We start from the raw sequence: 288,358 nt of genomic DNA, 5'->3' as shown, positions 1-288,358 counted from the left end.
TCTTTATGAAGAGAGAAATAATTATGAATGTCCCCCCCACCCTTTTTAACTCTAAAGGTAATGCTGTTATGCATCTTCCTTTTTTTTTTGCCTAATGTCTTGGAAATCTTTCCATATTGTTACTTAAGAGAATCTAATTTTTTTTTCTTCCTCTCTTTCTGTCTTTATTTCTTCCTTCCTTTTTTTTTTCCAATGCATTGTTATTCATTTTATTAAACCAGTCCCCCATTGATAGTCATTTGAATTTTCTAATCTTCTTGAGGCTACCATTTTAAATTGGGGAGTGGGGGTAAACTAGGACAAGAAGTAAAATCCAGAAAATCTTCAAATATAAAGTTGTGATCTGGCAGCAAGAATGAAAAAAAAAATTTCTGGCTCTGCCCTGTGATGGAGCACATCTGGAGTGCCAGAGGCTTGCATTTTTACTACAGCTGTTCTTGTTGGAGAAAGAAAGAAAACAATCTATTCTGGTAAAGCCTCAACACACCTGAGCTTGGTTTGCTGCAAAGTCTCAGGGTGAGGACAGATTGACAGCTGGTGTATGAGCTGCCCAAAGGTAAACTCCTGTAATAAAGAAATTGATAGCATGATAGATAGAGGTGAGATAAGGGCTATTATCCACAGGTAAAGTTCTTTCAACAGGCTGCTACCAATTCTCATATATAACTTTCAGCTGGAAAAAAATAGTTCAACAGCTCTATTCTTAAACCTTTAAGTAAGCTCTGACACCTTATCAAAGAGCAAGGGAGATTTGTCTTTGTACCTTGGACACATGTCAAATAAAAAACGTCAGTAAAGGGTAAAGTATTTAAAATAGAAATGATATGTCTTAAGCTTATGGTATTTAGTACTTTATTAAAAGCTTATTTTGATGACAGGATCAAGTAGCAATTTCATCTTAGACTTTCTAAGGTTAATAATCACAAATATTAGATTTTATTTCAGAGTTTTGATATGAACCCATGGGTTTTTTTTTTTGTATTGAAAGATAAGGAATAGTTTATAAGCTGATCTCACAAGATATCACTGTACTGAAAAATGGAATATACTTGAAAAATGCAAGTGTGTCATTTATCAGTGTTACTTAATGCTATTTTATTGGTTGACAGTGAATTGTAAGGAATTTTGAATTTGTTACATTGCAAAGAATTTCCTAATTTGTGATGTTTAGGAAAAAAATTTAATATTTCTTCTGATGCGCAAGGCATGGTGGTGCATGCCTGTAATCCCAGAGATTTGGAATGCTAAGGCAGGAGGACCCCAGGTTTGAGGGCAGCCTCAGCAACTTAGTAAGACCCTGTATCAAGGTAAAAAATAAAAGAGGCTGGGGATATAGCTCAGTGGTAGAGTACTCCTGGATTGAACCCCCAGTACAGAAAAAAAAAAAATTGGGGGGGGGGGGATGTAAACCCAAGGTTTGTTTTCTTTTTTAGTTTTTTTCCTCTTTTCTTTTTAAAGAACCGTATTAAAGGAGAGAAAATAGACCAGAGCTCAACTTGAGAAAAGCATGCAATCAAATTTCTTTAGTCTTGCTGGGTGTGGTGGTGCACACCTATAATCCAAGTGGCTTGGCAAGAGCGTCGTGAGTTCAAAGCCAGCCTCAGCAACTTAGTGAGGACCTATGCTTCAGTGAGTGAGATCCTGTCTCTAAATAAAATACAAAAAAGGGCTGGAGACATGGTTCAGTGGTTAAGTACCCCTGAGTTCAAACCCCAGTACCAAAAAAAAAAAAAAGAAAAGAAAAGAAAAAAAAGAAATTTTCTTTAAGCTTGATTTTTAGTGGAAGTCTTTTATACATACATGTGTATCTCAGTATGAGTATTAGAAATAGTAAGGTTCTTAGCATTTGGACTTAATCAGAACATATTTTGTGTTCTTTGTTACTTCGAGAAACTTTTATGAGGTTCATTGAGTTGTTTTTTTTTTTTTAAACTCAGTGAAATCCAAATAACTCTGGAGGAAAAGCAAATTGAACAACTATTTTTTTTCCTCCTCTATGAAGACAAATAAGGTGTAAAAATATTATTTAGCTAGAGCAAACTTTTTCTTTAAAAAATTTATTCCAGTATGAAAGATGGTGGAATGAAACAGACACCATTACTCTATGTAAATGCATGATTACACGAATGGTATGAATCTACATTGTGCAAAACCATAGAAACAAAAAGTTGTACCCCTTTTGTGTACAATGAATCAAAATGTGGTCTGTAAAAAGAAAAAAAAAAAAAAGAAAAAACAAAGAAAAAAACTTATTCCAATAACCCTGGAAAAGTTTTTGTTTTTAATTTAGTCCAGTTTGATAATTCTGTTTTAAAAATAATTTGTTTGAAGATGTGAAAGTGACAATTTCAGAAACATAACTGAATGGCTTGCTTCTTTTGAACCAAAGAAGAATCCATGGTGTGAACTAAATCAAGCTTTGTGTTCCTGAGCTGTTCTCTTGGACTCTGACTTGTTACCCTTTCCCCCAGGTTAATGGTCCAGTTTTTCTAAAACTAAGTGTGGACCAGTTACATTAAGACCACATGGGGGCAGAACACAATTAGCCCCTCACCGGGGGACATCCTGAAGTGGAACCCTTGGGGAAGTGAGAGGACCAGAGACCAGCGTGGAAGGATTAACTTTGCACCTATGGAGTTCTCCAGGGGGTTTCAAGATGGTGGCCTAGAGGGTGGCTGCATTTCATGTTGCTCCAGGACTCAGGATTCAAAAGAGGAGATATTGAGACACTTGGGACCAACTCAAAGCAGCCGGGTGACTCTCACCCATTGGGAAGGCGTCCCGGATGGGACGGTGGTCCCGGAACGCAGGGAACTTTGTGAAGTAGAGCTGCCGGCGAGACACCCCTCCCCCCACTGGAGCAGTGAATGCGGACAACTGGGAGTGCCTTAAACGAGGCCGCTCAGCACAGCACTGGGACTCGGAGCAACCACTGGGGCTCCACGGCTGCCCAGGGGAGGAGTGGCGAGGAGAGCTGTGTGGACTCAGGACACCGGGGCCTGCCCTGAGGAGGAGGAGGAGGAGCGTGGCCGCTTGGATTCGGAGTGACTGCACCAGAGCTACAGGCGGTTGCCAGAGGAGAAGCTCTGCGGCGAGCTGTTTGGACTCAGAACGACTGCTTCTGAACACCGGGGCCTGTCCAGAGGACGAGGAGGAGGAAGAGGAGCGCAGCCGCTTGGATTCAGAGTGACTACACCAGAGCTACAGGCGGTTGCCAGAGGAGGGGCTGCGTGGCGAGCTGTTTGGACTCAGACCACTTCTGAACACCGGGGCCTGCCCTGAGGACGAGGAGGAGGAGGAGGAGGAGGAGCGTGGCAGGTCGTTTGGACTCGCAGTGACTGCATTAGCGCTCCATGCGGCTGCTCAGAGGAGAAGGCGAGTGGTGAGTTGTTTGGACTTAAAGTGACAGTTCCTGAACACAGGGGGGCTGCCTGGAGGAGAAGCGCGGTGGGTCGCTTGGTCTTGAGTGACCGCACCAGAGCTCTGGGCGGTTGCTCAGAGGACCCGTGCAGCGGGTCACGTGGATTCAGAGCCACTCAGAGCGACCGCTCCTGAACACCCGGGGGGTTATCTGGAGAAGGAGGAGGAACGGGGAGGGTCACTTCGACTCGGAGTGATTGATTGCGCAGGGCTACGGGTGGTTGGTGGGAGGTGGAGGCACGCAGTGAGTTTCGTGGACTCCTAGTGACCTCACCGGAATACTGGGCTGCTGCCTGGAGGAAGAGGCGTGTGGCGGGTCTCTGGGACTCAGAGCGATTGTATGGGGCCCCAGGTGGCTGCTCAGAGGAGGGGCCGCATAGCCAGGCGATTAGGTGCAGAGCAGGGTCCCAGGATCTAGGAGGCTTCTGGGTGGAAGAGCCACACAGAGACAGGCTTAGGGCGGAGCGAAGGTTCCAGGCCTGCGGGCAGATTCTCTGAGGAGGGGCAGCCTAAGGAGATTCATCTGCGAAGGGTGAGGCTCCCAGGCCCAGGAGGTAGGGCCGGGCCCCTGGGAACTTTGCAGAGGAAGGCAGCCCAGCCCAGGCGGTAGCTGTAAATTGAGGGGAACCTCTAGGAGGGAACTGACCAGTGACACCTCCCCACCGGGTGAGTCTTCCCTGCCGGGTGAGGTTTCCCCACAAGGACGGTAAAACCAGAGACTCAGGCCCAAACAGGCCTTGCCTCAGCCCGCAGCCTAGGTCTCCTTTGGATGACCATTGGTCAACAAGTGGAGGCACCTCTGCCCACTAGCAGGGAATATACCCCACCTGAAGGCCACCACTCCTAGAGAGGCAGCTTCCTTGTGTTGCACCACATTATCAACTTCCTCCAAGACTTCAGCCTACTGAAGGCTAAGGGGGGATATATATAGAAATCTTCAGGGACATTGTAAGTCAATAGAGGAAATCTGCAATATCTCAGCGGTCCACTGATACCTGAACAATATGAGAAAACAAGGAAAGAAAATGCTGCAAACAAATCTAGATGTTACATCAATAAAACCCAATGACAGCAGGGCAGAAGAAATGACAGAAAAGGAGTTCAGAATGTACATAATTAAAATGATCAGAGAAGCAAACGATGAGATGAAAGAGCAAATGCATGCGCTGAATGATGAGATGAAAGAGCAAATGCAAGCATTGAATGATCGCAACAATCGACAATTAAAAGAGCAAATACAGGAAGCAAAAGATCATTTCAATAAAGAGTTAGACATATTGAAAAAAAACCAAACAGAAATCCTTGACATGAAGGAAACAATAAACCAAATTAAGAACTCCATAGAAAGCATATCCAATAGGATAGAACACCTGGAAGACAGAACCTCAGACATTGAAGACAAAATATTTAACCTTGAAAACAAAGTTGAACAAACAGAGAAGATGGTAAGAAATCATGAACAGAATCTACAAGAACTATGGGATATCATGAAAAGGCCAAATTTAAGAATTATTGGGATTGAGGAAGGCCTAGAGAAACAAGCCAAAGGAATGAACAATTTATTCAATGAAATAATATCAGAAAATTTCCCAAATCTGAAGAATGAAATGGAAAATCAAGTTCAAGAGGCTTATAGGACTCCAAATACACAAAATTACAACAGACCCACACCAAGGCACATTATAATGAAAATACCTAACATACAAAATAAAGACAGAATTTTAAAGGCTGTGAGAGAAAAGAACCAAATTACATTCAGGGGGAAACCAATAAGAATATCAGCAGATTTTTCAATCCAGACCCTAAAAGCTAGAAGGGCCTGGAACAACATTTTTCAAGCCCTGAAAGAAAATGGATGCCAACCAAGAATCTTATACCCAGCAAAACTTACCTTCAAATTTGACGATGAAATAAAATCCTTCCATGATAAACAAAAGCTAAAAGAATTTACAAAAAGAAAGCCAGCATTACAGAACATTCTCAGCAAAATATTCCATGAGGAAGAGATGAAAAACAAAGAAGCAAATCAGCAAAGGGAGGAATTATCCTAAAGGAATTGTCAAATAACGGAGGAAACAAGTTGTGTCAAAGAAATAAATAAATAAAATTTAAAAAATGAACCAAATGACCGGGAAACCAAATCATATCTCTATAATAACCCTGAATGTTAATGGCCTGAATTCATCAATCAAAAGACATAGACTGGCAGATTGGATTAAAAAGAAAGATCCAACAATATGTTGCCTGCAAGAGACTCACCTCATAGAAAAAGATACCCATAGACTAAAGGTGAAAGGATGGGGAAAAACATACCATGCACATGGACTCAGCAAAAAAGCTGGAGTATCCATCCTCATTTCCAATAATGTGGACTTCAAGCCAAAGTTAGTCAGAAGGGATAAAGAAGGTCATTTCATACTGCTTAAGGGAAGCATAAATCAGCAAGATATAACAATCATAAACATCTATGCCCCAAACAGTGGCTCATCCATGTATGTCAAACAAATCCTTCTCAATTTCACAAACCAAATAGACCATAACACAATAATACTAGGTGATTTTAACACGCCTCTCTCACCACTGGACAGATCTTCCAGACAAAAATTGAACAAAGAAACCATAGATCTCAATAACACAATCAATAATTTAGACTTACGGACATTTATAGAATATACCATCCAACTAAGAGTGAATACACTTTCTTCTCAGCAGCACATGGATCCTTCTCTAAAATAGACCATATATTATGCCACAAAGCTAATGTTAGCAAATACAAGAAGATAGAGACACTAGCATGTATTCTATCAGATCATAATGGATTGAAGTTAGAAATAAATGAAAGAGTAAAACACAGAAACTATTCCAACATCTGGAGATTAAACAATATGCTATTATATGATGAATGGATAACAGAAGATATTAGGAAGGAAATTAAAAAATTCTTAGAGGTAAATGAGAACAAAGAAACATCATATCAAAATCTCTGGGACACTATGAAAGCAGTACTTAGAGGGAAATTTATTTCATGGAGCGCATTTAATAAAAGAAGTAAAACTCAACAAATAAACGACCTAACACTACAGCTCAAAGCCCTAGAAAAAGAAGAACAGCCCAACACCAAAAGTAGTAGAAGACAGGAAATAGTTAAACTCAGAGCTGAAATCAACGAAATTGAAACAAAAGAAACAATACAAAAAATTGACAAAATAAATAGTTGGTTCTTCGAAAAAATAAACAAAATTGATAAACCTTTAGCCACACTAACAAAGAGAAGACGAGAGAAAACCCAAATAACTAAAATTCAGAATGAACAAGGAAATATCACAACAGACAGGATTGAAATACAAAACATAATTAGAAGCTATTTTGAAAATCTATACTCCAACAAAATAGAAAATTTTGAAGACATCAACAGGTTTCTAGAGACATATGAATTGCCTAAACTGAACGAGGAGGACATAAACAATTTAAATAGACCAATTTCAAGTACTGAAATAGAAGAAGTCATCAAAAGCCTACCAACAAAGAAAAGTCCGGGACCAGATGGGTTCTCAGCCGAGTTCTACAAAACCTTTAAGGAAGAGCTCATTCCAATACTTCTCAAAGTATTCCATAAAATAGAAGAGGAGGGAACCCTCCCAAACTCATTCTATGAAGCCAATATCACACTGATACCTAAACCAGACAGAGACTCATCAAGGAAAGAAAATTTCAGACCAATATCCTTAATGAACATCGATGCAAAAATTCTCAACAAAATTTTAGCAAATCACATACAAAAACATATTAAAAAGATAGTGCACCATGATCAAGTGGGTTTCATCCCAGGGATGCAAGGTTGGTTCAACATCAGGAAATCAATAAATGTAATTCACCATCTTAATAGACTTAAAGTCAAGAATCACATGATGATTTCAATAGATGCAGAAAAAGCATTTGATAAAATACAACACCCCTTCATGCTCAAAACACTAGAAAAAATAGGGATAGTGGGAACATTCCTTAACATTGTCAAGGCCATTTATGCTAAGCCCATGGCTAATATCATTCTAAATGGTGAAAAACTGAAAGCATTCCCCCTAAAAACTGGAACAAGGCAGGGATGCCCTCTTTCACCACTTCTATTCAACATCGTTCTTGAGACTCTGGCCAGAGCAATTAGACAAACCAAAGAAATTAAAGGGATACGAATTGGAAAAGAAGAACTCAAACTATCCCTGTTCGCTGATGACATGTTTATATATTTAGAGGAACCTGGAAATTCCACCAGAAAACTCTTAGAACTCATAAGTGAATTCAGTAAAGTAGCAGGTTAGAAGATCAATGCCCATAAATCCAACGCATTTTTATACGTAAGTGATGAATCTTCAGAAAGAGAAATTAGGAAAACTACCCCATTCACAGTAGCCTCGAAAAAAATAAAATACTTGGGAATCAATCTCACAAAAGAGGTGAAAGACCTCTACAATGAGAACTATACAACACTAAAGAAAGAAATTAAAGAACACCTTAGAAGATGGAAAGATCTTCCATGTTCTTGGATAAGAAGAATTAATATTGTCAAAATGGCCATACTACCTAAAGTGCTATACAAATTCAATGCAATTCCAATTAAAATCCCAATGACGTACCTTACAGAAATAGAGCAAGCAATTATGAAATTCATCTGGAAGAATAAGAAACCCAGAATAGCTAAAGCAATCCTTAGCAGGAAGAGTGAAACAGGGGGTATTGCAATACCAGATCTTCAACTCTACTACAAAGCAATAGTAACAAAAACGGCATGGTATTGGTACCAAAATAGAAAGGTAGATCAATGGTACAGAATAGAGGACACGGACACAAACCCAAATAAATACAATTTTCTCATACTAGACAAAGGTGCCAAAAATATGCAATGGAGAAAAGATAGCCTCTTCAACAAATGGTGCTGGGAGAATTGGAAATCCATATGCAACAGAATGAAACTAAACCCATATCTCTCACCATGCACGAAACTAAACTCAAAATGGATTAAGGACCTCGGAATCAGACCAGAGACCCTGCAGATTATAGAAGAAAAGTAGGTCCAAATCTTCACCTTGTTGGTCTAGGATCAGACTTCCTTAACAGGACTCCCATAGCACAAGAAATAAAAGCTAGAATCAACCACTGGGATAGATTCAAACTAAAAAGCTTTCTCTCAGCAAAGGAAACTATCAGCAATGTGAAGAAAGAGCCTACAGAGTGGGAGAATATCTTTGCCAATCATACTTCAGATAGAGCACTAATCTCCAGAATCTATAAAGAACTCAAAAAACTCTACTCCAAGAATTCAAATAATCCAGTCGACAAATGGGCTAAGGAAATGAATAGACACTTCACAGAAGAAGATGTACAAGCAATCAACAAACATATGGAAAAATGTTCAATATCTCTAGTAATAAGAGAAATGCAAATCAAAACCACCCTAAGATTCCATCTCACCCCAATTAGAATGGCGATTATCAAGAATACGAGCAACAACAGGTGTTGGCGAGGATGTGGGGAGAAAGGTACACTCATACATTGCTGGTGGGGCTGCAAATTAGTGCAGCCACTCTGGAAAGCAGTGTGGAGATTCCTTAGAAAACTTGGAATGGACCCTCCATTTGACCCAGCTATCCCACTCCTTGGCCTATACCCAAAGGACTTAAAATCAGCATACTACAGAGATACAGCCACATCAATGTTCATAGCTGCTCAATTCACAATAGCCAGACTGTGGAACCAACCTAGATGCCCTTCAGTTGATGAGTGGATAAAGAAACTGTGGTATATATATACAATGGAATATTACTCAGCCATAAAGAATGATAAAATTATGGCATTTGCAGGCAAATGGATGAAATTGGAAAACATCATGCTAAGTGAGATAAGCCAATCTCAAAAAGCCAAAGGGCGAATGATATCGCTAATAAGTGGAGGATGACACATAATGGGGGGGAGGGAAGGGTTAGTGTTAGGGTTAGAGTTAGGGTTCGGGAGGGGGGCAAGTATGGAGGAAGGAAGTACTGTATAGAGGGTAAAGAGAGGTGGGAGGGGTGGGGGGAAGGGAAAAAATAACAGAATGAATCAAACAACATTACTGTATGTAAATTTATGATTACACAAATGGTATGCCTTTACGCCATGTACAAACAGAGAAACAACATGTATCCCATTTGTTTACAATAAAAAAAAAATGATAATCTAAAAAAAAATAAATAAATAAAAGGAAACACTATGTCATGGGATTATTATGAGATTAAATAATCTCTTTTGGGCTGTTCCCTAAACAAATCATTATTGCCTAACCTTATTTTTATTTGATTAAATAATTAATTATTTAAAAAACTTAAAAAAAAAAATAAAAGTTCTCCAAATATTTGTAATGTGCAGCCAGGATTAAGAATTAAGTGATCTGCTTCAACTCCATCATTTTTTAGATTAAGAAACTGAGGACTGAGAATTTAAATACTGTAACTTAAGTGGTAGAGCTTTCTTCAAAAAAATAATCGTGTAAGATAGACTCATTATACCCTAGTGCAGTGTTTCTCAAAACAGTGATCCATTATTGAATTGTGAAAATAATTCATTGCACCTGATCAGAATTCTTTTAAAAAATGTGGTGTAACAGAATAAAAAAACATCAAACTTAAAAAAAAAAAAAAAAAAAAAAAGACCACATGGGGTTTTTAGGTATGATTACTGTGTTGCAGTCATATTTTTAAAATTCATTTTTTGAGATACAAATTTGAAGTATTAATAAAATGTTAAAATATCTAGGATTATCTTCAAAATAAATATGTATGAAGGGCAAGTGAGTCATGATAGAGATGAAATAAAACTGGCTGTGGATTGAAGCTGAATGATGGGCATATGGGTAATGACACAGTTTTCTTTCTAATTTTGTATTTAAAATTTCCATTGAAAACAGTAAAAACAGAACAATTGCTTATGGTCTTGTTAAAAACTGAGATTCCTGAGCTTCAGCCTAGATTTTCTGTGTCAGAGTCCCAAGTGTGAGATATAGAAAATGGCATTTTATGGAGTTCACTTGTGCTCACTGAACTCTGAGAGCTGCTGGTAAGAGGTTTCCTTGCACACATCACTCAATGTATTTGTGTCATCTGTGTGTATGTTGTGGTTTCCATATATTGGTCAATTTCCCATTCTCTGAATGCAATAGCAAATCAAAGTAATTGCTGTATTTAAAAAATTCAGACTTTAAAATTAAGTTTCAAAGAATTATTAAAGTGAAGCCAAAGAAAACAAACAAAATAAAAAAAAAACCACATCTGTTTCTAACTAAGACGTTCATGCAAATAGGTCAGCTTTCTTTTACCTTTTGATGAGAATGGATTATCATGGGAATTTTATAATCTCTTCCTCTAATCAGGGCATTAATATCCTATTCCAGACATCAAGTTGCATTCAACAGTGGTTCCTTGCTCTTTCCCAAATGTACCATGTTACCTGGCAATGGGATTCCCTTTGGCCAAAACATTCTTTAGAGGAGGGTATAGTTCAGTGGTAGAACTCATATTTTGCATGCATGGTATCCTGGGTTCAATCCCCAGCAACACATGCCCAACCCATGAAATTAAAAAAAAATTCTTCAACTTCCTCTTTACCTGGTTAATTTCTTTTCTTTTTATTTATTTAAATTTTGGGGCTGGGAAGTAAACATGGCCTCAAGCATGCTAAGCATGTGCTCTACCACTGAACTACACCCACGACCCCTTCCTGATTCATTTCTGCACACCTTCACCCCACTGCTATCACCAGTTACTGATTCAGAAAAGTCTTTATTTTGTGGGTGAGGGTAGGTTAGGTTGAATTCATTGTGGTTTCCTGGTATGCTATAATACCATAGTGCTGGAATGTTGAACATGCACTTCATACTTCATCATGGCTCCATTTGCGCGCCTCTCCCCTCTCCCTCACCAGGCTATACACTTCTATTGGTTAAGGACTGTGTTTTGTTTATGATTACATCTCAGCTGCTGAGTGCAGTACCTGGCATGTAAGAAATACTGAATAAATGTTTATTGATCAACTGAAGATGTTCACAAAACATCTCAGCAGTATTTTTTGAACATGCATGAGTCTTAGGAATTTTTTCTTTTCTTTCTTTTTTTTGATGGTAGGGAGGATAAAACCCAGGTATGCTTTACCATTGAGCTACATCCCATATCCCCAGTCCCTTTTTTTTGATGGTCTTGCTAAGTTGCTGAGGCTGATCCCAAACTTGTGATCCTCTTGCCTTATCCTCCCCAGTGACTGGGATTGCAAACATGAGCCATCATGCCCTGCCATTAAGTCATTCTTAAGGAATAAAGAAGCTTTCTGGATATAAAAAGCACTCTTTGGTTGTAAACGCAGATCTTGGAAAAAAGTTCCCTCCAAAGGAAGCCAAGAATGCACCAAGAATTTCTCTCTTGGGGGCTGGGACCTGGCTCAGTGGTAAACAGAAGCCTAGATTGTCCCCCAGCACCACGAAAGAGAAGACAAGAATGAAATCTTTAACACACACACACACACACACACACACACACACACACACACCTGTAATCCCAGCTGAGGCAAGAGCATGGCAAACTCTAGACAGCCTGACAATTTAGTGAGACACTGTCTTAAAAATAGAAAGGGCTGGTGATGTCACTCAGTGGTAGAGCACAATCATCACTAAAGAAAAAAAATTCTGTTCTGGGCAAAGTACTACTGATAATAATTTTGCATCTATGCTTAGTCATTTTAATACATCTTTGTTAATTTACCATCATTAAATTATATTTCTTAGCCCCACTTTTTCCCCCAAAATTTAATTGTGAAAACTCTCAAACATCCAAAAGAGTTGGAAAAATTGTGCAGTATACCCATATATGTACCATCTGAATTCTGCAATAAAATGGTATCCCAAGAGTCTTAGTGAAGTTTTAAACTTTAATAATTTCAGAAACATACGTGACATAAACTTGTAAAAACATCATTTAAACATTTCTTCAAATTTATTTTATACTTATTTCCTGAGTGTTTAATAATGTTTTAGTTTTTATTTTACCATCTACAGAGGGATTGAAAGGAAAATTTAAATTAGCACTCTATGAGCCAAAATTTACAAAGCTGGCTGGATGTGATGATGCATACCTGTAATCTCAGTGACTTGGAAGACTAAGACAGAAGAATGGCAAGTTGGAGGCCAGCCTCAGCAATTTAGTGAGGCCCTAAACAACTTAATGAGACCCTGTCTCAAAATATAAAATTAAAAAAGAAAAAAAAAGCAGGGGAGACTGGGGATGTACCTCAGTGACAAAACACTCCTGGGTTTAATCCCTAGTACCAAAAAACAAAAACAAACAAACAAACACACAAAAATAAACAAATTAAAACTTTAAGTAAGAATTCAAATGATATTTTAAGTTCATAGGATGTTTCTGAAATTATTAAAGCTTAAAACTACAGTAGGGACCCTATCAACAGCATGGAAACCCACTGAATGTGAAGACTATTTTCAATTCTTATATCTTATAATGTGTTAATATTAAGAATACATAAAGAAATGCAACTCACCAACAAAAATCCTGCCAACTGATTTTAAACTGGACAACGAATTTGAATGGACATTTTTCCAAAGAAAAATGTACAAATGGCCAATAAGCACGCGAAAAGAGGTTCAATATCACTAATCTTTAGGGAAATGCAAATCAAGATCAGGATTAGATCACACATCATACCCATTAGGATGACTTTAATAATAATAATAAAGCAAAACTCAGAGTGTAGCAAGTCTTGGTGAGTTTGTAGAGAGATTGGAACCCTCGGATATTGTTGGTGGGAATGTAAAATGGTATGGCTGCTATAAAAATGCTTGATGATGCCTCAAACATAGTCAGGTGTGGTGCACATGCCTATAATCCCAGTGACTCAGGAGGCTGAGGCAGGAGGATTGCAAGTTGGAGGTCAGCCTGGGCAATTTAGTGAGACACTGTCTCAAAATAAAATATAGGCCTGGGGAGGATAGTTCAGTGGTAGAGTGCTGGCCTAGCATGCACAAGACCCTGGGTTCAGTTCCTATTGCCTGAAAAAAAAATTCTAAGTCAAAATAAAATAAAAAGGGTTGGTATTGTAGCTCGGTGGTAGAACTCTCCTGAGTTCAATCCCTCGTACCACAAAAATAAAAAAATTAAAATTAAAAAGTTAAACAGACTTGTAATATTATCTAGCAATTCTCCTTCTGTGTATACACTCAAAAGAAGTGAAAACAGGGACTCAGACAGATACCTGTATGCCCCCGTTCATAGCAGATTATTCACAATAACCAAAAGGAGCTACAGTGTCTGCACACAGATGAATGGATAAGCAAGCTGTGTAAAAGACATTCTATGGAACATTATTCAGCCTTCAAAAGGAAATGCAGATGCATGTTACAACGTGGGTGGATCTTGAAGACATGAAGCTAATCAGCCGGTTACAGGTCAAATACTGTGGGATTTTACTTATATTAGGTACCTAGTGTAGTCAGTTCACAGAGATGGAAAGGTTTACCAAAGGCTGGGAGAAGGGCATTTGGGAAGTTGTTTGATGGCTGTAGAATTTCAGTCTAGAAGATGAAAAAGTTCTGCAGAAGGACAAAGGACAATGGTGATGGCCACATAGTAATGTGAAGGTATTTAAATCTGCTTAACTGTAGGCTTCAAAATGGTTATAAGTAAATTTTATATGCACATTTTTACTATAATAAAAAAGCCTATTTCAGAAATGTTGAGCAAATATGCATAATTGAATAAAGTAAATTTATCTGTTACAGTGGTGATATTAAAATAAAAGGGGAAAAAAAAAAAAAAACCCCTCCAGTTTTAAAGCAAATTACAAGTGAAAAATATACTGCTTCCTCTTAAGGAAGACATTGCAACGGAAATGGAGTGCAACAGTTTGGTTTGGTCTGAGACTCTTTGCTGAAGTAAACTCCATATGGAAAGAAAGTAATGGGGGAAAATTGCTGATTTGGGTAAATTCTTCTTATATATTCTCATTAACTTATCCTTCTCTCTTTTCACTTTCTTTTTTGTCAGTTCCAATGTCTTCAGATATAAATAGCTTGTCCATGGATTACAAGTAACATAGCACTTTCCCCAGAGGCAGAATTTGTACATATGGTAATTTAGAAAAGAGACAATTTAGCTCCCTCGTATAAATTGCCATGGTTATTCTTCCCAGAGTTGGGGGCAGATAAGATGGAGAGTTTTTTGAAATCACTGTTCTGGTCTTATTGAATTAGCTTTTTCTGAAAGGATCCCAAATTGAGTTTATTATTTAGCCTAATTGAAGAGAGTTAAGAAGGACCCCATAAAATTTCACAAAAATCTTTGTTTAGGGTGCAATAACTGCGACAGTGATGATGAGCTGGAAGGAAAATAAATTTAGACATTATGAATATATGGATAGATAATGTTTGCACTTTCTGAAAATGGAAGATCCAGAAGACTAGAATGCAAGTCGTGTACATAGATAGTCTTAGTGCTGAACCCAGCATGGATAACCATTTTCATGTCCCCTTCAGCACCAGAATAAATTGATAAAATGTGTTACACTGTCTTCCTGCCACAGGCAGAAACAAGAAATACATATTTTATAATACCTGGGCTTTCCCCCAACCCCCCCCCCCCAATACGTGAAAAAATATCAGAAGATTCATGGTCAATTTGGCCTTGAGATTTGAATATTGCCCTTTTCTGAGACTTTTTTTTTTTTTTTTAAACCAAACTTCGATCACCAAGTTTAAAAAAAAAAAAAATCAGCGTTTATGGAAAAGGGAGTGAAGCGAGGGAATTGAATGAGAATTGTTGATGAGGATGGCCGTGGTGGATGCTATTTTTCTACTTTTGAAAATCCACGGAAAGATTAATATTGTGCAAAGTTTTATTTTGCATTTTAAAATGCTTTGAAATTAGTTTCTAATGTCTCTCTGTGAACTTGAGGCATTCCCTTTATTTTATGTGTGTCTGAATTGATCTGCTACCTGCCTTGAGCCTAGGATATGCCAAATTACTTGACTCATCATTTAGCTAAAGAAGCTCTATCTTGATTTAGGGATTCAAGACATTTTCCTGCCTCCCAGAGAAAACAGTTGCAATTTCATTCACATCTTCTTCTCTGTGAACCAAAACAAAAAAATTGAACTCAAACTTCCTTTTGAGTGGTAAGTCTCTTTAAAATATGGCTATCGAAGCATTATGTGTAATTTTTTTCTCTTTGTTTAGAAACAGAATCCGAAATAATGTATCCCTCTAGATTTATTTGGAACTAGTAACTACAGATCTCTTTCAGTCATGGGCTAGTCTCTGAACGTGCTGAACGCTCCTTGGAGAGCAGGGTGGAAAACCCCTCTGAGTGTCACCGCTCCTGTTATTGATGTTGATGGCAGAGCCTTCTAATTCTAACCCCTGCTGAGTCTTTAGAAACCTGGTAGATTGTTAACATGGTTAGCAGGAGTTCATGAACTCTGCTCTGTAGAAATGTAAAATCCTACAACTTTGATATGGAATTGGCATTAAAATATTTTTCCTTATATCAAAAAAAAATTTAATAGCTTATAAAGGACAAACTTATGGAAGATTGCTGGATTTTAATACAGTTTCTACTGTATAAATATTGCATTTTCAAACATAATATGCTTGGAGAATTGTACGAAAGCTTGTTTTTGGCAATGTGCTTATAATTCCCCCTAGCCATTTAAAAACAAATAACAAATGTTTTTTCTATATGCTAATGGAAGCAATGTAGAAATATTTAGTTATTTACATAAAGGAAATTTATGGTAGCAATGTTGTGAAAATCAGTCATTTGGAAATGATTAGAACCTATAGTTAAAGGGTGTATTTATTACTCACATAAAATTAAGGAAATATCTAGAGAAATAGTCATTACATTCGATGTGCAGTTAAGACACCCAGTTGCACATGTCATGGTTGTAAATCAAGTGTATTTTTCCAGTGGGTATTTGGGTATAGAGGCAGAAAAATTTCCTGGTCACCACTTTAGTTTTTCTGTTGTAAAGCTGGAAAAAAGAGAGGGACCGGAGAGGCTGGGGACAAGGAGGGCTGGTAGAAGAAAAGCCAAGGGGAGTTGACTTTCAAAAATTTCTAGTGCCAATTTCCCAAGCAGATAACATCTACCTGAAGATAAATTTATTCAAGTGTTCTTTAAGTATCTATTAAAAACAGTGCTGCGGAAAGACCCCTTTTTGTAGGGGTGGGAACATAGTGGATAGCCAAAGTGGTCACCCTCTCTCACTCTCTCCCTAGCTCTTTGTCCTACAACTCCCAATCTCTCTTTTAAGCGAAAGGAACATAATCTGAATTTATTCCGGCTATGGGCTGAGTCACAGGCAAGACTTCAAGGGTCTGAATAGCTCTCTCAGGGAAAGGGGGGAACTTCCTGGAGGGTGCTGGGGTTCTTTCTTTGTGTGCAAAACTGATCTCTTCACATCTATTAGCCTTTATTGAGTATTTGGTGAACAGCTGGGGATACCAAAAAGACTAGGAGCTGTTGCTTGTCTTTCAGAAGGTCACAAGCTCAGTCTCATTTGTTTAGGGAGACAAACGTAGAAAGCAGTACTTGTAGTGAGTGCAGCTTGCCCCGGTAGGGGTAAGGACCCAGGGTTCCACAAGTAGCTCTAAGTAATTTATTGGGTAGTGAGGGAATGCTTTACAGAGGAGTGACACTGTGCTTATTTAAAGAGTGTGTGGGAGCCCACCAGGTAGGAGAAAGCATTTCATAGAGAGTGAACAGAAAAAAAGTCAAGAATCGTGAAAAAGCATGTCATTTGGTGTGTGTTGTGGCTGCACCATAGGGTTTGAAATAAAGTTTGTGGGATGCAGAGGAGGGAATTATAAGAGAAGTTTATTAAGGAAGATTGAAGCAAGGTTATGAAGAACCTTGTTTGGACTTAGATTTTTATTTTGGGAAGCAGAGGGAATCCACCAGAGGTTATTAAAGTTACTAAAAGAGAATATTAGATTTATGTTTCAGAAAGATCACGTTAATACAACGATTATCCAGAAAAGAGGGCAGAAACAAAGAAATTGAGAATCAGGAGATGAAGACAGCTTTCTATAAGACAGTGACAATAGGGTTAGAAGACAGGCACAGATTGTGGACAGAGAGTCAGGAAGTAGAATCAATAGCAGTTGGTAGCAGATTGGATTTGGGAGTTGAAATAGAAGAAATAATTAAGAACAGTTGGGTGCAATGGCTTATGCCTGTACAATCCCAGCAACACTGGAGGCTGAGGCAGGAAGATCACAATTTCAAGGCCAGCTTCAGCAATTCAGCAAGATCCTGCATAATAATAATAATAATAATAATAATAATAATAATAATAATAAAAAGAACTAGGGATATAACACATTGGTAAACTCCCCTGAGTTCTATCCCTGGTACCAAAAAAAAGAGAGAGAAAGAAAAATAGAAAGAAAAGAAAAGAAAAGGAGATGGAGGAAGAAGAGGAGAGGAAGGGGGAGAAGGAGAAGGAGAAGGACTTCAGAGTTGCTTTTACTTTAGGAGCTAGAAGATTGGGTGTGGAGATGGGGATGATGGGAAGAGGTTTAGGAGTGGAGAGAATTTTAATTGCAGACATAGTCACAAGACAACTTATAGAAGAGAGAATGGGTGAAAGATGTATAATTGGGAGGGGTCATTTTTAAGAGCTAGAGGAAGGCCCTAGAAATAAATAAAATTGCCCCAATAGAGTTTCTGGAATTAGAAAAGAAAGTTTGCTCTGGGCAAACTTGCCCCTTAGTACCTTTCTCCAGGCTGTCTACTGAGAAAATGGCTTGCTTGAAGACTAGGGGAACAAATTACTCTTGAACAGATACGTTCTTCTTTCTCCCTTCTTCTTACTCTTTATCCTACTGCTCTATTCTTTTTAAAATAATAGTTTCTTTCTGCAACAAATTTGGGGTTCCTTCCATATCCTTAAAAAAAAAAAACAACCCTCAAGGTACTTATATTGCTAGTTCAAGACTAACAGGTGTTGAAACCCGAGCTATAAGTCATTTCACTTTGAACACTGAATTTATTTTTCTCTATGGATGCAGTTCAGACTCACTCTCCTGCTCTTGAAATTTGCTTTGAATAAGTCAGTCCCCCAGAGTCCAGGTCTCATTGTGTAGGAGGATTACATAGCCTGTATCTGGGCTCCAGCTGTTGGAAGTCTATTCAGCACCGTGGAGTCTTTGCCTAATGTCTGTATTGTCATTTGGGAGGGAATCTAAGTATAGTAATCTCTGAGTAAGAAGAGCCAGGCATATTTCTTTTCTAATTCCCAGATTCCCTGAACCTTCCTGTTATGAAAATGGTTCTTCAGGGAACTCAGCATGTGCATTCACACAACCAGGAAGGCCATCAGTCCTGGGACTGAACATCCCACCAACTCCAGGTATTGGGGAATTTTGCTATCCAAGGTCATTGGGCCACAGAAAATGAGTAATAAGGGCCCAAAGTTCTATCAGATGTGAATAAAGTGAAATACAAAAGTACAGACTAAAAGAATAAAAGAAGGAGGAGAGGAAAGGTGCTGAGCCATTTTTTAAGCAGCTATCACAAGTGAATCACCTGCCACCTGCTATGTATTTTATATGATCTCACTCCACCCTTACAGCTTCATGAGGTATCATTCTACCCATTTTACAGAAGAGGCTCAAGTTTAGAGATATTAAATTACCAAAATCAAATACATGATGACCTGAGATTCAAACTTCATAGTGGCTCCAAGTATGATCTCACAAGAAAGGAAAGAAGTTGGCAAAAAGAAAGCTATAAAAATGGATAGGAAGGAAGGCACAACATTGCTGACCACAGCTCCAGCTGCAGGGCTTTCAATCATATTCTTCCTGATTGCCAGCGGCCAGAATTTTCCCTTCACACTGCCCAAGAAGTGCCACCAATCTGCCTTGTAATTTTTCCTATCTATTTAGGTCTCCATTTACCTTTGCCCTTGATCTCCTTTTTTTATTTTTATTTTTATTATTTTTTTAAGATTCAAGTATGTTTTATTTATCTCTTGATCCTTTTTACAATATTTTGCAGACACAGTCATACCTACGTTACAGCATTTCTGAGAGGTTAGCAAATGAGGAAAAACTACTTACTTCTACCATCTGAGAACTTGAGGGAAACCAACCTCCATGATCTCCTCTTGGAGCCTGCTGGTTTGGAAGATTGTGCGCATGTCTGAAAGAGAATTCCTCCAGGAAGAGCCATCTTGTCATAGGAACACAGAGTCCTGCTGTTTGCACAGCTGTATTTGTTGCTCTTATTGGTAGAGAAGGGAGGCTCACAAGACACTTGGTTTTAGAAAACTTTTCATGGTCCAGCTAGAAGAAATTAAACTAAGGGCCAGAGGTTTCCCACTGCTTTTTCTAGAGGCCAAGAATCTTTTATTTTTGAATTCTCTCTCTTGTCATTGAGGACGTATTATGGCAATTACTATGTAAATGTTACCATTTATTTTTGAGATTTGCCTGAGGGAAGTTTCTTCCTAAAGAAATTATTCTTCCCTCTTTCTTAAGAATATTTAAGTTCTCTTTCTAAATGAAGTATTTGTGACTTTTCTTTGACCAGAACTGGTTCACTGTATTCAGTGACCACATTGCTCACCAATGCTGAATCATCCTGTTCCTTCTGCCGCCCCCAACAACTCCGGGACTGTTTTTCAATTTAAAGCAACTGTTCATGGAAATATTGCTGTAAAGGAAAATACTGTGAGTCAAAACACTTTGGGCCAAGTCCAACTCTCAGATAATGAAGTCAGTACTACTTGTGCAAGAAAGAATTTGCCCCATGATAGTAATAAATCTGTTATTTGTATGTCATAAACATAAATGACTAAATGTATTCCAAGGTCCTGCTTGAAATGAGTTAAGTGGGTTTCCCTGTGCATCCATAACTAATTTGATGACTATTCATAAAACTGCTTTTATTTAGATACTAATTACAAGTGAGTAAGCTTTATTTGGAAACTGAAATAGGGGAGAGATATTTATTTGTAGTAAATATAGGGCCTTATCAGTCTCTCCTTGTGCCACTTGAGCATTTATACCTATAGGGAAAAAGTGGTGTTGCCTTTCCTTGGGTAACTCAAGGGACAGGATGGGTGATTAATAATGAAAACATTGGACCATGTAATAAGGGATGTTAATATAGCAATGTCTAGAAAATTGTTGGTATCCTCATGAAATGTTACCAAAAAGGTGCTTTCAAGGTAGGTACCCTGTTCATGTGTTGACTGTCTCCAAACTAAATGGATCCCAAATCAGATTCTGTGAAGTATAAACCACATTAAAAATTATATTTGGACCAAAAGTCCCTTCTCCTTTCTACAGGAATTACAATTTTGATCAAATCAATGCTGAACAACATTACTTTTTCTTCCTAGCTATGGTGTGTCTAGAAATGGTTTGTGACAGAAAGTCTTTTTATAGCTTTGCTTTCAACATGCATTTACGTTTTAATGATACATTCTCCGCCTGTAAAAATGTAATTGTAGCACACAGAAAATCAACACATTTTAAGCTTTCTGAGTATATTTAAGCTGTCAACAGTGTGCTATCTGACATACAACATTACTCTGCTTCCGCCTTTAATGGCTAGGTTGTTTTCTAAAGACAGTCTAATGACACAAGACTCCTAAATCCTGTTGGACCATTTGAACTAAGAATGACCTGGGTGGACAGGGATGCTTTGGCCATCTGTCATTGATAGCTGTATTGATCTGGAGATGGTGGCTGAGGGCACTGTGTACTGAGGGTCAGGCAGTTTGCTGAGGTGTTGATAACCATCACTGATACCTTTGTGATGGGCTTGATTTCTCATTCTGCCTTCCTCAGCGGTGGAACCCTTGGGCAGTAAGTAACCTGGTTTAAAAAGTATGCTTCTAGGTCAAAAGGGTACATCAGTTCTCATACATTATTTTCCTAGGTCACCCTTTACCATGGCTAAGGAAACTGTAAAAAAAGAGAGCTTTTTAAAAAGTTTTGATTTTGAAAAATTTCAAGCATACAGGAATTCACCACTTGTATCTATTTGAATAATTTCAAAGTTGCAATATAATTGTTCATCCCTAAATACTTTAGCAAATATCTTCTAAAATTAAGGAAATTTTCCTACAGATGCACAATCCATTGTTATACTTGAAAAAATTAACAATAATTTCAAATGTCATCTGCTAACCTATCCCTACTAAAATTTCCCTGTTTGCTCTCCAAATTCTTAGTGTTTTTTTTTTTTTTTTTTTCCAAACAAGTACCTATTCATAGTTAATGTTTTACATCTGATTGTGTCTTTTAGGTCAAAAGGGACCCCTTTTTAATATTCAAATAGTATAGCAAAAGAAAATGGAAAAAACTGATCTCAGATTCTATTATAGGTAGGAATAAATAAAGTGTTTTGTTCACACACCTGCTCTACCCCCTAATGTCTAAAGCAATTCAGATTCTAGCTGATGAAATTGTCACCAAGTTTATGACCATTCTTAGGAGAGAAGAATTTTTCTTTTCGGGATAAGCCTCTTTCAATCTCTGCATTGTGACAAGAAGTTAAATGCTCAAAAGATTGCCTTCCATAGATATTTACATATTAGGAAGTAGGGAAAATTGAATGGTTGTATCAGCGCAATGAATACATTATGGATATTACAAAGTCATAGTTGTAAATGATCCATGATCTCAAAACTAGTATTTAGTTCTGAAAGTTAGTCAGTGTGGTTTGGTGGTATATACAGTAGCAGTGAACTCTTTTGGATTAATACAGTAAGCAAGTGATAATAATACAGAAGAGCAGAATCAGAACATGTGGTAATAAATATGAATGTGATGAAATGTATTTTCTATAAATGAGAATAACCTTTTTCCCCCCCACATTTCCTGTGGTCCATAAAAATGCTTCTCAATAGATAACCTTCCATGTTATTGTCTTATCAACTAGTCTAGTAAAGTGCCATGTGTTTACATAGTGGACACTCTGTAAATGTTAATTGTTGATGATATGCAAGCTACTTTTCACCTTTTTTGGAGGAGGGGGTGCTGGGAATAGAACCCAGGGTCTCATGCATGCTGTATATGTACCTCTGAGCTACACCCCTGGCCTCTTTCTCTCTTTTCAGTTAACTCTAGATCACAAAATAAGATAATGGGGTTGAAAAAATCATATGAGAGATAAGGGGCACAAACACCAAAGGGACCAAGAAAGATAACATAACTTCTCAGTGATACAGTAATCCACATTAGAATTTGAAAACTATTAACTGTATTGACTTATTAATAAAATGTACTCAGCATACATTTGTTAAGAATTTTCTAAAATTCTTGGCTCTGCTTAGAGGAATTATATTAAAACCCTTGTGTTATGGAAAAATCCAAATATGCATAAAAGAAGAGAGAACAGTATAATGCATCCCTGCATACCATCATTCAGCTTCACCAATCCCAACATTTTGCCATCTTGTTTCATCCATCCTTCCCACTATTTGGGAGAGGTGGTAAAGGAATATTTTAAAGCAAATCTCAGATGTCATGACATTCACATATACAAACTTCATTAGGCATTTGAGGAATATTTGAAAGTCACGAAGTTTGGATTTCTAAAATTTTTCTAAAATTTGTTTTTAGATGTTGATAGACCTTTATTTTATTCATTTATTTATATGTGGTGCTGAGAATCAAACCCAGTACCTCACACATGTGAGGCAAGCACTCTACCACTGAGCCACAACCCCAGCCCTCTGAAATGTTTTTGACTAGAAAAACCTTAAAAGTTAGTTGCCCAGTATTTAGTTAATAAATATATTTGTTATATATAGTGAAGTTGAATAATTTCAAAAAGCAATATGTGCTATCTGAAGTATAAAGTGATGAAATGTTAAATATTTTCATACAACTTGAACTACAAAATACTTAAATAATGTTTTAATAGGGGTATTTGTGTATAAGCAAAGAAAACAGCATTAAATTAAAACATACACACCCACACATTCATACACGTACATGCAAAGGGAAGCATGGTCCATTTTTTAAAATCTCACACTTCTCTCTGCAAAGTCTATGAGCAATAATAATGTAGAATTCCTGTGAAATTTATCACTTTATGATGAATTTATGATCCAGAAGAAAAACCAAGAGTGGTTTGATTGGAAGTGATCATGAAAAGATAAAAAGCAGAGTTTCAGGCAAGGTCCAAATAAATTAAGTGACTTTTAAGGGTCAAAGTAGAAAAGGAACAGAGTAGGAGGAGGATCCTGCTCACTCATCCTCTGATGTGCTTCCGTTGTGTCCTGGGACAGACATGGGACTGTTTTCTTGGTTTCCTGTACTGTCATACTTTCATATAAAGTCTGATTCTGAATTTGCATTGATCCTTGAATCTGGTTCCTTATTTTATAACAGGACAATATACTACAGTATCAAGCAGAAGACCAAAGAAAATACCTGGCGCAGTCAATTCTCCTATTTTACAGAAAGGGCTGAGGCCCAAGTTTCAGTGACTTACAAGTCTGTTGTGGTGTTAGGGCTAAACTAGTGGTCTTTGCACTTCACCAGGTAAACCTCTCCATATTGTTTCATCTTCAGATGTAGTTCAGGCTATGGCAAATGAAGTAAACCTCTACTTCAAATGTAAAGGTTTTCCAGAATCCCACTTCGGAGTGGGTAGACTGAATGTTCCTCCTGACCTGACTGTGGGGGCAGAACTCTCCATCATTTCAGGTAAAGATGTAGTTCACTTACAGTAGTGCTGATCTTACTTTTTGAAATGCATATAATGCCAAATTTTTGTGAAAATTCATCCCAATTTTACTCTGGGAGTAGTTTGAACAATCTGCCTCTGTCTCTCTCTCTCTCTCTGGTATTGGGGATTGAACTGAGGGGTGCTGTACCACTAAGGTACATACCTAGCCCTTTTTCTTCTGTTTTATTTTAAGACAGGGTCTCACTCAGTTGCTGAGGCTGGCCTTGAACTTTCCATCCTCCTGCTTTAGCCTCCTGAGTAACTGGGATTACAAGCATGTACCCCATGATAGGCTGAAAAAACTGCATCCTTATGCAACTGATAATTGATGGACCATACAACGTACAAGCGAATTCACCTAATCAGAATGGTAGAATACACACACACACACACACACACACACACATATATACATATATACATTTGTATGTGTGAGGGTATATATATATCCCAAACTCTATTAATTACCAGTAATTCTGTTTGCTTGGATGAGTCAGAAAAGGCACTGTCATGGACCTAGCATTTGAACTGAGGCTTCGAAAAAATATGGGGAAAGTGTACTGGAGAGAGGAAACAGCATGTGCTGAGACATGGAGATATACTTTGTTCAGAGGACAGGGAATCCTCAAGAACCAATTGAGGTTCACCAATTGGGTCACTTCTGGAGTTTGGGGTTGTCCTGAAAGGAGTAGGTATGACTACCACAAAGATTCCTCTTCCCCAACACATCTGACTGCCTAACATTCTTCCCTCTTGTACTCTGTTCTCTCAACAGGGGTAGACAGGGGTCTTGCCAACTTACTAACTTAGCCTGTTGATATCCCTTCAACTCAACGTCACTTGGACTCTACTCAGGTCCACCTTCACTGTCTAGTCCCTCTTCATTCAACCTGCACCATTGGTTTTTCTGTTATGAATAGGACATTGAAATACTCTCAATAAAACTTTTTAACTAATTCTTAACAATTTTTAGGTAGAATCCTCAAAAAAAAAAAAAAAGCCTGATAAATAACAATATTTTTCAGTGTTGTATAATTTACCAGATGGTATAGTGCCTAAGAGCACTGGAATCAGACAGATTTCAGTTTGAAACTGGCTGTGTCACTTAGTGAATCTGTAATCTTGTTTGGGAAACTTATTTAAACTCTTTGAGTCTCTGTTAAGAATATTCAGTTTAGAGACCGGCATGCTATAAATTCTCTTTCTCCTAGGAAAAAGTAGGTTTTTTTGAACCGTTCTGATGGAGCCCAAGTGAGAAACTAAAGAAAGAGAAAACCTGCACAGCATGGTATTCGCTCAAACGTAGGCTGCTCTCCAAGTGTTCTCGGAACCTGCTTTCCTGTGTCTCTTCTGATTTTCAGCTGGTCTGTGAGTAGTTCAAGGTTAGGGACCATTTTTTCTTTAGCTGTTTCCCTTTCTCTATGGCAGTTAGGACTACTAAACAAAGGGGGAACCCACATACATTTTCCTTCTTTCTTTTTCTTTTGGTGGGGTGGGGTGTCCTGGGGATAAAACTTAGGGCTTCACTACATAATATTTTGGTTTAGCCGTTGCTCTGTAGTTCACGGGACATCCTGGATGTCACCTTTTCTCATCTGCTGGGGCAGTCCTGGTTCAACCCGATTCCATGGCATCGGTTGCCTTTCATTTCTACTGTGTGCAAGTCCTGGGACCTGCAGTATCACAGGTGTGTGTGCTTGTGTGTGTGTGTGTGTGTGTGGTGCACATATATAAACACAAACATAAAAACCCATAAGTACATAGACACAATATACACACACATACATGCATGTTTAAAATTTCCTACATACGTAGTTTGAGTTCAACATTGGTGATAGGTTAGGGAGAAAATACTGCAATGTTTGTCTTTTACCTAAGCTACAGGGCAGGGCATTGTATCAATTAAAATGATGGTCTTTTTTCTATTTAGCAAGATAATCAAAAGTTTCTCATTTATGTTTCTTACTTCAATATTAAGCATTCCACAAAAAAAACTTTTCTCAAATTAGATAATCCCCTTTATTTCTATAGGGCTCTGAAATTTGCAAATCTCTTTAATTTCTATTACCTGGCATAAGAACTAATAGGTATTAAATACATACTGATGAATGAATGAATGAATTCCATTGACCCCTTAAAACAGACCTACAAGGTAAACAGAACAGATATTAATATTGAATGTCATTCTTCCATTTCACATATGTGAAAACAGAGGTCCAAATTTAAACTATCTTGCTTAAACTCTTGCAGCAATAAATGGCACAGCCAGGATTCAGCTTAAGTCTTGGGATTCCCCAATCAAAGTGCTTTTTTAACTGCTATTTCTGATTATAGGAAAGACGTGTTTTAAATTTCCAGTACTTGGAGAAGATTGTATTACTACAATTAGTTCTCCACACGAGGGCTTGATGATGCTTCTAATTATAGCTTACTTGTGAATCTCCTCTGTATAGTAACCTTTAGAGTAAATTTAGTGGTAACTGTGAAATACTTCATGACTCAAGAAATATAAGGATGGAACATAGCTATTGATCAAATCCAATGCCTACAAAGCAATGCATTTAGTATGTATTAAATCTGTTATCTAAGTACACATGCTATCTTAACATCTGTCTCTCACACTTCACTGAAATGACCAGTGAAACTATGACTAATAAAATTGGTTTAGAACCAAAATTCAATAAAAGCAAAGTTAATTATGTGTTTGTAAGAGAATAAGCATACAGTCAGATCAATATGCAAATTGTGACCTTCAATGGTCTTCTCTGTCTTCTTTTAAGCCCTTAGTCTTGCAAAGATTAACTTACTACCTAGAACTTCATTTTGTGAAGCCACTAGGACTTAGATTACTAGATTTTTAATTGTTTACATATCAGTGATATGTGTGCGTATGTGTCTGTGTGTATGTGTGTGTGTATGTATACACATAAATTTCTTTCTTTGGCGGGGAGTCCTGTAATAACATCAGAAACAGTAGATGAGACAAATAAGTATGTCCAACTTCAGTCAGCAAAAGAACAGATTTAGAAAATTAAGTTTACAGCAACATTTTCTTAGCACCATGATTCGACATCATGTTTGATGCTGTGGGGAATACAAATTAAGTAAGACATTTTCTGGCCCTTAAAGAGTTTACAATCTAGTAGAAGAGATAGTCATGTTTATAAACGTTGTGTGTGTTTGTTTTAAAATAGTGACTCAAACGAAAAGAACAGAATGGAAAACAGATGGAGGGATATGGATTGAATACTTGGGAAGGCTTCACTAAGGAGCCAGCATTTGATCAGATCTTGAAGAATGTATAGAATTTTCACCGGAGGAAATGAGAAGGCAAGGCTTGGTGGAAGAAATAACAAAAGCAAAGGCACGGAGGACATACTGCAACTGAGGATGAGTGGTACCCTCCATCATACTAACTAAACATATAGGAAAACAGCGCCTGGCCTTCTACCTTAGTTTCATGACATTGGGCTAGTTAGCACAAGGGGTGCTAGATGGAGACCTGAAAGTCATTCTTATATTAAGAACAGCTTGTAATACCTTACTTAGACACAGGAGTGACAGTGGACCACAAACATACTCCACTAAACTCAAACTAAGCACATCACCAACTTACCTTCCTTTGGGACTCAGAATGTTTATAGCCACTCCAGCACTTCTCCATGTGAGAGGAAGTGTGATGGAAGGAAAGTCCAAGTGGAAAGAGACAGGGGTCTTGCTTGATTGAGGGTAAGGATCTTACTTTTCAAATTTCACAAGAACATATCACCCTGTAAACACATTGCTAGAGACTGAAGTGTCATTAGTGTTGTGCTAAGTCAGCTTGCTCATGACCTGCCACTAATCTCCTTTCTATGAATTCATGAGTGCTTTTTTCCAGGGATGCTTCTTAAACACCTGTTAAGAGATTAGAGCAGAATCCCCAGATGTTTCTGAAAACCTTTGAGTACATTTGTAGTAAACAAAGACATCGGAGGCCATAGGTGATAATCAGGAATAAAGCAGGCAGGGAACTTTTAGCTGGCTAGTTGTACTCAGGCTACTGAAAGGTTTAACTGGAGCAGTGTAGAAGACTGTTTATATTCTCGGTAAGAGTGGACCGCATAGGACAAAAAAAAAGAGACTGTTTCTGCTTTTTCTATTACTTTTGTTTTCCTTAGGCAGTCTGAAAAGAAAAAGCTTGTTTAATTCCCCGATAACTTGAAATTCTTTTTCTTGGCTCCTTTCCTTAGTTTAGTTTTCTCCATTATTTCCATTTTAAAAAAAGAAAATTTACATTTTCTAAGATTAATATTCTAAGGTCATTTTTCTTTCCATGCCAATTATGTAATCTGGAATAAAGAACTTCCGTCTTTAAGGCTATCAACTAACTGAGACCCTTTGTGTGTGTAGAAATGTTGCATTTTCAAAGAAATAATTGTTTTTTGTGGGCTTCCTGTTCACTGGCCAAGCCAGCTTGCAGAGTCTTTCTTCACTCTCTCTCTCTAGCCATCAAATGGCTTATGTTTCCTGTGCAGACATGAGCAATCTGGGACAGTTACATAGGGTCCTATTTTGGGTAGCAGAAAAGAACCATGAAAAAAATAGTTCTTTGATTTCATAAACATTGAATGAGCACTTATTTGAGGTAGGTGCTATAGTTTCTGGAAATATAAATATGAAGAAAACATAGTTCCTGCCATCACGAAACTCAGAATTGGATTGGGAGTGTAGCTCAGTGGTAGAGCATGTGCTTAGCATGTATGAGGCCCTGGGTTTAATCCCCAGCACCAAACCAACAAAATTCCATAGAATGTAATAGAAAGGTGGACACTGTATCATAACATAAATCCTTAGAGGAGAGAAGTGCAAAGCATGAGGTCATGCTTGGTAGACGCAGGGAAGGCTTCACTGTAGAGGTAGTATCAAAGGTGGGTCTTGGGGGCCATGGGACTGGGAAACAAAAATAGAAATTTTTTCCTGGCAGAAAGAATAACATGTGTTATATCCTAAGACCATTTTGGGGCACAAAGTGTGCAGAATGTGAAAAATGTGGTATGATAGGTGCATGTGGCATGTTTGGGGGAATGGAGATACAATTGGGAAGTTAGATTGAGACCAGATGATAGCTAAGAAGGTTTGACATTATTCTGTATGAAATTATACAGTGTAAAAGGCAGCAAAAATGTGAACTTAAGGATTATTTTTAAAGATTTCTTTATAGATGATCCATTTATAATAGAACTAAAATTTGGCCACTTAATGTAACCTGAATGATCCTTTTGGGTTACAAATAAGTTGTTCCACTTCATGTTTTCAGATTATCTGCAATTATTACAATACAACACTTATTGACCATAGGCTTTATAAACCTTAGATGCAAAACACAATATTCTCTTGTCTTTCTTTAGGCTAGAAGAATAATTACAGGTATGGATTGTTACAGTAACAAGGTAGAAGCTGGGTTTTAAAAAGTGGCAAGATTATTGTTTAAAACAAACCCCTCTCTTTGTGACTTTATTCATGCTCTATATTACATTGGGGGTCATTTGACAGATATAGTGAAATTACGCCTTAATTTAGATAAAGTAAAGGATATGTTTTCTTTTAGACCACAGACAAATCCTTACAAGGTGATAGGAATCGCCAATGTGTGAATTTTAAAAATCATCAGCTATTTCCTCTCAGACCACACAGTGAATAATAAAATAAGTAAAAGACATCAAAAGTTATTACTAACTACTATAAGAGGTTATTAATTACAAGTAGAAGGGAAACAGACGAGCAGTCTTTCTGTAGTCATGAAAGATTTGTAGGCTGTAAACAAGAATGTCATGGCCCCTCCCTCCTCCTTCCTCCCTTTCTGATTCCCTCCCCCTCCCCCTCCCCCTCTCCCTCTCCCTCTTTCTCTTCTGTCTTTCAGTTCTGAAGATTGAACCCAGGACCTCAAATGCTAGGCAAGCACTCTGCCTCTAAGCATCATCACCAGTCTTCCTTCTCTTACTAAAAAAAGTTGAATAAACATTTATACTGAGTCTCACATTATTCTAAACCTTTTGAAATAAACTTGCAAGAATTATAGCTGACTCTTTACTACCATTCTCCTCCTCCTCCTCCTCCTCCTTTTTGGTACAGGGGATTGAACCTCATGGTGCTTTACCACTGAGCTACATTCCCATCCCTTTTATTTTTTATTTAGAGACAGGTTCTTGCTAAGTTGCTGAGTGGCTTGCTAAGTTGCTGAGGCTATCCTTGAACTTGGAATTTTCCTATCTCAGTCTCCCAAGTTGCTGGTATTATAGGCATGTGCTATCACACCTGACCCAAGGATAGGTGTTTTATATAAATAAGACATTTATCATAAATGATATCATAGGGTACATGTGATTCTATAATTTGTTTTTAACTCAGCAGTATGTCTTAGAGATCTTTCCACGTTAGTGCATAAAAATATCAATGTCATTCTAAAATTGTAGTATGTATATACTATGGTCTGTTTAGCCATCCTCCTATGTTGGGTGACATTTTGGTCATTTCTAAAAAGGAAATGGATTTTTAAAGGTTTAGAATATCCAAAGGGTTGAAGTGAACTTTTTCTGTTATGTTTAACTTATTTTTTTTTCTAATAAGGAGGATGTGTTAATGTACTATTTGTGCAATTAAAGCTTAAACATTTTAATAACTCTTGTTTTTGGGTGACCATTTAACGTTTGTACCCACTCCCATTGCCTGTATGGTGTGCTAGTCTCTCTGTTCTACTGTGATGAAGTCAGTAGACAGTCAATCAGCTTCCCTCTGGGCACCAGTGTACATTGGGGTTGGATCTGTCCTTAATCCCAGTCTGTTTCACTGAAGTTTCATTTTCTTTGCCTCCTTGCTGTTAGCCTCTATTGTCACCAGTAAATGGAAGAAAAGGCATATGTATATGTATGCATAATTTTATGTATGTATATTTATATGATCATTTATTTTATGTATCTATATACATGTATAATCATTTATTTATATATTTATTTTATATATAATTATTTGTTTGTTCGTTTGTTTGTGGTATTGGGGATTGAACCCAGGAGCTCCGCCCCCCGCTCTTTTTATTTTTTCATTTTGATAGAAGGTCTGGCTAAATTGTTGAGGCATAGCTTCAAACTTGCACTCCTTCTGCCTCAGCCTCCTGAGTCACTAGAATTACAGGCATGTGCCACTGTGCCCAGTGAGCCATGTTTTTAGTTCTCAGTGTGGGTTTTCTAAATAGTCAATCTCAATTTAATGTGTTTATGTGGTTATCTTATATATTGAGCAATTTCATCTTTTTTTGTTAAAGAAAAATTAAAAGAGCTCTTGTTTTACAAATTTTAGTTTTCAACATAAATTTCATCTTTGATGGTTTTCATCTAGAAAAAATTTGGCCTTTAAAGTATAGTATGAATTCTAATTGGCATAACAGTAAGGAAAGAACACTACCAACACTATAAACTCTAAATATAATCATCCCTTGGTATCCAAGGGGGATAGATTCCAAGACCCCTGTGGATCCCAAAAGCTCAGGATGCTCAAGTCCCTTGTAAAAAATGACACAGTATTTGCATATAATGTACACATACGCTCATTTATACTTTAGATGTAGATTTAGAGATGTCTAAATTACTTATAGTATCTAATATGATGTAAATGCTGTATAAATAGATGTTATACTGTATTGTTTAGGGAATAATGGCAATAAAAATGTCTGTCCGTGTTCAGCATTTTTTTCATGAATATTTTCAATCTGTAGTTGGTTGAATAGGAGGATACAGAACCTGTGGATATGGAGGATCTTCTGTAATAGAGTTGCAATTGCATCTTTTGAGCAAGTCTCTTTTCACACTGTATTTTCAGTCATATATTTTCCTGTTAGGTAAAGCAATGAAGAAATGAAAAATAGTCATTTCAAACAAATTTAACACATAGAAATATTTCTGAATTTTGTCTGAGATGTTTCAGAAAAAAGCTGTAGGATTACTGTTCTTGTTTAAAAAAAAGAAATTGCAGCTAGTTTCTTTAATCTCAGCTTCACTTAGTAAATTGAGGATAATTCATTAAAGTTGGAGTATGTTTTCCAAGTAAAGATAAAATGATTGGCCTCTATATAAACAGAATTTTGGAACAAATCATCTAAAAATTGGTTTAACAGTGTTTCTAAGAACAGAAGCATAATAAATATTTTTATATTCAGGCAGACATTTAGCAGGAAAAAAAATTTAAAATAAATACTTCAGAGAATCATCTCATCTTTTTGCTGTCTTAAGAGTTGTTTTGGAAATGGTTAAGTGACCACACAGTGATGGAAAGTTGGCCTATAGTAATTCTGACAGTTTACTCCAGAGCTTTGCTTTCAAATATGCTCTTTAAGAAATGTGTTTGGTGTTTTTTCCACTGTAAGAGCAGATTGCAAAAGACTTTTGAGACTTGAAAAATATCCCTTCCAGTTTATGGTTTGGGGAACTTCCAGCGAAAATGTTCATGACTTTCATATTTTTTAGCAGAATGAAATTCTTTCCTTCTTATGCTATGTTTATAGGCAAAATAATAAGTAGTTAGAAAGAAGGAGGGTACATGCAACAACTAAGCTAGATGAGAAATAACATGATCATTGAGATCTAAAAGGCAGGAAGGGTTCGATCTTTGGGCTCACCTATAATTTGTGCACCATAAATGTAGAGGGAAGTCAGCAGGGACTTTTTAATGACAGTGCTGTCTATAACAGTATCATCAAGAAAGACATTGGCATAAATCATTGGCACTTTGCAAAGTGTCACTTCTGTCAACCTTCTAGTGATGTGATCTTTAGTCTTTCAAATCCATAGACTGGCATTTGGATCAGCTAAGCATCTCACATCCTGTCTTGCATATTAAAGTCCTTTTAGCCAATATTGTAATGCTGAAGTAATGCATGTTCTAAACTATTTTTAAGCAACTGACCTAATAACTAAGCTTTGCTCTTGGTATAGCTTGCAGAATTTCCTGTTTGCAAATGCAAATGAGCCCATTATTCATTTTAGGTAGTTTCCCAGGGAAAAAAAAAGATAAATGAAGCAGTGGTTATTTTTATATCATTTCAAAGGACTTTTATTAATAAAACTTTTATTTGCAGTCCAAAGGCAGTTTTACCTTTAATTCAATTTTGTTAAAGTGATTGATTTTCAGTTTGATAAATTTTATAAAAACAGAAATAGCTGGATGAGGTTGCATACACCTGTAATCCCAGAGACTTGGGAGGCTTAGGCAGGAGGATCACAAGTTCAAGGCCATCCTCAGCAACTTAGTGAGACCCTGTCTCAAAATAAAATGTAAAAAGTGCTGGGGATGTGACTCAGTGGTTAAGTGCCCCTGGGTTCAATCCCTGGTACCAAACATAAATTAATAGATACATTAAAACAGAAATAATGATACCGATTAACATAATCAATTATTCTCAGTTAGATGAAATAAAATAAGTCCACACATGTACATAAAAAGATGGAAAATCTGTATACTATAATTTAATTTGAATGAATTCTTGCACTCAACGGAATTGCTTCTTCCATTTATGGAGCTGAAATCTTATAGTTACTTGCATTGGTATTTAGAGGTTCTGAAATTAAACTGAAAAAAAACCTTGAGAAGCATATAGCTGATTTCATGCCTCCTTATTAAATTTTTATCATTTTTATGTTCTGATTACAGTTCTTTGAGAAAACTTAATTTGGAGCAGTTATACCAGATGGTTTGGGGTTACAACATCGCGGTTAAATTTCACTGTTTAAGACAACTTTTAAGGACAATTTTGGATTTACAGAATAAATAAGAGAAGGCACAGAGCTTTCCCATATAGCTCCTGCCTCCACATAGGTTTATTTTCCCCATTTTCAACATCCCCTCCCCACCCTCCAGAGTGGTAGATTTGCTGTTATTGAACATGCATCAATACATCATTATTACCCGAAGTCCATAGTTTACATTAGGGTTTATTTATTTATTTATTGTCAGTACTGGGGATTAAACCCAGGGCCCATGGATGTTAGGCAAGCACTCTACCAATGAGCTACACTCCCAGCCCTTAGGGTTCACTCTTGACATATATTCTATGGGTTTTGACAAATATATTGTGATATTTGATGATATTTGACTATTATGATACCATTATAGTATCATATAGAGTGTTTTCACTGACCTATAAATTTTCATGCTTTGCCTGTTCCTCTCTCCTTCCCAAATCCTGGAAACTACTAATCTCTTTACTGTTTTCCATAATTTTGTCTTTTCCAGAGTATTACATAGTCAGAATCTAACAGTACGTACTTTTCCAGATTGGCTTCTTTCACTTAGTGATACACATTTAAGTTTCTTCCATGTCTTTTCATGGCATGAGAGCTCATTTCTTTTTTAGCACTGAATAATATTCTATTGTCTGGGTGTACCCAGTTTTTTTATCCATTCACCTGCTGAAGGATATCATGGTTGCTTCCAGGTTTGGGTAATTATGAATAGAGCTGTTATAAACTATCCACTTGCAGGTTTTTGTGTAGATGATAAGTGTTTAACTTCTTTGGGCAAATACCTAGGAGCATGATTTCTGAATCATAATTTGGGTTTATGTAAGAAGCTTTTGTAAACTGCCAAACTGTCTTCCAGAGTAGCTGTATTATTTTGCATTCTCATGAGCAGTGAATGAGAGTCCCTGTTGCTCCATATCCTCATCAGCATTTGGTGTTGTCAGTGTTCTGGATTTTAGCCATTCTAATTAGGTGTATAGTGGTATCTCATCATCATTTTAGTTTGCATTATTATGTGGAGCATCTTTTCATATGGTTATTTGCCATCTGTATATGTTCATTGGTGATGTGTCTGTTAAGGTTTGGGTTATTTGAATTGGGTTGTTCATTTTCTCAAAGTTGAGTCTTATGAGTTGTTTATGTTTTGGGTAATAGTACTCGATCAGATATCTTTGCAAATATTTTCTCATTCTCTTGACAGTATCTTTCATAGAACAGATTTTTTTTTGGGGGGGTGATTAAACCTAGCACGTGGCTCTTGATAAGCATGTTTTCTACTATTGACATACACTCCCTGCACCAGAATTTTTTTTTTTTTTTTCCTCAGTACTGGGGATTGAACCCAGAAATTTTTTTATTTAATTTATTTATTTATTTTTGTGGTACTAGGGATTGGTACCATTTACCACTGAATTATGTCCCAGCCTTTCTTATTTCCTATTTTGAGACAGTGTCTCTCTAAGTTGCCTAGGCTGTTCTTAGGCTTGTGATCCTCCTGTCTCAGTCTGCCAAGTTGCTGGGATTGCACCCTGTGCCAGGCTGAAATTTTTAATGAATTTGAGCTTATCAATTCTTTTTTTCATGGAATGTACTTTTGGTGTCTTGACTACAATTTCATCATCACACGCAAGATCATCTAGATTTTCTCTTATTATCTCTTAGGAAGGTCATAGTTTTGTTTTTTGCGTTTAGGTCTATGATCCATTTTGAGTTTAATTTTAGTGAAGAGTATGAGTTGTGTATCTAGATTCATTTTTTTTTTTTTTTTTTGCTGGTGGGTGTTCCGTTGGTCCAGCAGTATGTATTGAAAAGACTTATCTTCATTGTATTTATTGTCTTCGTTCCTTTGTCAAAGATCGTTTGACTATATCAAGTGGGTCTACTCCTGGGCTGTCTATTCTGTTCCACTGATCTATAAGTTTATTCTTTTGCCAAAACTACACTGTCTTGATTTTTTGATAGTTTTAGATTAAGTCTTAAAATCAAGTAGTCTCAGTCATTCAACTTTGTTGTTCTTCCAGATTATGTTGGCTATTCTGGAACTTTGGCCTCTCTGGATAAACGTTCGAATCAATTTTCTGATATCCACAAAATTACTTACTGAGATTTTGATTGGAATTGCATTGAATCTATGGATTCAGTTTGGAAGAAGTGACAATATTGAGTCTTCCTATCTATGAATATATACTGTTTCTTCTTTCATTTAGTTCTTTGATTCCTTTCATTAGAGTTTTGTAATTTTCCTCACATAGATCTCATACATATTTTGTTACATTTTTATGTATTTCATTTTGGGGGATGTTAATGTAAAATAATATCATAGGTTTTATTTTGTTTTGCTTTGTTTTGAAATGGGGTCTTGTTTTGTTGTCCAGGCTGGTCTTGAACTCCTGGGCTCAAGTGATCCTCTTGTCTTAGCCTCCCAAATAACTGGGAGTGGGCACACAGCACGATGCCTGGGTGGTATTATGCTTTCTTTTTTTTTTTTCAAGTTGCCCTTTGTCATGCTGGTATTTAGAAAAGCATTGCCATTTTTATATTATTCTTACAGCCTACAACCTTGTTATAAACACTGTTAATTTCATTTAAAATTTTTGCAGACATAGATATACATTATCTCAGGAAGAGAACTTTGGAAGCATAAAACATGATCCTTGTCTTCCCAGAATTTATGTTCTTATCACCATCACTATTACTCCTTACTTCCTGGTGCTATTCCATAGGAATCTAATATCCTTTCAAAGCTGTGCCATGGTCTCAATGTTCTTAGACAAATCAAATTTTTTTTGTTCTCCTGGTTTCCAAGGAGAGCAGAGAAGGATCCACATAAAAACTTGAGGTGGCAAGAGACCTACTGTTTCAACCCAAGTTAAAGAGCTTCTAAACTTTTCCTAGATTCTCAGAGTATCACTTAAATAGAGTCCAGTTGACTCAGTAACCCAAGGCAGAGGAAGAGGTTATGTTTTTTCCCTGGGGTCCATCCAATTTCAAGGGGACTGCTGTTGGCAGTAGAGATACCCTTAACAATAACAAACAAACAAACAAACAAAAAAAAAAAAAAAAAGAAAGAAAGAAAGAAAAAGAAAAAAGAAAGGAAGGAAGAAAGAAAAGAAGTTCCCTTTAAGCAAGGTACAGTGGTACATGTCTTAGCTACAGTGAGGCAGAAGGATCACTTGAGCCTGGAGTTCACGTTCAGCCTGGGCAACATAGTGAGAACCTGCCTAAATAAATAAATAAATAAGTAAGTAAATAAGTAAATAAAATAGAACAAAATACCCTTTAAAATGTCATAGAACTCTTCAAAAGACAAGATACATTCTCAAATGTTGCTAAATGTTTGCTTCTTTTTTCTGTCTGCTTATTTGTGGCATGTTTACATTTGAATCTTGGCTGTCTTGCCTCCAAAGTAACTGAACTTTAGCAGAAACAATAAAATGTTGGCCCCCCCTATTTGTATTTTTTTAAAAATTTGTTGTCTTTGTTCTTCTGTGTGGGCCGGTTGCTTTGTTCATAACAAATTCTGGCTTCATAGAAAATAATCAAATCATTCTCTTCAAAGTGTTGTAGAACAGTTTCATCAGACAGGGTACTAAGCTCCCAGTTTTAGTTTCAACTCTATGTGGAATTAAAATGGAGAAAAGCTGAAACGACAGAAAATAGTGCTGCAGATAAAGCAGATACTAGTACTTTGCTCAGGTCTGTGACCTTCTTTGAGATCTCATATCAACAGCTCTTTCTATTTCAACCTTCTAGTTATAAAATGGGAATGAGCACTACTGTTCACCACTGAAGGTGCTTATAAAGAGGATTTTGAAAATTCCAAATGAAAAGACCTTGTCAATTTACTCGTTCTGCCCAGACCCAATTGTACATCGAACTAGAAAGAGTCCTAACATGGTAGCTTATGGTGTAGACCTGATTGCCCTAGATTCGTTCCCCCTTTATCCTGTATGGCCTGGGTTATAGGAGGGCAGACACCCTGTAGGCTGCGATTCCCCAGATCTGGGTGGGCAAGAGGAAGGAAGAAACCACTTCTTCCTCTCACTTCCTCTGTGCCTCAGGCAGCAACACTCTAGAAACCCTGGCTCCTCTGAACTTCCAGCAGTGGTTCTGGCTCCTATGACACAACCCTACTCCCTGGCTCTGGTAACACAACCTCAGCTCTTGACCTTCTAGGTTAGCTGGTAGGAGAACAGGGGCTTCCTGCTTTTGCTGCTCTCTGCTGCCCCAGTTTGCATTTTCTCTTCAGTCACTCATATAATCCATTTCCTGTTTCAGACACTTGTCGTGGCCTGTTTATGTGATTGAAATCTGAATAATTCACGTATCTGTGAAGGTCAAGGATAAGTATTTTACCTTATCTTTTCCCAAGAGAAGCTAAGGAGGAAAGGAAGGAAGGATGAAAGGAAGGAAGGAAGGAAGGACCTTCAGTTTGTTTCTGCTACTTCTTAAGACCTTCCCTTGCCCTCATTGCTCTTCTGTATTTAACAGCTGGGGACAGCCTGCTTGTGAACAGTCCTTTCAGGACTGAGACCAGCAGATCTAAGTAGGCTGGCCATGGGGGATGAAGGAGGAAGAAACGTAAGAACCACTTGTAGAAGGATCCCAGGCAAACCCAGGTCCTTCTAGAATTGAGAAGGTTCTAGAAGGACCTGAGAGCTCTGTGATTTCTAACCAGGTTCAGGTTGCTCCTTGATGGCCCCATATTCCCATCTTCTTGTATTTTCTCCACCCCATTGCCCATTCGTCCTCCCAAACACTCCACTAACTCTCCTATATATTTTTATTTTTTATTTCTAGTTTTTGATACTAGGGATTCATCCCAGGAGCACTCTACCACTACATCCCCAGTCCTTTTTATTTTTTATTTTGAGACTTTCACTAAGTTGCTGAGGCTGGCCTCGAACTTGTAATCCTTCTGCCTCAGCCTCTTGAGTCACTGGGATTACAGGCATGCACCATGGTGCCTGGTCATCTTGACGGATTTAAGGGGGACTAGAAAGGTATTTTGTACACTGTCCCTCAATTGGTATTAGTCTAACATTTTTCTCATGATGAGACTAGGTCTGGGGGGGGAAGACTACACAAGTAAAGTATGATTTTCATTGCATCTTGTCAAGGGTGCATAGCAACATGACATCAGTATTGGTGATGGTCTTTATCGCCTGACTGAGGTGGCACAGGTTTCTCTACTGTGAAGTTACTCTTATTTCCCCCTTTCCATACTGTACTCTTTGAAAATAAATTGCTACGTGCAGCCCACATTTAAATAGTGGGCAGTTACACTCCACTTCTTTGAGGGTAGAATATTTACATATATTACTGAGAATTCTTCTAATTGGGAGATTTGTCTATTATCCTTTCCCTTATTTATTTATATCAGCCAGACTCATATATATTTACTATTTATTTTGGTTTAATACTATAGTACTTTATTTTGTTGCTTAAGGTTTTGCAGTTTTGGCTATCGGGGAATCTTTTAACTGGTTCCTGTGGTCCTTTGACATACTCAATCACTGTGGAGTTTCTTGACCAAATCAAGAAAAATTAGCCATTTCTAAATCAGCCTTTTCTCCAGGGACCCCTGTTTCTTTTGTGGGAGAATGTCGTTAGAATCCAAAATCTGGGTGTGCTCATTGCTAAGTGTCCCTACTCCTTTTTCATCCCATTTGTTATCAGAGTTGACCAACAATTCTTGAACCTGAGGCTCCAATTCCTTTTCTTTTCTTTTCTTTTCTTTTCTTTTCTTTTCTTTTCTTTTCTTTTCTTTTCTTTTCTTTTCTCTAAAGATAATTTGCCTAGCAATAAAACTCAGAATGTCAAAGCAGAAAAAATAGCTGTTCAGGTTAGGTAAGATCATTTGGGGACTATCATAGATGAAGAGATTGGATCAGATGACTTCAAATGTCACATCCAGTGCCAAGGTTCTCTGATATTTTTTTCTGATGGCTTGATGTAGGATGGCAGTCTTCTTACTCTCCAGGTGGTCTGAGATGAGAGAGATAAGAACATGGGGTGGGATGGGGAGCATACTGGTGTGACTAAAGTGGGGAGTTATATGCCAGGTTGGAAAAGATTGGAGCTATATGGGGTGCCTGGCCTCGAATACCAGGCCACATTCTTTAGACTGAAGTGACCATTTAATTTAAGAAACCAGACTGATATAGCTAATGTTCTGTAATACACATTAGAGAAAGGTTTTTCAGAGTGAAGTTGGCCATGAGGGCAGAGAAATAGCAATAATGGACCATGCAGGTGGCTGACTCCACAGGGGTCAGGACTGGGGGGCCAGTTTCTGTTCTGGTTCTTCAGCACACACACATTCTCTTTTTTACCTAGTGGATGTAGATATTCAAGTCCATTGTGAGTATTTTAAATACATTGTATAAAATTAAGTCTGAAGTGGACTGTACAGACTCATTTTCCTTCATAACATTCTGCTCCTATTAGATTTCAAGTAAAGCTAGAAAGCCCTAGAGGAAGTAGAAAAATGATATATGCAACCTAGTTGTCTCACTGGATGATTGTATGTACATGTATAATCTCATTGTCTGTGGCTAGAAGATTGTAGGAGAGTGAGAACAATTTTAAACCCTGAGGCAGAAAATATTAATAGGTCTTTGTCTTTAAACTGGCATAACAAATATTGTCCAGCTTACTTTTTCCTTCTAAGTTTGTGTTATTTATTAATTCCCCTTTGCATTCTGAACTTTGACATATTCCTGCCCCATCCCCCACCCCTGCTTTTGAGTCATCCCTCTGTGCCTGCATGTGGGTAAGGTGGGTTACCTATTTACTAGGGTAATCACCCTCTGAATGGATAATAATTTGTACAGAGGCAGCTTACTTTGCTTCAAACCTTCCCCGAATTAATAACCTTGAAGAGGGAACTCTAATCCTCCCTCACCTTTGAAGTACTTTGGTATTTTTAAAACCTGATTCTCCTACCTTTTCTTAGTTCTGTAGCTGTCTTCCTCTAATCCTGAAGTATTTGTATTGATCATCTGTAACTGATAATTGTTCAGATAAAAGTTGTCATTATTTTCACTAAGAAGATCAAGACTTAGGCTTTTGATCCATTCTATAATTCTTGCTCATTAAAATGTTGATACTTAAATGTTTCCCTCAATACCATTTAGAGGAAAAAACACTTTAACAATGTTAATGTTTTTTATTTGCATTTGGCAAATATTTAGGAGCATTTCACAGTGGGGTTGAAAAATAAACCCAAACATCTCCTTCTACCTGTATTGGATCTCCCATAAAGAGCAAATGGCTAGGGGCTGGGATTGTGGCACAGTGGTACTTCATTTAACCTCGCACATGCGAAACACTGGGTTCGATCCTTTAGCACCACATAAAATAAATGTAATGTGTCCATCTACAACTTAAAAAAAAATGGCTACACAGGAGGCTGAGGTAGGAAGATTGAAAATCTGAGGCCAACCTGGGCAACTTAGCCAGACTGTATCTCCAAATAAAAATAGAAAGGACTGGGGATGTAGCTCAGTGGTAGCATGCCAATCCCCAGCACATTTCAATCTCAATCTCTCTCTCTCTTTCGCTCTCTCTCTCTCTCTCACACACACACACACACACTGACACAAACAGGAGCAAGGGAGACTTTTCTACTTTTGGTGGAAGCCAGAGTACCAAAGAACTGCTTCCAGCAGAAGTGAGGAGGGAGAAGTTTTAGAAGAATAAACACAATGGAGGGTCTGACCTGAGGAGTGGTTACCTCTTCCTGCCTTTGCTGGAAAATGTCACAGATTTTAACACAAGAATGTGCATAGTAAGGACAAAAGACTTTATTCCACATGGTGAGGGGAGAAAGAGAATGTCAAGCCCAGTGATACACAAAACCTGTGTCAGGTCAGGGCAAAGACTCCATCATTTACCTGCTTGTTGACATAGATGCATATTTCATGAAGGGGTTTGGGTTTTTCTTTTTTGGGGGGGAGGCGGTGCTGGGGAGGTGTCTTGTCTTTTTTTCTTCTCTTCCTTTTTCTTCTCTCTCTTTTTCTTTCTTTGTGGTGCTGGAGATTGAACCCAGGCCCTCAAGCATGTGAGGCCAGTGCTCTGCTAATGAGCGACATTGCTAGCGCTGCACTTTTTATTTAATAATTATGACTACTACTTTTTATTTATTTATTTTTTACACAAGAAGAAAAAAGTGACATTTAACCATTTACAGGTCAGCTAGTGGGAGAACAGGAAATAATCTGATTCTTAAATTTGCCTTCAATGATTGCCGTCCCTTCAGACGGGGGCTTCTCTTTGTCACTTTCATTATTGTTTCTGGGCAATGTACTGACGATTGGGAGATGGCATTTTAAGTGGGTGTAGGATAGGGCTGGAAAGAACTCTGCATTTCCATCACTCCCCACCTTCCTGAGCATCACAATGGAAGTCTTTGCCAAATGGGAGTGGAAAGGAAGGGGCCATGGGACATTCTCCGGCTGGCCTCGGACAACGCTGACAGCACCCATCAGCCACTCAGCACTTTTCCAAGTAGCAGCTGATGCCCGACTCCTCAACTTTAACCCAGGAAAAGAAGGTCATCTCAGGGAAGAGAAGCACATCAAAGATTATGCTGGTGGCCTGCTGGAGAACGTGTCTTTCCAGATTTTCTTTAGCTCAGTGTCAGCACCCTCTTTGGGGACAGAAATGCAAGTGCTTTTCTGTCAAGGAATGAACTATATGTAGGTTCATCATTGAAAGCTGAGAGAAGAAAATTGGTTTTATCTCAGAGCATTGGAAGAAATCATAATAATTAACATTTTTGGGCATTTACTAAGTGTTAGGCACTATGCTTAGTATCTTATATAAATTGTCTTGTTTAACCCTTAACATAATCAAAGCTACACCTCATTTTTCTTTAAGATTAGCTTCTTCCTTTAGTAGAACTTGTGATTAAAACACTACTTATTTAAAATTACATTCTGTCTCTGACATAATAATAATAATAATAATGCCATACTATAAAATAGTCTGCCTGACCTGAATTTCATTTAGACACAAGCATGCCTTGTTTTTCTGCATGACTTTTCTTACACTATCATTTATCACCATGAATTATGAAAACAGACAATACCTGTTCCAGGCTCTCCCCCTTGTACACTCAGAGATCTGTGTGTGTGGTTCACAGGACTTTAGACTTTTAGGACTTTAGGACTTTCGTGGTGGTACACGCCTGCAATTTCAGCCACTCTGGAGGCTGAGGCAGGAAGATTGCAGATGTGAGGTCAGCCTCCGTAGTTTAGTGAGACCCTATGTCAAAATAAAAATTAGAAGGGGCCAGGAGTGTAGCTCAGTGGTACCTTGGGAATTGCACCCCTGGGTTCAATTCCCAGTATTCCTCCCCAACACACGAAGAGCTCAGCATATGGGTAGCAGGGGAGTTCTGTACATCTCCATAGGCTCATCATTAGTTCAGACATCCCTAGGATGGTAGGCTCAATAATGGTCCCTAAATATATCCACACTCAAATACCTGGAACATGTGACTATTATATGACAGAAGGCACTTCACAGATGTGATTAAAGATATTGAGATGGGGCAATTATCCTGTATAATCACTGTGGCCCCAATGTAATTACAACAGTCCTGAAGAGGGGTATAGGAAGTAGAGAGAGACGAGGAGAAGGCCATGTGACCATGACAGAGGTTGGAGTGATGCACTTTGAAGGTGGAGGAAGAAGCCACGAGCCGAGAGTCCAGACAGCCACTGAGAAACAGCACGGAAGCAGACTATCCCTCGGATACTCCAGAAATGACTAGTCCCGCTTGACACCTTGACGTATCCCAAAGCAACTGATTTGACACTTAGGACCTCCAGAACTGTGAGTGAGTAAAATGTTGTCTTAGTTTGGGATCACTCTACTGAGAATACCACAGGCTAGGGATAATGCTTATTTCTCACAGTTCGAGAGCCTGGGAAGTTCAAACTCACAGTGCCAGCAGATCCAGCCTCTGGTGAGGGCCCACTTCTGGGTTTGCAGATGGCCGTCTTCTTGTATCCTCACATGGTAGAAAACAAGGAGAGGAAAAGCAAACTGTCTCTTCTTGTAAGAACACTGATGCCATTTTAAGGGTTTCACCCTCATCACCGGGTTACTTCCCAGAGGCCCTGTCTCTGAATACCATCACATTGGGAATTAGAGTTTCAACATGTGAATTTTGGGGGTGACCAAACATTCAGTGGATAGCAGTTGTTTTAAGCTACAAAGTTTGTGGTAACTTGTTACAGAGTGGTAAGAAACGAACACACCTAGTTAGCATAGCATTTAAGTTTTATGCAGGACAATTATGCAATGCTTTCAAATTGATGCATATGCAGTGCAAAACACAGGACATCACAATTCTGAGCTCTTAAACTATTTATTGTTGGGTAGCACGCTAATGCTCTTGGATGGCTTGTCCTTGTCCTCCCTTACCACTGCTGGCACTCCTCCACCCTTAGAGATGCATACACAGGAACAAAGCAGCTATTCTCTGAGTGATTAGTCTTCATTCTCAGAACAAGAATCATTTTAGATTATTTTCAAGGGAAGTCTTAGGGAGAAAAAAACATCTTTGCGTTAATCTCAGCAGTTCTTAACTCCCTATTTTGTCTTCTCTTGTGGTGTGCTGAAGATTGATCCAAAATAGAGAGCTAGGATGCTAAGGGTAAATTGAAAGGAAGATCTATTTATTTTGTCCTTTGTTATCACAGGATAGTAAAAGTAATTAGTTTGCTTATCCTTTGGTGTATTTCTATGAGCCAAACTTGGGTAAGCTTAATATTTAATACTATTTGGAATCTTTGCAATCAAGACCTATATAAAAGACTCTGGTAAATTCTCTGGCTAATCAAGAGAAGACACACAGGCACTGAGGTGTAAAGAGAGTGATAATCTCAACTTGAAGCAGCATCTTAAGAAATATGGTAAAATGAAAGTGGAAAAAGAGGAATTTTAGTAGAGTATCAACCATGGAAATTTTAAGGTATATTTTAGTCCTAACAACAGCTCTGACAGGTAGTTAGGAAGTATTCAGTAATTAAGGTATATGTATAATTTGGAATAGCTCTATATTAATAATTGGTTTTCAAAGAATATAATACATTAAAATTCAGTTAATGCTGAAGCTTAATTGCATGTCGTTTATTTGAATTCCACTGACTCAGATTTTATACAGGATTATGCTGTGCACCTAAAATATCTCCATGAAGGCACAAAAAAGAGGTTCTTTACATTTCTGCACCTGCACAACCCTGGTAGCAAATTTAGTGCCTGGTCGGCCCTGAAGATTCCAAAATGGTGAAACACATTTCCTCATAATCACTGTTATGAATTTAAATCAATATAGTTACTTTTTCTCAGAGAAGAGTATATGTGGGGGGTAGCAAATTCTAAAAGAAAAGAGTAAAACTTTTCCCTACCTCTCCATCCTACAGAGGATTAAAATAGTAAAGCTGAACTGAGGAAAGAGGCTGTAAGTTTTCAATAGCATCTTAATTCGAAATTGCAGTTTGAGAAGACGTATATTTATACTGCTCTTAAGAAATGCTCAGGGCCCTGAGGCGCGCTGCATTACTAGGCCTGCGAGGGCTGTGTCACTTCACTGTGTCTATATTCCCGGAAGTGTTGGCCTTCCCCCAGTGGCATTTCCAAGAACAATGATACAGTTCAGGCCAATCAGAGAAAGACAAACGGAAATGATAAAAGTATGTCTACTAATTGCAACAAACAGTTCAAGAAAACATAAAGAAAGCAAATGACACATGTTCCTGGAGAAAGCGAGCTGCTAAATGAGTTCCTTTTGGACAGTTATTTGTCCTAAAAGCCCTATTTAGAATCATTCAGCCACCAATCGTTGAGTCATTAAGTGTTAGAAACTGAAAATCTGTAGGCATGAAATTGCGGTCTTTTCAGAAAATGTAAAATGAGAAACATTAGAATATGCAGTACATATAAAAGACAGGAAATATTAAAAAGTAAACTAGAGTAAACTAGGCAAAATTCTCTGTCACTTTTTATTACCTGCTGAATGGAAGTAAACATTTCTGGGTGTACTATTTGAAACAGAAAGGAACAAACAAAAAAATTTGTTTAAAAAAATATATATATATCTTTATGTTTTTCTCCTTCGGTAGTATTAATTTTTAAAGTAGCTTGATCTAGGCATAAAAAATATCAGTGCCATCATTATTGCTGAATAGGGTGGAAAATGATCATTTACCTTGAAAACCCTATCAGTTCGGAAGCTTATGTGTACAGAGAATGTCATCTGTATCTAGAATCATTAGTGGGAATATAGGCCATCTGTGAACTCTTAACACTAGATTTATGGAAAAGTCTGAAACCAGGAGCAGTGGTGTGTGCCTGTCGTCCCAGCCACATGGGAGACAGAAGCAGGACGATGGTTTGAGTCCCGAAATTTGAGGCCACCTGGACAATACAGGGAGACCCTGTCTAAAAAAATTCTTAGGTTTTTGAGAGGCGGTCATGTAATAGTTCTCATCTTTTAATCATACAAATAAGGTTTTAAAAAATGGTTTCTTAAAAAAATCAGCCAACTAAAGTGAATTTCGACTCTATTTGTAAATAACTAATTCAATGTAATTTTATGGAAATTCAACACTAATGTATAAAATGATTTATTAATAAGCACATACACTTTATAATACATTTAGGATATCAACTACTGAAATAGTCGGTCTCTTTATTGAGCTGATTTAGATTGTCTTTTAGATAGTTTCATTGTTAATTGAGTCATCCTGCAGTAAGACAGGCAGATTAAAAAATGTGATTTATATCTCTATCTTTCAGCTCGTTGCTAATTTTAGGGGTATACAGTAGTCTAATTTTACATATTATTTTTCAACAGTATTAGGATGATCAAAGTAACAGCTGTTACTGAAAGCTTCTTTGGGGACTTGAGTGATTTAAAATAATGTGCCTAAAATACCAGTTTTCCCACTTAGTTTGCTTTAGTTATGATCCTCTAGGCAGGCTCTACATCCATCTTTCAGAGAGAGAAAGCAAGTTGATGTTTTTATATGCCTTTTTAGCTTTGATTAACAATTACACTTAGATTTTAAGTGAGTCGATGAGGAAAAATACTGTTCATGTTCACCGCTGAGTTTTAAGAAAACTTAAAATTAACTTCATGTTTTTTTCCCTGTTAAAACAAACCTCTGGGATTTCACCCTCAGGCTTTGACAGTTAACAATTAACAAGGGTTTGAAGAATGCTCTTACCACCACTTCCCCCTTGAGAACTTTGTAAGCTTTGCATGTAAATGCAAACAAAAATTTTAAGGCTTTTGATCTTGGAGATTTGGGGAAATCTCCAAATCTCCAGAGCAAATTTAAGGATTACAGGCTTCAGCAAGTACACATATAAAAGCATGACAAATTAATAGTAAATATGTGGTATTGATCCCAAACAGGAATATGATGGATTTATATCTTATGACGACACTCTGGTCTGAGTTAAAAAAAATGTCACTGGGATGGGCGGGAGTGGAGGAAATGGCAGAAGTCTATCTATTGACTGTATTCATATTCGTATTCATTTACATGCAAACGAAAGAACACAGTTCACTGAAGGGCTTCCTGTATTATAATCCTTTAAAAAAAAAAAAAAAAAAAAAAACAACTTGTTCTAAGCAGAGTGAAATTCAATTCTAATCAGACCTGGGTCACCAGGGAGTTGATATCCCAAAGGCCTTTTTGTTTCCCTTGTGTCAAGATCTGAGAGAGCTGGTATTTAGCTGCAGGAACATAGGAAGCCTCTTGCTAAGCAAGACAATGACCAGGGCTTGTGGAATTACCATAGGGCCACATAGTAATTGTCATTCTGAGAGGTGATCTATGAATTCCCTCTCCCACTTGGTAGCGGTGGTAGCAAGTTGACCTGGTCATCCCAGGTTCAAGTGTCATTGATTGGCTGATGATGGACAAGGCAAGACATGAATCTACTTGACATTTCACTCAACAAGCATCTTAGATGTATTATCTAAATCAGTCTCCTTCCCCCCCCCCCCCCTTTACTTTGCTCATAGTTTAGCAACAGTAGCATGCAGGGACATATCACCTTGTTTACATCTGGTAGTGACTCTTGGAAGGAACAAAAAGGTCTCCCACAATCTTATGTAGGCATTTCACATTCCACAACTATTAAGAAAAGTTGACTGAACCATAGCAACTATTAAAATGACCAGAAATAATGGATGCAGTTGTTTCTAAGGAAGAGAAGCAGAAAATAAACCTGATCTTTTTTTTTTTTTTTTTTTTTTTGTATTTCATTTAGAGACAGGATCTCACTGAGTTGCTTAGGGCTTCTCTAAGTTGCTGAAGCTGACTTTGAACTTGCGATCCTCCTGCCTCAGTCTCCCAAAATATTGGGATTACAGGCATGTGCCACTGTGCCCAGCTCAATCCTATTTGTTTTGTACCATGGATTAAATTGTTGCTTTCTTTATTTGCATGTTTTAAATATTGAGAAAGATGACATGTAATGAGAGAAGACTCAACTTTGGTGTTCTCCATAGAATTTATGCAAATCTGCATTATGTGAAAACTGAGAAATTGATTTCAAAATAAAACCTTGGGACAGGGAACTTAATTTGGTTACATGATTGATATATACTTTCATTGCCTTCTATGATGTCTAAACTAAAGACTTGCCCAGGCTTAATGATGGGTATCAAAATGACTAAAACTCTGGAAAATAGTTATTGATGAGAAAATTAAAAGGAAACTAAAAACAATAACTGGAAAGAGACCAGAAGAGTAAACAGAGGGAAACTGTAATCAAATGCTGGCTTGGGTCCATAGATGCCATCTATGGAAACCAAGAGACTTTGACCTCCGTTCTGTATCCACTGTTCTGGCTGATGTGACTAATGACACTCATAGAACAAAACAGGTAAAAGAGGTAAGAGCTCATATATTTTTTATTTGTCCAGTCACATATACATCCTCGGTTTTCTAAAATGTACATATAAAGCATTGTGATGATGGGCTGGGGTTGTGGCTGAGTGGTAGAGCACTTGCCTGGCATGTGCGAGGCACTGGGTTCAATTCTCAGCACCACATATAAATAAATGAATAAAATAAAGGTCTACTTTATTTTAAAAAATAAAACATTGTGATGTTGATCTAACATTGTAAATAGCTTCTAAAAGAAAGTTTCTTATAAAAAACTACTATCTATGTTACTGTAGAGGGTATAATTCCACACGATGCTGGACTGGAAAAAACAATGTAGAGGTACTCAGTTGAGAGTTACTTTGGGTTTAATTTTCTTTTTTACCTTGGCTAGGACCATAGTTCAAAACTTTTATCTCAAATAGGCATTCCCATAATTTTACAATGAGCTACTGAAAACTTAAATGAATCTATTTTAAATTGTGAAATTAGAAAATGGAAGAAGTCAGAATTGAATAAATACATAGATTACTCTTAATGACCCTCTTGTTAATGTACTGTTTATGAGATGAGGTTTATTACCTGAATGTCACCCTAATGATTTAGGCCAAACATGACCTCTTTTAATACATTTCAATCATTTATTCTGACTTTTTTTTCTGGGAAAGGAACTTCTCATGCCATTTTCCTTTGAGACTGGCAGAATGAAAGGCACTGGGAAGCCCTTGGGTTTCTATTGTGCAGATGAAGACATATAAATACCTACACAACAGGCAGGAATTGCAAAGGTGTCATCAGCAGGGGGTAGAAGAGAAGTATCACTTACCCATCAATCTTAACTTTTAGGATGTAGAGGATCTTGGATATGACTGTTATAATTTGAGAAACTAAGTGAATTAAGAGTGAATGGACACCAATATGAGTAGAGTTAGGCTATAAATTGTTGGTTAATAACAGTTTCTGAGCAATATCCTATTGTGGTTGATTATATTATTTTTCTAGTAACTTCTATTGTAAAAGAACCTCCTCTCGTGAGTAGAAGTGCTGTATTGCCATTATAAGACACTCTGTATGTTTGCAATAGTTCTTGTTCTTTTCTTTCTGCCATGAGAATGACATTTTCTCAGTAATCTGCACTCATGCATTCATAAATCTTTATTGGGTATACTCTAGACACAAGAGGTAGACAAGTATTTGCCAAGTTCTGGAAATACAGTACCTCAAGAAGCTTCCATTCTAATGGAAGAGATAGAAAAGGACAAAAATAATTTCAAAATAATTGTGTAATAATTTTATGGAGGAGATAAACAAGGTGCTGTAATGGACAAGAACAAGAGGTAGAGATCGAAAAAAAAAAGAGGAAGCAAGCATAGTAATGAAAGTTGGTTTTTTTTTTTTTTTTTTTTTTTTGGTACCAGGGATTGAACATAGGGGTGCTTAGCCACTGAGCCACATTCCTAGCCCTTTTTATATTACATTTAGAGACAGGGTCTTGCTGAGTTGCTTAGGGCCTTGCTAAGTTGCTGAGGCTAGTTTTGAACTCATGATCCTGCTGCCTCAGCCTCCCAAACCTTGGGATTACAGACGTGTGCCCGCCACTGTGCCCAGTCATGAAGGATCTATTTAAAAAGCTGGTATTTAAAGCAGGTATTTAAACAAAGATCTGGGGAATGAGAAGCTGACCGTATGAAGAGTATTCTAGTCAGGGAACAGCAAATGCAAAGCCTCTGTGTGTCTCTTCAACTTGCAACTTGATTCTCAATATCTAGAAGACGACAAAGTTCTAAGATTCTGTTGTGAGTTATTTCAGGGGCTCAACTCAAGCTTAGACATCAGAATGGACTTTGCAACGATAGAAAACATACCCCCATGTAGCTCCAATGTAACAACAACATAAAACAGAAATAGAATACAGACAGATAAAATTACATGGGCTTGCACGGCTTTCTTTAAATAGAACAGAATGTAAAAAGGATCTCCTCGCTTGATTATAGTGTGCTGGCCATACGAATGTCGAAGGGATAAAAGTGACAAATGCACAAATCAGAGTGAAGTGTATTTTTACTTTGTCTGATCAGCAAACCGAGGCAGGCTCCCTGCTAGCCATTTCCTAGTTAATTAGAAATTTCTTGTCTATTTTGGAATAGATTTCACAGAGTTCAAAATCATACCAGTGAAGAAATACTATGGAGTGTCACCGCCATCCCAAAAGTCCCATACCAATGTAGACCTACACTTACTAGGGATGGCACCAAACTGATTTGGGAGGAGTGAGCTACTCGTGCACTGATGTTCTGCTAGATATTAATCATCTAATAATGTCACACAAATGCTTCCAATGGCATTGTGTTCATATTGCATTTGCAGCAAAGCTGGAGAACTTCCTGGGTGTCTACCCTAATTTCCAAATTCTGGGTCCCTCTCATGTTCACACCAACATGTATCACGGAGACAGAGGAGATGTGCAGGCAGGGAAATCCACAGGAAAAGCAGTTAAGTTTATCTCAGTTTAGGTGACTTCCCCCAAAGTGCCATTCCTCCTCCCCCTCCCCCTTTTCTCCCCCAAGGCAAAAGGTGCAGGAAAACAATTCTTAACTAGGTGTCTTTAAACTCTAAATTCTGCATTTCTGTGATTCCTAACTCGACAAGCACATTTAGAAATCAAACACAAAACTGGGTTGGGAAGAAAGCCAATTCTTTGCCCATTGCACCTGGTCCCTTAAAAGATAATTTATATGTGAGGCAAAGAAGGCATCGGGAGTGTTCTTTCTAAAAGGTGAAGAATGCTTTTATCTTTTACAGACATAATCCAAAGACAGCAGCAGAAAATTTATATGTATAATTCCCCAATTTGATGTAGTAGTTAAACTATTTTATCTGGCCTTTGCAATGATAGAAAACACACCCCTATATAGCTTTAATAAAACAACAACATAAAACAGAAATAGAATATAGACAGATAAAATTACATAATGCTCTCATGATGGTGATTTGAGAAGCAATTGCTACATTCCATTAAGATCAGGGAGAGGATAGCAGACTTCTTAGAAGAAGCCATTTCAGTCTAATTAGGGATGCAGGTAAATACACCTAGCCCTTCTGATCTTTCAAAATCATTTGTAAATGAATTCAAGGTACAATTTAAAAATGCAACAGTGTTTAACTAAACAGCACATTACTTTTTCTCTTCTTAGCAAAATGGATGTAAAAAGAGAATAGTTTATAAACCATTTCCCTGGCTAAGATGCCAGTTGCCCACAAACTGATCATCATTTGGATGAAGAGTGTTAAAACCAAAAAGAAGGAATTCCAAAGCAAGTGTGTTAGCGAATAAAATTTCTAATTAAGTCCAAATAATTAAGTTGTCAAATATCAGTATAAATCCTCAAATAAAAAAGTCCCATGTGTGGGACACATTGGCCCATACCCATAATCCCAGCAGCTCAGGAGGCTAAAGCACAAAGATTATGAGTTCAAAGCCAGCCTCAGCAAATTAGGGAGACACTTAGCAACTGTCTCTAAATAAAATACAAAAAAAGAGGGCTGGGGATGTGACTCAGTGATTAAGTGCCCCTGAGTTCACTAACTGGTATAACAACACAACAAAAAGCCCCATGTACCATTCATATAAAAGCTAGAACATTTAAAAAATGTGTCCCATGTTTGAGTGACTTCAAAAGATAATATGTACTAGAAAACAAATTTGTAGATATTCAATTAAAGAAATATTTCCAATTTTATGTTTATTTGTAACTGAAAATCAAAGAGTTCATTTTTCATTTGTTTATAGTTTTTTAGCTAGAACGCAGAAGTGTTTGCCTTCTTTGAATAACCTACTTAATGAGATAGCTTATTCTTACATTAACTATCTTACTATATTATCTTCCATGATGTAAACATGCTTCCATTAGGTCTTTTAAGTAGTTTTAGGTGATCAAGTGGAGTGGTTAGTATTTAGATAAGTTCTCAGTAGTAATCAACTATATAGAGTAGAACAGAGTAGTTTTGAGTATTTATAATCAGTTTTTAAATGTTAGTAATTTTAAATGTTAGTTACTTAATGTTAGTAAGTTCTTAAACAGTTTAAATTTCTCAAACCAGGTATGTTAATAGTCATTATTTGAAAAACTTACCTGCTAAAGCATGTCAACCAATTAGAAATCTATGCAAGAATTCTTCTTTTGGGTGGTTAATATCAAATTCAGTTTTTATTTGTATCAAGGTTATACATATATTTAGTTTTAAAAATCAAATTTTCCACAAGCTTTATTTTGATAAATAGCAGGCTTGTCCTGTCTCTTCCTATCCCCTACCTTAATCCCACTTCCCACTGAAGGAAATCACTTTTCACTCTTTCAACTGTTTCTCTTGGTACTTGACTCCACATCACTCAACCTTAGGCTGTTAGTTATTGACTTTTTATTTTTGGGCACTGTCTGTCTATTGACTATGGAAAATAAGAATTCATCTTTCTTGTATTTCTGTTCCTACCAGGATTCTCATTACTGCCTGATACATGTCTCATTTTACAATTTTCCTCATACAATTATATTATAATTTGGTTTAATATTCAGGGCTTACATTATCACAAGTACATAAATGCTATTCACAGCTGAACTATGTAGTGTACCATAACAATTTTTTTAACTTTATCACTTTTAAAAATAATTTATTTTAATAAATTTAAAATAATTTATTTTAATATTATTTTAAAAATAATCTTGTTTTTTGTTTATTTAATTCTCTCTGTACTTATGACCATTTATCCTCAAATCCTTCCCAAATCAAACAAATTCTCGTTATTGCAAACCCTTCAGGGATTCCATCGATTTTCGTTATCATTGAGATCTCTCTCCTATGGACTTCTGATCTGTCCTAGTTCGGGGTGGTGGCTTTCTGTGTTTGCTGTAGAGCTATCATTCTGGGATCTTCCTTCACCATCCTCCAGGGGAAGGCCATGTAAAGAAATATTTCAGGCTTTTCAGGCCACATGGTCTCAGGCACATTTGCTCAGCTTGGCCATTCCGGCATGAGAATAACCACAGATGATTGGTGCATGGCTGAATGTGACTGTGCTCCCATAGAACTTTCTTTATGAATGCTCAAATTTGAATTTTATGTAAAATTTATGGCAGGAAATATTCTTCTTTTTTTCTTTTCGAAAACGACTTAAAATTCTGAAAACCATTCCTAGTTCTTGGGCTATATAAAAACAGGTGTCAGGCTGAATTTGACCTGTGGGCCATAGTTTGCTGACTCCTGCTTCAGGAAATCATCTTTGCCTCTCTTTTGTGCTGGGTCTCCTGATTTCCTGGATATCCTTCCTTCCTTCCTTCCTTCCTTCCTTCCTTCCTTCCTTCCTTCCTTCCTTCCTTCCTTCCTTCCTTCCTTCCTTCCTTCCTCCCTCCTCCCTCCCTCCCTCCCCCCCCCCTCTCTCTCTCTCTCTTTCTTTCTTTCTTTTCCTTTTTCATAGTCTTACTTTGATAGATCCTACCTATCTTCTAACAGCTTCCTGAGAAATGTTTGAGATCTTCAGGGACTGAAGTCCATGTTTTCCCTTTCACATTTATCATATTTATAATTTTGAAAGCATTTCTCCATTGTTTGCCTGCTTACATTATTGTTACTGAGAAGTCTGATACCCTTCTGATTCTCAAATTTGTGTGGTTTTTTAAAAAATCCAAAAATCCTTTCATTTTTTTTTCTTTTGCCTAAGTTTCAGAAATTTCATAATGATTTTTTTTAATGAAGGTGTGCATCTACTTTTTTTAAAAAAATATTCATTGTTCTGGGTACTCCATTGATCTTTTCTTTTTTTCCTCTTTTTTTTTTTTTTTGTACGGGGGATTGAACTGAGGGGTGCTTAACCACTGAAACACATCCTCAAACCTATTTTATATTTTGCTTAGAGACAGGGTCTTTGCCGACTTACTTAGGCTTTGCCAAGTTGCTGAGGCTGGCTTTGAACTTGTGATCATCCTGCCTCAGCCTTCAGAGCTACCGGGATTACAGGCGTGCACCATTATGTCCAACTTCCAACAGTCTTTTCATTCTGGAAACGCTTATCTTCAAAGTGCTAAGAAGGTCTTTTGAATTATTTCCTCCAAACACTTTTTGGAATTCCCATTAGCAGGTTTTAGGTGTCCTGAATTGCTCTCCTGCCATTCTTATCTTCTCTCGCCTACTTTTTTTTTTTTTTTTTTTTTTTTTTACTTTTAGATTGTGTGTGTGTAGGTATGGGTGTGTGTGGTACTGGAGACTGAACCCATGGGTGCTCTACCACTGAGCTATATCCCTGGCTCTTTTTATTTTTTATTTTAGGGAACGCACCAATATCAGAGACTTTAGGCATGCCATTTTGGACTAGTCATATTTCCCTCAGAAGAATCATACAACTCCTACCAGCATTCTGGAAGTAGAATAGGGTAAGAGGGTTGGGGTTTTGAAAGTTCAGTATGTAAACTTCCATTTAATCTTCCCCTTTTAGTGTGATACTTCTATCTCAATTATGCCTGGGTTCTTGTATTTTATTTTCTCTGAAGAATATCTTGTCTGTACTGAGATTGGAGAAGGGTGATTGTCTAGCTGCATGGAATTGAGGAAAGACTAGCTCTTTGATCCACCCCTTTACTTCCAGTGACTTTTAATGTCAATTCCTGTACTTTCTAGAATGTGTTGTTGTTAAAGCAAGTTAGGTAGCTTCTTTGCTATTCCCACTGCCGGTTTAGGATTTAGCTTTTAGGAGTCTTATTGTTCATTCATCTGTTTTCAAGCCTCCAAAATTTAGTGACTTCATTGCTCCCTTCATTTTTGTTCTCCTGTAGGTTTATGGTTTAAAAACTCTTTTGTCACTGTAAGAGTTGGGGGAGAGAATAGAGATAAATCAAAGTATTCAATTTGTCATTTTAAACTGTACTAATTTTATACGAGGATTTCTCTTATGGAAAGCATGTTAACTTCTTTATATATTTTAATTGGAAATCATTTGGTTTATAAAATACATCTCCATGTGAGGCATAGGGTATTAGTAAATAGTTTAATCCTAAGGGGGTAATGGTGAATTTGGTTTTATATTTTTTTTGCCAGATACCTAGAATTATTTGTCCTAAGTTTCTACATGTTTCACACATATGATAGTGGGAATCTATGGGAGTTGTTCTAAAGCATATTTAAAGCATATTATGTGTGTTATAGTGTTATGATGTTTATTAGTACTAGGTTCAGGATGTATTGACAAAAACTCTTAAATAACAGTGGCTTAAATCCTCTGTTTCTCACCATTTGACCCAGCTATCCCATTCCTTGGCCTATACCCAAAGGACTTAAAATCAGCATACTACAGAGATACAGCCACATCAATGTTCATAGCTGCTCAATTCACCATAGCCAGATTGTGGAACCAACCTAGATGTCCTTCAATTGATGAATGGATAAAGACGCTGTGGTATATATATATACAATGGAATATTACTCAGCCATAAAGAATGATAAAATTATGGCATTTGCAGGCAAATGGATGAAATTGGAGAATATTAGGCTAAGTGAGATAAGCCAATCTCAAAAAACCAAAGGACGAATAATATCGCTAATAAGTGGATGATGATACATAATGGGGGGAGGGAGGGGTTAGTGTTAGGGTTAGAGTTAGGGTTAGGGAGGGGGGCAAGAATGGAGGAAGGAAGGACTGTATAGAGGGAAAAGAGGGGTGGGAGGGGTGGGGGGAAGGGAAAAAATAACAGAATGAATCAAACAACATTACCCTATTTATGATTACAAAAATGGTATGCCTTTACACCATGTACAAACAAAGAAACAACATGTATCCCATTTGTTTACAAAAAAAAAAAAAAAAATCCTCTGTTTCTTCCTTATGTGAATGAAAACAAGAGGTAAGCAAGTAGTCCAGGGTTTGTAAAGAGGCCCAAGGTCAAGAATCAGTTTCCTTCTCTACGGATGTTTTACCAGCCTCAATGTGTGGCTTCCTCCTTATGGTCCAAGATGGCTCCTTGAACTCCAGCCAGCAGGCCAAAGGAAGTGGAAAAGGGCACATCCGTCTTTTTAAGGATGCTTTCCTGAAATTGCATGCATTACTTTACGGATATTCCATTAGCAGAAATTAATCATATATACATAGGCAAACTTTGTATCTAGTTACAAAGGAGTCAGGAAAATGTGACCTTTATTGTATATATATAACTCAACAAAAAGTAGTGTATTTTTTACAAGGAAGGAGGGAGGAATGAATTTGGGGTATAAATAGCTTCTACCATAATATCCAAGATAAATTGTGTAGGAACTGGATCTGATAAAACATAAGGTCCCTGAAGTAGAATACAGTAAAGAACAAAGGAGAAACAAGGAGGAAGAAGATAGTGTTTGAGGAGGGACAAAGAGGGCCTCTAGATAAAGGGAGGAGGACACTGTGATGCACAAAGAGAATCCTGGAAGAAGGTCTGAAGGTAGGATGTTATTCTTGGATCTATAATTCTGTCTTCTTAGGCAAGTTCCTTACCTCCTTGTACCTTTTTTTTTTTTTTTTTTTTTTTTAATCAATACATTGAGAAACATCTAGTCGTGAATGCAAAGACAGGAGTGCCCTGGGAGATGGGGTTAGTTTCAAATCCATACTCTGAGGATTCAAGTTTTAACTAATTCAAACACATGGATTGGTTAAATCTAAGAACATGGGATAACTTCTTAGTGTCTTAAACCCAGACTCTTATTTTGACTTAGCTTATAATTAGATGCATGATTTTGTAAAGTTATTCTTGGTCTCACTTTGCTTTTCCATGGAATGAGATATTGAATTAGATTCACAATTCCAAAACTGTGTATTGAGGTACCTTGGGGAGCAGCAATGAACTCACAGGGATATTGCAGAATATTTGGAATTTTCAAGGACAACAGTGATATTTGACATTTTTCAGACACCAGACAAAATAATAACTTGAGATAGTCTGAAATATTAGCTTATGCTGTATTTCTGGAGCTGGTCTTTGGTTGTGTTATGATGAAAAGCAAGTACTTCATAAAGATCAGTATTGAACAAGAAAAAGGTGGAAATGTTCAATTTGATTCCAAGCTTTGTGATGTGCAGTGCTGAACAAATGTACATTATTGGGAAGTAGTTGTGATTAAGAATTAAGTAAAATATGATTTTTCTTTTAATTTGTGTTGTTTTTTTTTTAAATCAGCAACTAAATTGCTAGGACATAAATACTTATTAAATGTTTGATTCCAACTACATAATAAATGAATCATTTATTATTGCTTTTGGCCTATAAGTACTGTGAAAAAAATTACTAGGATATTCACGGTGCTATGACCCAGGAAAATTTAGGCATCTCTGGCCTTGGTACTCTTTAGGATGTTCCAAAACTGTCTGATTGTATGACAACTTCTAGCCTGAGAACCATTCCTACAATATGGAATGGTTAACAGGCTGAAACTCTGGGACCTGAACCTTGTAGGACAGAAAAAACTGGGGGTGACCTGAGTAGTAGTCAGTCTGCCATGTACTCCCGAGAGTGAGAAGAGTTTGGTTCTAACAGTTCTTACACATGCGTGCATGAAAAGTCTGTCCCTAGATCACTCTTTGATCACAGTTTAGATCATCTTAGGGGAATACATGTCCCAAACATTTCCTTCCTATTTTCAAATTTAGTCATGTTATTGGCTGTTGAGAATATTTACCTCTTGGGCTGGGAGGTGTAGCTCAGTGGTATATTGTTTGCTTACCATGTTCAAGGCCCTGGGTTCAATCACCAGTGCCAAAAAGAAAAGAAAAAAGAGGAAAAAACCAAAAACAAAAACAATACTAAACAAAACCCCTACTACCTCTTGCTAAGGGAACTACCTTACTAGGTCATGCGATATGAGTTAGAGTTTCAATAAAGGAACTGAGCAGAGATTTGTTCTTGGCAAGCTTAATTGGTATGTGGAATACATTTTCATATAGAAAAATGTGGTGACTATTTTATATAGTTTAGTCAATTTTAGCATTTATCAAACATACAAGAATTCATTTGTGACATTCAGATTTTTGGCTTCCTGTGGATAAATACTCAAGAGACTAACCAAGATCTTTTTCTGGAACTGTTTGGTAAACAAATTCATTGCATTGTTGAAAGTGTTCCTAGAGCACCTTTCCCAAACTCTATTAACTTTATAAAAGAGACCAAATTCCTTAGAGCAAACAACCGACCAAACCCCTGAGAAAACCAAACAAGCTTTAATGTTCAGATATGCTGACTGATTAGAAAAAGAAAATTGTGTTTAAATCAAGAAACTTTGATGGTTTAATGAAAATATTAACAATAATGAATTGCTAAGTTGCAGCAAGTTTAAGACGCATTGCTTTGAATTGGTTCCTCAGCCATGCAGGAACCCATGCGGAATGTAAAAACTTCTCCTTTGTCTACCGAGGTTGCATCAATGGAGAACCAAGAAAATAGGTGTTGAATGATTTGACTATTCAAATAATGCTGAGCAGATTCCAACTTCAACCTTAAGTAGGCACAAATGCTGGGTAAATACTTTTAACCTACCTCTCCTTCTGTTTTTGAGTTTGGATTTTAAATGATATCAATGAAATGTATTTTTTCCACCCAACACAACTAACAATAATTTTTATCATACATAATAGATTCAGATAATGATCCGCAGTTTTTTTGTTTACAATTATTTTTTTCCGCTTTCTGTGCTTTTACGCTGCCTCTAGTAAACCCGGTATTTTCTCATACTAAGGAGAATGATATGAAAGTTTAACTAAGATCTACAAATATGTTGTTACATGCATAAAATGTATATATACCCTGTATGAAATTAAACTTTTTTTTTTTTTTTTTTTAGGGGAAACATTGTGTTGCAGCAAAAATAAAAAGCCCTGAATTTAGATCAGCTCTTTGAAGACGACACTGCTACATACTAACTAGGATCTTTGTCAAGTCATTTAACTTTTCTGTGTTTCAGTTTCCTTATCCATCAAGCATTTACAATGATATTGGCTGCATATCACATACCAGGTCTCAAATTTTCAATTTCTTAGTATTCAGGGGTTGATATATTTTACTTCCCGGGTGCCTACCTCCTCTACGCTTTTCTTTTGAATTTATTTTTCTAGAAATTTCTTGCTTAGTTGTTATGGGATCTAACATGCTACCAGTTAGTAAAGGTCATACACAGCCATGATAGGGTTGGAGGAGGTCAAATGTCTGGATAGGGTTAGTACTCCTCATATGTTCCATGCTATCTTGCCACACTCACTGGTATGTCTTTAATTATAAGGTTGAGTTTTCAGAACCACAGAAGTTACTTAGTCAGCAATCTGCTTAAGTAAATGTTCCTGATGCTGCTGCCCCTGCCTTCCATCCCCTACCCCTTATGTTTCTAACTGACTGACTTAATCCTTGACAGTTTGGCAACATGTAAGAATGAATGTTGCTGGAGGAAATCAGAAGATTTCAAAGGTCAAAAACATTCCCAGAGATATTTATTATAAGCTGGAACCAGTCATATGGAATTATTGGGTTGTTGAAGGACAGTACTGCAGTATAAGGAATATGATCTCCCCTAACCCTGGGATGATGCTGCTGAACCCAGATGTCTCAGCTTCCAGTGAAGTCATAGATATCTGCCAGCAAAGAGTTATGAATATCACCCAGGCAGGCCTCGCACCATGTCTGTTGAAGCCAAAAGTGTTGTTTCAAAACCAGCTCATTTGCTGCAGTATCTGGTATTGGATTCTGCTAGTATTGGTTAAAACTTGGGTTATGCATTCCAGGAGACCCAAACTGAAAGCATCAGCTGTCTTGGGGTTAATCAAGATCACAGCATCAAATGTGCGGTCTTCTCGCCGTGTATGTTTTTTCAGTGGTTTGCCTTCTTGTCTCACTCACCCGCCTTTGCCTGTTTTTCTTCATTCTCGACTGTGTCTTTAGACAGTGCTGTCTCTGACAGCAAGCTGGATAAATCGTCAGTTGCATGCTGATGAGCTGCTTTGCTTTCTTTCGCCAGATTAAATCAGGACAGCTTTGGAGTTAAGAAGAGAGTGGTCTTTGCCATTCCCTCCTACCTTCCCTTCTTTCTCTTTTATCTGGGACTTTTTCTATTGCAAAGCCCTTCTTGGTTGTGTCCCAATTCAGGACACTTCCTTCATCTTTTCTGCCAGGAACATAGCTGCTTCATTGTCCTACCAGTTTGTTTTCTTGTTTGCTTTTACTGCTGTTACTTTGTGTTCCTTTTAATAAGTGCACGTCCTTATGAAAAATTTAAGGAAGTTCAAGTAAAGGAGAAAGTCTACTTACTCCCATTGTGAGAAAAGAACCAATATTTACAAATTCAGTTTTAATATAAGATGGTAATAATAAGAAAAAAAGGAAAAAAAAAAAAAAAAAAACCCTTCAATTTGGTATTCCCCAAAGTTGTTTTGAAAATCACATTCCAGAATACTGATGCTACATCGCAAATCTCTAAGAAAAGAATATCGAATACTGCTTTTCCCAAATGTTAGAGGATGCATTCTTGTTTCTAAAGGATTTTCAACAGAGTAATGTTCCCAGAAACATACTCTTAGAAATGTTATATTCCATTTTTCTACCATTTATACTGTAATTCAGCTTTATATATAATTTGATAATTAGTTATAATTTCAAAGAACTGTAGACCTCACATTTTTAAAATAGTGATCTCTGTGGGGAAAGTAGGTCTTAGTCTTGATAAGGATTTATTGCACTTTGGATACGTTCAGAAATTTAACATCCTAGTAAGTTTTTTCAGTGCTGGGGATTGAAACCAGGGCCTCATGGCAACCTAGTAATCTTTAAATCTCCATTTTGATAGGAAGCCATCTTATTTCCATTTTATCTTCACAATTACCTTAAGAAAAAGTGTAGAAAGAGGTGTGACTAGAGTTCCATTTTCCCCAATCTTAATTATTTACTGTTTTATGTACAATAGGCAGAAGTAGCTGAAGCCAAGGATATAAACACTGAATTTTACCTGCCAATATGAGTCTTGAGATTTGTCAATATTTCATAACATTGCTCTTGGGGCTGAGCATGTCACATTAGTATACAATGAAGCCTCCTTTCTCTCCCAAAATACGTTCTGTATCATGACTATGCCCCAGTCCAGGCCCCAGTCATCAACTTTAAGCCCACAAGGTCACCTGGTCATCTTGTGATTACAACAGCAGCTTTACTGCTTGTAATTGTCCTACAGCTGTGGCAGGTCAATGGAAAAATGTTCTTTAAACACCATAAGCATCTGATTGTGCAATACCTAAATGAGTGTCATTGATTATTCACACTGCTGGCTGGTCAAAGCTGGGGAAGTAATTAGGGCTTTTTGTGTGGATTATCCACTGAGAAAAGGTCAAATAACTACAAACAGTGCCAGCAGAGAGGAGCCACCAAGGACCGCAGCATCCGTGATCAGTTAAGAAATGCTAAAGCAAGGTTTAATAATGATGTGCTTATGCCAGTTCTACAGAACGTGATCATTCTGTCATAGAAATCCAATGGAGCATGAGTGATGGCTACTTTTTCCCTGGAAGCTCTGCTTCAGGTCCCTGATGCCCATCAAACTGGTTTGTCAGGGAAACTAGACTGAGAAGAATTTAAAAAGCAGGGCTTCCCCCACCCCCACCCCTTCTTTAAATCAGGAATAAAGGACTTTTGGCTAAAGGACCATTCTCTTAAACTCCTCTTTTGAAACATCATAACAATATTGTTTTTCATATTTTTGATTAAGTAACCCATCAAATGCCCTGTATTATGGGAACTTGAAACCACTCATTTGCTGATTTAAATTAGGAGCTTGGAAAAAAAAAATCCTTTTTGAGTCACAGTTCTATTTAGAGTAATGCAATGCTGAAAACATTTCAGTTTGCTGAAGGGTCTTTTATATTTTCCAAGTTCAAGATATCTCTTCTATAAACCAATCCCCAAATCCAAAGGCCAATTGTTTTCTCTGATATGTGGATGCTGATCCATAATAGGATGAGACTGGGAGCAAGGGAAGACTGGAGGAACTTTAGATTGGGCAGAGGGAAGAGGGGAGGGGAAGGGGCATGGGGGTGGAAGAGATGGTGGAATGAGATGAATATTATTACCCCATGTAAATGTATGATTACATGAATGGTGTGACTCTGCATCATGTATAACCACAGAAATGAAAAGTTGTGTTCCATTTGTGCACAATGAGTCATGAAGGCAATGTACACAAGAGCAACCTTAAGTATAACTATTGGAACAAATTTAAAAAAAGATATTTCTTCTAAATCCACTTAGTCATACTTGGGACCAACATCCCTCTTAAATAACCCTGGAAAATCTAAGGTTAAATCTTCATTTAAATTATTTGTTGTTATTAAACGGATGATCTTCTGGCAAAGCCATCAATTTAGCTGATTTTTACCCAAGTGTAGATAAAGCATTCAAAAGCCAGGTTTGAGAAGACACTAGGGAAATGGTATTTGTAAAGTAAATGGTTGGGGGTACCCAAAAGTAACATTCTTGGGTTGCTTCCTAACTGTGCCTGGAATTGTATTAGTATAGTGGGTAAAAATACTGAGTGATAATTGAGAACAACTTTGTGTAGGTTGAAATACTGGTTGGATCACTTCCTCTGTGATATTGGGCAAATCACTTAAACTTTCTCAGCCTTAGGAGAGGGTGGACAAAATTTTAAAGGTATCTGCAGAAGCCAGTGAAATAGCAGGTAGGAAATTAATTGAGAAAACAGGGACTCTGAAAGCCACCCTGTCCTTATAGAATGCAGAACTACCAAGCCCTCCTAAGAAACGGGAGCTGTGACCAATGATCTCCATGTGGGAACGGGTTTTTGGGTCAAACTGCTGGGTTAGACATTGACTTCTCTAGTCTTCATTGCTGATCCTCATCAGGAATCTATGAGACTGTGGTCATGTTGAATGTAACTTATGAAGGATTCACTTTCTAAAACAGAAAAAACTTCAAACTTAATGGTGGGATTAATGTTGGAATTTCAGACAAAGTAACAAAGAGAAAGAGGTATTTTGGAGCAGGCACTTCTAACTCAAATCCCCAGTTGAGTACCACACGTTTGCTCTCTTCTTGGTCTTGTTTGAGGTTGGAAGTCTCCTGGGTTGAGAGAGAATTGTGAAGAGAATAAAATAACATATGTGACAAGTACCTGGCAAGCTGTAAAGCTCAACAACAGCCATATGCCAGAGCCTAGGGGAGACAGGGAAATTTGATTTTAAAAGACTGACTTAGGGACTGGGGTTGTGGCTCAGTGGTAGAGTGCTCACCTAGCATGTGTGAGGCCCTGGGTTCGACTCTTAGCACCATGTAAAAATAAAATAAAGGCATTGTGTGCACCTGCAATTAAAAAAACAAAATAGTTAAAAAAAAAAAAAAAAAAAAAAAAAAGACGGACTTATTCCGCTTCTGAAGTATTACTTTTTAAAGTCTGCAGGTTCTAAATGATAGGGTTGTAAGAGTTGTCTGCTATTCTGTATGAATTCTCTTCCATTGATCATTTAAATGAGGGATTATCTTGTTTTCCCTTTTTGGACTGAGGATTAATTCTTGAAAGCAAAGATGGAGTATATCCGGGCTCTGAATTTTAGAATATCCAAGGGCCATTGCACGACACTTTTTATGTTTTGTAACAAAGGAAATTTCATTGCCCATCCATGAAAGTGGAAAGAAAATAGAAATGATGCGGTTGAAATGGTGAGAAAGCAAAAAATTCATGTGCGATTGGGATTATTTTTAAGTCCATATGAAGGTCAAATGAAATTATTTTTGGTTTTAGTTCATAAACGAGATGAAAAATCTTTGTATTTCCTATTTGTATCACTGTAACATATGAGGAAAATGTTGTCCTACACAGAACCAGGACAGTTCATTCCTGACTTTCTTGGGCCACACTGATGGGAATTTGGTAAAGTGGTTTGCTGCCCCCTCTACGCCTGTTATGATTTCCGATGGATCAGGCATGTGCCTGGGGGCAGCAGTGACAGAGTGATTGAGAGGAGTAGTGGAGACCATTGAGAGAGGAAGTAGAAGATCCAAGTTTTCATCTCAGTCCCACCTCAAATTCCTGTCCAAAAACATTATGGAGGGAGGAGGTATGATTTTTTTGGTGTGCGTGGCAATTCTATTGAGGTATAATTTACATACCATAAAATTAATTCTTTTAAATTGTGCAACTGTTAGAATATTCAGAGGGTTGTGTAACCATCTCCACTTTCTAGATTTAGAGGATTTTAATATCACTCTATGTTTAGCATGTTGAGGAACTGCCAAGCCATTGTTCAAAGTGACCGCACCATTTTATATCCCCACAAACTCTGTAGGAGAGTTCTAGTGACTCCACTTCCTCACCGACTCTAGTTCTTGTGGGTCTTTTTAGATGATAGCTGTCCTGGTTGATGTGAAGTAGTATCTCATTGTGGTCTTGATAAGCATTTCCCTGATAACAGATGAAGTTGGCCATCTTTTCATGTACTTATTGGCCATTTGGAGATATAAAAGAAATATGGGTTTCTTTAGTGTTTCATTTTTTTTAAAGTGACTTTTGCCCTTTTATGGTGTTACAAGCTCTCTAAAATTTCATTTTATCTAGGCGTATTTTAGAAAGGCTCAGCGGAGAACTTGGTATCTTGAGGCCTCACTTGCACAAACCAGTAGGGAAAAAAAGAAGGTGGAAACAGGAGGTCAGTGGTGAGGGGGTGTCCAAGAGTCCACATGTGTCATTTGAAAAGGTAGGGCAGTTATAAATATGCTTAGGTGCATGTCAGTACCCAAGATGTTTGATCTGGTGATTAGGAAACAGTAGCAGAAATCTCTAGTTAGGGACAATCTGAGTGATTCATTCAACAAATATTTATCAAGCACTTGCTGTGAGAAAGAATCTGAATCTGGTTTGTTTGTTAGGGAAAGCTCAGTGAAGTGATAGTAAATCACTGGCTTCCCATTGCTTATGTTCTAGTGGAGGAGCAACAAGTTTAGAACAAAAATTCAGTCTATGAGCATGAGAGTCTGGCAAATGCTAGGCAGAGAAACAGGCCCAAGATATGAATAGAACTTTTCTAACAAGGGATTCCAGTATCACATCAGAAAGTCACAGGAGAGACTTGATTTGGGGGGAGTGGGGGATGGTGAAGTGTGAAGGACCAAAGGACCAAATGCAGGAATGTGATTTTTTCCCCCAGTACTGGGGATTCAATCCAGGGACACTTTACCACTGAGCCAATCCCCAGCCCTTTTTATTTTGAGACAGGGTCTTGTAAGTTGCCTCGGATGGCCTTGAACTTGTGATCCTCCTGCCTCAGCCTGTGGAGTAGCTGTGATTACAGATGTGTGCTACCATACCTGGTAATTTTTACCTTTCTGTTTAACCTGTCTTTTCAATTTACAAATCACTTGGATGCAAAATACTAATTGCAGGGCATAATCTTTTTATATATACATATCAGAGCAACTGATCAATACACTGATTTCTTATGACTGATTATTGGACTCTTTATTCAAAGTCTAGTAAGAAAAAAGGCTTGGGCCCCATCTCTCAGATAGTTCAGGTAGAGGTAAGAAATAAGCAGACACAGCACTGTATCAGAATGCATTTGACTGAAAGAAATAGGAAACTCAACTATAGAGGCCTACACATCTGGAGTTTCATATTCCTTATATAACTAGAAGTCTACAGGTAGGCGGTTGCTGGTTCTTAACCTAATGATTTCAGGGATAAATTCTTTGTCATTTTCCTGGTCAGAATATAGTTTCTGTGGCTCCAGCCCCATGCCCATGTTCAGGACAGGAAGAAGACCAATGGAGACTTTCTCCTTGTGCAGTCTTGTCTTTTTATTTAGTATAAAGTCTTTCTATGGATTTCCCTGGATCTCATTGGCTAGGATTGAGTCATGTCTTCACTTTTTGGCTAATCCATGAAGAAGGGGAAAAATATTAATTGCCATGATTGATTTAGACCAATTTCAGCTCATTCCTGTTGCTGAGGCATTAGCCACCCATTCCTGAAATCAAGGGATCTCTACCAATAACCTGAACATAAGTTGAAGTTTTGTTACCAGAGAAGAAGGGAGCAATGGTGTTGCTTAGAGGAGACAAAGGTACTGACCCATGCACCAGTGGATCCAAAGGTGGTCGCACACTCAGATTGGAGATATGGTACGGGACTCCTGGAAACTTAGTACAACCGGATCTCATTACATTAAACTAGAAGGGGCAGAGATCCCTGGCCAATCTCATATTCTAGCACCTCCATTGCAGAGGGCTATGGGGTTCTTTTCCTTTGCATAGCAAACTAAAGATAAAGAATCTTTTAGTCAGTGCATTCCATCCTTTGGTGGTCTTCTACCCCCTTTTTTTTTCATTCTTTCTGTCAGTTTCCAGAGCCTCATAAGGACCAAATGAAAAAGTAATTAACATCTGTTGGGTTCTTACTGTGTGCTAGGCACTATGTTGAGCACTGGGCACTCCTAGAATCATATTTATTTTATTATTTGGGAGCTATAAGTTGACCATCGCAGTGTTCTGTCATAATCAGAAACTGTGGATTGAACTGGTTATGAACTTCCTGTCCACCATTTTGTTCTATCATTTCCAAAAAGTTGTTTCTCTGTCTAGGTCACCTTTATATCATTTCTTGGAGTGTTCTGAAAAAGGCCACTATGTAAGTATAAGCCAACCAGAGTCACACAACTCATAAATGAGGAAGCCAGGTCTTAACCTCAGACTCTGTGCTCTGGAGAAATGCCTTTAACTATCCAATCTCTACAAATAGAGAGTAAAATGGAGATTGAGAGGGCTGAACTAAATATCCAGCTCATGGTGTTAATCTTTACAGGCAGTAAATGTGTATCTAACAAGGACTTTCTGAAGACATCGTGCTCTGATTTAATGCTAATAGGAGAGTTTTCATATTCTGAGGAATGCTGGAGAGACAACTCCCTGGGGACCAGCAGGGTCTTGTGTCTTCTTTCAATAAAAATCACAAGGAAAGAGTTCTCAAGGAGATGTTGATGATATGAAGAATCATTCTTTCCCCAAATATCTTCTTTGCCTGAGGCCTTTGAACTTATCAGAACGGTATTTTTAGAGAGGAATAAAGACCTAGGAATCTTACATTAGATTGAAAACCGTGCCTCTTACAGGTGGTAGAAAATGAAACACACCTATTTGAACATCGATTTTTGCTCTATTTTTTTTTCTTGGGTATTTTTGTTGAAGCTGAACAGCTTTTTCTGAGCAGTAAGTGACCTTGACAAAAATTGGCTTTACTTTTCAGAAATTTTAAAGTTAGGGCGGTCAGATGGACACACCTGACTGATATTTTTTTCACACCCAATTCTCTACTATTTATTTTAACTTGCGTAACTTGCTTGCATTAGCTTGCACTGACGCTTACTGCTAGTGGAGCATTCTGCAGTATTTTTTTTTTTTTATGGCAGCTTTCATACAAGAGTAATTCATGGTATGGTTTGAGCCAAGTTAGCACACTGTAAACCAAAAGAACTGTTGTTTATTCAAAACTGAACCCGAGGAAGACTCCAGGGCACTGCCCTTCCAATGCCAGGCAATGAAACAATCTAAACATTCTGTCATCCTTATATATAAACATTATTTAATGAGCACTCTTATGGAAAACTGCATAAAGAATATGGAAGAATTCTTTTCATTTAAAAGCACAGGAGGTTTTGCCAGCTCAAATGTGGTCTTGCTTTTGCTGGTTCATTGACTTAGGAATAAAAGAAAACCTGTTGGTTGCGGGGAGGGATTTCTAACTATTTGTTCTTTTATTGAAATAGCATTCTTATTCCATCATGTTTAAGTCTGGTGACAACTTCATGTTAATGAAAGGATTGTGAGCGGGTGAGAAAGGAATAGGACTAAACAGCTCTTTCTATAAGATCTCAAACTAAACCCTTGTTTTCAGATTAACTTTCTTTAGAGAGGAAGTACATTTGAATTTCCCACATGTATTTAAACAACTTTTGTTCTGTATGCAAAGTATAGCATATAACTTAGAATAAAAATTTCCATTTTGCATATTTCGGCATCCAAGTATGCAAAGATTGGATTCAACAGTTAACAGAACAAACAACAAATGCTTTTTCAAAGGGAAACCCTTGGAGCTTGGCTACTAAAGAAATTGTGTCTCACTGCCAAGGATCTGGACTGGCTTAGACATGCCATGCTAGTTCTGAGTCATCTTCATGATAATGTCAATAGCATGAATTTGTAATCACTTAGCAAGCATTAATTTAGAAACTTTTCCCTCCAAATGTTCCTTAATGTAATAAATTAGCCTACAACATAACTAATATTATCAGAAAGATAAATAAAGAAGAGGGGTGACATATACTTTCACAGAAACTAGAAGCTTGAAAAGTAAAATATATTCATGTTTAATCAGCTCTTTGGTGACTGTTGGAGAGACGCTTTAGATCAGATCTGGTACAAGAACAGATTTGCTCAACTGGCAGCACTTAGATATGAAAATGTTCTGAAGTTGGGTTGTGGTGTACAACATTGGTTGTACAACTCCTATTCTATATATGCGCAAGGAGCATGTGAATTGCTCATTAAAATAAAAAAAAGAATAAAAAACAGCATATATGGAAACCCTCTCAGTACCATGACACATTATGGATTTATCTGCTGTATGACTTGTATGGACTTGTATTTCATGCCGAACAATTTCTTTGTGGGAATCTGAATAAGAGAAAAGAGGATGTTTCTTCTAAATACCTTCAAAGGTAATAATTAGACTTTTGGAATATTCCACTTAATTAAGATCTATTCATAACATTTTACTAATTATTTTTAAAAATATTCCTCCACTTAGCAAAATATGGATAGGACATATTGGAAAGGTTATTTCTCACCTAGTGCTAGAAAAAGTCCCAGTGGATGGCATATTCCCTCCTCTCTTCTAGAAGCCATTTCCTCTGTTTCGTTCAATCCAGCCACTGCCCAAATCTCATGACCCAACCCCCACCAGTTTCCATGCTCTCTCTTTCTCTTGGGTTCTCTCCCTTCAGGTCACACTTCCCTCTGAGGCCAAATAACCCTTTGCTAACTTCTACCTAGAACTCTTTGCTGGAGGGATCTCCTCCTCTTGGTAAAACTGAAGGACATCAGACTCTTCAGGGACACAATGTGTCTATTTTACGAGAGGTCACCTAGATGTCTTCAAACTTCCTTTCAGTTTTGATCTTTACCATGGATAACATTTTTTGAGCATGAATGACAAATTAATCCTCAAAACAGCAACCCTGAGAAGTGGTTACAATTGTTATTCCCATCTTAGCCCTGGGGCAATTGAGATCTAGATTGATCATGCAATTGTCCCAAGGCTACACAGAGAAGTAACTAGAATCCAAGTGAAAAAGTTTTGATACAGACAGAGCTTATGCAACCAACTATTATCTCTTATCTACCTAGGCTATTTCTTCAGTAGCAACAGTATGGAGTCCTTACTGTGGGCCGATGCTATGCTAAGTAATTTAATACAGCTTCTGATTTAATTGTTAAACCTCCTCAATAATATTAACATTAATAATTTTGATCAGTTTCCTTCTCTGTAAAATGAGGCTATGATACCAGTATCTCCATATTGCCTTAGTACTTGATCATATTTGTTTTATAACACAATGTGATGATCTAATGGTTTACATCTTATTCCTTAACTAGAAAGTAAGCTCACGGACAATTTGTCTTATTTACCTTTGTGTCTCCGGTACAGGGTGTGATTTCTAGCACTTAGTATGTATTAATAAAATATTTGAGGAATGAATAAAAACATGTCTTGTTCATATGGTTAAGTGAGACAGTGTATGTGATAGTACCATGAAAATTAATTTTTCTACAAGTGTATACAGTTCATAATAATCTCCTTTTGGACTCTGCTTAGTATGAAGTCAGATATTCTTCTTTTGTGGGGAGAGATGTGCATTTTTACAATGTTTTTTTGAATCATTACCATTGCCTGTGCTACCTAACCAGAGGCAGAATCTTTACTGAATATTTCCATGGAAAAAGAAGACTACTCTTTACTCTCTTTCTCTCTCTCTCTCTCTCTCTCTCTCTCTCTCTCTCTCTGTACTGGGGATGGAACCCAGGGCCTTACACATGTGAGGCAAGTACTCTACCACTAAGCTACATCCCCAGCCCAAGACCACTTTTCCTTGAAGATCTACATCCTACTTAAAAGGCATATCTAATCTAATTTTTTAAAATCTTAGGTCTCCCAGTTGTAAATGCCAGTAATGTTCAGTCTTTAACTATAGAGTAAGCATTATGAATAAAGTGAAAATGTATTTGTACAGAGCCGAAAGAGCCTCAGATGACAGGCAAGAATATCAGAACAAAGTGTTGTTAATGATTACCCTGGATACTTTAAGAAGAGTGCAGAAGATCAATAGATCTACAGAACATTAATCCTTCTTGAATGTGAGTGCATCCTGGATTTTATTTATTTAAGGTTGATACAATTGAGTTATATTTTTGAGAATCTAATGGAAAATAATCATGTCATCTTTCAGGAAAGCAATCCTCTCCTTGTACTGGCCAAGCTGCATCTGTTAATTCTTTTCAACTAGCAAAGTAGTTGGTATATTCTTGTAAACTTTCTGGAGGCAATTTGTCCATTATCAGGCCTGAACTTTAAACAGTTGGAGGAAGAAAGGAAAATTCAACAGCTCCTCTTGTGTCAAGATAATTCGAATGAGTCTCATTTTAATAAAACTCTAGAGCACAGTGTCACCTAGCAAGTTAACAGGTACTCAATAAATGCTCTTCGAATAAATGGATGAAAATCTAAATTTGTGAAATAGATCAATAAAGATGTGATCATTTACACTCCCAAAAGATTTATCTGCTCATTTGCTTCAGAGTGCTGACTTTAAATATGGATCTTTTATACTAGTATCAAGGAATAAGAATGTGAGATTTTTCTTTTGAAGTTACTTAGTCCTTTTCCCACCTAGGGTGTTATGCCTACCATCTCAGCAGCTTATCGCTTTACCTATCATATATGATGAAAGAGAGAGCTTCTAGTTCCTGCATTTTTATAAGTACCAATATCTAATTTTTTTAAAAATAAAAACCTGCTGGACCACCAGGATTTATAGATTTAAAATGTGCCATAATGTATTACGACTTAGCATACGTAGCTTTCCCTCCAACATCTGTATCCTGATTTGTAGTCTAATAAACCTTCTTGCTGCAGATGGCATGTGCATAGTTGTTCTGAGGTGTAATACATCAACACAGCATTTCTAAACACAGAGCAATAATGTATTCAATTAAGGGAGGAAATAAAACATCGAGCTGTTTCTTATAATAAATCTTTTACTAAGCTTCCAACATCACATGTTTGCTGAGGAAATAATGCATGTCATTCAGACTAAGGGTTATTGTAGACTGCTGAGGGAAACATGAAATTCTGGAGGTTTCAGCAGTACCGTGAAACCCTGAAACATGGAAAGTGTACAAATTAGAAAAGGATGTAATATGTGACTAATGATACCTCTTGGGATACCTTTGGAACCCATATTTACTGTTATGATCACTAGATTCATTTAAGCTACAGGAGTTGAAAAGCAATACCCTTGTAAGTGAAAAACACCTCTGAGTTCATTAGATGTGGTTGTAATTTAAGCTCTAAAGGCTTTTTTCCTTGCTGTCATTCTTCATACTTCTGGAAATGTGGTACTTGAGCTCCTAATAAAAGTGGTCTACATCATGACCATATAATCTAAAGTTCCTGGAAAGCACATTTACACCTCCACATCTGTAGCTAACACTGGGACTGAACAGAAACTTAATTCACCCCAGATGTCACTCAAAAGAAAGTTCTGGAGAGAGGTTGCTGTTCTTAGAATTTTCTAGCCACTGATTAAGGCCTAGGCAATGGTATGAATAGTCAACCAAGAGCCCACATGTCCCAATATTGAAAACTCTTTTCATGTACTATGCCAAGTGCAAAATTAATGGAATCCCACAAAGTTAATCCCTTAAATCTATATCTTCACTTGTGGAGGGAAACAATAGATAGTTTGACATTATTTAGACAGATGATTCCAGAACTTTCTTTCTTTCTTAAGCACTTTAACAAGAAATTTTGTTCTTCTGACTTGGTAACATCATGTCATAGTGCTTCAGATAAGCTGACATGACAGTTTCTTTGCAAAAAAAGACATATGTATGTGATTTGGGCTACTAATTACCTAAATAGCATTTGGCGGCACAACATAATCAGGCAGTCCATATTTTTCCAATGATACTCTAAGTCTATGATACTACTCTTCCTTCCTTAACCTTGGGTTTTACCAACCAGTTCTCCTATCCTCAATGACGATGGACCTCTTGATATGAAATCAGTGTTCCCATTCCCAGGTAACATGCCTGACTGGAAGGGCTTTATGGCTGAAAAAGATCAATGCATGAACCGTAGGATTCTCCAGTGTACAGAAAAAAATCAAGCAGGGTAAGACTTCATGCCATGCTAATCTATTTATGGTTTCTACTTGTGTCTCTTAAACTCATGTGTTTCTTGCCACCCTGCTTAGAGTTGCCTTCCTGACAAGTGAGGCCCACCAGGTGTATGGGTCAGTTGGTCTTTACAATGTCCCAGGAGGCCTTGCGATGCTGCAGCTTCTTAGTTGTAGTTCAGGGAAGAACTCTGCAGGGACTTTTTGCTTTGTGACTACTGGGGCTTCTGCTAGACAGAAACCATTTTTTTTGTTGTTGTGTCGGGTTGGATACAGAAGCCAGATTCTCTAGGCTCAATTGTTGTAACTACTCATAAAAATTAGTATTTAATAAATACACCTTCAAGATTTATTAAGGGAACAATATGAGAATGGTCATATGAAAAGTAGGTTTGCTTTAAAGACTTTGTTCATGGATAATTAATCAGAGATTAATCAGCTAATAATTAATCAGAGAATCTACCTAACAAGTTCCTCTGAAAATGTGTATCCTGAAAACCTGATCTGTGTTTCTCTGTTAAACACTGGGATCTCTACAGTCCTTTGAATTCTTCTTCCTCGTTTCACTACAGAGATTTGAGTAAGTTTCATGTTTAATAATTCTGATAATTTTATTCTGGTTTCCTGATCTACATTTCCTCTCCTCCCCTGTGATGGTCTGTGAAATGGTATTGGCAGGCTCTAAATACCTGAGTGTGCATGCAAAAGTGTATTGTGTGCTTGTGTATGTGTGTGTGTGTGTGTGTGTGTGTGTGCTCACTTGCATCTTTGGGGGAAAGAGTTCAAAGTTTTTATCAGATACTCAAACAGATACATTTCTCAGAAAAAGTTAAGGATTATAGTCTATATGGTGTTTTAGATTTCCCATCTCACCTTTAATTGTTCTGTTTAACAACTATATTTAGATTATAAATCACCTAAATTCTTTTCTTTAGAAGGAGAGTGAAGGAAAGTTGGATGGCAATAAAAATTATGTACAGGTAAATTCAAAAAGAAAAGAAAAGAATAACCAAAAAAAAAAAAAAAACCCTCAAATCAAACAAAACCCAAAACAAATATATCCCGTTTGGAGCTGGGGATGTAGCTCAGTGGTAAAGCGCTTTGCTAGCATGCACAAGGCCCTGGATTTGATCCCCAGCATCAAGTAAGTAAGTAAGTAAGTAAATAAGTAAGTAAGTAAATACCTAAATAAACAAAATGGCATGTTTTGTTGTCAAGGACTCAGTCTACCATTTGGGCTTTTCCCTCCCAGAACTAATGGACTGAAAAGAATAACCATAGATGGTATACATCTATATGAAAATGTAATCTGGTATCTTTTCTCTTTTTATTTTTCTCTTAAGAAAAAAGAAACCAGACAGGTTTATGAGAGTTCCCTGTGTGAAGGGTCTTCTGAATACTACAGGGAAATAATATCCATAGAAAATATTTCAGCATGTGACATTGATGTCCAAATTGACCTAGGGACTGAAAAACCCCTCTATGTTGTACATATTAATGTGGGATTTTAAAGATAACCCCAAAGGACTTGCTTTGCTAATTTGGAAGCTAGATAAGTCCAATAAAATGAAAACTTGTTCAGAGAAAAAGCTTTGATGAGCAAAGATCTCAGGAGATCAAATAGTAACGCCAGACCACTGGAGGAGCAGAGCTATTTCCCGGTAGAACACAATATCTTCCATCTTGATTTTTCCAAAATAATTTTTATGAACATATTGTGAATTACACAAGACACCAACCCTGCTGTTTTGGGAGCAAAAAGACAGAGCTGACAGATGTAGTTATTTGCCAGGAACAACCATGTGAATTTATAAATATTTTACAAGTGCAGCTTTCAGAAGAGTGACTTTTACTGCCATATTAATGCAACTTGCAAATTTATAGTCTGGGCATTTGTGGGTTATGAATGTCCAGTATTCGAGGCTAGTGCCAAGAACATGGTTTATGTTTTGAAATTTTTTTTCTCTGATCACAGACTTCTTGGTTGTTAAGATCTGCTTTATAATTCAGCTGCATATGAGGCACAAGGCTACATAATACATCAGTCTCCACTCCCAATGGCTAGACTCATAAATATACTCATTACAACACACTTGATGTGACAGAATGACACCCAAAGCATAAAAAGATCTCTAAAGAGTAGCAAACTGGTAAGATGTAACAGTGGCAATATTCCATGCTTCTGGTCAGACCCATAATATTTGACCTAAAATTATAATTATGTGCCATAATACAATGAAAACTGAAATAATATGTTTAGGAAAAGAATATTTTAGGCTATATTAGATAAACACACCTATAAGTGTTGCCATATGCATTGAAGGCTAAAGGACTAAAAGACTGTAGTTACTGTACTCATCTTTCAGCAGGAGATCATGGAGAAAGAAACACCCTGCCATATCTTTCCTTAAAAATTTGTAAGTTGCATTCATAATGGTCATACCCAAGGTGAAAAGTCTTTTTAGTGTTCCAGACTTCAAAGATAGAGAAGCAAATTTCTCTGGGCTTGAGCAAGCAAAACCTGAGATGAAATCTTAAGGTGATGAGACTGGCCACACATGTCCTTCCTAGGGTTCTCTTCTTTCAAGAAATGGCCTAAGAAGAATCCTTCACTGTTAATGAAAATCAGCGCTGTTGCCCAATCTTTCTATTTCCGCTAAGTAGTTCTACTATCTTTTTTTTTTTTAAATAATGTTATTGTACTTTTTAGATCTTTATTTAATTATTTTACGTGGTGTTGAGGATCGAACCCAGTGCCTCACGCATGCTAGCCAAGCCCTCTACCACTGAGCCACAACCCCAGCCCAGCTCTGTTGTCTTGAACATATCACTTAACTTCTCTGGCTTTATTCCCTCTTTCTTACAATGTTCAAGTTGTACCATGTGACTGCAACATCCTTTCCAGCTATGATGAGATTTTTTCTAAAGCATGTGTGCACAAATATATAAATATTAACAGCATTTCATAATGTGTGATATTAGTTGTTTTGTTTACCAGTATACACACTTTTCACTCCCTAAAAATTTCAGCTGGCAAAATACTTCATTGTTTCACTTTTTGATATCTGTTATTTCTGGATCTGTATTTAGATTGTATATTATCTATTATCCCCAAAAGGATTCATTGGGAGTCTAATCTTAAATAATGGAGGATCCTGTGTTCTTACAAAAAAAAAATTGTGATTAGTACAATGAGTAAAGCTTTTCTGAATTACCAAAGCTAAATAAATAAATAAGTAAATAATCCCTGTTTATTCCAAGGCTTAATCCTACTGAGGCCCCCGAACCTGATTAATCATGTAGCAGGCAGCAAACTGCCCCTTATTAGCTGACCTTACACATTTCAATGAAATGGACTACACCCTGTGAAAAATGACACACACCCCAAAATCCCACGCAGTAATTATATTAGAAAATGCTTTGTTAATGGTTCTAAAGACAACCTTCGCCTTAAGAATAAGATTCTGTCAAGAGCAAATCCTTCTTCTTTCATTCACATTTAACCTGAGGGATAGAAGTCGTCAAATGCTTGTTATGGTTTGCCAGGAAAACTTCAGGTTTAAAACTAATTGAATCAATTGGCTTTATCCTATTATCTTAGAACCTAGCAATTTTAAAGAATGCAATAGAATAATAACTGCCCACAATCCAGTCTTATATATCCCTTGTTGGTTTGTTTTCTTCTTTTCCCCTTTTTCTCTGACCTGAAGTTTCTTTTCTGTCTTCCTGTGAAGGTAAAAATACAAGAGGAACATAATTAACTATTCATACTCTTCTAACACAGCCACATGGTCACATGATAAGTGGAACATTACCACACAGAACTGCTAAGATGACATCCTTTTTGCAGGCTCAATTTACTTAATTTTGTTCCTTCCAATGATTAAGTCAAGGGTCACTCATTCTGCAAAATTAATGGCTGAAATAAATTTAGAATAAAAAAAGCATAAGGAAAGTAGTTCTTCATCCAATGTATGGGCAACCTGTGGAATTTACTACTGGGAAGCCATAGATTTAGTCAATGGATAAATTAGAAAGGGTTAGATAATTTTACGACCAGTCATAATACTGTGGTTATGAATACTAAGATAAGGTAATAGAATCTCATGCTTCAGGGAACAGGCTGATCATCTTTGAAGCTTTGAAGGAATTCTCCTATTTCATGATGCTTTGAAGTGCTAGATACACATTAAGATTTCACCGATTTTTTTTTAAAGTGTTGACTTCTACTGTGAACAGGAGACTATATTTAAGTCACATTGTTTTTTTAGCAATGTAAAAATAATGTCTGTTAATACAAGACCAAAGAACAATAAGATGATAAAAGAATTCATTCTTTAATTTAATGAATATTTATTGAGGGTCTCCTGTTTTGTGAGCTTTTTTGCCTCTGTGAGTGAAAGACTTGACAAGAACAATTAGAGGAGTTTATTTTGGGGCTCACAGTTTCAGAGGTCTGAGTCCATAGACAGCTAACTCCAGTCCTCTGGGCTTGAGGTGAGGCAGAACATCATGGCAGAAGTAGGTGGCAGAGGGAAGCAGAGAGAAAGCTCTGTGCAACAAGGACAAAATATATACCCAAAAGGCACACCCCAGGGACCCACCTCTTCCAGTCACACCTTACCTGCCTCCGGGAACCATCTAGTTAAACCCTATCAGGGATTAATGCACTGATTATATCAAAACTCTCATAACCTGATCATTTCTAGCTTTTTTCACATCTTGAGGGTTGCCTTACCAGTTACTTTCTTATTCTGTTACTCGATCATGACTGTGAATATTTACTGATACTATGTATTTGGTGTAATAGTTATTCAAGATTTCACTGAACCACATTTCTCTGGGTCTTATTGGTGAGTTTAATTCTTCCCAGCTTGTATTTGAAAATTCCATACTCAAAAAAGGTCAGTTATTATTCCTCACTACTTGAGATTTGATTGAGTTAAAACTGTCATACTTTACCACTTGTGAGCTTGTATATCCCTTTATTAATCATTAGGGAACACACATTTTCCATAAAATTTACTGTGTCCTTAAGATGAATGTTGAATACAATAATGAATTCGTTTGAAGAATCAAATATAGTAGTGGTAGGTCATATGAAATTTTATGTTTTTAATATTCTGTTTTCTCTGCATTGAGATTAGTGATTCCAGAGGAGGCAGGAATTTTAGAGTGGAAAATGTTTTGGGAGTGGGAAATGGAATTATGTGTTGAGGAAAGCATCTCCTTAAGGCTTCTGCATTCTTAAATCCATCAAAGGAGTCATTTATTTCTCTCATAAATCTGTAATGATGGCATGGTTGCACATAATGGTTTGTAATTTCATTTGGTCAGCAAAGAGAAAAATGAGAGAGGTAAACAAGCACATGAACCTGGTAATGTCCACCCAATATTTCCTAATAGCCCCTGAGATGGCAAGCCTAAATGATCTTGCTTGTTGAAAACCATGGCAATATTGGAGAGGATGAGTTTCTAGGCATAAGTGGAACACAAATAATGAGATGATTTCTTGTGCCCTGCATAACTGAAATGCTGGTCCCAATTCCCTATAATAAGCAAGTCTTTTGCATTCATGCGGACCTGTGATAGAATAACCACTGTTGACACCCATTTCCTATTCTAATCACATTTTAAAAACTTAACATGTTTATAAACTAAAAACTTAATTTTAATTTGTTTCACTGCACTCTAAATTCATCCCTTGTCACTGCAAGATCATTTTTCTGCTGCCTTCCTTTAAAACTGCAGAGTTTGTATTACAATAAATAAGTAAACTTTATTTAAAGGTGTCTGTTTTAAACCAGGATGTATTTTTGTATCCATGTTATTAAGAATGATATGTAAAGCAATCAACTCAACTATTTGAAGGAATTATTTTGTGAAGCAGTAACTGGGCCTAATGTATGATAAACACTATCATCTGAAGGGTAAACTGCTCATTTTCTAGGAGCAGTTTATAGGTGGTAAGTTTATTTATTTATTTTTTAAATTCATACAGATACATCAATACTACTACCACCATTACTTGAATGTCAGCTGCCTTAGGTCTGGAATTTTTAATTGTCTCCTAACTGATCTTGCTTACTTCATTCTTTAACCATAACCAAATTGGTTTACACATTGCTGACAAAATGATTGTCTTTAAGTTGGTTGTCATTCCCTAGTTTAGAAATAGTAACCATTTCCTTGTCTCTCTATAGTATAAACCCAAACTCCCTACCTGACCTTCAAGTCTGTTTATGAACTTGTCTTATCACAGGTACTTTCCACCTTCATCTTCGTATAATAAACTGAGAAGTGAGGTTATCTGTAGCTCAGCTCCCAAATATCTTATTTTGTCTAGAAGGGACTGAGGTTTTTCTTAAAATTGAGGTGCTGACTATTTTAAATACTATAAGGAAAAAAAAATCAGTGTCTTATTTTAAATAGATAGAGATATCAGATTTCTAATGGATCTGAGGATTCTTTATCATTTCAGCATAGAAGGTCTAATACTGCTCCAGGCCTTCTTTGCAATTTGAATTTAAAAAACCCATTAGAAGACATTTTGTACATAATGTTGTTTTGTGATCCTTAAACACAGTACTGGTGGGTATTATCATAGCCTGTTTTCAGACAAGGAGGTTGAGTTAAAAAATATGTGCAGTTCTTCATGACTAGCCAGAGTGCAGCCAGAATTTGAATAATATTTTCCTGCCTTCACAGCCTGTGCTCCTTTCCCTTTACCACAGTTGTAGCATAAATGCATGATAGTGCTGTTTTGATCCATCCCAGAATCTTCCTATAAGTTTTCTTGAGTGACCTCTGCAACAGATGACCATGGAGTTGACAATCTAGTAAATGAATTTTTAAGAATTACAGTGTTCCAGAGATTCACTCTCACAGATGCTAGGCTCTGAACTGTTCTTTCTCTTTGGGTCAGAACTACATGTTGCATGATGCCAAACAGGTGTTTTCTCCTTGATACTGTGTTTCATCTGGGTATTTAGATCCTGGCAGGGATAATGAGAATTAACTTGCAATAATACTGAATATAAACCATTTTCCAGAGTCGGGGTTCACAGTCTTTAATGCATTCAATGGTGTTGCCAATGATGCTATAAGTAGGAATGGATAACAGACTATATTCAAAAGACATTTTCTGATATTATGGGTTCAGTTAAAGAGTTCCATGACTTTAAAAATATTCTATTGTATTTTGAGTCTAAAGAATTGAAATAGATTTTGAAGACTTTAGTTAATTGTACAGGATCCCTTTTTCTGCTACCGCCCAAATGGTTACAAATTAGAGAATAAAAATTTTGTGATGAGCCAGGGGTGGGGCATGCCTGTAATCCCAACAGCTCAGGAAGCTGAGACAGGAGAATGGCAAGTTCAAAACCAGTCTCAGCAAAAGCGAGGTTCTAAGCAACTCAATAAGACCCTGTCTCCAAATAAAATACAACATAGGGCTGGGGATGTGGCTCAGTGGTCAAGTGCCCTGAGTTCAATCCCTGGTACCAAATAATAATAATAATAATAATAATGACAAGTTCTGAAAAAATATAGAATACTTGATCATAAAATATTGAATATTAATAAGAAACATGCCAGTACTTTTGGTGCATTGAAAAATATTTAACTTGTTGAAATCAAATTTCAATATATTTCAATTCTACAAACCTGGACTGTGGTTGGGTTTAAATTCTGTCTTCCCAAGCAAAACACACACACACACACACACACACACACACACACATACGCACAAACAACTTTTTAAATGGCAAAATTTATTTAATCCATATATGATGGATTTTATGAATCTCTTTTATGTATTTTTTTGAAGTAAAAGCTTCAAAAACCAAAAAGATTCTGAAATTTTATCCAATTTGCAAGCTCATAAATTAGCCTAGCACAGTTTTAAGGGTGCTTGTAGAAGACATGATATTCCCGGGTCAGAGATACTCACAGCATTAGCAGTAGCCAGAGAGAGAGAGCATCAGCATTTCTGCCACTTCTCCAAGTCCCAGTATCCTCCAGGCAAGGAGAAGAGCATTGGGTGATATTTGCACATGCAGTACAGAGTACAATAGGTGAAGAACCCTGAGCTTAGAGAAACCAACTTATTTACGATGGACGGTAGGCATGTTTACCATTTGCTCTAGGAGAAAAAAATCTCTATATTCCAGAACTGAAAGTTAACCTGCCCTTTGACCTAGAGCAAACAACTATGTGCAAGACATGGCTGTTTGCTATGCGTACATGTTTGAAAAGGTAGTCTGGAACAAAGTCAGTCAGTGCTTCTGTTGGTAAGATGTACAGAAATATGGTTTCTCCGTGGAGAATTGTGTTCCAACATCCAATTTCTGGAGTCCCAAGAAACTTTAGGGCATGCTACCAGTTTGACACATTGAATAGAAATAGAAGAGCAGTTATATCCTGTGCCTTAAGGTGTCCTGTTCCCCAACTTAATACATATCTTGACCTTTACCATAATAATTTATATGTTGACTCAAGTTTTAGTTTTACCAGTAAAATCCCTTAGCAAACTGCAAATACTGCTGAAAGTTCATCCTTCCATAGTCTAGTTCACAGAAATTGGTTATTTAAGGAGAAGGCTATCCCTGGGCTTGAGGCCTGTTTCTGCCACTGACTACACTGGACCTCAGTTTTTCAGCCTGTTAAATACTAAAAATTATGAAACAGTAGATAAATGATATAGAAATTCTGAGTTAAAATGCTTGCCAAAATAAAATTCTACACCTATCTAAACATGAAGCTAAATGTATTTTCAGGTATGTAAGGTCTCAGCAAAATCATTGCACCTGCACCCATACATTAAAATGAAGAAGTAGGGAAAAAAGGGAAAGGAATAAAAAAAAATGGATCTCACAAAAATAAAAGGGAAATAAAAAAAGTAGAGGAAGGAGACAGAGAGGGAGGAGGGAAAAGGAGAAAAAAGCTTGAAAAATAAAGTGGAACAAGAAATGTGGTTATAATATACTCCATGAATGAGTTGTAAGTCTTATTTATATATTCATAATTATGAAACCTATGATTATGGATTTAACTTAAACATATGCTATAATTATGTTGGAAAGATGGAGAAGGGGAAATAGGTGTGAATGTTTGGGAGAGTCTGAGGGGATGTGTTAGAGGTAACGTCTTCCATAGAATGAACTAAATAAATGTTTAGAATTCAAGATTTAAGAAATAACAGCATAAATCCACTATCTGAAAAAGGGATGTAAACTCCAAAAGAAATAACTCAAGTAGTTAAAAGCAGTTACCTAAGGAATCAGTAGGAGTTGAAGAGGGGCAGGTTAGGGGACTGCTTTTCATTGTGTTTCACTTTTTAAACTATGTACATGTATTACTTTGACTGAAGTAAAAATTAACTTTAAAATGTAATACATCAATTGGTCCAATGCTAGTTCAATGTTTAGTAGAGATTAGCTTAAATCAGAGGTAGGATGGAGCCCAGTGAAATCAAGGGAGCAGAAGGTGATGCTGTTAGGAGAGGTGAGACTGATATTTCCAGTCTTTTACAATTCCTTTTCTGGGGCCAACTTTGGCTGCGTCTTTGATCTCATGTCATAAATGACGTTAGGTAGAACATTAATCACATTTAGAAGCTGTACTTACTTGTTTGGGGTCCATGTGGCAAGTCACTACTTCAGCACTCTAAACACCATCATTTCAGTCTGAAATGAGTTAATACATCTTTGGGGAGCCCCTAATTCAGTGTCCAGAGCAGCTTTGACTCACTGGAGGAATATTGTGTTGTTTATTGAATACAGGTAGTGGGTGAGAGAGAGAGTAGAGGAAGCCATTGCCTCTTTCAGCCTTGTGTTTCTGTAGGCCTATAGAATTTAAATTACAACTCTCCTGGGTAAAGATGATGCCTAATTCAACATTCTGAATTGCATCTAGCAATTGTTATTGCTCAATAAATATTATGGTGGTAATGTTTGGAGGGTTGGGATGTTTGCAGCTTAGACAAAACTGTCACCAGTTGTGTGGAAATGAGCTCAAACTGCTGTCATATTTCTAGTTGGCTCTTGAGTGTCACTCCTGTGTGAGCCTGCTCATCATATGGGGCTTCCACAGTGCAGCTAGGGCACTTGTGATCCATGCAGCTTCCTTTTGTGGACTTTATGCAGTTTATGATCTGTACCAATGAGTTGGAAGGTGTCCGATACGAAAGAAAGAAGTCGTGTAAGAAAACACTATTAGACTGATCAAAATTCCACAGCCTTTTTCTATTTATTCATTGAAGAATCTAAGCAGCTATTGTGTACAAAACACAGTACTAGACAGTGTAAGGCTACAAAGCCACAAAGACATACACCCCCATATCTCAAAGAGCTTACAGTTTAGATGGAGGGACAGAGTTATGAATACCACTTGTGTCAGGTAGAATGCTCTAGAAGAAGCTGGTCTCTGGAATTGGAGGATCTGGATTTAAATTCTCTACTTTCTAGCTGCATGGTTGTAAAAGAGTTACTTAATCTTGCAGAGGCCTCTATAAGATAGAATAATAATGTGTGAGGATTCAATGAATTGATGCTTTCTCAGTAAAGTGTCTGGCACATGGTAATATCTGAATAGTTATATTTTAATAGTAATACATGATTGTTACTGGAGGAAGTAGTAGGAAGGGTTTCCAAGGTAGAAGGAGCCCTTCCTGATGGAGTGGCATGCGGGTGACTATGGAAGTGGCAACTGAGCTGAGCATCAGAAGATGAGCAAAATTTTAATCTCATTGAAGAAGGAAGGTGATGTATTGCAGCATTTTAGACTTGAAATGGTATAGACGACAAAAAAGGCATAAATGTTTTGGCTTATTTAGGGATCAGATATATTGGGGGGTTTGTAGTGAGAGAGAATGCTGGAAAGTGAGATGGACATCAATTAGAATAGGTCTCCAATGCCACAAGAATTCAACATTTATGCTGTTTAAAAGAGTTAGGAAGTTGTTAGTTGTTAACCAAGTTGAGAGGTGATGAGAAGAGTACTTGAGAGGTCCTCCCTGGATGCTGGAAATGTGGGGAAAACAGTAGGTACTCTGATGTGACTGGGGGATTGGGTGGCTGTGAACCAATATGGTGCCCAGGAGGAAGGTCTGATTCACAAGGAAAATAATGGCTTTTGTTTTGGAAATTGGTGACTTAGTTCTCAGAACTAACAATTTTTCTTTAAAGAAAAAAATTTCTTGAATCTATGATTATATGAAAGCTAAAGTTTTGTGTCATTCATTTTGTGACTAATACGATTTTCAAGTGGTTTCTTATGTGCCACACCAGGCTTTTAGCATGGAGATACATGAGAAATATTAAAATCCAAACACTCTCTCCAACCCCTCTAAATTCCCTCACACCTTAGCAGAAATCTTAGTATCTAAGGTAAGGATTCTAATAATTTAGTATGAAGAATATGTCTTCACATTTGTATTAATTTATCTTTGGATCTGCTTAAATGACCTCCAGTGAATATTTAAAGGATTTGTACTGTCTTATCAGTAAGGTAGGTATCAAGAACCATTATAGATGGGCTGGGGTTTTAACTTAGTGGTAGAGTGCTTGCCTAGCACATGTGAAGCACTGGGTTTGATCCTCAGCACCACATAAAAAATAAATAAATAAAATATAGTTATTGTGTCCATCTACAACTAAAAAAATCATCAAAAACCATTATAGAATATTCACATAATGTTAAATTTGATTGTGAAATCAGCAAATTGAAGAAGGGAGGCAAGATAAAGATAGGGAACTTGAGTTCCAACACAGTAGAACTACTGGGTTATGGTTTAGATATGAGTGTACCCTGGTATGGTTTGGGTGTGAGGTGTCCCCCAAAAGCTCATGTGTGAGATGATGCAAGAATGTTTAGAGGAGAAATGATTGGGTTTTGAGAGCCTTAACCCAATTGAATTAATCACCTGATGGAATTAATTAAGTGGTAATTGAAGGCAGGTGGGATGTGGCTGGAGGAGGTGGGGCATTGGGGGGCGTGGCTTTGGGGTATATATTTGTATTTGGCAAGGGGAAATCTCTTTCACTTTCTCTTTCTCTCTCTCTTTCTCTCTCTCTTTCTCTTTCTCTCTCTCTCTCTCTCTCTGCTTCCTGATCATCATGTGAGTTGCTTCAGTCGTCCACACTCTTCTGCCATGATGTTCTGCCTCACAAACCCCTAGGAATGGAGTCTGCAAATTGAGACCTCTGAAACTGTGAGCACTCACATAAACTTTTCCTCCTCTATAGTTGTGCTGGTCAGGTCTTTTAGTCACTATGATAGTAGAAAAAGCTAAAACATCCCCTAAAGGTTCATGTGTGAGACAATTCAAGAACATTCAGAAGTGAAATGATCAGGTTATGAGAGTTGTAATCTAATCAGTGGATTAATCCACTAATAGGGACTAACTGACTGGTAACTGTAGGCAAGTAGGGTGTGGCTGGTGGAGATAGGTCTCTTGCAACATGCCTTTGGGGTTTACATGTTGTCCCTGATCAGCAGAGCTCTCTCTGCTTCCAGGTGCCATGTCGGGTGACACTCTACTCTGCCACACCCTTCCACCATGTTATTAAGCCTCACCTTGATCCCAGGGCTATGGAGTCAGCCAACCATGAACTGAACCTCTGAAACCATGAGCCAAAATAAACTTTTCCTCCTCTTTATTGTTCTTGTAAGGTCTTTTGATCACACAAAACTGAGTAAAACACACTATATCTGCTCTGCAGGACTTGTATCTGGTATGTGAGAGAAATAAACTGCGATCTTGTTTAATTCTCCAGTACACTGGAACTTGTTATGCAGTTCAGTCTATATGTTAACCAATATAGATTAAAATAATATATGGGTAGCAAAATGATTGAAATTTTGAGAAAAAAAAATCATCTGTAATTCCACCCTTCTAACACAGCTATCTTAAAATTTGCACATTATCATCTGACCCACATGCATATGTTTTTACATAATTGTAATGTTTGCATACCACATAATCAGCTATTTTAGAGTTAACCTTAGATATTTCATAGCCCTCTGGTTTTTTAACATGCTTGTCATGGATACTTTTAGGACCTTCATATCATTATAATATGTTGCTACACTTTGATCCACAGATCTATTCAAGAGATATATTCTTAAAAATTAGGTTTATTATTAATTATTGATTTTACAATGAATCTGGTTGAGCCTATGAGTACCATAAGCTTAGCTTAAGCCTGAAATATATACTCAGCAGGGGATGCATTATATATAATAATCAATACATCCTAGCTAGTATTATTGTTATTTGTATTGAATTCTACTGTCTATCTCTAGAGATGAAAAAGTTGAGAACAAGATCTGGATTGAAATAACAACTGGGCAAGTTGGAAGACAATGATGGAAACCTTTACAAAACTATGACCAACCAAAAATGTACCACTTACAAGACATTCAGCTGTTTTGTTGTAAGATTTGAGTTCCTTCAGATGTCCTTGGCTGGAAAGAAAACTCAGCCTCTTTCTATTGCTCACCTTTAACCAAGTCTCCTCTCCCTTTACTCTCATTGTTTTACCATGTCTTGGACATTTGATGTTTCCTCTATGGGGCTTTAAGGTTGTGTGTGAACTTGCTTGATGTTTTGGAGATCTTAAAAGGATAGGATGGCTAAGAACATTCCACATAAAGACTTTTAAATTTATCATATACATATGAATGATATATGAGGTTTTTTTGTTGTTGTTTGTTTGTTTGTTTGTTTGGTGCTGGGAGTTGAACCCCAGGCTTCATGCATGTTTAGCCTGAGCTCTACTGCTAAGCTACACTCCTGGCTCTCGTAAGTATTGCTTTAGCTAAAAGTCTAATGTGACAGTGAGCAGATGGTAAGCTTTCTTATGTTGGTGAGTTCTCAATAGTAGAAAATAATATTTTAGATTTATTTTTTGTGTATGGTACTGAGGATTGAACCCAGGGCTGCTCTACCATGGAGTTATATCCCCATTCCTTTTTATTTTGAGACAGGGACTCATTAAGTTGCTGAAGCTGACCTTGAACTTGAAACCTCCTGCCTCAGCCTTCCAAGTTGTTGGGGTTACAGATGTGTACTGATGTATCTGGCTTGGAATTTTTTAAATTAAATTTATTTTAACTAAAGTTAATAACTTTAATAAAAGAGATGATTCTTAATCTACTGAAGAGTGTGCAAAAAGAGAGAAGCAGTAATTAAAACAGTGTATAGGTAATATAATCATAGAATTTCAAAGGCCAAAATGTATAAAAACATCTTCAGTGACATGTCTCCTTCAACACCCTTATGTACTCAGTCCACATATTCCCTGACCAAATTAACCATTTGTGTTAGTCAGCTTCTTATTACTATAACAAATAAGTGAGATAGCCAATTTATGAAGAGAAAAAGTTTATTTTGTCTCAGTTTTAGTTCATTCCATGGTTGTCCCTTTTGCTTTGGGTGAGGCAGTGCATCATAGCAGGAGTGTGTAATGGAAGAAAACTGTTCACCTCATGATCAGGAAACAGAAGAGAAGAATAGAGTAGGGTCCCCTTTAAGGACGCACCCCCAATGACCAAGGGACTTCCCACAATGCTCCCTCTCCTAAAAGCTACCACTTCCCAGTAGTACCATCCTAGGAAGCAAGCCTTTACCATATAGACTTTTGGAGGACACTTAAGATTGAAACTTTAAAACCATTGTTCATAATTTCATCTTTCCAGTTCCCTGCTGCATATGTAAGCAAATGTAAATGTAGATTCTTACTTTCTCTTTTTGCACACTCTTCAGTATGTTAAGAAGAACCTCACTTCTTCCTTCCCTCCCTCCCTCCCTCCCTCTCTCTCTCTCTCTCTTTTGGTTTTGAGACAGTCTCCCTATGTTTCCCAGCTGGCCTTGAACTCCTGGACTCTTAGCAACCCTCCGTGTTATGGTTTAGATGTGGTGTCACCCAAAAGCTCATGTGTGAGACAATGCAAGAAGGTTTGGAGGAGAAATGATTGAGTTATGAGAGCCTTAACCCAATCAGTGATTTAATCCCCTGATAGGGATTACTGAGTGGTAACTGAAGTGGTAAGGTGTGGTTGGAGGAGGTGGGAATTGGGGTGTGGCTTTGGGTATATAATTTGTATTTGGCAAGTGGGCTCTCCCCCTGCTTTCTGATCACCATATGAGCTGCTTCCCTCCACCACACTCTCCCACCATGATGTTCAGTCTTGCCTCCGACCCTGAAGAATGGAGCCAGCCTTCAATGGACTGAGACTTCTGGAACTGTGAGCCCTCAAATAAACTTTTCCTCCTCTACGGTTGTTCTGGTTGGGTCCTTATTCACAGTGAAAAAGCTGACTAAAACACTTTGTTTCAGTTTCCTAAGTAGCTGGGACTACAGGTGTGAACCATCGATTCTGGTTCAAGAAGTGTCTTTTGAAGAAATAAATTTTCACTATATTTTCAACACATAAAAATTACAGTAGATTCTGGAAATATTACAGATGTGGTTACATTTCAAGGGCATTTTTGGAATCTAGAACTTGGAATTATTTTCTTCTTTGCAACTTCACTGAAATAACACCATAAGAAAGTCTCATGTGTAGTTTGTGCTACTAAAAACAAAACAAAACAAACAACAAGGAACAGAGCCCAATGGCCAGAATACAGCTTGAAAAGATGTCAGATTTCAAAATTCATTTTTCACAGCTGTGCAACATTTATATCCCAAGTGTCTTTATGTAGTTGAGACAAGACTATCATGGCTGGTACCACAAAAGATCTCACGTTTCAGGTTTGCAGTTTGTCATTTCTGAAGTCTGATATCAATAGATAAGATCTGAAATAATTTATTTCAAGAGCATACCCCCAACTTGGAATGACTTGAGTATTAAGAAAATTTTGTGGCTCATAAGTCCAGTGGTAGAGAAGTCTTCTTGATTGACACAGTAGTTCATCTCACTAAGGAGCATTGTTCTTTCTGTCTTTTCTCTTTGCTATCTAGTTTATCTGCACATTTGATTTTTCTTGCATTGGTAGGAAGATTCTGGTAGGAATCAGAATTCTTCACTTCTCCAAGATGGAAAAGTGGTGTGGAGTGGGGAAAGAGCATCAGAGATGCTGGATCCAGGAATTCTGGGGAACTGGCCCTCAGTTAAGACACAGGAATGCTTCACTGTGAGTGTGCTCAGGGAGTTTTACAATAAGTGGATAGACAGCAATGCGAGCAAGTGTGTTTGGAAACTAAAGTGTATCTTGTTCAAGGTCAGTAGTTCCCAACTGAAGCTGCACATTGAAATCACTGGGGAGATTAACATATAAATCTGATGCCCAAGTCCAGTAACCAGAGATTCTGATTCATTTGTTTAGAGATCTGAACTTTTAAACTTCTAGTCCAGCACTTTTAGGAAGAACCCAACAGAGAATTCAAACACAATTAACTTTTAATTCCTTAGGAAATAATATTAGCAGGTGATCAAACTGGTGGTCAAACATCCAAACATTTATTAAATACTTATGTCAGTTGACCTAAAGCTAAAAAAATTGTCTATTATTCTAATAAAAATAAAGGCAGAATCAGAACACATGTTTTATTGTGACAACAAAAATAAGAAGCTAGAAACACCCATGCCACCCTACCCTCCCTTCATCACTAAATCACAACCTATTTGCTAACCCTCAACTCTGGAATCCTTCCCTTCAAATTCCATTGCTCTGACCTAAAACCCCATGTCACAGTCTTTCACCTGTATCACTGTGCCGTCTCCTCACTGGGTCTGGTATGTCTTCCCTCCAGTCTTTTACAAAGCTTCCAGATAAGTTGTCTCTCAGTAAAAGTATTGTCATATCAGTCATATCATTCTACTGCTCAAAAATCTCAGGTCCTGGATTCAAGATGGCAGACTAGAGGATGGCTGTGTTTCGTGTTGCTCCAGGACTCAGGACTCAAGAAGAGGAGATATAGAGAGACTTGGGACCAACTCAAAGCAGCAGGGTGAGTCTCTCCCATTGGGGAGGCATCCCGGACGGGGCTACCGCCCTGAACGCAGGGAACTTTGTGAAGTAGAACTGCTGGCGAGACACCCCTCCCCCCGCTGGAGCAGTGAACGCGGACAACTGGGAGCATTGGAGAGGAGGCTGCTCAGCACAGCACTTGGACTCCGCGCAACCCACCCGGGCTCTGGGAGGCTGTCCAAAGGAGAGGGTGTTCGGTGAGCTGTTTGGACTGAAAGCGACCACCCCTGAACACAGGGGGCTGCCCAGAGGAGAAGGAGAAATACGGCTCGGATCGTCACTTGGACTTGGAGCAGCTGCGCCAGGGCTCCGGTCGGCTATCTGGTGGAGCAGCGTGGTGAGTGGTTTGGACTCAGAGCATCTGCTCCTAAACACAGGGGGATTGTCTGGAGAAGGAGGAGGAGCATGGCGGGGAGCTTGGGCTCGAAGTGACTGCACCAGGGCTACGGGTGGCAGTCGGGACGAGGAGGTGTACAGTGAGTTCCTGGGACTCGTGACGAACGCACCAGATCTCTGGGTGACTGCCTGGTGGAGAAGGAGGTGCGTGGTGGGTCACTTGGACTTAGAGCAACCACACGGAACACCAGGTGGCTTCCGGAGGAAAAGGCGTGTGGCGGGTCACTGGGACTCGGAGCGATTGTAAGGGGCTCCAGGTGGCTGCTCAGAGGAGGGGCCACATAGCCAGGTGAAAAGTGCAGAGCAGGGTCCCAGGGCCTAGGCGGCTTCTTGGTGGAAGAGCCGCACAGACAAACTGAGGGGTGGAGCGAAGGCTCCAGGACTGCAGGCAGCTTCTCTGAGGAGAGGCAGCCTAAGGAGATTCGTCTGCGAAGGGCGAGGCTTACAGGCCCAGGAGGTAGGTCCGGGTCCCTGGGAACATTGCAGAAGAAGGCTGCCCAGCCCAGGCGGTAGTTGTGAATTGAATGGAACCTCTGGGAGGGGAACCGACCAGCGAGAACTCCCCACCGAGTGAGTCCTCCCTGTCGGGTGAGATTCTCTCAAAAGGACTGTAAAACCAGAGAAACAGACCCAAACTGGCCTTGCATCAGCCCACATCCTACTTCCCCTTTGGATGACCATTCATCAGCAAGCGAAGGTACCTCTGCCCACTAGCAGGGAATATACCCCACCGGAAGGCCACCACCCCTAGGGAGTCAGCTTCCTTGTGGAGCACCGCATTATCAACTTCCTCCAAGACTTCAGGCTACTGAAGGCTAAGAGGGGATATACTAGAAATCTTCAGGGACATTATAAGTCAATAGAGGAAATCTGCAATATCACAGCAGTCAACTGATACCTGAACAATATGAGAAAACAAGGAAAGAAAATGCTGCAAACAAATCTAGATGTTACATCAATGAAACCCAACGACAGCATGGCAGAAGAAATGACAGAAAGGGAGTTCAGAATGTACATAATTAAAATGATCAGAGAAGCAAATGACGAGATGCAAGAGCAAATGCAAGCACTGAATGATCTCACCAATCGACAGTTAAAAGAGCAAATACAGGAAGCAAAAGATCGTTTCAATAAAGAGTTAGAGATATTGAAAAAAAAACAAACAGAAATCCTTGAAATGAAGGAAACAATAAACCAAATTAAGAACTCCATAGAAAGCATAACCAATAGGATAGAACACCTGGAAGACAGAACCTCAGACATTGAAGATAAAATATTTAACCTTGAAAACAAAGTTGAACAAACAGAGAAGATGGTAAGAAATCATGAACAGAATCTCCAAGAACTATGGGATATCATGAAAAGGCCAAATTTAAGAATTATTGGGATTGAGGAAGGCTTAGAGAAATAGACCAAAGGAATGAACAATCTATTCAATGAAATAATATCAGAAAATTTCCCAAATCTGAAGAATGAAATGGAAGATCAAGTACAAGAGGCTTATAGGACACCAAATATACAAAATTACAACAGACCCACACCAAGGCACATTATAATGAAAATACCTAACATACAAAATAAAGACAGAATTTTAAAGGCCGCAAGAGAGAGGAATCAAATTACATTCAGGGGGAAACCAATACGGATATCAGCAGATTTTTCAATCCAGACCCTAAAAGCTAGAAGGGACTGGAACAACATTTTTCAAGCCCTGAAAGAAAATGGATGCCAACCAAGAATCTTATACCCAGCAAAACTTACCTTCAAATTTGATGATGAAATAAAATCCTTCCGTGATAAACAAAAGTTAAAAGAATTTACAAAAAGAAAGCCAGCATTACAGAACATTCTCAGCAAAATATTCCATGAGGAAGAGATGAAAAACAAAGAAGCAAATCAGCAATGGGAGGAACTATCCTAAAGGAATTGTCAAATAAAGGAAGAACCAAGTCGTTTCAAAATAAATAAATAAATAAATAAAATGAACCAAATGACCGGGAATACTAATCATATCTCAGTAATAACCCTGAATATTAATGGCCTGAACTCATCAATCAAAAGACATAAGACTGGCAGATTGGATCAAAAAGAAAGATCCAACAATATGTTGCCCGCAAGAGACTCACCTCATAGAAAGAGATACCCATAGACTAAAGGTGAAAGGATGGGGAAAAACATACCATGCACATGGACTCAGCAAAAAAGCTGGGGTATCCATCCTCATTTCAGATAATGTGGACATCAAGTCAAAACTAGTCAGAAGGGATAAAGAAGGACATTACATACTGCTTAAGGGAACCATAAATCAGCAAGACATAACAATCATAAACATCTATGCCCCAAACAGTGGCTCATCCATGTATGTCAAACAAATCCTTCTCAATTTCACAAACCAAATAGACCATAACACAATAATACTAGGTGATTTTAACACACCTCTCTCACCACTGGACAGATCTTCCAGACAAAAATTGAGCAAAGAAACCATAGATCTCAATAACACAATCAATAATTTAGACTTAACGGACATTTATAGAATATACCATCCAACCAAGAGCGAATACACTTTCTTCTCAGCAGCACATGGATCCTTCTCTAAAATACACCATATATTATGCCACAAAGGTAATGTAAGCAAATACAAGAAGATAGAGACACTACCTTGTATTCTATCAGATCATAATGGATTGAAATTAGAAATGAATGAAAGAGTAAAAAACAGAAGCTACTCCAACACCTGGAGATTAAACAATATGCTATTACATGATGAATGGATAACAGAAGATATTAGGAAGGAAATTAAAAAATTCTTAGAGGTAAATGAGAACAAAGAAACATCATATCAAAATCTCTGGGACACTATGAAAGCAGTACTTAGAGGGAAATTTATTTCATGGAGCGCATTTAATAAAAGAAGTAAAACTCAACAAATAAACAACCTAACACTACAGCTCAAAGCCCTAGAAAAAGAAGAACAGCCCAACACCAAAAGTAGTAGAAGACAGGAAATAGTTAAACTCAGAGCTGAAATCAACGAAATTGAAACAAAAGAAACAATACAAAAAATTGACAAAATAAATAGTTGGTTCTTTAAAAAAATAAACAAAATTGATAAACCCTTAGCCACTCTAACAAAGAGAAGATGAGAGAAAACCCAAATCACTAAAATTCGGAATGAACAAGGAAATATCACAACAAACACGATTGAAATACAAAACATAATTAGAAGCTATTTTGAAAATCTATATTCCAACAAAATAGAAAATTTCGAAGACATCAACAGGTTTCTAGAGACATATGAATTGCCTAAATTGAACGAGGAGGACATAAACAATTTAAATAGAACAATTTCAAGTAATGAAGTAGAAGAGGTCATCAAAAGCCTACCAACAAAGAAAAGTCCAGGACCAGATGGGTTCTCAGCCAAGTTCTACAAAACCTTTAAAGAAGAGCTCATTCCAATACTTCTCAAAGTATTCCATGAAATAGAAGAGGAGGGAACCCTCCCAAACTCATTCTATGAAGCCAATATTACCCTGATACCCAAACCAGACAGAGACAAATCGAGGAAAGATAGTGCACCACGATCAAGTGGGTTTTATCCCAGGGATGCAAGGTTGGTTCAACATCCGGAAATCAATAAATGTAATTCACCATATCAATAGACTTAAAGTCAAGAATCACATGATTATTTCAATAGATGCAGAAAAAGCATTTGATAAAATACAGCACCCCTTCATGCTCAAAACACTAGAAAAAATAGGGATAGTAGGAACATTCCTCAACATTGTAAAGGCCATCTATGCTAAGCCCATGGCTAATATCATTCTAAATGGTGAAAAACTGAAAGCATTCCCCCTAAAAACTGGAACAAGACAGGGATGCCCTCTTTCACCACTCCTATTCAATATCGTTCTTGAGACTCTAGCCAGAGCAATTAGACAGACCAAGGAAATTAAAGGAATACGAATAGGAAAAGAAGAACTCAAACTATCCCTATTTGCAGATGATATGATTATATACTTAGAGGAACCAGGAAATTCCACCAGAAAATTTTTAGAACTCATAAGTGAATTCAGTAAAGTAGCAGGTTACAAGATCAGTGCTCATAAATACAATGCATTTTTATACATAAGTGATGAATCCTCAGAAAGAGAAATTATGAAAACTACCCCATTCACTATAGCATCGAAAAAAATAAAATACTTGGGAATCAATCTCACAAAAGAGGTGAAAGACCTCTACAATGATAACTACAGAACACTAAAGAAAGAAATTAAAGAAAACCTTAGAAGATGGAAAGAACTCCCATGTTCTTGGATAGGCTGAATTAATATTGTCAAAATGGCCATACTACCTAAAGTGCTATACAGATTCAATGCAATTCCAATTAAAATCCCAATGACGTACCTTACAGAAATAGAGCAAGCAATCATGAAATTCATCTGGAAGAATAAGAAACCCAGAATAGCTAAAGCAATCCTTCGCAGGAAAAATGAAGCATGGGGTATCGCAATACCTGAACTTCAACTTTATTACAAAGCAATAGTAACAAAGACGGCATGGTATTGGTACCAAAATAGACAGGTAGATCAATGGTACAGAATAGAGGACACGGACACAAACCCAAATAAATACAACTTTCTAATACTAGACAAAGGTGCCAAAAATATGCAATGGAGAAAAGATAGCCTCTTCAACAAATGGTGCTGGGAGAATTGGAAATCCATATGCAACAGAATGAAACTAAACCCATATCTCTCACCCTGCACAAAACTCAACTCAAAATGGATTAAGGACCTTGGAATCAGACCAGAGACTCTGCAGATTATAGAAGAAAAAGTAGGTCCCGATCGTCAACATGTCGGCCTAGGACCAGACTTCCTCAACAGGACTCCCATAGCACAAGAAATAAAAGCAAGAATCAATAACTGGGATAGATTCAAACTAAAAAGCTTTCTCTCAGCTAAGGAAACTATCAGTAATGTGAAAAAAGAGCCTACAGAGTGGGAGAATATCTTTGCCAATCATACTTCAGATAGAGCACTAATCTCCAGAATCTATAAAGAACTCAAAAAACTCTACACCAAGAATACAAATAATCCAATCGACAAATGGGCTAAGGAAATGAACAGACACTTCACAGAAGAAGATGTACAAGCAATCAACAAACATATGAAAAAATGTTCAACATCTCTAGTAATAAGAGAAATGCAAATCAAAACCACCCTAAGATTCCATCTTACCCCAATTAGAATGGCGATTATCAAAAATACAAGCAACAGGTGTTGGCGAGGATGTGGGGAGAAAGGTACACTCATACATTGCTGGTGGGGCTGCAAATTAGTGCAGCCACTCTGGAAAGCAGTGTGGAGATTCCTTAGAAAACTTGGAATGGAACCACCATTTGACCCAGCTATCCCACTCCTTGGTCTATACCCAAAGGACTTAAAATCAGCATACTACAGAGATACAGCCACATCAATGTTCATAGCTGCTCAATTCACAATAGCCAGACTGTGGAACCAACCTAGATGTCCTTCAATTGATGAGTGGATAAAGAAACTGTGGTATATATATATATATATATATATATATATATATATATATATATATATACATACACACACAATGGAATATTACTCTGCCATAAAGAACGATAAAATTATGGCATTTACAGGCAAATGGATGAAATTAGAGACCATCATGCTAAGTGAGATAAGCCAATCTCAAAAAATTAAAGGAGGAATGATCTCGCTGATAAGTGGATGATGACACATAAGGGGGAGGGTGGGGGGAGTTAGTGTTAGGGTTAGGGTTAGGGTTAGAGTTAGGGAGGAGGACAAGAATGGAGGAAGAAAGGACTGTTTAGAGGGAAAAGAAGGGTGGGAGGGGTGGGGGGAAAGGGAAAAAATAATAGAATGAATCAAACAACATTACCATATGTAAATTTATGATTATACAAATGGTATGCCTTTAACCCATGTACAAACAGACAAACAACATGTATCCCATTTGTTTACAATAAATAAAAAAAGAAAAAAAAAATCTCAGGTCCTTGAGCCTTGCTTTCTAATGCCTCTTCAATCTAGTCCAGATCTACCTTTTTATCTTCTCTCACTTTACCTTTCTTATTTTTAATTATTTTAGCACTGGGAATTGAGCCTTATCTCACTTTACACCTTCATTCACTCCACGCTTTGGTCAGATCGAATGAGTCACTATATCCTTACACATATTTTGTCCATGTCCCCATTAACACTCTGCTTAAACCTACCTTTTCCATAAAATATTTCCTGATAATTCAGCTGAAATACTTTCTTTCTCAAAACTCCAGAGAACTTCAACTGAATTTTTCTTGTGACACATATTCTACCTTGTAATCTAATGAGAGGTGTATGTGACTTCCTTCATAGTCTTACATTTTTGATTTCTTCTTTATGCTTATGTTTGTTGAATGAATGAATGAACTTTCATTCAGTTTCTCTTTATAAATTTTACTTTTTTTAAGTTGGGGAATAACCAAAAATCAAGAGAGCATCTGCTTTCCATGAGCAAACCGTATTTAATCCTCACCAGATGAAACCTCATCTGGCTGCATGTGAAGTTTTTTTTTTTAAACTTTATTTACTTATGTGGTGCTGAGAATCGAACCCAGTGCCTCACACGTGCTAGGCAAGCACTCTACCACTGAGCCACAACCCCAGTCCCTCTTTATGAACTTTAGACTACTTCTGAATGCTTATATGATTCCAGAGCATTTGGAAGTTTTATTTAAGGGGACGGTGATAAAAAGGTCTTAGGTCAACTTGGCAACTTGGTTACGTTTGCTATTATTGGACTAGTTCCACAACTACTGTCATGTACCAGACACACAAACTTAATAAAAAGTTCCCCAAACACCATTCTTATCTTTCAGATGAATAAACTGATATTCATAAAGAGAGGGTAAGTAACCTACCCTAGTTCCTTCATAAATTGACAAAGCTGGAATTCCAGACCATCTCTGTCTTACACCAAAACCATAGAGAACAGGGTTAAAACTGAAAATAAAGATGGAGACTTAATATCAGGCTGCTGAATTCTTTTTTTTTTTTTTTTAGAGCATCTGGACAAGGTCAAGTTCCTGTCTACTTATTTACCCCTTGGTCTAGTCTGATTCTGTTCTCAGTCCTACCAGCAAAGCCACTTCTTATCCAAATACGCTATCAAAGAAAAGTCAGGTGAAGTGGTACACACCTGTAATACCAGCGACTGAAGAGGCTGAGGCAAGAGGATCGCAAGTTTGAGGCCAGCCTCAGCAACTTAGTGGGATCCTTTCTCAAAATACAAAAATAAAAAGGGCCAGGATATAACTCAGTGGTAAAGCACCCCTGGGTTCAATCCTCAGCACCAAAGCAAGACAAAACACAACAAAAACCAAATCTGCATGAGATACTTTGAATCTAGCCCAATCCAATTCTACAGAAAGCATTAGGAATTAATAAGAGATTGAGAGGCTTCAAAATGAAAGAATACAAAGTTATGAACAAAAGATGAAATTTTATGAGGTAAAATTGCTGTGAAACCTCAGCCTACCTATTGAGTCTTTGTTGCGTTTTACACAAGTCGGTTATGCCTTCCTGACCTCAACTTTCAGTTTCAAAGTGAATTTTTCAGACTTTTATCTGTATTGTCTCCACATAATCAGATTTGTTTTTAACCTTCCAGATGTTTTCCTAGCACTCTCACTTTCATCCACTGACAACCGTGCAGAACACTGAACATCAGCTGAATAAATATGGTTCTGGTCCTGTATGTTTAGAAATCGGAGAACTAAATTCAATGGGAATTTGACAAATTGGTTCTATGGTTGTTATAAGAACAGTTATTATTTAGTTTTTAACAGTTGTTATTATTTAGTTCAAGAAAGAAGAGGACATAATTTGTCTCACTCAAAGGTGTCCCTGTACTATAAATCCCCACCCTACATCAGTCTTTGAAAGGCCAAATGTAAACATAAGTGGTAATAGCAGCAGGAAAAGAGCTTCATTTAAAAAATGTGAGCACAATGGACACAATTTGATAATCTAAAGGACATTAGGAGAGACAGTTTGAGTCACCAGTCTCTAATGGGTGTGCAGAGCTGTCACTTTAATCCTCACATCAGCTTCATCTACTTTCTGGATACTCCAAAAAGTGACTGTCATAGTTGAGGTCAGGAATGAGCCTTCCAATCAGAACTATCTAAACCAGAGGTGTATTTTTGTCTCTTTAGTAATAATGCATAACTAGACACAATGGCCACCCACGCACCACAGAAATTTTGTGATGAGATGTGAAACTAAAGATAAAGCATTTTCCAGAATCTCTAAAATATAGGAGTCACATTATTTCTCATATGCTATGCCTTTTATTACTAGATTCTTCTTTTAGTCTCTGTAACTGTTGGCTAGTGAGTCCCAAGTAAGCAGATGCTAAACTAGTCATAAATATGACTTTTACTCAAAGTCAGAGAACAAATTAGGAGACCAGAATAATAACTGATATTCAATGTTTGTCAATTTCTCAATATTCAAATCTAATAATTTTCATTTTAAAAAGCTAATTAGCCTGAATACCCACTTCAGCTGCACATATACTAAGAGTTGGAACTGAAAGTATAAGTCAGTGGTCAAACAATATTACCACAAGGCAGGAAGTTCCAGTTCAGTTCCTACTACACCATGGAGTTACTGTTGAGGACCTTAAACTCTCTTTATTTATTGTCTTTAGATTTATAAAATTGGGGGATTAATATCTTGAACTCATAGGAAAGCTGTGAAGCTAAATTAGATTAATAACCAATAAACATGGAAACTCTTGAGCAAAGAAATAGCAAGTTATTAAGTGTGTTTGTTTCTAACTAAGTATTTAAGAACGCTGGAATGTAAATTAGTACATTATAAGGCATTTTGGAAATACCTATTAAAATTCAGAGTAATAATATTGGGGAAAGGAAAAGGTACTTTTACTTTTCAGTTTATATCCGATTTGAAAAATGGGAATGTTTCATATTAGCATGTTAAGTTAAATAATTAAAAATGAGGAATATTATACCCATTACTGTTGTCGTTATTAACATATTCATTGTACATATTGATGAGCTTCACTGTGGTCTTTCCATATATGCATACATTGCGCTTTAACTACGTCCAACCACCCTTCTTCTCCTCTTGGCCCCTATCCCCCCAGCACTCTTCCTTGTTCCTAAAAGTCCCTCACAGTTCCTTTCTGTCCCCCTACTCTTCCCTGTCTCTAGTGACCGCTATTCCCTTCCATATATCTTCAAGGTTGGCTGATTTTCTTAAATGAGTGAAAACTGCACCTTTTTGAAAAGAAAATACTCTTAAGGGAAGTGAATCATTGATGTCTATTTCACACTGCAATTGTAGACCAATCAGTTACATAGTTCAGGTTAGTTTTTATTTTAGAATGGTAACATGTTAATGGTTCAGTGGTCCATGCTGACTAACAGTTTCAACATAGACCTACATAGTCTATATTCTGTATGTAGTACAGAATAAAATAGCTCAAATAAAAATGCTCTGGCCAGCTTAGAAACACTTTCAAGAAAACCTTGAATGGCTGTGTCTGTCTCAGATTTTTTCATCAAGTTGTTACTGTATCTGGGCAGAGAGAAAACAAGAAGAACCAGAGGCAAACTGCTTCCAAATCTTCAATAAGAAGGTGAGAAATAACCCTCCTAAAGTTTCTACTGTTACAGAAGGTGCTGGAAAATCTTGAGGGAAGGGGAAAAAAAGAAAACAAACAAACAAAAAAACTAAGAAGGAACCAGTCATAGGAATATAGACTACTAAAATGTTTTAAATCTCTCCTTCAATTTTGTTCTCAGAAAATATTTTACACTGGAAGATTCTGTTTTAACTTTGAGTTTACTGAAAGTCTAAATCATCCTTCATTAGTGGACACTGATTTAATTTTTCATATTAAAAAAGTTTACAACTTTTTTATTTTAAAATAAGGTTTTTTTTTTTTTACAAACATGATCTCATCCAATTATTTGGCACAATAAACTCAAATGCAAAGAGATTCTATTGAGAATATGAGAAGGCTCAATTCACTCTGAGTTCAATTTAGATTAACACATTTTCTTTGGTAATTCAGTTGATCATATAATGCTCTGTTTTAGCTAACAGTGGATTTGACACCTAAGTCTTCTAAGATAATGCAGTAACAATGACAGAGTTTGGGAACACAACTCAGAATAGAGTACCTTGGCATTTGAGAAAAGAGTAAAGTTCTTTGACTGCCCCTCACCCTTCTCTCCTGAAGCAGATCACAAAAGAATTCAATGAATCAAAATGCGGTCTGAAAAAATAAAAAAATGTAATTAAAGAAAGGAAAAAAAAAAGAATTCTCTGACCTTCCATTAAAATAGGTCATTAACACTTTTATTCCAGAGAGATCTTTCCTACAAAGAGAGAAAAAGTATGAAGATGCAGGGTGCAGAGAGGAATTCGAATCAACAGGACTTGCTATGTTGCTCTGCTTGTGACTATTAGAGCATGCCTCTTGTCCTGTGGCCATGCTCCTGCATGACTGTCCATAATAATATACAGATTTCTTTATTTCTTTGGGTGTTCACTTCTGAAGGCCTTTCTTGGAACATAAAACGTACATTAAATAAAATGTGTATGCTTTTATCTTTTTACTGTCTTTTGTTATAGGAGTCTTAGCCATCAGCCTTATGATGGGCAAGGAAAAGATAACTTTTTCTCTCCTACAACCATTACTTCTTCTTCTTTTTTTTTTAATATTGCAGATCCATTTCTGAGCCTCTCGGCATACATGAAAAAGTAAGGGTAAATTAGTTTTCCTGCTGTCTGGAGATTGAAACAGATTGATAATTTTCCAGGTTCAGAAAAATGCTGCAATTAAACTTGTGAAGATTTTATCAATTCAAACACAGAAACAAAGAAATAGGCTTTGTAAGACACAAAAACACTCAACCAGTAGAGATGCACAAAGGGGCTAGTAGCATGTGGCAAACAGATAGTAGAGATATTCCCCAAAAGATTTTTTTAATACAAATTCTCTAAGATTTCAGAGCTTAGTGTTGACACAGCTCTGTTTATGTTCTGCTGTTACTCATCAAGAAACAGCAAACACAACATCTGTGGCAGGCTGCTAATCTTTTCCCAATAGCTGTTCTTCTTCTTTCACAACAATAGAATTTTTAGCCGGGTGTAGGACTACCCCAAATTACCACTTCCAAGACCCTTTTGGTTTAGTGCTGCCATGTAACTTAGTTTTGGTCTATGAGCTATAAGTGGTGCTACCCTGTGGCAGCTTGAAACCCTCCACAAAACAAGGCTGATCCATGCTCTTTTCTCTTTGATATTCTTCCACCTTCCTGCCTGGAACACAGAAGCTGCCATCTTGGACAAGGAAGTTGAAAGTTCACATTGTGAGGAAACCATGTCACTCCTGGACTGCACACATAGACCCTGAATTGAAATAGAAATAAATATTTATCCTGCTTAAGCCATTGTACCTACGGCTTTCTGTCATTCTCAAACCTAACTCTGATGAATACACCAGCTTTAAGACCCACTGAGTCACTGGGTGCAGTGGTGTACACCTTGTAATCCCAGTCGCTCAGGAGACTTGAGGCAAGAGGATCGTGAGTTCAAAGTCAGCCTCAGCAAAAGCGAGGCACTAAGGAACTCAATGAGACCCTGTCTCTAAATAAAATACAAAATAGGGCTGGAGATGTGGCTCAGTGGTCGAGTGCCCTTGAGTTCAATTCCTGGTACCAAAAAAAAAATAAAATAAAATAAATAAATAAATAAATAAATAAATAAATAAATAAATAAATAAATAAATAAATAAAAATAAAATCCACTGAGTCCGTGTTGGGAAAAAACCACTACTTCTTAAATTTTATTTGTATATTTATTTATTTATTTATTTAAACAGATAAAGCTTGTTTTTATTTCAAGGACTGAAACCACTAAGTACAGACACAAGAGGGGAGCTTTATTGCACCAGGCTTTATTAAACATTTTAAAAAAGCAAATCTCCATTTCCTCTTCCTTCTTACCTACCTCTCCTCCCCACATACTCTTCTTCTTAGAAATAGAAATTTCCAGATGGAAAGTTCCTCATTTTTCTAATACCAAATCTCCAAATCCACCTGTCCATACTCATCTGACCTCCTTCCCTTGGGTTTTGATTGGAGGGCTGTCTCTCCCTCCCCAAGGTCAATTTCTCTACTATACTTTGAATTCTAACACTTCTGTCTTCTTGTAAAATCTGTGCTTATCTCTTTTCTTTCCTGTATCTTTAACATTTATGTCTTTTCAACAGGATTATTCCCATCTGCTTCTAAACAAGCTTGTTTTACCCAATACAGAAAGATTCCTGGTTAATAATCTCTTCTCCCTAGGTAGCGTTTGGATGAACATGGTCAACACTCGCCTGTGTGAAGAATCTCTCTTCTCTGTATTTTTATAACTGGCCACAGGGTTGAGACCATAGGCCTCCACATTTAATCAGATTATAGGCAAAGCTTGTAGCCCACGGGATGAATAGTCTGTATTTCAGGTGGCTGCATATATCTGCTCTTGCCCTTCTATGTATTGATTTCTTGGTTTAATTCTCAAAGAGGAATCTTATTTTCCCAAATTCCTTATTCCTAGAGAATACCTCAATGAAGCTCTGCATTATATAACACTAGTTTTCACAGTATTTTTCTACATTAAAGAATTCCTTATAATCAATGTACATGTGTGTACCACCCAGATAATAGCAGATTTTGTCTCCTAGACTTGTAGTTTTCAAATTCCATATATAAAATTTTCCAAGGGGCTGGATGTGTAGTTCAGTGGTAGAATACTTTCCTAGTACATGTGAGGCCTTGAGTTTGAAACCCAGCATCAGAAAAACGTAATTATATTTAAAAAAAGACTTCACCACGAAGTACAATACTAATTGAGTTGTTCTACTGAAACAACGAATCTATTCCCAACAGACTTTATTGAAATAACTTGTTTGCATCAAGCGTTGATCAAGGTTTCTTATTTTGAAAGTATTTAGTTACTTACATAGAACCCATTGCCATGGAAGTTAACAATACCATTTTAATAAAACAGGAGCAAATATTTGTAGAGAAACAATAAATGCTTCACATTCATTGCATGTTTTATGATTATGTGCATCAGTAAAAAGAAGAAATTGAATATATTTACTCCACATGGAAAAGATGTTAAAGTAATGAGGAAGAAAAGAGATGTACTTCTGATTTGAGCTGATCAGAAGATGTATCTTAGGAGCAGACTTTCATTTACATGTCTCCAAATAACAATTTAACCAAGGCAGTAAGAATGGCTACTTTATCTGAATTTTATGAGGGCATTCTGATTTGTTGCTATTTAAAGGAATCACATAAGGGCAGCAAATTCCCCAAACATTGGAAAATGTAGTATTGAAAAATTCCAGTATTAACTTCTTACAGATGAATCCTCACAAATAGTAGAAATAATAAAGGGTGGTTTTATGAGTGTGTGATGAGGTAGCAGGGTCACTACGATTGAACTGAAGAACTTTCATTTCCCTGACACAGAGGCAATTCTTAAGTGGCATTTTTTGCTCAGAGAATTAGTACAACACAGATATTACATTCGAAGGCTCTTGTTACTAAAATAACAATTGAAAATAACTTGCGATGAAAATTCAAAACTGCCTGGTGAAAATGAATTAAGCACACCAAAAAAAAAACCAAAAAACAAAAAAAAACCAGGGTAAACCTTTTCAAAGACTGAGGCTTTGCTGTTACACACTTTACAAAACCAAAACACAATTTTTTAAGCTTCCCATCAAGTGCTGTAGTACAATTCAACTTTCAAATTATATATATTTTTTGTTTGCAATGCTTCTGAATTCCATCTAGATAAATCTTACTCTAAGAATAAATAAGGAAAAAATGAAATTATTTTGGTAATCAGGAATAATTTTAGGGATTTCGAGAGAAATTCATCCACACTTGACTGCCATAGTTATTGTCTTGGTAAATATAAATTGTTAAATTATATTCATTAGTTAAGCCAAAAGTTTAGGGGTGATAGTAGTTTTGTTGATGGAATATATGCTTTATGTATGAAGAAATTATTCAAAATTGTGTACATTAATAAGTAAACTAAAGTCATAGGCATTAATATATTTTCTAGGAATAGCCCTATTAACTAAAATGCATTTACTTGGTAGTGTTATTACAAATGCTGGTTCTGTTGACTATTTAGAAATTTGTTCCATTTATAGGTTTTGTAGGTGTGTATATTGGTTTTCTATTGCAGCTGTTAGTAACAAATTGACACAAACTTGGAGAATAAAAACTTGGGGAGTATAACTTTATTATCTATGGTTCTGGAAGTCAGCAGTCCAAAATGGCTTTCACTGGGCTAAAATCAAGGTGTAGCAGGGCTGCATTCCTTTGAAGGATCCAGGGGAGAATTCTTTCCCTTGCCATTTCTTGCTTTTGAGGACACTTGCATCCTTAGCTTTGGGCCCTTTCCTCTATCTTCAGAGTCCTCAACACAGAGCCTTAAAACCTCTCTGTGTCTCTGTTGTCACATCTTTCTCAAACTTTGACCCACTTGGCCTCCCTCTTAGAAGTATGCTTAAAGATTATGTTGAATCAACATGGATAATCCAGGCTAATATCCCTCTCTCATGATCTTTAATTCAAACACTTCTACAAAGTCCCTTTTGCCACATAAGATAACATATTCACAAGGTCTGAGGTGTAGGATATGGCAATCTTTGAAGTCATTTTTTCTGCCTACTGCAGTATGGTAGACCAGATCATTTTTCCAAAGTTCCCTCCCTATCTGCAAATAAGAAGTCCATATACTTTCAGCAATTTTGTAGTGCCTGCTCAATATTGGTAAGGAGTATGCCCCATCTCTTGGCTCTGGGATCCACCAGGTGACTTGTTTTAGCCTAGGAGATTTTAGCAGCTTTTATTGGTGCATTATAATTACATAATGGTGGGATTTGTTGTTACATATTCATACATGCACATAATATAACAATATATTTCAGTCAAAATCATTCCCCAGCATTTCCCCTTTCATTTTCTTCCTCCTTTGCCCTGGTTCTTTTCCTCTACTCTACTGATCTCCCTTCAATTTTCATGAGGCTTCACCCACCTTTCTTTTCCTTGTTCCTCTCTAACTTCCACATATGAGTAAACATACAACCCTTGACTTTTTCTTAATGATCCTCCTGCCACAGCCTCCTGAGTAGCTGGGATTACACGTGTGCACTACCCCACCTGCCTAATGCTAATTTTTCAAATCTGTCTTTAAAAAAATCAAGGTTGCTATTAAAAGTAAAATTAAAGCTCACAGAAATGTACAGGAATATGGCTGGACAGGAATCAAGGTTGTCAGTCCTTTTTCTCTCATCTGTGGCTTCTGGGGAAAGTACCATTTTTTGGAGTAATAATCAAAGCAAGAACTCAAACAAGATGGAAGGTAGGGTCCCCATACAAAAGGCATTTATAATATTGAAAAAATGAACGGAAGGTGGCAAAACACATCAGAATGGTCGATCACTTAATTCTTGATGTCCTTCATGGTGCCATAGACATGTCTGGGGTAGTCTACAAGTTGTGAAGACTGGGTAGGTGTCAACAGTACTAACTTTCTTAGCTTATCAAAATTTAGATCATAAAACCACATTAAAGTAGCCATCCAACAAGGAGAAAAAAAAGAGGAAAAAATGGAGGTTCAGTTTATTTTAATAAAAGTATCTTAAAATTATGATGTTAGGAATAAAGGTAAAAAAATTGTTTTGTATTACAGGATGGAATTGAATATAGACTTGATGGATAAGATACAGAAAAAAGTTGAAAAATTAAGTGGGGTGGGGTGGGGTAACAATTTCTGAGTACAGAAATATATAAGGCAAATTACAGGCAAATATACAGATAGTGCTAAAAGTCCTGTAAGAATGTGTTTGTGTGTGTGTGTGTGTGTGTGTGTGTGCGCGCGCGCGTTGTCTGTTTTCTCAGTCATGGGATGCTATTAAAAAAAGGCAAAATTTGGTTCAGACTTTTAAATTTTATTTGATTTCACTCTTATTGGTCTTAGAGTAGTCATTTGTAAAACACTACTGTTTAATATTGACAACTTTGAAAGTCACTGAAAAAAATTAAATGGCAATTTAATGTTACAGTTGCTTATGGTTATCAAATCCATCAAAGCCCTTCATGAATATATTAAGCACAAACCCACTAAATTACCGCTACTGAAGACAGCTTGGTATTTTAAAATTGCCTGGTGAGAAAGGTGCACTATAATAGGAAGTATTCTGGTCACAATTTACTATTTTGTCTTTCCATAGGGAAAGAAACTCAGACCTGTTTTTAATTAGTGAATGTTCTAGAACCTCTGCCAACCTAGCTAAAAAGTGATCTCCAGAAGTGTATTAAGAAAACATTGTTTCATCTAAATTCATGCTTTTTAATTGCTATAATAACAAAATGAAGATAAATTCCTGTAACAAAAATAATTCATATGGGTAACAACAGAGAAAATTCAGTAAATAATTCATATTGAGGTGGGTGTGGTAGGCTAGGCCTGTAATTACCCAAAATCAGGAGGGTGAGGCAGGAGGATTGCAACTTTGAAGCAAGCGTGGCAATTTAGCAATATCCTGTCTCAAAAAAAAAAAAAAAAAAAAAAAAAAAAAAAAAAGGCTAGGGAATGTACTCAGTGGTAAACACCCTGGGTTCAATCCATAGTACTAGAAAAAAAAAATATTATTGAGTCAAATATAATTGAAAGCTCAGATGTGAGTCCTTCAAAATTTAATAAGGCAGCTATATTCTTCGTTTTATTCTTGTAGAAATACTATTTTTTTCATTAAATGTTGGTAAGGATGTTGTGGGGATCAGAACACACTACATAAAATATGTCCATGAACACCTTGCTTATTTCACACTGCTAGTCCTGAAACCTTTCTTTGAAAGGCCCATGCAACCTGCTTTCCCTTGGAATGTTTAATTTCCAAAATACAGTCTCAGTTATCTTTCCTCCAAGGTGCACTGTGTCAAGACTTCATGACTTCCCAAACCAGTCTAAGCCAAGGTGCAAGGAGGTAGTTACTCATCCACTCTCCTGAGTCTCTAATTGGTAGAAATTCAGGGAGTGCAGGTCAGGGTTCTCCTTGGGAGTGGGGTGGGCTGGGGAAGTTTAAATGATACCATTAGACTTGCACTTTCCCCCCTAGATAAGCTGAAGGATAACTTTCCCTAACTCTTTTATAAGCCAAGAATAAAATGGAATTTCCGAGGTCACTGGATGGTACCTCTAAGACAGAAATTAGAGATTTAAATGACAAGAATTAAAGGGGAAGAATCAAAAGTTCTTATCTTTTAATGTGTGTGCTCACAGTGCAAGGTAACCTCACCAAATCATAAAGGAGAAGCAAAACAGTTCACATGGAGAGGAGGGGGTCTGCATTAAATTTTAGTAATGAAGAACAAGCATTTTCTTAGCATGAACACACACCCTGGGAACCAAGGCTGACCAGTATCAGAAGGCAACACAGGGATTGGATTCCTCATGTCTCTGGAGATCCAGGTAAAATTTTAGACCAGCCTGTTAGTCAAGACTGTAAGAATGAGGCAGAGCCATGGTACAAGAGGGCTAGAGGTGATCTAGACATATTGATCCCTTTATTAAAAGTACACAAGGTAAGGACTTGGTCTCAGAACCCAAGTAGGAGAAATTCAGTTAGTAGAGCTTGGCTAAAAGTTGGAGGACTACCATCAAAGCTGACCTTATAAGCAAGCAGGGCTGGGAATTGGCTCAGCTTAGCATGCATTAGATACTGGGTTCCATCAATGCTGAGATTCCTGAACATTGAGAGTCTGTGAAGGACTAAAAAGGACAACAATGACAACAAAGAGAGAGAGAGAATCTGGAAAGGGAAATTCAGCTTAAGGGAGAAAAGGGCTGCTACCTGGGCAGGAACCAACCCTCTGACCAGAATGGAAAGGGATAGGCAGTTCTCTCACCTTATTCCTAATTTGCAGAATACTAAAGAATGCAACATCTTGTTAATAACTCAAAATCAGACCATGTTAAATTGGTTGTTCTTCTTCTTTTAAAATGATTGGCCAGGATAGCAAAGGGCCCAAGTGTATATTTATTATGTATGCAAATGAGATGAAGAGCTAGAGAAAATAAATGTGTTTCTTATCTTGCTAACTTAATAAATTATACACTAATATGATTAATAATGATAACCTAGGCTGGGGGTGTACTTCAATGGTAGAATATTTGCATATTATGCTTGAGGTCCCAGGTTCCATCCCCTGTGTGAATAAATAAACAAATGAATATGACCTAAAAACTCAAGCCATGAGCTGCATCTAATAGAACTTTTTGGTTCTGATTGGGCTTAATGTCACATTTTTTAAGGATAACTGATTGTCTTCATATCAATTCCAATGAATGAGAATATGATTTTTTTTTATTGTTGACTGCCATATAATGATGAAATCATACCTATCAGTTCTAGAAAAATCAAATGAAAAGAAGGATAAAAATTTGGAAAATAAAACAATCTTCATTTCTAAAACTCTTTTAAAGAGTCATTATTACGGGCTAGGGATATAACTTAGTTGGTAGAGTGTTTGCCCCCCATCCACAAATCCCTGGGTTCGACCCCCAGCACCAAAGTCATTATTAGATGGCTTGAAAGACAATAGGGTTAAAAAATTTAATGGATTAGGCTGCAAAATAAGTACAATTTCAATTGCTTCTTACATTTAATTCACTCTTTACTTATAAGTCCACCTTGGTTGCTTTATTTCTTGGATCATTGCTTATGTGCTATGCCTTATCATGAGGCCTCAAGCAGCCCTGTACAGAAGTCCATGTTATGAGGAACCCAAGCCTTTTCCCAGCAGCCGAAGAGGAATGGAGGACTCCAGCCAACAATCCTGTGGGTAAACTATCTTTAAATCAGAGCCCCTGGCCATTGTCTTCAAAGGACTGCAACAGAGCCCACATCTTGACAGCACCCTCATGAAAGATTTTGAGCCAAAACTAAGCTAAGCTGCTCCTGGATTTGTGACCATCAGAAACCATATGAGCTACTGAGTGTTTGTTTAATGCTGCTCAATTTTGTTATGCAGCAATACGTAACTAATATAATGCCTTAATATATTTTTTTCCCCACATGCCAAGGAAAGCTAAACAAAATGAAGATAAGAGAGACAGGAAAATGTAAACTGTGTTTTGGCCTGCTGTCTGCAATGTTCCTCTAGATTTTTTTAAACCTAGGTTTGTGGGCAAATACTTGTTTGGCACTCTAATTTTGAAGGGCATAAGGAAGGGGTTTAGCATTAGAAATAGGGATACATATGTATCTTCTTTGAACTGGAGGACCCACTTTTGAGAAGAAAATCAGATTTTCCCAGAGTTTCATCTCTTTTTTGTGGAATGGTAGGGAGGCCACCACCTCTCTCTGGTTGAGATTTACAGTTTCATTTATTATCATTATCATTATTAACCCCATATGACTAGTTTAAAGAATGTAAAGTATGATTTGATTTCCTTCTTAGTTTTTGTTATAGAAACACTTAGAAACAAAAGAAATATGTATTTATTTTAGCCTTTGTCTTTCCATCTTACAATCAATTTCAGTAACTTTAACAATAAACAGTAAAAATGATGGAGTATACAAAGCATTGCTCAAATGAATCCATCATGGACCTGTGTCCGAGAATGGATTCCTAAATAGGGGAAGTGTGTTTTATACAAAAAGTCCATTTTCTGTTATTGCCATTTTTATTTAGACTACTGGATGCTATATATTTTAAGGCAATCTTAATAGTTTTCTGTCTTTCACTAACAAGAATGACTTGTCATAATGAGTGTTGTAGACACTGTCCATTTGATCCACTCCACAAAGCTGTCTATTTGATACACGAGTAAATCAACTCAATTCCTTTGTGGAATGAGAGGAGTATAAATAAATAAATGAGACAATAATAAAAAAAAAGTGGTCAGTTCTATCAGAAGGCAACAAAGGATAGGGAAATTTGGAAACAGTGTAATAAAAAAAATGTGACAAAACAAAGAATTGTATGCGATAACGGTAAAGAGGAAATGATCCTTGCTAATAAAAATATTCATGAAATAGTTCCATCCTTAACAGAAAACTTTGCAGTTTAATAATAGTTCTTAATTCTGATACCAGAAAAGCCCATATTATAAAGTCACTATTCACTTCTGACTCTACCAAAAAGAATTGTGATTTTCAAAACTCTTTCTTTAATTCATCACATTTATAAGACTGGATAGGAATTTTGGATTCCATTTTAGGAAATAGGTTTGTTTTGTGGGTGTCTTTTTTGTTATTACTTCAATTCTGAAGTTTTTGTCTTGTTCTGTGAGGTAAGGCATGGACACCTAAATGTCCTAATTTTTACTTTTACAATTAGTATTTGATATTATCACTTAAAGAATTTCACAAAATATCATACTGTACTTGACTACTTAAATTGTCACAAGTACTGTCTGAAAAGAAGATATATATTTGTTTTTGGTTCTGGGGATTGAATCCAGGGCTTTGTGCATACTAAGCACATGCTCTGAGCTGCACCCCAGTCCTTGAATGTTTTTGATGAAATATTAATAGAGCCATTGTTCCATGCTGGGTTTAGGGTTCCAGCTGGGGATGAAAGATAAATTATGACAAAGTGTTCTCTAGGTGCTGGGAAATAGTAGTAGTGTTTTTCAAATGAAATCTCAGGATGTATGGCATTCACCTAAAGAAACTGAAAGACTGAATCAGAATTTCTGGGAGTAGGACTTGAGAATCTCCCATGTCATAGGTTCTACCATGTCATAGGTTCTGTGATTCTAATGCAAACTAAAGTGTAAGGAGTATTGACCTAGAGAAGTTTGGAGGGTAGAAGAATAAGCGATTGACATTTCAATTGGAACCATATCACATGTACAAAGTACAACAGTAGTACTTATGAAAGATAATGGCTGATAGTAACCATCTTTAATGTAGGTGAAGTTTAGGAAATGATATTCATGTGTCGTTTTCAAAATAATGTACAAAGTTGGAGGGTACACCTTGGGGCATCCCAGCACTGTTTCCAAGCATATCTTTACCAAGAGTCATAAGGCAGTGGACACCTGCAAAATGCTTTGTCTTGGCAGTTCCTACTTGGAGACTTCTTTAATTAGCCTATATTCTTTACAGTTACTCTGATTTCATTTTCCTTGATGACAAACTTGGGTACACATTAGGTTCTCAGCGACTTTAATGGTGCAGAGGAGCTTGCATGTAATATCTACGATGTGTCTTTTTGAGAACATATGTAAGATTTACAGACAGAAAACACTAAGTATTCCTTGACTAAGTGTTCAAATTGGAGTGGACAGGCTGTATAATTTTGTTCTACTAATCACCACCTGCATTAAAAAAAAAAAATGCTTGTAGATGGACAGTAGTACTAATATCTATTTAGCCTTCTGGGTTTTTGTTTTTACTCTCTGATGGACAGTGCCCAGAACCCCCCTTTCTTCCTCCGTAGTGGGGGAAAATCACTCTAAGAATACGAATTAGGCAGAAAAGAAATGTAAGACCCAATCAGAACGCTCCCTGGAGCAGCTCCAGACAGCTTCTCTAGGAGGGCTGGCGGAAGATGGGCTTTGTTACCTTCATGCAATCGGACAAAGAAGGCCGTAACAGTTTAGGTAGGTCTAAAACTCCTTGTGGGTTAGCAAGCGATGTGTTAAACTTCGGTAGGGCTAATCATCGGACAGAAGGTCCCTTCGTCGGAAAACTTCTGGGCACCGCGGATACATTATTTTTCGGGATCCTGGAGAAATGATCAGCGGTTGTTGAGGTACCAGTACCTAAAATGGCGACAAGGGGCTTCAGCGGTGGGATCAGGTGACGAAGGCCGGGTCTGCTCCCTTCCCACTAGCCGCTCCTCCTCCTGCTCCCCTACGTAGGAGTGGGCGTGGCTTGCCTGGAGGCTCTTTCTTCCGAGCCCGAGAAAAACCCAAGGGTACACATGCGCAGTTGGGCCCCCGAGGCCCTTCTCACCTCCTCCCCGCCTACCGCCCCGCCCCGTTTTTCCGGGCGGGGCTGGGCCAAGAGTCCAGCTGCTGCTGGCTGGAGATTCAGTGACTTCCTTGTTGTGAGTCCCGGCCTGGCAGTGTCCGGACTCCTAGCCCCGCTGTCCGCACCGGGACCGCTAGCCCGAGTCTAGGTCACAGCCACAACCCCATCCGTCGGTCATCCTTTGAGCACAGGTCCTTTCCCCGCACGCCTTGCGCTCCCTAACATGCCCAACCCCGGCAGCACCTCCTCCCCCTACCCCCTCCCTGAGGAAATTAGGAACCTGTTGGCAGGTAATGAGCGGGAAGGGGGCGGGTAATGCTGCCGGGGCGGGGGCGAGGGGACGGCGAGCCGATGGGGACAGAAGCATTCAGAGTCCTTACCCTGCCTCGCTGTACATCCCGTCCCCCCGCCCCAGTCTTCTGACCAGTGGGGGCGGGACAGGGAGGAGGTAAAAGGGGTGCTGAGAAAGGGAGTGGGCGTGTGTGTTGAAATTTGGTGCGGGGATGGTGGGGTAGCCCTTCTAGATATTCTACGCTAATGGGATCAGGACAGTTCTGTGTGCATAATGAAGATGCCGTGTGTGGAGGGAGGGGAGAGGAAGAGGGCGAGAACATTAATGAATGCATGTGTGAGAGCTGGGAAGACAGCAGAAGTCAAAGAGGTAGTTCTTGGGTGGCCTCGCCAGTGGAGATGGAGGGTGTAACAAAGAGATGTCAGAGCCACAGGGGTGAGGGGTTATGAGGTGGAAGGGTGTATCACTTCTAAAACTTCCACTTTTCTTGAACATTCAGCCCACTCGTATTTTGAGACTTACAGAGTCGAATTCTCAGATGGCCACTGTCTTCAGCCTCAGTAACTATTAAAGCAAAAAAGGAAGGATGTTTTAAAAGTCCTACTTCCTGTGTCACATGATGAAAGTGCTTCATCTTTGCACCCTCATCTTCCCCTTTTCAGTTTTACATTCCCATTTATGGGAATTTGTTTTTTTTAGGAGTTAAAAATGTGGTTCTTTAATGCGGTTATAACCCCACTATTAGTTCAGTAATGTTCTGAATACGGAGCTGTGCGTTTTCACCAAGGACCAATGAAAACTTTAGAGTAGAAAATACATCTTTATAGGGGAGCACAAATCTTGCCTATTCTGATGTTCTGGAATTCTTACCATGATTTTGTCTTGTGTATGTCAGAATTCTGAATTGACTGTTTTACTTTAGTTGTCTTTGTCCTTCAATATTGATCACAACTGTATTAAAACATTTTCTTGCAGATGCCTGTGTTATAAGTTGCTTATTTTAACTCAGAAAGCAATGTCATAAAAAATGTGATATTTGAAATAGTAAGTTAGTGGTATGACAGTGTGACAGCAAATGTTCTAATAGTAATACACTGTTACACTATTTTGGTGGTAAGCATCAATAGTGTCTCCATGAATGCAGACTTATGTTTATATGGACGTGATAATGTGATGAATGCATTTGTAGTGGGGTAGTATTTTTTTCACTTTAAGAAATGATTATCATTAATGAGTAGCACTAAGGTAAATATTGAAAGAACTGTAGAGACAAAGTCAGCTGCTTTTTCCATTACATGAGTTTCACATGAGTATAAATTTTGTTTTACTACCGTTAACATTTTTGTTGTTTCAATGCTGGAATTGCTCACCTAGAATATTATTTTAATAACCACAATAGAGAAATATTTGTCATTATTCCAGAAATTGATGTCACCATTTTCAGGTTATGTTTTTGAATTTAAGAAATAAGGTGCAGACCTCTGCTTGCATGTTTTCCAAGTTTGACAGCTCCCACAGTAGGCTGTGTGCTATTTGGTTCCATTTCATACATTTCCAGGTAGTAGAATATATGAGTTATGGAACTCTTCTTTGATTTGCATAGGTCATAGTTTTTTATGTGGCTCTTACTTACGTACTTTAAACTAAAAGCTCAGAATTACATATTTAAATTATCTGCCAATGCTAACTTCCTACATATTTATGCCATCTCTCAAGTCAAGTAATAGATTAGCAAAATGTCTGCAATTACCTTTTTCTAAGTCATTTTATTGACATTTTTAGTATTTCATATGACTAAAGTATATCCATTAAAATGCATGAATATTAAAAACAAATATTAAAATGTTAAAACCTTGGAGATTATAAATTTGGGTTATACTTTATTTTCAAAGTATATATATATTTAAAAAAATTTTTTAGTTGTTGATGGACCTTTATTTTATTCATTTATATGTGGTGCTGAGAATTGAACCCAGTGCCTCACACACGTGAGGCAAGCGCTTTACCACTGAACCACAACCCAGCCCTCAAAATATATTTTTAAGAGCTGTGGATGTGAGTTGGGGGATAAATATATCTTTAAGTAAATCAAACAAGTGAAGCAGGTTTTTTTCAGGGTAAAGCATTTTAAAATGTATTCAAGGAAAGTTGTTAACATTTTATGTTTAACTGTAATTAACCCATTATGTCCCATACATGGGACACCTGTAAAAGCCTATACGAGTTTATAGGACACCTATGATATTGTTCATTGTATGTTTTTCTATGCATCCTATGTATTGGGCATTGAGACATCATGGGTTAAAATCGTTTCTGAGGTAGACAAGGCTTCAAGAATAGATGCTGTCAGTAGTTATTTCATCCAAAAACATCTTGGGGATGCATGAGAATTTACATCATTCAGTGTACTGGTGATAGTACATGATTAGATTTAAATTTCTAAAACTACAGAGGAAGTGTTTGTATTGATTTGAATTTTAGAGCTTTTATCTAGTATAATTTTTTTTTAATTGAGAAAGAGATTGGTATTGGTGGTTGTAAACAGTCAAGTGTTCTTAGAATACATGGCATGATGCTAGAATTCCAAGATAGAGAAGGAACTAAACCTTTCAGAAGTTTAAAATCCTTTGCTTTGAGGAAAAAGAACATAAAGTCCAAAGTAATGGCTTTCAGAATAATATTTGCTAAAACATTTCCTTTTGTGCTCCATGTTCCCATTATCCAAGACATTATATATCATATATGCTAAGTATTTGACATTTAACTGCTTGATGGGGACCAGTTCTTAAGTGTATGTTTATCATATTTATTCTTTGTTTTTCTTTTTGATTATGGTAGTTTTAGGCTACCTTTTCAATACTTGTCTCCTGTGCCTTCTCCTTTAAAAACATTACATAGAAATGTGAAAAAAAGAGGTTGTCTTAAATAACATTTAATGATACCCTTGGAAAAGTGGCAATGTGGTTTTTTATGCTTTCTATAATTAAGTATATTAAATCTTGAAAGGCTATACTTTCTATAAGAAGTGTTGAATTATTCTTCTGGTTATGTAAATAGAAAAGAGTTTTCAGAATTTTGAACTACCATATGAACTATAGGCAACCTTTGATTTCCCCCTATGATGATAGAACAACAGGGTTAGCTTGAGTAATTAAAATCGAAAGATAATCCCAAATCTTGTCCATTTAATCTTCCACAACCAAATATTTTGACTAGAACTAACAGCAAGAATAACCTTGATTTATGTGAGTTTTTCCCTTCTGGCAGGCAAGAAAGTGAGAAGTACTGCAACCACTGCCTGCTACCCTATTTCATTTGTTTAATCACCCTTTAAATATTGGTTTGTTAGTGATCTGTAGTCAGATACTCTAATTCATTCTCATCTACTCATTTTACAACAACTTTTTAAAGGAAAGCTAACAGATGTTATCTTTTTTTTTTATTAAATTAGAAAATGAAGCAGATGTTAAAAGAAAATAGTTATCAGTGCACTAAAGTCTCAAAACCAAACAATAAAGTGGCTATATGATTTCTGTAAAGTGACCTTGAGGTTTTGATCACATGGCACTTTTGATTAGAAATATCGTATTTTTCTCTATTGGGGATTTCCACAACTTTTTTTTTTTTTTAAACCTTCACACATTGTAATTGATAATCCCTTTAGGGGCAGTAGATAAAGAATACAATTCAGCTGAAATAGAGGCAGAATTTTTTTTCAATGCTGAGTATAGTATGGTTTGATTTTCACCTTTCCAAAGCCCTGTTTATAATTCGGTCAACATTTTGGTTTTATTTTTCCTCTGAGAATTATTTATGGTGTATCTAGTGTACCATAATTTCCTTCTGGGGCATTGGCTGAGTATGTAAAGGGAAGAGTGCCACCTACTGAGTCACCAATAGTCACCTATTTCTTAGCACCTGGAATTTCCAACAGAGCAAGAACAAGCCTGCCCCAGTTTGGCAGCAGTAACTAATGAGCATCAAGCTGATAAGAGAACATTTAATCTCAAAATAAAATCAATCGATGATACATCTTAGATTTTCTGTTCTAAAAATAGGAATATGAGTTTGTAAATCAAGGGATCAGAAGTTTATTGAGTTTCTTTTTTTTTTTTTTTTTTTTTGGTTGGGTCAAATAGTGTAGTTGAATTAAGATGTGGGGTTAGGAAGATTATTTGCCTATTTACCTTAAGCCTATAATGTCCTACTTTTTCTTGGGAGGGGATATTTTAATATGTCCATTTAAAGTATTTTCATTTCAGATTACTAAGTAAGGCTCTTGATGTTATGCACAATTTTTATAGTTACTTAATCCTAACTAACATTGGTTTCCTTTAAAAAATGAGCAGTATATGAAAAATTTTCAAGTGGGGTTATCTCTATTATCAGCATTAAAGTATAGCTTGAAAGAAGGAAGAAACAACAGAGTAGGAAAAGCCTCTAGTGATTTGAAACACAGTTCAGTTGTCTCTCATAAATTTAAGATTAAGTGTCATATATGGGTGATAAAAGTGGCATAGGCTAGGTTTTATATACTCATTATTCACTTAGTTTGTCTTTTTCAATTAAAGCCAAGTCTATCTTTTTCATTCCACTGAGTTTACATTTCTTTTTCAATCACATTCTGAACACATTACAATAGAGGCTGCCTAACAGTGAATATAGTGTAAATCTCAGACTAATGTGTTATTCACTGTGGCTTCTTTGAAAATGTGTGGTAAAAAGATTTTGATTATTGTAAAGTGCTATTTATCAAGAGTCATCTTTTTAGAGGTTGAAAGATGGTCAGCCCTACCTTTCAACAGCCCAGCTTTCTATCACGATAAATCATTTAACCTGTAAAGCCAGTTTTAAAAATTTTGTAGGAGGATTGGATTATAAGGCTCAGGTATGTTTTATCCATTGCACTATGGAAAGTGCGCTTGTTTATGTCTCTTTTTCCATGTTTGAAAAGTCCACAGTTCAACCCTAACCTATAAAAGTGCTAGGTAATCAAGGATATTGATTTGAACAATCAATAACTTTTCAATTAGCCATTTTCCGACTTTGGGTATTTGGCTTCATTGATCTGCATGTGCCCAGTTTAATTGATTTTTATATTTTCACCAGCAGCTGTTTGGTCAGACCATTTCCCTGCTTTAACAGAAAAGTGACTTTTTGTTTTGAGTTTCAGTCTAGGCTACCATCTTTGGCACATTAAGTTCAGTGACAGCACATCTCAGTGAATACAAAGTGAAATCTGACCCAGTTCATAAAGTAGAGTGAGATGTGGAATTAAGTAGTACAGCTGTTTGGGGTGCCGTTGGATTGGTTTTTACACTTATTTTATTGATCTGGGGCTGAGCAAATGGTGGTGGATTCAGCTGAGTCCCTGCCCCTTCCTCTTTACAATTTAGGCCATCACAGAGGTTGTGTGTGTATGTGTGTGTGTGTGTGTGTTACCTTTGTGACTGTTTACAGACTCCAGCCTGCAGGTCCTCCTATTGCAGGATCTTTGGTGGTGGGGGATGGTGAGAACAAGTGGTCAAAGCTCCACTGTCTCCAAGAGTGGCAACCTGGGCTAGGTACTCAACTTGGAGAATCCGTATATATTATTGTTGGCAAGAATTTTAAAACTGTTCTGATCTTGTGTAGTTCCATCTTTTCACTGTTTGATCTGTACAGAAGTTGGTAGAAACAGCCTGTGTGTGTGTGTGTGTGTGTGTGTGTTAGATCCCTGTCCTTATCACTCAGGACCCTAAAGGAAGACCGGGTGGCAGTTTTTCTGTGTGTGCATTAAAGAAAAGAATTAAAAAAAAAAAAAAAAAAAAAGGGAAGGAAAAGTCGGAGTACCAGTCAGTAAGTCCTGTGTTAAGTGTTTGCCTCTTAAGGGTCGAGATGGCTATTGAGAGGTTTCTAACTTAAACTGTTTAAGGATCACTGAGCCAGAACAGGTCATCTTTTAATTTTGTTTTCAGACCTTAACATCTATCTCAGAGCAGTTGTAAATCTGATCTTTTCAGCGGCCTTCTCCCCCAGATCCTTACCGCTGTTCCTGGAGATAAGGCTTACTCCTGACGGCGTCAAGGTGTAAAACAGCAGCAGAAATCCCCATCACGTTTACTTTTGCCAGAATAACTTTTTCTAATGATGACTTGCGGGGGTGGAGGCTGATGGGGTAATCCTGGAGCAAAGTGCTGGCGGTGCAGACCCGCAGTCTCCGAGACTGCTGGTGGGGGTCAGTTAGATTTGAAGCGCTGGGGACACCCCTTTCCCGCTCCTTCTCTGCAAGGGCCAGCGGGACCCCACATGCGTCATTCCTGCGGCGGGCGCCCACTGGAGTGAATGAAACCCCCTCCCTCTGAGAAAGAGGAATTCTGACTCACCAGGCCAAGGGGCGAGCGAGCGAGGCAGGCTGACCTTTTCTTGTAATCCAATTACGGTGTTTCCCCCCAAATTACAGGCAGTCAGGAGTCAGTGAAATCTACATATTAACCGAGGGACACGACCCCTGAAGGAAGGTAAAAGAAGGCTAAGGCGCTTGCTAGTTTACCGCGCTCACTAGTTTACCGTTTGCAGGGCTATTTAGAGCACAATAAAAAGCTTCAAATCTCTTTCCCATCCAGCCAGAGGAGCGCTTGATTCACCCAAGACTTTTTTATTGCTCGCTTTTGAAATATTGCCCTGGCTTTAAGCTACAAAGCCGCAGATCCAGCCCCATTTGTCTGGCGAGGGCGCTGCCCCAAACCCGTAGTTCTTCCTGCTCACAGCTCGGCGCACGGGGAGCCCTGGTTTTTAACGCTCCGCAGGGTTGAGGGTCGAGGGTGGAGTTTCTCGGTGGGCAGAGCCCGGAGCATCTCCTAGGAAAGCCCAAGTTACTTCTTTTCTGTGCTTGCTGTGTCTTTGCGCTTGGGGAGCCAGGTCGGAGCGGTACAGTCACCGCGGCGGAAGGCTTCCTGTGCTTAGGAGAGACCCCCAGTTGGATTTGAAAATAAAAGGGCAAAGTGTAGATTTTACGCCATGACTTAGATTTCAAAAGCTTAACAGACAACCAAATCTGTTGACAACAAACAGATTATAGCAGGAACCGCTTCCAGTTAAAGTTCTTATTTATTCAAACAAATAGCTAAGCAGTTCCTACTCTCTACATCTCTTTTGAGAAAATACCAAAGAAGTCATTCTTTATTAAATTCTTCCGGTTGCCTTAAACCCTTTTCTGGGAGAAGCTTGAGAATAAATACATTTAAAAGACTTCTCTAAAAGTATAGCTCTTTTTCCTTATCCAATCTCTGAATCCCCTCCCCTCAAAAATACTGACTTTTTGCCCCCTGGAATCTCACACTCTCCACAAATCTTTTCTCATAAATAGAAGCATCTAAAGAATTATTTAAAAAATTTATTTTTGGAGTCTTTAAGAAAATACTACATAGAATACTACAGCCTTTTTTGTTTTCTGAATGTGTATAGAACTGAAATGACCTTTAAAAGAAATAACTCTTGAGCTGCAATTCCTTGTGTTATTGCTTCCAGAGATAGAAAATAGATCTTGTTTGTTTAAACTTGGATTGTATAATGAAAATGTAAAATAGGCAATTAAATACTCGTGGAAGAGGGAATTAAAGACAAACATTGGGTGAAAATAACATTAAGCAGACTATTCACCAGTCATTGTGCCAGTGATTCTCTCAAGTATTGAGTCCACTTGGAAGGAACCATCAGCAGTGGGGATGCTACTCCCTTTCCTTATTCCACTTTTTTTTTTTTTTTTTAAGAAATATTACTGGATGGATCTCGGGGAAGTCAATGATCTTTTCCATTTCAGCTAATGTCTGAATGTCCAAAGGTTGCTTGCTCCTCTGGGTACAAGCTTCTCATAAATTTCATTATTTTGAACTCACTTGAGAAGTCTGGATCTGATTTTTGCACTGGTTCTGGATTATATCTGTCCCCTCTTCAAAATATGGGCAACTCAAGGAAAAAGAAGGTGGAACATTTTGCTTCCATTTCATTTTGATACTTACTTTTAACATATTAGTTGTTAATGGACTTCAAACCATAAGCTGTTTTAAAAAATTATTACAAGATTAAATTTTAATTCTTTCACTTGTCATTTTGACTTAATGAAAAAATGCCTTTACACTTTTGTAATGAATGTGTAATAATTTAATCAACTTTCCTTACTGGATCAAAATACTTTTTTAATTAAGAATTTAAAATCGATTGTAAACATTTTATTCCATATGTTAGTTTTAAATAGTTAATTATAAGTATAGTTGAGGGATTCTTTATTATACTGCTTTGCATTACTTATATGCAATACTATGTTTTGATACCATCCTATCAGTGTGTGTTAGGCGACAATGTAGTTAAATAAAGTAAAACATACATATATATCTTAAATATGAAATATGGATGATTTATAGCCATGCCTAGTTAAAAAATTTAACAATATCTTCTTTATTAAATATTTCAACATGAACTTTGAAATTCTGAAAGTAAAATTAATCTAAGGTGCATGACATTTCATAAACAATGAGAATGAAACTATTATAAAAATAAGTTGAGCAAGGACTTCTTGAAATTTTACACAAGAGAGAACCAGACAAGAAAATAATTTAGGAGTTTACTAAAATTTTGAAAAAGAGGCTGTGGGGAATGTTATATGGGGTCCTAGAAATCTTAATTCTTGGATACTGTATTTTTAAATAGCAGAAGAATCTTTTTTTTCTGCTTCTTCCTTTATATAAGAAGTATACCAGGTGGAAACACTGTGGCAGGAAGCAAGAGCACAGAACTACACAGCTGGTTTTCTTTTTTATTTGAGAGACTAGAGTGGGTGGGGCCAGTAGTAAGGAGCAGGGAGTGATTTGGGAATCTTGGTTAGAAAAAAGGGATTTATTTTTTCTTTCAAAGCATTAAATATTATTTATACCTGAAAGTGGATTATACTGAGAAAAACAGACCCTTGCCAGAGACATTAGCTTATATTGATATACTGCTGTGAATGACTTGTTCATATAGGAACTCACAAAATACTATAAAATGATAGTAACACATGCGTGAAAGCTTGGTGCTTGCTTTTACATGAGAATTTGTTTTATGGGCACCATAGTTTATTAAAACTTGTGTGCTTCTTCCTGGTTTAATGATGCCAAACATTCAGATAGCATTTGCTGTGCTAAGCATAAGTACAGCATACAAATTTTATTAGCTAAGTGGTGAACAGATTTGTCCAACTTAGTATTTGAAACACACTTCAACGGTTATACTCTGGTTGATAAATAACTAGACTGAATTCTACAGATATTAATGCTTTTATGTAGAAACAACCATTGTTGTATTTGTTTTCACAAAAAAATGATTCTTTTCTATAATTTGTATCCTGTTTCTTACATTTCATGCTTTAGATGTGGAAACATTTGTAGCAGACACACTGAGAGGGGAAAATTTGTCCAAGAAAGCAAAGGAAAAGAGAGAATCCCTTATTAAGAAGATAAAAGATGTAAAGTCTATGTAAGTCACTTGCCTTTAATTACTGATTTTTTGCTTAGAAGCAACATTGTAATTAGGAATTGATTTTCATAAGGAATTGATTATCATGGAGTTAAATTTTTATGTTCTTTTGTTCGTGTTAAGTACTTTTAAAAAAAGGATAAAAATATATTTCCACCAGTTTTTAAACACAAATAATACTTATCATATACCCTTTTCTTGAGAAGGTTCTTGACTATGTATTTTTCTAAGCATTCTAGCAAAATCCAACCGTTTATTTTGATTATCTGAGGGTATATTTGGTTTAAATGATAAGACATGAGTAGATCGATGATTTTAATATAAATATAGAAAATACCTCATACACTGAAAAGAGAATCCTTTTGTTACTACATTAAAGGAATAAACATGTTATAGGTATTAAAGATATAGTCTCATTTTACTACTGTACTTAGATCTTTAAAAATAATTTCACCATAAATTCACTAAGCATTTTGGAATTGTCATTTCAGCACAGGAAATAGCTTTTTCTCCCTCCATATTTGTAATATAGATTTTAGATTTGAATGTGCCACTGATTAGACCTTATTGTGATTTGCCAACCTCATTTTAAAATGTAATGTTCTTCATTTTGCAGCTATCTTCAGGAATTTCAAGACAAAGGTAAATTTCAAATTTGAACTTTTTTTTTCCTCTGTGGAGATCTTCAATAGAATAGTCTAACATATCCTGAAATTTGATAGTTGGAATCAAAATTTAAATTTCCGGGCTATATATTTAGACCTTCAAGATGAGAGTGCTAGCTCCCCCTGCTGAGAAAAAAATTAAAAAGCATATCAAGAATCGATTGCAGCCCTCTGATGGAGAAATCATATGCATTTAACATTCTTGGGTTTCATGTTTCTTAGAGTTCATTGTGGCAGAAATTTGTTAGGACAGGTAAATACCTGCAGTTACACATGGAAGAATTTAGTGAAGCAGCGGTGAGATATGAACCCAATGCTATTTAATACTGCAGAGGTTATTTTATAGAATGGCAGAAGCAGAAGGGCCTGTGGCTGGGTGCTCACACTTCACATTTTTGAAGGATACTTTAAAAACACAGCAGGTGGCTGTGTGCCTGGGGACCTCGGGTCTCAAGTGAGGTGCCCTGACCTGGAGAAATGAAGTCTTAGAGTTGAGCAGGTGCTTCAGGAGGAGCAAAAACTCCAAGGACATCGTTGTTCTATGCCTGAGACCACGAGATTTGGGGATCACAGGGCCCGATACTTGAAGGTTTCCCAAAATCTCTCCCATGTCATCTTTTGTCAGCTGCAGACAGAGGCCTTCTACCGGCTGGGAACATATTGTAACAAATGTTGTTGAAGTATTTATTACTTAAAATATTTTTAGGATGTGACTTTATAACTAAACAAAACAACCATTTGTGGGGGGAAAAACCCCAAAATAAAAACTGTAAATTTTTGTTTGATAACATGAGTAAAATCTCGAATGCTAGTTTTTTTCCTTGTGGTTCTTTTGATTTGAATAAATGTGTTGTTTCTTAGAAATTTTTAGAGATGAGAATTCAGTTTTACCTTTTTGAAATATGTGAACACACTGGTAGACCGATTGTCTTCCTTTAGATTTGAGGGGCAGCTGCTTACCACGCTGAAGACTATATCAGGAAAAGCATAGGAAGTTCCTGATACTTCATGTTTTCAGTTCTGTAAGGGGAACTCAGTATGGCCCTTATTTCCCTGATGCTAATTCATAGGTCATGACCTCTAGCTTGTGGATGCTGGTATGAGGGTCATAATATGAGGTCACTTGACCAGGATCTGAACTAGGTTCTGGGTTTGGGGAAGAAACAGTATAATATCTTCCAACTGGAGTTAGCAGGACCCGCAGAGTAATTCACATTTGTGCTGACTGATGAGAGAATAATGACAGTTCTAATAAACTAAGTACTTAACCAGACAAACCTACCAGACAAACCTAAAATCAGTTAAAAAGAAGTCACAGTTTCTTTTCACATTAAATTGTCAAGATCTGTGTGACTGAAGGGAATGAGGTTTTTTTTTTTTCCCTGTATTAAGGTTTTATTTAAGAAAAAAAAAAAACTATTAAAGAAAGAGTAGATGAGGAGACTCTTTCTCCCCAAGTACTCACTTTTTTTGTGTTCTACAGTGAATTCTAAACTATGGACTTAATCCTGTTGTGTTTTACTTTGTCACATATAGAAATGAATTCATGCATTTTAATTATGCTAGCTTTTATACAGTGTACTATTTATAGAGGAATATTAGATATTTGATTCTGCCTGTCTACTTAAAAGGCATATTTTGTTCTGGTGATTATTTATTGAACTCTTCATTGTGGCTTAATTGTGTGTATATTAAAAAATTTTAAGCTAAGAAAGCATGATGATATGAAGTCATTCTATAATTGCATATGGTTCAGTAATAGTGTAGGAACTTTCCCTTTGGAATTCTGTTTTAGAACTTGTTCAGGTGTGTGGATATTAAAATTACATTACTGAGATGCATTATTTGTCTCCAAAGAAAATGAAAGTTTATATTACTATATGAAGGAAATTGAAAAATGAGTCGAGGATAAGAGTTCAAATAATGTGGAATTCAGAGATTCACCATAATCATTTTCCTCCGAATAACTAATTTGTAGTTCAATACTGCTGTATTGAGTTAACTAATCACCAAGAGTGCTCAAAAGTAAGCCTGTGGCTAAATTGGAGGTATACCTGGGAGGAATATGAGAAGTCATTTTACCCTACAAGTATATTCAGCTTTGTTCTACAAAGACTATTTTCTAGTTTATAGGAAGAATAAAGGATGCAGACTTCATAATTGCCAAGTGATTATTCAAGACACTTCTCTTTTTTACAATAGGAATTTATTATGAGATCGCTACATTGAGTGGATTCAATCCTAAGTATGTTTTGGGTACTGTTCCCCTCTTATATTTTCCCCTGTGTGTTTTAGATTGTCCTCATCCAGGGAGAACTGCAAAGAATTTCTTTTGGCTGTTTTCCTGTTTCTTTCTCTCATGTCAAAATAGGGTCACAGTGAAGTAAACCAAAGTTGTTTTCCTCCATTTCATATTCTTGATTTTTAAAATGAGAGTTAAATACCATATTAATACCATTATTGGGAGAAAAAAGAGCCAGGCAGAGAGGTCTTAAATAAACTAAGTAATTCAGATTTATTAATTTCAAAAAGTTTTTAATCTCTCTAATGTACAGATGTCTGTTGTGTGTCCTTCCTTCCCATCCTAATTCCTCCTTACACTTTAGCTAAAATTTTTCCATTCTGAGATTTAACAATACAGAATTACTAGTTTGGAGTATTTCAGTTCTTTAATTAATCAAACTGACATGATTATTGATATAGTAAACTGCATAGATCTAAGAAGGATTTTTTTTTCATTTTTACTTTTTTTGTGAGAATAGTTTATATTGTTAGAAACTTGTTTTGTTACAGTGGCTCCAAGATAATAAAGCTTGTTCACTAAACTAATTTTCTACTTGTTATTTGTATTTATTTCCATAGAAAACTATTGTTTTAAACTTCCCTTTTCGTTTATTAAATTTATGAAAGTTTTCCTTTTATCTCCTTACATGATCCAGTTTGGATTCCTCATCAAAGAGATCTGACAAACTGGAACTTTAAGAATACTTATCAGTTGATTTTCCGAATTCTTTAATTTTACTTGCATTTAAAAATGATTTGAATCCAGTTAGCTAAAACACATTTTGCTTGACCTAGTCTCTGTTATTCACTTGAAATATTGCTCATTTTATCTAGAGAGTGCCTTCTTACCTCAAAGTATTGTGAAAGACAGAATAACTATCTAACTTGAGTTTCCTAGTTGCAATATAGCCCAACTCTCTTAACTTATCCTTCTTCCATGCACTGGAATTATGCTGTGTGATTATTTTTTAATTGTACTGTCACATAACAGCATCATAGGACTCTTAAATGTGATTTGAAATAATTATTTTTGTAATGAGAGTAGATTACTATTTGAGTAAAGTCTATTGACTGAACTTTAACTAGAATTTTCTAGTATATATTAGATGCGTGATAAAAAGTGTTTACTTACACTATACTTGTATCTTGACCTTCTATTATAGTTTCATTGTACTCAAGTGATGATTTGGATATGATTTACTTTCTTTATAGACTGATTTATTGAAATAAGACAATGTGAAAATACCTATGCATGACACATAGTAGGTGTTCAGTAAATATTATATTAATGCATATTCACTAATTCGACTTAATTTGTCAAGAAGATTTAAGTTAATCTTGACTCATAAGTTCACTTTTTAAATAATTTTTAGGAAATTATTATACATTTTTTAACGAAGGGCATACATATTAAATGATAATTATTTCAAGAGAATGGCTTTCAAATTTGTAAAATATTAATGTCTACAGTTTTTTTTTTTTTTTTTGGCCCTGGTGATTGAACTCAGGACTTCTTATATGCTAGATAAACACTAACCATTGTTCCACACTTCCAGCCCTAGTGTCTACATTTTAAAAAATGTGAATAAATTTCACATTCGACAGCTAAAAAAATCCATTTTCTCCTTTGAAACTCTTTGCCCTCTTAATTGCAAAAAAATTATTTAATAGATTATGCCCTTAAGACTTCATTGATATTGTTAAATATGCATAGATTTACTTAGAAAGCAATTTCTTTTGACCTTCTCATTTGTACTATTTCTTAAGTTTATCAATGGACTGAATAACTTGCTAAAAATAGCAGTACTGTTAGGTAAGAAGGCATCTATTTTAGTTTGTCCTAATGGAATCCTTAAGAGTAGCAGAAAAGTCAGAAGTTTGGATGATGTTTAATTTCCTTTCCCTTAGTCTTCCTAATATAGTACATTTTCTGTTGAAAGTTGGCTCCACAATGAAATTTGAGCAGATAACTTGCAGCTTTTTTCTTCCACCACCGACCCCCACCCTTGCCCTTGTACAAATGTGGTTAGCACGTTTGAGATTCTGGGGCCTCTGTAGTGGTAGAAGTCTATTTCTGAGGCAGTACTTGAGAAATAGTGTGCTTATTTTAAAGCCGTGCCTCAGTTCAGTGTAAGAAATTATCTTTACTATTTACATGCTATAAAGTACCTTTCCTATTGTGGAAGAATTATGAGGAGGATCTTCTTATTTTTCAGTGACCTATATCCTTTTAAGAATTCAACTTCCCTTAGGAAATTACAAGTTAAATGCTTAATTCTAAAATTAGATCAGACAAGTAAACCAAGTAGAGAATTAAACTGAGTAGAGAAACAAAACTAATTTGTTTTCATTTGGACTAATCCCCTCAAGTTTGTCTTTCATGTTATGTAGTAAAGAATAGTTACCATCTAAATTGTATGCATTAATTTATTATTTTTTCTTTTAAATTAATGTTTAGTAATTATACAGGCTGTAGGGTACAGTGTAGTATTTCAGAGTGTGGATAAAATGAGTACTAAATTTTAGAGATGTAATGTTTTTAGATATTTAATGTTTATCTGATTGTTGAAAATCGCACTGTATTTGAGGACAAGCAGTAAATGGGGTGACTCACCATCAATCGTAGTAGAGATCAGTGGTAGCAGAGTTGAGTCGATCTTGGGCCACCTTTCCAGGCTTTTAGGAAAATGTTAATTGATGATGAGCTGTAGCGATTTGAACCCAACTATTATAAATTTAAAAATAGATATCAGAGAAATACGCTGCTGTGGTACAATTAAATGTCGATTCTGTTGTGATATTTAAGCTGCCACTGAAATTAAAGGAAGGAAAGCCTTGGATTATTGTCTTTTAGGCTGTTAACTTTGTATCGTTAATTAAACTTTTGAAAGTTGTAGGATAAATCAAATGCTTTTCTAGGGAAACAAGAAACAGTATTAATGAGCAACAACCCCGTAATTATCCTTGTGAGTACATAACAGGGACACATTCATGTCTTTTCTTTGCGCAATAACTTTTACAAAGAAGTATTTTTAAACTGATCATTAATTTTATGACCACAGAAATGAGATGCAAAATTTATGCTGTTGTCATTGGCACAGGCTCAAGGCACCACTGACATTATGTGCGATTGTAATAGAATGGCTGCCAACTAATGATTCTGTAGACATTTCATTTGAGCATGCTTTTCTTTTAGATGTCTGATTAGTCTGTAATGCTTTCAATTATGTCTGTAAATTGTATTGGATACGTTTACCTGATGCCCATTGTTGATTTGGAGTTCAGCTTTTTATTACATAAACTCAAGTTGAACATTTTCCTTTAATTTATAGAAGTCTTTGCAGGTAAAGCTTCAGATACTTAGCCCCTGGGGAGGAAAAATGCTTTGCACTACTCAACAGCGACCCCTGTGTTCAGTTAAAGCTCCCTATAAGACAGCAGTTTTTACTTTATTGGGTTGAAAAACAAGATTAGTGAGGGGGGAAAAGGGATGGGTCATCCATCACTGGGCCAACAATAAGATGAAGAAGGTCACAATGAAAAGTGATAGTACATATCTCTTAATGCAGTTGTTAAAAAGGGGCTTCCATGTACGATGCCACATTGATGCTTTACTTTCTGAGTGAATTCAAAGGAAGTTGGGGATGAGGATGGGGAGGGAAGCGATCAGGCCAATAGCAGTAGTTAATTTATTTTCTCTCAGATAAATGTCACACTGAGTTTTTGAAAAATAATACTTTCAGTTAACTGCATTTCTTAGAATGGGCAAAATGGAAGACAATTTTATAATCAAAAGATTAAAAAAAGAAATCACCGAAGTCTTCAACATATCAGTGACCAATTTGTTTAGAATATTCTTTTTATTAAATATTCAGTTTACAGCCTAATAATGATCTTTTTATATGCGTAATATATAACATATATCAAATGCAGATTGGTATGTGCATCTATGTGTATGTGTGTGTTTATAATATACTTTACACACGTGTACACATAAAACTTACAATGAACATTACCAAAGGATAATAAACTACTGTTGATTTTCAAAGCTTTTAAATTACCCATTCATTTCTACATAGAGCTTGAAATTTAAACCTGAGAATATGAATTTTTAAAAAATACTTTTCATATATTCTTTGGTTTTGCTGTTTTTTGTAGTCATAACAGCATAATATACTAAGTGCTAAGTTCTGATGATGTATTTGAAGTATCCTGATACCTTCATTTTTAAAAATTTATCAAGTTTTATTGTTTTAGTGTGTGCGATACAAGACATCCTCAGAAAATTCATACTATAGAAGTTATTTCTTAAGAATATAAGGATACTCTAGCAACTGAAAGTAACTTGAGAATTTTGTGACCTCCGCTATTGCATATTCCATGTACTATCATAACTTGTTCAAAATGTTTTTGGTAGCTCTTTTTCACATTCTTTCTTACCTTATATTTGATATCTGAGCATTCTTGTTTTCATAAGAGAAATATTATAAGGAATCACTGAGTGTTTTGAAAAGTACTTGGAACATGTCAAAAGAAAGATAAGTTGAAATCTGAAGAATGAGAAGTATTTATGTGTATTCTTTGGAATTTCAATCAGGGAAGAACCATTATCATATTTTGTACACCTAGAGGTAAAATCCTAAGAATGACAAGATAGCCATCCCTGTATTCTGCTCTTGCTGTCTTCATGTCTTAAAAGAGGCTCTTTGCTTTATCAAAATTTTCCTGTGCTGGAAAATAGGGAGGTACCCATGCAAAATAGGTGTCAGGGGATATAGACATCCTTTTGAAGAGTCTAATAGCTTTAACCTGGATCTGCCCAGAAACTGTGGCCCAAAAGTAATGCTATAGAACTCTAGGCTTCCCTGCTGGGATTTTCACCAGGACTTTTGAAACACCCCTGAGGTGGCTGGTTTTCTCTTGAATCTGCAACAGGTAACTTGAATTGTTAACGGTTAGATACTTGACAACAGTATTAAACATACTTTTTCTTTAATGTTGAATCTGTGCAAAAAATGAGTGCTTGTATATTACTGGGCTAGCAAATTGCTGATTCAGCGTTTTATTAAAACATTATTTCAACTAAGTATATGGAAAAAGCCCAAACCACAAGATCTTATCATGGGGGATTGAATGACCTAAAACAAACAGGCAGACAAACTCCAAACAAACCAATTTAGGATTTGGAAATCAAGTATGAAACCGGCCAGAACATTTTTAAAAATGGGTGACAACATACTACTGAATGAACACAAAGTGTTTGTAAATCATCTCGTTTGAATTTTAAAAGGATTATATGAGTTTTAAATCTGTTTTCCCATTAAGGATTCCAACTCTTAAAAATACAACTCTTTTTAATCTACCCTAATGTAATCCTGTGATTTTTAATGAAATAAAAAGTATTCATATGGCTTCACATCACCAATTTCTCATTATCATTTTTCAAAATTACTGAGTAGGTAAATGGAATTACTTGAATTATTTTCTTTGTTGTACTTTCCATCTTTGGGGGTATTGATATTTTAATTTTTTATTTGTTTTGGGTACATGCTTTGTTTTATCTTGCTTCTACATTTTGAATTCTTTATAGAGATCATCATAATTTAGGGACTGTATCCTTTCGTGTCACAGATAAGCAGTTGTCTATTGGTTTTGAGAAACTGACCACATTTACATAACAATGAATACAAACTAAAATAGGACCTGTTTTAACCTCATTCAGAAAGTTTTGTTTTCCCATTACAGTGACTGAACTTAATAGTAAAACTTAACTCTTCTGACTAGGTTACATTAGTTCAGATGGCTAAATTATAGAAGGCATTTCTCTGATTCTTTTACAGATGATGCAGAAGAGGGGGAAGAATATGATGACCCTTTTGCTGGACCTCCAGACTCTATTTCATTAGCCTCAGAACGATATGACAAAGATGATGAAGCCCCCTCTGATGGTATGTGACGTTTTTCCATAGAATTTACCTCTTGCCACTTTAACACAAAGCAGTGCTTTTTGTGGAGGTAGTGGTCTTATCAGAGAGCTGAAGGCTGAGGCTTCCATGAACTCACCTTTACCAGAACCTTTTAAGGAACGGAAGAGCTCTCTCTAGTGGTCCTAGTTGAGGTTTCCCTAAAAATGTAGTTGCTTCTTTTTCTAGAAAATTTTTAGAATATTAGGAGAGTGTTTGCATTACCATGCGAATATTATTAGTAACAGTTTGTTGGCTAGTTTGATATTATCAGATTCTTGCTTAATTATATTGTGCATTAATGGTTTGCTGTATTATTTATTTTATAAATAATGAAAAAGGTTTTTGAGCTTTTTTTCTGAAAACTTCTTGCAAAATGAGTTAATAAAATATTAAATTAATTATTCTTACATTGCCTTTTCACATTGAGACAGTTTTTATCAAATGCTTCGTTTAAAACACATTTTCATTTTTATGATTGTCACTTAAAAATGCCTTATATTATGCAGTAATATTATAATATTTTTGTATTAATTGAACTAGTAATAAAGTTGATTGTTTATCTCTTAGTAATTTCTAAAAACTATTGAATGTTGCCAAAGTTATGGAACTTGTTTTAGTACACCATGTGCTTTCTCTGTTATAGCCAATTGAGTGCATCTACATGATAGAAACCTTATAAGGGTGATATATAGTTATAAATTAAGAATGTGTATCGATAAATTAGCCATGCATATTAATTTGTGGCACTCAAAGTTTCACATAGACATAGAAATGAGTAATGTCTTCTGCCACTATATGATGATCAAACTGTGCAGTTCCATCTCTAAATACAATTGCTGAATGAAAATATGCTTCCTGCAACAGAGCACTCCACATTTTATGTTATCCAGATTATTCCCTTTGGAAACATAAATTGCTTTTATGAGGTATAAAATTATGTCTATTGCAGAACAGGGATAAGTCAAGTACATGCATAAGTGATAAACATTCTAACCACTGATTCAGAACAAAACAATCTTTTTTTATATCCATAACTTTGTACAATGTGTAGCAATAATAATCATATCCATTTTATGTTGAGTTTTACATTTAATTTCTATTTTTAAAATAAGGGATTTTTTCTCTTATATTTCCTTTTTATCTTTTACAAAGATGTACATTTCTCTTCATTTGTACTTATCATCCAAAACAGAGCATCATCTTTTCTACCCTCATCTTCAGAACCTTTTCTGTTAGAAAATGATTTATAATTGAGGAAATAATATTTTCTGGTCAAACAGTGAATTATCATCTTTGTTGTACTGTTTTTCAGATGTTCTTCAATTATTTGTTTTGCTTCTCTGTATAATGTTGGTAGCTAAGAATGAGTGTGTATTTGTATACGTACACATATACAAAGTATTTATACCTCAGGGGATAAACACACACATGCACACAGAATGTTCTCATAGAGTAAATATCCTTAGAGTGTCTCAAAATAGCATAAATATTTTGATGTACACGGGAGCATTATATGCATTCTTTAAAAATTGCAAGAAAAAAAACCCCAGCAATTAAATATGTACAAGAGAGTTTTATACACAGTGACTTGTTATTATATTATATTGTCTTTATATGATTATTATGTTTTCTTAAGAGTAAAAACTTTATCACATTTTCATAAACAAATATACAGGAAATAGGTTAACATGAAAAATATTTGCTGTTAAAAGATTATAAATATTTGAATATTTGATGACTTTTTATAACACCAGCTTTTTCGTTAAATATTGGTTCATACTATTAATGTTTAAGAAATTCTTAAGCAAATCAGAAATTTAACTTTTAGTATTACTTATTTTTAAATATAGATAACATGATTTTTAATGGTTTCACATTTTCTTCTAAGTATGTTTTTCTAGGTTAATTTTCAAACTACCACTTGGACTTTTAATCTACTCTTAAGACATCTCATCATCTCAGTTTTTCTCCCTGCAATTTAGATTTTTGTCTGTGTTCTCTTTCTTTTGCTGAGTAAATTTTCCTTTATTATGTGACCTCAGTCTAATAATGTATTAATTATAAAAAAAGATAATGCATTTAACAATAAGTATAACCAATTTAGCACAGGTCACCAAAAGGCCTTTTGTCAAATCAGATTGTTGTTTTGTCCTTTTGACTTTTACCTTATGGTAGGCACTAACAAAGTATCTGAACTTTGATGGATTATAAACTCTAAACATGATATGTATTTTTCATAATGCTAATGTAATTTTCAAGGTACTGAAAAGGTCAAACCTGCACATCTCTATGTGCATTCTAAGTCTGTCTTTCCCTTTAATATTTCTTTTTCTCTGTTCCTCTGGTTCAAAAGTTCACTCAGTTCCCAAATGGCCACCTAATTTTCCAGTTATTCCCTCAAGCCATATGTGTTTTGGTTTCTTTATGGTTTATTAGGTACTGTAGGAAAGTAGCATAAGTTATATCTTCTAATGAAATTCAAGCACACTTCAGTGATGCTTCGACTTGATTGCTGGTAGCAATTAAATCACAGCCAAGGAGAATAATGCATAATCTCACAAGGTCCAGACACCGTATAGAAAATGAATAGGAATGAAAACAGAAAACAAAAACAAAATCTCCAAACCCTGCCAGACACACTGTTTCCAGCTTGCCCTTTTTTTTTCTTTCTTTCTTTTTTTTTTATTGGCCAGCTGCCTGATTGATAGCAAAATCATAACTTGCTGCATGCTAACAGGCAGAGTTCACTTGTAGGTTATTGTGAGCTGATAAAGGGTTAGATGGAGTTTTGATTTTCGCATTGGACCTTGGTACATCAGATTAATGGAATTTCAATGAGAGACTAAGAGTAGCCACAGCTTTGTCACAGAAACAGATGGAGATTCTATAGTCATGTCCACTCATTAATACTAGTTGCCTGAAAGGTGTGCTGCTTCTCTATACAAAAGAGTTGATATAATTGATTTTTGAGTGGTACATTGAAAAAAAGTACCTTATTGATGACTAGAATTGTAACATAAATGGTGACAGATTTTTGTGTGTCTTGTAACATAAAAATATTGTACTTTGTAATTTTTTCTCCTTTCTCTTTGGAGACAATTTTTTATTTTTTTTAAGAGAAATACATTCTAAGAACAATTGCAAAAAAAAAAAAAAAAGAGAGAGAGAGATAAAATGCCATGCTAAATTACCTTTTAGGAAAAAGAATAAGACTTTACATTTTATTTATAAATGATTATATGACTTCTATCGGAGCTTCATTTTTGTATGGTAATATTTTTAGAAAGCATATTTATTAAAAGTTTTATTTTATTTGCTGTATGCTTTATTTTTTCTGGAAAATTAAAAAACGAATCATAGTGGTTTCTAAGCTATTGTAGATTACTGTTGGAAGTTTTATGCTTATCCTTTGACTGGAGATATATTGCAGTGTTAATATTGTTAGAGATAATGAGACTTAAAACCTTAAAGAAGAATATTCTTTATTGTACACATGTTACAATGTTCGGGCACCAAGTCGTAGATATCAGGTAGCCTTTAGACACTATATAATGACTTAAGTTTCCATTTTTCTATTCTGAAATCATTTTTCATTTATTTTTGTCATTTGTGAAAGAAAGCTTCTAACCATATAGTATTGTGGAGAGTCCCTGAGGTAGGTGAAAGGATTCAGTGAGCTAGAAGACATATTGGCTCTGCTCATCAATGATAGGTCGAAGGATCCCAGTGGACATTTGTTACAAATCTGATTCAGTCCTAGACCATAATCACTTTGTGGATAAGAATCTGGAACCTCTAGGGTGTGAATGTAGGAAGGCTAAAATGAAACTAAAGATATAGAAGAATCATTTATTGTCCGGGTATCTTCCTAACTGAAAATTTCCAAATGAAATAAAGCTGTGGGCATTGGCAAGGGTATAGGTTTATATGAAACAGTGTTTGTTTAGAAATGGAGCTATTTTTTTAAAGCTTGGAATTAGAAATGGTTAAACTACTTTGATCATAATTTAAAATATTATATGATATCTTTTCCTTTTAGATTTAACTTATTTTAAGAAAATCCTATGTATAAAAATTTGGGTTTATGAAACATATAAATCACATATCCCAGAAGATTTATTTTAAAAGAATTGTTTCTAGGATGCCTGTATATCATGAGTGCTCATAATGCATCTAAAACATCCATAGGCACATTCATGTATTTAATGTACCAAGCTTTTGAGGAAGTTTTCTTTGGGGGTGTGTGTGTGTGTGTGTGTAAAGTTAGGTGTAGCACTAATCAGTTCTTATAAAAGTCAAGCAATAAATGTTTTATTTTTCTGAGTCTCAGTAGAAAATGAAATAATGTTTACAATCAGGATATTATAAGAAAAAGATTGAAGCTTTCAGTAAATTAACCACTTAAAGTAAATGGTTTTCTACCATGGTCATGTAGTTTTTTTCTATTTTAAATATTTTTTGTTTTTATTTGTAGATGGGCACAATACGTTTATTTTATTTATTTATGTGATGCTGAAGATTGAACCTAGTGCCTCACCCATGTGAGGCAAGTCCCCTACCACTGAGCTACAACCCCATGTGGTTTTTGATACTTAAAATTATACCTTTGTATTTTATTCTGAGTATTTATTTATTTATTTATTGTTATTTTGTGGTCTGGGAATCAAACCCAGGGCCTTGTACATGCCAGGCATGCACTCTACCATTGAACTGTACCCTTGGCCCCCTAAGAATTTAATTTCCAACTTGAACATATTTTGTGTATTTACATATTAATATTATACTTGTGTTTTAAAACTTTAATAGTTATATTGGTATACCTAGTTGCTAGCTTGTGCATGTGTTAGCAGTGTAAGAACAATGATTATTTTAGTTATTTCTTATTAATGTGTATAGCATAGTTTTGAGAATTTTGGCAGAAGGGAGGGGATTATAGTTTGGGGAAAGGAAAAAAGTAAATAACATGTTTCCAACCTTAAAGATATATATTGAGGATATAAATCACACAGATGTGAAATATCTTTGTGATACAAAGATACAAAGGAGTAAATAAAGGCACATAGCCATTAAGAATCATCTTTCTATGTTTTATGCTACTAAATGGGAAACTATATCAGAGTAAAACAAGTGGGCAAATGAGACTGTGGCAAAATAAATTACATAAGAAAGAATGCAAAAGTAATACAACTCAACATTGTGAAAAACATTATGAAAAACAGTGCATCTTATTTATTTACAGTTATTTACACAATACATGAAGAAGGGTGCAGGATATCTGGATAAGGCAATGAGGGATTCAAAGAGGAGTAAGATAAAGTTCTTATTTTTTAAAAATATGTAATTGAGATGGGAGGAAAAGACAGTCACCTAAAATAAGATAATTAGCATTCTAGTAATCTAGAGTAAGCTTGATTCCAAAAATAATAAACATTATGTGTTGCTATATTCTATGATGTGATCTATACCAAGGCAAATAATTGGTTTCATTGATTTTACTCTCTTAATTTATTGGTTGAATCAGTCATATGTGTGAATAAAACAAAGCCTAAACTTTATACCTAAATTCTGAATGATTTTAGGGTAAATTGTAAAGGGGGGACTTTTATTTAAGTTTTGTGTGGTGCTTGAAGGTTTCTGGAGAGAGTGGGAAAAGATCCTGAAAACAAAATTTGGAGTAGAATTCCAGCAATCAGATTTTAATACTCATTGATGATAATTTGTGTGGTCAAGGACAAGTCACTTCACCTTTCTGGGTTTTTGTTTTCTGGTTTGTGCAGTGAAGTATTTGGAATTTCCCTAGAGCACTAAATGCTTTTGTCTGCATTTTAGAATTGTAAACTTAATGGTAACAGTGAGGTGATTTGTTGAAGAAAATAGGTTTTGTGGGTGTTAAGCAGAGGTAAGGTTGAATAGGAAGGAGTAGGAGCTCTTGAAGATAAATGCATGGTTTACAGTAGGAACTAAATGCCAAGTTCATTTGAGGGCTTTCCTTTGATTTGGTAGCCATTAACAGATTCCCGAAGCAATTACCAATGTGGTGAGTGCATATTTGGGGGTATTGCCTTGGCAGTTAAATGTAGTTAGAATTAAGGCAAAAAGACCAGTTAGTAGAATCAGCAAGACAAATGCTGTGCTATATTATGTATTTTTAATTTTTATTAAAAATTTTTTCTTAGTTGTAGGTAGACACAATACCTTTATTTTATTTATTTATGTGTGGTGCTGGGGATTGAACCCAGTGCCTCATACATGCTAGGTGAGCACTCTACCACTGAGCCATAACCCCAGACCCTGTATTATTTATTTTTAATCTTGACAGGCTCTCTGTGAGGTTGATATTATTATTATCTGACAATTGAGGGAACCTAGGGATAGAGATGAGATAATACGATTTGCCCAAAGTCTTATAGCTACCAAGTGGTAGAACCGGGATTTGAATTCCTTTCTGCCTGAGTCCAGGGCTTGTGCTGTTCTCAAAGCCATTACGTTTTCCCTTTTCCCTGGCTAGATACTTTGCTTTTGTTTCAGGGGGTGTTGACAAGAGCCTGGGTTAGAGTATTGGACAGTGTGCTGAAAGGGAAGTGCTTTTCATATCTCCCTTTTCAGCATACTGTCTGGACTTCAATAGAGTCAGCATCACCTAGGAGCTTATTAGAAGTACTGAATGTCTGTCCCCACCTACTGAATCTGAATCAGTACTTTTAACAAGATCCCCAAGTATATGTCAGAGTTTGAGGAGCTCTGTTCTAGAGGCATTTGTCATACTGACTCTTCTTGTAGCTCAAAAAAAAAAAAAGGCAACCAAGCAATTGCATGTACGGGCTGCTCATGAACATTTGTGACCAGGCATTGCACTGGGGAAAACCTTGAGGTAGGTGAAAAATAATCTCTGTGGTCACCTGCCTTCACTTCCAGTACTTGTTTCTGTCACTTGAAACCCTTATACTGTAGCTTCCTAAGCTGTACAGGGGCCCCTTTCCAAGGATGCTGTCTGTGGGTAGTTGTCCCATTTTGGAACCTTTTTCTAGAGTTTCTTTCTCCTCAAACTCTGCTAGGTAAGGCTCTGATAAATTATTCCTTAGAATATTTGCATGTTCATAGGGGCAGTGCCTTTAACACAGGGGAGTCCAAGCCTCACTCATAGATCTTGAGGCATCAGCACAGGCCAGGGGTAAAGATGTTATTTTAGAGTATCATCTCTCATGAGATTTAGGCTTATCTTTCTTAATGTGCACATGTGGATTTGATTCCATTCTTTGAGTTCGGAGAGATTACAGTTAGGGCTTCCTGTCTTTGGTTGTGCGTCCTGTTTACAAATTGAGCCAAAGAGTGAGTTTAGAGTCAAACTCAAAGAGCAGAGTTCATTAAGACAATGAAATGACTAATTTGGATGTAGAAAGGAGTGTTATCCTGGCATAGGACCCCAAGGAGAGTGCCTTTTCTCCAGGAAACCTAACATGGAGGTGGCCGTGCCCATGGTTAGAGTAGCACCTTCAAGGAAATAAAAGGATTACAAGGTTTAAAATGAATATTGATTAATAAGTCTGGCACTGTCTGCCAGATTCTTTCATGGAATTTCTGTCTTTTAATCTTAAGAGGTAGTTCAGAACTACCTCTTAAGGAGACATTTTCCCTTTTTTTAATTCAGTCTCTAGACATTTCCCCTTTTTAAACTTAAAATATGGAGACTGAGAAAGGACTAGAACTTTAAATTCTGAGTAACATTTCAATTTCTTTGGTCTTTCTACTCCATGATAATTATAAAATTAAACTAGCATTTGTTTTTAAATTATAGAAGACATGTGTGTGGTTAAAAATAAAAAAAAGCAGAGGGTGTACAATACAAAGAAATAGCTTTTTATTTCTGCCCTATCCTACCCTTAGGACTGCTTCCCAGAGGCCACTGTTCTTACAGGTTCTTCTGTAGTTTCCAGAGCAACTTTATTTATGTTTAAATATATTTTCATTTTTAATTGGGATATAGTAATTATACCTATTTGTGGGATAGAGTATGTATAACATATTAGAATAACTACAAATTACACTTCTTGGTCTTGTTTGACCAACTATAAATGGTATTTTTTGACTCCTACAACGCTGGATACTTCCTTAAAGCTTCTCTCCCATTTCTGCCTCCCAAGTTTTTATTATTTTATTCTTAGTTCTTTTTGTGTTAATTTTTGACTTAATCTTCTTTTCCTCTTCTCCCACCTTCCTCCCTTCCTCCCCCTCTTCCTCCCCCGACTACACCTCCTTCCCCTCCTCCTGGTCCCTTTCCTCTACTGATCTCCCTTCTATTTTCATGAGACCCCTCCATCTTCCTTTTTCCTCTCTTCCTTCCACATATGAGAGAAAATATACAACCCTTGACTTTCTGAGTTTGACCCTTTTATTTTTTATTTTGTGACAGGGTCTCGCTGTGTCCAGACTGACCTTGATCTTGCAATCCTCCTGCTTCAGCCTCCTGAGCAGCTAGGGTTACAGGTGTGGGCTATCATACTTGGCTTATGATATATTCTTATTTTTTAATGTACCAACCTCACTGCCTATTGATTTTACTTTGAAATATCAAGAAATTAGCACACCCAGCCTTCTTCTCATCTCTCTTTCCACTCCTCAATTTTGGTTTTTTAAAAACGACATTATTTTTGCAGTGTTAAGCTCTCTAACATTTATATTTGATTTCCTGACTCTAAATTGACTGCTTTTGTCTGCAAGTTGGATTTTGAACATTGGTCCTTTTCCTTCATGCCACTAAGTTTTCTTTGAAGGTCTGGAGATCCTTGTTGAAGGAATCCTCTTAGGAGTGAAGAGCTACTGGAATGGCGAGGAAGCTTGTGTGGGAGTCTTTGCGAATCTACTGTTCTAGAAGGCTCTTCTTTGCATGGAAGTCTGAATGGGACTTTGCCTGGAGAGTGAGTAAGGTGGCTTATAAGGCACCTTAGTGAGGAACAGAGAGGCAGACTGGTACCCACCCCCCCCCAAATTGCTGAAGTAAGTAGGATATTACGTGAGAAAGTTAAATGCCTTTGTTTCATTACTAGCTAAAGGGTTTCACCCTCTCCATCATGTTTTTTTTTTTTTTTGGTGCTGGGTGACCCTCTGTTCGAATTCTCTCTGGGCTCCAGTGTTCTCACTGGGAACTGTCCTCAGGCTAGCATACCTTGTTTAGAGGGTGGAGTTCAGGATTTAACCCAAACACACACAAACCTTTACTGCCAGCTACTTTTGAGAATGGACTCAATGGTTCTTGCTGGTTTGATTACAGTTCTTTAATGAGTGCCTCCTCCTCATACTGTCACTCTGTTTACAGCATCTCTGCCGCTTCTTCCTGAAAACTTGCCCTCATTCCCCTCGGTGTCTTCCTGGCTTTGATGTCCCTTGCTGTAACTTCATCATTCCAGTCTTTTCTTTTTTACTTGCTAGGAATTACTTGGAATTTTTTATCCACTGAAGATACCTTTTCTTGACTATTGATGTGATTAAGACTATTTATTTATTGCAGTGCTGGGGATTGAAACTCATAGCCTCACACTTGTTAGCAAGCATTCTACCACTGTGAACTATACCCCCAGAACTTTTAAAAACATTCAGAAAGGGGCTGGGGGTGTAGCTTAGTGCTCACTTATCATATGCAAGTCCCTTGGGCTCAATTTCTGGCACCATGTGTGTGCAAGCGTGCTCTCCCTCCCTCTCCCTCTCCCTCTCCCTCTCCCTCTCCCTCTCCCTCCCTCTCCTTCTCTCTCTCTCTCATGTGTACACACCACACATATTTTTCCAGGGGGACTTCAGCAATCTATAATGCCATTTTAATAACACCAAGAGACTGCTTTATCCTATTTCACAACTGGTCTATTAGAATAATTCCTTGGGGAAGAAGTAAGCTCCCTGGCCACCAGTCAAGAGGAAATCAAAATAAATATGCCAATCTGGCCTTGGATATAGATACTTAACTTTCTGGAAGAACCTGGATTCTATAAGCAATAACAGAGAACCATCCTTTCCCCTAAAAGAATTGTAGTCTTACTGTGGGTACAGTGAATGCATACTTCACAGTTAGGAGCCTTACCAACTCTATTCAGATTCAGAAATGTGTGACATTGGCAATAAATACTCCAAGAGATCAGAAAAAGAAGCATTGCATACTGGTATCAGTGGAAGAGGCTTGGGTTTAAACTAGAATTTAATAAGGTTGGATGCAATTTTAATTAGTAGAAAGTGGAGGGAAGAATGCTTTTCTGAGAAGCTGAGGGAACAGAGAATAAGAAGAAATGGAGCTAGAAATGAGCATAGTTTGAGGAAATATGGAAAGACTAACATGACTAAGAAAGGTTGGAGAAGATCAGGCGATGAGGTTGACCAGAGTGGCATGGAGAGTGGCTCTGGCTTTTGGTACCGATTCAACCACCAACTGAGCTACTCTAGTTAAGGCATGAATTGGCTTCTGCTTCTTTAAAAAGATTTAATTATTTTAGGCAAGGTAAAAACCAAGTATTGAGTACTTTAAATGCTCAAAAGGAGCTGATTCTGTAATGATCCATTTTAGACTTTTGAGCTAGACAGTATGATGAAAAGTGGTATTTTAGGTAGACATAGGTAGTTGTGCTATATAGATGGATTGTAGGGGATTTAGTCAGTGCGATAAGAGGCTATTCCATTAAGCCATATGTTCAGTGATCAGAGACTTGACCATGAGAAGGACAATGAAACTTGAAAGGAGAGGATACATATGAGGACGAATAGACAGGTAGTAGCTATGTGTAGAATTTAGAAAAAAGACCAAAGATGATTATAAAATTCTAAATTTTAATGACTAAGAAAATTGACCGAAATGTGAATTTGGAGAACAAGTTTGGAGAAGATGAAAATGTTGATAAGTTTGGGTTTGAAAGTGGAACTGAGCTAACAGTGGACATCCAAACTGCCTATTAACTAGCTCAAAATATGGGAATGGAGCTTTGCAGAACCTTTGCTTACCCTTCTTTTTCATCCCTTTTTTGGCAGATATGAGACATACCTCAGTTACCCTAAAAATGAAATATAGTGGTTGAGAATCATTTTGTTTGTGTTCACATACTAGCCTCCAGCAAGTTTGTGGCCTCCAGCAAGTTGCTGAGTTTCCTCATTTATCAAATGAGGATAATAATTGTACCCGTATCCTATCGCTGTTACAAGGATTAAATATAAGATTATATAAATTAAAATTAACAAATTCAGTATAATTATAAAATGATTAATATAAATTTATGTAAATATAAAGCACATAAAGAAATTAGAATACTTCCTGACTGATCGTAGGGATGTATTAAATTCAGGTTATTATTATCCCGTCTATTTTGAAGATTGCTTTGTATGTTTTATTTCTGTGTTTAAAACAGCTGTGTGCATGAGGGCTCATCCATCTTCTGTACTGTGTAGCTTACATGCTTCACTGGCTAAGTTGTATTTTGTAGGATTTGCAGTTGGAAGTTTTAGGGATTTAAAATACATGATCATTTTTTAAATTGGGTATTTTCTGTTGAAAACTGTTAGCAGTTAAATTTTCTGTAGCAAATCTGTTATGCCTTTGCTCAGAACGATTCTACCTCTCTGTATCTTAGCTTCTTTTTATTGACTAAATAGTGAGCATGTGAGAATGAAAAAATTTTATACCTGGGAAAATTTTGTAGATAGGTATCATTAGCCCAGGGAAGAAGGTACTGTATTTTATATTTGAGCTTGATAGCTAGTGACTAAAAACTTACATACTTCTGAGAGCATTTGAATGAGTTTAAACCATATTACAAGATTCTTCAATAAGGCTATATGTTTAAAAACAGGGAAAAGTGGCCCAAAATTATTAGGAAGCAAGGACAGCAATCAGTATCTCATTATTCTCACTCAAGAGCCAACTGGGATAATGTTAAGGACAATAACAAATCCAAACAGAAAGAGTGGTTCACTCAACTAAATTGTAGGACTGGAAAATCAGTGGTAGCAAATAAATTAAGGCAAAAATTGTTTTCTGTTTTTACAAAGATTAAACAAGTACTGCATTCTTTAATATCTGCTTACCCATTTTATTTTTTTACAAAAGTTTCAGTTGGTATCAGTGTTTTGCAACAGTAATTGAAGAAAAATTAAGTATGCTCTAGATTTTAAAATAATATAGATAATGCCAGGTGCAGTGGCACATAGCTATAATACCAGCAACTTCGGAAGCTGAGGCAGAAGAATTGCAAGTTCAAAGCCAGCATGGGCATCTTAGTGAGACCTTGTCTCAAAATAAGAAATAAAAGGGACTGGGAGTGTAGCTTAATCGTAGAGCACCTCTGGACTCAATCCCCATGATATATGAAAAATTTGTAGGTATTTTAATGAAGAAGATATCTCTGCAAGGTGCAGGAATCAACTTAGGTGAATTATTTTCTTGACAAGTTCTTTCTTTATTTCTGGTTAACACTTTGCATTATAGGATTGGGGGTGAGCCTAAAGTGATTTTTCAGTTAAACCTTAGTTTATGAATTTTGACATATGTACTTACTGAGTTAAATGAGATGACTTTGATTTTAGAGAGTCCATCAGCAGTTTGGCCTAGGGTCTAGTATTTTTCAAGTTTTTGAAACACATTTTTACCTAACCATAGAATTTACCCACTTAAAAGTATACATGGCCTTTCTGTGTAGCTCTTATCACTGAGCATAATGTTTTCAAGGTTTATCTATGTTGTAGCATGTGTCAGTTCTTCCTTCCTTTTATAGCCCATTAACAATTTATGGTGTGTATTATTTGCCCCCTTTTGTTTATTTACCAGTTGATGAACATGTGAGTTGTCTCCTCTTTTTAGCTATTGTGAATAATGCTTTTGTGAACATTCATGTACAAGTTTTTGAGTGAATATATGTTTTCATTTCTCTTGAGTATACACCTAGGTATGAAATTGCTGGATCATACGTAGATTTAACTTTTTGAGGAATTGCCAGACTTTTTCCAAGTAACTGTGCTACTTTGTTCCTACCAGTGACTTTTCCATGTACTTTTTAACACTCAATATTACCTTTTTTATTTTAGGCATCCTAGTGGATGTGAATTGGTATCTCATTGTGGTTTTGGTTTCCATTGCTCTGATGACTGCTGACCCTAATCATCCTTCCATGTGCATATTGGCCATTTGTATGTCTTTGGAGCCAAATCCTTTCCCCAGTTTTCAGTAGGGTTGTCTTTTTATTGTTAAACTCTGAATTACTTATATATTCTAGATACGTACCATATCAGATATGTGATTTTCTTTAAATTGGTGAGTTGTCATTTCACTTTCCTAATGGTATCCTTAAAGCACAACATTAAAAAAAAATTTTTTTTTTCTCTTTTTGGTGTTGGGGATTTAACCCAGGGATGCTTTACCACGGAGCCACATCCTCAACCTTTTTAATGTTTTATTTTGAGATAGGGCTTTACAAAGTTGCATAGGGCCTCACTAAGTTGCTGAGGCTGGATTTGAACTTGAGATCCTCCTGCCTCAGCCTCCCAAGTTGCTGTGATCACAGGCACGTGTCACCCTCACTAGAAATATTTTAAAATTTTGATGAAGCTTAATTTATCTGTTGTTTCATTTATGCTTTTGGTGTCATGTCAAAGAAGGCTTTGTCTAACAAAATTCATAAGGTACTGTCTTTCTCTTAAGGTCTTCTTAATTTGAGGATAAGTTATTTCTCAAAATACTGAGTTCTTTTACTCTAAGAAATTACAAGATTAATATACTAATTGAAATAGGGACAAATTGTACTCTATTCAGTGTAATTTTTCCTTTTATAGTACATGTTTTAAAGTTGTGCAGATGACAAAAGATAATTTTCTTGTTGTGCCTTTTTATCATAGTGAACTCTCAAATTCTATAGTCTTTAATATCATTTTAAAAAGAATTCTTGGTTTCTTTTGTGGCATATATCACTACTCTTATTTCTAGCAATATGCCTTTGACATATAAGTGCAATAATGTTTGCTGCATTGCAAATATAAACATAATCACATGGCTCTTTCAAGTTAGTTTAACAAATTATTTCTGAGAACACATAGTCTAGATTATTGGTGACACTGGCTCTTCTGGGTGAGGCTTTGTCAGTTCATAGTCATGGTGGTGGGATCCAGGGGTACCGGAATTGTGGTCTTGGAAAAATTGTTACTATCTTTAGCATTTAAAAAGACTGTTTATTTGCTTTTGTCTCTTCTCCCTTGTAAGGACATTCCCCTCACCCTCTGTGTCAGTCATCAAACCGAGTGATCTTGCCAGATAAGGAAACTAAGACTGAGACACAAAAAACGTCATGTGAATTATCTAACCAGTACTGTTAAATGTGTGGTCTGAAGATTGGTTCTGATCTGTGATCTGTTGATTCGTGATCTGTATACTACTGATCTACATGTGACGATCTTAAGTACCGAAATTAAGAGTAAGTACTGAGGAATATTGATAGCAATTTGACATTTCTGTTTTATTGAAGCACATAGTCATCTCTTCCTATCAATCCATGTTTATTGCTTTTTATGTTTGGCTGTGAATTTTTACAAAAATATTGGTTCATAATGTCTTGGGGCAGGGTATGGTGGTCCTTTACCACAAACAGAAATATTGATCTAGGATCAAGATAATTATTACAGGAGCCCCAGAATTATAACTTATGCTTTCTGGGACCTTTTCTTTCTTTCTGTTTTTTTCCCCCTGTATCTTTCTTTGTGCCTTCCTCCATGTTGATAGCCATGTTTTAATTGGAATATTAGGTTTATATTCACTATGGAGAAACTTTAGGGATTATAGTCCCACATTTATTATAAAGTATGCTTTCAGATTCCAGTGTCATATCAGATAATGTAAGTATCTTTCATGCGAAAGTCAAGCAATGGGTGTCTCAAAGCTTTTCACTTGGAGTATCTAGAGAAAAAGGTAATGTAATTTGAATGTCATCTAGTTCTTTTTCTGACTTGAGAAGAATCATGTAGGGTCATACTTAAGACTTTATCAGAAAAAGTAATTTCATCTCAGAGCTGTGATTTTGGGTCATTTTGTGTAAATGTCTCCAAAAGCTCCTCCTAACTTTTTAATACCATTTGTAGAGCTGGTCTATTTTCAACCTGTTGATCTCTTTTTTCTTTAATACTGAAGGAGGTAAACAAAAATAATATTTTAATATTAAAAATAGTGAAATGTACTATGAAGAGAAGAAATACACATATTTCTTTCATTGAATAGGGCTTGTTTTGGTATTAATATTCTGGAGAATATATATATATATATATGCTATAAACTTCTAATATGCTTAGCATAGGATTTCTTTGCTAAAAGAAAATGTGTCTTATAGGAGGTGAGGAATTGGTTTTTAAAATATAAATAGTAAGAAAGGGTAACAATGTATGTTTTAGGCAAAGTGCTAAATGGAACAAAAGTTTTATTCAACAAATTTTACTGTTAGTTCTGTTAGTCTGGGAGCAATAAGATGATTAATAAGTTAGGTCACTGCCGTTAATGACCATATGGATTAATAGAGGAAAGTGAGATATAAATATCAACTCTAATTTAAGGCAGACTGGTGTAGTGACTTCTATAAGAAATATAGAAGGAGAAAGAAGACAATCATTATGATTGGAATGAAGAAGACTTGCTAATAGGAATGGCATTTGAGGCATGTTGGAGAGAATAAGAAGGTTTTTCACATATGAAACATAGATATAACAACATTTTAGATTTGTGCAACCTGGTAAAGAGATAACATTGGTCAAGACTCTTGATTCATGGGACAAAAAACAAACAAACAAACAACAACAATAACAAATCAAACTGAGCTCAGTTCAGACTAGCTTAAGCAAAATAAAGGGGAATTTATCGGTTTGCCTATGAGAAGATAGTAGGCATCTCACTTCTTGTCCACCCAAATCCAGGTAGATGCTCCAACTGCCTTGAGTTTTCTCACTCACGTTCTGCTTTCTATGTTTAGCTCTCCCAACCTCTTTGTGTGTGTGAGAAAGATGCTCCAGTTGGTCAGGATTGAGTCAGTGTCCAAAATAGAATGTGTGGGGGTGTGGGGGGTGTGGGGGGTGTGGGGGATGGTTAGCAAAAGCTGCTGCCGCAGAACCACATGCAACTTATTGGTGGTGCCATTCTCCAAAATTCTGAGAGGAAGCAGTTCAGAGCAGGCAAAAACAGATTTCCACTACACAGTAGGATAAATGGAAGTTTGGCTAAACCTAGATGTTGTAGAAGTCTATGTAGAGAGAAGGGAAAAAGGAATGACTAAGGTAGACAGTAGTCTTAGGTATATGGTCAACTGAGAGTAATGTCCTTAAAGCAGTAGGTTAAAACCATTATTTAGCATGTTAAATTTTCAATTGATTTGTAGATAGAAGAACTTGAGGGAAAAAAAAGTTGGACTAACTCTCCAGACTGGTTAATTTTATTTATTTATTTTTTTATAGTGCTGAGGATTGAACCTAGGGCCTCCAGCCCATGAAGTAGGTCCTCTACCACTGAGCCACATCCCTGGCAACTTTCTTTTTTAAAATTCTAATTTATTAGTGTACCACTCAATCTTAAAAGAGAAAGAAAATGTAAACAAACAAACAAACAAAAGCTCCAAAGAGTTTTATACCATTTTTTAAGGAAGGGAAACTGTTCCTTTTAACTTTATACTCACCCCACATCCCAATTTCAAAATATATCATTTATTTGTCTTGGTTGTGGATGTTTCCAAGATGAGATTTGATATCATACTTCATTCCTTCTGTGTATCAGGAAACCCTTGCTTTCCTTTATTGAAGGAGGCTGTTCTGTTCAATCTTGGTGTTCTTCATCCTCATCTTTGCTTCTGGAATATTTCCTCAGGTTCACTATCCTCACCTTCATTGAAAACTGCCACTACTGAAAGGGTTTTAGAGCAAGAGTTAGAACAGTTTCCCTAGGCTTACTTGATCCAAGTTTGATGGATATGGCTGATGCTTTCTTTATTATCTGACTACTTGTGGCAAATCCAAACTTGGAGATTTTTGTAGACTTTCTTGGGAGGTCTGCTGCTATTTCTTTAGCTGATCATGTCTCAGAGCTGTATCTGGAACTTTCCCCTCCATTATTGGAACAAATAGTCTTGGTTTTTCCAATTTCTTCTGTTTCTTCTTCAGGTCCTCTGGTGACCCCAGTCCACTGTGGCTCTTTAGGCTTCTCCTTTCCTGCCTTCCCCTCCAGCATTTTCCCTGGGGCAGCTATCTGTTTTTATTAAATCTTTATCCTTTTTAAAAGTTTGTTTTTGCAGTTAGTAAAAGGTTTTTTTGCTTGTTTTCTTATTTAAATTGTGTGCTATTGGGCTACCCTTTTCTTTCTCCTCTTAGCAGTGCATAAGTGAAAAAGATTAAATCAATTAAAACATATCCGTCACTTTTACTTTTTGGCACTGATGTAAAAAAGAAAAACTGTATAGATTAGAGATAAATAAAAGTTAGACTTTTAGATTATTTGAATTTAATTTGTTCTGAATAGATCTGCTTCTTCTTATTTTTTTCTGATTTGTATGGTTTTATAAAAATCAATGGAAGCAGTTCACAAAAATACATATATTATACCAAAGTTAAGAAAATGAGTTAGAAACACAAGGACAGAGAGAATGAGGATAGTAAAAAAAACTAGAGTGAAACTAGGATTAATATTTGTATCTTAAATGCTTGCCATGAGTACGCTAGCTTTTCCTACAGAACGTACATATCTGGCCCTGAGATTTTTATCAGCCAGTGCAAAGAGGGAAAAAATGATCAGGTGAAGGATTTATAGCATTCTTGATATAAAAATAAATCAGATACTCAAGAGAGATACAGCTCTTACTAGTACTGGAATCCAGTGAAATTTCTTTCAAGGAGACTCCAAAAAGTATGTCATGGGGATTTTGTAGTAAATAAAACTCTTAAAAAGTATATTCAGTATTGCTTTGGAGTTTTTTCTTAAAGATTTGTTTAGGACACATCATTTTATGTGGGGCGAAATAACAGTGTAGATTGGCAGTTGACAATCTATGGCTTATGAAGCAAATCTGACCTGCTGCTATTTTTATAGTAATTTTTAGATTGGAACACAACCACACCCATTTATTTACATATAGTCTGTGGCCACTTTCATTTTATAACAGCAGCACGAAATATAGTCACGTGCCACATAGAGAGGTTTTGTAAATGATAGACCACATTTAAAATACTGCCTCATGAAGTAGCTCTCTTAGTTTGTGTAAGTACATCTATCATTTGCACAACAATGAAAATGCCCAACAATGTATTTCTCAAAATGTATCCCTGTTGTTAACAAATGATGTCTGACTCTAGTTGTGACAGAGATCCTATGTCCCTCAAAGCCTCTAGAGTATTTCCTATCTGACCCTTTGGGTAAAGATTTGCCAACCTTTCTCCTAAATATACAATTCTCTGATGGTTTGGTTTAAAATTAAGACATCATATAAAGTATATAGAACAGAGGTCTCAAACTGGTAGATGATGTATTTTGTTTGGTCAAATTAGTATTGGTTTTTTAGAAATTTGTGCCAACCCAGAAAAATTCAGAATTTGACTTTTTTGGAAAAATTGGGTGAACTGATGACCACACTGGGTTTGCATGGTATTCGTCTTTCTCTTTAGATGCACCATCTCTTTCCAATGTGTATTCCATACTACTCTGTTACTTCCCAGTCTTCATCTTCTCCAAATAGTCTTTTGGCCACTGAGTTAGAAAAATAGCCAAGCTGCAAGTACTTCAGCTATGTTCAAATATATTGTTTATTGTAATAGTACTTGACAGCAGAGAAATTTAGGATGTATTACTTGAGTACTGCTTGGAGTGTACTTTTGTATTGCTACCTATAGGCAGGTCATACACATTTTTAGCCAGCAGAGTTGGACGTACAGTTGATATTCTCCTAAGATGAGAGGCTTGTCAAAGATGTGTGCCTGCATGTAAAACCAACAAACCTGTATGTGAAAATGGGCTAAAAGATTTGACCTAGAGACAGGCCAAATTTTCAACAGAAAATAATTTTAGTTCTATCTTAATAAAAAGACAAATGGATAAAAAAGACAAGTCTCTTAAATTTACTACTTTGGCTCATTAATTTCCTACTTTACAGAAGAGATAATGGGTTAAATTACCACCATATATAAAGAACAAAAGGCATCCAAGAAAATATTTATCAGATTAAGCAGGCATAGAGAAGGGTTATTAGGAATAAGTAAAACGAAAAAACAAACAAACAAAAGCCCCAAGAGATCCCAAGATTCAATTTGTCATGAGAGAGGAGCTGGAAGTAGAGAAGAAAGAGAAAAGACAGGGCTTAGTGTACTTCTGGTGAGAACAGGCTTGAGAAGGCCTCAGGAGGGAATTCATTGATCTAGGGTAAGTCTTGGCACACAGGACATGCCCAGTATTAGCTCTTGGCTATTATAATAACATGTAAAATGTAACAATTAGCTATTCTATGGGTAGAGACAAGGAAGAGTAAGTACCTAGAGGGAAAATGGAGGAGAACCATGGTAGACTTCATGATTGTGTCTAGACTGAGTCCTGATTCTTAGATTCTTTTCTCAAGGAAGTGATAGCATCTGTAAAGAAAATGGGAAAGTGGATAAGAAACATCAAGTCTGTTGAACTTGAAGGAGTATTGAGAAAATTAGTCAAAGCTGTTTGAGAGGGAGTCTGAGATATGGGATAGAGATATAGAGAATCACTGATTTATTTGCCTAAACATGTTGAATGTCATGAAAAAGATAAGACTTGCCAGAGAATGTAGAAGGAGATGGATTAGGATGTTCAGAATAGAGACATCTGCCCCAACTTTCCTCACAGGTAAACTGGGAGAATTGTCACTCTGGTTTCTAAATCCATGATCCTAAGTTGCAGAATTTTAGAAGCCATTAATTACTTTCACTTAGTATGATTATATAGCCAAGGGGATACACTTTATCTTGGTAGTTTCTTTGACATTCATTTGAATGCTGGTATGATCTTAGACTTTTCCTTTCTCTTTGCTTTTATTGTCTATTTTCTTCTTTGTAATTCAGGCATCATGTTATGTTGCTGTGCCTTGTCCTGGCAGCTTGAATAATATCAAGCAGTATTCAAGGCAGACCAGATACAATTCTAATATCTGCGTGTATATATTGAAGGACTTTAAAGAAGATAAAATTCGTATTTCATCAGCTCAAGGGTAAATTATACTGTTGTGTTTAAATGTATAGATTATTATATCACAAATACCTTGGTTTAATCCTGGTTTGACATTGTGACTTTGGGAAAAATTATTTTCTCTCTAGGCCTTAGTTTCTTAATTTATAAAAATAGAAACAATTATAGTATTTCATAAGATTGTAGTAAGGATAAGGAAGGTCTTGGCACATCAGACATGCCCAAGTATTAGCTCTTGCCTATTATAATTTCTCAAGATATTTGAACATAGGTAATTTGTGTTGAACAATATTGCATTTAATTATATCCTAGCTACTTATATGTCAGAATGTAAGCACCTAAAAGATGAGTTGATAACACTCTGAATTTTTTTGACCATTGAATATTCCTTCTTGTACATTGACTACTTCCATGTGGTGATTCATACGTGTCATGGCCTATGTTAAATTTCAGTGATCTTTTTATTTGGATGAATTATATTTTGGCTTCATGTTTCTGTCAGATGATAGGAAAATAATGAAACAATAGCATGTGAATTTGGCCAAAGTGAACCCTGAGAGCCATTAACTGGCTATTTTGTTAGAAAAGTGATAATGGGATAAAAATGTGAATTATCTTGAAATTCAGAGTGGCTCCATTTTTTGGTTGTCTAATACCTGATATCTGCAGAGTTTTCCTTCAGATGATAAAAGTGCTTGAGAGATAAGCTTTATTCTTTATATGGACAATATATGGGATTTATGTAGAAATAACTCCTTTATTTTAAAATTGTTCCCTAATATATTTTTTCTTGCTCTGTTTTGCTACCCTTAAACTTTATCAATAGGGTGTCTTGTTATCACAATCTATTTATTCTCTATTGACATTGTTTTAAATCCTCTACTCTTTCTCTTTTATTTGATTTTTATTTAAAAATATATTTTAATTTATTTTCATGAATCTTTATGGACCTGTATGATACTTCTGTGAATTAATTGTATTCCTCTGAGATGATAAAAGTGTTACTAGTTTGTTATTTAGTACAAAAATATGAAGGTTAAACAACTATGTAGCACGAAATTATGGTGGAGGAATGTGTCCTAAGTTCAAACGCTGATGTTCATTTTACATTTTACAAACTTTCAGACAAGCTATTTGAATACATACACAATTTTTGTTAGATAAGGAAAAGTGACTTAGGTGTGGTTTGGGTAAAGCACATCTTCTTAGATTAATTTTTCTATTGCTGTGTCTGCCAGTGCCCACAGTAGGGATTCAGATATAGCATCAGCATCTCATGTTAGCAGCGTGTTCCCTGTTCTTCCATAACATGCTAGAAAATGTATTAAAAAGGTTTCACTTAACATGGATCAAATTAGTGATTTGACTAATACTTTGCTAGAAGCCTTATAAATTCAGTCCTTGCTCTTATACTTAAAAACATTTTTTGCCATGTCAAGTATATTTATTAATGAAATCTAATTGGTCTGTCACTGATTGTGTTTGAGACAAAATCAAAAGGCCATCCATCAATGTAATTGCTAATATATTAAGTGCATCTGTATATTTATATTGTAAAATTTTATGTTCTTAGGATTTAAAAAATCAACAGTCTGAATTTTCTAATTTTAAATATTTTTATATTTTTAATTTTCTTATTTTAGTATTTGACCTACTAAAGCTTGAATAATGCAGAACAGCTGTATTTATTCATAAGTGATAGTAGGCCAAAGGAAGGTGGTAAGAAAAGAAAAAATAAATTTCCTCAGCATAAGCTTTGCCAGTTATTGCTAAGTATATAGCTGTCTTACATTTTTAAAGCATGACTAAAGCAGATACTAAATCTCTCACAATTGTACAAATTAACAATGTATGCTATCTTTACCATATGATTTGACTTTGAACATGTCTTGAGATGTTGCTGTTTCTCTAACATTCCTTAGATGGCACAAAATGGAAAAAAAAATTTTCTGAACAAAAACATGAACAAAGTATTTTTTTTTATAAAGTATGCAAGTCAGTTATTTAGTTATGAAACCATCATGTGCAACCATTATCTGATTATAATTTTCCTTTTGGAAAATATACAGTTTTAACAGATGCTGTCATTGAATACAAAGCAAAAGGAAAAACAGGAAAAAAAAAAAAAAAGATAGCTTCATTTACCCCCTCTACAACAGTTATGCAAAAATCCTTTAGTATTTATTGCATGTAGATCATATGCAGTTGAATCAATTATCAATGTACTTTGCCAGGCCCATGATGAAAAACTGAGATTACATTTTACTTTTTACTACATATTATTTTATCATTGCCAACTAATGTTGGGACTATTTAAACATTGAAAAATTCGCTGGCATGGTATTTAGAATGTTATTAGGGTATCATAGGAAGGATGTACTGAGTTGGTGGTAATTGATTTATCCCCATCATCCTGAACCTCCCACTCTTCTTCCACTTTGTCCTCCCTTGGGCAATAATCACAGGGTCGAGCTGCCAATCTGTAGACTTAATTTTTTCCAGCAGTACCATCTGGCTCCTTGGCACCAGAAGTTATATTGGTTCTTTGTGGTTGCTACTGAATTTGTCATATTGTTAGACAGCTTATAGGATGTTTTTGCTATTTGATCCTAATTTTCTTTCAAGTAATTATTGATTATTATTTAGAGAATCTTCCTTTGCCATTTCTGAGAACATGGCAGAATTTTGTTGTGAAAAAAATAGAATGCACCTAAACAAGTTGTGCGTCAGCCTGGAGAATCTTTTTCCTGTATTGTTTTCTGTTGAGTTCTCCTTTTCAAGAGAGATTAATTTAAAGTTAATCATGGAGGTTTTCTGTTTCTAAAAATCATTCAAATGTGTATTTAAAATCCTATTATGAGTACCATCACATCCTAATTGTGAATATTTAGAAATCTCTATCAGTGGCACAGATAACCTTCTAACATCCAGCAGTACTTTATCCCTGTTTAAAGATGGCCGCCTTGTGAATCTTGTGTTTTATTTTGTAGATGAGGTGGTTTTACTGTCATGTCTAATAACATTCATAAACAATTTAAAAGTAGAATTGTGAAAAGTTCATCAGTGTTTCAGTGATTAAAAAGAATTTCGCAAGCACATATTTCTACAAACTTAAGCATTTTTTTCATCTTACATTGTAACTAGACATTTTCAATGAAGTAAAAAAATTATTTGACCCATTTGTTTCTAAAATAAAGATCATAAACAAAAACAATTTTTAAGCTCTTAAAGAATCTACATAGAAAGCAGATCACTTTGACAAATATTTATTTCATCATATTTGATTGCATTTTCATTTAGTGGAACAAGATAGACATATGTTTTAAAAAGTTTTTAGAGGCATTCATTCACATGAAAGTGTTTCTCTTGAGTTTAAAATTTTAACTAGATGCTATGTGATCTGTTAGTTTACAATAAGGACAGGCTACTGATATGTTAGAAATATTTATTTTGAATTCTTTTTGTGGCTGATGTAAGGGTATTTGAAGTTCTTAAACAGGGTCTTAGCTGGGATTATTTTAATATTACTCTATTGGAAGTAGTATTTTAATACTACTCTATTAGAAGCCCACTAACTATAAACTGAACTTGCAGAACATTTTCAGAATGTTAGATAAAATATACAGCTAAATTACTGTCACTTGGTTGTGATGTGATGTTAAAATCCAATTGTTTATAATTTTTAGGTTTTAAGTATGTAAAGGAAATGAGTAATAAATGTCACTGTAAGAAGAGCTAAATCAGATGTCAGTGAAATGATTCATGTGCTAACTGGAATAGTTAACATGCATTTTATTCCACTGTCTAGCAGGAGGAGGTGGGCTATAGAAAAATGAATTCTTCACTAAATTATTCACAACAATTATATCAAATTTTAATAACTTGAACTAAGAAGGCATACATATGATTCATGTTTTCACAATCACCTATATTAGGGATTAATTGTGCTTTCTTTAAACAAAAATGCACTCTTACAAATGTTTTTAATTGGTAAATCATGATTACTTTCATATTTATAGAGTATTATCATTTGATCAGTTTTTAGCTATAACCTAAGGTGAAGCTTAAATATCACAGCTAATCTGTTGTCTCAAATGCCAGCTCATTAGAATTTGCTCCTAATATCAAAAAATGCCCTGAATTGTTTGTTGGCTTTATCTTAACTCAAATATGTAAAGGGGACAGTAGAACATTTTTCTTTGGAATCACAGAGAGTTCAGTGACCTTTCTGTGGCAAATTATGTAGAAAGAAAATATTTATATTCATTTAAAATAACCTCCGTGAAGAAATAGTCTCATTACCCTGTTTGATCAATTTCTTGTAGCCTGAGCTGTAGCATGCTGCTATTGCCATTGGTTGATGGAATACACTGAGTAGTGGCTAATGGTGATGGTGCTCATCAGGAAGGGTTCAGCCAGCGGTCAGCAACAAATAATTCAAGACTGTTTCTAAGTTTGTGGCTGGTGGAATTTGCTTCTTGCCCCAAGCCAGCGGCATTGCTGAGCTGGGCTATTTGATTAGAAGAGAGGCATATTTGCTTCTTAGCAACTGCACATTTGCACAACCCATAGTCTTCTACTGCCTCCAAAGGTTTTCCTTTTGTGATAGTAGAATAATACTTTATTGTTGATTGACGGACAAAAGAGGTTCTAATACAAGTCAAGCTTATAACCATTTTTGTAGTTGTTGGCTTTTAAATATTTCAGCTACATGTACCAGTTTTTGAAAAAGTAGAGACCAAACATAGGTATAGTATAAATAGGCGTCAAAACTCCAATGTGTTAGAATTTCAATTTGCCTATTAGTAAGGAGGTTTGCCCAGAATGAATTGAGTACTGTTACTTTTTTGCTTAGCAGGTTCAATAATAGAAAATAAAGCCTGACCCTTGTTGATACTCTGGGTATATGCGCTTCCAATGAGAATTAATGCTAGATAAAATTTAACTAATGTTTTTGAAAGAAAAATTGATGTTAGTAGAGTTTTTACATAGCTTTTTCACACTTAAGAACTGGTTTTTAGAAATCAAATTTTGAATTGTGAACACATTGTGGGCATAGAATTTGGAACATAGTTCTCACAGGAATGAGTCTTCAGAAGAAAATATGTGTCTTTAATAGAAGACAAAGGTATTTATAACCCAGCAGTTAAGAAGCAAGTGAGACAAGATAAATTTGGGAAGGACAGTCTGAGTTTTATGATCCTGGGAAACCAGGACTGGAAAAAAAGTTGTGGGTTTTTTTTGAACATCATTTTATGGCTTTTCTCACTCAAATTATATGGTTAGGACTTGAATTTCGGGATTTTTAAGGCAGATGGTTTAAAAAGTGGTATGACTATAGATGATGTTAATTTTACTCTTGTGCTATTTTATGATGATTGGGTTTTAGAAAAAAAATCGATGATACCATAAAGGAATACTGAAAAAACTATTTGAGCCAATGTATTTTGATATACATGATTTAAATCCATTATTTTATATAAATTGTTGACATCACCCCTGGTAAAATGAAATTGCATATGTAAGATGAATTAAGGTTTTGAACATAGTGATTTTTTCCTATTTAAAAGATGTTTGTTCAGTTTTTGTCTCCTAAGATTTATGACAGATGATAGAGTTTTCACAATTTAAAATGAACAACCAAAAAAGTGCATTGGTGTGAGTTTTCTAGTTAGCAAATCTTGAAATGTGTTTTGGGACTTAGGGAAAGTTAAAGCAAGTGCAGACATTAACATAGACATAAAGTGTGTGCGGGCAAATACTCTCATTTCCCAATAACAGGACCTTAGGGCATATCAGTATGCATAATATGGCCATCACTGTGTTTACTTACTAATAAATAGCCACTTTAGTGGCAACCTAGAGTCCAAAAAAGGGAAAAGGAGTGAGGTTGAGTGATCCGATATTGCTAGGCAATAATATGCCCCATCGTATCAAGCAGCTGTCCCTTTGCAATTTCAGTTAACATACTTGAAATAGTTCCTTTAAAAACAAATTTGAGCTCTAGGAGGAAATGGAAAATACTTTTAAGAACGATTTTAAATTGTTTAAAAATTAACATGCCTGCAAGAAAATTGCCAAAGTTACATGTGAGTTTGATGTTATATAAATTAGGATTATAGCTTTTGTTAACATTTTATTTATAAGGTAAATTATGGGAGTTTGATGTAATAAGGAAAATGCTCTTTAAATTACTAAACTCTCTTGCAAATAGTTGCAAAAATGGCATTTAAAAGCTCTAATCTACTACATTAAAATTACTTGTATTTGTCTATATCATTACATGGCATTGTTGTTAAGTGCCCTCTCTTTTTTATATACAAATAGCTTTACAGCTTCTTATTTGGGGGTATATAACAAAAGGCAGTTTGCTTAGTGGGACTTAGGAGGACCTATTTTATTATTAACAAGATTCATCCCTCCATCTTTCAGTGTAAATGTAAGTAGTGAAAGTGATGTCCTTTGGACTCAGGTTTTTACATGTAGGTCCATTTGTTAGAGGTGAAGAGGAACAGGGACAAATAGAATTTTCGTATACTTTTTTTTTTCCAGGTAAGGAGGGTATGTGAATAGGGAAGAAGCAAGGTGGTAGGATTGGGGGACAGATTTTGTTGTCCGTTCCTCCAGAAATTTCAGTGCTTGTGTAGTCTCTTTAGGCATCTGAAGTCAAATCACTAAACATATCAGAATAAATTCTGTGGCATAACTCGTAAATCACTGTCTTATTATTAAGGAGGTTATAACCCAGAGAGATTAGGTGATTTTCTCAAAGCCACATAACAAGCAGTGGTGAAGCTGAGGTAGAAATTTAGGTCTATTTTTTTCTCAGAAGTGTACGATCTTTCTCCTACAGGACACTCATACCTGTCTTGCAGGCTTACCTTCCTTGTTTAGGAATGAATGCTTTGGTACTAAAAACAGGAGATGAAATCTCTGATAACTAGCTTTGTGACCTAACCAAACTCCTTGACTGCTTCTTAATTTTATTTTTAAAATTAATTAATTACCTAACTAATTAAATTATACAGTTCTTGGGATCCAACCCAGGGCCTCAAGCATGCTGGGCAAGCCCTCTACCACTGGTCCACATCCCTAACCCCTTATTTTTAATTTTTAATTGAATAAATGTTAACTGACAAGTAAAAATTTTATGTGTTTATGGTATACAACATGATTTGATATATTTGTACATTTGATATATTTAGACATTGTGGAATGTCCAAACCAAGCTATTTAAATATGCATTACCTCACATACTTACTATTTTTTTGTGGTGAGAACAATTAAAATATACTCCCTTAGCCATTTTCAAGTATACAATATGTTTTATTAACTTGTCACCATGATGTACATCAAACTTAATCAATCCTCTTAACTAAAATTCTGTGTCCTTTGAAATCTTCCTAGTCCCCCCACCTCAGCTTCTGGTAACCACCATTTTACTCTGTTTGTTTGAGTTTGACTTTTTAATGTTCCGTAAAGATGTAAGTGAAATCATGCAGGTTTTGTCTCTCTGTGCCTGACTTAATTCACTTAATAACTAAAGGTTCATTTGTGTTGTCACAAATGACAGGATTATTTCTTCCTCCTCCTCCCCCTCCTCCTCTTCCTCCTCCTCCTCTTCCTCCTCCTCCTTCTTCTTCTTCTTCTTCGCTGTATGTGTGTGTGCCATTTATCCATTTATCTGTTGATGGACAGTTAAGTTGATTCCATATCTTGCCTATTGCGAATAGTGCTGTACTGAACATGATGTCTCTCAGCATACTGATTTTATAACCTTTGGTATGTATACCCAGTAGTGGGATTGTTGAGTCATATGGTATTTTTATTTTTAATTTTTTGAGGAACCTCCATGCTGTTTTCCATAATGGCTATACCAGGTAACCTTCCTGCCAACAGTGGTATAAGGGTTCCTTTTTCTCCACATCTTTGCCAAAACTTGTTATCTTTCATCATTTTGATAATAGCTATTCTGAGAGATATGAGGGACTATCTTATTGTGGTTTTGCTTTGCATTTCTCTAATGATTAGTGATAGTGAACATTTTTTCATAAACATGTTGGTCATTTATATGTCTTCTCTTGGGAAATGTCAATTTAAGTCCTCTGCCCACTTTGTAATTGTGTCATCTGTGTTCTTACTGTTGAGGTGTTTGAGTTTCTTATGTATTTTGAACATTAACCCCTTATTAAGCTGTTGGATTTGAAAATCTATTCTTTACTTCTGTAGGTTGTCTCTTTACTCTGTTAATGGTTTTCTTTGCTGCACAGAAGTTATTTAGTTTAATGAAAGCCCATTTGTTTGTTTTCGCTTTTGGGATCCATGCCAAAGTATCTTTGCCCTGACCAATATCCTGAAGCTTTTCCCCTAGGTTTTCTTCTTGTAATTTTACAGTTTCAGGTCTTATGTTTAAGTCTCTAAATCATATTTATTTGATTTTTTTTCCTATGGTGTTAGGTGAGGAAATAATTTCATTCTTCTGCATGTGGATATTCAGTTTTCCCAGCATCATTTACCGAAGAGATTATCCTTTTTCCATTATGTGTTTTTGGCATTGTCATAAATTGATTAACCACAAATATAGAGATTTATTTCTGGGATTTTTGTTCTCTTCCATTGGTCTGTATGTTGGTTTTTATGACAATATCAGGCAGTTTTGATTACTATATTTTCATAGTCAATCTTTCAAATCAGTTAGTGTGGTGATTCTAACTTTGTTCTTTTTGCACAAGATTACTTGGACTATTCAGGGTCTTTTGTGGTTCCATATAAATGTTAGATTTTTTTCTATTTCTATGAAAAATGTCATTAGAATTTTGATAGGTGGTGCATTGAACTTATAGAACACTTTAGATAGTATAGACATTTTCAGACATTAATTCTTCAAAACACAAGATCTTTTCATTTTTTTGAGTCTTCTTCATTGATATTTTGTAGCTTCTAGTATATAGATCTTTTACCTCATTGGTTAAATTTATCACCAAAGTTTTTTTGGGGGGGTAGCTATTATTTTCCTGATTTTTTTGGATAGTTAGTTATTAGCATAGAGAATGCTAATGGTTTTTTTTTGGTATTGTACAACTTTACTGAATTTGTTTATTAGTTCTAATAAGATCATGTCATCTGGAAACAGACATTTAACTTCTTCCTTTCCAATTGGGATGCCTTTTATTTCTTTTCTTGCCTAATTGCTTTGGCTAGAACATCTAGTCTATGTTGAATAGAAGTGGCAAGAGTGAGTGTCCTTGTCTTATTTCTGAACTTAGAGAAAAAGCTTTAAACTTTTTGCCATTGAGTATGAGGTTAGCCATAAACTTGTCCATGTATGACCTTTACTGTGTAGAGGTACATTTATTCTATACTTACTTTGCTGAACTACTTGGCTTCTTTAAAGTTCATTTTACTATTAGATTAACTTAAGGATAAGTATACCTATTGTATGAGTTATTTGAGGTCCAAATGAGATAGTCTATGGAAATTTTCTTTGTGAATCTGAAAATACTTTACAATAAGGAACTCTCATTTAATAGATGGTAGACCTAAGGTCTAGATAGTTTGATGAAGTTAAATTCATGTTTCTTGATTTCTAACCATGGGAATGGTAGATTGTCTTTTTAGTTCTGGAAGGGACCTAGTCATTTAGAATCATACTTCCTTGGTGAAAACCTAGGACATAGAGTGTTTAGGCAGCTTCTCAAGGTCATGTTTCTTATTACAGCTTCTCAAGGTCATGTGTCTTATTAATATTATTATCACCACTACTAGTAGCTACCATTTATTGGGCTTTAATCTACCAGGCACTGTGCTGGGTATTTCTTGCATATTATTTCAAATCATCATAATCTTGATATAGAAGAATATATCATTTTACTGATAAACAGATTTAGGGTGCTCATACAGCTAGGAAGTGGGAAAGCCAGGATTCAAACCAGAATCTTACCGTAGTGTCTTTATTACTGGTACAGTGTAATTTGCCTCCCTAACTCCAGGTCCCACACTTCAGCTTTCTGATTCCATTTAGTGAAACATGATCTCCTCATAACCACATCTATATTTTCACTAAAGAATCTGTTAATATTAGGAAGTGTAAAGTTTGAATCATTTAAGTAGCTCTCTGTTCATCTGTTTTTTAAAAAACTGAGTCTGGACAGTTGTGGTGGTACATCATACCAGTTGCTAAAAAGGTTGAGGCCAGAAGATGGCAAGTTCAAGACTAGATTATGCAATTTAGTGAGACCCTGTCTAAACAAACAAACAAAAAAACAAACAAATGAGGATGAGAATGTAGTAGAGTTCCCCTGGGTTTAATCTCCATTACTGAAAACAACAACAACAACAACAACAAAAGTCTTTTTCCCCCCTTCAGTATATGAGAGAATCCCAACATGATAGGAATTCTACTTTCTTTTCTTTTCTTTTCTTTTTTTTGATGGAATTATTTTGTGACAATAGGTATGAAAACTTACTAGATGACATAGATATTAGTAAAATAAACCTCAATAAAAAGCTATAGTCATCTATTATTTTTCTTAAGAAGGGAAGTAATGGTAACCTGTATTCTAAAACTAGTATGTATGCTTTTAAAGTAAATGACATTTATTTTTCTCACAAAAGATTTCTTATTATAATTTTGCTCAGATTAATAGAGAAATCAGTTTGTACTCCAAAAGTACAAAATGCCTATGGAACAGGTGGTTGCAGCTTCATGATACTCGTTGCAATGGGAGAAACTGGTCAGTATCAAATAGATAACAAAAATGAGTTTGACAGTAAGCATTTAATTATGGGTTGGTTTATTTTTCCAAAGTGGCTTTTTAATTTCTCTCTCAAAAATACTAAAGTGGAATCTTATGATAATGTGCTTTCATGGGGCCTGTTTAATGGGACTGCCTTATAGTGAGATGACTTTTATAAGGACATTCTTTTGTCCTTTCAGTAACTGTTCTGTTGTCTGATGTCTAACATGGTTCACCTTCCAATGCGTGAATTTTATTTTATAGATTACAGTGTTTTAATAAGGGTAGAGTATGATGTAATTGGTATGTAAAATAATGCATTTATAATAGCCATTTTATTTTATTATAGTATAATTTTTAAGAAAATTTGAGATAAATGAAGAAAAACATAAGGAAATTTAGAATAGATGTTTTGAGGAAAATACTCCCAAATTCATAAAGACATTAATATAAATTACTCATCTTGTTTATTTTAGACATAAAATAAGACAAGATCCTTGCCTGTGGTCATACACATTAAAATTTGTATAATAAATGCTAATGGTGATGTAATATAAACTATAACATTATATTGACTTTGACTAACCAAAACTCAATTATCCAGTTTTCCTTCTCAACATTACTTTTAGATAAAAAAAGACAGATAAATTCATATATATTTTTAAAAGCTCCTTCTTGAATCTAACCTGGAATCTGTATATTCAGCTTAATAGCTTTTGTGTTGAGAGTATAATTTTGGCATTTGTTCATTCAACAAATATTCAACTTGCTCTGTTCAGTGATTTCCACTATAAGAGCTGAAGACGCAACTCTAAAAGACTAATGAAATTATTAAAAGTAATGGGTATTATGAAGAATTACTAGATCATGAGAAAGGTGGTTACATGTTAGCAATGTATCCATGTAAAGACATCCATTAGAGTTTTGAAACTATGGTATGAGGTGAAAGAGGGTGAGAAGACATGAGTGGAGAGAGAAAATATGAAGCCATCTGCATAAAATTTGAGATTACACTGTGAACTCATTGAAGGCACAGGAATGAAAGAACAGGGATCTTTGTTAAGTCAGAAAAGAAAAGAAAAAGCCAATGAAGAGATAAGTTGGTTAAAGGATGAGTTAGGGTGCCTTAATGTCACCCTAACTTTCAGTTTAGAAACTGAGAGTCAGAAACAGAGAGATCACTGAATATGAGAACTGAAAAAAGATAATTGTTTTGACAAGGAAGGTATTATTGATCCTAAAGTCATTTAAATTATTTTTGATAGATTATTATTTACTACTAATAAGTCCATACTTAATTCAGATTTCCCTAGTTTTTACTTAGTGCCCTTTTCCTGCTACAGGATCCCATCCAGGATTCCACACTGTGTTCAGTCATTATGTCTCCTTAGGCTCTTCTTAGCTGGAACATGTTCTCAGACTTGCTTTGCTTTTGATGATCTTGATGGTTTTGAGGAGTAACAATTATCCTCAGTTGGGATTTGTCTGATATTTGTCTTATGATTAGACTAGGATTATGGGTTTGGGGAGGATGATGACAGAAATGTCATTTTTATCATTCATATCAAAGTTCATATTATCAGTATGACTTACTACTTTAAAATTTTTTAGAATTATTTGTTCTAATTATACATGGCAGCAGAATGCATTTCAACTCATTGTACACAAATGGAGCACAACTTTTCATGTCTCTGGTTGTACACGATGTAGAGTCACACTATTCGTGAAATCATACATGTACATAGGATGATAATGTCTGTCTCATTCCACCATCTTTCCCAACCCCACATCCCCTCCCCTCCCCTCCCTCCTGACCTATCACTTTTTATATTAACCTTGATCACCTGAGATAGTGTTTGTCCAACTTTTCTACCATAAAGTTACTCTTTTCTCCTCTAATTATTTTTAACCTTTTTACTTTGTTACAATTTACATAACAGAAAAGTTGCAAGACTAGTTACAAGAAATTCTCATATATCCTTTAATCAGATTCACCAAGTGTTTGTCTTTTTGCGTGTGTGTGTGTGTGTGTGTGTGTGTGCGCGTGTGTTTTCTTTTGTTCTGAATTATCTGAAAGCAAGTTGGAGACTGTGCCCCATTCAAAGTAAATGGGTTTTACATTTCTGGTGTATCATAGCAGGAGGTGCATGATGTTTACTTACGTATTATTGTTGATGTTACCACTGATCACTTGGCTAAGATGTTGTCTTCAGCTACCCCAGTGGTCCTTCTCCTCTGAAATTAGTGCTTTTTCCTTTGTAATTAATGAGTAATTAATGTAATTAGCCCACTCTTTTTTGGTGAATTTTCATATGGTAGTTTCAGTATCTATTGATGTTTTTCTAATGACATGTTTAGTAGTTGGCATTAAAGTTTCCCTTCTTTATTTATTTACTTATGTCAATGTAGACTTATATATTTGTATTCTATTCAATTTGTGTTATAGTTTTTTACCACACTTTATTCTCATTTTGATGCTGAAACTATCCCAAAACTGACTATTGGAAACCCTTTTAAGGGAATTCCTATGTTCTTATAATATGCTCCCATTATTTTTTGGGTACTTCACATAACAAGATGTTCCAGGCTCATCTTGTAGTTTCCTTGTTCCAGTCCCATATTTAGCCTTTTCTCTAAGAAGTCCTAGAGAATGATAATTAAAACCCAAGATTTATGTGCTTGATGTGTTCATATAATTGGTATATCATTGCTTTTAGACTTTTGGAATGACAGAGGAGGAAATGTATCAATAATATATATAAATATATAACTATGTTTTCATATGCATTTCTTTCTTTTTTTTTTTTTAAGTTTTATTGCATGACTTCAGGCTAGAACATAAGAAGCTTTGCAGCTTCACTCTGGGTCTGTCAGAATGCTCATTCTTGGAACGTTTTCTCTTGGATCCTGGCTGCAGTGTTATAAGAAGAGTAAGCCATGTGAAGAGGTCATACACATGCTCTGGTTGGTAGTCCTAGGTGAGCCCCTAGTCTATAGTTAGCATCAACTGGAAGCCATGTGATATAGCAATTGTGGATATTCTAACCCAATTGAGTCTGCAGATGACTGCAGCTCAGCCACCATCACATGGTAGAGAAAAAGTGACGAGTTGACCTGTGTAATCCACTGGATTATTTATTTTATTTATTTATTTTTATATTGTAGGTCTCATTACTCAGGAATGGGGGAGAAAGCAGATCAGGAGGTGAATTCCACTGAAAAGAAAGTTTGTTATTCACAGTTCCCAAGAGAAGGAGGCATAACATGCCACACAGGGCCACGTGGGAAAGCACCAGGGCTGACTAAGAGGCAGAGGGAGTGAGGGGAAATGTGCGTTAAGAGTCTTTATTGTGGTTTCTGTGGGCAAGGCAAGGCAGGGTATGTAGGCATAGAAATGATTAGTTTGAATAATTTTGGCAGGCCCTGGGATCTAAGGTCTACCCTAGTTGTCTTATACCTTGTTCTGGAGTGATTTAGTACAAGTGGCTGATGGCCCAGAGTTTAATCACTAGATAAAAGAGATAACTGTGTGTATGGGTTCTGGAGTGGTTGACTTGAATCTGAAAGCACACAGGCAGGAGAGCCCTTTATTTTCTCTAGGAATTGGCTAGCCCCGGGAAGAACATTCTTCCCAGTATCAACAAGCCCTCAGATGTCAAAACATCAGAAAATACAGAAAAAAAGGGACATAATTAATACAAAGACACGATGTAATGAAATGGTTGTTGTTTTAAAGTACGAAGTTTTGGGATTGTTAGGTAATAAAAAATCCATTTATCTGTCCATCCTATCTGTCCACTTGTCCTTCTATCTACCTTTCCACCTACCTACTCACCTGTCAGTAACAACAAATTCATTTTGGTAACCTCAATTCCAATCTAATATCACAAGTTACAGTTTTTGTTCCTTTCTGTATTTGTAACTCGATTATCCAGTGATGGAAAATCTTGCTTCCATCATTCTCAATATAGTTTCCACTATATTCATTTCATTTTCTTAGGCCTGTAATTCAAAGTAAACAGTAAATTTATAGTAAAAATAAAAGTAAACTTCTAACTAGCTTTCAATACTTAGTTTTTTTGAGGTAAATCTTACAGTGAAATGTATAAATTCTAAGTGTGTGATTTAGTGAGTTTTGAAAAATGAATATACTCATGTAACCTATACCATTATCAAAATGTTGAATATTTCCATTACCTCAGAAATTTTCCTTATGCTTTTTTTCAGTGCCCAGTTTGTGCTCCACTCCACCTCCAGCAAAGCCTGCCACTTTTCTGATTTTTTTAATCATAAGTTTGCTTTGTTTGATCTAAAATATTAATATTTTATAATTTCTCTATTAGGATCACTCTATTCTAAGATACCATCATCTTTTGTCCAATGACTTTAATGACTTTCTAATAATATCTGTCTATTATCTAATTAATTGGTTCTCAAACTTTTTTGCACATTGCTATCATATGGGGGTCTTTAAAAGCTATTGATCACTGGCTTCACCAGAAGATATTGATTTAGTTGGAATGGGTGTGACCTTGACATAGGAACTTTTAAAAGCTTCCAGGTGATTCTAATACGTAGCCAAGTTTAGGAACAATCGAATTTACCAATTTCAGAAATGAAAAAGAACCTCATTCTAAGGGTTTTCAGAATGGAGTGGTCTTCTCTCCTCTGTTATATTGCCTCTCTAGTTCAATAAGCATAGATAAGGTGCTTTTATGTTTTACTCAAATATAAAAAACCTGAATGATGTTAGGGGAATCTGGTCTGTCACAGTGTCATTTCTTTTTCTATAATATCTTAGATCTATCTTTCCTATATTTTTCCTATTTACTTGTCCTAGACTAGTCTTAGTTATCATGTACTTGAATTACTTTTATAGTCTCTAACCAACCTATGTGCCTCTTCTTCCACCTCTTATAATTTGTCCCATATATTACAGCATCAATTGAATTCCTCAAATGTGCCATTTGAATCTCTATTCAGAAGCCTATAATAATCTTACTTATTTCAAATATGAGATTTTTTCTGACTTTAAAACTATCATTATTTCATATGACTTTAAAAGTTTATTTTTCTCAAAGTAAACATCAATTTTTTCAGTTTTGCCTTTAAGCCATAAATGTTTTCATACTACCTTTTTCTTTGAAATTTGGTTCCTTTCCTGTCTGAAATACTCCATTTGGAGCTCAGCTATTTCACAACTTTTTGTAGTACTAAATATCCTGGTTGAAAATATTGCAGTCACCCTTCATTTTTTATGGTTGTATATATTGCTACATATGACATGATGTTTCCCTGTAATTATTTGCAGATTTATTTTTTTTAGGTATCAGAAGCAAAACATGCTCATTTGAGTGTAATGATTGACACTTTTGGAACACTGGGCATAGGGCTAAGGGCTTTATATGAATTATCTCATTTATTTATTTTTTTAATTTTTAAAAATTGTTGATGGACCTTTCTTTATTTATATGTGGTGCTGAGAATTGAACCCAGTGCCTCACACATGCAAGGCAAGCACTTTACCACTGAGCTACAACCCCAGCCTGAATTATCTCATTTAAGCCCTATAACAACCTTATAAAGTAGGCATTGTTACTGTGTCTCCTTTACATGTGAAGTTAAGGTATAGAGAGGCTAGGTCACATGGCTATTATTAGACCCAAATTCAGACTGAAGCAGTCTTATTATAGAGCCTGTCTCCTCCCTTTTCCTCTAATTTTTTTTATTGTGGTAAAATAGATATAACAGAAAATTTACTACTTTGACTACTTTTAAGTGTTCAGTTCAATGGCATTAAGTACATTCACCATGTAGAGGAACCATGACCCTATTTTCATAACCTTTCATTGTAGCAGACAGAAACTTTAGACCCATTAAACGATAACTCCACATTCCTCTTATCCTCACCTCCCAGTAACCTCTATATTCTTTTCTAGTCTCTGAATTTGCCTGATAGAAATGGCAAATTTATATGTAGGGTCATAGAAGTGGAACCACACAGTATTTATCCTTTCATGTCTGGCTTATTTCACTTAGCATAATGTCTTCAAAGTACATCCATGTTCTGCCATGTATCAGAATTTCACTCTCTTTTAGGACAATCATATTCCATTGTGTTTATATACTAAATTTTGTTTATCCATTTATCTGTTGATGGTCACAGATTGTTTCCACCTTTTGGTTATTGGGAATATTGTAGAACTTAGGCTTTGAATCACAACCTATACTGATGCATTATTTAAGCTTTTTTGCAAATAACCCCCAAACCTATGAATTATTTTATTATTAAGTAATAAATATTTAATTATTCTCACTGTGGTTCAGGAATTTTGGAATACACTGCTTAGCAATGTGGGTTCTATCTTGTGATCCATCATGAGATTGCAGGCAAAATATCAGCTGGAGCTGTAGTTATCTGAAAGTGTGGAGATAGAGAATCCACTTTCAAGATGGCTCACTCGCATGGCTGCCTGTTGGTGCTCCTTTGCAGTCCTGCTTCACAGGGGACTTTCCACTTGGCTACTTGAATACCCCCATGATACAGTGACTGGTCCCTTCTGGTATGAGTAATCCCAACCAGAAAGAGCCATACAGAAGCCATACATCCTTTTTATGACCTAGCCTCAAATGTCACAGTCTGTTCCTTAGAAGCAAATCATTGAAGTTGACCCACATTCAAAGGGAAAGAGAGTAGGCTCCACCTTTTGAAGGGAGAAGTGTCAAAGAATTGGTAAACACATTTTAAAACCACTGTAACTGAGAAGTATAAAGAAGAAAATAATCATTGGTAACAGAAATAATTCCTGCTAGTATTATCTTATTTATCTGCCTAGAGATATTTTCTGTACATAGGACCTCATAGTCTATATGCTGTTATTTTTTATAGGAAATATCTTTCCATGATATTAAACATTTTTCTGCATATAGTTTGTTAATATTTCAAGCAGTTATCAAAAGTGGTATTTCATTTGCATTTCCTTTAATACTGGTGGAGTTTTTTCATATTTTTATTCATTATTTGTATTTTTTTTTTTATAAATAGCCTTTTCATATATTGGTTCATTTTAAAAACTGAAATGAACTTTTTTTTTCAGGGATTAAACCCAGGGCACTTTATCACTGAGTAACATTTCCCAGTTTTTTTTTTTTTTTAATTTTGAGAGAGGGTCTTGTTAAGTTGCTGAGCTTTACCTTAAATTTGAGATCCTCTTGCTTCAGCTTCCTGAGTAGCTGGGATTACAGGTGTGCACAACCTCAGCCAGCTCTTTTTCTTTGTTAAACATTGATTATGTGTATTACTCAGCTATAAAGAATAATAAAATTATGGCATTTGAAGGCAAATGGATGAAATTGGAGAATATCATGTTAAGTGAGATAAGTCAATCTCAAAAATCCAAAAGACGAATGATCTCACTGATAAGCGGATGATGACACGTAATGGGGGGTGGGAGTGGGGCAAGAATGGAGGAAGGAGGGACTGTATAGAGGGAAAAGAGAGGTGGGAGGGGTGGGGGGGAAGGAAAAAAATAACGGAATGAATCAAACATCATTACTCTATGTAAATGTATGAATATGCAAATGGTATGCTGTTACTCCATGTACAAACAGAAACATGTATCCCATTTGTTTACAATAAAAATAAATAAAAAAATTTATTATGTGTTAAGGATACTAAAACATCATGTAGTTAAATACTTCTTTATTTGTCACTTTTTTATTGACTTAGAAAACAGATTGGAGAATTTTAGAGTTAGAAAGGATAACAGGGGATCTAGTCCAATACTTCTGATCCACAGATGAAACGACCCTATTTTTTCTCTCCTCCAGACTTCTTTTCTACTTTTCTCCTATCCAGTGTTATTAATCTGTTATTGTCATTTGCCGAAATATTTTGTGCTCAGCACATGGTAAAGAAGTAAAGGACATGATGGATGCATTTTCATTGGTATTTAACAAGAAGTCATTCTTTAATAGTCAGGAATAATGAACCCTACTGATGATGTATTAGGTTTGTGTCACCAGGTAGTAGGAGAGACTTTAAATTTTGGAGAGTTAAGCAGCTTCCTAGGTTTTAAAAATGGTGCTTTACTAAGTGACCACTTCTCCTGTCTTTTTTTTAAGACCATATCTTGACCATGAAGTTGTTACCCAGTAAATCTAAACATATGGATTTCAATGACACACTGTTGTTTACAGTACATCTCTTTTCAAAATGGACTTGAGATGCTAAAATTCTTTTGTACTTACAGTGCTAAAAATTATACTTTGCTAGTAAAGGTTGATTCAATTAAATTCACTACTTCTAAAGCTATAAAAATGAAGTACTTATTAAGTAAGAAGAAAAATTTAAAAATTCACTTATGAGTTTATCTTTTGATTTAAGACAAGATTAAAATATGTAACACTTAGATAATTTAATCTTATTAAGAAGCTTGGAGCTTTCTGATGGGAAAAGGTGATATGACTTAATATTAGTATATTAATCAAAAGGAATAAATTATTTACTGGGAAGAACCAACATCTGAATCTTTCACATTCTTTCTCCTTGGTTGTATATAGTTACTGAAGTGTATCTATCACAAATAATAAGGAACTTGGCCTGAGTTTCAAAGATAGAAGAATTTGATTATATAAACTAAAGCAAATACTGTGTAGCAAGAGTAATATTGAATTTCCGTGGCTCTTATCTTGAGGCCCTTTAGGATTTTTTTCTGTTTACATAGTAAAATCTCTTTAATTGGTACATAAACATTTATGCACTTATGGCCAACTCTTTTTGTCTATTTCTTTACACACTTTTCCCTACCCCAAGAATTGGTGAGACAAATTATTATAAATGGACCATATTAGCTTTATAATTTTTACAAGTGAAAATTCAAAAGTTGCTAACATCCCACAGTGAAAAAAATATAGAAGAACATGAATTATATCAATTTCAAAATGAGCAAAGAAACTGGAAAACCCAAACTGGATCAACTTTAAAAAATGGACCTCAGTAGATGACAGAACCACTTTAGAGGATTTCCATCTTTGTTTTTAATTTGTTATGACCATTTCTAAATAGGATTGGATGAAGCACTTTTGGCTAACATATTAAATTCTTTATAGATTCTTAACCATTCTCTTTTTCTGGTCTTGGTTTCTTGGAGCTCTAATTTCCTAAGACAAGCACATTTCCTGACAGCCAGGCTAATTAATTGTTTTTTAAACCCGAATCTTGTTGCTTTAAAGAGTCTGTCAATATTAGCAAGTGTTAAGCTTGATTCATTTAATAGTAGCACTATATTTAATTCATCTATTTTAAAAATGAATTCTTCCTTTAATATGTCAGAGTTAAAAATGACCTTAGGAATTATTTCATAATGAGGAAACTAAAGTACTGATGTTAAGTGACTTGTCCAAGTTTATGTAGCCTGTTTAGTGGCAGAAATACTTCTGTAACAGATCATTTGCCTCTTATTTAGGGTTAAAACTTTCCAACTCTTTCCCTTATTGGTCTGACTTCCTTGCCAAGTCACACAAAATAGCAGTTACTGTGCATTTTGTTTAATAGAAAATAATTTTAAAACTCAGAATAATGAAAAGGAAATCTTTCTAGAGAATTTGTTTTGATTTAATAATTGTTCATTTTCCCCACAAACTGTAGTGATCTCTTTCATCTTGATTCTGAGGTGTGAGGAATTTTAATGTAAGGATAGTCCACTTAAGACTTTCAATTTTGGATTCTAGGACACAGGGTTAAGGAAAGAGCTCTCTGGAGGATTCTTGAAACTCTCATCCTGGAGAATTAGCAGTTTAATTTCTGGTCAACCTGGTTTAGTTAAGGAATGTTGGTGATTATGCTTTTGCCCATTTCACATGCAGAAGTTCAAAGTCAGGTAAAAGTAAGCCTGGCAGACCTGGGAAGGGTTATCCTAGAAACAGCAGGTAGGGAAAGAAGTTCAGCGTTTCAGAAATAAGGCCCTAATTTCTAGCAAAGTCTGTGCTACTACTAGTCTGCGGTAGCCTAATTTCCATTAGGAAAGAATTTGTTTCTTAAAAGGGAAAAGTCATGGAGAAAACTTCCTAAGAGCTTTTTACATTCTTTTTCATGAAATTATTTCTGCAATGTATTGATTAATATCTAACCTTAAGAATTTTATGTAGGCATTTCACCATTATAATTTTGAAATATGGAAAATCCTTGCAAACATTCTTAGATTGCCTTCTGTCTGTCTGCCTTGTAAAAGATCCTTTTAGTTAAATGGACCATCCTCCTTAAATGATGTCATTAGCTCAGATTGAAAAGACATTGCCTGCAGGGAAATCATTTAATTGAACTAAAGTGCCTTATTTCTGTAGATCTTGGAGCAGTTCACTCACTCTTATCTTCAGATTAGATAATTTATATCAGATAATTTTTTCAACTCTACAAATGATATAATGTTGAAAAGTAATCTCCCTTTTAAGGTATTTTTGTGTTACGTAGTTCTCCATTTATATCAGAATTATAGTTGATGGTTCTTAAAATGTAGGCTACCATCATATTTTTCAGACAAAAAGTAGTAAGTGTTTTAGTTCATTAGAACTAAATTATTAATGTATTTGGGTTATACAGGTCAGTGACCCCAAAATAAATGTTTGTGACTCATGTAGAAACAAGCCAACTACTCCTGCTCTGAAGATCTTTTCCGGTAGCCTTTAAAAAATTTTTAAAATTAGGTTTATTGAGATATAACTATATACAGTAAAGTTTATCTTTAAGTGTACAGTTTCATTAGTTTTGCTAGATGTGTGTATCTCAATAACCACCACCACAATCATAAGATCTAGAACATTTCCATTACCAGAAAAAGTCCCTTTATGTTCCTTTGCAGTCAGTCTCCTGCTTTCCATTCTAAGCCTCTCATAACCACTGATTTAATTTCTGTGCCTTTAGTTTTTCCTTTTCTAGAAAATCATATTAGTGGAATATAGTATGTAGCCAGAAATTCTTTCTTCTTACACTTAGCATGATACTTTTATGATTTATCCACATTGTTACATGTATCTGTAGTTTGTTCCTTTTAGTTATTGAGTAGTAGTTCATTGTATAGATGTACCACAGTTTGTTATTCTGGTTACTAATAGTGGATACTTGTATTATTTTCTTTTTCTTTCTTTTCTTTTTTTTGGGAGTGGGGGTACCAGAATTGAACTCAGGGATGTTTGACCACTGAGCTACATTCCAGCCCTTTTTTGTATTTTATTATTTATTTATTTTTACTTTCAGTGAATCTTTATTTTTTTGATTTATATGCGGTGCTGAGTATTGAACTAAGTGCCTCACACATCTAGGTAAGTGCTCTACCACTGAGCTACAACCCTGGTCCCCTTTTGTAGTGTTTGATTTAGTGATAGGGTTCTACTGAGTTATTTAGAGCCTTGCTAAGTTGCTGAGGCTGGCTTTGAACTCACAATCCTTCTGCGTCAGCCTCCTGAGCTGCTGAGATTATAGATATGCTCCTCCAAAGCCTTTTTTCAGTTTTAACTAATGTGAGTGAAACTACTGTAAATGTTTGTGTAGAGATCTTTTTGAGGACTTATGTTTTCATTTATCTTAGGAGTGGGATTGCCATTTCATATAGAATTTGTATGGTTAACTCTGAGGAAGTCCCAGCATGTTTTCCACAGTGGCTGTACCATTTTGTATCCCACCAGTAGCTGGACACCCTCACCAGCATTTGGTATTGTGCATCTTTTCATTTTAATCCTCTACTAGGTGTGTTAGTGATGCTACTGCCTTTAATTCTACTATGCATGTATCTTTATCTTAATCCTAAGAATTTAAAAACAAAAAACCCCAAATATAGCACCCAACCCAACTATTAGTTGAGTCCATTTTACGTAAATGGGTCAGTTTGTTTCACGGTTCTAAGCTGATTGTACTCATTCCAGTTTTTAAAAATTTTGTGTTGAACTCAGTATTTCTGCTCACTTTTGGTATTAAGGAATGAAACCATTATCAAATATTTTAGTTGTGTTCATGAATGTGCTACATGATAGTATTGGTGGAAGCAACATGTAGCTCCTCACCTCTTGGAGTTTGCCCTAAGAAATATTTAGTTGAATTTTTATGGCAACTGTACATATGCTGAACTAATTTAAAAAATGAAGATAGCGAGCATGGTGGTGCACACCTGTAATCCAAGCAACTTGGGAGGCTGAGGCAGGAGGATCACAAGTTCAAAGAAACCAGCCTCAGCAACTTAGCAAGGCCCTAAGCAACTTAGTGAGACCCTGGCTCTAAATTAAAAAAAAAAAAAAAAAGGCTGGAGATATGGCTCAGTGGTTAAGTGGCCCTAGGTTCAATTTCAGACTCAAAAAAAAAAAAAAAAAAGACAATACTTTTTAAATTCTTAATGAAGACATTTTGCCATTTTAAAAAATTGATTCTTTTTAGTTATACATGACAATAGATTACATTTTGATAAAATTATCCATGCATGGAGTTTATCTTGACTCTTAAAATGTTCACAGTTCTCTGCTTTGAAGTACTCTGGTATCTTAGCACAATAGAGTGTTACTATGTTGAAGGCTTTTTATGTAGTATGACCATTTGGTAATAATTTTAAGGCCCTACTAATATGTGGTTCCTTCTCTTCTGCTTAGATTAGCATTGTTTTGAAAGGGACAAAGTTATTTTACATAAAAAAATTAAGGCAAAATGAACACTATCCAAAGATCTTTTGAACAGTCTCTAAAACTTTTAACTATTTAATCCTAGATACTTAAAAACACTTAGAAGTGCTGGGATATTAGTTTCAAAAGCATATATGAAATATAAAATATTTTATTAAAAGTGACCAATGTATGAATGCTTTTATTGAGGTAGAAAGTGGTACCAAGTAGAATAGTATATGAAATCACATCAGTAATTGTATTAGAACTTGTAAAACCTTTTCTTAGTTTTTCTTCTGAAAACTAATTTGCTCTCAAATAACAACACCACATAGTTTCTGTATCAGTAGGTTTCATGACTCATGTTGTAAAATTCACATGTAAGATTTCTAAAATCTCACCTTATTAAATTTAGATAATTTCATGGTATGTAGCTCTTCTATCATTGATTTGATGTGAACCTCACCAAAATCAGTCATAACAACATCCAATTTTCTCCTAGTCTCTAGTTCACTGCTAGGTCAGCAAACTTTTGTGGAGAAGAGGATGAAAGAGCAGACTGGTCTGATATAGGTAATAGGCTGCTTTTTGTATCCAGGTGAGAAGATTCCTTGCTTCCAGACCTAAGTAATTAGGGGGGTAAGAATCCTCCGATAATTCAGCCAATAAAGGTGTTTAATGATAGAATGAACAGTTAGAGGTGATGATTAATTAGCCTGGGCACTTTGGGCTGGCCAGTGTGCATGCAGTAGTACATACTGGCCATCAGCTGGTAGGCATGCAGTCTTGTAAAGGGCTTTCTGCTCTGACACTGGTCATATATCATTGCAGCTGTGCCCTTTGATTACTGGGAGGGCTTGCAGAGTGATTAATAGCCAGGATCAATGTTTCTGCCCAGCACATGACATTTGGTCACAGAGCAACCATATACTTATTCCCCTTTGGCACAACGCTTAGGAGGAATGAAGGATGAGACCTGCCAATTTATAGCTGAGGAGCTTCCAGTTTATAAAATGAGTCAACTTTGACTGTACAAAATTATTCCCCATTGAAATAATTAGTGCAGCATTAAACACAATTAGAACTAAAACTACAGGAGCATGCTTGCTGAATTTAAGCCAGTTGACAGATGGTTAAGGCCTGATATTTGGCTGCCTATGATGACCAGGAGTTATTATTTTGCTGAGAAAATGAAAAAGCTTGGAAGTGAGTAGTGGCTACTTAAAAAATTAGGTAATATGAGGTAAAATACATATTTTAAATACATCAGAATGTTAGAATATTCACTGTGACAACTCTATAAGTGTAATACAATTGACACTGTGTGCATGATGCTTGTTATGAATACAAGATATATCCATTTAAAACAGGCACTTTTTTAAGAAAAATCGGTTCCATGCGGGCCACTTTACTTTGATATGGTCTTATTTTATGACCTTTTGTGGGCCTCAACTTACTTTTTATGGCACTTACAAATCCTGTTAGAATAAAAGGTTTGTAGATATCAGGTATTAAAAAATTCAGCTACTTAAGAAACATCTTTGGGCAAAAGATTTTTAAATCCTTAGCTATGTAAATTGAGCTTACTTATGGATTTTTATGTTACCATATAAAAAAGATGGTCTTTTAACTTTCTAAATTAAAGTTTCATAAATTACAAGTCTGTATGTTTTAATAGAGTTGAGCATATGTGCTGTGAACTTTGGTTTTGGTAATAATATTTAACTAATAATGGCTCTTATGCATTTGCAGTGCTGGCTATCTTTTTGTGGCATTTAATTCACAAACAATTGTTTCTAGACTAATCCTAGGTGTGCTTCCTAATTCTGAGTCATTTTACATTGTGGTCATGATTACTCTAAAGAGGCTATGTAGAAAAAATTGTCAAGATCTGTTGAGTCTAAAATTATTTCCAAAATCTGTGTGTGTGTGTGTGTGTGTGTGTGTGTGTGTGTGTGTGTGTGTGTGTGTATGGTGTTAAGCATGTATTCGAGGGGAGTAAGAGTTTAGGCTTTCAAAGAAGCTGCAAGAAATTTATGAATGGAGCATCACTTTTCTAACTCACACACATGATTAGAATTAGAATCCATCTTATGTTCATGGTTACAAGAAGTCAGTTTTCTTACTAGATTTTTCTTCTAAATCATTAAAAAAAGTAAGATTAATATATTATTTAGTATTTACCTACCCCTTTATTTGCAGTTGGAAATAGGGCCCATTTAAATTTGTCAGTTTTGGGTTAATCACTTAATTTATGACATATTTACATTTTTTAATTTGTAATGTAAGAAAATATACCTAGGCATATCTAATTACCTAGATTTATATACTGACTTAAAAATAATTCTAGGTGATTTATGATTTCTCCTGTAATATTTCTTTTTCTATTTTCTCTTACCACTGGGAATAGGAAGGATAAAAGGTTCTTTGCTTATTCAGGATATCAGCCAGTGACTACCTCTTAGAAGAAACCAGAGCATGCTTCTAAATAGCTACTGACTGTCTTGGTACTGTATCTTTGCAACAATATTAGATGATCATAGTCAACTTGCATGTTAGCTAATAAAACATTTAATAGCATTTTATTAATATTCCACCTATTTTATTTTTTTGTTCCTAGAAGTCATTGTTGATTTATATACCCATATATTTCTTATATACCATATGTTCTTATATACCCATATATTTCTTAATACCTTCTCTTGACCAGTGATATAAATTTGTGAGTTGGTGGGGGTTTGAAAAGAAGAGCATGAGAGTCATTTGTGGTTGTGAATTAAAGCAAAATTCTGAGATGAAGGTAAGGAAAGAACTTAGCTTCTTTCTTACCTGTGCTCCAGTTTAAGATAACTGGACATTGTGTATTTGAAAACTAAAGATGAGCTTAATTGATTACTTCTAGGCCTTGAATTCCTATTCTTATTTCATTTCCTGTCATATGTGGATATATAAGTCTTCACGTGATTAAAATTAATCAGTTATGGGGAAGAGGTGCAATGTGTTGAGTTACTAGATAATTGGTGTCTAAAAAAGAGTGATCTGTAGAAGGAGGAGTGGTAAGATTTTCTTAACCTTAAAAAAAAAAACTGGACAATTCTATAGGTAGAACAGACTTGAAGAATTAAGTTCAGAAAAACAGGATATTTTAGAACTGTCACTTTGTGGAGAAGATATTTATTTATATATAGACTGAGATAACTTGTGTCCTGTAAAGGCCATGATGGTGTGTTAGTGAGATCATGATAAAATTAAGAACCTTTTCCTTCACATGTGCACATGTACTCCTTTCAGAGGGTGTGGGGCTCCCCTCTGCCTTGGGTCCCCTGCCCTGCCTGTTACTCTTCCCCACTCCTCCTCGCCTGTCCACATCTTTGACTTGACCCACTTCTTTCATCTCTTTCAGTTCAGCTCATTGATCACCTCTTCAGAGAGGTCTTTCCAGCCCACCCTTTCTAAAGCAGTCACTCAATCTCTTTTGTCATTCTCTATCTCTGTAGCCCATTTTACATTCTATATTATTGGAGATTATCTTATATGGTATTTAAAATTTGCTTCTCCTCCCTAGAGTATAATTTCTGTGAATTTAGAAATCTGGTTTGTCTTGTTCAACACCATGTCCCCAGTTCTAGAATGGTAGGTCTTTAATGAGTGTTAGTTGAATGAATGAATTAAACTTCTGTATTAAATTTTAATCTTAATTAAAAAGAAAAAAATTCCCCAGCCCTGAGTTTTTCTGTTATGGTTGCCAAATAATTTGTATAGTATGGCCAGTATAGCCCTTAGACCCAGGCCAAAGGGGCCCCTGCATTGGGTCCTGATTGGGCTCTTCTCCAGTTGTATCCTACCCCACAGATCTATTCTGAGAGTCAAGGCAGTGCCCAGCTCATATCTGCACCACTTCAACTCACTTTTTAGACCATGTTCTGAGTTCCCAGGGTGCCAAGACAACCCTAAGTTTGCTCCCAAGGCCTCTGTGGGCTTCTTCCATGTCTGTATTCTGGGAAGTGAACCATATCACTGGCGTGAATACCTGTTGGCATAGGAGGCAGGAGGCAACTCGGGTTGTGTACAGGTGAGTGTGGAGAGATCAAGCGAAAAAGGTTCCTTGGGGTTTAGAATGGAGCCAGGAGTGGGGAGAAAAGAGATGTGGAACTCTTAGGAGTGTAAGATTCTAAATTTTAGTTTAAACTTCCACATTATTATTACGATGGTATGTATTTGTCAAGTTCGGAGGATAAACCATGTTGTACTTAGAAATTTTGTTAGCTTCATATTAGATATGTGCTGTGTGGGCCTTCATTTGTATTCTTGTTCTAGGCCCCACAGATAGAAAGGAAGGTTTGAGTATTCTAATTTAAACTTTACCTCCTCATAATTGGCATACTGAAAGAAGTTTAGCAGGTTTTTATTGAAGGTAAAACCTATTGGCACACCTTATGAGCAAGAAAAGACAATTCAGTTTTGCCCCAATATTTTGCTATGAATATTTTTAGACATACCACAGAGAAATAGAGGAATTTTATGGTGAATAGATTTGGTCACTAACACTTTTCTGTTCTTGCTTTATCCCATATCAGTTTTCCGTCCTCCATTTATCAACTTACCTTATTTTTTTTTTTTGATACATTCCAAAGTAAATCATTGATAATAATATACTAACCCCTACATATGTGTGGGAATTTGCTTTTAATAGGAGAAGAAAAATCTCACTTAAGAGACTTTATATCTTTATAATAATTTTCCCTGTAATTTGATAAATTTATATGTTCATTCTTCATCAATGAGTTTGAATTCCTACCATGTGTTGGTCTTCTTCACAAGGTGCCTATATTGATGATAACTTCTTGTGACTTAATGCAGCACATGATGATTTATATCCAATTTTGTTCTGGCACATAAGACTTTGAAAACATAAAGATGCATATGAATGTTTCTTTTCCTTCAGAAACAAATTCTGGTTGGTGGCCCCAAAAGGAAAAATACATAAAAGAGGAGGCATCCTGGAAGAGAAGGTGCTTAAGCTCTTTTTTAAAATTAGTGCATTATATTTATACATAATATTGGGGTTCATTTTGACATAATTATACAAGCATGGAACATAATTTGCTCTTTGTCGGTCTCCAGTACTTCCCCTTTTCCTCTATTCCCTTGTTCCCCTTCCTCTACTGGTCTTCCTTCTATTTATTTATAGTTATTTAAATTGTGCTTTATGGATATACGTAAAGGTGAAATTCACTGTGGGATTTTCATATATGCACATAGCATAGTTTGGTCAATTTCTTTCCATAGGTACCCCTTTTCTCTGTCCCTCCTTCCTTCCCCTCAATCCTTCCTCTGCTCTGCTGATTTCCCTTCTGTTTTCATGGAATTCCCCCTGACCTTTTTTCCCTTTTCTTATTTTGGTCTTGCTTCCACATATGAGAGAAAACATTCCATCCTTGACTTTCTGAGTCTGGCTTATTTCACTTAGTAAGATGTTCTCCCATTCTGTCCATTTCCCAGCAAATGCCATAATTTCATTCTTCTTTATGGCTGAGTAAAACTCCACTGAGTATATACAGCACATTTTCTCTATCTCTTCATCTGTTGATGGACACCTGGATTAGTTTCAATAACTTGGCTCTTGTGAATTGGGCTGCTATAAACATTGATGTGGCTGTATCACTATAGTAAACTGATTTTAGTTCTTGGATAAATACTGAGGAGTGGAATAGCTGGGTCATACGGTGTTTCCATTCCTAGTTTTTTGAGGAATATCCATACCACTTTCCTGAGTGGTTGTATTAATTACAGTCCCATCAACAATTTATGGGTATACCTTTTCACCCATATCCTCACCATTAAGCTGATTCTTGAAGGGTGAGTCTGAGTTATACACTAAAGGGTGGGAAAGTGGGCTAGTTAATGCTGGTTATAGCAGGGTTGTTAAGATCCTTGTGATTCTTATATACATTTACTAAGAATTCAGAGATAGAGAAATGGTGGGAAATAGGTAGGGAAGTCACATTCTGTCTACCCAAAGCTTCAACCTAGTAACAGTGTAGATTGGAGGAAGACCAGAAGAAATGTAGTAAAAAGAAGAAGACAAACAAGAAATATTTTTAGAAACATGAGTAGATTAGAGCTTGATGACTTACCTGGAAAAGAGAGTTAATGATAATTCCCTAGATTTCTGCCTTAAGCAAATAACTAGGGAATGGTTTATTACCTGAGGGTAATATGAGAAAGGGAAATGATTTGGGGAGTTTTAAAAATATTAAATTAGAACTGCTTTGGGGACATGCAGGTGACAATGTTGGCAATTAGTTATGAGTTTGGAATGCAGGAGAGTAATCCAACTTCAACATATGTATTTCAGGAAAAGCAGAAAGAATTCAGTGCATTCTGGTGTTCTTTTTGTGCATCTGTCTTGGTCTGTTTGGTCTGCTGCAACAAAATACCTTAGACTGGGTAATTTATAAACCACAGAAATTTACTGCTTAGAGTTCTAGAAGCTGGGAAATCAAGGTGCTAGCAGATTTGGTTTTTCTGGTTCTATTCCTCATAGCTAGAGCCTTCTATGTGTCCTCACATGGCAGGGGGACAAGACCGCACTCTGGGGCCTCTCTTATAAAGGTACAAATTCCATTCATGAGGGCCTTGGAGACCTACTCACCTTCCAAGGGCCGCACCTCTTAAGGTTGCCCACTACCTTAGGGGTTAGGTTTCGATATTTGAATTTGGGGGGACACATGTTCAGACTGTAGCAACAAGTTTCTAAAATGTATTATTTCATACAACTTATTTTTTAGTTAACTTGAAAAAAAAAAAAGATAAGCTTTTAACCAATATCCTTAGAAGATGCCTAAGGTAATATTTCTTTATTGTAATTTAAAGTAGCATATGGTGGTTTACATCTGATTTCTTCTAATAAGTCAGGTTTTATCACTGCCTTATACTGTCAGTTTATTACTGCCTTATACTACCAGTTAAATAAATACCAGATGATTCTTCAGTGCCAAGAAAAAAATTTCTCAACATGTACACAGATAATATTACAATATCTTACAGACAATTTAGGAGTCGTTAAAATCACATACTTCTTTTACATGCCAGGATTGTGCCAGAGACAGAGACTCTATCAAACCTGTCTCCATGAAGCATAAAGTCTAGTGGAGAATACAAACATTAATCATGGAAACAAATGAACCAATATTATCTATACATTCTAAAAAGCCCCTGCCATTAGGGGAGAGTATGTGATGACAACAGGGGAATCTGGCCCAGTCTGATGCAGTTGGGCTGAGGTTTGAAGAGTGGCTGGAGTGGGAAGAACTGTATGGAGGAGACTGACCAGAGTGGATGCTGATGAGAGGCTGTTTCAGAAGTTGGGTAAAAGATGGCAGTACTTGGGCAAGAGAAGTGGCGTAGGTGCTGACCAAAGCAGAAATCATGGAGCTCCTTAGGAGGCCAAATATAGATTGGCAGAGAGGGTGGTGTCAGAAGTTGATTCTTAGCTTTTGATTTGATGCCCTATGTTTTATTCAGGAGTTGTCGCTAATTCAGTATTTAAGTGAAGTAAAATGGTAGCGTCACAAAGCCTATTGTTCTTGAATAGTAAGTCTCCTTTGGAACTAAAGATTTGTTGCAAAATTGATTGACTATTGTAGTAGCAGTTAAGTATGTAAATATCTCTGAAAGAGCAGAAGCACCTAGGTTGACATTTTGTATTTCCATCTTCTTTTGGCAGATATATGAAAATTTTACTGATATGAATTGGAGTTGTATGCAAAGTGGGCAGATTGCCTTTATTCAGAAAGATTTCCTCTTTTCTACTAGGGGAAAAATCCTACAAAACATTATTGTTTCATTGGGTTTTAGATGCACACTACTCTGTTAAAAGGCTAATATTATCTAAGACACACTGTTTCACATGGTATAAGAGGATCACATTTGTACTGATTGTGTATTGCTGATAGATAAGCTTCCATTTTCAGTCTTCTCTTACTACAAGTTCATCTTTTTTTGGTTGGTGTGTTAATCACTTTTTTGTTGCTCTTACTAAAATACCTGACAAAAATAACCTAGAATAGGCAGAGTTTACTTTGGGCTCATGAGGTTTTAGTCCATGGTTGGCCAACTCCATTACTCTGGGCCTGAGGTAAGGCAGAACATCATGATGGAAGGTTGTGGCTGAAGAAAGCTGCCCAGTTCATGGCAGCTGGCTATGAACTGAGAAGCAGAGGACAAAATACAAGCCCCAAGGGCATGCCACCAGTGACCTACTTCTTCTAGCCACACCTTAGCTACCTACAGTAACCACCCAGTAATCCATTTAAATTATTAATTCATTAAATGAATTTGCCCACTGATCAGATTGCAACTCTCATAAGATAATCATTCCATCTCTGAACATTCCTGCATTGTCTAACATGAGCTTTAGAGGGGACACCTCATATCCAAACCAAAACAGTAGGTATTTAGTGAGACAGGATAAATTTCTTCTTTTGTTGTACTAATGACAAATAGGTAACAGCTCTAATTATCTTGTAAAATAAGCAATGGTAAATAAAATTAACATTATGATAGAAAATTTCATTTCAGTGATCCCTGTTAGCATTTAAATATGTAAACATACCCTTAATATAAACATACCCTTAATATGTTGTGGTCTTAGATTCAAGTAACAGCCCAGTAGCCTTTTGCACTGTTTTAGCTGAGATGTTACATGGTTTGTTGAGCTGGAGGAAGTTAGTGAAAAAAATTGAGCTGTGAATAGAAGTTATTTCTCATGTGAAAAAAAAATTTGCTATGTAAGCATTTAGAAGTTAGGAAAACTGAGTATATTGACTTTGGTTTTATAGATGGAGAAATTATGACTAAGAGTTTGTATTTGTGTTTAGTTAACAAATTACAACCCACTGTTTTTATATAGCCCGTAAATAGAGTGGTTTGCATTTTTTTAATGATTGAAAAAATCAAAAGAATGATCTTTTTATGACACATGAATATAATGTGAAATTCAAACTTACATGTCCATAAGTAGTTTTTTGGGATATAACCATACTCATTCATTTATATACTATCTATGACTATTTTCAAGCTACAGAGGTAGAATTGAATAGTTGTGATGGAGTCTGTCTGACCAGTAAAGTCAAAAAATATTTATTTTCTATCCCTGGTCTAGAAAGCCCCTATGTAAGATTAGAAATTATTTAGGTCATTCAAAATCAAATGAATGATTCTGAGAGAAGCAAAATAAGTATGAGTTGAATTAAGCAAATAAAACAATTCTACCACAATAATAGTGGCAGCTAACATTTGTTAAGCATTTACTATGTATTGTATTATCTTCAAGATACTTTAATACATATTGACTCATTTAACCCACGGGATTCTATGAGAATCTAGTTCATATCCCCTTATACAGGAATTAGCACAGAGAGGTTAAGGAACTTATCCAAAGTTAGTCAACTCTGAAAACAGGCTAATTGAACTGTCCTTCAAGTCACTAATTTTCTTATAAAGTATGTACCTTATAAGTACTTTTCATTGAATGTATTATATTTCTTGAGCAAGAGATAAGAGTACAGATTGAGCATCCCTAATTTGAAAATTCAAAATCCAAAATGTTCTGAAACTTTTTCAGCACTGACAGGAAGCCACACGTGGAAAATTTCACACCGTGAAACTTTGTTTCATGCCCCAAATTATCAAAACTATTGTATAAGATTATCTTCAAACTCTGTGTGTAAAGTGTATGTGAAACATAAATTAATTTTGTGTTTTTACTGGGGTCTCAAGATATATCACTATGAATATACAAATATTAGAGAATCCAAAATCCAAATCATTTATGGTCCCAAGTATTTTGGATAGGGGATATTCAACTGTATTTTCCTTTCCTACTTGCTTATTCTCACTTAGGGTACTTATAGGTTGTATTTGATTTTTAAAGCAGATATCAGGTAAATTTCTTTTTCACTACTGGGGGCTGAACCTGTTTTCTGTTGTGACCAATCCAATAGTTTTTCCCTCTAATTTTTAAAATGTATTATGTCACTTAATCGATCAAAATTTTGATCATTGCCACCACATCAAATCTGAGACCAGGCTTTCTTTCACTGTGCCCTCACTACACTGGTCTTGTTCAAATTTGTTCCTTGAACAAATCAAGCTTTACCTGCTTTTACCCTTGATGTTCTTTGTGCCATGGTGTAGGTCTCATCCTCAAAGTCTGTCATGTCTTTAGAGGTCTCCTTGGGCCTCCTTTCTAAAATGAGGCTCCTTCTCTGCCCCTGCCTTATTCGTTATCCCTGTTTGTTTCCTTTGGAGCACTTGTCACAGTTTGTAATATTTGTGTTTATTACTTGTTTTTCTGTCCATTTTTCTCATCATGTTATAAGTTCCACTAGAGAAGGAACCTTGAGCCTTTTCACCATTGTAATCCCCATGCTTAGCACAGTGCCCAGTGTGACAGACCTTCAGTAAATACCTGAGAAATGAATGAGTCAAAGAGATCTGCTTTTAGTGCCACTACGTAGTCTAAGCACTCATCACAAAGAAATACTGTAGCTGCCTCCTAAACTAAAAGGCCTTTCACATTCCTTTTATGCTTCTAATTCCATCCTGCCAAATTGATTTTATGAAATACTACGTTGATAGAATCATTTGCTTCCTGGAGATCCTACAGTAGTGGCAGAATGCCTACTGAATCAAGTCCAAATTTCTTTGCTTGTTTTTTAAAGCTCTCCTCATCATAATCTTTTACTTCTCTGTCACATAACTCTTTGCTTTTATTGGCTGGCCTTTTTCACAAGCCATCAGTATTAATTCTAAATGCTTGCTGCCTTCCAGCACTCATGAGAAGTTCTTCTCTGGTAATCCCAACCCCTCGTCCCTTGATTTCCCATTGCGACTGTTCCCACCTCACCCTTAGAACTTAGATCTTGGTCTCATACTTGAGTAGATTTGCCAATATAAGCCTTATTTGTACAATAATATGGAATATACATCGTGAAAGTTTTGCAAGAAGCTAATTCTAATTTAAGCAGAGTGTATTTTATAGAACGACATGGATGGAAGTGCTTTGTCCTATAATTGTCAGTTTGGGGATTAGAGAAAGATGGAAATATATACCATTTCTGTCTTGGATATTGAGATAGTTGATGTCAATGAACAAAGTTGCATCTTATCTTTATTAAATTTCATTGAGTATGTAAGCTTCAAATATTTCTGATTTATGACATACAGAATTACTTACAAAATTAGAAGAATTCATTCCATTGATTCAGAATTTGTGGTAATATTACAGGGTAATTTTTTGTAAGAAAAACTAGTTTTTTTCACTGTGTGAAAAGGTTATAAAGGAAATATTAGAATCATTCTTATAGCTTATAAACAGCTTTTTAATGATAGCAATTATAAGTACTCCCTAAGTTTTTAAAGGTAGGATGTCCCCATCAGAACTTTATTTGGAATTGTTGATAACATATTTGAATTCATGCCTCTATTCACAATCCAAGAAAGAACATGTATCACTGTGTTTTATGCAAAAATTTTTAAAAATTCAAGTTCTGTCACTGATTTAAATTTGTTGCCTTCTGGTTAATTTTGACTACCAGTTTTAACTTCTTAAGTCCTTTGAAATTCTAGAGTTCAGTTTAGAATGGCTTGGCAATTAAGGCAGACATCAGAATCTGAAAATATGATTGTTTCAGCTACTTTTGATGTTACCATTTCTAGAGCACTGCTATTCATTTATTTTCTTTATTTGAAGGAGAAGAAATTAATTGTTCTGCTTCAAATTTATATTATGTATTATATATATATATAACATCTATATGCTATATGTATATAATTTATTCTCTATATATGATACTGGAGTTAATTACTATTGTTTAATCATAGGATATATTCCCCTTATATAAGAAAGTATATTCATTTGATATTAGTTGTTACTTGATTCCCAGATAAGTAATTTGTCTGTGGTCATCCATTTCTGAGTAGTAGAACATCAACTGGGAAAGCCAGACCTGTCTGATTGCTGAGTTTGTGACTTTGAGCAATGTGCTACTCTTCACAGATGTAAACAGATGATTACAATGTTGAATAATGAAATAATGCAGTGATAGAAATATGTCCTTCATTTGAAGTACTTTGCAATTCTTGATATCCTTTTTATGAATTTAAAATTATGTGCAACACTGAATGTTAGAAGAATCATAGAACATGGAACTAGAAATGACTGAAAAACTGTCAAATATTGTTCTAAGTGCTTTACATAAATTATTTCACTTAATCTTGAAAGCAATTTTATGAAGTTGATGCTCCTGTTATTCACTTCTGCAACCTGGGAAACTGAGACTCAGTAGAGGTTCATACTTGTTTTTCCAAGAGAGGTTAGACTAAATTCAGCCATATTATTTCAAGCAATATGAAAAAAAAATTTTCCTAACTCTGAATTATTTCTTCCTACCTCTTAAAAGTAAGGAATTTCTTATTTGCCAATAATGATTTTCTTGTAAAAAGCTGTTTTTAGACTCATCATTACAGTTCTAGCAGCATAGCAGTCTTCTGACTTAGACCTCAGGGGTTAGAAATTAATTCAGGGTAATCAAAAAGTTTTGTGCTTTTGTAGCAGTAGAACTTAGGTAAAATGTAATTAATGGATAGCTGTGTTAAAATGTATAGCTCATAAAGTTATATATTCCAAGGATTTTATTAGTCTAAATACAGATCAATTCATTTATTGATGTTGAGTTATAAAACAGTGGGAATATATCCTACCAAGAGCTTAGTCTGTTTTCTTGTGTTTGCCTGAAAATAACCATTCATTCCTCTCATTGGTATGTTTCTTATTACTCCTCCCTACAAGTATCATGCTGTTTGTCTTGACAGGACACTCTGGATTTTTGTGGTATCCTTTCACCCTCAGCATTTTGTATTCTTAAGTTTGTGTGTATGCAGAAAGGAACAGCAAATTTCTGCAGGCATTTTGGGTACTTAGTTATATTGACACAGTGATGACCTTATTTTGAAACACACTCTACCCTGTGGATCAGCAGAAGAATATACTGGGTATATGGATTGAAGATCTTTTATCAGTACTTAAAGACAAGCAGGAATAATGAAAGATTAAAACCAAATCATTGGAAATCTTGCACATCTGAGAAAATAGTTTCAAATATTCAAAGAACTGTTAATGTCTGCTATTTAATATTTAGTAAATTTTATTTCCTTTTTCTGTCATCATAGGGTTTCTTTGGAGAGAAAAGATCTCACACAGTCTTTGAAAAGTTCATAATTTAGACTTTATTTGTGTTATATTTAATTATAAAAGATTATATCAATCATTTCTTCTTCTGGTCTGCCTTGGAGAATATTTGAATTTCATATTCCAGGTTTGAAGGAACTAGAAGGCCACTATCTCTGGAAAAGATGTATTTTATATTAAATGTTTAAGTTATTTTTTCTTTACATTAAATTTAGAGTACTTTCAAGCATTTGACACTTTCTTCCCTTCCAAATATTAAACTGGTTAGTGATTTCAACTCTTGACCTTTTAAAAATCCCATATACCATTTTGTTTTCCTCAGAAAACTCTCCAGACTCCTTATTTGGACACCTGAATCACCAGTTTGTGAGGCAGTATGTTGGGGAATTACAAGTAATTTGGCATAATGAGAACACGGAATGCAGCTGTTTAAGAAGTGAGAGAAGATGGAAAAATGGACAGGGGATAGATTTTTAAAGGGTCTTATCTATTGTGCTAAAAGTTTGTCTTTATCGAAGTAGACAGTGGGGAGCCAATTGCAGAAATGACATATCAGATTTGTAGCTAGGTAAGATCACCTTAGCAGAAATTTGGAGAATAGAATGGAGAGACCAGAAGAAAGTCTCTTGTAATAACCCAAGAGAAATAAGAAAGAATGAGAGCTTAAACTGAAGAGATAGTAGTGAGGAGTAAGAGGAGTGTATAAACTCAAGAAATATTTCAGGGAGAGAAAGAAAGAGAGAGAGAGAGGGAGGAGATGGGACTTAGTGCTTGATTAGATTTGGTAGGTAAAAGAAGTTGAGGTGAATCTTAAGTTTTGAGATGACTAGTTGTGGTACCTTGCATAGAGATAGGAACAATGAGAAGGAAAGGAGGTGGCTGGAACTAGGTCAGTCAAAGTAAAAAGAAAGGGAGTAATGTGCTTAGTTTCACACATGTTAAATTTAGAAGGTAAACATTTAGTTATTTTATGGATTTGGAGTTTAGGAGAAAGATCTTGACTGTAATTTTTAACATGTAGCAAGCTGAATGTGTAAGTGTGGTTCACACTGGGAAGGTGTGAACAGTTTTAAAAAGTGAAACACAAAGAGTGCTGGGAGGATGTCCACATTGAGGACTAGGATGAGGAGGGTGAGAGTCTACAAAAGCAGTCTGAAAACAAACTGTAGAAGAGGACCAGAAGAGAAGAGTTTGATTAGAACTAAGGGAAAAGAGAATTTTAGGAGAGGGATGAGTGGTCAGTAATGTCAGTTGTTTCAGAAAGAATTGAGAAAGATAAATATTGAAAATTGGCCACTGAATATGGAAATTTGGAGGTTATAGTGATTTTACGAAGTATTTGTGGAGCATTATGAGCAGAAATCAGATTGCGGTAGGTAGATTGAAGAATAAGAAGTGAGCATCAGAGAAGCAAACTTCTCTTTTGTAAAGCTCAACAGTAACAAGCTATGGTACACAAATGCTTAGAATACCGCTCAGCAATAAACAGAAAGGGACCCTTGATACTCATGATGACCTGGATACATCTCCAGGCAGTTATGCCAAGAAAAGAGTCAAATCCCTGCCAGTTACACACTGTATGTGTCCATGCCTACAACACTCTTGACAAAATTATAGAAATGGAAGATAAGAGAGTGGTTGTCAGAATTTAAGGAAGGGAAGTGGGGTGGGAGGGAGGTGGGTGGAAGGAGGACAGCAGGAGGGATCCTTGTGGTATGGAACTGTTCAGTGTCTTGACTGTATATACATTAACCAACTAGTGCTAAAATTGTATAGAACTTAATACACACACCCACATATACACTCACAAATACAAGTAAATGTGAGAAATCTGAGTGAGATAGGTGGATTGTATCAATGTCAGTGTCTGGTTGTGCTACTTAAACTATAGTTCTATAAAATGTTACCACTGGAGCAAAGTGGGCAAAGTATACAAGGGACTTTGTTCTTAAAACTGAATATGAATCTGTAATTAGCCCAATAAAAATTGCAAAGTATAGCAAAAGTCTTGCCATATACTAGGGTCATAATAAATGTTGTTCATTGAGTAATTACTGTCATGTCTTATTCATATGGGATAGAGACTATGGGAAAATATATTTTATTCTGAAATAAAGTTCTCAAAAATTGAAGTTATTAAGTTTAGATTCTAATTGCAGAACCACTTTATTAAACTGGTGTTTGTTGATGCTCCCTTGGAAATGTATTGGCTAAAAACTTCTGAACAAATGTAACTGAGAAAGCCTGTGGCATGCAGAGAAATACCCAAGGAGCATGCTTACTTATTAAAAATTATCTTGGGTCCTCAGAAGGGCAATAAATCTTAATTTTGGTAACCCAAAGTAGAGAAAGAAGGGTTTTCACCCTCAGTGGGGATACAGAAAGGGAGAAATGTAAAATGGCATCTCATTCCATTCTCCTGGTGTCTTCAGTCAGTCTGTAAGTAACAGCCACAGAAATGTGCCCGAGGTGATGTTTGTGACTGTTAGTGTGGACCTACAGAATTGTATACCGGAGTTGGCCCTTTTTTTGGAAGAATTTAAAGTGTATCTAAGCTCCAACCCATGCAGAATGTTTTTCTGGAGAATGTCATCTTCATCCCACATGGGATGTGTTTAATAGATGACAGGGTGAATTATCAAGATCATCAGTGGATTTATCTAGTACAACTGTGTAAGGGTGGGGAGACAGGCAAAGCAATTTCACTGGACCCCGTATAATCATAATGTAAAATTTTCCAGTAGTGTTAGGAGTTTATTAATTAAATATTCTGGATTCTATTCACTACTGAATAAACATGTAACATAACTATAAAGTGATATTTTATATCTGCCACCAATTAAAGTTACATGCCATAAAAATACTCTGGCTCCCACAAAACAAACACACACATGGATTGAGTTTCACTTGGAATTTCCTCTGGCTGGCTGTTTGAATGTTTGCCAAGTGCTTTGTAAAGTGCTACATACAAAAAATTCAATAGGCTTTGGTTTTTCTGATATTTAACTAGTGCTTATTGACTTAAGTGAGAGTTTTATTTCCTTCTGACGGTGTAAGTTGACTTTAGGGCCCACCATGGTTATTATAATTTAACATAAAAAGTAAAATGAAGCTTTTGGTATAAAGGATGATCCCTATAACATGCATTTTAATCTAATAACCTTTATTTATTCAGCATGCATTTTTTGAATAATTATGCCCCAGGGAATGGGAAGATGAATAAAATTAAAGTGTTTTTGCCCTCAAGTAACTTATGCCCAAATCTGCAACTCTCCAGACCCAATATGACTTTTTCTCTGTAGGTTTTCTGGGTCATCTTTTTAGTCACATTGAAAGAATGACCTACATTAAAATGCTTCAGCTTTTTCTTTGATAATTTTATTTATTTTCTATAAAATATTTGATTTTTTTGCTTTACATACAGTTCTTATCATTGTTTTCTGTGGTACTTTTGTCTGTATATTTATTGATAAACAGCTTGTAAATTCCCATTTTATTGGTGAAGAAAGTAAATGTTAAGTAGCAAACATATTTCTCTACATTCTATATAAGATGGACATATGCACAACTGACTCCAGCTTAGGTTTTCTGCCTATTGCATGTATTACAAGTTCATTATAACTTTGTGAATATCATTTACATAACCTACTTATCATTAGATGTCTGTAGGTGTTTTTCATTCTTGAATTCTGCTTGTTAACTTCCATTCTCTTCCATTAAACTTGGTCAAGAGTTCAGATTTGTGTTCTCTTTCCTGTTCCAGAAAAGGGGTTAATAACTAGGTTCTTTGATTAGAGTAAGCTGGTGAATCATTTGGTTTAAGTCCTCGGGTCCCAAACTGATCATCATCTAAAAACTCTATTTTCACTAGCTATACCTAGGGATAAGTGGGCATAATAACAAGTTATAACGACTTAACTTACAGAAATAACACTTTTTTTTTGCTTCTGTTGAATGAAATTTATGCCATCTATAAACAACAGAATAAAATGATTGCTGTGTTATAAATCACAACCAGAAGGTTTCTGGGAGGATTTATAATTTTATCTCCTTTTAAATATTGTTAGTAAGCTTTACCTAAACAGTTATTATACTTGACCCTAATTTTAGTGTTTTATTTCCTCAAACATGTATAAAACATACCTGATAAAGATTTTTAAAGCCATCTTTGCATACATTGATGCATTTTAGTATTTTTAGATACTAAAAATGTTTACTATTTTTAAATAGTGAAATACTAAGGTTAGAAAGAAACTTACAAAATGTATAATCTATGCCTCTCATTTTATAAGTGAAGTCTAGAAATAGTGAATTATTTAGGAGCCTACAATGACATTTAGGAGCCAATAAGAGTAACCTGATTCCTGGTCCGTTTCTTCTACTTCTATTAAGGATGACCATGCTGTTGTTATTTTTTATTGCACAATTGTTCTCAACATACATTATAAGATACTGTACCTGGTTGCTAGGTGGTTAAAACTTTAAACACACACACACACACACACACACACACACACATGCACTCTTCATGCCCTTTTCATGTTTGAAGAGTATATACCAAGGCAAGGATCAGCTGTTTCTCTTTCTGAATTATTTAATTTCCAAGTTGTTGTTTTTTTGTCTAGACTTCAGCTAGACAAATGTAGAGTATTATTTTAATTTGTTAAAAAACAAAGACTGGTGGTATAGCTCAGTGGTAGAGCATGTGCTTATTACATGTGTGAGACAGTGGATTCAGTTCCAGAACAACGACAACATAGCTGGGAATGTCAACCTTCACAATCATGATGAAAATAATTCAGGAAAGAATCTGGGAATTCTAAGTCTAGTGAATGCTACAACTCGTGGGTGAAAGTTTGAAGGAGAATGGGATATTTACATCATTTCAAAGGCTTTCCCCACAAGATGCTGATTATCTACACAGTGAAAAATAGTAAGGTGACAGTGGAGAAATGTGGCACATGTTGCTTTAAATGGGTCATAAGATAAGCATCATCAATGATGGGATAAATTGACATCATGTTTCTCCTGATATGGTGCCCTGAGCCCTAATAATGGGATGAGTTTTGTACAAATGTTTTTTACCTTAGTGGTCTTGAAATTCTTTAGAATAAAAAATTCAGACTTTATGTGTTTTATGTCAGCCTCAAAGAAATTTATGTTACTAGGCCACTTCCAACATGATCAGTTATTTCCTTTTTATTTGAGATTTTCTTATGTATCTTGATCATTATGATTTTTATTAATGTAACTAAAACACAAGAAGTTTTAATTAATATTCTATTAAGTAACTAGTGTTACTAAAATATGAATAAAAATATTTTTAAAAACCTGAACTAAAAGATGATATTTCCTTCAGAACATGTAAAACTTCAATTGGTCATTGAAACTCTGTTTCTTCATTAGATTCTAAAGAAGAAACTAATGCCCGAGTAGCAAGTTAATTAAAATATATTGTCGATAAGGCCAGTGTTACCTATTTCTAACTTCTGTAGGTGTTATATTGCTCTCTGGCTATGCATCTAACATTGACAAATTGGGTTGCAACTTTATGATTTTGGTTTCTTGGGTATCTAAATAAGAGAATGAAAGGTTTTTAAAAGAAGTTATAAATTGCTTTGAAATGTTTAGTTTCCTTCACCTTAAAAAAAGTCCTGTTTCTTAGAAAATTATTTTAGTTGTATCTAAAAGCATAAGCTACTTCAAAGATATCTCAAGCATTAGTTTCTCAAGGATATATTTTGCAGCATTGTGTGTGTATTTGTGTGTGTGCTATACCCACATGCATGTGTACATTTTCTATATATATATATATGTATGTGTGGGAGAGAACCTTAATCACATGCGTAGGGTCTTAAGGAATTTCACTAGGAGGTTCAAGGACAGCTAGCAGTAGACCTAAAAGATTTCAATATGAGAATAAAGTTTGTACAATAGATGTATTTTAAAATGTTATGCATAAAATGAACTTTGCAATATCATAATTTAAATGTACCAGAGAAAACAAAAAAAAAATTTTTTTTCCCTTTGGTACTGGGAATTGAACCCAGTGGCACTCAACCTCTGAGCCACATTCCCTAGCTCTTTTTATATTTTATTTAGAGACAGGGTCTCGCTAAGTTGCTCAGGGCCTTGCTGAGTTGCTGAGGCTGGCTTTGAACTCGTGATCCTTCAGCCTCAGCTTCCCAAGCAGCTGGGATTACAGGTGTGCACCACCACACCTGGCTGTACTAGAAAAATATTACTGTTTCAGGATGGTATGAAATAGCATTGGTAACTACAGCCTCTTAAGTGATTTTTTTTTTTAAGGTTCAAAAGATTTTTGGCACCTATTTTTCTTAGCTGCTGGCAAAGTTCACAACTTATTTAATGTTCTACTGTTGTTGACATGGACAGATTACCTGTAATATTGGACTACTATTGCTGTCTTTTTATTCACTACCTGCACCAGCTTCCTTCAGTGAGGCTAATTAGAGCCAGTTGTTCTGTAGGATTCAGTGATGTGTATAATTCTTTTTATAGCAAATTCAACTGACTAGCAAATTATTTTTCTTGACATCTGAAAAAGCTATTCAATTTTAAGAATTGCACTTTTAAAGATTGCAATCTTTTTTAAAAATTTTATTTTTACAGACTGCTTAAGATTGCAACATGCCATTTAAAACTTTTGTATTACATTGGAGATACACTAAATTTTAAAATATATCAAAAAAAGTTATTTTAATCTGTTGTAATTAATTTTTAACCTTACATATGAATTTATTATTACTAAACAAGGTTAAAATATCACAGTTTAAAATTGCAGAGTTGACTAAGTTATTTTGAAAACTTGTGTTGTCTTTAAACTGTTTTGAAAACTTGTGTTACTACAAATATTGGATTAGAAAGAAACTGAAAATACTTTTTCTTGGCTGTTCCTTCTCTTCTCCCTGTCACTAGTGATTTTTTTTTTTTTTTTTTTTTTTTTGTCAAAGACCAGTTCTCTTTTCTGGGCTCCACATTCTCCCATTTCATTCTCTAATTACTGCAGGCTGGCTTCTTTTGAATGCTACCTTGTCCCTGACATCTCAGCAAGATATTATGGCCTCCTGATTTCCATATTCAGCAAACAATTTCTAGTACCTCTCTTTTTTGGCCTTTCTGAAGTAAATGGTACTCCTAACCATGACTTGTTTCACTTCTAAAATTCTATATGCTTTTGGCTTCTGGTCACACAGTTCTCACTTAATATTCTCATATGGCCCTTTTCAAGTCTTCCTCTGGACTCTATTTTCTCTTAACAGAAGTGAAAAATAGAACACTTAGTAGCTTGGCTGGTATTCAGACTGAATTAGACATGACTAACTAGAAGTTGTATATATAAAGGAGTTGCATTCACTATCTTAGGTTAGGAAATAAATTTTCTCACTTCTCACTCAGCCTATTCTTTATCCCTAATTTGGCACAAATTCGTTTTTTCTTTTTTTTTTTTTTTTTTTTTTTTTTTGTCCTTCAAGTAGTCTCAATTGATGCATAGAATATCTGAATTGAAATAACTCTGAAGGAAATTTATGTTGGGACTTCAAGTAAAATTTAATATTTCCCTCAAGAAAATCTGTCATCTCATTTAATTGCTGGGGATAAGCAAACTTTTTTATTTTATAATTTTATATCTTTCTATTAGCACAGAGTATTTATAATATTTTTCATTACTTTCCAGTGTGAAAATGCTTCTTTTTTCTATTCATGGTTTTGTTTTAGGCATGAAGGTGCTTTTTTGAGATTTTCTTGACATGTAGCACTTTCAAGTAGCTGAGATCAGTCACTTTTACTTCATACCTAAGAATTCTCCAGATGGTTTCTATACATATGTTTCTCTTTTCTTGGCCACCAAACTTCAATTTAGCTTTATTTTAAGATTAGTAGTAGTACATGCCTTAGGAATAAACATTTTAGAATCATCCAGCAGACTCGTTCAAACCAAAAACAGAGATATATTTCCCAAAGAGCATGACTGCAATAAATCAGGTGACTGGAGTTGGGGAAGGGATGATAGTGAGCCTATTTGTAAACTTTGGGTTTCTGAATGTTAATTTTAAGTTAGCTTTTTAAAAAGCCAATGTTTGTAGAGCTTATCCTGTCAGCAATATCCTGTGTCAATTGTCAGGTCATGTTTAGCATGTGAAGATGTATTAATCTGCCATAGCTAGCACTGTAAGAGGCTGGGATAAATAGAGGGCTCAAGCAGATGAAGAGGGATTAACTGTGTGGATTGAGCAAACTCTTCAATCACAGAACCAGTGATTTTACAAAGGATTAGCTGCTGTTTTACAAATATTGATTACTGATTTGCTACTCAGAATGGAGATGACATAACTTGTGCAGTTTCTGTGTAGTGGGCTCTGTGAAGTGCACATCATTCATATTAATGGATTTGTCATAGGCATTATAGAAACTGACAGATTTATTATAGTAGCAGTTGCTAGAACTGTTATGGTTAAGGTTGTGTCAGCATATCTATTAAAACTTCAGGATTTTAGAAGTTTATGACATAGCTATAAAATTCATTTCCCAAGAGGAATTTGGAATACCAGTTATAGCCTGGCACAATTTTTAATGCATATTTTTACATTAGTTTGAAGGCATTTAAGTTGAAATAGAACAAGAAAATACATTATTTTGTTATTTATGTAATACAGGTTGAATATCCCTTACCAAAATGCTTGGGACCAATGTGTTTTGTATGTGAGATTTTTTAAAATTTTGGATATTTGCATATATATAATGAGCTATCTTGGGGCTGGGACCCAATTCTAAATGTGAAATTCATTTATGTTTCATATAAACCTTATACACATAGCCCAAAGGTAATTTTATGTAATGTTTTTACTGTACCTATGCTTTGATGTCAGGTGTGGAATTTTGTTCTTGCGCTATCATAGCTGCTCATAAAGTTTCAGATTTTGGAGCACTTTGGATTTCAGATTTTCAGATTCAGGATGCTCAACTAGAATAAACAATTTAAATTCATTTCATTTTGGGAAAAATTTAAATAACACTGAGAAAATCAGTGGAAGGAATTATATCAGAAAAAAATATCCCTTTAATATTTTTAAGAAATCAATTTTCCCACAGATATTTTCATTATCACAGTAGGAAGGCTTTTCAGAGACATGACTTGTTATCTTGAAGGGTGAATGGGAGCTTTCTAGCAGTTATGGTGGTGAGGTGTGGAGGGGAGAATAGTAAAGAAGTAGCATGTTTTGGGCAGAGTGACATCTGCTTGACCAACACTTGACCAAGTTGAAGAAGAGTCAGGCATGTGAACTTTCTCAGAATGGAGATGAGCTGAGCAGATTGTTTTTAAGTTCTATTATTATATTATGAAACTACAATTGTATTGTTAAATTAAATCTTCTACCTTTGTGGGTGTGCTTTTTCTGGCTAATGATTTTAGTAATCTAAACTGATTTAATTTAAAATTACTTAAAAGTCTGTTTTTATTTTTCATTTTAAAAGTTTTCTCATATATACCAGGTACAGTGGCACATGCTTATAACCCCAGTGTCTAGGAGACAGAGGCAGGCAGATTGAAAGTTTGAGGCCAGCCTCATCAACTTAGCAAGACCTGTCTCAAAATAAAAAATAAAAAGGGTTAGGATGTAACTCAGTGATAAAGTGCCCTGGGTTCAATCCCCAGTACTCACTCAAGTTGTATTATATCACATTTTAAATATAATACATACTTGGGACAAAGGAAAAGTTGCTACCCCTTCCACTTCCCCCCAAAAAACACTCCCTAGAAGTGAGAATTACTAACAAATCTGAGGTGTGTCCTTCTAAACTTTTTTCTTGAGTTGTATGAATACATACATGCTAGAAAAAAATATGGACTCAAACTTTTTAAATTTAAAATGTGGTGTATCACTGTACATATTTCACTGCTTGCATTTTCACCCAAGTATTGTAGCCATCTTTCTACATTTTAGGATATATATTCCCACATTATATTTCTCTAGTTTTATTGAGTAAATGGTTTTATAATGTTTCTCTTGCTGGACAGTCTTTCTTTTTCTTTCTTTCTTTCTTTTTTTTTTTTTTTTTGCTGTCACAAGTAGTGTTTTGGTGAATATTGTAGTACACACAGCCTTATGTAGCTGTGCTTTAATTTGTAGTTGAATTCTTAGGATGTTGTCAAATTCTTATCAACAAGCTGTATGAAGTTACACACCCCAAAGTAGTTCAAGTACCATCTCTTCACACCCTCTCATTGTTTGATGTTATTCGTCTTCTTGGTGTTTGCCAGCCTTATAGGTTAAAAAGTAGAATCCTGTTTTCTTTAGTTTTTAGTGAGGCTTATTTGTTCAGTCATTTTGTTCCTTCAGCAAAATTTTTGAGAGCCCATACTGTGTCCCAGGTGCTAATCTAGGCACCAGGGATACAGCTGTGGACAAGGCTGTTGTGTCTCTGAACTCGTAGAATGAATGAGCTAATGAAGGTAGGGGGACCTGGGCAGCAGACAACAAATCAGGAAATGTTCATTTTTTTCTTCATGTTGGCCTTTATATATCCTGTGAGTTGCTTGGTTCATATTCATCACCTCTTTTTCTTTTGAACTATTTATCTTTTTCTTACTGATTTGCCAAGAGTTCATTATCTAGTGTGACATCCAGGCAAATATTTCTCCTGTAAACACCCCCTGAAAAAGTCATCACTTGACAAGTTAATGATTTTACCAGTTCTTAACCATGTAGAGAATTATCATACCTCATTTCCTTGGTTAGTAAGAGATAATTGGACCAAGTATTAAATTTCCCTAATTCAGCATCCTCTGAGGAATTTGTCAGAGGTATTTCTTATTTCTAACATGATGTGTTTTTATATTTTCAAAAGTACATTAGAACTATGAGTATTGCATGAGGCTTAAGGCTATCCAGATGAAGAAGACTTAATTGGTTTAAGAAATAACTGCTATTATCTTAATATTAGGAAGATAGGTAAAACATAATTTATATAACTTTTGTTTTTCAGTGAGAATGTACATCTTGGTCTATTCAGACATGATTTTTACTCCCTAGTTCTTTGAAAACCACATAATGGAATATCTTATAAGATCTTACCATTGAATGATCTGAAATAAATTGTTATGTAATTTATTTGTATGGCATCTGAGTGCAGTGCATACCCTTTGTACTTTTAAGTCTTTTCCACATTTGTAAGAGGTTACCATATGTCTCACTCATGAATTGAGTGAACTATAGGTTAAGAGTCCAGGTCATTTTGTTTTTCTGGCCTCCTCCAAGGTGAATGCCAGGTATTTACTGTGTAAATGAGAGACCCCACTGAACTGCCTTTGGTGTGATTCAAGTGTAACTGAATTGCACTGTTTACATGAAGTTCCATAATTCATTACATGTCATTAGCAAACATTTTATTCCATTTAATATTCTATGAACTTCTGTTCAAAATATTTAACCTAGACATTTCTAATTTTAATCAAAAAGTTGAACTTTGGTGGTAAAAGTGTTCTGGTAATGACAACTCTTAAGTGGAGAAAAGGAGGTCTTGGATAATTGGGTTGTGTCAGGCTCCAAGAACCTGGGATGAGATGGTTCACATGGCGACCTTTGGATGTCTGGCTCATAACAAATATTAGTTTCTATGTTTGGCAGTTGATTTTTCACATCAGAGATACTTAGTTTTAAAAAAAATATGCTAAACTCACGTGACTAAAAATGGACACTTTTTATAACTATACATTCTGTCTCAGTCTCTTTTTTCCTTTTTATTGTATTTCTTGCTTTGCTGTGGCAGTTGCAGAGTTTAAATTGTAGTGTATTAACTGTAAAAGTAGAAATTAAGGTGGGAAATAAATGTGAAGATGATGTCTCTACTCTTTTGTTCTCATAGTCTTTACTGTCTTGCTTCTCTTTCCTCATTGGTTCCTTGAATCCTTTTCAGTGGAGAACAGCCCCTAATCAGGAGCTTCTCAAGGGCAAGGGCTGTAACTGTGCCTTTTGCCCCTTCATGGTACTTGGCACATTCTGGGTGCCCAATAAAAGATAATGAGCAAATGGATGTGTGCAACTGGTTGCTTAGTACTATTTTTTATTATGACAGTCTATTGAGGCTACTGTGCAAGATTTATGAAATGTTTACAAAAGTATTTTAATACCTCAAAAGTTAGGTGGTCTATAAGTAAAAATCATCATCTGCTTGATCGTTTCTATGGCTGGCATTTCCCTTCTGTTTTCAATATTGTGCTGATTGCTAATCTGTACTTACCAATGTTCTTCTGGTTTTGTATTGAACATTGTCTTGGAGCATATTTTATAAGTCCCACAAACAAGTATTAAATTAGTTTCTTAAAACTTCTGTGCAGTAGCTTGGAGTGGTGGCACATGCCTGTAATCCCAGTGACTTGAGAGACTGAGGCAGGAGAATTGCAAGTTCAAAATCAGTCTCAGCAATTTAGTGAGGCCCGAAGCAATTTAGCAAGGCCCTGTCTCAAAAGAAAACATACAGAGGGCTGGGGATGTGACTCAGTGGTGAGGTGTCCTTGTGTTCAATCCCTGGCACTAAGTAAGTAAATAAATAAATCAGTTCTAAGCAGTGTAATTTACCTTAAAGCAGTACTTCACACTTTAAAAAAGTATTTCCTGTTGATTTTGATGCACACCCAGGTTTCAGAACCATTGCCTTTGGATCCTTCTGCTGCAGGTGTAGTGGAAAAGACAGACTTGTTCACACATTTTAGCCTGATATTGTAGGTGCTATGTGAATGTCTATGTTTGTCTTCCCAGCCAGTTTCACATGTGGCTGTTAACAGTTATTGCCCTCTGAAGCTCAGGACCAGAAAGAGAATTAAGCTTGTGGTATGCTTAAATTTTCAGGAAAAAAAGGCTACACATTAACTGTTCTAATATTGATGTTTTAGTTGCATTGTCTAGTAATTCACTCGGTTATGTAGATAAAGTGCTTTCTAATCCTTTCAGTTACCCAGTGGTACTGAAGAGTAGACTTGGCATTTTATCATTCTCAGTAGCATGTCCTTCTGTGGATTTGTTTATTTGAAGTAGACAGACACATGCTTCAAATTTTTACAGACTAAAATTGTCCTGGCTCTGAAAACTTTTGTAGGGTAATTGCTGATTTGTTTTTGTACTAAGATGATCTTCTTCCTGGCATATGTTCTTGCAAAGCTATTAAACTTTACACATTTAACTGTAAATTTTAAGTAAGAGCATGTTAACTTTACCCCTGGCTTGGCTGCTTGTTAAGGGAAAAGTCTCTTGACTTAAGCAGCAGCATAAACAAGCTGTGTGTGCTTCTTGCAGGGAATAAGCTTTTGTTTGAGATTTAATATTTACCAGAAGTTTGATTGAGACAAACAGTATTTTGGAAGCATTGTCTGAAAAAATGTACATGCTATCTATTCTTTATAGGTATTCTGTAACCTTAACCTTGATTTTAACATAGCTGTTTAGGGGCTATGTACTTGGGATGCCTGGTTTTATACTCTGTAGAATTGCTTTAACTGAGTTTTGCTTTGGCATTAGGCTGTTGGCCCAGTGTGAATAATGTTATTCAAAACAGTCCTATGAAACTTTTGTTTTGTATACTATAAAAATGTTATTGAGGACATTGAAAACACATGGGAAAAATTATTTCTCATTTTGGTGCCAGGAACCAGGAATAGTTACATGTTCTTCCCTGAGCAGTGATCTGTATTTGTCTTGTGGTCAATGGCACATATAGTTTCTTGATTCATGTTTGGGGTTATAAAGCTTATAACTGAATTTTTGACCTATTCCTAGCAAATTTAAGCGACGTTATAGTTCCAGCTAGTTTTATGTCCCACCCATCTCCTAGTTTTGCCTTAATTAAAAAAAAAGTTAAAATAATTTTAATTGCAGAAAGTTTGCAACAGTAGTTCAGATAATTCCCATATACCCTTTACCCAGATTGCCCTAACATTAGCACTTTTCTGTGTAGGTATTTGCTTTATCATTCTTTTCTGTTTCTGTGTCTCTGTCCACACTGATAGCTCCTATTTGTTTTATAGTTGCTTCACCAAATGTTTCTGAACCTTTAAAATACTTTCTTGGGAGAATGAGGCAATGTATTACTGAATTAATGATACTAGTGGATGAGATTGTGCACATTTCACACCTATATTGAACAAAGAGAATTATATAAAGGCCTCTTTTTCTAGGTGGAGAGAAGACACATTGTGGCGGGGTGGCGGGGGTGAGGAAGGGGGAGAGAAAAAGGAGAAAGAGCACATAGGCCTGATTTTTGAGAAGGTACTTAGAATGCTTCAAAGGATAGTTACTTCAAATGGCAGATGAGGGAAAATGCCAATGATTTTTTTATTTAAATAGAAATCAAGGAGTTACCTTCTTAAATAAAAGCGGGTAATGAATACTAAAGCATGAAAATGATTGGGAATGTATTTGCTTTAATAATGAAGCCCAGTTTAATAATCAAGTATTCAGAGTGGGACTATGAATATTTAAGAACCTTTAAATCAACTGTGTTTCCTTTTATTAAGTTGTTATAAAATAATTTCAGGTTTGATCACTTTCAAACTACTGTTTTTACTTTCTTTAAAAAAAAAAAAAAACTTACTTTATGTCAGGGATGGTGGTGCACACCCATAATCCCAGCAACTCAGGAGGCTGAAGCAGGAGGATTTAAGTTCAAAACCAGCCTCAGCAACTTAGCAAGGCCTTAAGCAACTTAGTGAGACCTTGTCTCTAAATAAAATATAAAAAGGGCTGGGGATGTGACTAAGTACCTTTGGGTTCAGTCTTCAGTACCACAACAAAGCAAAACAAAACAAAACAAAACAAAACAAACTCATTGTAACCACACCTCAAATATAAGATTCTTTTGGGAGATGGGGATAGGATGACATTTGTTTGTGCACCTGTTCTCTTTCTTCAAGGCAAAACAAAAATGAAAGCTTTATTGTACCATACAGTACAGAAGGCACGAAAACTGCATATTCCTATTTCAGATACTTCAGATATAATTCTGTTATCAATGACTCAAAAATTTGGGGTCAGAGATTTTAAAAATGGGATAAAAGTGAATTTAAAGAATCTTACAAATTTTAAATGCTTTTCATATTCTTAAAATAATTTTTAAAATTTATAGCTTAAAACAAACATAAAACATTTGCAAAAATAAATGAATGAATTAATTGTCCTCTGGTCTGTGTGAAAATAACACAGTGGAGCGGAAAGGAGCTAAAGAATTCATTCTAAATTATGGTCAGTTCTTATTTCTAAGCAATTTGCTAGCGGAATCTGCATATAAAAAGAGCTTTCTTTTCCATCCATAAATATCAGTTTCCCAGCATTAATTTGTTCCATGTTTGTATATATGCATTTTAAAACCAAAACCGAAGTCTTTTTAAAAGACATGCTTAGGAAGAAAAATTGACCCCAAATCTTGTAGAAGATGAAATAAATACTCGAGAATTTTAAATGCATGATATTTTAAAATATCATTCTCCTGTTAAGGCATTAATTTTACATAATAGTGATTAATGCCATACAAGAATAATTCAATAGTGTTGTCTTATATAGCTTCTATAGATGGCATTTATTTATTTATTCCATCAACAGCATTTCAGAAAATGGACTTTGTAGGAAGGCAGACTTTGTAGGAAGGCAGACTTGGGGTACTAGCTCCACTTATTGAGCATGACCTTGATTTCCCATTGGCAACATAGAGATAATAATACCTACCTCTTGGGGTTGTGTGAGAATGAAATGAGCTGATGATAGTATCATGCTTATTTTGTGGTGAAAGCTCAATAAATGTTAGCTGTTGCAGTTACTACCTCATTGAACCATGCTGATGTTTGCAGTCATGCCATGGGTAGTTCTTTAAAAAAGGATTCTTAAGATTATAGTATAGAGATGTGGAAAAGGTTGTGATTGATACAGAGATAACAGGTAAGGAAGAAAGGAGTAGAACAATTATTAACTGCTATTCTTTGAATTTTATACATAAATTATTTGACTTTTCTCTGAAATACCTTCAACAAATTTTCAATATTGAGTTTTATTTCAATATTGAGGTTGCCTACGTTAGGTGATATTTAGTGAAGGACCAAGCAAATAATGCGCACTAGTTTTTCATATGCACACTAGTTTGCATATTTGTTTTCTAAGTGAATAGAGTGTTGCTTTTCTTTTATACTAATCATACATGTAATGCCATCATGCATTTTTTCATGGATCAGATTTTTTTTTTGGCCAAACATCTATAAATGGAAAGAAATTTGTATTGCTAAATGGTGTTTAACTTTCATATTTTTATTCAAGTGGTTTATCTTTTCATCTGATGGTTTTCTTATGTGTAGAACAAGGAATTTGTAGCAAATCTGTCATTTGAAAATAATAGTACTTACAAGAACTAACATTTCTTAAAGTGCTGCCCTTCTAAATTCCCACAGTATTTTTCCAGAGATTCTCTCTTATTACCTATGTTCAAAAATAAAGTTGACTGCATTGACATAACTTGCTAAGTCACAGAACTAGTGGTTAAGATACCATTTGAATAGAAAACCCAGGGTTTTAACCACAGTTCAAAGATATAATCTCAGATTTGGGACGTCTTCATTGTGGTGAAGAAAAACTTTAAAACCCAATTCATAATTGTGTATATTGAGTGTTTAAGTAGAGTTCCTCTGAAAATTTTGATATATTTAGGATTATGTTTATAATTGAAGGAGAAATGTGCATTCCATTTTAAGATTGTGTTTCATTTTTTCAAAGTGTTTCTTAGAGGCTATTGTTTTTTGAATTCAGTTAGTTTTTTGGGTAGAGCAGATGATTAAAATATAGACAAATGCAAAGTAGCTGAGAAATTTCTCTATGTAGAAGATACAATTTGGTTTTTATTCTTTCTGTGAAATTTACAGATCTATTATTAAAAAGAAGTTTTTATCAATATTAAAAAGAGGGTGACTGTCATAATAAATATATGATTATAATCTTGACTTCAATGTGAAATTTCTCTTACTTATCTCATTTTGGAATGATTGATTCAGTATATTTAGATACTGTCACCCCTGGAAATAATTAAGAGATTCTTAGAGTTTTCCACAAATCAGTAAATTTTGCATTTTAAAATTAAAAAATATATTTTTAATTCTATAAGGAACAAACAATATGTTACAAAAATGTGATACCTAATGTTCTATCATTAGATCAAAGAACCAGAAATCATAGAGAGATTTGTTTTTCTCTTCTTAGTTAATGAGAAAGGGGCAGCAATCCTATACTAAAGACTTGTCTAAAAAAAACTATCTTCAGATAATAAGAAGATAGTTTAGATTCTGGTTATCTACTTACACATACTCTAAAGGAGCAGTTTTAAGTGATGGGGAAAGATAATTGAACCCCATGGATAATATAATTCACACGTACTTTTGACCTGTGATTTTTTGACTACTATTTTAGTGGGCATTGGTGAGCATACTTTATTTCAAATTTCTCCAAATTTTTCTGGAATCTTGCCATTTGAATTTTATGTTTTTTGGCAGATTTTCATGAAAGCTAGTACAGCCACAAATAAGTAAGTAAATCAATAAATATCTGATAGAAAATAGAAGCTTTTGATTGAATTCTGAACAAACACTTAATCTTTGTATTATATTCATGAGCACTTCCTCCATGCATATAGATGATAATATTGATAGCTATTGTTGTCTTCTTTGGTTCCAGAAATACTCACTGAGGACATATTGGAATTCTCATGAGGCTATTGGAATTTCCATTTCATGAAGTAGTGTGAATAAAGGCAAAGTTGAATTACCCTAATGGTTTTTCAGTTTTTGCTTGGTCGCTTTCAAAGTGGCTTGCCACTTTACAGAAAAGGGAGGAGACTAACAGATGGTAAACCTGTGATTGCAACCTCTACTTCAGCCCTGTGTCATTAAGTAGACTGTTTTATCAGTCTTTAAGGCCTTGTCCCTACAGCTTAGCCCTCCTGAGAATTCTATGGTTCTGCTAATTGGAAGTTGACCATCTTTGTGTCTAGCATGGTGTGAGCCTTTTCTTTGTTTTTTAAAAAAATATCATGATGACCTTGGAGTCACCAGAATTAGTCTTACTTGGTTAATCCCTTCTGAAGAAATAGTGATGAGAAAACAAGTTCTGTGAAAAGGCTATGCTTAAGTAACAAAATTAGTCATCTTTCAGAGTTATTATTTTCTTAAAAGTTACTGTTTGCTATGTCTATTGAATATATAATGTCTATTAGTATATAATATATAATAATTTTTTTTTGCCACTAAAACTGATAAAAGGATTTGAAATTCCAGTTTCCCATGTGGAAAAAATAATTATTAGAATATGAAAAATATTTAATTTATGTATTTATTTTCTTTGACAGACATTAATAGGCTAACATTCTAGCTAGAAATAAAACTTTTGAAATGATATGAAATTTTTCTATGCTAGATCTAAAGAAAATGGTGACCAGTTGCTCTAAAAAAAATGTGAGCAATTTCCACAGTTTATATCTTTGAAAGTTAGATCAATTTTGGATCTTGGCCATTTGTTAAAGCACAAGAAAAGCATTAGTATGCAAACAGTTTATGGAGTCCTAGAATTGAGAGAGCCTTCGAAAGAAACTAACCATGTTTTTCATGTTTTAGATGAGGAAATGGAATCCTCAATAGGTCAAGTGATTCATTTAAGGTCATAGATTTACAGAACTAGGATTTGAATACAGACATCTTTAACCTACACCATGGATTTTGAAGTCAGTATCAATGTAAAACTAAACTTCTGAATATCTGCTCTGTCACTAAACTGTTTTTAAAAAATATTTATATTCAAGTTAAGTTTAGATTTCTTTCCCTTGTTGGTGCATAGTCTTATGTTGTCTTGTTTTTTCTTGTTTTACAGATATGATAATGAATTATTTTTACTTAAAATCTTTTTGGAATAATAAGAAAAGAGGGTCAGCAACTTTACATCTTTGTGTTTTCTGCCTGTTCTCTAGAATCAGGGAAATGACACCTGAGCTTATGTGTGCAGTTGTGAAATAGTGAACGAATGATAAGTTCTGAGCCAGTTATATAGCTCTGGGGACTGAGGCACACTTATAGACTGCTTTCCTAAAGCTCAGTACCCAATATACCCTTCAACCAAAATGTCATAAAGATACTGACATCATCTGGAAGGACACTGGGAACAAAACATTTTTATTACCTTCTACAAAATTATGATGTATTGGGACTATATTGGCATTATGAAATGGCACCTGAAAATGTACTTCAATTTTGATGGCCAATTCTTTTTTTTTTTTAATTAAAATAAATTCTTTTGTGGTGCTGGGGTGATGATCACTTTTTAAGAAAAACTATCCAATAAAACAACCAGGAGAGGTTATTCCAGGAGGGGTAGGAGAGAATATTCTAGCTTTCAATGAGATTGTGTTCTAGGAAAATTAAAGCCTAATATGATGCTATTTAAATAAAACAATCATTAAGTGGATAGATACATTTTGAAAAATGAGTCTATTTACCAAATTCAGGGAATATTGCCTGACCAGGGATTTTTTGAAGTTTATTACACGAGTTTCAAAGAGAGGAAAGGAAGCACTATGTCTCCCCCCAGAGGGTGGTCAGTTTAGGGACCCATATCCCAAGTGTAAGGTGAAAATGAAGAATTAAAAAAATTTACATAAACATATGGATATTTTGTTCATGTGAATTACAGCAAGAGAGAAAGGATATTACTGAGGAACTTATCCTTAACTTTTTGTAATTGAAGAAAAATAGTCACATCATGTTGGAACTTAAAATATTTGACTGAATAGACCAAGAAGATCCTGACTTAGAGTGAGAAGTCTCATGAACAGAAATCAATCCTTGTTATATCTCTTCCTTCTTTTTCAATATAAAATAAAATGAATTTTTAGTTGCATAAAAGTGGTAGAAAAATTATACTGCTTGAAAGCTTTAGGGTTCATGTTGAAGACTATATAAATGCCAATAATAAGGAGAAAAGATGAGGCTCAGAAACCTAGCAGAAATTTTATACAAAGTCTAGATTGAACAACCATAAAAATGTGAACATATTATTTCAATGAAGCCTGTAATATCGTAATTTATTAATGATAAAATAGTAAAAATAGGGGTTTAGATATTATGGTCATCAAAGTTGCTTATCAAAAATTGAAATTACGAAGAATAATGAAAAATAGATGTATGTTTTGAAAATGTTTCCGAATCACATCTCTTTTGAAACACACCTGTTCAGTCCCACATAAAGAACCAAGCAGGTAGAAAGGAAACCGTATAAAAAGTTAATTCAAGATGTAAGTATTTAAAATTTCTACAGATTCCTTTATCATCTTTCAAACTTTTTTTTTGTTTTTTTTTTATAATTGCAGTGATACAGGATGGAGTTTAGATTTTGTCCAAAGTAGCCACATCCATGGACACATAGTCCTCAAAATCAGTGATCTCCTCCAGCATATCTGTTCCAACTCTCTCATTGTCAAGTACACACTGGATTTGAAGTTTTAAAGTTCCATATCCCACCAGAACTAGTTTCAAGGAGTGTAGATTGGGCCTTCTGTTTGAATGCTTCTGATGTGCCCTTTAGTTTTGCCACAGCTATCTCATCCTCTTAGGTTTCATGGCTTATAAAAGTTGCAGGTTGGAAGGAGACTCTTTTCTTACTCAGTTGCCCAAACAACTAAGCATGGATGTTAGTTCTGTCTGATTTTTTTCAAGCTGCTCTTGAAAAGTAGAACTGTCATATAAGAAATGCAAGTTCCTTTTATAAAAAGAAAACTGACCTTTCCTCATTTTCTCAAGATACTGAAAACTTTTGGCCCCTTAACCAAGCTCATGTAGCAATTTTCTGTAATATAAATAAATTGGTCTAGAGTTTGGGTTAATTTTTTCTCCCTTAGAATATAATGTATTCATTAATCACTTTTACCTTACCAAAGGAAATCTTTTAATTGCTTTGAAAATAACTGCAGTGCTTAACTTGAATAGTTCCTAAATCATGCTTTTTATTGTCTTTCTGATGAACATTCTCTAGACAGCATAGTCTCACATTTACATTAGCATCCAGCTGATAGTTACAGTATACTAATAGCATGGTTGTTAATTATAATAATGAATAAAATCTTACATGTGTTGAATGTCTACAGTATGCTAAAGGACTATGGCCTGGTTCAAAACTTATTTTTAGGACAGGGGTAGGAATTTTGATAGTGTAACAGATCTGATAGTGTAATTGTGAATTCATCGGCATGTTGTATAATTAGGTGTGTTTTCAGTTTCTCATAGTGAGCTAATATAATTGTGCACAACAAATGTTGGGCAGTTCCTCATGTTGTTTGCTAGATAGATTTGTACTAGCCTTAACTTCCTTTTCATGATGTATCATTATTCATGGATATTTGTAGAATTTTAATTTAGATCAATCTGAGTATTCTTAGATGGTAAAATACTGTTTTTCATTGTAGGTATAGTGGGATGAGTCTAAATGATGTGAGAATTCATTTTTAAAAATCTTATAGCAAATTTTCAATATATTATAGCCATCAGAAAGTAGTAAGTATTTGTATGTTTATGGTGCTATACAGATCACATGGTTCTTCCGAGGACTTAAATATATAAAGTATTTAAGGGGATTACTACTGATGTACTTTTTTAAAAGTTCACATAGTTATTAAGTAAATTCTGAATATTGGAATTTATTGGAAGTTTACTTCTCAGTGAACTAAATCAGACCACTATCACCATTATCACTATACTGTTTTATGCTTACTGAGTGAAATTAATCCACCAGGGAACTAAAATTAGTGCTTTAACTTTAAGGTTTATTTCTTCAGAAAATGTGTCTATAATTTTATACCAAGGTACCTTAATCCCCAGGATATTTTTTAAAAACTGATTAAATTCTGTGTTGAATTTGTATATAATAAACTTTCTACCAAACATATTTCTATCATAAGCTATATTAAAACTAGTTCCATTGAATGTTCCATAGAAGCTTTAATTAAGTTCACTGTTTTCACTTGTTAGAGTTCTAGTAAAATTCTGGGGATAACTAATGTATTTCTAATGAAGTTTATAAAAATGGTGAACCCTTGTGAAATTATTGAGTTACCTATCACCCATCACCAAAAATATACAAATTTCTAATTTGACTTAACATTAGTTTAATCTTTAATTTTTTTGTAGGATCCCATATTTGTTTTTGATAGTTATATCAAATCAATCTAGTTTTTAGACTCCCTAAAAAAGTCCAAAGCATACTCACTTAAATGTCTGTAAGATTTCTCTGCAAATACAATCAGGGAGAAAGAATATTTGACATGGACTCAGAGAAATAAAGTTTAGCATTTGATTTTGGGAAAAAATAATCTTATATTTTACTTTGTAGGAATAAGCATATATGAGTAACAGTCAAAATGCATTGAAATTCTTGAAGAGTTAATCCAATAGAAATGTAAAGAACTATATGATTTTAAAAAATTTCTGACCTTTCTTTCAGGGATTTATTGCATTTATTCATCAATAGTTTCTAAGTCCTACCCTAAAGGATCACATTTTCAAGATAATTCAGTTGCAGAACATTTATGTATTTTGGGACCATAATATATTAAGATGTAGGAGGGAAGAACCTTTTTTCTTCTTTTTTTTGCTCTTGAGATTTATAGAAAAAGAGGGGCTAGTCTAGGGAATGGACCTGAAACAAGACTAATGTGGGTTTAAACAATTTCAGTAATTAAAAGTACACTGAATCTAATGAGATCTGGCACTTGGTTTTTCTAAAATGGATTATCCACCTCATTTATTTCCCACTCCGCTTCCCACAGGAAACCAGTTTCCTCCAATTGCAGCACAGGACCTTCCTTTCGTCCTGAAGGCTGGCTACCTTGAAAAACGCAGAAAAGGTAAGTTGTAAGATTCTAATTAAAATCTAAAAATGATTTCCTCCTTAGATAAAATATAAAGAGAGCATACTACAGTATACATGCACTATACATGTGTAGTCAGTGTGCTCTTTAGGTAGAAGAGTTTAGGACTGTAAGAAAATCTGGATGACATTATTCAAACCATAAAATAATATAACTTTCAGCTTTAAATAATTTTAAATAACAAAACATTAGGTCAGGTTTTAGTTGTCAGCCTGGACTGTTTATGAATTATTCAGGAGCTGTTTCCCACGTCTTCTAGGAAAGCTGTGGGCCATGACTGATCTCAAGGATGGGATTTCTCACTGTTACCCCACCCTGCCGAGCGGCAGGCTATCCTGCACCCGACCCAGCACACACCCAGACTGGTTCAGATCAAGCCTGGCATCTTGTCTGCCACTGTTTTTATTCGTTTCAGTGTTCCTCTCCATTGGCCGTGATAATTGGGAGTTGACCAGATGGTCTCATTCTTTCAACACCAAAGTTTAATGGAAATGAAATATGGAGGTGGTGTTATGATATGGGAAATGAAGGGCAGAAAGTTTCTTCATTACTGTTCTGCTTATCTCTCGGGTAGTCCCTTTGGACCCTTCTGTTTATATTCCATTTGCTTTTCTGAGCTTTCTTAGCTGAATTTTAAAGCTGAAAGATTTAATAGAAATAATCTAGGTCAGCTCCCCCTACCATCCTTTTTATAACAGATGAGAAACCAAAACCCAGATGAATCAATTATCTCAAGGCTGTGCATCAGACACCTTTCTGAAACTGTCTCTGTCAGGGAAGTTTGATTGCCAGGCAGTTGGTCACAAAAAAGTAGCAGCACCATCTCTGCTTCACTTTATTCCTTTTAGTTTTATTGGGATTTTTGTTGTTGTTTGTTTGTTCTTTTTTTTGGTCTCTAGGAATAGAAGATACATATTAAGTAGTCATAGAATGTTAGAGCGAAAAGGAACTGTAGAAGTTATATTAACTAATCTTTTCTTTTACTGGAAGGACATGGCCTTAACATTTGTATGACATGTGTATTATCTAAACTGTTCTTTCTCCCCTTTTATTGCAGATCACAGCTTTTTGGGATTTGAATGGCAGAAACGGTGGTGTGCTCTCAGCAAAACAGTGTTCTATTATTATGGAAGTGATAAAGGTAGGTTGTTGTTCAGTTATAGAACTTCTATTGCTTGAGGACTTAGGGGCCATTTTACTGCCCCCTTCCCTTAATTTTTGGGAACAGGGTAAACTGAAAATAAATGGAGAAAAAGCAACTGAGAATTTTTAGCAATCAGAGTTTAAGAGTAATTTATAATTCTGTTTCTCTATTTCGTTATTTGATGAATGTTCTGAATTCCGCATTGCCCTAAAAGTTAACTCAATTGTGTTTCTTTTTTAAAAATATTTTTTAAAATTGTCGATGGACCATTATTTCTATTCATTTATATGCACTACTGAGAATCGAACCCAGGGCCTCACACATGCTGGGCAAGCACCCTACCACTGAGCTACAACCCCAGCCCCAATTGTTTCTTGATTAGGAAAGAGAGTAAAATAACTTTCATCCATGTCCTTTCACCTTCAGAAATCTTTACCAACCAGGCAACAGTTGTAGAATTTCTGGAAAAGCAAAGGCCATATAGGTATGAAATTTTAAAGGCTGGAAAAGAAAATATTTTAAAAGAAAAATTCGGATAAAATTAAAAGTGCACAACACCTTTCTGGGCTCCTTTTACAAATGTAAATAACAATAGCAAACATGTACACAGAATTTACTATATTCTGGATCCTAAGTACTTTAGCTACTTAATCATGGAAGTTATGTTAATTTGATTAACTCACAACAACTCTCTGAAGTAGTTACTATTATTAGCCCCATTTATTTTGCTGTTAAGAAAACCAAGGACAGAGAGATCAAGTTTTGTTCAAGGTCACAGAGCTGGTAAATGGCAGATATAGGATATGTCTGTAGCCCAGGTAGTATGGTCAGAGTTCAAGTTCTTAACCACTACTGTCACTATATTAATTTATAATTAGTAGGATGCATTTCACAACTTCATTTGTTGATTAATAAGCCTTTTACTCATAGTTCATATGTTTATTATTTGAATAAACAGAGGCATAAAATGATGAAATTTAAAGGATGTAAATTCTTAGTTTTGCTTTTTTTCTAAGGAAAGCTCACTAAAAGTTGAATATTATAAATTAAGGGTCACATAGAAATAGATATTCACTTCCAGGAGGGAGCCTTGAAGGAGAAAAAAGGCATAAAATCCCAGAATCACTAAATATATTTTTTTCATGGAATTGTTATTTATCAGTATTGTTTGGAAATTCATGTTTCGTTTTATATTATTTGTGGTTTTAAGGATTTCCCCTTATTAAAACATGTAGGTGAGACAATTTCAGATATTTTTGAAATACATAATGCTAGATGTTAATCTCACCCGTTGGCTAATAGAATTAACAAATTAAGCACTTAGTGACCAGCTTGTATTCCATTAATAATCTGTAATAAGCTCAAATATAATCATGGGATCATCGAAGTGTAAACCGTCAATACCCATATATAAACAGGCTTCTTTTGTAAGTAGGTGATTTTGTCAGAAAACTTAAGAACCCAAGTTAAGTTATGATTGTCATAGATCATAAACTTATGTTACCATTGTAGAAGTATAATTTTATATAATATAGTGAATTTAGATCAAGGTCTTACCTTTCCACAAAAAATATCCTCTTTTACACAGGTCTAAGAGGGAGGTTTGAAATCCTTACAGCTTTGGTTCAATTAGGCTTCTCATTTCTAATTGTTTTTAGAATCAATGAATACTACTGTCAGTATTTCATCCATTTCTAACTGGTATATACCTATAGTTAGGTCCAGGTCAGCAAGAGCCTTCCTAAAACCCTTGGAGTGTTTATATTTACTTCAAAGACCAAAGTTCTATAAAAATATTCCAATTAGAATATTTTGGATATTATTTAAATTCCCAGTCCTATTCTTATTTGTTGAGACCTCCTGAGTCAGTGGCATTGTTAGTAATTTGCATTTTAACTACTTTGTGATCCATTTAGCCCCCTCAATCAATTTCAATTTTTAAAAATTAGCATTTTATGCAAATCAAAACCATACTAAGATTTTCTTCCAGTCAGAATGACTATGATCAAAAATACAAATAATAATTAATGCTGGCAAGGTTGTGGGGAGAAAGGTACACTTGTACATCGTTGGTGGAACTGTAGACTAGAACAAATACTCTGGAAAGCAGTATGGAGATTCCTCAAAACACTAGGGATGGAACTACCATATGACCCAGTGGGATAACTGGTATTTTCCTCAAAGATCTAAAATCAGAATACTATAGTGAGATAGCCACCTCAATGTTTATTGCAGCAAAATTCACAATAGCTAAATTATGGAATCAACCCAGATCCCCGTCAATAAATGAATGGATTAAGAAATGGTGTCATATATATACAATAGAGTTCTACTTGGCCATAAAAAACAATGAAATTGTGGCATTTGTAGGTAAGTGGATGGAAATGGAGAACATCATGTTAAGTGAGATAAGTCAAACTCAGAAACTAAAAGGTCAAGTGTTTTCTCTCATATGGGGAAGCTAGAGTAAAATAAAGGAAAGGGGAAGGGAAGGATTGAATGACATATAGGAAAGATCAGTCAGTATCGTGGAAGAAGGAGATCGAGAAGCAGAGTGGAGGGATGGGGAAGGGAAGGCAATGCGGAAGGAACTCCTAAAAAATCAAGTTATGTGCATATATAAATAAACTGCAGGGAACTTCACCTTTATACATAGGTAAAAAGAACCAATCAAATATAAATAAATAGATGAGCAAAAGGAAGTCTAGTAGAGTAGAGGAAGAAATAAGGGGAAGGGGAAGTAGAATGGGAAGGAAAGGAGGAGGGATAAGGAGGCAGATCGCGAACTGAAATCGAATTCCATGAATGTACGAGTTTGTCAGGGTGAACCCAACTATTATATACAACTATAAAGTTCTAATAAAAAATATTTTAACGTTCTTTTTTTTATGTTGGTATTTGAACTATAAAGCTCTAATCAAAATATATCATTTTGACATTCTTTTTTTCATGTTGGTATTTGAGGATCTGGCTTCTTTTTCCTTAAACTCTTCTGGTCAGTTAGTATGAAGCCTCCTATTTCAAGTGTGATTTCAGTCTGTTTCTGGTGGTTCTTTTCTCCTTTGGCTGCTTCCTTTGGAATTCCAAATTAGTTTCTTTCCCTTTAGGCTCTTTGGAAACTATCTGCCATTAGAGATTTTTAATTGGCTTATTTGCCCTGATTCTGATTTCTTTCTTTTAAATTATTTTCTTTCCAGGAAATGTGTCAAATAAAAATTTTATTTTATTTTGTGAAATGAGGTGACTAATTTGTACAGCCTTTTTTTTATTGTGTGAAGCATTTACCTAAACTTTGGCAAAAGCTATTTAGATATATGAGAACTGTAATCCTCCCACTAAGTAGGATTTAGATAAATGGATTATGAAGGCACAGAAGGAGTTGATACCACTTACTAGGTTAAACTGTACTTTGTTACTGTTTGACAGATATACAGCTCACATTTTCTGCCTTATTGTGTGTGCCAAAAACATATTGACCTATCAAGATAGTAATGGCTTAGAAAGGGTAGGTCCATCCTCTAGGGTATATAATGCACTTACCTTTGTACGCATAAATATTGTCTGTATTTATTATTCATAGCCATTTGGGGTCCTTAAGTAACAAATACATATAGTTCATATTTGATTGCTTTATGAAATCACATCCATCCTCTCATCTCCTTCCTTTTCCCATGATTATCATGAATCTCATTCATCAAATTTCCTACATCCTAGATATTCAGATTTCCATTCATTCATTCACTTACTCATTTATTTGTATTTTTATTTGGTAAACATTTGTGGGCTACTTGGTAGATAAAAGGCACTGGGTGGGGGGTAAGATCCTTAGAAGTGCTGACAGTTTCAGTTGTTTCGGTATCAGGGAGAGGAAGTGAGAGTGAGGGATCAGAGGTGGGGACTAGGCAGCTAGACATAATTGCAGTGCAGGAAATAAATAAAATATCCTTGGATTTCAAAGGAGTGAGAGTTAACTGTCTAGGGGAGTTAGGGAAGACTGCTGATGAAGAGCACACACTGTATTGGGCCTTAAAGGATGAGCACTTGCTGGGTGAGTGCTAGGCTTTGAATATATGTATCACTCCAAAATTAACATGTTGGAACCTAACGTACAAGGAGATAATATTAAGGGGTAGGACTTTTAGGAGATGATTAGATCACAAGGGCTTTACCCATATACATGAGGTAAGTTCCTTTATCAAAAAGCCTCTTTTGCTCTTTTTCTTTGTCATGGCTCAATGTTTGTCCCCTCTGAAGGATGCAGCAATAAGGTGCCATCTTAAAGGAGAGAGCAGTCCGCACTAGATAAAGATCCTGCTGGCGCCTTGATCTTGAACTTCCCAGAACTTCAAGAAATAAATTTCTGTTGTTTATCAATTACCCAGTTGTGGGTGTTAGAGCAGCCCAGATGGACCAAGGCAATGAAGAAGGGTAAAACATGCCAGGCAAGGAAACAGTGGAGATTTGGGGTTGTGATAGACCATGAATGGAATCATTGTTGGGACCAAGGCTGTTGGTGTGTGGAGTGAGTGAGGAGAGGGGTCAGGTAAGGCTAAGCAAGTAAATTATATCAGATTGATGAGAGCCTTTGGAGAATAAGGACCTTGCTAAGGTTTGTATTTTGAGTATGACCTTTAAGCAGAGCCTGTACAGCCAGATTTGGTTTTTAAAAATTAATCATGATAGTATTGTAGAGGACGTATTAGGATGGATAAAGATGGGATCAACAGGACTATTTAGGAGGACATTGAACTAGTCTAAGTAAAAGAGGTTAACACAGGGCTGTTGTGAAGCAGAGCAAAGGTTAATGCAGATCTCTCTGGCTCCAAGTTTTGCTTTCTCCACAACTTCGTGGTTATCAAGCATTCCAAGGTGCCCATAAATTATGGCCAAGTTAGGAATCTGTTGTTTTTCTTTTACCTTCCGTATGATCTTTTTTTTTTTTGGGGGTACTGGGGATTGAACTCAGGGGCATTCCACCACTGAGCCACACCCCCAGCCCTATTTTGTATTTTATTTCCAGCTCTATTTTGTATTTTATTTAGAGATCTGGTCTCACTGAGTTGTTTAGTGCCTTGCTTTTGCCAAGGCTGGCTTTGAACTCTTGATCCTCTTGCCTCAGCCTCCAGAACTGCTGAGATTACAGGTATATGCTACTGTACCCAGCTCGATATGATCTTGAATCAGTATTATGATATGAACTTTTTCTCTCCTCACTTTTGAGGAGGGGTGGGATTGGCAGTTCATCGTACCCATCTGTTCTTAGGACATATGCTGCCCTCCCCGTCAATTAAAGAATATATCAGCATCGTCCAATAAGTGGCAGCGACAAGTAGCCTTGGTCCTACCAAGTCATTCTAAATGTATGTTAAAGGTTTTTTATTACATTACTGTATTTTTCATTATAATATATCTTCTACATATAATAAAAGTCAGTAGAAAATTGGACTTAAAACAGATAATGTAATATAACAAAACTTTTAGGACTTGGCAGAGAAATTAAATTTTTCATTGAAATTGACCATCTGCTCTCTCACTTTCCTTACTACTTCACCATTGATAGGAATAAAGAGAACATATCTGTTCAGTTTGAAAATTATTTCTGGGTTACGGCATCAATATTTTATAACTGTATCCTGATGATATATGTGAAGTGTGTAAGCGAATTCTGATATTTTTAAGATTTATATTGCAATTTTGTTTTCATTCGCTGTGTGAAGAGTAATATCTTTATCCCTTTAGAAGTAGAAATCATTATTTCTACTTTATCAGAAATCATTGCAATTTTATAGACTTTTGGTCTTTGATATGCAAGTATTAACTTTTACTTTATTGCAGTAAACCTTAAATAAAACATATGCCTTTATTTTCTGCCTTGGTAGCTAGAAGACCTTGTAATAGTATATAGAAGTTAAAAGAAAAACTGATATCTGCTTATGTAAATATATAGATATTGCTTTACTGCATGGGTAGATAGACGGATAGATGGATGAGCATATTTAGATAGATATAGAGCTATATAGCAACATCCACACCTGTAGATATTCTTTGAGCATCTATATGTCAGGTGCCATTCTTGCAAAGCACTGCAATGCATTGGCTCAGAGGAGTGGGCACAGAGGACCCATAAAACAGTGTGATGCATGGGAGCCAGCTCCCTGGAATAGTGAGTGAGTGAGGATGCTGAGCTGGAGGAGATGAAGTCAAATTGTGAAGGATTTACATGCCCTAGTCAGAGTGGCCTTCCTAAGGGGCAGTTAATGTTCCCAAGCATTGAAGGTACGCAGATGGCATGACAAAGCTCTCTTTGGATGTTGGAAAGGTCACATCAGCAGACAGGAGAAGTTTTGGAGGTGGTGATATTGGAGGCATGGTGCACTCTGAAGTTGGAAGTGATGGAGAATGAGCGGAGGCAGAGGCTCCACTGCCTTGAGTACATGGTGGAGCTGCTCCTTATCTTTAGCCTTCTGACGTTGTGAGGATAGGAGCAGCAGCAGCAGCATTCTGTAGGAGGCTCTACGAAGATAATACATACAGGATAGTAAGATGTTCTCTGTGTAGTGGTTGTCTTAACAGTACTTTTTGTTGTGATAGTCTCAAAAACCATACCATGGTTTTTATATGAATTTCAATTTTAGAAGAAAATAATAGATACTGCAAGAAAATAAAGTAGAAACAAGGCCTTTAACTTCCTTTTCTTCAAAACTGCCTATGATTTATTTATTCTTCATTTACAACTACTTCATACTATCTTGTTTTTAAATAAAGTTAATACCGATGGTCAAAAATGTATAGCTGAATAATACCCCATAAAGATGAATGATTTTTATGTCTTTATGTATCACTTTAAAATAATTTAGTTAAAAAAATAAATGCTTAAGTATTTGAAAAGAAAATGAACAAGACAGGGATGCCCTCTTTCACCACTTCTATTCAACATCATCCTTGAAACACTTGCCAGAACAATTAGACAGACCAAAGAAATTAAAGGGGTACAAATAGGAAAAGAACTAAAGCTGTTACTATTTGCTGATGACATGATCCTATATTTAGAAGATCAAAAAAACTCCACTAGAAAACTTGTAGAACTAATAAATGAATTCAGCAAAGTAGCAGGATATAAAATCAATATGTGTAAATCTAATGCATTTCTATTCATAAGTGATGAATCCTCTGAAAGAGAAATTAGGAAAACCACTCCATTCATAGTAGCCTAAAAAAATAAAATACTTGGGAATTAATCTAACAAAAGAGGTGAAAGACCTCTACAATGAAAACTACAGAAAATTAAATAAAGAAATTGAAGAAAACCTTCAAAGATGGAAAGATTTCCTATGTTCTTGGATAGGCAGAATTAACATTGTCAAAATGGCCATTCTACCAAAGGCTCTGTACATCCAATGTAATTCCAATTCAAATCCCAATGGCATTCCTCATAGAAATAGAGAAAGCAATCATGAACTTCATCTGGAAGAACAAGAGACCTCAAATAGCCAAAACAATCCTGAGTACAAAAAGTGAAACAGGAGGAATCACAATACCAGACATTAAACTACAGAGCAATAGTAACAAAAACAGCATGGTATTGGCACCAAAATATACAGGCAGACCAATGGTACAGAATAGAAGACACAGAGACAAAACCACATAAATACAGTCATCTAATACTAGACAAAGGAGCCAAAAACATAAAATGGAGAAAAGATAGCCTGTTCAACAAATGGTGCTGGGAAAACTGGAAATCCATATGCAGTTAAATGAAATTAAACCTCTGTCTCTCACCCTGCGTAAAACTCAATTCAAAATGGATCAAGGACCAGAGACCCTGCACCTCATAGAAGACAAAATAGGCCTGAATCTTCATCATGTTGGCTTAGGATCAGACTTCCTCAATAATTTAACTCCAAAGCACAAGAAATCAAAGCAAGAATCAATAAATGGGATGGACTCAAACTAAAAAGTTTTTTCTCAGCAAAGGATACAATCAAGAATGTGAAGAGAGAACCTACAGAGTGGGAGAAAATCTTCTCCACATGCACTTCAGATAGAGCACTTATCTCCAAAATTTATAAAGAACTTACAAAACTTTACACCAAAAATACAAAGAACCCAATCAATAAATGGGCCAAGGAACTGGACAGACACTTTAAAGAAGAAGGCACATAGGCAGTTAATAAATATATGAAAAAGTGTTCAACATCTCTAATAATTAGAGAAATGCAAATTAAAACAACTCTTTAAGATTTCATCTTACTCCAATTAGAATGGCTATTATCAAGAACACAAACAATAATAGATGTCGGTGTGGATGTGGGGTAAAAGGCACACTTTTACATTGCTGTTGGAGTTGCAAATTGGTGCAACCACTCTGGAAAGCAGTGTGGAGAATCCTCAGAAAACTTGGAATGGACCCACCTTTTGACCCAGTTATCCCTCTCCTTGGTTTATACCCAAAGGACTTAAAATCAGCATACTACATTAACACAGCCACATCAATGTTTATAGCAGCTCAGTTCACAATAGCTTGATTGTGCAACCAACCTAGATGCCCTTCAACAGATGAATGGAAAAAGAAACTGTGGTATATATACATAATGAAATATTATTCAGCCATAAAGAAGAATAATGTTATGACATTTGCAAATAAATGGGTGGAATTTGAGAATATCATGTTAAGTGAAGTAAGCCAAGCCCAAAAAACCAAAGGCTGAATGTTTTCCCTGATAAGTGAAGAATGATATATAATAGGGGTGTGGGGTGGGGAGGGAGAGAAGAATGGGGAAACTTTAGATTATGTAGAAGGACATGAAAGGGAGGGGGGTATTAAAAATGGTAGAATGAAACAGACATCATTACCCTATGTACATGTATGATTACATGAATGGTATGAATCTACATCGTGTGCAACCATAGAAACGAAATGATGTACCCCATTTGTGTTCAATGAATCAAAATGCAGTCTGTAAAAAAATTAAAAGATAAATTTTAAAAAATATTTAAAAAAAGAAAAGAAAATGTGTGGCTATGTTAGTCAGCTTTCATTACTATAATGGAATACTTGAGACAATCAGCTATTCTAAAGAGGAAATGTTTACTTTGGCTCTTAGTTTTGGAGGTCTCAGTCCATGGTCAGTTGGCCCATTGGTTTTGGGCCTTCACAAGGCAGTACCTCATGGTGAGAGCTGTTGCAGAGGAAGCTATCATCTCATGGTGGCTGAAAAGCCAGGAAAGAGGAGTTGGCTGGGTTGCTAATCCCATTAAAGGACATTATTCCAGTGACCTAACTTCCTTCCACTATGCCAGCCCTCCTAAAGGTTTCACCACCTCCACAGGCTGGTGACCAAGCCTTCAACAAGCCACCTTTGAGGGACGTTCCAGATCCAAACTATAGTAGTAACTATAAAAAAAAAAAACCATTTGATTGTTATGCTTGCAGTATACCAGAACAAAGGAAAAAGGATGGGTTTGAAATTCCTGCCATCAGACCATATTATCCAAACTTGTAATTTTAACTAAAATGCTTCTTTTGGACCCACAATATGTTATTATTCATAGCTAATTAACAAATATATAGGTAGCTTATAATATTTTTCATTTAGTAACTATTTGTTATCTTCTCCTCACAGTATAACTCAAAGCACTAGAAGGTATATTTCAAGCATTGGCACCTATATTTCTGTGATCCGAACAAACAAAAGTAAAAAAAGTAAAATGTTCATTAATCTTTAACTGAGGTCCTACAATTACTTGTGTCCGTTTTGACAATGTTCAGTGAAAGGACTTATATCAAGGGACATGTTTTCCTCTTACCTCCTAATGAGTATCAGTACCTATGGGTATTACATGAGTTGTTCACTGAGGGGAAAGACCTTCTTAAATATAAGTAGCAGACATTCTCAAACATGGCTGAACATTGCATGACTTTCTGTTTACTAGCTATTGTGTCAAGTTAGTATTCATGGAACAAACGCAGAAACCAACTTTATGCTGAAGAGGAAATTGTTAGGAGAACATCAGTTTTTAGGCAGAATTGATGGGAAAGCTGCACAGCCATGCTCAGAAAGTAAGCAAGAACCAAAGAAGTAAGGTGGCTAGACTTTCAGCCCAGTGCATGCGGAGTCTGGCTGGAACACCCTGCTGGCCATGGTCTTGTGATGTTGTCACTGTTAACTGCCAACGATTGGTGAATGTCTTTGCCACAAGAATGGATTCTGAATGCTCTTGATTCTTTTGTTACTTTCTTCAGATTAAGGTTCCAGGCTGGAACATCTGCTCACCTGAGCTGGAACAGGGAAGATCTGCCACTCTCCAACTGCTGTGGTGGGAAACTAGCCCCCATCCCCAATAATCTTGGGACAAAAACAGGAAAGATGGTTGGCTGCTGGGGAGCTCCAGTTGATAAATACACATGAGTTTATAAGAGTCATAAAGGATTTGGAATTATTTAATAGTTGCTGTATTTAAAATAAAATGAGAGTGCTTGGTGTTCTAAGCATTATCTTCTAAGAACCAATGAAAAAGAGAAAATACAAGTATATTTGCAAGAAAAATAGTACTGATTAGATTTTGGTAGGTGGCAGTAGGTGTATGGGGGAACACAGGGAAACTTGGTGAAGGAAAAGGGGAAATTAAGAATGGTACTCAGTTTTCTGGTTTGGGGGCTTGAGTTAATGGAGGTACTAATTATTGAGATGGGGTACACAAGAAACATCATAAGAGTTGGGGATCACAGGTGTTGGGAAGAAGATATGATCTTCATTTTGAGTGTGTTCTGTTCATTGTACCTCTAGGACATTCAAGAGAGGAAGTATGTATAACACATAGATGAAGATTTGGATATACAGTCTTGAAACTGTACTAAATATATAGAGAATTATGAATCATAGCCATGTTGATAGGAATTTAATCTTCGGAGTTAAATGCGATTGCCCTGGGAGCTCTGTAAAATGAGAAAAGAGCAGGATTTAGAACATGACCCATCATGACTGTTTAAGAAACAGGCAAAATTAGAGGAGCCCATAAAGGAAGCTGAGAAAGTTTGACTCACGTTATAGGAGGAAATGTAAAAGAACATTTATTTTCTTTATGGTGACTTCATAAATCACATGTTCTGTCTAGGACAGTGGTTTTTCACATGTTAGTATAAAAATCATCTGGAATGCTTGCTAAAATTTGTTTTCCTGTACCTATGCCCAGAGATTCCTGTATAGCAAGTGCTGGATTTTTAGCAGGTATTCAAGATAAGTGATTTCTTGAAATATACTTTGGGAAACAACTTTCTAGGAAACCATGTGAAATGGTTAGTGTCAGAGATGCTGAGGGTCCTGATTCTTACCACTTAACCATTTGTGTGACTGTAAGTTGGTTAATCTAAGGTTTGTTTTCCCGTCAGTGTTGGGGATATAATATATACCTTCTGTCACTTAGAATTATTACAAGGCATATGTGAAATGTGCTATATTAAGTTCCTGACACATTAAAGGAGTTTGCTAAATGTGTGTTGTCTTTTTGGGAACTTAAAAAACCCAGAACACAGCTGTAAAACTAAAAGACAGTGAAAAAGTAGAAGGAAATTTCTGTCATTAGCCTTGTGTGTTATGTTTTGTAGGAGATCAGAGCCAACTGCTTTTACCTTGAATGTACTGAATTAGAATTGTGTAAAATTAAGTTACTGACTTAATGGATTTCATTATCTAGTTTCTCCTAGCAGCCTGTACGTGTTGAGCTTGAGCAGCAGGGTAGAGGCAAGGTTAAAGTGTGAAGTAGAAGCCTAGGGAAATTTAATAGGGGGGCCAACACTTCAGACATCTGGCAGGCATCAGTGTGTTATAGCATACTATAAAAACTAATATTCAAAATGATGCTGCTAGATTGTCAAGAAAACATTAAATTAGGTTTAAAACACATTGAGAAAGTTAAGGCAGTATATATTTAAGAAAGATTTCCATCACAAAGACCAAAAATTTTAAAAGTTTTGGCACTTAAGGGAATAAATTTCTGCTATGTATGAAGTTCACTAAGATAAAATATTTTGTTAGTCTTTCACAGTTATGGGTAAATGAACTTATATACCTTGTTTCTAATTCAATTGGCATTTAACTGTTTTTAACAATCTGTGTCAAATCAACAGATGTTCTTGAAACTATCCCAGAAAACCCTGTGGAACTAACCGGTATATATGAATTTTTGTGAATAACCATGCTGAAGTTTTTCTCTATCCAGAGTGAAACCAATGTGAGGGAGAAGAGCAGGTCTTATTATAACCTTGTCTCCCGATTTCATGCCTTGGACCTCTTGTATAATGTTTATTAAAGGGAAATATGGCTACTTTATTTTTTTTTTATTTTTTCGTGCCTTTTTATGTTTGCATACTATATTATTTTTATTTTTTTAATATATGTATATATATATATATATATATATATATATATACACACATACACATATATAGTGTGCTTGTGTGTGTGTGTGTGAGTGTGGTGCTGAGGAGTGAACCCAGGGCTTTGTGCATGGAAAGCAAGCACTCTACCAACTGAGCTATATTCCCAGCCCTTTTTAAAAATATTTTTATTGGTGCATTGTAAATATACATAATGGCGGAATTTTTTGTTTTGTATTCACACATGTATACAATGTAACAGTATAATTTGGCTAATATCATTCCCCACCTTCTCCACCTTCCCCTTTCACTCCCCTCCTGTCTCTTCTTGGTCCCTTTCTTATACTCTACTGATTTCCCTTCCATTTTAATAAGATTCCCTCCCCCATTTCTCTTTTCCTTTTTCCTAACTGGCACATATGAGAAAAAACATATGACTCTCTAAGCTACTTTATGATTAGGATTGTACAAAATCTATTGGGAAGGAGTTAGGAATTTCCTTCTATTCAGCCTTTCTGGTTCTACATCCCTACTCCACTTGGCTGTTTATATGATTCTTTATCCTCACTCAAACAAGTAGGTCTAAGTATTAGTTTCTTTTTATTACTTTTACTTGGTTAAACAATATCATCTTTTGTTTCACGGACTTGGGTCTGTCTTTGGCAGAATGAAGTTTTCTTCTGTTACGTCTTTGATTATTGGCGCTATTTTGTTACTCATCTTCCCGAACACTCTTTTTCCTTACGTTGTATTTTTGTCAGTCCTCCATGTCCGTCATATTACCTTTTCTCCCTATCCTTCTTTACTCTTTTTTCCTATATGCTGAGTGAGCTTTTCAAGGTACACATGATCTGGTTTTCAGCAATGTCAATTTTACTTTTTATCACGCCACTTTTAATACATCATTTGTTTAGCTGCTGCATTTTCCATTTCCTTATACAGTTTTTCCCTTGCTTTGCTGACTTCATGTCAGTCTCTACATGTCTCAGCCATTTCCCTTTTTATTTATATTGCATCGCTTCATCTTCTCTTTTAAAATTTGTGTTTTTCTTTTATAAAAGATGCAAGGCAATGGCTAAAGCTTACTTTGGTTTCTCTGACTTTGTTTATAATTTCTGCATCTCAAAATCTTACATTTTTGTATTACATAATATTTTTCTGACACCTGTTTGTTTGCATTTCTTTTACCTGTCCTGAAACAATGACATATCTGTATAATCTGGAATGCTTATAATAAATAGAATTCATTCTCTCTGGTTTTCCTCTTACTCTAATGGAAGATCTGCTGCATGATCCTATAATGCATTTCTGAGAATTTTTTCTAAAGTGTATCTACTAGTGCAAATTGGGGTCTCCTAATCTTGCTACTTCCTAAAAATCTAGTGCAGAAAGGTCTCCTGTTCCCTCCAGCTTTTCCGAACTCAGTCTTTGTAGAGCCAATTTTACATCTCCAGATGTAGACTTCCATTCTTTGTACATTTCCACTTTCATGTATTACACTGATAAGAATATTAGACCTAAGGTAGAGGTCAAAACATAGGTTTTAGAGCAGACGGATCTAGTGAGTGAAGAGATTGAACCCTGTGTGGCAGAGAGGAGAGGTGACTTTCCTCCATATCTGGTCCCTGAAAACTCTTTTTCTCCATGGTGGTGGTGGTGAGTTTAAGGAAATTTTTCAAAATTGTCCTGGATGGTTTGGATATATTTCCTCAGATTACTTTTACTTTCTGTAGTGGAAAGTAAATTCCTTTTGCAGTCTAATGGATCACTGACTATTTGTGGAGTGAGTGTGTGTGTGTGTATGTGTGTGTGTGTGTGTGTGTGTGTGTGTGCGTACGTGTATTTTCAGTGGAAAAGTAGGAAAGGTCTGATAAAGTGTTATAATGCTACCTGGCTTGTTTAAAGTGCTTTATATAAATTTGTTGAATGAGAAAATGAATGCTTTCATTTTTTTTTAAAGAATTTTAGAACCAACCGTTCTTAACCATTTATTATTTTAACACTTTACCCTCAATATTTCTCTGGTTAAATATTTTGCAAAGTAGGCTTTGGGAGTACCAGATCCATAAAATATTCTGTGAAAAAAGGTTCCATAGATGAATAATTTTTGGAAATGGTTCATACTAAATCTTTTTCTTAGAAATTGTCAGTATGTAAATATACTAAGGGTCCCAAGAACATGTTGATCTAATCTGAACTCACTCCCCACAAAACTTTTTAACTTTCTTTAATTCAGCACCAGTCTTCCCAAACTTACCTAATCATAGAAACCTATTAAGACCTCATAAAACACACTTCAAGAAATGCTATAATTTTAAAGTATAGTTTGTGAACTTCATACTGAATTTGTAGACTTTTCAACCAAATAACTTTCGATTTTTTAATTGAATTTTTCAGTCTTCTGGATATACAAATTATGACTAAATACAATTAAATCGTCCAGGTTTAAGTCAAGAATTTCTGAATCATATTTATTCTTATTCCACAATTTGGATAAGATATGATCTCCATGATCTTTTAAAAATATATGTTACTGTAGGCATTAAATTAGTTTATTTAAAGAAAGGATATATATACACATATAATATTTACATATATCCAAAAAAAAATATATATATATTATTGATGGACTGAGCTAAGAGAGCCTTTTATCTCATGTTACAGGAGCATGTCTCTATTTTCTCTGAGACTAGTAAAATGGACAGTTTGTCCCTACTCATGGTTTCAATATTGCGTGTTAATTTGGGAAATAAACCTATAGCTGTGCAGCTTTTCTTTTTTTTTTTGTTTTTTTGTTTTTTTGTGGTACTGGGGATTGAACTCAGGGCCTTGTGCTTGCAAGGCAAGCACTCTACCAGCTGAGCTATCTCCCCAGCCCTCTGTGCAGCTTTTCTATCAAAATGGCACAACCAAGTGAGCTGGGAAAGCTAATTTTATTTTCAGTTTGAGAGTATTAAATCCTTTGTTGCATTTGTATTTTGTCTTTAAAGTTATATCTGACCAAACCTCAAGTCATCTTTTCTTTCAATCTTCATTATTAGATTCAAGTGCGCTTCTACTAGTTCAGCTGTTCATTGACTGGTTAAGAAACCTCAATTTTTGTAACTAATGCATCTATGCTTGCTTTTCCTCTTTTCTCCACCCAAATATTTTGTTTTCACATTACATCTTTTTTTGTTACTAGTTTTGTTTTGCTTTGTATTTAAAATTTTCAGCTAGATTTGGGAGTTTTGTTGTTTTAAGAAAATATTTTTTCTTTTGATGATGGTGGAAAGGAGTTGGTAAAAGGAGATAATGGTAAATGAAACCCAGAAACTTTCAACTAGACAGGTTTTCCCATAGACTTTCTAAATCTGAAAGAACCAGACTTGGTAGTTGGTTGTCTAGCCAGTTCTTAGTTCTAGTTCTTAGGTATTCCCCGTATACAAAGGTCTTATTTCCACACTTCATTCTGAACAAGACCACATATACAGACCTCTTTCTCTGGTTCCCATAGATATCCTTTTTAGACCCAACTGTCCCCAGTGCACCCATATTTTAGAATTAAAAATGATATCTAGAAATGTTATTTAAGCATTACATTACTAAAACAAATGACCAAAATTACTCTTTTCTAGGAGTTGACAAAAAAACTATATATTTATATTTGCTGTAGTAAGTGAAATTCTAACTGTGATTTTATCTTCAACAGACAAACAACAGAAAGGTGAATTTTCAATAGACGGCTATGATGTCAGAATGAATAACACCCTTAGGAAGGATGCAAAGAAAGATTGTTGTTTTGAAATCTCTGCTCCTGATAAACGAATCTATCAGGTTGGAGTTTTTATGTTGCCTTGAAATTAAGTTGATAAGATGTTCTGGTTTCATTTATAGAGACATTAGCATTTTGTTAAAACAAGGCTCACTGACATGTTAGTAATAATAAAAAAATACTGGTTTTTGTACATTGGACATTCATATAAGAGAAAATACATTTTAAAAAATTCAGATTACTTCAAGTGATATCTTCTTCAAAAGGATCAAGTGAATATATAATTTATCAATTACTTTACATATAGCATTTTATATCTATTTTAATAGAGCAGTATGATTTCCTAAAAGAATTACATAGCAGAGTGAAATTATCAAAGGAAAAATATTAAAGTGTTAATGCATATTGTATTGCTTAGGGGTGTGGGAGAAAATGAAGATAAAGACACGTATCAGCTCTGCAATTCAAGAGCTATCAGCTAGGCATCAATATGGAATGTATGTTTAATAAGTTTTAAATATCTGAGATCGCAGTTGAAAGCCAGTTAATTAAGTTGTCAGGTAGTGTGTTGGAATCTGACAAGAACATTTTTAAGAAAACTGTACCCAGCAGTCTAAAGAAATTCATGGGTGTCTTCTAATTGTCAAGGGCAAATTTTGTTCATCAGTTCTGTCTTTGACATTGATGAAGAGAAGCAGCTTTTTTTCCTGCACAGCTGCCAGCTGCTGATCAGAGTTTCAAATCCATCATCCTCTGCTTCAATTACGTAAATTTGTCAAAATTAACTGTACATTATAAGAAGCATCCTTGCAAGAAAAGTACCACTAGACATGAAAAGAATTACTAATGGTCTTAAAGAAATGATAAGAATGCAACATACTTTTTATTTCTACCGTGGTGATTTTTGTTCTTATTGTTTGTTCTTTAATTAGTTTACAGCAGCTTCTCCCAAAGATGCTGAGGAATGGGTACAGCAGCTGAAATTTGTATTACAAGGTAAGAGCATCAACTGAACATGCAATCATGATATTTAAATGCTAAATAACTGAGTAGTTTGGTTTTCATGTACAAAAGCTTATTGACTTCAATGAGAATGATGAAGGGAAATGACTGGTTTAATATAGACTATTTACTTTAGATTCATACAAGCATCTTTTCTATAAATGCCAGTTGGCAACTTTAAAATCACATATTTACAAAACAATCAACTTTAAAAATATTTTAAATGAAGAGGAATGTGCAGAAAATATTATTACTACTTAGTAGGATTGTGTTTATTGAGGAAATATCATTTTAAAAGCCTCTTTTGCATCCCTTTAAAATTCACTTCATGAAACATTTTATAGATATGGAATCTGATATTATTCCTGAGGACGATGATGAAAAAGGAGAATTATATGATGACGTTGACCATCCTCTACCAACCAGCCAGCCACCAACAAGTGGGCAGCCAATAGATGATGAAATTTATGAGGAACTTCCAGGTATTTATTGTCTGGTGATTCACTTAAAGATAATTTCGGTTCTTTTTGCACACACCCACGTGTGTGTGTGTGTGTGTGTGTGTGTGTGTGTGTGTGTAATTTGTCTTCAAGTTGACACTTGAGTAGAGAATGGTGAGCTATTAGGAACAAGGACAAAGAAAATCTTCAAAGCCCTATTTTACAAAAATGGTTCTGCTTGAGGTATTTCAAGTGAGTGGATGTATGCTTAGGAAAAGTGAATGGAACATTAAAATGAAGCAGATACAATCCTAATCTCTTGGGACTTTTGGCTCATTAGCATTGTTTATGCTACATAATTTTTTAATTAAAAAATTGACTTGCCTTACAGTTTTTTCCACCAACTCACACATCATTTTTTATTTATACATCTTGGAACTTCCATTAACCAGAAGTTCCACGCACACCCCATATGTCATCAACTTCTGCCTCTTTTCCTCCTTGCTGTAGTGTGTCCCATTGTCTTGGAGGAATGCTGAGGAAAGATAAACAAAGGCCTTTTGGAGACTTGAAGTCTTCCTTACTGATATTTTAGCATCAATATGAAATGGAAGATTTCTTACGTAAATTCTCAGGCCTGGTTTAGTGTTCACGTGCCTTAGTATCTGTTATGTGACATAAAATGACCTATTGGCTAATTGACTTGTGATTTTGAGAATCAAACTAAAATAGATAGACATCTGAAATTTAGGATTCTTAGGATATAACAACATTTGGGGAATTGTATTATTACAAACCCTCTAAGTTGAAATGAACCTTTTTCCTGACCATTAAAAAATCAGTAGTAGAGAAGAAAAAGGGATTATAAGCAAAAAGGTGAGATTTAACTAACATCTCATATAGAAAAGCTATTTTTCTCTTGACTAGAACAATTTAATGACATGGTGTAAACCTTTTAAATTGATTTAGAAAATAATTTAGATGTTCCAAATTAATGTACAAATGTCACTGCAACACAGTCAATAAAACCTAATAACCAGAGCCTAGACTTTAGAGTAAAAAAAATTTAAATTCTGGACTAGTTCAATGAACTTGTAAGTTAATTTCTTCATCTATAAAATGGGGCTAATATCATTGGGAGGTGCAAGTGTAATTTAGCACAGTGTTTGAATATTTCTATTATTTGGTGCAACTCTTCATTTATAGCCTTTTCCTTTCTGGTTTATCCTAAGGAAATGACATTTGCCATAGCATCAGTTACTCTTATGTAGCAAAGAATATTCTTTGACTACTTGTTTTTAGTCATATCATATCATTAGTACAGTTATTTCAATGTTCAAAATATTTGAGAGAACTCATGAGATACATACTTATGTAAAATGGAAGAGTGTAGTACCTTTGAACATGATATTGTCATATGCATTTCATCCCTTTAAAGTCCTAGAGTGACTGTTATAATTGTTGAATTAACTGTGAAGTTCTGTGTTTCTTCAGCTTGACTATTCTTTCCCTGCTACCTGAAGAACAAAAAATCAATCAAGAATAAAGATCAAATGTTCATAGTTTTTTTCCATAATAAAGACAAGGAAGATCTCCCGTAAATAGCTTGAAATTTAAAAATATGAAACATCTTCTCTAACAGCTGTTCTTTCTCATCCTTTTTTGGCCTAAGGCCACATAATTGTTGTAAATAACTGGTTAGTCTAAGTAGTGTTACTTCTTGCTGTGGTACTGGGGGAAATTTAAGCTGCTCTGGGATTTCTTTGCCCCTGGCTGGGATCCCCAGTTGCTGTACAAAGTGTTTGAGCTTGATAGAGCCTGCAACTGTGCCCCTGGGAAGGGCCCTCTTGGAGGCAGCTGTGGAATGTCTGGTGCTTCTTTCTTCCCCAGTGTAACCCAGAGCCTCGTCAACATCTGCACCATTCAGCAAGTTTGTCAGAGTTTGAGCCAGCAGCTACAGAGGGGATTTTTCTTAGGGAAGCCCCTAAAGTTAGTTCAGAGTTTTTGTTTATTTAATATCTAAAACTAGAAAGGTAACTTTTTGTAATTAAAAAAATTCTTTCAGGATAGGAATTAAACCTACTGCTTTCACTTCTGTGACATTTTAATTTTGAGGTGAAGATGATGAGAACAGTAGAAAAGCATAGAGCCCATGTACAAACTGTTGATATTTTTCTGACTCTGTACAAAGAACTATGTATCTGTGAAGTCTGACTGGTTAAGTTGCCAGAATTAAATAGTACTACCATTTCAACACAATTTTCTGTCAATTACATATTATTGAAAACTAATCCTCTTAGTTGAAAGATGAGGCCTACAGATGTATTTGAAGAAAAATCTAAGCAGTCAACATGGTACTTTAAATGATAAATCTCTTTTTCTGGGAAATCAAGCTCTTACTTTAATAAGTGTATTTTTTTTAAATGAAGTAAACCTTCAGTTTTTAAGTCTAAGGAGTAAGAAGAAAACCTTGTTTAAAAAATTATATTGCAAAATATCCCTTGGAAAAATGTTCATAATTCCATGGGAGTGTAAATAGTTTCATTGTAATTGTTTTTCAGTTAGAATATTCTAATTTTATTACAGCACCTTCACTTTAATTTCTTGTTCATTAATTTTTAACTAACTTCATAAAAGAATAAGGATAAATTTCTAGGGTTCTTTGTGCTTAGGGAATTTATACATATGGTAGAAAAGAGTAGAGGAAATGATATTTCTGGGGAATGGTAAAGGTATTTGGCTTTTCTTCAAAGACCCCAATTCTTTGGCATCTTTTGTGTTTTATTACTAATTAGCATAAGCCAGTTGGGTTTGCATATCTTGTGATATCACTATAGCATATTTTTTATATTATTTTTATGTTTGCACAGCTAATATGTTGGTATAAGTGTGTTAAACTATTTTATAATACAGTAATGAGTTCATTTGGCTTAGCATTTCACAATTTATTGCTCATTTTTTTCATCAAAACTCTAGAGAAGCATTTTTTGTCTGATTTTGAATTCTGAAAATGAGAAGAAATACTTGGGAAATTGTTGCAGAATTCAACCCAGCTTGTTCTTCTAGATACTATGTTACTGGAACCCCCCCACCCCCAACACACACACACACACACACCACACACTTCAGTGGCAGGAAATTGTGTGGAAACACCACCAACAAAAAGATTTTTCTGGATGGGATAGAATCAGCCTAGTAACAAGAATGGTAACCACCCATTAGCCTATTAAATCTGCCGCTTTCAGGAGAACTGCACTTGAAATGTCTCCTAGCACAGCAGACTGGAGGAGAGAGGACAGTGTAAAGCAGGAAGACAAATTTCTATTCCATTAACCTATTTTTTTTGTTAATGTGAATTCATTTTTTTTAATTGCAATGACAGATTGAACTATTCTGAGCTAGAAAAGGATATTTTTATCATTTGGTTCTTCATTTACACTTAAGTATATTCAGTCCAACCATATGTGTCTAAAATGGAATAAAAAGTAAAATGCAACTATGATTTTTTTGATGAAACTATTATGCATACATTAAAAAGAATAGTGTTTGGGTAACTTAAATTTGAAGTAATTTCTAGCAGGTGGGCACAAATGCAAATTTAATCAGAGTGGTTACAAACCCCTCAAATATATTTTAGCTTTATTTTCCTCCTGAATAATTATCATTCACATTACCAAGTAGATATCAAGGTAATAGAGACACTCTAGTCTCTGGTATTAACATTGTTATTAGCAATGGTAGGTTCTAACTTCATCAATTTTTCTCATTCCTTCTTTGGGACACAATGGAAAAATATCAGTTAACTTTCACAGAAACACATATATTCAACATTTTAATATTGTTAGTACGGGCAGCCTGTCAGTATTTTTTCTCAAACCATAGTACTGAATTATAAAGTTATTATGGTGCTATTGTGTCCAAATATATAGTATGATAAATATTTTTCCCAAGTGGATAACTAGATTGGAGTAAAATTTTTAGATGATTTAAATTCCAAAGTCTACTGAGAAGGTTATTTGAAGTTATTTAAAAAATAAGAAAAATATTCATAACTCAGGATCAATGCATGCATATACTATTTGTTTATATTTTTATCTCTGCTGAATGTAGATGTACTTTTGGTGGTCTTTATGTTGCCTATTTCAGATTATGATTCTGCTTGTCACATCGTTTTTCTCTGTCATTGACATTGCAAACAAATTTCTTCTCATTATAAAAGATGGCTTAATATATACTGAAACCCAAAATACCTGTATGCATGAAAAATACATATTCCATTGGTTGAGACATAAAATGACCCATTTTTGCAAACTGAAACTACATCTGTAGTCCTCAACCAGGGAAGATTTTAGCTCCCAGGATATATTTGACAATGTCTGGAGACATTTTTCTTAGTCACAACTAGGGTGTGTTTGTGTGTGCATGCACCTGCATTATAAACATGAAGTGGCCAGTGACACTGCTACAACAAAGAATTATCTGACCCAAAATATCAGTAGTGCTGAGGTTGTGGAACTCTGGCCACATGTATGTATAGATAGCTTTTGGTTTATCACTTTTGGTTTATTATCCATATTTCTTGAGTTATAAAGATTCATAACCCAACCTCCAGATAAGAGTTTATGCATTTTTATGGACATAATATGTGTTTTCTTACATACATAAAACAAAGTTTTCATAGAATGCTTCTAGGTTATAAGAAATCAACTGGACCTACCCATCACCATTTCCTTCAGGACAGTGTTGAAGTTCAGTCTGTCTGTCTGAGGGAAGGGAGAAAGTCCAAGGTGACCACAAAGGCAAAATAAAAGTAGGGGAGCATTTTCTCTATTCTCACAAGCTACTCTCTGTGAGGGATGAAAACAACTTTCTTTCTCTCTTTCTTTCTCTCTCTCTTTCTCTCTCTCTTTCTTTCTTTCTTTCTCTTTCTCTCTCTCTCTCTCTCTCTCTCTCTCTCTCTCTCTCTCTCTCTCTCTCCCTCCCTCCCTCCCTCCCTCCCTCCCTCCCTCCCTTCCTTCCTTCCTTCCTTCCTTCCTTCCTTCCTTTCTTTCTTTCTTTCTTTCTTTCTTTCTTTCCTTTTTCTGACATGGTAGGGGTGCTTGGTGTATCCTGTTGGGATAGGGTTGTTGTTTTGAGGCTGAAGGGGGAAGACCTGTGTATGGATGAAGGACTGGACCTTATCTAAAGGGAGAGAGGCATCCTGGGAGAATGCAGGGCTAAGAAGGTCCAGGTTACCTGGAATTCAGCAGGTGGCCATAGGAGAACTGAAACTTTATGGGACCTGAAGAGATTAGTTGACTTGAGGTGGTCCTGTGCCCTTGGAGGTGGCCTGAGAGTCACAAAGTCTGCTCCATTAAGAGGGACACACACCTGAGTGGACATCATAAACCACAGTGTGTACTTGTTTATTACTCTTGGTTCACTTTCTTTTTGTTATTGCCAAGTCTTGATTTTTAAATCTGTGTTTATAACCAATACATACCAAAAGAAAAACTGAATATTGCTGATGAACATGAAAGAAAAAAATGGAAGTTGCCCTTACCCAAGTAAACATTGCTAACTGTGTGATATGAATCTTTGTCTTTTGCTATTAAAAATACACAAATACATGTATAAATTTTAAAACAAAAATGATATATTTCTTTTTATTTACTTTCTTCTGCCCCTTTTAAAAAATTTCCTTCCTCCTCTGGCTTTCTTCCTACTTCTTTATTACTTTCTGTCTTTTCTCATTCACTTATTTTCTTCACTTCTTTTAACTGTTTCTGCTTCCATCCTTCTTTTCTTGCTTGCTTTAATTTGCTTCAGTTCATAAATTTTCTTGAGCACCTTCTAGTGCCAGGCTTTGTACCTACTTCACCTGTCCTTACACAGGCCTCAAAAAGGTGCTGCTACCCCTTTCTGATCCCAGCCTTGACATACTACCTCTAATTCCTCATGATTATTTATATCTTATGTATACATATTATACATAAGATATGAATTTGCATTTTGCTTCTCTGGCATAGGAATCCTGTGCTGTGACAGGTAGTGTCAAAACTAGCCTGTGTCTTTCTGTCATCATACCTTCTTCCAAAGTCACTTCTCTCTTCCTCTCCATCTACCTCTTATCTCTGCTTCACCCACCCATACACCCAGGATACCTTTCCCTCTGTGACCAGTAGATTACTATGATTGAGAGCAGGGACTTAGCAGGGAAATGTACATCATTTTGAGTCCCAGCTCCACCCCTTACCATGTGCTTCAGCCAGAAGAGTGAACACAGAAGACAAGTGCAAGAACAGTAGTAAATATACAAACAGGTGAAGTGAGTCAGTAGCTTTTTCTATTGCTTATTTCTAAATGAACCTGATTTTAACTAAATTCTGCCAATAATGAAAAAGTTAAGTGGGACAAGATGGAGGTATAGGTAATGAAAGCTTGAGAAGTACTGTCCTGTTCAGGAGGAAGGAGAAAAGAAGAAATGAGTAGTAGCTTTTGTTCTTGTTGGGAAACATAGAAGTAGGAATTGCATTTTAAAAATTCACAGAAACTTAAAAAATAAAACTAGAAATGCAATTTTAAGTTTCCCAAAGCAATAGAGGGGATATTAAAAGTGGTATACCCCATTTGTGTACAATGAGTCAAAATGCAGTCTGTAAAAATTAAAAAAAAAAAAAAGTGACCAAATAAGAATTTTTTTTAATTCCAAAGAAGACTGGGGATGAGAAAAAAAGAAAAAATTCTGATAAAAATAAGACTTACTCTAAAAAGTAATTATAATACATGTAACTTGATTAAATCAATCTATTAAAAGAAATGATCACATTGGGATTTTTTAAAAAATCTAAAAGTACTCTTCTTAGAGCAGTTATATCTGAAATAAAAACCATATAGAAAGTTTCAAAGCAAGGAAAGGGAAATAAATATTTCAGATAATCTTATCCAAAGAGAGCTACTATAGCAATCCTGTAGTTCAAGACATAAAGCAGTAGTAGGATTATGGAATACTACATAATAACTATAAAAGAATAAGCTTTAAATCAATAATATAAAATATAAGCTTTAAATCAATAATACAAAGACTTGAAAACAAATTTGACAAATCCTCAGTCATAGTAAGAAATCTTAACATACCACTTTTAGAGACTGGTATACCAGGGAAACAGAGTGTTAGAAAGACTATGGAAGCTTTGAACCACAAAATTAGTGACCTTGATCTAATATGTTTAAAAGAATATAAGTCAGCCTTGCAAATAGTATAGGATTTCTGTTCTTTCAGTACACATAGAATAATCAGGGAAACTGATGGCATATAAATCACAAATCCTAGCAGATTTCAATTAACCTTTATCATACAGACTATGTTCTTTACAATGAAGTTTTATTATGAGACAACTCTATTAAAATAGTTAAAAATATCTCAACATCCCTGTTTGGAGGCTAAAAAATAAATAGCTCATGAGGTAAAAGAAAAATATTGCAATGGAATTGTCACAATGTATAGTTCTGAAAGAGAATGAAAATAGTACAGATAAAAATTTTGGCATTGTGCTTTGAACCATATTTAGGGGGGCTACAGTGATGAATAGGACAAATGGGAGAATTAATCACTCAACAACTGGATACCGGAGAACAATCTGAAAAGCAACTGTAAGTGTACTAAGAATGTGTAAAGAGAATGTGTAAAGAAGGAATAGAAACTTTACCAAGAGAAAGGGTCCCTATGAAAACAAGGATTAGACTTGCTTTTTTAAAGAACCCAGTAGGACTGGGGTTGTAGCTCAGTGGTAGAGCACTTGCCTAGCATGTGTGAGGCACTAGGTTCAATCCTCAGTACCACATTTAAGTAAATAAATAAGGGTCAATCAACAACTTAAAAAATTTTTTTAGAAAAGAACCCAATAGACTTGCTAGAAATTATTGATGGTTTGAATTATTTATCCTCTGAATTCCAAATTTTCAGACACATATATTTATATTGCTTGGATAACCAACAGAGTACATATTAAAAAATCTGAACCAGAAGGTTAACAAATGTCAACCACTCATCAGACAAAAATGTTGACATTTATAAAGCAAGAAAAAAAATTACACAAATCGGCTGGGCTATTGAGATATTTTTCTTGTGAACCTTATATTCTTCAATCCTAACTCTGTGCCAGAAGGTCAGATATCCACACTGCAGGTTTTGTGTCTGTACACAACTGAATACTTTTGTCATTTGCCACCAAGAAATCCCAACAATTAGTTCAAAGGCCCAGCTTCTCACTACCTTCATATCAGACTTTTTAACTGGAGTCTTCATTCTGCAGATATGATTTGCCTCCCAAGCAGAATATACAAATCATAGCCAGCTCTTGCTTTTAATTCCTGCCTGTTTTCAGAAGACAGAATATGATAAAGTTTGTAGTAGCTTCACAAAAATTTAATTGCTTCTTTAGGTCCTGGATACACAGGCATGTGTGCTTGTGTGCATGTGTGCACACACACCCATGCATGAATACATGTATCTCTAAAGACAGACTGCAGAAGGAGAGTATCAAGCTTCACTATTTTTGCAGATAGGTCAGCTGGGAATATCAACTTCCTAAGAGTACTTGGCTGCTTACTTTAAAGCAATGATTAATAAGAATGGACAAGTTCAACAAAATGTCAGTGATAAATATAAGCACTCTTCATATCTAGCCTCACAAGTACTGCAGTTGAGTAGTGCAAAGCTTTCAACAAAGTGGGGAAAAAATCCAGTCTAACTTAATTAAGCCTAAGTGAAATTTTACCTTGATTTTATTTCAAAGAAAACATTCTTTTATTGATCTGTTCCTCTTTATTAGAACTTCATTAGAATTCTTACAAAGAAACAATAGCTCCTTGTAGCTACTTGACCATTGACCCCTTTGTTTCTTATCCAGAAGTTGAGATGGGTCAGAAAATGTTTTCTCATAGAAGAACAAGAGAATTAAGTTGCAGGGTCCAAGTGGCATTCTCAAGCTGTCTTTGAACCAGATCCTGAATCCCCTACCTGCTGGTCTGGACCACTTTCCACATTCCTGATCCCGGTTCACAGAACTACAACCCCACTCTGCACACACAGTCTTGGGAGCTCCCTTTGTGCCCTGGTCTCTTCTCTTTACCTGCTCACTCCCTAACCCCTGGCAGTTTGGTTTTCTGACCTGATCACTAACTAAACCAGCTTCTTCAGAAGTCACCAGTACTCCCCCAGTCATCAGTCCCGGGCCTCACCTTGATCTCTGGAGACTCAGCTTTACTGGCCACCCCTTTTGTCCTCCGGTGGCCTTCCTCATTTTTATTTTCTTGGTCGATACAATATTTGTACATAAACATCTCAGCACTCTTAGATTTCCTGATGCTTACTGATTCTGATTATTTCAAATTATTTGTTTTCCAGTGTGTCTTTTATTTCTTTAATAATGAAACTTTTTTGTTTTTTCTTTGCCTTATGTTCTTTTTTCTTAATTTTTAGTTGTAGGTGGACACAGTACCTTTATTTTATTTTTATGTGGTGCTGAGGATTGAACCCAGGGCCCTACACGTGCTAGGTGGGCACTCTATTACTGAGCCACAACCCATACCTTGTGTTCTTGTTCTTTGCATCAGACATTCTTTTTTTAAATTTAATTATTTTTAATTGTTTTTAGCTGTAAATAGACACAGTACCTTTATTTTATTTAGTTTTATGTGGTGCTGAGGATCAAACCCAGTACCTCACACATACTAGGCAAGGGCTCTACCCTGAGCCACAACCCCAGCCCTGCATCAGATTTATTGTGTAGTTCATTCATCCAGTGAATATTTATTGAAAGCTCATTGCATGCCAGAATCTGTTTTTGATGTTGGGAGTTTAGGCATGAAAAAGGCAGTTGTAGTCTTTATTAAAATAATTACAGATTATAGAAAGTGCTCTGAGGGTAGATAAGAGGGTGAGGGGAGAAGGAGTGACCATTTTATATTCTGCAGTCAGGAAAGAGGTGACATTTAAGCTGAAACCTCTTGGGTAAAAGTATTTAACACACAAAAAAAGCAAATTCTTTGCAGGCACAGAGAACACCAAGTGCCAAGGTGAGGTTGGACAGTGCTGGAGTGTTCAGGATACAGAAGGAAGGCCCTGGGCCGCCAGACAGAGAGGTTAGAATGAGATTGGAGAGGGAAGCTAGAGCCTGGTGAAGCAAGACCTTGTAGGATAAAACCACAGCTCTGTGTGCATAGATGACACTTCAAAAAACCTGTGTTGGATTTTTAAAGTGAGGCTTATGTGTATAATTACATGAGATTTCCCATGTACATCAAATACTCTTTATTGTGATGTGGTTTAATATGATGAAGATTTTGCATTTGGAAAGCTGTCTCTTTACATACTCTTTCTCTGGGCAACTTTATACCTTCAAGTACCACTACATGTAGATTCATACATTAGAGAAAAGTAAACTATCTTCACTGGGAAGCCAGCTCATCCAAAGAGTATAAGATAATATGATAATTATAATGTAAGGGTTAAACCTTAGTATTGTCAGGTACTTTCCAAAGCATTATCTCACTTAATAATTTATATACTTTATTCCATCAGTACTGTTACCATTCCTGTTTTACAGGTAAGGAAACTGAGGCACAGAAAGACTCAATAACTTGTATGAGTCACAAACTAGGAAATGGCAGAGTTGGAATTCCAATCTAGGCATTCCAACTCTGAAGGCCAAATTCCCTTAACCAATAATTATATTGCCTTTCAACAGAAAACATCACCTTGTTCTTAGCTATCAAATAAACTTTTATTAACATATATGTTAAAAAGATCCTAGGAAAGATAGCATACCATTCTTATTTCACATTTGGCCTCTCCTTTGAGCACTGGACTCATTTAAAGAAACTATTGGTTTTCATGTCAAACTCATATTTAAGATCAGACTCACCATCTTCCTTACAAATTCTGCTTTCTCTTTTATTTTCTATTCCTGTTAACAGTATCAGTAGTCATTCAAGATTTAAAAAAAAAATTTAAAGAGCCTCAAACCCATCCTGACTCCTTCTCGGTCACCCCACGTCCCCCAATCAGGTCAGATGCCAATTATTACTGATCTTGCCTCTAAAACATCATCCATCTCCAGCTCTCCATTTACTCAAGCTTATTGATTTCTCACCTGGATCATTACAAGTGTTCCTGAGTGCTCTCCCCCACTTCCTATGGCTATATCTCTCTGTCTTCAACCAACCTGATCCATTCTATACACTACCAAGAGATTGATCTTAGAATATAATATGCTCAAATTAATCCCTTACACAGTAACTTTTATGGGTTCCTAGTGCCAAGTGGACCAAGTTCAAACTTACTGGCCAGGCCAGGTTCCAGTCTGCTACTCAAACTCTTGATGCTCCAGACAGGCTAAACTTTCACTAATCCTTGCTCCTGCCCTGTGCTTCATCTTGGTGCCTTATACTAAATCAATGTGCTGAGTTAATGAATTAGTTCAAGGACAGAAATCCAAATAGCATATAGATAAAACAGGTTGATTTTTTGTTTGTTTTTCCCCATCCACACTGTCCATGACCAATACTATTGTTTTTTTCTAATCTATACACTATTTATAGGTGTAGTATAGATGCTATGATGGTAGATAAATAGCCCCTATCCTCAAATATGCCGTAATTTAATTATAGAATCAGGTTTATGAAATCTAACTGTAGGAAAAAAAAAAAAAAAACAGATTAAAATGTGTATCACTTTTACCAATTCCAAAGTGTAATGTTCTATGTCCACACCTATGTGGAACCTTTATAGTCATTGCATCAGAAACAATAAAGATACCCTTGTGGATCTGTGTATTTCTTACATCAGTCTATTTTATTAGTATAAATACAGTATTTACTCAAAATCTACTAAGGTAGAATCTTCATGGTCATTCTATAAAAAAAAATCTAAATTCCCTGGAGATTCTCTGTCTTTATTGGGCATAATACAGTATTTTTATTAGTACAAGGTGGCCTAATACTAAACATAGCATAGTATCATAGTATAAGAGAATGTGGTATTATAATACCATATTCTCCCGCATCATTCTGGGCACATCCAGAATATATTATCTAAATGCTTGGAGACACCAGGTATAAAAGAATTCAAAACCTCCTTTATAAACCAGTTACTAATTTTTCAGTTAATGGGAAAAATGGTCTCAAGAATAAGAATTCCAAAGTTTCTTAAGTCATATTTTTGTGCTGCTTCAAAATGCCAAGTGGCTCTTCAGTGCCCGTGAAGCACATATTCCTCACTGTGGCACCCAGAGGTCTTCTGCAATGTGACAGTCTCCCACTGTAGCCTAGTCCCAGTTACAGTGCAATACCTCTTCTGTTTCAACAAACTGATTAGCTCTTTGTTCTCCTGCAGAAATTCCATTCTTTTAAAACCTCACATTTTGGTTCACACCTTCCTGTCTACATGGAGTGCTCTTCTCTTGTTCAGTTCCTAGCCAGATCCTTCCCACTTTCCCAGGTCAAATCCCAGCTCCCATAAAAGCCTCTTGTGCACATCCCAGCATGAAGTGACCTCTGCCTCTTTAAACTTTGGTAGCACCATTCATCTGAGAATTAACTGTTTATAACTTTTTTTTTGTCATTTCACTTTTCATGTGATTATTTGGCAAGCAAGCAAATGGGTAGATCATTATAACTTATTATAACTTGATTATATTTACAAGCCCCAAAAGGATACAGGTCAAATCTTTTATTTCTTGGCCTATCTTTTACACAAATACCTAAGAATTCAATAATTAATTCTTTACTCCTAAGAATTCAATAACTAACACCTGAGTAGTACAAAGTTAAATGAGCCCATCAGTTAAATTAAGAGAAACCTTCCCTATGATGATTCTTTTCCTAATAATACATCAATTATTGCAGAACCCCAAAAGAATTACTAAACACTGTACTATCAGTGGTGTATTGAAGTATGGCTGATCCCCTAGAACTTCATTAAAATCTAACATTACCTTTCCAGTGAGCTTGGTCTCAAAAAATAAAGTTATGAAACATAATACATTGAGTGATGAAAAGCTCTAATATCATCAACATCTTGTACCATTAAAGATAGATCATGTTTGGGAGCAATAGGACCCACTTGAGCTCCTTGCTCCCTGTGGAGGGCCAGTCATCTCAAGTGAGACATTTCTCAGGAAATGACATACTCCTTTGCTCCCACTCATTCATTAAAGGTCACAGGTAATGTAGCTCTAAAGAGCATATCATAACGAAGATTTTTAAAAGCTGACATCTTCAAGGACAGATACCACAGGATTTAACTAGTAAGGAAATGATGACATAATCATCTCATTATGTGTAGAAATAATCTCAGATATGAAAAGTTGCATAAGTAGCTTGAAGTACGGTGAAAGGAGGTTAATAGCCAATGATTGGATAAATGCTGGGAAAATACTTAAAAATGATCTCTCAAGTCACTGTGAGATTCAGTGGGCACAGAGGAACCCTGGAAGGGCCTAGTAAAAGAGGAAGATTGTGGTCAAGATTCACTTTACTCACTCCTAGTACACACCATGCCGTACTTTAATCCCCATTTCCCTTCTCCACATCTTTCCTTCAGTTAAGCTCACTCCTTGCCACAGCCTGCTTCTTGTGAGTCCTGCTCTGATTTCACATAGTCTGTTACACTGTCTCATTCACCAGTAATCTCATTTCATTTCCCCAATCTTTTCTTCCCCAAATTACCCAACATCTTAGTTCTTCCTGGAAGTTTAACCCAATTAGATGGGTCAAGGTGAAGGTCAGCTATACCCATAATAAAATATCTTCTGTCCTCAGATTGCTTGAGACTTAAGCCTAGGGCCTGGGGTGGTAGCTAGGTGGTAGAGAGTTTGCCTAGCATGTATGAGTCTCTGGGTTCGATCATCAGCACCACATAAAAACAAATAAGATAAAGGTTAAATTCTTAAAATAAAAAAAAGACTTAAGCATAAAAGACAGTAACCCCCAAACATGTAGATATACATGTGAGTTTTGAGCCTCATTACTTCAGAATTCATTGAAATGTATTCTGAAAAGATCAGCTTAAATTCTAATAAATGAATTGAGAAGAAAGACTGAAAAAGTGAAACAAGAAGTAAAACAAGTGAAAAGAAAAAAGCCAGCTCTTTGTATAAGCAATTCAGTTATTCATGCAAAACATACTAATGAGGCAGTTTGGATGCCAGGCACTGTGCTGGATGCTGAGGACAGGGGTTGACCACTATAACTCAAAGTTTGTTAAGTAGAAATAAATGTAACAAATGAAAAGCAGTGGTTATGAAAAGGTAACCAGAGACCAAAGAGCAGCTGATAAAGAACCAGAGGTGCAAGCAGTGGGTGGGGTATCTGAAAGGGACTATTTGTTCAATGCTGCTCATTCCCAGCGGGCAGTATGTGGTCCTGAACACCTGCAGAGCATTCTGAAGATGAAAGTGGAATGATTAAGAAGAAGGAGTTTATTAAACAAAGGCCCTTTAAAAAAGGTTTGGATGGAGTAATTACTGGTATATTTGGAAGAGGCCAGATTGTACCTATTCAATTTTACAGAGAAAAAGGGGAATTTATATACATGAAAGGATTTAAGAATTTTAAAGAACACTTTCAAAAACAACTTTTAAATTCCCTTAACATTTAAATTAAATTTTTTTTGCCCCAATAACAATGAAAAAATACTTTACAAAGGAAGTAGTAGAAGAAACCCCATTGCTTGAGATATTAAAAACCAGATGGTCCAAAACCCCAGAAAATATTCACACGGGATCCATTCTTCACTGGGTGAAAGCAAAGGGACCAGCTTCATGTAATATATGGTTTGCATCTCTAGCTTAGCAATGCTATGAAAATAAAGATTTACATTTCCTTGGGCTTTCCCTTAATTTTGTGGCCCTCCCCTATGCTTTTACAGCATTTGGCCTTGACTTCTATTAGAGCTGGCCTCACAGGAATTACCTGTTTGCTTGGCCACTGGGCCACTCTTCTTCTAGCTTCATGCGTCTGCAACTTACAGGGTTTTCTCCCTGTCCCTAGGGAGTGTCGTGTGCTCTGGGTCCTGGAACCTGCTCCTCTACTCCACGATTCGGCATTTATTTCTGCCAGAACCTTGGGGGTTTCACAGTTTTTGTATTGAATTTCTTGGCTTGGGGCACATCACACTTGAAGGTTGTCTAAATTTGGACTTCAGATTGTACAGAGTTGGAGTTTTGATTTCTCACCAAAACCCCAACACCCTCAGTACCTTCCAGAATGGAGAACAGACAAAAAGCTTCCTGTGGCTGTCCTGGGAGAGTGGGGACTCACTTGCAGCTGTCTGTTCTCATAGGCTTTGCCTGCTGTATCCAGGAAGGTGCTCCAACTCCAGCCTTTCATCCTGCAGATAGTGTGTCCCTTTGAGCAAATGGGAAAAGACAGGGTTGTTTCAACTTGGATGTTGACCATATTGCTAGAGGCTGAATTCTTAGCCATAAGTAATCACTTATTACAAAGACACTACAATAGAGACTTAACTATAAGTACTTGATTTATAAATTTTAATTCAAGTTAAATAAACAAAATTTTGAAAACGTACTGTGGGCATGGCTCCAGACTAGGTGCCTCATATCCTTTCTCCTGAGAACTGATAGGCTTTAACTTTTAATATTAATTACTTCTTGACAAGAAGACATTTTTGTTGAATTTATGAAGGAAGAGATCTTAAATGGCTATTGAATTTATGAAGTAAATGATCCTATATAGCTGCTTAATGCTTCTTAGGGTAAAAATGACATTTGTATATAAGAATTATAGAAGTTATATCAAGGTAGAGATCCATCCAGATCCAAGTGTGGACTTTGATTTTCTTTTCAGCTAAGAATAACACATATTTGCAATCTAAGTCATGTTAAATCAGGTTAATGTGGTGACTTTACAATATGTCTTAAAAATGGAGTCGGCATTCCAATCAACTCAAGTCCTTCTAATCTAAATAACTTACTTTATTCCCTATGCCAATCAATCATTTTCTCCCCCAGAAAGTCAAACCAGTTTTTACACTATTCATTTGTAAAACTTACATGACATAAACATTATGTGACAGAAGTTGTTTGTTATTAAGAAAGAGAATATCATCTCAAAGAAGCTTGTCATCTGGAAATAGGAAAACTCACACAAAGTAATTTTATTTGTATCATGGCTTCTTCACTGTTGGCTACATTTGTGACAACTGATTTCATATTAAATATTAATAATATTTTGTTTATGTTTGAATGTGCTACAGTAGGATGTAGACTTTACCCAGAATTTTCCTGGTTGGAAAGAAGACTGTTCAGTTAAGTGATACACTTGGAGCTGGATAAAAAGAATTATAGACATTATGTATCTAAGAAGAGTAAGTTGCCACTTTGGTGTCAAAATTTGGTGTAAATTTTTTTTCTCTTTTCAGTGCAAGGAATTGAACCCAAGACCTCAAACATGCCACTGAACCACATCCCCAGTCCTTTTCACTTTATTTCGAGACTGGGTCTTGCTAAGTTATCCAGGCTGACCACAAATTTACGATCCCCTGCCTCAGCCTCACGAGTAGCTGGGATTACACGCGTGCGCCACTGCACCTGGCTTGATGTCAAATATTTCAAAGTTTCACTTTCTCCTTGAAACTTATAAAATTACTGTTTTTGAAGGTTAAAAAAGTGGCAAAATATTCACAATTTCATTTGATTCAAACTAATAGAAACACTAGTTAGCAGCAGGCGCAGGCTTTAGAAAGTTGTGGATATTAATATAAATAGTATGATTATAATGAATGAGCTATGGAGACAGTTAATCTATTTGCTGGGAAGAATTATTATTGGACTTTTGATATAGGGAATAAAGTCAGGGTTATATTTCTCATTTTCAAGAACTAATACAATAAAAAAAATTGACGTATTTGGTTTGAATTTGTTGTGGTGAAACAAGTCTTATTTGTAAATTTGTAAATTTGTAATTTTGGTGAGATCTATTTTAAAGAAGTTTTGTATTGTGTAGAATATTTGGGTTTATGAAATGTGTACGTGGGTGTCTATGATTTGTTTTGTTTGGATTTTTCTGTTCAATATGTGAAAATACCCATGAGACAGGCTCCTGCTGAATTTTTGGTCACCATGTCATCAGTGCTGGCAGTGCATGTTGTCAGTTGTTTAAACATTGTTGAATCCACTGTGGGTTGGCAAGAAGCATCTGGGAGCCAGACTTTTCCTATGGATACATGCCAAGTGGTGGATTGTATTTCCTTGCTACAGTGAACTATATCAAGATAATTTTTCTTCTTGAGTTTTTTAATCCAGAAATTATTTTCCAAAGCTAAGTAAAGGATCATGTGATAAAATCATTTATAAGAAAGCTACCTGAATTCTGTAACCACTGGTCAATTACTACTTTTCTTTAGTTAGAGTGCATGTAAACAAGTCATGCAGTTGTACCACATTCAGATAGTTAACATTATGGTCCTAAGTAGACTGCTTAGGAAAGTTCATATTGTTATTTCATGTATTCTCTTTAAATCAATAGTTTACTGTAAGCAAGGACAATAAACAGTGAATGACCATTTAAATACTGTAGTTGGGCATGCCATTAAATTTACATGTTTGATTGCATACGTAATTAGATGGAACTAAAACCCTGAATTACATTTTAGTATAATGTACATAATTAGAGCAAAACATTTATTCTAAATAAAAGTGCCAGGAAAAGCTTACTAAATGTTATATTAAACTTAGAAAACATAAGCAGTTGTGGTTTGGGGATGAGAAAACAAGAATGTGTATCATGCTTGAAAACAGAGAATAGGTTAGTTTTAGAGCACTGACTGGCTGACCCAAGTCCCCTAAGATGGCAGGAATCTCTCTTCCCAAAGAGGATAAGTTGACTTCATTTGCTACCCTGGGACACTGTGGGTGAGACCTTGAAAAAGTCAGATCAGGTTTGCCCATAGTGTACAGTGAGAACACCTTGGCTCTTTTACATAAGCAGACGTTTTATTTGTGTTGGCTTTTATTCTGGGATCCAAGTAAGAGAAACTTTCAAATGAGAGTTCAGCCTGTCCCTTTAGGGGACCAAAACTGAGCAAGTGTGTTGTTTTTCAGGCTCAAATTTTTATTCTTAACATACCTTAAAGAGCATCAAATACTATTTTGGGGAAATGAACACCAGGACCTCTGTCAGATGAGTTCTGTATGTCTAACCTCCCCTTCCTCCCCCAGAAGCTTCTACCTTGCTTCTTTTGGCAGCCCCTTTCTACAAAAATACCCTTGTTCTAGAAAATCTTTCCTTTTCCAGGCATTATGACATATTTTATCATAAATTTGTCAGTGTGACAAAAAAATACTTCTTGCTTTAGAATTGAAAACACCTTAAAAACATCATTCTGAAAGTCTGTGCACAGCCCTCCATAAGTTCATGGAAATTTGTATTTTGAAAGTGCCATTCTTTTGTGTTATGTAAAGTGCTTTAATTTGCTGCATTTTTCATGTCTTACTGCAGTCAAATCTGGTGATAGTCTATAGCTATCTTATTCAGGATTAATCAATCTTTTTAGGCTCCTGGCTAGGACAGAAGCTGCTCTGGGCTCTGCTTGCTTCAGGGCTTGGCCTTACTCTGTTTTTTCATCATATTCAGTCTGGGAGGGAGGTGCTGGGAGATGATTTTTCCATTTACAAGCTGCCGCCCAACAGAAAGAAAAATGGAAGGGGCAAATGCCAAGCTTTTCAGTTTTTGTGGCCATTACAAACATGACTCGTCTCCTGTTTTTAGCAGTGTACACTATTTTTCAAGGGGGCTATTTTTTTTTTCTGGATTGTCGTAGTTATCCAAGTTATTTTTTCAATAAAGAATCTTGAAAATAAAAATATATTTCAATACAACACCATGAAATTAAATTTCTCATCAGTTGCATGTTGGAGAAGTAGGTTAAAGTGCTGTTTAATTAATTAACACAGATAGGAACAACTGAGACTTGCTGAGTCTTGTACCAAGAGAGAAGGAAAACCATAGTGCTTCAGAACTCAAGGTAGTACACAGCCATCCTGGGTTCAGATCCTAACACCATTGCTTCTATCTGTGTTACACTGCACTAGTTATTTAAATGATCTACACATCTGTTTCTTCATCTGGAAAATGGGAATTATGGCATACCTAGGGTTTTGAGGATTGGATGAAATTTATAAGTGCCCAGCAGTGCTTGGTACACAGTAAATTCTCAGATTGTCATAATCACTGTTATTAGACACCTACTATGCAGTGGTCATCGTGTTGGCCATTTCACCTCATTTTGTCCTCACAATAATTCTCTAAAGTAGATTTAATATTTATATTTTCCAAATGAGAAAATTGAGGGTCAGAGTATTGAATTAATTTCCCTAAATTTGTATAGGTAGCAAAAGAGGGTAATATGAACTAATGAAACACAAATTTTATTTACGTTAGTATAGTTCCATTGTATCTTTTGAGAATATATATGCAATTAACTCCTGCTTTACTAGTTCCATTATAATTAATTTTACTTTGGTATTTTTTAGTGAGGCATGCATATATTTTGAAACTTAAAAGGTAAATGACATTTAAAGATACAATGTCCTAATTAACTTAGATTCAAATGATGATTGAACACAACCTTTTGAAACCTTATGTAAGATGATGTGGCTGTGGATCATTGGTTCTCAAAGTGTTGTCCTCAGCAACATGAACTGGGAACTTGTTAGAAAAGCATGTTCTTGGCCTCACCCTAGATCCACTGAAACAGAGACTCTATGGTGGGTCTCAGCAAACTGGGTCTTTACAAGTCCTCCACTTGCCTCTGTTGCCTGCTAAAGCTTGAGAACCACTGCTCTGGATAAACAACACATCTAGGTGATATACAGGTGTGTTGATATGGCTCATACTACCTAGTCCCAAACTGGAAGTTATGTATTGTAGAGAAAATATGTGATGGTAATAGAAAAATACGGTTGGGGCTGTTACTGGATAATTTTCCTAAAGATATTCATTTTTAATATTGTGGGCTTGATCCCTTCCATGCCTTGGATTTGGGCTCCTAGGCAGGTGGCCGCCATTACTGCCAGTCATAGTCCACTGAACACAAAAGAATTGAGAGATGGGAAGTGACTCTCTCCCTCTATTACCATGGTTAGTTTTTCAGATATTCAGTCATTAGAAACCTTCAACCAGGAAGAACTGATGCTAAGAATATAGAGAGGGAAGGGAAGCAATAAACAGCCATTACCATTGCATCTTTTTCTATCTTTAGATGCAATTTAAATGTTGAAGTAGCATATTAAAAAATGAGTGGGGTCAAGGATATAGGAAATAGGTAAACTGCTATTATATCTAAATTTAATTGTAGGGGAAAATGGACAAAAGCTGTTATCATTTTAGAATCCATGATAGGGAGGAAAAGAAGGGTTGTCAGCTGGATTGACATATTTGCCTAGACTCAAGGAAGGCAGACTTCAAAAAATTCAGAAATAATACCACAAATACATGTTATCAAAGACCAATAAGTATTTTTAAATGACATTTGAATTTTAATTATAAATAATGCCAATGAAGAAAAAAGGCGGAGAAACTAAAATATATCAGTGTCCTTATGCTACATTCTCTTCAGTGAAATGCATCTTTAAAAAAGATGCATCAACAGCTGAAATGGCCACATAGCTAAGAAAATATGAAAATAGCTGAAATTTATCAATTATGGTAAGTACAGCAAAAAATGTGTAATAGCTATGTGGTTTTGTTTGTTTCCAAAACTTATTCGGAGCTAAGTAGCTCAGAGCAAAATAGTTCAATTTCTATTTTAATTAATTCTTTCTGTGACTAATCTCCAACTGATAAGGTTAGTAAGAGTAATAGAAGCCCAGGATTGGTCGAGAGATTAAAATGGAATACCTACCTAACCAAAATCCATTCAGGTTTTTTTTTTTTAATATTTTGTTTTAGTTATAGAAGGACACGATACCTTTGTTTTATTTATTTATTTTTATGTGGTGCTGAGGCTTGAACCCAGTGCCTCACACATTTGAGGCAAGCACTGTACCCCTGAGCCACGACCCAGATTCTGCATTTAGTTTTCATTCAGCAAATATTCTTGGAAAACCATTTTTGTTCTAGCCTGTGCATTAGGCTGTGGCAATATAAATAAATCCTTGAGGAGTTCATACCTGGAGGAAAAGTAGCCTAGCAAACAAATGTTTGTAGTGCCCCATGAGGAGAACACTATTGGAAGCGTTTCCAAGACTGAGAGTACACAGGGGAGAGAGGTCAACTGCCTGCAGGAATTTGGGGAAAGGAAAGCTTCCTAGATGGGGGTCTGAGCTATATCTTGAAAAGCAGTAGGACCTAGGTTTGGCTTCTGTCCCAGATAAAATCTACATTTCAAGAGCTCTTGTATGCGATGCCACTATACTACTAGGAAACATGACAGATGAGAGAGAAATCAGAAGTATGGAATCTAGCAATTACATTATGAACTTTTCAAAGAGTAGAAAGTGGTACTATTGTAAGTTGGGTTCCCTGAGACAGACTGTGAGACAGTTGTATGTAGGTTTATTGGTGAGCGATCTTGGGAGACACCCTAGGATGAAGTGAGGAAGGCAGGACCAGGCTGGGGTGACTATGCAGGGTTGAGCCTGCACAGGGGCAAAGGGGTCTGTTTTTGTGTTCCTCTTGGCTCTAGCTGCCCTCTTAGAGGGTGCGACCTTGAGTAAGGCAATTCCTTGTAGCTGAGGGCATTTTTGAGTGAAGAACACAGCTGTAAACCAGCTGTAGCCTGAGTCCAGCAGCTGTAAAATGGTCATGTTGGTTCTGAAGAGCGCATCTGGTGTCTCCTACAGGTGGGTTTTGAAAACTCTACATAGTTTAGGGACTTTGAAGTAGATTCCAGAGAAGCTGCTAATATGAAATATCACAGTCTTTATACCATCAGAAGATGAAACACTGATTACTAGATTACTAGAGATCAGTATGGATTCATGGAAATGGCAGGCATAACATAACTGGACTTCATCCAGGCTCATGGCAGGATCCTCATGAAATCTGTGTCGGTATAGGGACTTTGAGATAACCATCTCTACAGCTGTACTCTAAGGGTGCTAATTTGATTTTGTGAATGTCTTAGAGCTTTATTCTCAGTATCATTGTGTCCAACATATTCAGCATTGCCTTGGAGGAAAATACACAGACCTAGTCTCAAAAGACTGAAATCATGGGTCAAATCCAACAGGATGAAATATGATAGGATGTCCCACTTGCTCCAAAAGTCTAGTTGCACAATTCTGTGAAAGAAGAGACTTGGCTTTGTGGTAAATGGGAAAAACACAGGGATTTTTGGTCAACAGCTCAATGTGAGTCAACAGTGCAGTGTGATTCAATCCTGATAATGAGTGCTTTGGGAATGTAAAATAATTATCAGATAGTGTTCTGGGTTACCAAGATAGCCATTTTTCTCCATAATGTAGATGAGCACTGTTTAGTTATTTAACTAAGATTATCCGAGAAAATATAGGGCAGTCATTCTCAAACTCTTTGCTCTCTGGATCCCTTTATAATCTTGACAGTTACTAAGGACTTACAAAAGCTTTGTTTATGTGGGTTTTGCCTCTCAAAATTTACTGTAGTTGAAATTAAAATTGAGAACTTAAAAAAATGTGTATTTATAAATGAATTTTAAAATCACAGTGACAAACCTATTACCTATGTACTTATTTTTGATAAAATAAATATTTTCCAAGAAAATAGTGAGTGAGAGGAGTATGTTCTTGCATTTTGGCGGCTCTCTTGAATTGTGTGTCTTTTTAAAAATAGGTTTTAGTTGTAGATGGGCACATTACCTTTATTTTATTTATTTATTTTTATGTTGTGCTGAGAATCAAACCCATTGCCTCATAGGTGCCGAGCCACAACTCCAGCCCTGAAGGTGTGCCTTAACAGAAGACATTCAGACTCTTGTATCTGCTTCCACATTCAATTTGTTGTGATGTGTTTTTTTAGTTTATAATCAACATGTAGATTATACTCATGCAGATATATATGTGGTAGCAGAAGGAAGGTACTTTAATAGTCCTTGCAGGTAATTGTAGATATTCTTCTTTGATATTGTTCCCACACTGCACAAGTAGTAGTTAAAGGTTAGTTGCAAGGTAGAATCTGAAACTTTATCAGTAAACTTTTCATATTTTTTCATTGAAATTTGTACATCTGCCTTGTGCTTTGATTGGATCCTTTACCTATGCGTGACTTTGTAACATCATGCATCAGTCAATTAAATAATCAATATTTCACTGCATTATGCAGAACCTCCAAATATTGACACAATTTTTTATTTGTTCTTTTTAGATATACTTGACAGTAGACAGAATTTTTTTAAAAAATCACATTTTGTTACTATGACTGCCTTTCTCATCAAAAGTCTTTGAATAATAATGATCTTTTAGGCTTACGATAGTGGATATAAATTTCTGAAATTCTAATTTTTGCTTGAAAAGTCAAATTTTATCATTGGCAATAAATATTGTGAGTTATTGTCCTTGAATCAATAAGCTTACTTTATTTTTGAGAAAATGTGGATTCCTAAATCTGGATAATCGTAGTTTGTCAGTCATTCAAGAAAAAGCAGCATTCCATGAAAAAAAAAAAAAAAGCAGCTTGTCCAACTCACTGCTTGTATTCTTGCCCATCTGGTGGTATAAAAGACGTGTTTATGCATTCTTCTGATTTTGTCACACAGAATATTAACAAAGACATGTACTCAAGGCTGGTATTAGGTAGAAATAATTTTTACCTCTTCATCAAGGACATTCTTCAGTGAAGCTGGTCTGTCTGTCTCCCTCTCCCCTTCTCTCTCTCGTAAATGCTAGTGTAAGACAGTGAAGGATGCAATGACAGTTTGGTGCCACTATGCTGATTTATGCTAAGGTGTCAGTAGTTTTACCCGTCATTGCTTCTTAATATCAGTGCAAATGTTAACACAGTGAAAGAGGCACATAATTTCTGTCTTAGTAGCATTATGAAAATATTTTGACCTTACATTCCCCTATCCCGTGAAAGGGTCTTAGAAATCACTGCTGGTGCAAGGGATATGGTACTAATAAGCCAAATGGTGACGGTTCCTTGTATATGACTCTGCTTCTTCTTTCTTGGGTTCTTGAAAACAGGTTAAGGTGCTCTGCACTTGATAAGGAAGGGTATATGTGCATAGGCAAGCAGAGGAAACAGCCAAATCTGGTAGCAAATGAGACCCTGGGTTCAATTCCCAGAACAAAAAAAATTTTTTTTTTTTTTGGGTGCTGGGGATCGAATCTCCCCAGCCCCCAAAAATTTTAAAAATAAAAATAAAAACTAAAAACAAAACAAAAGCACAAACAACCAAACTGAACAAAAGAAAGAAAAATAGGTGTCCTAGAAGGAGATGTTAATAGTAGTTATGAATAGGTCAGAACCTGTTTTACTTATCTCTGTTTTTCAGGCTTTTCAACAATGAGTAGATAATGCTTTTGTAATAAGAATAAGAAAAAAGGTTCATTAAATGAAAAAAGGAACTGTAATTGTGCCAGAAACATAGGGCCAAATAGAAGTTCCTAGAACTGAGAAATAATTCAGACTTTCCTTGGTTAAAAGAATTTTAATATTGTAAAATTTGTTATGTAAACTGAATGCCCAGGAATTTGGAATTCATTAGGATTGCACGGAGAATTTTATATCCTAGCATCCAGGGAAAAGTACACGGAGCCAAGGAGTCATGATTCATAATTTCCCTGTTGAACTCTTTAGGAGTAGGATCGTTCTGACTCATAGTCACTTGTCTTTTTTAAAATTTATTTTACCTTTTTTTTTTTTTTTTAAAAAGTAGTGCTGAGGATCGAACCCAGTGCCTCACACATATTAGGCAAGTGCTCTACCACTGAGCCACAACCCCAGCCCCCACAGTCACTTCCGTCCCATAGAATTAGGCCTCCTGAAACTTAATTTTTAACCCACCTGCTTTCTTTGTCTGCCCCAATTGCCGTATGTGGTCAGAAGTGCTCCTCCAGCCCCAGCCCATGCTTATAAAAGTGTCCAGTGGTGCAGATTGCACGGAAGATGGGGCAGGGTGCAGTCCGTGTGACCTTGAGCCAGACGGTCAGCATCCTCTGCTCACTTCCCCTGTTATGAAATGAGGAAATGGAACAAGATATCTGAGGTTCCTTTTCCTTCAGAATTTTTTTTTTTTCCTGATTCTGTCAAATGAGGTCTTTGCTTGAGTTTTGAATTTTTTTCTCAACATCCCAACTGTGAAGTTAACACATATAATGTCTATGTGAAAAATTGTTTTTTTTCATTTTTATATTCATGTTTAAATTATTAATTTTAATATCATAGTACAGAAATGTACTACAATCTAATGGCATTTCCTTTTTCATTTGAAGTGCAATGATAACCTTTTCATCTTAAACCTTATAAAGAATAGAATGTCTAAATTAAAAATAAGATTATATGATTGAACAACTTACTTATTTTGTCATCTTTTATATCATGTTGACCTTTGTGGTTGCTACATTCATAAGTTGTTGCAAAATACCTTGCTGTTAAGGTAAAAAACTTGATACTACATGCTAGCTGTATGTCCCCCCCACAAATCTGGCTATCTTATTGTCCTCCCCAAATCTTTGTTCAAAGTGCTATCAGCTAGACATTTTTCTTCCTGCTATGAAGTACTGTAGAGAGATGACAGAAAATTAGAAACAATGTCAAGGTTACACAAGTAACCAGAAATGTAACAATGACCCCACTTTGCCTAATTTCCAAGAGAGTTAACATGACTCTGAATAAGCCATTTCAGTTATCTTTATCCTTCTGTACATTTTAAAGTTTATGTAAGGCTAAAACAGGCACATGCTTACATCAAGATCGTATTTTATTACCTTAAAATGTATGTCGGTCTATTAAGTAGATAGAAGAATCTTTACAAGTGTCATATTTATGTTACCAATAGTTCTGAATTTATAGGCCCTTGAGGATCACACTCTCCCTCATTTTTATAATCTTAAATCTCTTGCCTATAGCCTTCGACTCTGTTCTTCATCTTTTCCAACCCTTTCTCCAGTCTTTATAGCTCACCACAGTTCTTGGAAGAGAAGAGGGGTTGAGGTGTCGTCTCTCCAAATGTCGCTTGTGTGTAAAGCCTCCTAGCATTGCTCCATCAGGACTAGCCCATTGTGTCTTCGGTTCCCTCATGCATTCTGTTATATCCATTCAGGGACATCTTGCTTGCAGTGCCCAGAATCTTGAGCCTCTGATGAAATGTGAAGGAGAACCCATTGGTCTGAAACATGGGTGAACTTCTTTCAGCTCTTGGTGTGTAGAAAGACTCACCTTTCTCATCTCTACTTTAAACATATCTTTCTTACTGAAATTAAGTGAAGAGGAAAAGAAACTGGCTGACCTAAAAATAATTTTTTTTTCATTTATGAATTGTATTAGAAACCTTTACAAAGTATTCAGTATTGTATGCTGGTGTTGGGCTGTAGAGTGTGTGCAGAGCTAGTGGTAGAGAAAGAGCTAGAAGAACAGAAAAGAGCAGGCAGCATGTTATTTTTTCATCCTCAGTTGCAATTGTGTTTGTAGAGCAGCACTAAAAAGATTGCTTCATATATAATACTTGATAATATAGAACTTGCCCACCTCTGTGAAAACATTTTCCAACTCCAGAAACAGTCAATGTTTGTATAAAATTTTAGAAAATAAATTGAAGTTTGTTTTTTATTTTTATTTTTTTAATGCTAGGGAATCGAACACAGGGCCTACCAGGCAAGTGCTCTTCTACTGAGCTATACATCCCCAGCCCTTAAATTGAATATTTTAATGAAAATAAAGGAAAATACACTGTGGTTCAGAGTTAGAGCTTAGTAACAGGCCTGAAGTTTAAATGCTGGCTCACAAACTCTAACTGGTTGTGAGAACCTAGGCAAGTTATTCAAGCTTCATAAATTTCATTTCTTGAATTCATAAAATGATAAGGACATAAGTACCTATTACTACCTCATAGAATTGTTATGAGGATGTTGTTATATAATGAATATAAGTGCAGATAATATGATCTTTTATGCAATAAATATTAATCATTCTAAAGAAAAATAATGTAATCACATAATCAAATGAAGTTCGGGCATGTTGTAATCTAAACTCAAACTTCATTTCACAGCATGATTTCTTATTGTGTCTTATATCTTTACAATACACTGGAACTCAGTGAAACTGTTTTCTAAAGGTGTTTTAAAGGTTTTAAGACAGGTAAAGGTTTTCTTAGGTTCCCTCTTCTTCTCCCTAGAGTGCTTATCTCACGCCTTGGTGCTAACATTATCCTCAATCTTTCTCACCCAGTGTCACCTAAACATGTCATTGTTTATCACACTTCTTTCTGGTCATTTATCCTAAAAATAAGAACATTAGTAAGCCAGAAACAACCATTTTGTAAAAAAAAAAAAAAAAAATGCATAGCTAGACAGATCTGTGATCTTTATTAGGGTAATAATCCATCTGTTATGGAACTGGATCAATTTGTAAATTAAATTGATTAAAAGGGGGGAAAAAAAAGTCTTAACTTTTCCCACAGTAAGCATTTTCTCAAATGAATTTTCCTAAAAAGATTTGGGAAGACTCAATTATCTTCTTTGCTTCTTCTCTTTGCTCAACCCAGGAAGAAAGCCAAATATCTATTAAAAAGAGAGGTGGGGTGCATTTATCCTTTGGAATTCTATAAGGTCTGATTGCTCTTGGAAGTTTTATGTTTTCGACGTGGTTTAATGTTAAAACCTTTTGATAAGTACCAGAGCATTTCTGCTACTCGTGGATCAGTAAATATGTGACTATGTTTGAATTATTTTCTTCACTTAGTTCACTTTACTGTTATTTTCATCTTGTCTGATCACAAAAACTCTCTTGATGATTCTTCTAACAATGTGTGATTGGAATAATAACTTCACATGTTGAAGAGTTTTGTGCTGCAGCTGAGAGGCATGTAAATACAAGCTGCTTATTTGCAAGAAGCTTCCAGATTTGCAATATGATTGCTATGGAAACCACATAATGAAAACCTTATAACCATCTGTGTGGTTTGATGGATTTTACTGCATAGCTGAGCTGTTTTTGTTTACTGTTATTAAAATGTTGAATGAAATATATTAACCCATGAACATTGACTGTTTGAGGTATTAATTAGTATTGTATAATGACATCGTGCCTCCACACCAAAATAAAACGTGCTTAACAATAAACCTAAATGAAACAATATGTGAGTGTATATATTTCTAACACATTGTGAAGGTGATTATTGCCTAGAATTCTGGTCCTTGTTCCTATGTATTTTTTTTAGTGGTGCGAAGAGCTTTGCTCTGCTGATAAATGAATATGTTAGGATTTATTTTCATGACTTTTGAATTCATTTGTTCACTCAGTATTTAGTGAACATCTCCTTTGTGCAGGTTCTAGTCAAGATTCAGTATGAGATTTTCCCCCTAAGATTTAAAAACACACACCAAATTTGATTTTATTGTGTTTTATCTGGAAGCTGCTTGTATTGTTAACCCAAGATAAAATGAGTTGTTTGAATATTATTAAGAAAAAATGATGTATGAAATGCAGGATACTTTTGCCTAAAAGATAAAATTACTAGGTTTAATATGGAAAAAGGAAATGTTTTTAATCTGCATCTCATGCTCTAAAATGCTGCTTATTAAAGAACATCTCAAATGAACTTCAATTTGCATACTTTACAGTGAATATTGATGCTTAAGTAAATATTTTTAATATCATGCTGATAATTTAGGAATATATTTCTTAAGGACAGAACTCTCTGACACCAATAATACAACCTTAAGCATATGTTATAATTGCTTAATTTCTTGCTAACTTTTTCAAACAGAAGAGCTTTCCCCTTTAATTATTATAATTAATTTCTCTGCTATTTGGAGCTGACTTTGGGTAGTGATTCTAAATCCCAGTCTCTTCTTAAAGCCAAGAATAGTGTTTATTATATTGATATGGTTATAGCTTTTAACAAAGGGAAAATGTCCTTACCTCTTTTTATGTTTATTCCTTATTATTGGATTTGTGACCAGATTGGAAAGGAAGTGGGTGTTAGGGATAAAGAAAGTGTAAAAAGTAAGCAGAACTTTCTCCTTCACCTTTTAAAAAATTAACTATCTATAAAGTGAGTAGGTTGGACTGACTGTAAATGTCCCTTCTACTTTAAAAGTTTATGTGAAAATACCCTATTAAACCATTTATAACAACTAGTCCTTGAGGTTTGGCATAAGTGATACAACTGTTGTTAAAGAGAAAAATACCATATTAAATTGCCACAGTTAGGTTCAACAATATGGGTAAAGCACCAAATATTTCCATCTGTTTCTTATTTTGGGGCTTTTATTATTTTGTTTGAATTGAATTACATAAACTCAAAACAGTTTTATTTGTCCTGTAAGCACAGTAACTCTCAAGGTTGATTTAAATGTGATTTTGATGCATCACCACTTAAAATCTCCAGGAGACTCCTAAGTATACATCTGCAGTCCCGACTTCTCTCCCATACTTTACAGTTGCCCTTGGACATTCCCAGTGGGAAGCCCACCAGCACATTAAATCCCTCCTGTCAAAAACAAACTGCTGTGTTCCCCCACCATGGCAGATTGCCTTGGCTCTCCTCTTTTTAGGAATGATATGTCCCATGTCTCAGTTAGCCACGCTCAGAGCCCAAGTCATCCGTGGTGGTTCTCTTTTCCGCCTGTCCTCCACACCCAGTCAGGCAGGAAGGCACAAAGCTTATCGATTCTGGTTCCTCTACTCTCAAAACCATCTCCTTCTGATTTCTTCTCTTCTGCCCCTCAGTTCAGGACTTCCTTCCCCTTTATCTAGACACTCCACACCCTCCACGAGGCTGTCTAAGACAATGGGCTCAAATGATCATTCCTGAAGCAGAGTTTCAGTCCTGGCCCATGTCTGCTCCAGAACCTTCTAGGGCTCTTACTACCCACCAAATCATAGTCCGAAGTCTATATCTAGGTGTTCATGGACCCTCAACAACTGCTCCAAACCACTAGCACCTTCTCCCATTCTGCACTGCCCCTTCATTCCCACATTATTTAGTCCCAATGAATGTGACTGTGCCTTGTTTTCTAAGTTGATGGCTTTCCCTGTATGTGGAAAGAGCCTTCTTTTCATCTCTCATTTAAATCCATCCCACAGGGCTTCTTGGCATTCCCCAGGTGGGAGGTTTTTGCTCTGCACCCCTTCAGTGCTGACGTGTCCCACTTGTTGGTTTAGGTTCCTTTAGCCCACTTTCCTTTAGATCTTGTCTTCTATCCCTGTGAAGTGGTCATCTTCCTGAGGGCAGAAGTTCCCTATTACCCTTATCTCCTCGGCAAATGCCCCCTCTTACTCTAGTTAATACTCAATGAAAGTTGAACAGTTGATTTCTATAAACATTGTCAGTTTATAGAATATTGGTGATTTACTGACTACATTTATGTATATGTTGCATATTTTTCCTTAAAGTTTTTGATTTTTTTGAAATTATGATTCTTTTTGAATCCCATTTTTGTTTGGCATGCCATTTATTCCTGAGTCCTGCCCTAAGTATTTCTAAGTTGTATATAAATCCTTAGATGGGGAAAATGGTAATGTAATAAGTCATTTTTAATATAAAAGAATTGACTACTTTGATTTTGCTTAAAGTAAGAGCTTGGTTCTGAATCATTCGATTCTATTGTTCAGTGTTAGATTGATAGAGGAAAGGAAGGAGGGAATATGATGGAGAGTGTGAAAAGAATATATGCAAAGTCCTGACTGTAGGTTGGAGAAAGAATGTGGACTTTAGAATCCCAATCTTAAGTTTGAGTAACAGACTTTAGAAGTTACTTCGCCTTTTGAGTCTCAATTTACTCATCTGTAGAAGGAAGATTTAAAAAATATTTATCTATGAAATCTTATCTCCCATTGTATTTAACACTTGGTAGGTCCTCAGTATAATTTGGAGGGAATTAGTTGGAAATATGAGGATCCTTCTAGTATCATCCTGTGAAGATTAAGTGAGAAAGCATATGAAAGTGCCTGATACTCTATAGATGATGCCTTACAGGTTAAATGTATTGAATATCATGCATTTTCTCCTTGCTATATTGATGTTTTAGGAACCATGATTTTATCAGTAATATTTCTGCCACACAGTATAATGTAGTTTGTCAGTATAATGCTGAATGTTATTTTACTGGATTTAAGATGGCTCCAAGTGAATTTCTATTAGTATTTGAAACAAAATATGCAGTGTATTAGTGTATATCTTAAATTTTGTCACACCAACGTGGTAAACCTCAGTAAATCTGCTACTGAGAAATAGCTAGCAGTTTATTTGTTCCTTGTTAGATTATTGACAGAGGACTGTGAGTCTTGAGTGGTTTCATTCCTTTTAAAAAATAATATTCATGTGGTATAAACTTTTGTTGTGCTCTTACAATAGGGTGAGTACTGTACTGTTATCCCAGAGGAACCCCTTCAGTGTGCTGTTGTTGTTTTTTACAGAGGAGGAAGAGGACAGTGCTTCTGTGAAAATGGAAGAACAAAGGAAGATGAGTCAGGAAAGTGTTCATCACGCCTCAGGTAATGATTGCGCAGCTTCCTGGCAAAGCTTATTCTGATTTTGTTTCAGCCACTTTCTTGCTGCTCTAAAGATGTTCACGCAGTTCCCAGAAGTTGGCTTGTTTGGTCTGGATATCTTACTGCTGATAAGCTGCTCAGTCCCATTTAGGATGCATGAAAACCACTTGAGAAGGATTTATAAAGTAAGCCAATTTATACAAGGTATTCCTTCCTGAATTACTTTGTAATGACTCAATTAGCTTTCATTTCTGCACAAAGGAGATTTAGCTGCATAAATTAGCTTATCATCATTGAGGAAGTGTCACTGCTAAAGGACAGTTTATAGATACAACATGCAGTTGCTGTCAAACCTATAAGAATGTAATATAGACATCTGTGTATACTTTGTGCTTGAGCAGAACAGACTTCTGCCATTCAGAGACTAACAGGGGACAACAAGTTGCCCAGGGGACTGGCAATGTAGACATCTCTGAAAAGGTCAACTTGACACAGGCTCTGACAATCGACCCACAGCTCTGTCTTCTTTGATAAAAATCAGATAAACTTAAGACCGCTAATTGATCTGCAGCCTGTTTAAATGTTGGCCATGCATATCTTCATTGCATATGATTAGCACAGAAAGCAAATGAATTGGGTAAGAAATGCCAGAGTCCAGTGACAGCAGCTTAAAAATTGGAAAAGGACACTGTTGGCCTAGAAGACTAGGAAGGATGTTCCCCTTATCCATTTCCACTTGGCACATGGCCCCAGGTACTAATTATGACTGAGACTGGAAAAATAACTGCACACGCTGTATATGAAATCACATGACACGGACCACTTTTCTTGCTTGTTGTTATTTCCAAATAGCAAGAGATAAACCATATCTGTAGTGCAAGCATGAGGTTAGTTTTGATAAACCAGCAATTATTTTACATGGAAAGAAGAGAAGAACTGCCTTCTTATCAGGACTTTACACCTCTTCATAGCCACATGTCAGCTGGGGCAAGGTCTGCCCTATCATCCCTGGGTCCTGCAAAGAGCTGGAGCTGGGGTCACCTTCCCCTCTCTGATATGTCCATACATCACTCTTTCAAGCTGTCAGAGGCAGGGTGGACAAGAAGTGTGTGTTCAGGAAGTAGCTTTCCAGAGGCCTTCCTACTGTGACATGTGGAAAGGAAACAGAGGCCTGATTCCGGACCTGGACAGGAAAGCAGGAGCAGGTTGCTGTAAAAGCTTTTGGTTTGCTTTTTTTCAGAAAGGAAGCAAGGACACGGTCATTAGCTGTGAGCACTCCCGTCCTGTAAAATACAGCTCTAAAACACAGAAGCTTAGTGAAACCTTGAGGACTGTGTTCAACAGTAATTTAAGTATATATGTTTTGGGTTATGTATCATGAAGCTTCTATCAAAAGCATGTAGTTTTCTTTCTTTTAAATTTCAATACAGGAATAGAAGGTAGACAGACGCATATAGATAGACATCCTTTGCACAGATAGAAATATTTTGGCTTAAAACAATCGGATTTCTCAAAAAATGCAATTTTAAAGAAATTTTTAAAAAACACCCTTTTTAAGTAACTATCTCCCCATTTTTTGCCTTCAAAGGTAGAAAAAGTACATTTTGCTCAAAGGAATGCAATAAGTAGAACTAGCTTTTCATGCCATAGCTGTAAAGTACTGCAATAATTCTTATCTTTGGTGACATGAAATTCTTTTCAAGCAACAGTTTTAATGCTTTTGCATAGCAGTGACCTTTGCTCGTCGTAGGCTGTCAAAGACTAGAAGCTTGTTTGCCATGCAGAGCAGTGAGTTGACAAGGGTATTACTATCTTGCTGAGCATCACATGACATGAACTTCTAACCTTACTCAAGAATGTTATATATTTTTCACATTGACTGATTTTACTTAAAAAAAAAAAAAAAAGACTGGTCTAATGTAAAATATGTAAGCAAACACAAAGTTGATCTTACATTTTTTTTACAAGTTCCTTCATGTTCAGGTTTATATATCCTGCATGTACACATACACACACACACACACACACACACACACACACACACACACACACACACACACACACACACACACACACACACGATCCCATTTGTTTTTTTTTAATGCTGTAAAATATTTCCAAAATAGTTTTCAAACATATAGCACCCAGAGAGAGATTCTCCATTATCTTATTATGCTATTTTTCATCCATTGTCAACATGTTTTTAAAATCTTGTCATCTTTGCAAAAGTATCTGCAGTGTTTACATGTTTAGTTTATACAAACAATTCATAACAGTTCTGTTAGCTTTGCCCAATGGTCTGTTTATGTACGTTTTTGAAAGCAGAAGCAAGTACATTGTTTAAATCCTTCACAGGCTGGCTAATTTATTTTTTCTTTCTTACTTTCTCTTTTAATCATCCATGCCTCTCAGGATAAGAAACATAATAAGGTGATTTTTTTCTTTGTAATTTTGACAGTATAGATCATGATGTGAGTAGCATAGAAAATTAATCCATGTAGTAAAGACAACTGAACAAAATTAACTTGTATTTTAGAACGTATGTTTATCACATTATGCTCTATCCTATAAAAATACATATCTTACATGGGTTTTTTTCATTGTATAAGTGAACAGTGTTAACTTTTGTAAATGTACTGTGCTTTGGTACTACATTTATGCTTAATTTTTGTGTGTGTATGTTTAAGCACAATCAAAAATTTAAAAAGTAAACTAGAGGAGCTTGCTGTTTTCTCAAACCAGGTAATTCCTAATTTGTATGTCCATATTTCATATCAAGAATTTAAACATTATTTTCCTGAGGAGAAAGAGACTAATAAACATATCCTTGCTAGCTGTGATATTTCGACTTTATAACTCATATTGCATGCTGAAACAGGATAGTAAATTGTATGTACATGTAGCTGCGTGACATGAACAGATTATTCTTTAGCAGAGCTCACATATGGGACACAGAAATGAGGTTGGTCTTTGGGTAACATCATCATCAAGATTATAGAAAGCACAGTTGAAAATGCATCTTTTCCCCAGTATTGCCAAATCGCTGGCTCCGTCGCCTCTTTACAGCAGTGAGGTTTAATGAAATGCTCATGATGCACATCTAGGGAGAGATGCATCTTGCACACGGTGGGGGTCTCTCTTCCCCTTGCCTGCTCCTGTAACTCCCATTAGTGTTAATGGGAGTTTCGCCAAGTGCATCGAGGGGAAGAGAGACCCCAAAGTGATAAGGATTATGTGTTAGAAATCACCATATACTTTCCTTTTCCTTCTTTTTTCCCCACCCCTTCTTGAAAATCTACTAAACGAAAAAACTCGTGAGAGAATCTGAAAAAGGGAAGAGCAGCCTGGACAGCTGGGGAACCAATTGGGACACCACAGCTAAGCCAAAAACCTCTACTCTAGCTTTTAGCCCAAGTTTTGTTTCTTCCACCTTTTTGGACCAAGCCTAAGGCTGAGCAGCATGGGGAACAACCTGGAGCCCTTGAATGGGGAAACCAGCCATTTAGATCCTTTTACCTCCCGGCTAGTTGCCGTGGGGGAGGGCCTTGCATGTGAAATGATGTCATCCCCTCTTTGCTCTAATTCCTTGACTTTTAAGCTGACACTGACAGACTGCAAGGGGCGCAACATTTGACCCATTTAGCAGTTGATTTAATCTGACTAGAATGTTTCAACTTCTAAATCTCTATTTGTCTAAATAAGTGGTTTTTAAAGGAAATCAGTCACTTTATTATTAAGTGATTTTTTTTTTTTTTTTCTTAAAAAAAGGAAAAGAAAAAAATTAACAATGTTTGGAGAGATCTGGTCAGTCGGAGTGCCCTCTAGTGTCCATTTATAGAATTTTCTTAATATATGCTTTGAGGGGAAAAATGTAATGAAGGGTGGCCACAAGCATTGTTAGTTCTTGGTTGGATTCCCAGGCTTGTATACATCCCTGCTGGTATCAGTGATGAGTGCTCAAATGCTAGCGTGGAGAAGCCAATAAGGTGCCTGTCTCCCTCCGTCTGCCTTCCTCTTTCCCTCCTCCCTCCCATTGTCCCTCTCTAGCTTGGAATTCTTATAGAATGAGAAAAACATTTACTAGGGGGGGGGGTTTGCTCAGTTGTATATTTTTCTGGTCCTTGTTTATTTTCATGTATAAATGAAGAGTGGTATCCTGTAACATTCTGACTCTGTGTTCTTCATATCCTCTTTTTTGGTTTTAGTAATTTTAAAAAGATATTAAACAATTTTAAATTTTTCTAATAAAGTTAACACTTTGTGTAAATCAGAAACTACATCTCATAAGATGAGCACCCTAATGACATGCTAATGTGACTACTTATGTAGGAATTGCCAGAAGCCTGCTGTTTGAGAGCCATAGAACAAAACTAAGATGACAACCCTGATCCAGCATGTGTCTCCACAGTTATCCCCTCAGAATCCAAAGGCGACATTCCAGTGATGGCAGTTGTCAGCACTTATGTGTTCTGCCTGGCTAGTGAATACACGGACATCTTATTGATATTACTTGCATTCTTTTTGCATTAACTCATCAAAACTCAATTATCATGAAATTAAAAACAGGAAGCAGTTCTCAGTGTAACAAAAGCATCCAGTGTATTTAACTCTGCTGTGTTTCAGGAGACCCACATTGTATCAGTGACAAAGCATTTATTACCCAGTTTATTGTGGTATTACAGAGCGGAGAGCGCTAAATAATCAATCAGTTAATGGTCTGTATGGCAGTTTGAGCACATCACATCCATTGTGCTTATGCTGGTAGAAGGATGAGCTGATAACTCCAGTGTATGTTGCATGTTTATTCAGAGCCTAATGTCCTAAACTGGGGCTGACAAAAATCTGGTGAAAAATGCAGCTGTAGGCTTGGCAGTTTCAAAGTTGCTGAAATGTTTTCGAGACAACTTTGAGCGGCTTTGGGTACAAATAGCCCCCAAGGAAAAGAGCTGTAATTACCCTTTATATTATTTGCCAGCTTTAGGTTTTAGGATTAAAAAAAAATGGATCCCTAGTTTTGATTTTATATTTGTGCATTAGCTCTTTTGTTGTAGTTGTTAAAGTGTCACAAATTCTGTGACATGGTAGTTTCACATGTTTGTCCCATCATCATGGGTATTGCTCATTAGGACATACGGCACACTCCTCTTCCAAGCATGTCATAGATGGTCTTATGTTTGTTATGAAAAGTAAGTGAGAATCAACTTGTAGGTGATATGTTGGAGAGAAAATACTGTCACTACAGGTTTTAAATGAAAGGCAGAAAAAAAGAAAAAAGACATTAAAAATGTGAACTTTTTGAAAATAATCTTAATTAGATGATTGTAAGAAGTAGGGTTGTGTGTGTGTGTGTGTGTGTGTGTGTGTGTGTGTGTGTGTGTACCCAAATGTTTCATTGACTCAGGGTGGAATTTTTTTAGACTGTTTTGGCGGTCTTGTGTGGACTTTTAATTTCTATTGATTCATACTCTAACTCTTACTTTCTTTTTCTTTTTCCTAGATGATAAAAGCACCGATTATGCTAATTTTTACCAGGGTCTTTGGGACTGTACAGGAGAACTTTCTGATGAGTTGTCATTTAAGCGTGGTGATGTGATTTACATTCTTAGCAAGGTAAGAAGGTACCCAAAATGACAACTGTAAAGGGGAAATAACACGGCTCGATTTATATGCATTCGGATTTACAAGACTAGGGAAAAATGCCAATTGGAATTCTTCTAGGTCCTTGTTAACAATTGGGAGTTCACAATAATTAATTATTTTGTCAAGTGAAATATAATCAAATTTTAAACACAATCAGATAACAGGATTCAACTTAATAGTGTGTTTACCTATCACTTCAGCTCTTGGCTTACATCCACCCACTGCCTTCTCCAGAACAATGTACTTATGTGAAAGTTAACATTGGAAGGTATTAGGTTATTTATTATGTTTTTCTTTCCTCTTCCTTTTTATTCTTCTGTATGCTTATTCTGATTTTGTCTGCCATTCACTACTGGAAACACTGTGTTTATAGAACAAGTTTTTCATCTTTATGTAAATACATTGGGTGTTCCGACAATTTAAAAGCAATGCTTTTCTATTCAGACAGGTTTAGGTAAATTTTTTTTTCTAAAGTTTAACACACTATATTTGTAAACATAGTGGCAAAGTATATTGCTGTAAACTTATCTTTATATGTACAAGAATCTGCTTTCTAAGACTGGATTATTCAGGATCTATCAATTCTAAAAGCGAGGTTGTATTTCTGATTGAGTGTGAGGTGTGAGCTCTCTTCACTTTCATGTTTTAATTTCCCCTTCTGTAGTCTAGGGATTAAAAAAAAAACCTTCCTCTGTCTACTTTGTGAGGCTATTTTAGAAACGAATGTGAAAATGATTTAAAGATAAGTGGAGAAGTGTTAAATAAATTATAATTCTTAAAGTTTAATTTGATTTCTTGATTAGAGAAATATTTTGGACTTTTCAGAGAGATAATATGACATGTTAGATACAAAGGGAATTCAGAAACCAGGTGATGTATTGAATTTTAATAGTAGATGACTGGAGCATAAAATCCTCATACATATAATCATGGAACATTAATTCATCTGTTGTTGGTTTTACAGATAAGGGAACTTTGGTGAAGAGAGTACCAGGGCCAGTACTTGAATTAGGTATCTTGACTCTTGAACTTGTGCTTTTCCCTGTTTTCTTTCTTTCTATTTTTCTCCCCCAACTTCTAATTAATTTGAAACCATCACAAAGTACCTATAATGTACCAGGATCCTTTCTAAGTTCCAAGAATACAAAAGGAATAAGATATAAGCATTTGCAGGTTGTGGAAGAAATATTTAGTAGTAAGTAAATACAGACAATTGTGAGGACTGCTAGTTAAGGTACCCAAAGCTAAGATTTGTCACTTCACTCGGTATTCCCAAAAAGATGTTTCAGTTCTTAGCACCTATAGATAGCCACATTCACATTACAACTCCTGATTCAGCCATTTATTGAGCATTTAATTGTCCTGCATTAAAACAACAGCTTTTTAAGTCAGTTATTTAATATAGAAATCAAACTGATTAGTTTTAGTTCCTGTCAAGAAACTTTCCTGGACTCTTTTTTCTGAATGTACTTAGCTCACAAAATTTCTCTTAAAAGGTTGATTAGTTTTCATTTGGAATTTCAGATTATAGGGGAGAATGCTATATGGCCATTACACTGCTTTTGCAAATATGAAACTTATAAAACCCATGTAGTCAGCTCTTAAGATCTTTATGAATCATATTATCTTTATCCTGAAAGCTTGAATAGAGCACTAACTCCTAGGATAAACAAACAGTTCCCATAGACTTGCTTTATTTCTACCACTGCCTCAGAAAATCATTTTCTGTTAACATGAAATTGAAAGTATAAACATACGTATATTCATACTTCCAGAATGTTGGGATCCTTAATTCCTGTTCTCCCAAATCTGTTTTGTGGCAATTGTAGTTTTATTTGTGAATCCTAATCAGAGAACTAGGTTAGGGGTAGTCCAGCTCATGGGAATTATTTACTTCCAAAATTTTAAATGCTAGTGTTTAGGAGAGAGCTTAGCAAAAAAAAAAAAACAAAAACTTCTGCAATCAGACTTTTATAAGGCGTAAAGTTCTGCCATCATCATTTCCTTGTGACCTTCTAGAGGTAGGTATTTCAGCTGGGGCTTATTTTGGTTTCTGAAAGAAGAGTCAAGAAAAGAAGATATTGTTAGACAGCATAATCTCACCATGAGTTGAATAATTCAATACCCATATTCACCCAGCTATGGACCTAGTAGAATCAACTAGCTAAGTCTTGGTAAGGGTGTAAAGAAAGAGCACATAGCTCTCTCTGGTAAGAGTTGAGCATATTCTGAGACATTGATGGGTGTTTTCTAAGATGTTGATGGGTATCTTGGATATTGATAGTCTGGTTGCTTTGAAAATCTCCTAATAAACTTTTATTAGTGTGGCCTTCTAGTTTTATCAAATTGAAAATACAGATCATAAGTTAACACCAGAAATTCATTTAATATGTGAGCTAGAACTATAATTCTGAATATTTTGGTATCATGAATTAAGAACTCAAGGATTTTAGTGGAAGAGAGCAAATAAGTTGCTCAACAGGACTTGTTCCTAGATCAAATTAGGGCCAATGTTATGTACTGATAGGTTTTTTTAAAGTACAATTAGTATAGAAATTGCTGGCATTGTTATATGCCTAGAACGTTTAATCCTTCTCAGAGTTCTATTTAGATTTCATGGTGATGGGATGAAATTTTGCCAGTTTAATTTATTTTTTTACACCATCTAGTGGCTCAGAATGAGTGGTGCAGGTAATTGCTGCTAATGTGCACCATCAAAATGGTTTCATTAATTCAACTTTAAATCTAGCTATGGGTTATTACTTTCCTATCTGATGTCAATAAAGTATTAGCATTAATCATGAAAAATGTTGTTCATCATTTTGAATTAAATGTAGAAATTATATACATAAGGAAAATATATTTTAAGGAATCTAACATAATATTTGTGGAGACAGAAAATATGTATTTTGTAAAGAAATTAATGCCAAGATATTTTTAATGAATAAAGCCATTTAAAAGATTTTAAAGAAATGCAACTTGTTCTTTGTAATGAACTGGTTTATAATTTAAAATATTAAATTAACATTAATTCAACTTACCTTCTACAAGTTTGTCAGTTCTGAAAATGCTGTTTTAAAAAAGACAACACAAAATGATTTAAGAAAAGATGCATTCTCTCAATTTAAACAAACATTTAGATAAACCAAGAAATAAAATGGCATGCTTTATAATGAAGAGTGTTTTAATTTTGTAAGTGTAATGGCAGAAAAACATTTAACTAGTTTGGGGACTAGACTGTTTTTCTTAAAACTCTCTGTGGAAATATAGTTTTGTTTTAAAATTCTTCCTCCTTTTTCTGTTTTGCAAGAAAGTCTTGATGACATGTCAGCTGTGCTCAAATCAGCCCAGGGGTGATTTATTTATTTTAAGCCTCTTTTGAGAGTTATACAAATCTTTATTTTCAGTGAAAATCAAGTATTGCAATAAAGAAAGAAGGGAAGGCAGACACCCTGCCCCACCCCCTTCCCTTTTTAACATTTTCCAATTAGCAGCTGTCATGTGACCCCTGGCTGAGCTAGCCCCTCCTTCAAAGTGTCCGGCATTTTCTTAGTTTTAACCTTTGAACCACACTAATAATAAATCTAAATACTGCTTGCCTGAAAAGGTGAGCCAGTAACTTTGTTTTACAGTTCTTTGCATATAGGATTACTGCCGGTTTTTTTTTTTTTTTTTTTCTTTTTCTGTAATGTGTTAAAATAAATGCCTTAATAGTTCAATGGCAGTTAAGAAAAAAAAAATTGTTTTTCCTCCTCAAAAGGAAGAATAAGGAGCATGTTTATAGGAATGGATGAAAGTGGAATTTGTGATTTTAATGACAGCTGCATTGTTAGTGAATTAACTCTGCAACACAGGGATTGGTTTTAGACTCATTTGGTGGGGTGAGTCATTAGGTAGAAACCCTAATTTTTTAAATTTTTAATTTGTTCTAGGAATCAGATTGTTTAAAATCATACTGCATTCTTTTACTAGTTTGCATGTCAATTTTATTTTCCCCAAACCAAAAACAATATTGTAATTATTGGTGTTTTCCTAGAACCATGTTTGTGAGATTTTATAATTTCAGGAGCAGAATTCAAATTATACAGTAGTAGATATATGCTGTAACCTGCATACCACTTTCGTTATGTTACTCTAGTTTGCCTTTCTGAATTTACATCCACTGACAGCTTATCTTCCAATCTGTGCTCACTGGTAAATTGCTAACTGCATTCTTATGCTTACTTTTAAAGCAATACATTTTTTTAGAGACTTAGTAACAGACAAGCCATACTCCAGCAGGAAAGAGGAATGCTACTTTGTCTGATATTAAAAGAAAACTAAGAGAATTAAGGATTCTGGAATATTTTACCTAGATGAAGGCCCAAGTGACTTTAACTTTGCAGCCTTTTGAGAAATAATAAGTCAAAACCAGGAAATGAAGGTTAAGACAGTGGTCACTAATATATAGTAAAAGACCGTTTCTCAGTTTTATTGGGGTGTTTCAAGTAGTACTTCCTTTTATATCTGTTTGACTGATTTTTCTGAGTGATCCGGGATGTGACTGTCATTGACCATTTGCTTTTCATTATGAGAATATAAAGATTTAGTTACTATGGATTTAATTTTTTTTTTTTTTGCTTCAAACCTATGAAAGGGAAGTTTTGCTGTCAGATTGGGGATGTAGCTCAGTGGTAGGACCCTTGCCTGGCATGCCCGTGGCACTGGGTTTAATCTCCAGCACTGCAAAAAAGAAAAAAGTCTGCTGAGCTCTACTAGCAGATGAAAAAGGCAAGTTTCTTTTTAGCTAACTTAGTTTTTCATGTGTGATCATATGACCCAGGGCGCCACAAATAGCATGGTTAACTGCTGAAGAGTAACGACAACATCTCAAAATGGGATATGCATTGTTGACGCTAAGCTAGTTTCAAAGTGTTATCTTTTGGGGAAGGAGGAGGAGGATTTGTTCCTGTGATTGCATCTGTTTGGACAGATGCAAATGTTTGATGGCATTTAGTTTCTGGGTTGCCAATGTGGATGTTGGGGTTAGGGAACGCTGGAAGCATTAACTACGCCAACCTCCTACTTAGTACCCACCTCTCCCTAGCAGTGAAAAGCATTTGACAGCACCATGTCAGAACATGTACTGGTTCCATTCATTGGACTTCTCTTATTGTCTTTTTGCAAACAACTTGCTCAAATACATCCATTTTCTTTTATATAAAATGGAGGAAGCATTCCAGAATAGTGCTGGTAATTGAAAGAGGAAGGTGCTTTTGAGGCAGGCTGGCAGGCTCAGTCCCTGCAGACTGGAGAGGTAGAGGATGAGACAGAAGACAGGGTCGAAAGAAGCCAGGTGAGCAGAGGTAGCATGGAAGGGTTGCTTTGGGAAGGAGGAGCAAGGCTGCAGTGTACATGGTTTAATTTATCATGGAATAATTGAGAGTTTGCCAGAAGCAAAACAAAACGATAAAGAAAAGAAATACAATGATTATTTATTTTTAATCCTAAATGGAACAGTCCATGGTTTCTTATGCCCTCTCTACCCTACTCCAACCTAGAAAATCAGGAACCCACTCAGTGTATGTATAGCATGCTTTCACTATTTTGGGATGTCCTGCTTCTCACCCCTTGAGAACATGAAACTTAGAGATTCCAGGAAGTTAGTAGGCATGAGAGAGTAGGGATAAACTACTGATTCAGAACAGTGTAAAGAAGAGAGGGAGATCAGTGAAGCCTGGAGTAATTAAGAAAAGATTCATAAGGAAATAAAACTTGAACTAGACTTGCATGAATGGGTGTTTTTTCATTTAACGTGATTATTTTTGTCTGTAGGATATAACATCCCAAAGAGTGGTAGAAAAGAGTGGATGGTCCTATTAATGATACATAGAGCCATAGACAGTCATGGACAACCAGTAAACAACCAGTTGTTCAAGGTCACTTGTCTTCCTTAACCCTGTGATTGGTAGGGAGTCAGAGAAACACCAAAGAAACCAACCAGACTGACCTTTCCAACCTAGTTTTCCTTCTTTCTCTTGTGCCACTTTCCCCATGGAATAATTGAGAGTTCCTTTTATGTTAGTCACACTCTCAACTCTTGCTTTTCCCTGGACAAAGCACTTTCTTCTCGCTCTCCAGGGCTTTCCTCTAATTATTGGGTTTGGAATCTCAGCCCACCTGTCATTTTGTACATAAAGCCTCCGGGATCTTGCTGTGGAATTAGTTGCTTCTCTTTTTACTCTTTTCTTCTTTCTCTCTTACTCAACATTCAACATTTGATTATCTGTTTATCTCTTTCTCTTCTAAACTCTGAACTTGTGGAGGTAGAAACCATGTAGTATTTTTTACTTTACAATATCTGACAATATGGCAGCAAATGTTTAGTATCCATTTACCAAAATACCCTTCAAAATTGGGAAATAATCCTGACTTCTTAACAGAATGACAGAATCATAGTTAGGGGAACTTCAGTGCCAGCCCTTCACATTACAAGTGAAGAAATTAAGACCCAACATAATCGGGGAAAAATAAATCAATGACCAAGGGGAAAAGAGCATAACTTGTGGTGAATTTAAAATAGTGGAATTCGTACAGTTGAACTTTTGCCTTGGCCCTGAGCTTCTTGGCAGCCAAACCAAAGAGAGAGATAGGGAGCTAATAATTGCTTTTAATCACAAAGGAGGGATCTTGACTTTTCCCAGCATGACTACTTTGAAAAGACAGAGTCTCACATGAATTCCTAGAATGTGTACTGATTATCTGGCCTCAGGAACTTTACATAATAAGTACAAGAGTGGCAGGTAATGGCCTCAACAAAAAAACATTTATAGTAAATAGAACAAAAATTTCAAAAAGGCATTTCTGTGAGGATCCAAATGTAAAATAAGTAGATTTATTGATTTATATTAAGTATGTACCCAGATTATCATAAAATCTCAATGAGGAATAGAAATATAAACAAAAGTATCATTCCTAAAGAACTTGGGAAAGAACTTGGGATTAGCCTGAGGTTGTCTGCCCAGTTAGTGACAGAGCTGGGATGAGACTCTGGATTTTCTGAGAAGATAATCTTTTTTTTTTTTTTTTTGATTCTATTCTTTATGTATTAATTCTTGGCATATAATTCATTTTGAGTATATAATCATGACATTGCTAGGTTTTTATGCATACAAAGGAAAGTTTCATCTGTTATTTAAAATGACATCTACCCAAAAGTCACTCCCAATTCTTCTAGTGAAAGCAATATTTTTTAATTTTTTTAATTTTCTTTTTGATGCATTGTACACAAATGGGGTACAGCTTTTCATTTCTATGGCTGTACTCGAAGTAGAATCACACTGTTTGTGTAATCATACATGCACACAGGGTAATGATGTTTGCCTCATTCCATTGTCTTTCCTTCCCCCTGCCCCCTCCCCACTCCTCCTTTCCCTCTACACAATCCATCCTTCTTCCATTCTTCCCTTACCCCCTCCCCCACCCACCCCCTGTTATGTGTCATCATCCACTTATCAGAGAAAACATTCAGCCTTTGGTTTTGGGAATTGGCTTATCTCATTTAACATGATATTCTCCAACTCCATCCATTTACCTGCAAATGCCATAACTGAGAAGATGATCTTAAGAATAAGAAGTGTTGGGCATGGTGGCATATGCCTAAAATCCCAGTGACTTCGGAGGGCTAAGGCAGGAAGACTGCAAGTTCAAAGCCAGCATCAGCAACTTAGCAAGGCACTTAGCAATGTGGCAAGACCCTGTCTCTAAATAAAATATAAGGACTGGGGATATGGCTTCGTGGTTAAGCACCCCCCCCCCGGGGTAAAAAAAAAAACAAAGAATAAGGAGGAGCTGAAAACCCAGCAAATTTTCCATTATACCTGCTGCACAGTTTCTACCTTGCAGTGCTCTGTCTTAACCTCCTCAGTACAGATAATTCAACTGAACTCATTTCTTCTAAGAACAGGAATTATTTTGTCCCAGTTCCAAGAGAACAAATACCTTTCTAGAGATGGGACTTGAACCCATTAGAGGAGGCATCCCACATGGTGCAGTGGACAGCACCCCTGCCTCAGGTAGGAGCGACACACTTCAGATTGCACAGTTAAGTGTGCACGTGTAACACACCTCAGGACAGATGTTTGATCATTCATTCATTCTGTATATGACACGAAGGAAAAGGTATTATATTGGAAATTACATTTCCTTAAAATGACTTAGGAGAGTCTTCTGTGCAACATTCAAAATGGAAGATTGAGTCTGTTTCAATATCCAGTACTCACTTATGGAACACCTTTAACGCATTGGGCCCAGATTAAGAATAAAGCCTTCCCTTGATCTCAGTGAATTTGCACTTCATGTCAGTGGAAGGAATAAAACTAATGTACAAGCTGTGTACTGTGGTGCAAGCCTGTAATCCCAGTGACTGGGGAAGCTGAGGCAGGAGGATTGCAAGTTCAAGGTCAGCCTCAACAACTTAGCAAGGCCCTAAGCAATTTAGTGAGACTGTTTCAAAATAAAAAAATAAAAGGGACTGGGGATGTGACTCAGTGGTTAAGCACCCCCGGGGTTCACTCCCTAGTACCTAAAACAAGAAAACGAAACAAAAAACACTAATGCACATAAAATTCACTGAAGAATAAAGGCTCAGCTTGAAATGAGAGATGCTATTATGGGTAAGATAATTCAGAGGAAAATTACCTGACAACTGACTGGAGTCAGGTTGTAATTGTTGAACAGAATGTGACTTAGGGAAGGAGACTTACTGGGAAGGTAGCACCATGCACAGTGGCAGGAATGGGTGTGGGTGGTGGGTCGATGGGGAAATATTGCTAGCACATAGGAACAAGCCAGGCAGAAGACCTTGTATGTAGTTGAAGGCTAGTCCATGTCCTTGAGCAGCAGGGGAACTGATGAGGACAATTTCTGGGAAGATCGGAGAGGCTGAGTTGACAGTGCAGTCATCAAAGGTAAAGGGAGGGTTTGAAGGCCTGAAGTGCAGTGCTGACAGGCGGAATAGTGGAATGGGTGAACCTGGGAACAGTTCACAGAGCCATGTGGTGGTGGGTGAAGTGCACTGAGGGCCAAAGCCACCCTCCGCCACACATGACTTGACCTTTTCTTGCCTGATGTTATCTATGAATCATTAGTCTGAATATCAGTTTTTATTATGTGGTATTACAACTGTTGATGCTGTAGAAATTTTAATTAAATGTGTCTTGGCAGTGGGATATGAACTAAAATTTGTTGTGAGAATTACATTCTTCTTATATGCTTTCTTTCTTGCCCTTTGTCTCTCTTGTTTTAAAAATGGAGTGCACAGTGCAAGGAGAAAAAAATAGTCACTATTTGAGTTAAAGGAACTCAAAGACTGAGGGTTTCACATTCCTGTCATGCATTTTAAGGGAACCTTTTGAAATGATGCATGTATAAGAAATTAAGTGATTCTTAGGAAGTTTCTAAATAGAGATTAAAAAAAGGAAAAGACTGAAGCAGGGGGGGGCTTGCAGAAAGTATTTATGTATTTTAAATGTTTATCTAGTTGTCACACTACTGAAATATTTATGCATAATTATTACAGTGAATACTTGGAAAGCAAGGGTCAAGTCCACTCGTTCCTAAGTTTACTGTATTTCATATTTTATCCATAAAATTGCTTTCATTTCCACAAAAGGCTGGTATGTGTTAAAGCACAGATACATGTTTGAAAAAAGGACACATAGTCTTTTATCCTTTCAAACACCTGTTGCTTTCAAACATATCAGTAACTAATTTCTGAAAGAGCTAGTACATCACAAAACCTTGGTAGTGTTTCAGGTTTCAGTTAAGGCAGCTTACTTTCACCATATGGCTTGCAGAAAGTGGATTAATTTACTTGAGAAATTAGAATCACGGTTCTGAAAAGTATTGAAGTCAATGTTGGGGCCTTATTTAAGTGTAAAATAATACACCAGCCAAGAGAGATTGAGTTAATGAGTAAACAGGGACATATGTTTACTATTGTGTTGAATGAAGTCTCTGTTTCATTTTATCAGAACTAGTTCTTTTTTCTTGCCTTATAATGCAATCATTTTAATTTATTGCTCAATAAATAGTAATTGGGGCCTAAAATTTTAATTATCAAATAAAAGAAATAAAAATGATTTTAATGGTCTGAGAATTGAAAATGCAGGAGTGAGATTGCAAGCATTCAGTGCCACCTTACTATTATGTCCTCGGATTATTGGGCAAATTTGGCTTTTTCTTTTGCTTCTTGACTGCCACATTACGTTTTGCCTTGAAGCCATCCATTTTGCAGATATTGAATTTCTTTTGAGTGCTATTTTTATACAATAAGCATCACTACACCTCTGGATCTTGATAGCATTACTGCGGGAGGAGAAAGCAGCTTTGTGTTAGTAATTACCTAACATTGTCAGAAGCTGACTGCAGGCCTCTTTCTAGTGATAACAGAATAACCGCATAATGTAGCTTTATAGCACATGATTAATAGAAAATAATTACACGTCCTACAAAGGGATGCAATATTTCTTATAAATTGACTAGAATGGTTTCCTGTAGATTAAAGGACTCTTCATTATTTTATCAGTCCTCCTGAAGTACAGTCACTTGCCTATGTTAGCATTTCAGCTGATGTTAAGAGCCGAGTAGAGTGAAGGATACCAGATGGCAGACCTTCTTGTACCTGAGATCTCGGCTGCTGTAAAGATGACACGATGCTTCCTAACCTGTCAAAGATTTAGATGGCAGCCTGGTATGGTTTGTCTCTTTATTTTTTGTTTATTAACAAGATAAGGTTGGAGAGGTTCTTTTTAAATGATCCACCTGTGACTTCATAGGACAATATGTTGGACCATAAGACAACATTGTATCCATTGCATTATTTTTCACCATAAGTCATGCATCATTCGTAATCACATTTATTTGGGGGCAGCAAAGAGGAAAGGCAAAGACAGGCCGATTTTCATCTTCAGGAGGAAAGCTTATGTGATGTTGAATCTTCAGGCTGAAATTTAGAATACAGCACTCCAAGAAGCATTTTCATTCCAATTTATAGGCTGCAAATGGTTTAATTGGGATTCATGTTGCTCAGGAGGCTCATCCAGAGGACAGTAATGATGGAAGGGGACGCTCCTATGTTTGCAGTCTTGTCGACACTCTAATGGCTACAGTGTAAATCCATAAATATGCCTCCTAGATTTTTACCTCCCTATATTTTATCTTATCCCTTAATTCCACACAGGAGTATTAAATGGAATTCTTTATGAATGTAAAGTAATAAGTATTTTGGTTTTTATTTTTACCCTGTTCTGATTTAAATCTGTGATACATGAGAGGACTTTATGACTTGTGTATTTTGTACCTTTTTTGATTGTTTTATTTTTAATGTTTTTGTAATTGTAGATGAAGAGCATGCTTTTATTTTATTTGTTTATCTTTAGGCGGTGCTGAGGATCAAACACAGTGCCTCACATGTGCTAGGCAAGTGCTCTGCCACTGAGCTACAGCTCTTAACCCCTTTTGATTATTTTAAATGAAGTGAAGCTTTTAAGATTATCTTAATGTAAAACTTTATTTTTCTTTCTAGAATATTACTTTGAAGGGATTTGTTTACAGTGGAGCAAGCTCCTCCCTACTGTTTACTACTGGGCTTTCTATATAATGGACCTGCCTGGTCTACCCTACTTCACAATTCTCTCAAGTGTGAAGTCCATCATTCATTTTTGTTGATGTGATTTGTTGAACACCAGTTCTTAAACTGGGTGTGAGTGAGCTTTTTGAGAATGGTGCTATGCCCTTAATTGCATATTTTAACCAAAATAGACTATTATAAAGTTATATGAACTTTCTGCCTTGTAATTTGAATCTTAATATTGTCACCCAGATTGTGGGGTTATTCTCCGTTAGCAGATTTGGGTCAATAATATACCCTCTCACTGAATGATTTCAGTGTTTACCATTGGAAGACTCGTCCCTCCACTCTTTCCAAATAAGCACTTTGAAAAATCTAAGATTGGCATTTGGTGAGAGCTTTCACACTCAGCCTTACCCTGTTAACTGTCCATTTTGACATCTTACACTGTGGGCTTTAGGTCTGTGGAAGGTTAAGTTCATTTGTTTTGTTAGGCATTAGCCTCTAATTGTATTTGTTGCCTTAAAAATTGAAAAAGGCAGTTTTATTAGGTACCTATTAGTATATAATGGTTGCTAATCATAGCTTTCAGTAAGTTGGTATTTTCTTCTGATAAATAAGTCCTTTAGTTTATAGTCATCATGGCTGAATTCTGGACCCAGAGTATCCTTGTTGCTTAAACTGTTTTGTACACTAAGTTCACACTGTCAGTAAACTTCTAAACTTCAGATCCTGAATTCACTGCCTCTCAAGCCAGGGTTGTGCCCTTACTAGAACAAGAAGTGCAGGATTAGGTTTTTCTCTCTTCTTGGTTCTTCAATAAACCCAATTCTGGTACTGCCCACTGTTTAAAAAAAACACCTATAGGTCTTATTCCATAATCCGTTCTTAGACTACATATCTATGCATACATGCTAATGTTGCTACATTTGTATGGAAGAACTGCATCATTTTCCTTTCTAGTGGTCAGTAGCATACTAATCAATACAGATGTTAACTCCGTACTAGTGCTGACCTGCCCTCCCCATGTGAAACTCAATATGCATATGCACATTTATCTATGACTCAGATGTTGGAAAATCATAACCTATTGAATTACTTCTGGGATTGATTTTAAAAATTTATCTTTTATGAAAAATTAAATTTGAGTCTTACAGTGCTTGAGAAGAGTATTGCCTTTGGAAGATATTATTCCTGAAACTTGTAATTCATATTACTTTGTTTGTATCTCACTAAACATAAATAAATTTGAGATAAAAATCCATTAGTCAATCTGGCAGACATATGAGACCGGTTATGGAGCGTCCTCAATGCCTAAAGCAGTGGTGTAGCTGTCAGTGGGGGATAAAGGGAGGAAAGAGGCACAGGTTTGTTTATCTCATGTGACAAAGTAAATGCAGAAGTGCCTCATCAATCACTCTTTTTTTTTTTTTTTTTACAGCTAGATTAATATTTTTCCTTTAAAATTTGAGATACTTTTGTTTTCTGTTGATCTTCCCCTATAAGGGTAAATCTAACACCACCTTTAAATCCCTTCCGCCTATCCTTTATCTAAAGTAGCTTGCGACCAATGAAAGAAACAATAAATGCCTTATGGATGCTGTTTTAAAGGGGCCCATTTGTGAATTCTTTTGTAAAGCTGTTTTTTTTTTTTTTTTAATTAAGGTTCTCTTATTCTCTTATCTGTTCAAAATGTATATATAAGATTTTCTTAAGGGATATGCCTCTACGCTCTAAACCATTTTAGGACATATAGGTTTCACTAGGAATTAAGTAGTTTGTTATAAAAAATAATTTTATCCTTGCTAGATAATAAGCTTCTTGAAGGCAAATAGTGTGTCTTTGGGATCCTAGTTTTACTCTTATAGCCTCTTGCACTGGTGTTTATACATAAAAGGTGTCCAAGGAGAGAGAGAGAGAGGGACTCTCTTACCATGAGTGCCTGCTTCTGTGTTCTACACCTAGTAATGAACAGGCTTTGTGTTATACATTAATTTAAACCTTTGCCTAACAGCATTTTTAAAGTGTCCAGACACACACACACAAAAGATGAAAATGTTTCCATTTGCAGCTCAAGCTCTTGTAACTCTATAAAAAGGAATAACATTTGTAAGAAGTTGCATAAAAACGACATTATACTTACACCAGTCTAAAGGTTAATATTGCATATTGTTTTCAATTAGGAATACAATAGATATGGCTGGTGGGTAGGAGAAATGAAGGGAGCCATTGGCTTGGTGCCTAAAGCCTACGTAATGGAGATGTATGATATTTGAGAGTCCTGGGTAAGTACATTTTAATCCAATATTCTATAATAGCTCATATGTTCTCTTGGTCTCTTCCTTGTGAATCTTTGCCTTTTTAAAGTCTTTATAGTTTTCTGATAATACAAAGATGGTGCCCCCAATTTTTTTCGTTATGTTGATCTTTAATTTTTAAAATAACTTCACAGAATTTACTTTGAAAATGAAAAGATTATTTTGAGAAAGTTCCTTTGAGACTAACCAGCTGTTTTCTCACACCTCTTCCTTTTTAGTAAAATGCCACTTTTATGGCTTTCATTGAGGTATGAATTGATAGAATGTTAAGTCAACATTCATTTTTCCTTGACTAAAAAAATGTAATTTTTTTCTAAGCAGGAGAAATCAACATTTTGTCTGAAGAAAAAAAATTAAAATACAACTTTCCCTTTCTACTTACAGAGAAGGAGGCGTCTTCTGCTTGTCTGCAAATCCTTTGGATTTAGAAGCCTCGTGAAAACATGAGTGACAGCCCATAACCTTTCTTTGTTTTGTTGAATATCCCTGTCTTTGTCTATTATTTTATATACTCGTTCATTAAAATATTCCTCTGAAGTGAAATTAAATGAGGGGTATTAATGTAAATTAGATGCAAGTCATAAAGTTATACCTGTTGCTGTTTTGCAAAGAAATAATTGCAGTTTTTATTTACCCATTTAGTGATTTGTGTGAAGAATTCATTACTATTTTATACAGACTATGTAGTTACTGCAACTTCCAGTGTGAATTGTAATTTCTCTTAATCATTGAACATCAGTTATTTTTTAGAGTGTAATATATAATTTCATAGAATTTTAATTGAATATATCATACAGGGTTTAGGCAGATGCTAAAAAATGTGTATATTCTAAAGCTTTGTAGAGCATTTACCTTAGTGTTTATTTTTCACACAATAGTAACATGTTTTCATGAAAGAAGTTTTACAAAGTGGCAAATATACTTCCTACTGAATACAACCAGGAGACAGGGAAAAAAATGATAGAAATACAAATGGCTGCATGCTGTCACCTGCAGCACAAGAGTAAACTGGACCCAGGTTTGTGCAGAGCACTTTATACATAACAGATATCCTGGTTTGAGGATGGGCATGCCAATGTTTTCTACTGTACTTTTATTTAAATTTAATGAACCAAAAGATTCATAAGAAACCTCATTCTACCATGAATATAATGGTATGAACAACCTCAGTATATTCTCAAAGTAAGAAAGCATGACCAAACACCCTCTCATCCTGCTTTATTGCCATGCCCTTGCAGTCCTACCATAAAACAGCAGAACTCTGGACTTGAGTCTTTTCTGCACTTCTCAGAGTGGTGCTGAGAAGAAAAGGAAGGCCCAGAGAGCACAGTGTAGAAGTCACAGGGTAACATGCACCAACAGGTGGATGGAAGGGGGGGAAGTGTTCATCTGGCATCTGAGTTATGCTCAGTGCTATGTGAGTAAGATTTGCAAAATCAATTCAGAGGAGTTTTAAATGCCTGCAAAGTACCAGTATGACCTTAATATATACCAAAATGCATTATGGTGACTGGATATAATCTCCTAGGATGGAATCAATACTTAGCTGGTACTGTCTTTGTGAACTTTTCAGATCTTTGCTTTATAAAGGTAAAGACTCTAACCATGCAAATGAGTTGATAATATTTTAAAACCTCCATTGTTTCTTTAAAACTATTTACAAACCATATTAAAGTGTTTATTTTACAATTATCTCCTAGGTTTCAAACGTTTAAACAAAAAACTTACTTTTGGGGACTGTGAGTAAATCCCAGTTTACATATAGACACATCAAATTAAAGTTTCAGAACTTACATTTGTGTGGTTATTATTCTTCTCCTGATGTAGCACCACTGAACTAGATAGAAGTCATCTTGGCAAAAGTTAGACCACTGGAGATAAACTTTGTGAACTGGTTTTCAAAGCCTGAATAGTTGAAAAGCAGAAGCAGTTTTTCCGCTAATTGCAGTGGGCTGTGGATTCGGGCTTCCAGGCTCCACCTAAGTAAAGTTTTCAGTGCTGGGCCAGTAGATGGCAGCAGCCTGTCATTGCATACAGAACACTTGGCAACCCCTCCCCCACTCGTGGACTACTTCAGTTTAGGAGATTTCTGCCTCTTTTTACAGTTAATCCAGGAGAGGGAGTCCTCTGCCAACTGATGGCCAACCATTTCAAGCCAGCTAGTCTCCCTCTGAATGGTAGCAATACAAAAATATGGTGTTACTTCAGTCCAGGGCTCCCCTGGCCTTTGTTCTTTTTTAACTTATAGGTGAGAGATATAGAAAGGAAACAGAAGATTTAAAATTGGAGTAACAGGAAAAGCAATCGTTACTTTCAATTCATGACTATTCTACGTTCATTTGATGAAATAATTTGTATACGACCAGGGAGAAAGTTTTCTTTACCCCATGACAATATATCACATACTCTTCAAGATCATAATAATATCATTAATGTGAATTTAAACAACATGGCTTGTTAGAAAATATGCTAATTGTTATGTTCTCATTATGTTTGCTTAGCTTTTATTTGTTTTTCTATGAACAGTTAGAGAGCTAATTTTTTTCAAAGGTGATTGTAAGTCATATTTTATATAGCATTTTGCTTGATTATTTGCTCTGTACTGAATTTGTACTCTATTGCCATTAGATCTTACAATAATGTTCCACTCTGCAAATTTTTAAGGTTCAAATAAAGTTTAATTGTTTGCAAACTGTTATGATGCTAATAATTCAACAGCCTGCTGTGTTACTAATGAAATTACTTTGTTATGATTAATTTGGAAAATAGTGTGTTGATTGTAGTAATTAAGCACAACAAGGTGAAGTAAATGATTCTAATGCCATCTGGCCTCCAAACTGAATGAAGAAATGAAATAGGGCTGTCATCTGAATTTATTCAAAGAAGTAAGGATAATATAAATGACTTTCATTGCCATAGGATTTACACTTAACCACTGCTCACTGCATTGTTTCTGCCACTTTGCTGTGTATGACACTTCTTTTATGAAAAGGAATATTGTTTAGTCCTGCAATTGTTCTGCATACGTCAAGCTGATTATTTTTACCATAATTTAATTACAGATAATTACATAAAGTATTATAGAATCATAGAGAAATCACATTTCAACCATCTGCAGGTGAAATCTATATATGTGGGTTTGTTTGTTGGATTCTTTTGCTACCATATACAAACACTTGGAGATAGTCTTTCAGGAAGAGTACAGCTTCTCTTCAGTTGTTTCTAAAATGTTTGCAGCCAAGGCTCAGATGGTTCTGTTGATTTCTACTTTTCCTGTAATTTCTCTAACCTATTGTTACTCACTTCATAAACTCTGGTACCATCTAGGGTCATGATTAAGACCAGAACTGAGTTACCTATTATAGAGTCTGATTTGCAGTTAAGCCACTAGAATGAAACTGATCTTAACATAGGTATAGTTTAAGTTTGAGCTTCACAAGGAGACCAAGTGAAGCACTGTGAGAATTTTTAAATCAAATAAAGTTCTTCCAAATGCCAGATATGGCAGTTGTTTGTATTTTAGTTGTGGAGATTCAAACATGATCAAGCCATAGAAAACAGCTTCCCTCTGAGTTTGAAGGAACATAATTAATTTTATGTATGTGTATACATACTGAGTGTTGAAAAATATAATTTATATATTGTTTATCTTTTCTATAAACTTATGCTCAAATGCATAACAGTTTGTCCTGTGGACTGGGAACAAGGCATTTCTGGACAGCCTCAGCTTTATCCATTTATCATCACCTGCTACCTTAAATCTGAGTTCTTCCAGAATATCCAACAGAATCCCTGATACCATAGTATTTTGCTATGATGATATACTTACATAATTATGTAATCACTGTAACCTGGAATGACATTTCGTTAATGCTGTGTTTGAGGAGCTTTTTCTTGTTTCTATTAGTAGACTCATTTGTTACTTGGACACAACCACATGATTTAGTGCCAGCACAGTGCAAGGTATATAGTATGCGTCTGGTAAATATTGGTTAACAGGTTTGACACCCCCACAATAGTTCAAGGCCCAAGACTTAAGGAAGAGTTTGGCCTCTATACTTGGTAGACAATATCCCTTTATGCTTTCAGACTAAGAAAATTATCTTAGTAAAAAAAAAAAAAAAAATCAGTCCCTTCTACTGAGTCTTTAAAAGCAGGTCCTCACAACAGGTTATGTCAACAAGTAGACTAAATTTGTTAGTAACAAAACGGAGTATGAATAATTAGAAAGTTGAGTCGTAGTGTACTCTTTAGATGGTTCCCCTTCTCTTGTGCTCAGAGTTGTGATGTTCAAATAAGGGACACAGGTGACCCTGGCAGCTGGGGATCTTGTTACACTTTCCAGAACATTCCAAGTCCCTGCTGCCCTAGTTTCATTGGGAAATGTCAGGAGGGCCTCTGCTCTTGCATCCTACTGCTGACTTTGGGTGGATCAAAAGGAATCTCTGAAAGTGGGACGTTGGCACCATTGTTGCCAGATCCAACCAGGATGAAATTTTTGTCCTTTAAAGAAACAACTTTTGCTTCCTGTTCTTTAACATTGTATGATTATGTTAATATGAAGGCTTTAAGTCCAATCCCCATGAAGAAAGGAACCACAAAAGCAGAATGTAGTCATACCCCTGCTTAGCTTCGGTCTGTGCTGTTGGGAAGGGGTTGGAAGCTGAGCACATCAGAACACTTGTGAATATGCAAAGGTGGGAAATAGAAATTGCTCCCAAAGCCTGTCTCTTAAGTGCCTTTCTTAAAGCTGGAACTTTGGACAGTGTTTCCTTAGATCTCTCTCCTTTCTGTTTTTGTGGTTTTCTTTTTTATTTCCATTACTCAGAGGTAATGTAGTGCAGCACTTGTCTGTTTTCTGTTTATTGGCCTTGACTTTGTAATATAGAAATATCACTCCTGTTAGAGTAAAAACAGGCCCTGTGTGAAGCTTGAACAGCAGTTTACTTCTGGCTTGAGGAAAGTGTCACACAGGTACTTTCAATGGAGGGAAAGTAATGACACCAGTGTATGCCAGTTGCAAACAAGTGCCACAGAGGACAGAGTTGCCACAGATAAGCAGGTTCCCATATACTGCCTCCCCTCCCAGCCCCAACGGCAGTCCTGGAGGAAAACCTCTACCATACGTGATGACGACACTTAACTAGTGATAGCACTAACCAGCAATCCCTGAACGTGTGCTGTTTGTGTGCTTTTTCTTCAATCCTCATGACAATCCCAAGAGGCAAGTTCTGTTATTTATTCCCATTTTCCTGATTAGGAAACCAAGGATGAGTAATTTGTCCCAAGGTCACGGTGGCAAGTTACCTAGCCAGGCTCCCACCCAGCTTCAACACCACTGTACTGGGCAGTGCTGGGGTGAATTCAAACCCAGCTCTTCATTTTCTCCTTTGCAAAGGGTGGACACTCAACAAGTACCTGTGACCAGTGATGATGGCAGAGTCCCATAAAACAGGCTGCAGCATGTGGAAAGCCTTGTCCAAGAGGGGATAGTCGGGCAACTGAACTGGGCTCATTTGGTGGCAAAGCGCACCAGGGTGATGACATCAGATCTGAAGCAGCAGATGTGCACAGAGGAATAAGCTCCAGTGTAGGAACACTTCTGTCGGTGGGACTTCCGGCCCGGCTGAAATAGGAAGTCAACCAAAGTGGCAGAGAGCCGAGAGAGGACGCCAGACCAAAGGGATCCTATTGCAATGAACTTTTCTCATCCTCTGTCTCCTCAAAAGTGAAGCCCGTGTAAACTGATGAGCCAGGGAAGCCAGGGACGACTGCCAAACTGGCCACTTCTGCCTCAAACACTTGTTTTGGGCAGATGAATTTTAATTGGTAGGTTTATTTTTTTTTTAAATCAGTTTAAAGATTATTAGCAAACTGTTCAGCCCTTTACAATCAGTGAACTCACTTCATTTTAAAATGTGTTTAATTCTATAACCAAGTGATGGCAATGTCTGATATACTTCTTTACTTGTTGATACGAATTTGTTCAGAAAGTTTTATTGGGCACCCGTGTAGTGCCCAAGGACTCCATAAAGAAAGTCTCCTGTTTTGTTTTTTGAACAATCCTTTATTTATTTATTCATTTATGTATTTATTTAATTTTTTTGTACTCTCTGTGATTAAAGTTTGATGGAGCAGGGAGTGAAAAGATAAGGAAGGATATAAAAACCAACATTTACCATAGGGCTCTAGAAATGAGCCAGAAAATGGGGTAAAATTGAGCCCTTTCATGGTCTAAAATGCACCCTAAAGTATTGACTGTCTTAATACCCCCAAAAGGAATGGGCATCCCAATGTTCAATTTCCAAGGAGCATTTCCAGCTGCCCACCTAGTAGATCTGATTGGTGTAAAATAAACTGTGCCATACAGATGGGTATCCTGCTTGCTCCTAATTCCAGGTCAAGCCCTGTGTCCTGTAGAGTCTGTGACTACCTGCCTTCATCTCCTTGCTGGACTTTCTTCCTCCTCTTCCTCCAGCTCTCCCAAGGAGCTGAGTCCCATGAGGCAGGAGACAATCTTATGGCTCTACAGTTACCAATGACAGCTGTGCCCTCTGCTTTCTGTAAACCCAGCAAAAGCAAGGTACATAATTGTGTTCTCCTGTTAACCTACATCCTGAGCAGAGGAACCGAAATGCACTGTGAGAGGCTGCTGTTATCTGTCTCTGTGCTTCAGTTGGTCAGCATATTTGCTTTATTCTTTATTACGTCTCCGGGCTTGCTATTTCTCTCCCTATCTAATTAAATGATTCCATTTTGAATAATTACATTTAAGTGCCAACAGTGTGCGAGGGGCATTTCAAATATAGGATTTGACACAGTCCTTCCCAAGTACATTTCATAGTTTTAAACAGGAGGTAAGCACAGGATGGATGAGAACAACCTTAGGTAGCTGTTCCCTGGCACAGTTCTCAGCCTGTTGAGCCACTGACAGTGTCCAAAGATGTAAAAGATTCTCTGATTTTGTTACTTCGGAACCTAGAGGATTATCTAGAAAATAAGCAGGGAAATTTTTTTTGTCACACACACATACACACACACACACACACACA

General features: G+C 35.9%; 1 protein-coding gene and 3 long non-coding RNA genes across 7 annotated transcripts; 2 read left to right on the top strand and 2 right to left on the bottom strand.

Moving 5' to 3' along the window:
* Window positions 1-74,485: 74,485 nt before the first annotated feature.
* LOC306667580 lies at window positions 74,486-81,419 on the bottom strand. The gene is made up of 3 exons (XR_013765611.1): window positions 81,349-81,419; window positions 75,731-77,123; window positions 74,486-75,693 (listed from the first exon to the last, which is right to left on the bottom strand). It is a non-coding gene; the product is annotated as an uncharacterized lncRNA (long non-coding RNA).
* Window positions 81,420-112,281: 30,862 nt separating this feature from the next.
* On the bottom strand, window positions 112,282-120,126 carry LOC306667800. The gene is made up of 2 exons (XR_013765645.1): window positions 113,732-120,126; window positions 112,282-112,706 (listed from the first exon to the last, which is right to left on the bottom strand). It is a non-coding gene; the product is annotated as an uncharacterized lncRNA (long non-coding RNA).
* SKAP2 (src kinase associated phosphoprotein 2) lies at window positions 112,702-284,804 on the top strand. 4 transcript variants are annotated; one of them, XM_079150582.1, is made up of 13 exons: window positions 112,702-113,207; window positions 122,596-122,701; window positions 123,318-123,343; window positions 131,490-131,597; window positions 211,282-211,359; window positions 212,441-212,524; window positions 228,595-228,719; window positions 229,590-229,653; window positions 230,004-230,141; window positions 261,663-261,740; window positions 267,235-267,347; window positions 281,172-281,273; window positions 281,691-284,804. In XM_079150582.1, the coding sequence occupies exons 1-12, from the start codon at window positions 113,141-113,143 to the stop codon at window positions 281,262-281,264; spliced, it is 1,080 nt and encodes a 359-aa protein (XP_079006708.1). In that variant the 5' UTR covers window positions 112,702-113,140; the 3' UTR covers window positions 281,265-281,273; window positions 281,691-284,804. The 4 variants fall into 4 exon arrangements, with proteins under 4 accessions (XP_079006708.1, XP_079006709.1, XP_079006710.1 ...); XM_079150583.1 differs by having other exon boundaries at window positions 281,628-284,804; XM_079150584.1 differs by having other exon boundaries at window positions 281,625-284,804.
* On the top strand, window positions 136,541-141,960 carry LOC306668411. Its single transcript, XR_013765865.1, has 2 exons — window positions 136,541-136,793; window positions 136,855-141,960. It is a non-coding gene; the product is annotated as an uncharacterized lncRNA (long non-coding RNA).
* Window positions 284,805-288,358: the final 3,554 nt, after the last annotated feature.

The sequence above is a fragment of the Sciurus vulgaris genome (genome assembly GCF_902686455.1).
Source record: "Sciurus vulgaris genome assembly, chromosome: 8".
NCBI lineage: Eukaryota > Metazoa > Chordata > Mammalia > Rodentia > Sciuridae > Sciurus > Sciurus vulgaris.
This window is presented reverse-complemented; position numbering and strand designations above follow the sequence as displayed.

What these genes read in the sequence shown, in the direction of transcription:
- SKAP2 (XM_079150585.1), top strand. Translation starts at nt 113,141, where the DNA reads ATGCCCAACCCCGGCAGCACCTCCTCCCCCTACCCCCTCCCTGAGGAA. An exon ending in TGATGAAGCCCCCTCTGATG is followed by an intron (nt 131,598 to 211,281) that starts GTATGTGACGTT and finishes CGCTTCCCACAG; the next exon opens with GAAACCAGTTTCCTCCAATT. An exon ending in GCTGAAATTTGTATTACAAG is followed by an intron (nt 229,654 to 230,003) that starts GTAAGAGCATCA and finishes AACATTTTATAG; the next exon opens with ATATGGAATCTGATATTATT.